This window comes from Lutjanus erythropterus, chromosome 22 (genome assembly GCF_056507025.1).
Source record: "Lutjanus erythropterus isolate fLutEry1 chromosome 22, fLutEry1.hap2, whole genome shotgun sequence".
NCBI lineage: Eukaryota > Metazoa > Chordata > Actinopteri > Lutjaniformes > Lutjanidae > Lutjanus > Lutjanus erythropterus.
In genome coordinates, this window is record NC_139338.1 from 21,622,233 (window position 1) to 21,910,590 (window position 288,358).

Here is a 288,358-nt window from a genome sequence, read left to right on the forward strand (position 1 = left end):
GTTCAAGTGGTTCCTCCCATGAGAGCGTCCGGCAACACGGCAGGAAGAGAGCTAAATGCATTTTAAAGCCCGGAACATTTCCCACTTAATCATGGCAGGTCAGACTGCATCGACCCATGGCGGCGTTCGACCAGGGTCGGGCTCATTTCAGTGGATTTACACTCTGTGCTCCTGGCCTTTACCTCCCACCCGGTCCCACGCTGACCAGACTACATTTATGATCAGATACTGATTTGCATTGATGAAAGAGTTGGATAGATGGCTCAATTTTGTGATTTATTGTTGTGATTTGTCGGCATCTGTCCACATCCTTAGAATAAACCATCCTGTTTAATAGCCTAAGCATTTAGTTTGGACATTAAATTGTCAACCTCTTGGTCCTGAACTGGCTGATAGAGCTCCATGACCGTGATCTGATCCTAACCACTGTCTACTATCCATGCTTTCTGGCCAGCAGCTCACCAATACAAAACACAAAGCTCTGGGATGGGATCAACTACCTCCTCATTAACAGCAGAATAACGTATGGAGAAGCAAAGGTCAGCTGCAGCGGCCAGGCTGAATGTCAATAAACCTGCATCGAAGCCCAGAGTGAAGCCTGTTGAACACAATCATGCAGAATCCCTGGTGGGTTCGCCTCAGAGGGCACGACCGTCGCTCACGAACAAACCTTTAAAGGCAACTCGGCTAAATCAGCCCCTCATAGACAGATCTGGACAGGTGATCCCATCGAATCAGGAAGAACAAAACTGTAGCGGCCTTCTGGGAGAGCCCTGCTCTGTGCTTGAAGTGTGTACAGTAGAGAAAGGAGAAGTTAGCAGATCTTGGCGTTATCTGTTCACCTTTAGACATTTGAGTCCTCATTTCAATTTTTCTTTCATGCTTTGCTGCCCCATGATTTATTCATGACTACTTTCTGGTCAGGCCATCCTCACAGGAAGGCCCGGAGGAGAATCAATAGAGGCTGGCAAGAAGAAAAGCTCTCATCTTTCTCTCCTACTGTCTTTTCTGTGGATGACTTATTCTATTATGTCAACTATCAGATTCAGAATACTGTATCCCCGATCTGTCAGAGCTGTACGTGATAACTCTTATGTTTCGGGTCTTACAGGGAAAAGAAATTCTAAAGCATCTGATGAAACTGTGGTGGAAGATGTGTGTAATGTTAAGTATTATAGTGTGTTTTCATGGCAAGGCACTGATCTAAAAGTTGGCCATTTTGGAGGTACTTCAACAGAACCAAATATAAGCCTGTATAACAATCTAGTTACTGTTGCTAAGCCAAACTTTCCATTCTCACCCTGCATTTATACAGCTTACAGTGATAACAGTGGTGGATTTAACATCGAAATTGGGAGCAATTGTTGAAACACGAGGTCTTTGGATCCTTAGAGATGTAAACAAAAGCAGCTTATTGTTTCTAGCTGACGACAGTGAATTTTGTTGGCTAAAATAATGACTCACAAGCAGATTTCATTAGCTTAGCTGGCTGATGTAAGCTAACGCTGACTCCTTGAATTGTCCGAGAAGTCCGTCTCCAGCTTAAATTTTAAAGTTTTACATGTTTTAAAACAAGAACAAGTGAAATTGTTTATGTAAAGATATCTGACAGCTTAGTGCATGATATAATTGCAGAAGATAGCCGGGATTGGAGCTGGGCTAACTTGGCTTAGTCCTTAGACAGCGAGCAAGAGTGAGATGCATCGCCGTCGACCCACTTTGATTCTTCATCAGCCCACATCATCCTCCTCAAACCCACATATAACAAATGCAGATGCAGTGATATCTAACAAGTTTGGCTGGAGGTAAAGTTACTGCAGCTACTAAGTTAGTGTTAGTTAGCCAGACATGCTAACGTTTGCAGGTAATGTTAGAGCAGATGAAAAGCAGCATTCATTGCGCTTCACCATATAAAAACAGCACTAAAAGTTCTAGGTAGTTTGGGTGCTTATGTTAGACTTGTTTGTGAAGCTCACCCGGCATCATACTGACACCAATGTTGCTTTAAAAGCTGGTTAAGACTTTAACTTTCATCTTGAGTTGAATTTAACCATCACATCTCCAAATTTGCTTCATGCAATAGAATGTGACAAGAAAAATGAAAGTAACTAAAAAGCAATGTGCTGGTTTGGTTTCTCTTTTCACCGAAAATGTTGCACCACAGGGGATTCAAGAGAGGGTTTCTGATTTTTTTTTTCCCTAAATGAATAGCTGCATTTTTGAGCTTCATCTTTATTTTGGGTGACTGATTTTTTTTCTCCCACCACTCTTTTATACGCAATTCCCAGCCTGGTTTGTGGAACCATAAAAGCATAAAATAATGAGAGCTATTCATCTGGTGAAAGCTGTGGTGTAGTTACTGACGTTTCTCATATAAAGAATCTTTCATGGCGTCCCAAATCGATTCAGATACTGACTTTTAAAGTATCCTTGGTACAGTACTGTGGGAGCTACCATCAACATGCTGCTGCTGTTTCACAGAAACCTAAGGAAAAATGCTGACATTGGGAAGGATTATCATGAAGAAATGGGAACGTCCTGGGTATTTCTTTCTTAATTTAACACATTGTAAATTGTCTAAAACACAAAAAAGAGACTATCCATATTTTAGTAGAAGTTGACAGCAGTCCACAGATGCAACATGATATGTACTCTATCTTAAAACAATAAGGCGGTCAAATCATTTCACTCTAACTACCTCCACCTCACATTAAGTATTGATTGTGGATACGTCTCACCATCTGTCTGCCAACTTACGTGTGCTTTATTTTCCCAGACCGACACTCCAACACAGTAAAGATGGACAGGTGGACTGACAGAGCGTCCATCAACTGCGGCAGAGCAGACAGAGACAGAGTTCAAACAGCTGTGTTATTGATCAGAAACTATGGGGTCGGTGACAGCTTGTCAACCTGTGAGACCAACTCTGAGACGGGCGGCGAGGACGCTGTAGGCTATTTCAGTGTATTATTAGCCAAGTGGGGTGTTTCCAGTTGTGTGTGTGGTATTATGATGCTCGCAGGAGGCTGTCACAATCAATGTGATGTCCAGTCCCTGCAGGTCATGCAGGCTGTTTTGGAATTGTTGTGAAAATTGCAAAAAAAAAAAAAAAAAGGCTTTTTTTTTTTATAATTCAGGTAAAATCAAACAACAGCTTTTCTAGAAAATTGAGATGCATGTTGCAATGCTTTTAGGCATTTTTGCAATGAAATTGGGCAAGTAAAAATTGCAACAAGAAAAGTTTTTTTTGTATAATTCATTCAAAATCAAAGGCTACTTGTTCCAGGGGCTCATTTCAGTCAAAACAGCACAGAATTATAAAATATAAAACTGCACAGAGCACTGATACATGTCAACAACAATGACAGTGACAAAATCAAAATGCAAAAATATAATAAAGAATATGGTTGGTGCAAGTTGTGGGAAGTTACAATGATTGCTCAAACGTGCAGAAAATTTGTGGCGACTGGACAAAATTACAAGGTCATGCAGAGTCTTTTATTTTCTCTTTCCACATATGACTACTTTTATGGTTTGTCACTTTATTGACTCTATAGACGTAGAGTTTGTGGACTAACTGGCATTATGGGGGTCGTCATTTTGCAACCAGAGGATGTGCAGTACCAATGAGTGTGGTGTGATGTACAGCAGCTTGTGAGGTGCTTGGTTTTGGCTCATCTGTTCAACAGGAAATCATGATGACCTGCCCAGTAAGTTTCCCATTAGGAAGAAAATGCCGGTCATTAGACAGAATGTAGGTTTAAGGCACTTCCACACTGACTTCACCTTTCAGACCAGGAAGTTCCTTCCATTATTTAATGGTGTATGGGTGCTTGTAATGGTGATGATTTAGGAGTCGAACACATTCACACACACAATTTTGCAGAAACTTAATTTGATTTCTTGTCCCGTCTCAAAGAAGAAAAAAAATGCATTTTTAATTCTTCATCTGTCCTCTAGTTTTGTAATTTTGCAGCCCCAAACTGAGCATCATTTGCACATTAGCTGCAATACTACATGTTGACTAATTGCAAGGAATGCTAGAAATACTTTTGAACCTTGTTTTCAACCAGTTTTTTTAAATTAATCTGGCAAACTTTCAGTTTAAAGTCCCATTTTCTGTGTAAAGTGGAAAGCGGTGGTTTAGTAACAAAGAGGCTCTGTGGAAGAGTGAGTCAGCACACAGGGTCAGGGTAAGAAAGTAGTGCTTTTAATCTGTGTAGGCTGTAGGGGCAGGCAGAGAGAATTGGAGAGACATGACAAAACTGGAATTAGGAACGAGACCTCGGCTGGATCACACCCAGTTCGTCGGAGAAACGGTTTAATCTCCGGTGCTGCAAAGGAGGAATGAATATACAGAAAGAGAAATTACATTATTTAATCCCTTCGATGAATTCACCTTGCATCAAAAAAATCTTTAACATAGAAAATAAGTGAAAATTTACATTACATTAAAAGGCAGATATGTGATGCCCCTTTCATCAGCTGCAGCTATCATGAAATGCATACGTTATTTAATCCAGCTGCTTGCTTAAAAGGAAAAAAAAAAAATACATTTAATTTTCATAAGATTCCCATATGCGTCTTTTTGTAAAATAAAGCTAATGATGTTCACACTGAAAAACATTTTGAACCCTTGAGGAATGTCTTTACTTTCAAACATGCAACATCTCTCCCACACACACCTCCCCCTGCCTACTAACTAAAATATTATGACTGAGAACATAAAATTCTCTCACATCCAGTCACATATCCACACTGTGAAAGTTCTGTTGCCTTCGCATATCCTTCAAAAAAATTACAACCAAAAATGTCGCACCTTTTATTAATGGGGACAAACACAATTCTGTATCCAGCCACAACATGACTCAACACTACACTGATCAGCCTCCTGCAGCTTTGGTCTATAAATAAATCTTCTTTATCTAGCTTACCGGTCTTTGTGTGGTTTACGACGGAGCAAATTGCAAAATGTGAGGGCGGTGTTTTTCTATCGTTTTGGATCATTGCCTCCACATTAGAAGGCTCTTCCTTGAGGAGCTCCGGGAACATCCCAGGAGCTTCTTCTTCAGCGATGACAGCATCTTTCCTCCGTGACTCCAGGAACAGAACTGGGCTGTGAGGCATTTTTGGTGTAGCGGTTGCCAAAGCTGCAGATCATGTGATGCCCTTTAAGCCAAAAAGACTTTACCCATAAACCATTACAAAAGCTTCACAAACACTCTCAAATGACTCTTTGTTTTAGCAGAATTTGATCTCAGGAGAGTCCTGAGGGAGCTGAGCCAGAAGGCAAAGCTTTCCATTTACCAGCTGATCTAAGTTCTAAGCTTTGGGTGGTGCAGATACCACCCCGGTAAGGTGTCTGCTCTTGGCCTTAGAACCAGAGTGAGGAGCTCAGACACCTCGGGGGGGTGGAGCTCGGAGAAGAACAGTTGCTCCTTCGCATCAAAAAGAGCCAGCTGAGGCGGTTCGGGCATGTGATTAGGATGCCTCCCAGTCAACTTCCTTTTTCCGAGCACGTCCAGCCGGGAGGTGACCCTGGGGTAACCCCCGAACTGGCTGGAGGGATTAAATATCCTGGCTGGGACGGCCTCGGGATCTCCCAGGAAAGCGGAAAGCGTTGCTGGGGAGAGGGTTGTTTGGAAGAACTTGCATGGGCCCCGGTTTTAGTACCACAAAAACCAGAGCCCGAGAGAAACCATTTCTTTGATCCTCTGTAAACTGACAATAAAGTTGACTTTCTAACCTGCATTTATTGATAATTTGGCCACTTGGGGGCAAAAGAACCGAGCTTTAAGAAAAACACTTTTAGGCAAACAGTTGCTTATTTACACATCAAACAGTTAAGAACCAATCGGCACGGATTTGGAGTTGTGTTTCCGACAACCTGATGAATACAAATCCAATATTCACTCTGCTTTTTGCTCTGTTTGGCTCTCCACCAACTGCTGACTGAAATATCTGGCTCGGAAACAGATAAATGCTCTGATAAAAAACAGATTTTCCATCCCAGAGCACAAATTTATCAGCTGCGTTGTTGATGTTAAAGAAGCGAGTATTTCATCAGCATGCTTCCCTGCTCTCTGATGATACATCTGTAAATATATTACAGATTTCTCCTTTAAAAGTATTTTCGAGCATTAGCGAAGGTGGGATGATGCCGTAGACTGAGCGTAATTGGTGTTTTGCTGCTGTGTGCTTCACCATAGAGACTGTGATTTAATCTCTGTTATGAAGTGTGCGTTTGATAATGGTGCTCTCTGGCTTTTATGAGCTGAGACCTCTACATCACAAACATATTTCATAAACAATCTCTGCTGCGTCTCGTCCAGATAACAGATAATTCAACCCCCGTCGCCCGTCACTGTAATCAAGATAAGGTGCTGCAGTGGGAATATAGTGAAATAAATATGACCTGTACCGCAGAACATGTTCAGGGATCAATTGTCTTGTTTCACTTTACACTCTTAACTAGAACCATAAAGGGTTCTTTGGCTTGTCTTCATAGGAGAACCCTTTTTGGCTCATGGTAGAATGTTTTGTAAAGGTTCCCCTTGGAGCCATTTCAGAGCTTTCTACCAAGAACCCCAACATAAGGAGATGTAGCGTCTGTGGTGAAAGGTTTCTCCCAGAACTTTCTAAGAGAAGTTCTACAGAGAGGCCTTCTATGGTGTAATGGTTTCACCAAGAACCCTCTCTGGGGATTCTCTGCAGAACTGTTCCCCCTTCTAAGGGTGCCAATAAGAAACCATCCAGGGGTTTCTACTGAGAACCTTTCTATATTCCATATCTACAAACCACCAAGGGGGTTCTGGAGAAAGACTCCAGGAGTCTGTTTTATATTTCAAGGGTTTTATCTAGAACACACTCAGTGGGTTCTACAGAGAACCTGTTTACATTACAGTGCAAAAAAACCTTGACGAAACAGTTCTTCACAGGTTTCAACAATTCTTTAATTTTTTTTCCAAAAAGGGTTCTTTGGATGAAAAGCAGTCTCTAATGCAACCCTTAGTTTTAAAAAGAACCCTTGACAACCCATTCTTAAAACAAGGGTTCTTCAGAAGCAAATGGTTCTTGGTAGAACCTCAGCCCTTCATGAAAATCCCTTTTGGAACCCTTATTTCTAATAGCGTGATATGTGGTTGGATTTTATTTGATCTCACAGACATATCAATGTTTTTAAGTATTTTAAAAAGCATCGTCTGGTTTTACATTTTATATCAGTTTAATTACTGAAAAACCAGAGAGGAACTGTGTCTGGTGGGAAACATCAGTTTCTTTGTCAGGTTAAGACTGAATCAAGAGGTCACGTATATGACGACAACAACAGCCCACACGCCCTTATGCATCTCCTCCTACTCCCCATATGCACTCTTCGGGCAAGTTGACTTCACACCACGCAAACTGCAGGAAAGCTTTTACTGCAGTTAATCCTGCAGGGACCGTTTGTTGGAGTCAGCCTCGACTTCACAGCGCAGCATGGCAACAGAAGAAACTGACGCCGTGTATGAACACACGCACAAACACGAGCGCAGAGATGCACGGGGGACGAGTTCAGCGAGCAAAGTCACAAGAGATGCATGTGTGAGCATATGAGGATGATGTTGAACTAAATATGTTTTTGAAACCAGATTATGGGGAGAATGTTACACTTTCTCAAAGCGGCTTTGACAGAAACATAATTTTGTTCAGCAGAAAAGTAGTCAGATATTTCTATTATTAAATCAGTTATCAGTCTGAGCCATGAACTGTATATTAAATAGACTGAAACTGAACATTTGGCATTAATTTGAACTTTTTTGGTCTCTCTGCTGTTCAACAACCACCAGCTCTGCTTTGGCTGAAAATAAATCCTTTATCCACTGCATTAGATGTGAAAATATTGTGGCTCCCTGCTGCGTCTCTGATGCCCAACTTCCCTCTAAGCTAACTGAGCTAACGGCAGCTAGTAGGCCACAGCTGAAAGTATAGTGAGCGGCAGTTAGTGATTACGCTGACTTTGACAGGTCGCCATATTTTACATGCTGCTCCTTCAGCCTCGAGGGTTGACATGGCAACAGCATCATGCAGAAACCTACGTCATGTCACCTGGGAAAAAGTTTTAGATGGGCTCAGGAAAACAGCATTTTATGCCAAAATATACGTGCTTAGACCCACATTTGAATGTTTGGATTTGAATACATAATTAACATTACTGGGAAGCAACAGAATGATATTAAATCCTCAAAAAACAAAAAAATAATGCACCCTAGGCTCTCTAGCAGATTTATTGCACAATTTCATAACAAAACAGCTGGAAAACTTCCAAATCCATCAGAGCAAATAAAGAAACATCGGTCACATTTTATTTTAATTTACACTAATAAAACATAACAAGCTGCACTTTGTATCAAATTGGACAAAAACTAGAAATTATGTGGTCTTTATTCAACACTAAACAAACAACTATACCTTCATTAGACAACATATACCATATAACAGTACACTAATGTAAGATGAGATTTATTTTCATGAGGACATATTCAGTAGATTGTCTTAGTTTTCTCTGCATAATTTTATTAAAGGTAACTACATTTGTACATACTGTATTCTGCTCTTTAATTTAGATCTGGAACTATATATTATTGCAGACCTTATGTGCACGTAATGAGAGTCATGATTAAGACAGAGTGACATGCAGGAAGTGAGATGCCACTTTTGTGTTGGTGTTCAGTTGTCCTACGTTTTGAGGCAGACATTAAAGTGGATCAGGTTACACAGATGAAGCTGTCCCCGTGCTTTACCCTGAAGTAGTTTAATTCAGTGACAAGTAAGTAAGAACCCTGTCTCACACCATCAAGTCTTTATTAGATCATATTAGACCCTTATTAGACTTAATTAGAGTAATTAGAGAGACATTACAACAGATCTGCACTGTAAACTAAAGTGAAATATAATTAAGATTAACAATAAAGGTCTAATAAATGGTTTAATACTGTAAAATAAAGTGTAACCTGAACATCTACCTGATGTTGAAGGTGACACGTCTTGCTTGCAGAAAATAAAGATGTTTCTGTTTAAAGGTAAATGTTTCAGAGTTTTACAGTTGCCTAGCACAAACAATATCAACTCCTGTGAGACAGAGATAATGTTTCACCTGTGGTTTCATACGTATATAAAACTCCAATTTATCAATAATATATTGATATTTACGCGATAAGTGGTAAACAGTATATAGGACTTGTAAATCAGCCAAGGCTATATTATTGTCACTCTGAATTCAGAATAAAACTGTCTTTCACTCTCTCTCCAACACACACACACACACATTTTTTTTTTTTACAATGGGCAACCCAGACATCCGCAGGGCAGGGAGGAGGTGTCTCCTAGCAACTGGTTCTCCGCTAAAGCATTTGGTCATCCGGCTCCTTCTGGAAAGGAGAGCACTGGCACAGCGCTGTGGTGGGTCTGATGAAGTGACGCAAGGAGGGAAATTAATTCAACAAATGTGATAGGGAGAAAAAAAAAAGAGAGAGAAAATAAATACTGGACAAATGATAGCGCATTGTATGACTTACATCTCACTTATTCTTGGCGACGGGTGAAAATGGTGTCGTTGACGACATCACAGCCCCGTCAAATTAATGCAGCACAGTAAAGCAAAGCACTTCATCATGTGGGACGTAAATTCCCCGGCTAGACAGATTTACATTGATTGAGCACAGTGAGATGAGCTGCACACGCCCCTTTAGGTAATGTAGTGCCACAGTCAATCACCCATCAGGCGCTCATCGCAGCTGTCCCGTCCTATCGGGCAGGTTTCTCTGCAAGCTGTCCGGCAATATGTGGAGCGGTGTGAACTCAGAGGAATGCAAAGACACAGGTCTTTTACTTACAGACCCCCGACAGAGGAAATGATGCGTCAGGATGTCAGCAAACTTTGGAGAAAAAAAAACACAATTAGATAGAGAAAGTAGGGGGGCGATACCACCAAGTTTAATTAAGATCCAATTACATGTAATGAAAGGGAACAATATTTTTTATTGGCAAAAGCAGTTTATTTACTATCAAGTAAGGGAGCAAAATAAGTCCGAATTTACTGCTATTCTACGCCTGAATGTTTTACCACAAAATAATTAGCTATAGGGTAATATATTCTGTTTTCTATGGCAAATTTAAGAATTGTTCATTATGTGAATTATTGCTTTGCATATGCACACAACAGCAGCAGAGATGCAAACATGTAGTGGATGCTTATTAGACTTTATTAGGGGGTAATTAGGGGCAGTAAAACTTTAAATTAAAGTGTATAATTTCCCCACTTTTAGATATGTGATTTCACTTTAGTTTACAGTACAGTTCTGTTGTAATGTGTCCCTAATTACCCTCTAATAAAGTCTTACAGAGGGTCTAATAAAGGGTCTAATGTCGTTGGATAGTAGACGAAGTGCAGCTTGTTATATCTTACGTACTGCAAAATAGAGAATCTGAGACGTGCTCAACCCAGAAGTGTGTCAGCTCACCCTCTTAAAAGTGGATTTAACTTCACTCCTGCTTTTCAACCCGTCTGCAGCAGTGACTCACTGAAGAGCTTGACTGTTTACTGTATGCTAATAGTCTGTCTGTCCATGTTGACTGAAATGCATTTAAAAGTGACATTGTCAACATACAGGGGAAAGAAGAGAGACGTGGGGGACAAAGCAGAAAGAACCAGCTTCTCTGGACGCTCCGCTTGCTGCAGTTGCCTCAGTAAACTGTTGCATGTGTGCATAAAGCAGCTTCCCAAAATGTTGGTATCTCACATCCTGGAGATGAGACTCAACAATCAACTGTTTTTCCAGGCTTTCTGCCTGCTGCACTTTGAAGCCACTTGATAAAATCTGACAGTGCTTGACAGCTGGATTGAGCAATTTTATGCATTTTGAAAAGTTGCTTTTTTTTTTTTTTGGCTTTAATCATGTGAAAACAAATGATTACCTTTCTATGTGTGCTTTTTCTCAGAGGCTATGATTTAAATGGTTTTAAAAGTAGTGTCAGCCTCTTGAGATTCTGAACAGTACAGAGTGTTTTTTGGGTCTAATCCAGAGTGAAAGAATAACCCTGTCCTTCGAGATCCATTCACCGGAGCCAAAACTCTCTTGGCTGTCTCTTCATGTCTCTCTCCGTCTCTCAGCAGTCCATCTCCAGCAGTTTGGGTTTATATGATTTACCTGGACAGATAAGGAAGTCACGAGCGTCGGCGCCGCAGACAGCTCCAGCGGAGGCCGTTCACTTCCCGCTGAGCTGGACCGCAGCCCAGTCGGCCGAGCCTCCTCGGCGGGAGAGAGACGTCCTGCAATTGTCATCCATCAGCGTGATTTGCTGGGTCAGCCGCTGTCCAGATAAATGCAATAAAAGCACTCTTCTGCATCTATCTGCTCAACAAAACTTCAAACTACTTCAAGAGGGCAGATCACAGATTAGTGGCTCAGTAGGCACCGTATTCAGTGGCGGACTCAGGCTGTCTGAGGGGCAGGGGTGAAGGGTGAGGGGCACCCCAGAGGGCATTTTACTGGAACAGCACCCTACGGGGCATTTTATCACATTTTCTCCACTGACAGTACACCCTGGATGGCACTTAACCATATTTTGTGCACTGGAAGGGCACCCTAGAGGGCACTTTACCATGTTTTATCCACTGGTAGGCACCTAAGAGGGCATTTTATCCTGTTTTATCTCACATAGGGGCATCCAAAAGGGCATTTTGCATCATGTTTCTCTAATTCTCTAGTCCACCAGTGAGTGCATTTTCTTGTTAGCAGGGACAGATATTTGGCCACTATTAGCTAACTGAAAAAAATAGAAGAGGGTGAAAAGTTTAATAACCCATGACAGTAATCAAAAGCATCTCTGTGGTGACCTCTCATTTCTTCCTATGGCAAACTGTTCAGAATGACATTAATTAAACTTCTCCGACAAAAACAGAAGTTCGGTCTTGAGTGTATATTTAGCTTTGACTGTTTAATGTCATCCTCAAGATCTATGGCAACTTCATGACATTTATTCAAAGGTCATTAATTACGTGGTCTTGAGGGATGCATGTGAGCTGTATGTATGCGCGCTCGTAAAAATTCAATCTAATCCATCTATGGCGCGCACGGGATTGAGAGACTTTCCTGTTCTTGGGTTTTGACGCAGGTCGTTCATCACCCTCGTGGTGCCCCGAGTGTTTACAAGGTTAGAAAGATCCAGTATGTTTTACAGCTCTCTGGAAGAATTTATACATGTTGTGAATCACATGCAATATATCGTGCTCGAACAGTAGCCATGTAACGGTGGCTGTTTCTGACATATATATGACGTCTGGCCTCTCCGGTGCTCCTGAAAGTAGTCATTTATCACAGAGTCACATATTGGACCTGTAGCTGCTGTGAAATTGTGATAAACAACCTATTGTAGCCAGAAATAGTATGATTTAAAGTGAGCTGGTTGCTTTTTTTAAAAAGATATTTGTAATGAATTATCTCAGTGTGTCTCAGTAAAGGGATCAGGAAAGTTTTGGCGAGGTTTGACGCAAGGGTTGGGGGGAACAAGTATAGAATCCCCAACAGCTCCTCCAAGCAAAATGACGAAATACGTTGTTTGTCATCTCTTTCCAAAATGACACAGCAATAGTTGTCTAGACAGTTGAACCAGGGATCTCTAGTAGCACATGCAGCTGCAGTATCCATTCAACTAAATGTTAGCAAATGGTTATACAGCTGATTTTGTGTGTTACACAATAAAACTACCTCACAACTTGCATTGCATTGCACATTTCGTGAAAGTCCTGTCTGTAGCCATCCATCCACCCAAATTCCTCCATATGCTAACTTTCTCGCCGAGGGACTTCTGTAGTTGTCCATAAACTCGGGTTTACTCATCCAGACAACGGAGACCCCATCAGTGAGAAAGAGTTCTGTTGTTGTCTTGGCATCAAGGATCCCACAGTTCTTGTCACGCTGCTTAATTGACAAGCGATCTCTTGGAAATGCAGTGCAAAGACACCACAGTAATGAAAGCTTGATGAAGGAGATGCCAGAATCACTAAAACAGAAGGTCATGGTCTACTGTCTGCTTCTCTGTGAGTTCCTGCAGCGAATCAGCCCACTTCTGAGGCAAATTACAAAATAAATGAAAGCATATGAAAGAAAAATGGAACTAGAGACTCCTTCTGGACTAAAAGCTTTAACTTTGTTCAGACAGAATGACTCTATCCATCCTCTTTGCTAACAAACAGCTTTTCGCAGCACTTTGAGATAGTTTTTTATTGCAGTGTTTTACAGTGCACGTATACACCTTGAAACCCAGCCAGAAAACTAACATTAATCACAGCTTTTCACCGTAGCTTTGCATTGGCAACGTGAGGAGAGGTGAGCAGAGACAAATCTGCCACCCCACAGTCCATCACAGGGTAAGTAATACGATGTAATTACTGTTTTACTCAGGCCAAATCAATATCTGTTGAATGAGAATGAGCTTTAACGAGCAATTTATTGTGTGGCAATGAAACGGACACTGAGGGTTACTCCTGCTTTAATGCTCTTGTAAATTCATAAAGGAGGCCCCTGAGGAATACAGTGCATGATGGGAACATTTCCTTCACATGCAGAAGTACTAAAAATAAAGTGCGATCCAATCTATTTTAAGTATTCATGTGGCAGTGTCACGTCTCACAAAGAAATACTAAAGCAATGCACATGTGTGAAATTATAATTAAAACTAGAAAATGATGTAATTCACTATCTACTATCCACATGAACCTCATACAATCCCATTTCAAATAATCTGGACTATCCCTTTAAGTTGGGGGTCTATGGGGATGGAGACTTCAAGTAACCAGCTTCAAGTAACATTTGAAGAACTGCAGTTTCGTCTCACTTCCGTGTTTTTTTTTTTTATCCCCAGAGGAGGCCGCAACTCAAGGTCCACTCACAATACTTGTAGTTTCCAGAGTTTTCAATCATACCATCGCATCGTTTCCATAAATCGATGAAGTTTCCTCCGTTGTCATGGAAATTAATCTGTTGACATGCAAATTCAGCAGATGATTGATCGCATCCGTAACAGCTTTGAGGACCGTTCATCCGTCTTGATGACAGCAGCTGATGAAGATCATGTGTCACGGTTGAAAGCTTTCTACATACGCGCAAACAACTGACACGATGTTTGAACTGACTATAAATGTGTTTAATGCTTCATAGGAGTTGGATGATTCAGTATTGGATGATTGATAGGAGGGGTTGTTGCTGACAGAATACACTATTAAATTCTAAAATTAATAATTGTGCGTACAACTCAACTTTTATTTAAATTTTAGAAGGGGGAAAGAGAGACGCAAGGGATATATAAACTACAGTTCTATCTCTGAACAGAAAATGTCTGTCTCTGAATCCTCAACATTTCTAATATAACCATAATGATCATATAAATGGCAGAATGACTTACAGCCACAATAAGGCTGTCAGGATACATAAACCACGCTAAGATGACATGAATCATCTGCGGGGCAACACACAGTTGATTTCCTCGATGATAACATTCAATTTCGTGAGACTAGTACTGAATATCAGATGTATTTAAGTAAGGAACACAGACCTGGAAGATGTAACTGTGTCAGTTTCAGTGCTGAGGTCTCTGTAATGACTGATGACATGAATATAGACTGGTATAATGCAAAAATAATGCAAACATTTAGACAGGGCAATTACATCCATAATTCATGGTGCCACTCATGACAGCAATGTACATTCACAACAAATGACTGCAGTCAATGCAGCCACCGCATAGTGATGGTGATGAATTATTAATTGTGTTCATTACTTTAGATTAACAACGACTTGTGCACTTGAATCACATTTTTCATGGTCGTTGTTGGTTGTTTAGTGATTTACTGATGCATATAGGCAACATAATTAAGAAAAAAGTTGGCATTTTAAGAGGTGATCATAATCCAATTAAGATGTGGAGAAATTAGTCACGATTGAAGGTGGGTTTTACCCATGTCTACGCAGTAATCAAACTATGACTCCCTGACAGAGATTTCACTGCATTATGAGACACACGGGGAAACCCAGCCGCCCGATGACTCACACTCCTCTGTCTGAGTCATCTCTCATTGGATGAAGGGTGTATCACAGTAGCAGAAACATGGCAGGAAGATTTACATGTAGATTGAGAATATCAGGCTTTGGGGTTGAAGAGTCAAACAGAACTGCAAGTTTTCACTGTATCTTAACTAATGTCACTGAAGGGAAGTCAGGAGATTTGTTGAAATAAGATGTAAAGCAAAATGAGTTTGTTATTTCCTCTTAACTTTAATTTATTTAAGACAGAATTATCTGCCTGTAAGTGACAGAATTCAAATGGTCAGTAACTCCATGGAGATACGTCAGATATTCTACACTATGGGACAGGAAAATGTTACTTATTGTCCCTTTTATAGATAGATAGATTATTTAAAATGTTGTCTAAACTGACAGGGAATTTTCCACTGAGGGAAAATTACATTAACATTCCTAGTAAGTGATGTATAAGTTGACCACTTTCTCTTTACTTTTACCTCGGAATTTAGATATCAGTAGCTCAAATCCCTAAGCTAACAAAGTTTGATGTAGTGGCCACAGTTAACAAAAGCATCAGGCTACAAGTCAGCTTCAATGGAAGCTGTACACATGAAACCAGAAAGTGATGTCCGACACATCGCTGTGTTTCAGGCGTGACGTGCTACAAATAAAAGTTGAGCTGGCCTCAACTTTCTCAGTGATTGGCAACAAGGTACAAGATGTTGCCGGTAATGTGAACATATGGTAACAGTTGAACACATTTTCATTAATGTGTTAGTTGCAAAACAAAAATAACAGCTCAAATTTCATTTGAGAGCTGTGCCTTGCTATTTGGCCCAGGGGACTGTTGCAACACAGCTTTTTTTCCCAGCCAACTGGTACTAATTGTGCTGTAGCCATCATTAGCAAGTTAGCTCAGGTAGCAGTCCTATGGGATACAGCCTCTGAGATCAACAGGGAACACCTGAGATATTTAATGTTACAGCAGCTACGAACTAAATTTGACTCTGGGGACGATAAAGACATGATAGAGAAGCAGTTGAGGAGCGAGTTTGGACTTAGTGACTTACTTTGTAAGTACACATTGGCCTGACTTTTGGTATTTCCACAAGGATTTGTATTTGTGATGCTGGAAGTTGTTTATTCCCAACAAGACTTGTGTGAGTTCACACTGTGTTGAAATTAATCAACTAAATGTGGCTCCACCATTTCTGTAAACATCAGCAAACACGTCACAACTCTGGAGTTTCGAGCTTGGGGAGCACATGAACGTGGTAAACAGGACGCCATTTGAAGGCAACATGAGACATCTTCCTGGGTGCAAAGATCTAAAATTGGGTTACCATTAGCTTCCCACATACCTTAAGCAAACTAACAGTTAATTACCTATAAGCCTGCACAGTATTTAGGCCAATCTCCCGTAATCATGAGGAACATTACCTTTTAAAAGCCAAAAGCATGTGGAACAGCAGGGTAAATTTATCGAAGAATAGAAATACACTGTGCTGTTACAGTCAGATCTCAAGATATTTTACCACACACCTTGCAGACAGCTTTGAGTGTCTGTCCAGGACTCCAAACAGCCAGGATGTGTCTGTACATGGAGAGAAAGCGAGAGCACGAAGCAGAGAGAAAAAGAGATTAGTGCAGGAGAGAAAAGGAAGAGATTTCCTTCTGGGAGCCACTGAGTCAGACGAGGATGATGTATTGTTCTTTTTTCTATTTTTTAAAACTAGGTTCTTTGCGTCTTGGCTTCTGGACAGTGGGGGTCCGTATCATCACGCTACAGAGCCGGTGGTGTTTATTTACACTTCAGATACTGGGAAAGACCTCCAAATCCCAAAGAAGGCTCTTAAATCTCAGCCTCTCTTGTTTGTCTACAGGCTAAAGAACCCATGGTGTCAAATTTGCAGTGAAGCATCCCACAAAATGCAGCACATCGTGACTTATTTTACATTTCTGTCACTTCTCTCTCTGTATGCCTGTCTCTTTTGAGCAGAACTGCTATTTCAGAATGCACTGTATGCTACCTAATTAAACTGCATGCTCCAGTACTCCTACCTGTCCACTGGTTTTATCTGTGGAGCTTCACCCAACCCCATCCATCATGCGTAATGTATGTCATCTAATGTAATGATCCCGTTCCCCACACCCTACACACTTCATACCTGAAACACTCTGGAAGATGAGGTGTGTATGTATGTGTGAGGTGTGCCAATAACAGATGGGCTGTGAGTCATGACCTGAGTGCTAAAAACAACATCCGTGACTGTGTGCTCAAATCTCACATTGACGTTTTTGTGTTGTTTGGATTTAATTTTATGAGAAACGGTTTTATGACACCAGTAACTGGTGGGCATTGACTGTTCCTAAGTCCCGCCCCTTTTTTCTGTGAGTTCCAATAACAGTTGAGCAATCTCTGTACGTCAATCAACTTTCTCCTTCCCTGCAAAAGCTCACATCTCAAATTAGGTATTGTTAACAAAATGCTAGCTAACTAGCTAGCTAATGATTGAAGCTTGATGCTTGGTTGAAGCTTGAAGCTGGTAAGCTAGCTACCACATAGCATATCTAAGTAGGAAACAGGAAAGGGAACGACAGTTGACCGCGATACCAAGTCTGCTCAACTAGTTACTGGAGCACAGAGTGAAAGGGGCGGGACTTAGGAAGGGCCAACTGACCCAAAAGATGCATTAATTGACCCTTCGCTAAGCCCCGCCCTCCTTTCTTACTACAACTGTCAAGCTTTCTAAACAGCTCCTCTTTCAAGCTGACGACAGTGGGTTTTGTTGGCTAGTCCACTTCCAAGAGCAAACCGAGATAAGAGCTAAGCTAACACAGCTTAGACCTACGTGAGCGAGCCAGAGACACCTGGTGGTATCTAACACACGTTTGACTGGAGGTAACATTACTGCAGGTAGTATGCTAGTTAGACAGACATGCTAATGTTTGCAACTTATGTTAGAGCAGACAAAGTTTTATCCATTGTACATGACCCCAGATCCCCAGACCCCCCCCCCCCCCATTTTATGTTGTATGTCTTTGTTCTGTGTGTGTCAGATTGCAACACCACACCACAAACTACCACGCAGAAAAGCTGGGGTAGTGTAATATAACAGCAAAGAAATACTGTTCAAAATTAAGAAGGGGGAGAAGCGGGGGTTAATAATAGCGCAGGAGATCATTTTAGCCCCAGGGCCCCGAAGCAGGTTAATGAGGCTATGTATATATTAATTTTACCATCCAGAACAATAATAAGCACAAATGTATGCAGGCCCAGTGCTTTTTTGAAACCTGCTGGTAGGATCAGGTGCAAACAATGAAAACAAATTAAACCCTGTTAGAGACATAGAGCATACCAAACAGATCTGAATAGAAAAGGTGTGCCAATTTTCACCTGACAAGGGACTGCAGATGGAAATTAACTAGTAAAATAAATCATGCACACACAGATACAAAGAATTGTTTCTCTTTTAAAGACAAATGTATTTTGGTCGCAATCCCAGATATAAATAAACTTAATAAACTAAAACTAATTAATAGACATAGCTATCAGGATCCCCCCAAAACAGAAATAAAGAGAAAAAGCAAAGTAGCACAAAAACAGAATGTTAAAATTAAATCTAAACAAGAGCTGCAAGCAGGTTTGAACAGGGTCCAAGGGTGCAAAAAAGACGTTTTTAGCAGGAGATGACTTGAAGGATTAAAATTCTGAAATAGTTTGGCTCTCTGCTGCTTTTGAGTTAACTGCTAAAACTTTAATTTACAACATTACATTATACATGCCCGGAGTAGTGGGGATTTCTACTTGGGGATGTGACCTTACAGTCACGCTGCATGTCTTTAGACCACAAGACCATCAAGACAACAAAGCTGCCCCCGACATCAGCTGACACTAAACATTAACTTGTTTATGTCATCCCCTCACTCTTTCTCCCTCTTGCCTGTCATATCTAAAGGCACGAAAGCCCCAAAACGTATAAAAAATAAATTAATTCATCAATTTAAACCTTCATCCTCAAACCCCGCTTTCATAACCAGTGATTTTTCAAAATGGAAAAACCTCCTGGAACCCTCCTGAGTGTGAATGGCTCCTGGGAAATGTCAGGGCACATTCCCTTTGTATTCTACTCCATGTGAGACGAGCCTATGGGGGGGACCGGTTGAGGCTGGTTTCGGCCTCCACTCGACTGGGCAGGGATCTTGGGAGGTCAGATGGAAAACAGCAGGGGAGTTGGGCTCACGTCTCCCGGGGGCCGGTGTGCGAGCTCCCGCTGAGGGAGAGTGGGCTAAATTCAGATCTGCCCTGGGATTTCACAGTGTGGTGCTCAGTGTGTCCCAGAGCCTTACCTGGGACAGACGGGCAATAACTGACTCAGTATCCCTCTGATAGATAATTGACATCAAGTGTGAGATGAGGCCGCCATCTTCTGGAAAGAAAGCGCAGTGCATCCTGCTTTGAGAAAATCCTTTCCTGTGCCCTACCTAGTATCCTTTACACCAGTGTTCCCCAACCCTGGTCCTCAGGGCCCACTGCCCTGCATGTTTTAGATGTTTCCCTGCTCCAACACACCTGATTCACATGATCAGCTCGTCATCAAGCCTCTGCAGAAGCCTGATAACAACCTGATCATTTGAATCAGGTGTGTTGGAGCAGGGAAACATCTAAAACATGCAGGACAGGGGTCCCTGAGGACCAGGGTTGGGGAACACTGCTTTACACAATTATGTGGGATTTTATTGCAGTTTTTAATGCAGTGCTACCTGAGGGGTCGAAGGTCACAGGCATTCACTGTTGGTTTTCAGCCTCGCCTCTTTGGTGCGGAGATTTCTCTGAATCTTTTAATGATATTATGGCAATGAAATCCCTGAATTCCTACAGTTTTGTGTTGAAGAAGGCTGTTCTTAACACTATTTGTCCACGCAGTTTCTCACAAAATCTTTTGAACATTGCACAACTTTCCCAGTCTTTTGTTGCCGCTGTCCCAACTTTTTTAGAACATCAAATTCAGAACGAATGTATATATACAACAAACAATACAGTTTTGTAAGTTTAAACATTAGAAATCTTCAGTCAGTCTTTGTACTGCATTCAATTGAATATAAGTCGTTTCTGTTAAAGAATGTTTCAAGTTTGTATATCAGCTTTGACTGCAGATGACCAAACATCTGACTGCAAATTGCAAATTGTTCACACTTCATAAGTCTTGACCAGGAAGGAACCTCTTGGTGTTTACTGTGAGTGGAGGAATTTTAACAAGCAAAGCTGTCGCTGATGAAATGAAAGTGACATCCATAGAGCGGCCAGTCAAGTGAAAATAAGGAAAAACAAGTTAATAGAGTGACTGGCAGGAATATTGCGCAAAAATGTGCCGCGTGTGCGTGAAAGCTGAGAGAAAGAACTACTGAAATGAAGGAATTCAACACCAAACACATTTAAAAAAGAGGTTTGGAGGGGACAAGATGAAACGTCTGTTCTTATTGAATGAGCCCTCCTGCAGTCTGTGCAGCTGCCTCCACAACGCCCTGACCCTTTGCCCCCCCCTGCAGCCCGAAAAGGCCTCTGTCAAGCTGTACACACATGACGTACGAGCACATGCACACACTACAATGCAGGAAAGTATCGAGCCTTTAAACTGTGGTAATTATGTGCTGAAGCTGTGGAAGAGTGCTGGCTTTGTTCCCTGCTCAGGCTGGGGCGGGTGGTGGGATAAGAGCCAATGAGGGGAGGAAAACATGCAGCAGAAGGGGGCCGTGTTGTGGCCAGTATCGTCTCTTCCTGTCACAGTGTCGCATACATTCACTTAGCTGCTGCAAATGTGTGTCCAGAAAGTTTAACAGGAAGCACAAAAGAGGAGTGTTGATTGCTGTTTTGGGGAAGAGAGTCGACGGGAGAAGTGGAAAGTAATCTGCTGCTGTTCAAAAGAGAGGTAAGAACTTAAAGTTTGCAGGACTTAAATACAAAACGGATGTAAACTTCAAGTTAGCAGAACTGGGCGAGCTAATTGTGGTCAGTTTGAGGTGTCCAGGAAATGGACGGGACACAACTTAAGAAAGAGGAGGGCGACAAGGAGAAGACAGAAGAGGAGGTGGTGCACCTCCGAAGAGAGATTGGCCTGCTGCCTGCGGTGTCCTTCATCATCGGCACGGTGGTGGGCAGTGGGATCTTCATCGCACCCAAGGGAGTCCTGATGAACAGCGGCAGCGTGGGGCTCTCTCTGCTGGTGTGGGCGCTCTGTGGGGTCCTCTCCTTGTGTGGTAAGATGATGGATGGGATCATTTATCTCTGCTGTGTTGATCAAACCTTATATCTAATCTAATCATGTGATTTAGTTCCTCCATCTTATAGATTTTGTCAGTTGTGTCCTTTCATTTACTTTGTTGTGGCGCCTCTGGTTTCAACCAGATTTCTGTTATTTGTTTGTTAGAAGTCTTGCTGCTCAAGTAATAATTCTGCAGGCCGCAAATGGACGGTGCACTGAAAATCTTTATTTTTGCTTATTTCAGACCAATATTGCTGCAAAACTGGGCAGAAAAAAAGTCATTTATTCATTTTTATGTCTTTTGAACTGAATTTTCCATTGCTATTTATTCAATTACTTCTTTAGTTCATTGTGTGATGAAAAATGTAGCATTTAATGCATTTGTTTTTTATTATTTAACTTTTTTTTTTTTAAGTTTTCCGTGTTGTCTGTGTTCCATTAGGGGCCCTGTGCTATGCTGAACTCGGCACCACTTTTTCAAAATCTGGGGGCCATTACACTTACCTGCGAGAGACACTGGGGCCGCTGCCTGCTTTCTTACGACTCTGGGTCGAATTCTTATTCATCAGGTTGGTTGTTTTCACTTTGTCCTGCTTGTCCTGGCTTAAAGTGAAGTCACACCACATGTCAGGCATATGTTTTTTTTCTTTTCCAGGCCAGCTGTTGCTTCGTATGTGTCCCTGGCTTTCGCCCGCTATGTCGTGGAGCCGTTCTTTGCACCCTGTCCTGCTCCCACGGTGCTAATCAAACTTGTCGGCATCCTCGGAGTGAGTGAGTGGTTTCATGCCTCCTCCCTCTAACCACAACACCACCATACTACGACCTCTACGACTGGGTTGAACCAAAATAAATTTAATCTGAATGAATAAATCCAGATTTAAACTTGAGTAGAGGTCTGTTGCACAATTAAAAACTAATCTCTGATGAATAAATCCAAGTTTAAGTTCATTGATTTTAGTTAAATCAATGATGTAAATTAATTAGAGTGTAATAGATATGGAGATACTTGCTTATTCAAATTAAATCATCATAAAATTCAGTTGGATTGAGTTTGTCCCTTAAATTTCTTTGAGGAGCTCATCCTTCTAAAAGTTTATGTTGCTGTATGTTGATTATGTAATTTGGTCTTAACCTGCCTCTTGTTCTGTGGCATGATTGCCCAGTGTTGGACTGTGTTGATGGAGGAGTTACCGCTCCGGCAATCACAAACTCTTTACACCTTACTCTCTGGTTGTAGTCAACGAACTCAGAAAACAGCCAAACTCATTCATTTTTAAGTGGAAAGTCCTTGACCCGATGGTGGCAGGCATGGCTCAGTTGTAGAGTGCCTACAACTATTTTTGTCATCATCTTTGACTCATCAGGACCTTTGAAACCAGAGTTTTCAGAGAGAGTGTTCTGCCAGTGAGCCTAGATTACTTTGGCCCATTTTCAAGGTTACTGTATCACAACAAAAGCCACTGAGATCCTGGCTAATTAACCATGTCCATGTCTGCACAAATGAAACAACAGTCTGAGCTATTGAAGGCTGGTTTTCTCCTCATACTAACCACACTGAAAAGATGTGTGAATGAAAATCCATGGGTCTTGTCCCATCCTGTCCTCTGGCCGCGGTTGTGGCCGTCTCACCTGGCTGCGGTCGCTGCACACCTGGCTCTCATCTCTCTGAGTATCCCCTACATCGACAATTTTAACTTCCTCTGGAACCACAGGGAGTTGTTTCGTAATGATGCCGTTCACCCGAACTGGTCAGGAGCAAACCTACTGCCTGGAAATATTTTCTATTGTGTCGTCTACCGTCATGTTACGCTGTCTGAACAGTCCGACGACTTTTGACGTCCCAGGTGTCCTTGCACCAGCCTAATTGATTCCTCGTGTTCCTCTTCCCCTGTTCACATGCGGCCTGGACCTTCTGGCAACCCCAAAATGTATTATTTACCTTTTCCTGCCATTTAACAAATTATTCCGCACTTTCAATTGCTTCAATCGCAATTTGAGGATTTAATCTTTCTTATCACAGGTCCTGCTGCTTTTTTATGTACTTTAGTTTATAGACCATATAGACTATTTCAATATCCCTGTATGTTGTCCATCTCAGCCCATGCCTTGTGATTTTATAGATCTAATTGAAACTTTTAATCTGCTGCAATCAGTCAAAAAGCCAACTCATTCCAAAGTTCATATCCTCAATCTGATATTTTCCTCCAGCTTTTTCCCTGAAAATGTAGAAGTAGTAGGGGTTTTTTGTATCGGACCACAAAGCTGTCATTTTTAAAGCTCCTTTATTCTCTTCTCTGCCTCTAAAACCTCAACCTACCACGCAATCTCACATTTTTACTGGGTCTCCAGCTGTTGGATTACAACCACTTTCTCTCAAAATCCAGATGAATTATTAACCTTTTTTGCTCCTCTGAAAACCAGAAAGCCAAAATCAAACACTCTTCCTCGGCTTTATGATCACACCCATTCCATAAAACGACAGTGCAGAAAATATGAGCGCAAGTGGAATCTTTGATGCAGATCTGTGTTGCATAAAGTTAATACTGGATCACATTTGAAATTGGAGTTTAAGGTTTTTGTTTGAGACAGAATTAAATTTACTCTAGGCTGAGAGTGAAAACTAAACTGGGGAGTAAAGAGAGGTTTAATCTTAAGCTGGTTTAAAGGTTTGGTGCAACATAATTTAAGTTAAAACATGATTTAATCGCGCTCGTTGGTACAACCCAGGCTACATACAACGAAGGACCACAAGAATTTCATTAACAAGCTGTCTGTTCTTTGTGTCTCTGCAGCGTTTGTCGTGGCAGTCAACTGCTGGAGTGTGTCCATGGCCTCTCGCACTCAGGTCACCTTGACTTTCATTAAAATGTTTGCTCTGGTGCTAATTATTATCCCTGGTATCATCGCACTGGCCAAAGGTGGGAGGATGTAATGAGGATACAACTGTTAGGTCCAGACTATTAACACTCATTTATTGATTATGGTTTCTCTCTGTCTCTCTGCATCGTCTTCTTTCCAGGAAAAACAGAGAATTTCCAGAACGGTTTTGAGGCTGAATCATTAACACTGGATAGGCTTCCTCTGGCCTTCTATAACGGCCTATATGCCTATGGTGGATGGTAAGCGTGCATTTATTGCAGTATGAACACTGGCTTGAATTCAAAACTTCTTATGGTCTTTTCCTTTTTTTTTCGCCTTTAGGTTTTATCTGAACTTTGTCACGGAGGAGGTCATAAACCCCAACAGGTATTTTACACATTGCCTTTAAAGCCACATTGCCCTGAGAATACTATTATAATCTCCCTGTGTGTGTCCTGTCTTGTTAGAACCATCCCGCTGGCAATAATCTGCTCCATGGTGACAGTGACAGTCTTTTATGTGCTCGCTAATGTGGCCTACTACACCATGATGAGCCCCGCTGAGCTGCTTCTGTCGGATGCTGTGGCTGTGGTCAGTTCTCCTCGCATTCAAAAGGAAAATAATTACGAATGGACATACTGTGTTGATGTAATCCTGTGTCTGTGTCTCTGCAGACATTTGCAAATCGTGCTCTCCAGGGATTGGCTTCTCTGATTCCCATTCTTGTGGCGCTGTCCTGCCTCGGAGCGCTCAACGGCGGCTTCTTTGCGTCACCCAGGTAATCTGGGCACAGACAGGGTATCACTGACCCTTCTCTTTTTGCTCTGTGTTCCAATGATAGTTGAGCAAGCTTGGTACCTTGGTCAACTTTCTCCTTTCTTGTTTCCAGGACTCATTTTTTCCCCCCAGGATGGAGAAGTCATAACTCACCCTAGTCTGACTCTGATTGGCTAGTTTGGATCGTTTGGGTTGGGTATGTTATGGGTAGGTTTAGGCATGAGGAGTGTGACTGGGTAGGGTTAGGGTAAGACTATCAGGGTAAGCCAATCAGAGACAGAGTAGTGTGAGACATCCCTTCACCATCTTGTGAAAAAAAACTTTGCTTCCTGTACTTCCTGTATCTGTACTGGGCCTATTTTAAATAATAAACTAACAAAAATTGGCTGACTAGCTAGCTAATCTTATCAGTCATTAACTAGTGCTTTGCTAACATTGGCTAGTTAGTTAGCATTTTGCTAACATCCACTAACTTAAGATGTGACCTGAGGTATCAAACTTTCTTTTTGCTGACATTTATATAGAAAAAATATTTCTTCCTGTTTTTTTTTTCCTGTACCTGTACTGGACCTGTAAAAGCAACATAAGTCTTCCTGTTTGTGTTGCAGGATGCTGTTTGTGGGAGCCAGAGAGGGTCACTGGCCTGCAATCTTTTCCATGATTCACATCCGCAGACAAACACCTTTGCCTGCTGTGCTGTTCCTGGTGAAGTACTTTCCACACACAAAACTAGCTGGCTAGTAGCTTCTAGTAGCGTTTTATGCCTCCACACTGATGACAGCAGCAGCCAAATTCATTATGTCGTTTGGGTATCCCGTTCTTGTGAACATCTCAAGAACGTGTCGAGGAACTTTTTTCAAATTTGGCACAAATGACCACTTGGACTCAGTGATGAAATAATTAGATTTTGGTGGCCAAAGGTCACTGAGACCTCACAAAACACATTCTTGGCCATAGCTCAATAATTCACACTCTAATTATGACAGAATCTCACACAAATATCTAATAGGATACTAGCAGTGCCAGAGAATAACTACTTACCTGTAAGTAGTTACATGCAGTTGTAATTAAATTACAAAATAAATGTAATTGCAATAGAACAGTATGAATATGTCATTATAGTTGTATTGTTTGTCTCCAGTACCCTTTGGTGGTTTTGATGTCAATCAACGGAGAGATCTACCAGCTCATCAACTTTGCCTCCTTTGCTCGCTGGTTCTTCATCGCCTTGGCAACCTTGGGGATGCTCATCCATCGATATCGCTTCCCTCACCTCCCAAGACCTTTCAAGGTTAGTGTGTATGTGGTTATCGTGCCAAACTGTAGATCATTCTCCACAAAACACTACATTAAACTGATCAAGTACTGTTTTATTTTGTTCTTTTTGATAACCTGAAGGTGCCCCTGGTCATCGCCGTCACCTTCACGGGGGTTTGCTTCTTCATCGTGGGTCTGTCTCTGTATTCTGACCCCTGGAACACAGGGCGGAGCTTTGTTCTCACACTGACCGGGGTCCCAGTTTACTATGTGACCATCCACCGCTTCCGCTTGCCCCCTAGATGGAGACGCATCTTCAGTAAGTCGTATCAAAATCTGAAATCTTGTCTCTTTTCTTAAAGGTTTTATGAGAAAATGCTCTTGACAGTTACAGTTTATGTTGACTAAATCCATTTTGTTAGAAAAAGATGTAGTTTCGCTATGGACAAGTGAGAGAAGGAAACAGTCTTTTCACAAAAGAATCTGTCCAAGACAAAGACCCTGTTGGTTCAGAGCTTATGATTGTTTTCAACTTCAGACTGGCTCAGTCAGCCCATGGTTTACTAAGCTCCACTCTGGACATTTTATCCCAACTTTGGCGGAAGTGAAAAGCTTTCTAAGCTCTTATATAACTGACTTTCTTCAACATTCACAGATTACTGCAGCAAGCATCTCCAGATCATTTTAGAAGTGGCTCAACAGGAAATCAAGACCTACTGAAGATCCCAAAGATCGCTTTCTACTGCCAGACTCCCTGGATACCACTTTATCAACTCTTAGAACATTTTTTCATTAAAGTTTAAGTCAGTATTTTAAGTGTCCAGTGTGATACTAAGGATGGGTTCACACCTAAGGGTCTAATTCCTGAATCAAATTCGTTTATTTCATATTGTTGGCAAATGACCATGGTATAGTGGGCTTATCAACTTGTAGATGGGCGTTAAACGGTTTGAAGTAACTTTGTCTGAGGGTAAACGGTCCAAGATTCGATTCAACCGGACTAAACAAGGCTGGTGTGGACCCACTCTGTGGGAGAGAATAGTGTAATAACTAGCCGATAATAACATTTCTGAACAATAATAAAGGAACTTTTTGTGCATAATGGAATAAGTTATTATCTTAGCATTATTAGTTGGTTTAAACAAACTCATTAAAAATGTAATAATTGGAGCTGATAATGTAATAATATAATCATATCACTAAGTTTCACACTTTCATAATGCATCCTCCTAAACATTTGACAGTTTTTAGGCAGGTATTTGAAGGAGCAACAGTAAGTTTAAGTGTCATGGAAGTGGACATTTAATCACAAGTTAAAAAAAAACTTAAATATAAGTAAAATATATTACTACATTACTGCCTCAAATTATTACTTTTTATGATTTTTTTCCACCAAGCTAATGATGCACTTACCACTCAATAACTTATTACATTATGCACAAAGAATTACATTATTTGCCAATCAATACATTAGACTTTTGTTACTTTTAGAGCAGGAAAATTATTACATTATTGGCTGCTACACACCTTAAGGTGCTGTTTCAAGAAAACTCTTGCAACAACTATGCTGGAAACAGGTGGTGTATCTGACCACAGTTGTAGAATTATTATTAGAAAATAGAATTTTTAAACTTTAATTGAGGTAAGTTGCTCATTCTGGACATTTCTGCAGTGTCACAGAATAAGAGGTACTTTCAGTCACTATCATTCTTCATGAATGTCTAAAGTTCTGCTTGAAGACAGTTGTATTTTTTTTTTTTTTTTTACAAAATGCTGTAAGAACCAATAAAGTCATTTCTGAATCAGAGATAAATAGTTTCAACTTTTATTCAAATATAAATAATAATTAAAAAAACTTGCTATGTAGTTTTTCAGATACAATACACTATGCAGGGGTTTCAACGCTGCTGTACTGAAGCTGGGAGATGTAGAATTGCAGCGCATGTTGCTTAAAAGTGAGCTGCAAGGCAAACCAAAACATACTCCTGGTCAAAAACATGAAGCCCTTCATACTGCATGAGGCACCAACACCAACAGATTTATTGTACAGTCAGAAAAACCAACTTCAGAAAACAGGACAAGGCACATGCTTTGAAAATTGTCTGCTAGGAACCACAACATTTCACTCTGCCATTCAGCACGAATTGTAAACTCACTGCAATGCAAAACCTCTTGTATACAAACACACGCGCTGACAGACCTGAAGGAATTATTAAAGCCATACATTATTTTGTGGCATTTTCAAAAAACGGATCTCCCATCGTATCCTCCAAACATCGTGCTGACAGAACTGCTCTGCTTGGAACAAGACATTTTTCCCCTTATGTTCCATTTGTGCTGAACAGAAAAATACAAAAGCAGTTTGCATCTTTATTACTACACAGACACAAAATATTCATTTTTTTGTTCCCAAAAAAAATATGATATGAGGAGTCACTGCATGCAAAATGTCCCTCTCTGCAGGTACAAAGTGCTCTTAAGTTGATACTGACGAACAATTACTGTGAGGATTTATAAAGTCAAAAGGTGAGGACAGTTCTACAGTTAATGTACATAAACAATCCTATTGCTGTTAGTGCTACTTGTATTACTTTTCCATTGTTTATTGCTAACAACAATCCTGAATCACAATCTAAAATGTCTAAAAGTTTCCAGGAGGCACTGAGGCATCTCACTGGCTTATCAGGCAATGTATTGCATTTTCATTTACATAGGAAAAAGCTAAATTATATATTAAAATGTGCAAATCATCATACATAAACACTTAAGACATATTTCTCCTCTCTAGAGATTCCTTCAGAGTACAGACGGATACGACAGGTAGGATAAATGATAAAAGGAAACAGGACAGTGTGTGACAGTGTTTCCAAATGGAAAGTTGAAAAAAAAAGTTAATGAGTGATGGAACCAGTGAGAAGGTAAGCCAGAGGTGAAGAGAAACAATGTGAGGGACAAGAGAGCAGCTTGCTAATTTGACCTCTGAACAAAAATTAAAGTGTCCCCCTTCATTCATTACATTTTCTTTCTGCTTTATTCCCAACGGCAGCCAGACACATCCATGTGAAAGCAAAGCAGATGCAAAAGGAAGCAAACGAGAATGGTCTTTAAAGGAAATATTTTGGCGCTCACTCGAGTATTAAAGCTATCAGCTGTTCAAATGAATGAGAACAGCAGCCAAGTGGAAGGGTACAAATCGAAACTGCGATCTGTCAACAAAAATGACACCATCAAATATTGATTTTCTTCTAAGTTGTTTGGTGTAAAGAGTGACAGTATCAACCAACCAGGTAATGTGATATAGTATTACTGAATTTATTCATTTGTAGTATCTACCACAGTAATGCGTCTCCATCAGACACATAAATGACAAAAAATTATGGATTTTACCTTTAATCCACATACAAATCAGCTCCATATCTTAGTGCTTCATATCCCTGTGATATGCCTATTATGTTATCTTTACTTGAATTTGGGTTCTTGCTTTTACCAAGTTGATTAACTTCAGTTATTATGTATCCACAATGTGATGTTCATTTTGAAGGGATAGTTGGGATTACCTGAAGTGGAGCTGTATGAGGTAATTACCAACAGTCAGTGTGTTAACTTCACTAGATGCTGGTTGTTTCTTCAGTGCTTTAGTTTGCTGTCAAACAGCCTTTTCCAACTGGAAATCGCCATTAAAAAAAGCAAAATATCGCTCTCTCTAAAATAACTGATTTCACAGGTGAAATTATTGAGTGACTTTTGTGCATCTGACTTATTCTAAAACACTGATGTCAAACAATAACGCAAAAAAAAACCAAAAAAAAAAAAAAAAAACCTGTGAGGTAAAATGACTGCTTTGCCTATGGAGCTTTGTTGGTTCAGAAAGAGCGATATTTGTGTTATACGATAACATATCCCCTCAGAACAGGCTGTATGATGGCAAAGTAAAGTAAAGTGGTGATGATATTCGATATATAAGTTTGTCACAATTCTGCAAATCCATGATTTGATTTGACTTTGACAATTCACCTTGAAACTCTTTTAGCACAGATGGCGATTCCATTGTCAGACTACGGAGTCTTAATCTGTAGAGATCAGCAGATCATTGGTTTTATGTCCTGACATCTGTCTGTCTGTCAGTGATGACACCCCTTAATATTGTACACTTGAAACGATATCGAAAGGTAGGTAGATCTTTTGCTGCTGACCTGTCCACAGCAGTACATCGCTTAGCGTCTGTGCTGACCAGTGTCTCCTGTAAGTAATACACTGGCTGTTAAAAAGTACCTCATACAATCCCATACTAAATAATCCCAACTATCCCTTTAATCCCATTAATCTCCAAATCTGAAAAATTTCTCAATTTTGGTGTTTGTTTTTTTCCCCCTACATTTGTATCTGCTTTGCCGTTTCTGTGTGGGGTTTCCCACCGATAGTGTTTTGGAAAACAGATGACACACGTCCATGTAAATAAAAGGTTTCGGCCCTCAGGCTACTTAAATTGAGGGATGAACTCGGACCAGCTGATATTGGCCGTGCCCAAGTCGTCGTCATCCAGACCAGAGAAGCTGATGTCCACCAGTATCTTGCTCAGGCTGTCGTTCATCGTATCCAGCACGAGGCCCTCTGTGATGGAGCGATTAGCCAGCGTGGCGACGGGAGAGTCTGTGGGTCCGCTCGCTCTGGAGGGGGCGGACGTGAGCAGCTCTCTGGGGGAGTTGAACAGAGGCCAGTCTTTGAAGGGGGTGCTGTTGAAGCTGAAGGTGGTGTAGTCGTGCCGTGGGGTGACTGCGGGACCACCTGGCGTGCGGATGGGGCTGAAGTCCAGAATGTTTCGGCTCCCTTTGCCCACAGGGGTCACTTTCCACGGCTCGGGTAAGGCAGTAGAGGGGGGCTTGCTGGGGGTGGAGGAAGTCAGGTGGTTGCTGCTCTTGATGGGGGTCTTGAAGGAAAACTCCCGATCGGGGCTGTGCACCTCGTGCTGGTGCTCGTCCAGTGCCACATCTCGCAAGTCCTGGAACATTGACGCGTCGGAGGCGACGCCAGAGTCAAAGAAGGTGTTATCAGGACAGAGGAGGACGGGCTCCTCATGCTGAGAGTGAACCAGGCGCTGTTTACGTCGCGAGCTGCTGGCCTGTCTCTTTGGAAGGGATTTAGGAGTCTCGCATTTAACGGGAATGCACTCCGGCTCGTCCTTCACCTTCACCTTGAGGTCTTTGCCCTTCTGAGGATATATGACCACAGCTGGGGCGTCACTTTGTGTCACCTGTCAGACATAAAACCGTTCACTTTAAAATTCTACCAGTAATTGCATCTTATATACTCATTAGAGCTGCAACAATCAATCATTAGTTGATCATTAAATTAATTTACCTTAGGAGCTATCCGCACTCTCTTTGCTCCCCGTGAAGTGTTCTGTTTCTGCTGCGAGGAGGAGGAGGGGGTATACTGGGCCGACGAGGATGGCAGGTAGACGGAGGAGGCGACGGGCAGCTGGATAGGAACCAAGTAGGAATCGGTGCGAGGGAGAAGAGGTTTCATCCTTCTCTCTGAATGTAGAAAAGACAAGAACAGCTCAGAGTGGAGCATCTCAGTGACCAACTTTCACATAAAAACAGTTACTGACATTTCTGTGCATTTTGCCAACTTCCAGCTGCTTTATTCCCTCTGCTCATTCAACTCTATCAAAGTACTTCCACCTCTGTTAACTCACCAGAGCCAGTTGGTGTTTTTCTTGCATCTGGAAGGATCCTCTTTTGTTGCTGCGAAAAAATAAAATAACATAACGTCACTTTGTGGAGTTAAACTGCCCCAGTGGCTTTACTGTGCTCTCTTCTTCCTGACTTCACTTTAGAACAAAGTCAAAGTTAGACTCTTATAACTGTCTCTACATGTTATGTACACGAAAGACTTCCAGCTGCAGCTGCACTGTTTGGGTCAAAGGATCTGGGGGCAAAAAACAGCAAGTGAAAATGGAAATCTACTGACTTTCTGTCCCTTTTCTTCTTTCTTGTACCTGACTGCAGAGATGAAGACTGTCCCTAGAGAATTAAAAGAAAGGTAAATCCATCTTACTTGGTGGGGAAATACAACCATTGGCACCGGAACAGGAGCAGTCATTGGGTCACAACCGGGCTGGAGAAAAAATGTAGAATGAGAGGGAGGAAAACAAAAATCCAAAACACATTTGAAAGCTCTGCATTATGATTGGGTATACAAAAAAATGGCAGATGAGCTGGAAATTATATAAAAGAAACAACATAAAATCAGAAATGTTTTTAGAAGTATCAAGGTTAGGGAATTCTAAAATATTATTCTCTTCATGATGATTGATAATACATGAAACTCAATGGTTTCAGAGCTTCATTATAGAGTAGGGGGAATGTGAAAACAGGGGCAGCAAAAAGTCAGTTGTGCTCACCTTGTATACCTGATCCAGAGTCAGGCAGCGATTGGCTTCAGGCCGGATGGTCCAGAAAGAAACTTTACCATCTGGTGACGTCTCACGAATGAACATGTCGTGTAGAGAGAGGTTGTGACGGATGGAATTCTGCAAATAAAAATAAAAAAATCAGAAAAACAAAAAACAATCTTGAATGTGCGGTTTTGCGATATTATGTGCACCCACAAGTTATACAGTTATTTCTCAGTTCTGCTGTACCTTCCATCCTGGTTTGGCGACCTCTCTGAAGTAAGGGAAATGGTCCTCGATCCACGTGTAAATCTCTTTCAGCGTCATCCTCCGTGTTTTCCGGCTGTTGATGGCAAACTGGATCATGGCCATGTAGGAGTACGGAGGTCTCTCTGACTGGGACTGCTGAATGCCTTCTGCAGTGATTTGTGGATTTTGTGCCTGTACAAGGAACGAAGAAAAAGAAATTGAGGCTTGAATACATGTTGTATCTCTTAAACTACAGACGGATTAGCCTGCCATGCTGTTGCATTGCGTCTAATACAATGACGAGGCTAAAAAAACAAGAGCTGAAGCTTCTTTACCAACCACTTGTTTCACTTCCTCTCATCAGTTTGCCACCAGCACTGCACGCTGTTATGAAGGAGATTTCTGTGTACTAGCTAATATAAAAGTATATTTGATTCTCCATATTGATAATTCTTCATTTAAATGTTATTCTTGTGCATTTTTACAAGCTTCTACCTGCTTTATCCTGTTATTGTAATGCACACTGATTCACCAGTCACACTGCTTTTTTTTTCACGTGTCCATTTTATACATGCATTTCTTTTACTTGCTGTACTTGCATTGTTTTGCATGTTCTGGTGATTTTACTGTCAGTATCTGTTTGCGTTTACAAGTATTTTTCTTGCTTTTTTAACTATGCAGCACTTCATAACTGCTGTTTTGTTAGTTATCATACATGAGCTACTACTTCTACTGCATTTTTTATTGTGGAACGTGTGGTAACATGCCCTGGAATTAAATCAGACAATCAAAACTTTTTTTTAACTGCACCATCATTTAGGAGAGCAGTTGTCTACAATCCCAATACTATGGAATTTCATTGTAAATCACACTGACCAGAAAGTTTAGTGAGACGATTTAAAGGATTGTGTTTAGGGGACACGCTGAGACATGCCTGAGATCAGTGTTCCCTCCACACATCAATCACACTGAGGTGACAAGTAGGAGCAGCTCACCTGAAAAGCCTGTGGATTTTGGTTCTCCTTATCGGCTGTCTGCTTAGTGGGATCTGGTTCCAAAGCACATGTGCTCATTCTGCCCAGCCACTGAATGTTGGTGAGGCTGTCATCTAAAGGACCACAATCCAGATCCCTATTCACTAAGAAAGAAAAGGAAACACGATTGCTTGAATAAAGGACGGATTAAAGAGAGACAAAATATATCCAAAAAAAGATCATTTTAGAAAAAAAAATATCTTATTTCCATACATGTTTTAATTCCAGTGAGAGGTTTAGCATCCGGAGAAAGCATTGTCTCTGCTATCACTGTTTGACAAGTTGCACCCCTTGTAGAGGCGTCATCCTCTTCAGCAGAAGGCTGACACAGAGATCCATTGTCACGGCTGCCGTCCCGGCTCAGAAGGATGAACTTGTTCGGTCCCTGAGCGCCACACTCTTTGCCTTTTGCAGTGAGGGCCCCAATAACGCTCTGAAGGTCTGCTGTTTTGGGAATGACAACCACCTGCGTGTCAGACATGGAGGGGTGATCCATAATGCGAATGCCATCAGGAAAGCTCTGGCTGGCAGCTGACTCTGAAGGCTCTTTGGAGCCTGATGTAGCAGGCGATTCAGCTGCTGGGGGGTCATTTTGCTGAAAGGGTAACTTTCTTCTTCTGAGGATCAGGGGTCTCCTAGGGCTCCGTCTCATGGTCATCAAATCATTGAAAATCCTCCTAAGTGTTTACTGGTACTCTGCACAAAAAGAACACAAAGGCTGTATTAAAGCCTGCTAAACACAGGAAAACGTCTTCATCACTGCCTAGTGTTCATCTATATCATGTTAACACAACATACTAGCTACAATTACCGGTAGATTAACGTTTATCTGGAGGAGAGAGATATCAAGTGAAGTGCTAGCAACTGTTAAAAACCGTTCAAACCATATCTCCTTACGCTGATCGATTTAGATCGTCACAAAGAAATCAATTCATACCAAACTACAGTCAGAACATACCCCACCCTGGCAGGACAGATATAAGTTGACAGAAGGACCACAAGATGAAATCCACTTTGTCCGCGTTTCAGTTTTAGTTTCAAGAGCTGAACTTAAGGTATCAGTTTCCCTGGAGACTCATGCCTTCTGGAACAATTGAGTTGCTGCAGCTGACGACGTGTTTACGTATCGTTAACCGCTGATTCCCTGGCTAACAGCCAATGTTCAACCGAGCTGTTATATGCATTCATACTCGACTTATTGAAATGCAATACAAACAGTTAAGTCTCTCGGAAAATCGGCTAATAAATAACTTACTAGACAGGTTTAACCTAAAAAGAATTGTAGATTGTGCAATCGATTCTCACTGCTCTCTGATGTTAATGCCCACTGGTTAGCTAGCTAATGCTAACCGTGCCAACAAAAAGCGGTGACATTAAAATTAAAATTAAAACAAGCACTGAATTGTTCATTAGGTATGCCGAATTAACTACTTTTTAAGCTGTTGGTAAAACGTCTCAAATAATTTTAAAAACCGATGCACATTTAAAGAAAACATCATTAAATTATTACAATGCCATATTACTTAAATTGAGTTCAGTGAGACAGCCATTTGACACACTGATGACACGCATCGTGTTACGAAAATAATATTAGGATTATTTGGATCAAATATTTTAACAAATCAGATTAAGCTTTACACCTGGCGTTAATCAGCGTCACAACTTTCTATCAGCTAACGTTAATATCAGCCCTCTGTGACTGGAAGCTAAGTTAGCCTGGTGGCTAATCATGGTCGTGTCTATAAGGGAACCCCAGACCCGCGTCAGATCTCGCGAGTATGAACATTTTAACTCAAACCATTAACATCCCCTAATTCTAGCCAAGTCCCTAAACCTAATTAAATCTTAACTACAGCGTGTTTGTATTTAAATAATTAGTAAATGATTTTATAATTAGCCTGTACATCGTGCACAGTGAAAGGACAACGCGTAGAAATCATGCGAGAATTTCACAAATCAAGGGTTCCATTCTCGACACGACGGTTTATCAACACGGAACAGCTAGCGATAGCTAGCTAGACTAGCTAACGTTACCGACTCTATTGTAACAAACAACAAAGGTGCGCCACACCTTCACATTACTGTAATATTTCAGGCAAATCCAATCGGTTGAACTCCTACTATCAGTTGAAGCATTGTGTTCATATTCGATGTTATATCAAAGGATCCGTGATATCTATGACATCCTCCCATTTGGTGTTATTTACATGCCGTCTGGTCGACTCAGAACGTTTTTGAATTTTGGCGCTGTGGGTGCTACCGCTGTCACGTTGATCACGTGGTATAAAAGTGCACCAATAGCAGCTATACATAATCACGATTGAACCAATCAGGGACGGCGTTGCTGGTAAACGGGAAATATTATATAACGCGAAGTAAGGAAACGAAAAAAAGTTTATAGTAGACAAAGCCAGGGGAATAACAAACTTTTCGTGCATGCGTTAATTGTTTGCTAATGGTGACTGTGTCTTACGCGAAGAAACAGATGAAGGTACGTGGAATATCTTGCTTGTATTTACGAGAAAACGTTCAAAGGTAAACAGCTGGCTGTGGATATAGAACACACACAGACACAATTGGCTTGGGAATAGTAAACGTCGGACAGTTGAATATATATTTTTATTGATTATCCTAAGTGCTGTTTTCTTTCCACCAGGTTTGCAGGAATGATTTCTATTAATGCCCCGTAAAGCCATAAGGACAGAGAAGCCTCCCCTGCGGTTCTTGGAGCGGCCTGTGGGTGGAGCCAGACTCCAAAATGTGCCTGAAGTCCGAGCAGCACTCAACCCCAAAGAGTTTTTTACAGAGGCACAAGAACACGACAGCACGGCTCTCCGTTCTTGGGTACGTTGTTTGTTTGTTTATGTATCTATTTATTTAATAAACCTAATCGAAAAAATCATATATTCAAACATGGCAGACATGTCAAACATGTTTTCAGCCACTGATATCCACAAATCCATCCAAAAACAGGACAATACATTCAAACAAATAAATAACCAAACAACTACTATTTGAAAAGAAAATTAATGTGAGATATACAAATGTTATCAACATATAACTAACACTAACTATGACTAACTAACTAAGAAAAAGAAAAAAGAAGAAGGGACGAGGCTGTCTGATGACAGGGTAAAGCAGTGAAAATATTCTCAATATAGTTTACTTAAGGGGGTCTACAGCTAAACCTGACCTTCTTGTACAGTTATTTCACAGAAAAAATGTTATATGCTGGGTTTTTTTTTGTTTTTTTGCTCTACTTTCAATGTTTTAGGTAAGCCCACAATTTGACAGTTCAATTGCGGCAGCACCTCCGGTGAGACGAGGGAGGAGAAAATGTCAGTCTACCACAAGCATCCTTGACAGTTGCAGTCAGCTGTCCAGGAAAACCAGCGTGTGCAAATTCCCCTCATTAACGTTTCAGACAAGGTCAAGAGACCAGTCTCATCAACCGAAGAGCACACGCACAAAGAAAGCCCCAGAGCGTGCTGTTGTGTCTGAGGCGGGAAATCAGCCACTGGGATTATGCCAAATCAAAAAGACAGCTTCAAGTGCACCGTACTCAGACACACCAAAGAGACAGGCGACATCAATCAGGAAAAGAAACGTGGAGAGGTTATCTGATGGTGTTGCCTCCTCCAGCAGATGTTCGGACCGATCTGAAACTCCATCTGTCGAAGTGACAGAGAGAATCCCAACGGATGGACCATCAACACCTGCCACCAATGAGTTCAGCAGTAGTGTTGGTCCACCACCAGATGTGGACACTCCAGAAGTAAAGCAAGAAGGGAGCGATAGTCCCTCCTCTTCCTCGCTACTACACTTGCTGCTGCCTCAGTGTACACCACCATGTAATGAGCCACCTGACATTTTGGTAGCTGACACGCCAGAGAGGGATTATGGGGTGAAGGTGACATGGAGGAGGAGGAGGGGTTTGATGTTGTTGTTGAAAGAGAGGGGTCACCTCTCGGATTCAGACGTGTTAATTCACAGCTGATGTAGTGAGCGACCACTTGACACTGGATCACAATTTTTTATATGAACTATTTTTACTGCACTAAACAGAGCTGCTGCATTATGAATTGCTTGTGATATTTCAGTTCAATTACCATGTACATCTTTTTAATTTGATGGTAACCTCCTTGTGATAAGAACTCTCTTACCCACACGCTCTACATAGCCCTGGTAGTTTTTACTGTAAGAACCCAATATTTGAATCATATAGTGAACAGAACCACGCTGCATTAATTACTGTAATATTTAAGTACCAAACTTTCTTCATAAGTAAGATTTTGTCTACACAGATCCCAAATACACTGTACTGTTAAAGATTGTCGCAACTCAGAGGCATTATATTCATATCCAATTGGGACCTCTAGCCTTTTGTTTGTTATTCTATTCTATCTTTAATTAATGCAGTGGTTCTTAAATTATGGTTGGGCCCCACTGATGTGGCATAGAACCACTTCAGGTGGGGTGTGAATGACCAGGAGAAAAATATGTCATGAAACTAAGTTGAATTAATATAATATATGTTGAGAAAATAAACAAGCAAGGTGATTTTGATTGATTCTTGATTCTTCGATGCTCACCTTTATTTCACTAAATTCAACTTGGATCCATCAGTTTCTTCCCCTGTCATTGTAAATGATTGATTTAAAAAAGTGGGAAATGCCACAAAAAGCACCATATGCACTGTAGCTGATATTACATGTCCAGTATCAATCAAACACTTTAATTTTGTCGATGACATGAAAACTCGAGTGGCTGGTGTAATGAAACCAAGGGTGCAGATGGGGGATCATTTGAATACTGCTGTTGGTGATTGTGAGCAATGCTGTGTCACTTAAAATCTCCCCTTTGTCTGTGAAACGTGTTGAAATACAAATAAAATATAAGGAATAAATGTAAAAGTCCAATGAGCAAACTTAATTAAATAAGACCTCTCAGCCTATGGTTAGTGATTAGATTGCAGGACAGTGAAACTTGGACAAAGAATTTATATATTATAATATATAAGTCAGTAAGGAAAAATGTTGAGAACGATGGATTTAACAGTTCATATGAAGGACAAATTATGACCCAAGGATAATTAATAAATCATTAAATAAGTGATAAATAAAAATGTTAAAATTCAGAATTTGCACTTTTTATAAATTATCTAATGTATTTCTATATTTAACTATTTATTTCTGCATTTGTTTATTTATTCATTAATTTATGCTGATGTCACTTTATCCTACTTTCAAGGTAAAAAGGAAAGAAATCAAGAGCTCTCAACAGTGGACAACTCCACCCTTTTCCAAAATGTCCGCCAATCACGTTTGCCCTAAGTAAACGGCTGGCCAATAGGAACGCGCCTTGTTGGTGTGTTCGGTAACTAAGGAGAGAGTTGCAGAGTTCTCAACCGCGTCCACAAAAAGTGTACAGCTGCACGAGGATCTTCCTTAGCAACCGTGGATAAACATGAGTTACTACAGCATAAGGTAAAGTAAAACACACATTTCTTGTATGTTACGTTAATCTTTGTTCTGTTTTGTCCAGCGGTGGAATGAGAAGCTTGTCGGTTTTGTTACCGTTTTCTTTTACCCGAAAAACTTAACTGTCGCCCACAACTTTTATAAAGGCACCATTGCTGCTGCTTACAGTAGAGGCTGCGCTGAGGGAGCTAACGTTAGCTTCTAATGGTAACAAGCTAGCTATAACATTCCACAGCTGGCAGAAAAAAAAACACGAGTGGCACCCGTTACCGTGTCTTTTTTTTCTTTTTGACGATATAAATGTTATAATATGTTACTCACTGAGTGCAAAGCTTAGTATGCGACATAACGGCCGTGGTGTCACGGCACAAAATCGCTTCTCAAATCGCTTTTGGCTGAACAGAAGAAGAAGAAAAATCCATCAAGTGATGCTACATTAACGCAACCATAAGCGGCTATACGTGCGTTTAGCGCTTAGGTCTCGACAGACACGTAAAATTAACTTCATTAATAGAGCGAGCTCATCCTATCTAATGATTTAAAACCCGAGTCGTGTACGTTTATTAAACACATATCCACGTAATGGCCGGGAATGCATTGTTTTCGTTTAAAACTAAACATGCCATTTGCATCGTAGGTTGAAAAAAAATAGTCGTCCAACCCCATGAATATGTTGGATTGCGTCTTGTTTTGGAATGTAGGATGACTAGAAGGAATCCAGCACTGTCTGTTTAATTACAATGTATGAAGTGATCTATAACACAGATGATGGTAGCCACAGCCAGGCTCTCTCTGTTTTAGCTTTGAATACTGTGAGGCGAGAGGCATAAGGGGAAAGAAGTGTTTGCATGTCATGTTGGAGCATGCCTTTCTGTAGCAGCTGTCTTTTCTGTGTCAAAGCATTCCTGTAAGATACCAAAATGCAACTAAAGCTTTACATAATACAGTAATAACCGTGTAAGTAAGTAAAAGATTAAGTCAGTAAATGAAAAAAAACAAAAACAGATTTTTTCCCCTGAGATTTAATCCACATTTGAAATTTACAAGACTGATTGAATATGAACATGATTGAATATGATAGCCTCAAAGCCTGATGAGTCAGACTCAATGGAGCCAGACAGATATATCAGTCAGCTGATATTACTGGCCCAATACTGTCCTAGCGCAGCTAAATCAGTCTGTATCGGTATCACCATATATATTGTCCAATTTTAAATATAATGCATTTTGTTTGCATTTATTATTATTATTATTACTTTGCAGACTTTGCAGTGCAGACTTGCACTGTCCAGCTTACCAGCTGTAATATTACACTTACATATATAGACATAAATATAGCATCTTTATTTGTATTATTTTTGTATGATTTTTAAAGAAGAATTTGAAAATGTAAATGACAGTTTTCAGGGCATAAAACCAATGCTCTGTTGTTCTTTACAAACCAAGACTCGATAGTTGAACAATGGCATAACTGTCAATGGAAAAATAGTTTGGAAAAAAATGCAAAATTAATGGTATGTGATTTTATAGAAAATATGTATATTTATAGATATATTGCATAGCCTAAAAAAAGAGATAATATTTATAAGACATATTGCCCAGCCCCGTGTTGATCTTATTTCTTAATTAAAGTTGTTATATTTGTGTTAATACTAGTGAAAGTTAACTGTTTCAGTGCCCTGATGTAATTTTGGATTATATATATATATATATAAATTGATATCATAATTTTTTATTCCCTAATATCAGCATCGGCCCCCACAATACAGTATCGGATGGGCTCTAGACTCAGCATAATGCACCATAGTTCTTCCCACAGTTTTCTTCTGATGTCCACTCTGCTGGTCATGCAAACAGGTGTTGGGCAAAGGGCTGGTGTGTGTGTATGTGTGTGTATACTTGATGGAAGCTACTATACACAATTTGAAGTTCTTGAGCAGGGGTCTGCTTTCATTTTGCACAGAGATAAAAATCAAAGCAGCTCCCACCCTTTCCTGTTACAGTCCCAGTCTGATTATTTGATTTCTTTGTCCCTTTGTACACAAGGGCTGTCAGTCAGGGCATAGACACAATGCAAAATAATGTTAATACATTATTAAATCACATACTGGACTACAAACAAGTGTGTGGGTTGCTTCATCCGGGATTATTTTTGTTATAAATCCATAACCTGATTGGTGCCGTTCAGTGTCAGTTGGTTCTTTAGAAAATATCTTGGAATGGCTCCCACGCTGTTTATGTTTTTCTCCAGATCTCTAACAAACACAGCAGTTTTACACAGGGAAAGCTCCTCTTGGCTTTCTAACTGTGTCAGTTTAGTAATGTGAGACACAGCAATGGATTAGCACACCAGCTGTGATGCACGCTGCTCTGTAGCGTCAACCAACCCAGACAGATTGTGTTAAAGTTCACAGATGGCTGACTCAGCATTTGTAATTCAAAGACTGTTGAATAAGGGGCCTTTTCTCTGCTTCTTGTTGCCTTTTTTAGCGATTTTTCACATTAATTACAGTGAATATCATTATTATTATTATTACTAGCAGCAGTGTTTGTTCCAAAGCACAAGGACCTCTTGAACATTTTTCTTTTGAACTGGTTGCACTTGACAGAGTAAAGGAGTTACAAGTCCTTGAGTCTGCTTGCAGATCTGACACATCTGCAGAGTGACACTTTTCATACCAGTTTAACAAATGAAGTGTTTCAAAGACTGCATACAGGATTACTATGCTGAGGGTTAAGCTTTTTGTTCCTTTGTTGCACTATATGATCATTGCCTGGGTCGGTGATGAGAATGAAGCACATAAACTAAATGAGAAATGCCACGTGTGTACCTTAATAGCACCTTAAGTCTTTGAGTGTAAGTCTATAATCACCAGCTGGAAGGTAATAACGAAAATTTCCCAGATTATTTTTGCTGACAACTGAAGCTAGATCGGTCCGGGCTCTTTGACACTAAACATAGTGGAGTTTGCTTTGATTTGATTGTAGGTACAGCTGCAGTATGATGTCACGGAGTGCCTCCGGTGTCCATCACAAAAGCGTCATTATTACAGCGCAGAATATCTTGGAGTGTTCAGTTTTACAGAGGGCAATATTGAACACAATCAGAAACGTGACTGATAAGCTTACTGGTTGCCACAAGAGTTAGTAAGCAACTAAATGCTTGATGTGTTTCTTTTTTGCAAAACATCAAAATGGCGAGCTGCAGCCCCCAAATGGAATTGAGGTGGGGTTTTTTTCTGCAAATAACAGATAAATGAAAACGTGGTAGAATCTTCTCTCCAGCTTATGTGTTTTTTTTTTTCAACTGTTAGAAGGTAGCCCTGGTGCAGATATTTTTGATACATATCTAATATATTTCTGATACATTTCTCATGTGTTGTTCTTTCACACAACTAAGTAGAAGCGGAAAAAATGTCAGATTTTCCCTTTTATTGTACAGACCTACTGAGCCACCAGACCAAAGGGAACCCCAACCAGGCCAAAAAAAGAAAAAAGATTATGACAATTTCGTTGGAAATCAGTGATTTATATTGGTGGGGGCTTCTGTGCAGTGCTGTTGCGAAACGTGAATCAACATCTCTCTGGTTTTCTGGGAAACTCTTGGAAGTGTTGATCTCACATCATTTTAAAACAAATGGAAATGTCTTTAGCTTACACTTCTGCTCTAACTGAGTTTCTCTGTGTGCCAAAATTTCCAGCTCATGATGACATGGTGAAACTCTTCTCCAAGGCAAGGAAGATTTTTTTTATGCAAAAAAAAAACAAAAAAACGTGCAGTCAGGCTTGAAAAAAGATCCATTGGAAAACACTGTATTCCAAGGGACATGCATGAAGGGGTTCCTGCTATATTTTCTATATTGTAAGGGGTACTTAGCTGAGAAAAAAAAATGAGAACATGTATTTATAGGAATTGTGAGCATGGTCTGAAAATGTAGCTGACTAAACTGCTAAATGTATAATGTATCTAGCCTCCAAGAGGAGTAGATGGATTCATTTCTCATCTTAGTTGACCATTGTAAGATCATCATTATAAATCAGTCAAATCAAATTAAAACAAAAATCTCCACAAAGATGATGATTGACCACTGAAACTACAGGCATGGTTTGTGGATAAGTTATGGTCTACTGTGGTTGTCCAGTGGGTTCCAAACACTTTTGGCCCAGTTGGCCAGAGTAAAACTCTCATGCTTATGCACTGAAAAAACATCCCAGGTATTTGTAATGGACTCACTTGCATTCCTTGTTGAATGCCACATTATTGCATGGTTTCTGCTGTCTCTGCATGATGTTAGAGTTAGGTTTTGAATTTGCTATGATCGGTGTCAAGTGGCCTATTTGCCCATATGAAATTGCCAAACACAACATGGGCAGCGTTGACGTTTCTTTAAAGCTGCCTTAACAAAAGTAAAGCACCATTGTGTCCCTCGGGGTCCCTGAGGGAAATGGTATTATTATCAACTCCTGTAGCTTATTTCCATCATTTGTTTTCAGCTCAATAATTACTCCCTCTGGTGAATGATTCCCCTGCTTATCATCAGTTGACTTATATGCCATTTTACAGCTGTCTCTCAGGACAAACATACACAAACACACACTTCGTTTTTTCTGTGCTTTCTTTCTCTCGCTTTTGCAAATAGGCACAGAAAAAAAAAAAACGATTGGGAGGCTCTGGTTTCCTAGCAACTAGATTAAAGTCCCCACACCGTGTCTGTTTTTAGAAAGGGTAATCTATAGGTTTCAGTTCATTGAGTTACCTTTTTAAAACAGCATGTGGTTTTCAATATTATCATGAGGAACACAGACTGGAATATCTTACTCATGTGGTGACAGTCGAACACAGAGTAATCCAGTAATGTTGACAGGACATTAATTCTTAGAAATGACTATTTTAAGCTTAGTAAATTCCAACTTATTGCATATAACTGACATGCCAGACAGAATGTGCATCTGTGGTTTGATATATGTGGAGCCCTCTCATGAGTCAAAGGAAATGAGCTGCGACTGATTGCAACAGTCTTTCATAAACTTACTGGAAAATAGCCGTGCAGTAAAATAAGGGAACTTAGGTGATGGCAAGCAGTCTATCTGACTTTTTTTTTTTTTTAAATACTTTCAGCCATTTGGAAAGAGTGACTTAATATCAAATACAATCAGATTCACACTGCCGTAATTCCTGCTTAAGTAACTTCACTGAAGTTCACAGATCATTCAGACTGGGATATACCAACAAATATTACTTAAATCTAAGCTCTAATCAGAGGTTAGCAAAACCAAAAGTAAATGTGCTCGTGGGACAAATATAACAAAATGTTACATTGTAAACTAGCAAGATAAAAAGGTTACATTGTTTGCTATCTTGCAAGCTGAAAAGATAACAACATGTTACATTATTAGGTAGCTAGGCAGAAAGTTAACAAAACGTTATATTGTTAGCTAGCTAGCCAAAAGGTTAGTTAACCTACTTTACGATGACTTGGCAGAGAAGAACAACAGCTGATTTCTCCCTCTGAGAAAACATGTTGGTTGAATTAATGGGGCAATATGGTCAAAATAATAGAAGACTGAGAAACTGACAACAGAACAGTGAGGAAAAAATAACTTTGACAGCAGCTGGCTGGTTTAAAGTTTAGTTAATACTGGAGCACATTTTAAATTGGGGTTTAAAATTTTGGTGCAACAGAATTAAATTTAATCTAGGTTCAGAGTTAAAACTAAATGGAGGGAGGTTTTAATTTAATCTTTCTTAATTTTAAACTAGTTTAAAAGTTTGTTTCAAGATAATTAAAAGTTAAGCCATGATTTATTCAGGGTTGAAAAAATAATCACTGCTGGTGTACCCCAGCCTCAGACTGAGACTGTTCTGTTAAGGCTGATCTAGTATTTCGGCCTGTCACTTTCAAGCCTATCCCTAGCTGAATCCTCGAGCGTTGCCTGAAGTGTGTGAAGTCATGGTAACAGCTCCAAGCCTCCCAACCTCAGTCTGCCTCGGCACTGGTAGCTGTCACTCCCCTGGGTGGAACGTAGCTACTCTTTCTCAGTCACATAATAGCAGAGATGTTGGAGCCTTCAGGGCTTTTGCTGTCAGATAGCACTGCACTGCAACTCTGAGCTCCAGTGTAGATGAAGATTTCTGTGATACCGTAGATAGGAGAGCCCTGGACTAGCATTCCTGCAGCCGCATCCATGGACACTGTAAAGAATGAGGGAGCTCAGCCTGTCTACAGCCGCTGGTCATACAGGTAGCCGCACACACACAGTCACTCGTATATTATATCTTAGTGCTATGGAGGTAGTTTGAAAATAGCCTTCCTTGTGTGCTCTCCAAGACTTACGGTTTATTTGTTCCAGTAGCACGACTGGCTCCAGACAAACACATTTTTTGCTGTATTGACTTTTCAGGATTGAGAATTGCAGCGTGGCCTGTGCCAGGACAGAGGTCAGCGCTACTATAATGTTTCTTCCAGCCACTGCTCTCTCCATCTCTCTGGCCAGCTGAGCGGCTGACCTGCAGTCAAAGATGTGCCTCTCGCTCATGTTTCTGCCACCATGTCGTTACTTATTCAGAGCATCAGGCTGTGACTGTGCTGTAACCAGAGTTGGTGATTTGCGTGTGTGTGTGTGTGTGTCCAACCTGTTTTTTTTTGTATGCTGTTGGCTGCTTGATTGGAACACTCATATAACAAATTATGTGCTCAGAATGTCCATCCAAGTGATTACTGAAACAGCTGAAATGACTGTTAAATGTGTCCTCTTAGCATGTTTGTTTATCAAGGCCCAGTTATATCTAAGCTCTAATATATGGGCAGTATTTTAGGCAGTATGTAACTCCAGTTTGTTAAGGTTTCAGCTTAAGTTTGTTCATTCCATTTGGAAGTTCTTGGGGCATTTCTTAAGGGTTGAAGAGAGCTGAAGTCAGAAGATGCTTAGCCTAAAGATTGTTTTCTGGAATTTCTGCTTTGTTTTGAGTGATTTGATTTGTGATAGCTGGAGAGAGACAGGACAGGCAGGGAAAAAGAGAGGGGATGACATTCATCTCAGGTACCAACAGAGGTGGGAATGCCCAGAGATCCCACAATACAATATTATCACTATACTTAAAGAAGCAACAGAAGAAGCCCCTAGTGTTCAAAAATTAGTACTGCAGTCCAAATAGCAAGTTGGAGTCGTAGATGTCATATTAAATAGTTAAATAGGTTGAGGCAAGTTGTTTCCCTCAACCCCTCCTGCTCGGACTCGAAACTCAGGCAGGCTGCAGGAGCATGTGGGTAATATTATATTTGGACAATAACAAGCAATGACAAGTCCTACACTATAAATTGATCAGCTGTCTGTGACTGTCAGTTGAAGACTGCACCAAAAACAGTTATTCCTACCCTGAATAGCAATTTCAGTGGATGCTGCGGCTGTAGTGTTGTTGTCGGAAAAGCCAGTAATTCAACGTATAATGTGTCCTTCACTCTGATGACATGTCATGGTCATTTTACATATTTCTCTTTTAAGTCATGATACAGTATTATTACAATTATATGTTGGCTATGAGCAAATTATTTTCCCAGAGGATAAATTTCCAGTAGATTTCGATGATTAAAATACAACTAAATCCTGTAATATTTTGTCTGCTGAAACTATAAGAATTCAGTCTGACTAAAATATATATATATATTTTAGTACAATGACTATGGCTAACATTAAATTTGCTGTTAAAAAAGATTAATCAATTACCTGGAGGTATATTAAAACCTGTGCTCGGTTGTAAACGCACATCTCAGTGTGGCCTTAGTTATAGTTGCAGTTGTGGCTGACTAGTTTTATGTAAGTGAATTATGTAAGGTGAAAAGCTGAAGCCCACAAGGTACTGCCTTGTTTCACACTTGGCGAGGGCAGATATTGTGCTTGTCCCTCTTTTTTTTCAATATGTATTTTGGTATAATTTTTCTCTCTCTGGTTGCCATGTGTAACCCGCAGGGAGTTAAGCATTTAATCTTATCAGTCCTCCTCCTTTCATTCTGCATCCTCTCTAAGTTGGGAGCTGAATTGCCTGTGGCGGACGTTAAGTTATGCGCCTTTTTCAAGTTTCAGATTTCCTTTTGAAGTGGCAAAGTGGAAGGCTTTTAATTAAAATGAACAACAGCTAAAATGGACTGCACTCCGATAATAAGGTCCCTCTGGTTAATGCCATGCAATTCCTTAATAGCTTTGATATTGTCATCTGATTTAATTGTCATAAAGTCACCTGTCAACTTGTCCTCTTTTGCACCGTGAATCAACAATGGTGTGATAGACAGTAATTGCCATTTTATTATTTATAGCATTAAAATGATTCCATGCAATAGCCGTGTGCCAAAAAATGAGTACTGCAGTCCAAATAGTGAGTTGGAGCAACAGACGGAATATTAAATAGGTTGAAATCCTATTTGATATACAGTCTGTGGTTGAAGCGAGTCGTTTCCCCCCCTGCCCCCTCCTCCCCAGACTCAAGAGGAAGCTTAGGCAGGCTGCAGTACCGCTGCAGGAGTGTAGGGCAAGTGTAGCATTATAATTTGACAATAATAAGTGACAGCAAGTCCTGCACTGCACTGTTCATCAGCAAACTAAAGCCCACTGCTCCAAAAATACACACTCTCCTCTCATTCAGTGACTTCTCGAGTTCAGTGACTGCCTGCCAGAGTCGATTAACACATTGCTGTATTTAAGTGTTTTGATTTTGAACAAACGACATGCCTCATCAGAACCCTCCCCCTGCCGGTCTGCAAATCCTTACAGCACAGCGCTAAAGCCTCCAATTATAGTGAAGCCCCGGGAACCGGCTGCAGGTTTTTAATCAATGCTGGTGGAGGTGCTGCGCTGTTGACGGAGCTGAAATCTCCATGGTTACCTTGAGCTGACACACAAGAGACGGACAACAGTGGCGTGTCCTTCTCCTGTCACCCAAGCTGTGATGGACTAATGAAACATTGATCACTCACAGCTGTGATGAGGCACTCTTGAGGTGTGTTTGTGTGTGTGTGAGTCTGTATGCGCATTTTTTCCAAGAACATTCATTGCAGGGGACATAGTCTCAGCCCCCAGCAGATTGAAGTATTATGATAATACTCTGAAGGATGATGATCTTTTATTTTTTTTGTTGCACCTGTTCTGCAGCTGTCTTCTCTCTCCTTTATCAGTTTGACTCTATTACATAATTACTGTCCTCCTGAAGGATAACCGCTGCAGAGGTCTGCAACAGCGTTCTTGTTTCATTAAGATACTAATGAATCATCAAACCAAACAGGAATATGGCATATTATTCATGTCCCATAGTGCTCTTGTTAGTTTGTAATCTTGTTGCTGAACCCATTCTGTTATTTTCCACATGTCCTGTGCTACTTGCTGCCTTGGTGCCAAATTGCCCCTTTTCCCTGAAGACCCTCCAGCTCTGCCAGCTTCTCCTCTAACTCAACAGCAAGGTAGGCAGCGGTACACCAACCCAAACACACACTCACTTGCAGAACCCTTTCCTTTCCTATCTGTGACTTGAATCACCAGGTTAATAGAAGATAAAGTGAACTACAGCATTCATGTATATGTGAAATTAGGCATTATGCTTTCATGGTTTCAGCAGTGATTGATGGCAGCTCATCAGTTTGTCATAACAACATAAAAGGGGGCTGCAACTAATGATTATTTTCATTATTGATTAATTATCGAGTGCTGTCTTGATTAATTAACTACTTAATTAAACAAGAAGGTCTATAACATGCAAGAACAATGTGTGTTAAAAATGTGTATCATCCCAACCCTATTTAATATTGCAATAAATATTATATGATGGGCTTTTTATTATGTTATAATTGTACTTTGAGTTTTTGGTATCGTTACATCCCCGTGATTTCTCCCAGATCTCACTGTTGAGTTCACCCGCACAGCATTCAGCCATCTCTCTCGATGTGACAGTCCCCCATGTGTAGTTAAAAACTACTATCATCCTCCACCACCCTCCTCCCTGTCACCTGCACCTGTTCTCAGGTGGCCTCCCAGGGGACCCATGTGTTTACTGATGTCAGTGGTGAGGGATACTCGGAGAGGGACTCACGAGTGATGACACTGGTGCGAGATGACTCAATTTGACGTAGAATCGGCAGATCACGACTCGAGCCCTCACTGGCTGTCGGGCTCCAGATGGTGATGTTAATGGTAACACTCCAGGCTTAATAAGAGTGGAACAGGCTTATTAAAGGACTTGAGCACTTCTTGGTTTAAGTGGGTTTCCAGGACTCGTCACCTTTTGACATTCAGTGACTGTCCTTACGAGATGCGCAGTGATGTCAGCAGACATCAGGCTCGAGGTCCTCAAGTAGTGTGTGTCATCACCTACTCAAGAGCTGTGTAAAGGATGCGGGAGTGAGAATGAGCACGTCAGGTATCTGACGAGCTTGCCTGATAGAGAGATGTGTGATTTAAAGACTTCTCATTATATAGCCTTAATCCTTTTCTTTAAAAAAAAAAAAAATAAAAAATTCAGCCCAGCAGAATGTGTGATATTTAAAGAAGTACCCCACAGGAAAAGATGAAAGAAATGAGAAATGGAGTTTGTGATCCACACATTACATCAGCGCAGAGATACTGTGGGTCTCTGATTGTGAATCAGCCATTACAGACTCCCGCTGTTGCCCTTCTCTCTCCTCACGGTAGCCAAGCAACATGGGCCCAGTCCCCTCAGATAGGTGTCCAGGGTAAATGCCCAGAGGGCCCGGACTGCAAAGCGTTCTCTCAGCTGGAGCTTTGTCCTTTTTCTTTTTTCCTTTTTCTCTTTCTTTCACAAACTTGCTTACTGTCATTTTCAGAGAATGAGTGATTTTGAGCCTGTAGATTTATCACCATTAGATTCTAGATATGGGGACACTATTTGCTGTTTTAGTTATACTGTTGGCTAGAAGTTTTTAATTCTCTCTAAACAACTGATTTACATTTTTTAAACTGACATGAAGAGTCTCTGATATTCACAATTTTTCAGAAACCTTATGCCTTGACACAAATGTCCACTTAAACTCTGATTAGATTTTGTTGGTCAAAGAAGGTGTGGAAAGTATAGTTGACCAAAAAGCAACATGATAATAAGTTACAACAAAACACAGATAAAAGAACATCATAGCTTTGTCAAATTTGAAGATATGGCAAACTAAGCTAAACAGACAGCTTTGGTTTAAGCCTGTTTGTAACAATTCACTACAGTGCACACAGTTTCTGTCTTTCATAGAAGACCATACATGACATAAAGCCTTTATTTCCTTGTTTTAATTCTGCCTCTAAAGATTGTGATGTGATTGTGTTGATCTCTGAGGTTTCTTCTTTTTCTCTGTAGTGGCATCGAAGATGATAGCGCCAGTCTTATGCAGCAGAAGCTGGAAAAACAGGTAGGAAGCCAAACTGAATTCACACTTAACAACACATAATTTCTTCTTTTTACTTCTGTTTCCTCTTGTCATTCTCCTGAGACTGTGGTGTCTCTGCTCCTTTGTCAAACAATATAACACAAGAAGGTGTGCTCGGGCCGACAGTGATCCGGCCAGGACTGAGGTGCTTGTGCCTCGGTGTGTATGCATCTTTGAAGTGACGCAATGATGGCAAAGCTCACACTGGAGTGGAATTTTGTTAAGTCAGCCAACTTGAGTGAACGTTAATGCTTTCTAGAGGTTGTAGGCCTTCCCAAATACCACACATATGAACACAAAGGTGCTTTGCTAACTCAGTCTTGTCTTATCTAAGATATCTGCCAAAAAAATAATGTTTCCATGTACAGATTTACCTATCATGTCTGCAAACTTCACATGTATTTTTAAGCTAGTGGCACTAATGGCACAGCTGTTTCCATCCATATTTGTTGGTGTTTAGCCTTAACTTTGATCATATTCTAAGCATTTAGTTGACCAATGAGATCGCTTGATTGGAACTACTTGTTTTGCAATGTACTTTCAAAGAACCTCGAGTGCAGCTTACAGCTATTATTCTGTATTTTTAGTCTGATTAAGTCTTCCAATGCACACATGCATGGTGTTTTCGGTTGTGAGCTAATTTGTAAGCACCTGACAAGATTTTGCATGAGTCCAGTAAACTTACAGGAGTGAGACGACCCTCTGTTCTGCCGCTCGGGTGTCACTGAGGGGTGCCGGCTGTTGGCAGGAGCAGCTCCAACCATCACTACACTGGCGTGCAATTTAGGGATTAATGTTGTTGGATGGGAAATCTCCTGTTTTTCACCTGCCCAGTCACTAGGAATTTTAATGCTTACTTACTCCTGAAGTAGAATTGTTTCCTTTTATCCACCCATTACCTGACATAGCAAGCCTTCTGTCACACATTTGTTCCCTTTTTATCCTGTGTCTCAGTAAGACGCTTCATCCCGAACCTCTGCGGCGCAGAGCTTTGATTTAAGCTGCGAGCCGTGCTCTACTATCTCACACATTAGGCAGAAAGGAACAGGAGGGCCAGATACAGGGTGAGTTCAAAGAGAGGGAAGGATTTAGTGCGGGTGCCTGGCTTTGTGTGTGTGTCCCAGGGTCCCACTGTGGCTCAGTTGTGCAGTGCACTTTCAGCTGAGTCCAACCAGCCTCACTTGAGAGTCTTCTGCTCTTACATAACTCAGGAGGACAAACAAACATGCCTACTTATGCCCAGAGGGAGATCACAGGCAGGGTATGGAAAACTTATAAATGAATAGATATCAAACAAGAAGGCTGGGTGCACCAACAGCGATTAACTTTTAAGTCTGACTAGTATGGTCTAAATTATGTTACATCATACTTTTTAACTGGCTTTTAATTAGGAAAGATTAAATTTAAACCTTAAAGTGTCAGGTCAGTTTTTACTCTAAACCTAGATTAAATGTAATTCCCTTGCACCAAAATTTTATACTAAAATGTAAAATGTGATCCAGTATTAACTTTAAACTTCATCAAGAATCAAAATCAAGAATACGTATTTTTGCTCTTACCTGCAGTGCTATTTATCTATCTGCATTTTTTGGTCTTCTTTGCCAAGTGTTGGAAATATCGCCCATTCTCAAATACAATAGGGCTAAATGGCATTCACCTAGATTGGTGAGTTAAATCATAAAGTTGAGCCTTTGTACAGTCTCAGCCCTCAGAAACACTCCGGTCTGCTCTACTGAATAGATGTATTCTTCTTCTATGCTCCATTGTGCCATAAGTGAGAAAGCATTTCACTGGACACAAATTTAATGTATGCCCCTGAGTGCAGGATGACTCATCAACAGTTTTGAACCGAAACACCATTAAAAACAACTAAGAATATCTCATCGTTATCATCGTCAGCGTACAGATGACGTAAAGCATTGATTTTGACTTAATGGGAACTTTAAGGAAGACAGAGCAGCCGAACCCGCACCGCAACCCCATTTTTATACTTTCTAGGTCCCAAAAACTCTCAAATTCATTTTTTATTTATTTATTTATATTTGGGTAAGCAAGCATCTTCATATTGATTCAGCTCTATTTAATTTTGATTCACATGAGCTAATTTTGATTTACTAAACTGAGATTAGTTTTTAAATCTGTACTCATTCTAAGCCTAGTTTTGCTAAACCTTGATTCGAACTAATCTTAGATTAAATGAAACTTTGTTGGTAGAGCCCAGTCTGAAAGTTAAATGAATCGTTTTATTGTGTTTTTTTTCTCAGTCTATTCAGTGTTCTCCACCCTATTTGAAATGATAGAGTGAAAACCATTTAGACAACAATGCCCGGAGCACTGTGGCTGTGACCATATCTCACCCAGAGCACACCCTCCTTTCTTTCTCTCTCTCTCCCCTCTCTCTCTCTCTCCTCTCTCTCTCGCTGAAGCGCTAATGACTGCTGATTCAGTTAGCAACGGTGGCCGTGCGCGCGCACACACACACACACACACAGGGGCGCTCAGCCTTCGCCTGAAAGACAGACCTTTTTTCTGTGAGAGGACCACATACTGTAGTGCAGAGGAGGCTGTTGGCTCATCGATTGTCAAACTCCAGTTCCAGGAGAGGAATGAGGAACAGAGAGACAGAGACTTGCCCAGCAGGAGTGCTGCTCTATTGGGGGAGAACCTAGTTTCATCTGACCATCAAGACAAATGGGACTTGTAATGTTTTTTCTTTAGACAAACTTGTTAACTTTGGCTCACCCTTGTTCAGGATGTCAATGGAGCGGGTTGGTAACTTTTAAAATTAATGTTTCTGATATATTTTCTCATCATTTGTCTGAGGATAACAGTGTTTATGTGTGTTACAGGTACTTACCTAATACTTTGTGAACGCATTGAAATACAGAATGACTAGGCTGCACCAACAAAGATTAATTTAATTAATTTAATATGTAATTAATTCCAATCATGTTCTTGCAGCTCTACATTTATAATGAATAAATCCAACAGAGCTCTGTTGCACATTAAAAAGAAATTTCAGTCTAGGAAATCCAAGTTTAGTGATTTAAACCTAAACCTAAATTTAATCAATATGGAGATGCTTGCTTACTCAGCGACCTACTAAGTATAAAATAGTGGGAAGACTATGAACTATCAGTTGCTCTGCATTCCATAAACTGTTTAAACAAAGTTTACAAAACATTACATTGTTTCATAGCTAATTAAAAACTTAAAATGTTATTTTATTTGCTAGTTAGCTAAAAAGTTAACAAAATGTTGCTTTGTTTTCTAGCTAGCTAAAAAATAGGAAAAAGAACTTTACTGTGTTTACTGATGAGCTTAAAGGTAAAATCTGTAATCTATCTCAAATTTAAGGTAGTTTAAAAGTTTGGTGCAGCCTAAGTTAAACCATGATTAAATCAGGTTTAAAAACATATCCTTGTTTGTGCAACTCAACATGTCTCCTAAGGTCAGATTTATACTTTAATCTACTTCTACTCATGTTTTGGCTGATACAGGAAAGACGGAATGAAGTCACATCCTGGTCTCGAAATGCCAAATGGCTGGGCTTTACAAATGAATAGAATATAACAATAGATCAGCTTAAAATAGTTACTGGAAGGGAAGGCAGCGCAGCCTGGTCAGTCTTTGATTGTATGAAGAATGAGCCCAGTGGGCAGCCTGACAGTGCAGATAAAAAAAAAACAATCTTAAGAAGTCATTAAACCTCACTTTAGTCTCATTTTCAGCTGCTTCTGATGCAGTTTCACTCATCCAGTAGCCAGCTGTGTCTTGAAAAAAGGCAGAATGAGTCAGATCACACAGACTGAATGCAGAAAATAACTAATCAGGAAAATCTCAAAATTCAAAACAGCTTCAGGCCAGATCTGTTTTACAATTTTACACGTCCAACATCAGTAGTCTTCTGTGTTTTTCCCCCTTCACTATTGTTGAAATTTATAGTATTTCCACATGTATTTCTTACACTAACAGTAATGATGTTCATTATGATAATCCGGCTTTGTGTTTTATTCATTTGCTGCCCTTATTTATAGCCATAAAGCGTGTATGCAAATCCTACTCCTCTTTAAGCAGAGTCTTTTGATATGATAACAAAGCTGGGGCCAGATTATTAAGCTCCCAGTTCCTGTCATACAATTTTGCATTAAAGAACTATTGTGTTTCTATTGCTTAAACATACTTTCTACTTATTTCTTGCTGTGAATAGCAGAGACATGGGATGGGACTATATTTTCCCACTTGGTGTCAAGGCACGAAGCTTCTTGTATTCATGGAGATACTTTTTATGCCACTGGTGATGTAAAACTTTCCACAGTTGCTGTGTTTGGGAAGTAAACAGTGATGCAGATTTCTTAGAGACATTTTCTCAGTGTTAACAAGATGACTGATGGATTATGAAAGCTTTTTGGTCTGGCAAATATGAGACAAGGCCTCCTGGTCCCTTCCAGCTCACTAAACAGCATCACCAAACAGGACTTGTTGTTGTGCATTTGACGCGCTAATTAATGCGCTTGCGTAATCCATCGGCTGCTTTGACCACAGTGATTGGGGCTTGGGGGGGAGTAGACCCAGCATGAACAGGATGAATTTTCTGCCCCTTAATGAACCTTCGTCACAAATAACTATACCACAGCACTTGAAGCATTGTCAACAGGCAGAAGTACCAGTTGAAGAAAATGTCATTGATTGCATTTTGTGGGATCCAGGTTTGAATGTTAGCCGTTCTTTAATGTAGAATAAAGCATGATAACTATCGCAGGACCCATTATTTCAGTTATTCAGTGAACCCATTCACTGCAGTCACCGAGAAATTCTAGGCTTGGCATGATTGTTTCATTTTATTATGGATCTTTTGCCTCCCGTTCTTCAGTTTTGTTTTGTTTTGTTTTGTTTTTTTTGTGTGTGAATCATCTTCCATTCACATTGACTACACCGTGTGTTTATGTCTTACATTGTCAAAAATGTTCTGACATCGAGTCATTTATTAAGGGCTGCAACTAACAATTATTTTTTATTATGGATGAATCTGCAATTAAAAATGTTGTTGATAAATGTCAAAAAATTGTGAAAAATGTTAACCACATTTTCTCAGAGCCCAAAGTGACGTCTTCAAATTGCTTCTTTTGTCCAACCAGCAGTACAGAAACCTAAGACTCTTCATTTTCAATCATAAATGACAAAGAGAAGCAGCAAATCCTTATATTTAATAATCTGGAACCAGCATGTTTTGCTTGAAAAATGTCTGATTAGATGGTGTCTAATTTTTTTTGACCAACTAATCAATTAGACTGGGTTGTGCCAACAAAGATGAATTCAATCTAAGATCAGTGCCAATCAGTCTTTAAAGTACAAGTTAAACCATGATTTAATCAGGTTTAAAAATGAGTCCTTGTCGGTGCAACCCAACCTAAATCGCCTGAACTGTTGCTGCTCTACACTTATTCTATTATGTGGCTCTATTTAACCTGCTGCCTAACGGGCCTAGACAGGATGTAGCCCCATTTCCTCCCACTGTAGGAGGAGATTTACAACAACTCTATACTGTAATGTTATGTGACTTGACCAGGATGTGGCTCTTGAAATGGTCAGTGGGTCATTCGGACGGCGTAACACTTTGTTCCAAGTAAAACAACAAGAACCTTGAAAGAGTTTGACACAGTTTGGTACAGACATTCATGGCCGGAGAAGATGAACAACTTTGGACTTTTTATCATCTGCCACTGGAAAATCTAAACTATCCCTCATCCAATACTTAAGTTTATTGCAATGCACCTCTAAAAATAATGACCAAATTCCCATCAGCCTCAGCTGTAGTTTGAGAATATTGTGCAGTACGGATGTCACCTGTCTTTTATGGGGTCGTCATCTTTAATGTTTGCCTCCTGGTCATCTGCAGTACCTACAGGCACAGGCTGTAACTCATCATGCATACTAATGTAATTACCTTACCTGCGAAGCTCACACATATTCATACATAGATTGAAGTTCCATGCCATTTCTATTTGGTCCACAGAGGGCACTGCTGGAGCAGAAGCAGAGGAGGAAGCGTCAGGAACCTCTGATGGTCCAGCCCAACACAGAGGGTCGGCCCCGGCGCTCAAGGATACGGCGCGGTGAGGAGCAGGCGCCTCTGGTGGAGTCTCAGCTCAGTATCACCAACGATGTCATCATGGATGGTGAGGAAAACACCCATCACATCTGTTGTTTTTATGTTGCAGGACGAGTCAAACCGCACAGTCATTTCACACGTTTCCTGTTTGCCTAAAAGAGTAGGCACTGATGTGCTACTTTCTGTGTATATGAAGAAGGAGAATGTGTTTGTTAATGTGCCATCTATACACAACATGATGCATAAAATATATTAATGCAGTAATAGGTGTTGCTTTATTGTTCACTTGGGAAAACAAGAGCTTGTGTTTGAGGTATTCAACTCCTTACATTGCAGTGTATTTTCAGAGGATCTCGGACTAAATGAATATTTCAATAACTAACTTAACATTACAAAATGTTGCACTATTTACTAATATTGTAAAAACAAGTTTAAAGATTCAAGTTGTGAATTCCATTTACTTACATGCTTTTTTAGTGTTTTATTATAACAAAATTCTATAATTTTTAAAAACATAATATTTATAATGGATTATTGCCTATATTGTGTAATGACATGAGGCAGAGTTGAATCCACAAACACAACAGAAACAATCAGATGCAAAAAAAAGAGAAAAAGATCAGTTTCATCAGTTATGAAACAGTCTCAGTTTAACGTTAATGCCTCTATATGATGTACATAAACAATCAGGACCATCAGCAAGAAGAGGGGCTGTTTCTGTGTAGTTTTTCTTAATGCCTAAGTTTTATTTTTCACATTATATTTTGTGGTTATGGCAGTGGAATCACTACAGTATTTGTCCACAGTGGCCCCCAAAATCAACAAAATATGAAAATATAAATAAGAAAACAAAAAGAAAAACAAAGTCAAACTGGACACAAGATGAAAATGTTGTTCACTCAGTTTCCCTAAGGCAAACTTAGTCTAAGTGGTTTTATTCAACTTGATAAACTAAGCAAACACTTGACGGTGGAGGATGAATGAATCTGAGCTGTTAGAAATACTGAGGGACTAACGATGGGATGAGCTGCAGGTGAGGAGGTGGGCGAGGAAGCCTCAGGTGAAGGTGATGAGTTAATTAGCAGGGACCTGAAATGACAGGAAAACAGAAAAATAGCTGGCAGGGTTTGTGACAGATTCACAGTCTTTCCATGTTTGCAACTTATGTGCCAATAAGAAAATAAAAAAATCCAGTTAAAAGCACAAAAACAAAATGTTACATATCACATCATACAACAGGAGTGAATCTGGTACAGTAATTATATGTCAGGGACCTCTAATTGAATCTCATTAAGGCTTAAACTCAACAACAGTTAAGGCAAGTCTTAAGTTAATTCAAATGGGGCAGGTTTTCAGCAAGTGTGATGACTCAGGTCCAGCAGAGCTCGGAAACAGACAAACAGTTCTATGTAATTTTGACAGCTACAGCAACCACTGTCTGTCCTCCTCTGCTGTAGGTATCGATGGCCCAGCAGCTTTCTTGGGCTCAGAAGCTCCCGATCTGGGAATGAACATCCAAATCCTGTCAGTGAGCCAGTCACAGTCCCAGCCCCAATCCCAGTCCCAGCCCCAATCCCAGTCCCAGCCCCAATCCCAGTCCCAGTCCCAGTCCCAGTCCCAGTCCCAGTCTCAGTTCCAGTCACAGCCTCAGTCTCAGCCCCAGTCGCCCCCGGCGGAGGAGCCCGAGAGGGACGGAGACACTGAGACGCTGCTGGAGCCCAAGACAGATATCCACGAATTACTGCAGAAACAAGGTGAGTCCTGGCCGAGCTTCACTTTTAAGGGGCTTTAAGGCTGAGAATGTTTTTTTTGTAATATAAATAACAGTACATAGAACATCTCTTAGGAACTTTTGAGTCAGAGGTTTCAACTGTGCCTGCCTGTAATGAGAGGATCCTGTGGATTTTATTGTATTTTACAATAAGCAGCTGTAATGAAAATTATGTGACAGGCACACCTGTAGTGTGCAGTCAAGCTCATAGTATCAGAAAAAGCCAACATTTCAAGTTTTGCTCTCAGTGAAAGCATGTTGAGCAATTAATTGACAATTTCTGGTTAAAATATCCTCATAATTTACTTCATAAAGGATTAGTGAGGCATTAATTTTCCATTTAAACATTTTACTCATCAGTCTAAACATCGGTTAAATAAGTAAGATACAACAAATAGACATATGGCAACAATTTAATTGACGATTTAAATGGATGTCAGAGTAGAGTAACTAGTTTTGAAGTCTCCAGCAGTTCAGGGTATTCAAGCTTTGACATATTTTATTAGTAACTGCTGCCTTAAGCTCTTTTTTAGAAACAGTAGTAGTGTCTCATTCCATACCTGTGGGCTGTTGTTGAGCATATACACAACAAAATATGACATTAACTAAGCTTTAAAAGACTATAGTTGTGGAAAAGAGGGTCAGTGGGGGCATTTACCGTGGACCATAATGATAGCGTGTAGTTCTTGCCAGTAAGGACCAGTCTAATACTATATCCACTCTGTGTTACTGTATTGTGTGTGTGCGCAGCTATTGTTGCACAAAGTCAGACATTTTGACATCCCCCAGAGTTTTCAGCACGCTGCTGCTGCGTCAGTATGGAATATGGATGCAGACAGTGGAGTGATTGATGGTGACGCAGTGAGAAATGGGTCATTTAATAATAGGCCGGGGCATTGTTCATACTGCAGTGCTCATCTATGGCATCATTATAGCGTCTCCCTCCGCCACCCACACTCACCAGCCAGCTGGTAGAGATCTATAAAGTTTATGGAAGATATATTAAAATCTAACCCAGAGTGGATCGTGGTGACATTTAGGATGCGGCTGCTACTGTGGAGCAAAAACAAGTTTCTCCACCCAAAAAGCAAGGCAACTTTGAATTAAAACAATAAGGCTAAAGGTTTAAAAAAAAATCTCCGTAAATGAGCCACAATTGAATCTTGGGTGAAATTTTCAAAAGCAGCTCTAGTTATGTCTTTTGCTTTAGTGTGACGTGATACCACAGTGCCAAATGTCATTGTCCTTCTCAATAATGCAAGGACTCATTGTTAATGTCAGCCCAGTTTAGCATAAGAATATATCCTCAGGACCTCCAGCAGGTATTTTTGGCTCTCTGTCCTTTGCACGGTACCCCAACCTCAGAGGAAACAGAAGAAATAGAATTTGGAGGCACACAGTTGATCAGCTCATTCAGTTGATCTGCACTTTTGGCCGACTGTAAATGTTGCTGGGTGGTAATTATTATGTGTATGTGTGTCTGTTTTTTAGTAGCTTGTTGGTTGGCCCATTATGAGTCCTCTCTGACATTTCCAGATGGTTGATTTAATAGGAAACTGGCTCGCACAACTTTGCTCGCTGTTTTAATTGGAGCCCTGGAGTCACAGTTAGAGGGAAGCTAACATTTGCGATCTGTCTTTCAAGGTTGGTTCTTCGTCTCTCCGAGGCACAGCTGCATATCCTGAGTTCATCTCTCGCAAATACCCCAGGATAAATATTGTGTTTGGCTGTGTCACATTATTATTCTTGTTCGATACTGCATAGGCCAGTGCTCTCCAACCCCTCCTTCTCCTCCCTAACCTGTTCATTTATTCACTTCAAAGCTGAAGATTGGATTACAGTAATTAGGGAGACTTGTGCAACATGCTCTGTAAATTTATGTCAGCCAAATTATTATCATTAATGTAATTTCTGGTCATGCAGTTAATTTAAGCTAAATTTTAATCACAGTTTAAAATGTCCTAATTTTAAGTGTCTTTAATCTGTTCAACTCCGCGGGGATGTCCACGTCCCCCCCGGCCGACATGACTTTCTTTCAAAGGCTGTATGAAGCTATTAAAGTGCACTCTCTGCAAGGCAATAGATGGTGAAGCACCTGCTGCAATGTCACCACAAATGCCAGCTGCAACCAGCGGAGATTTCAAACTAAAGCAGTTGTTGAGCAATTGCAGCCCCCAGTGGCCGGTTAAGAAGAGTAAGAAGTCAGCTGTCAACGGTCATATAAGACAGAGCAGTCTAGAATCAGAGTTGACAACAGTGAGAATGGCAGCTCCTGAAGAGGTTAGCATAGATACTGCGATAGCATCAGTTATATCAGAACTGGAGAGCATTTCTTCATTGAAGGAAGAGCAGAGAACAGCACTGTAGGGTTTTTTCAATATAAAAGATGTTTCCACTTTTCTCTTGGCTGGCCCCGGCAAGAGTTTGATCTGATTAGTGATGTGATGGACAGATGGTTTGTTAAATCACCTGCCAAGGGATGCATGCACTATAAATGTAATATTTTCGGCTATTCTAAATTTGCCACCCAGTGATCTCCATCTCAATTTAGTTTTCAGGTTCCCAGATTTCAGATGGTGACCAAGTCTATGTGGCATATACAGATGACCTGCTATGACCTGCTAAGTGACAATAATGCACCTATGTTAGGGAAGGAAGGAGTGGAAGGAGTTAACACACAATTTCCTCAGCTTACTGAGATCTTTCCGTACCAGTGGACCACTGTCATCCTCTGACAGCACATTAAAACGGGCTATAGCTGCAGCCAAGAGCTGCGTCCTGGCTGATAAATCCAATTATCAATGAAGAGACAGATGTCTCAAGCAGTCTTGACTGGCTGAAGTCAGATCGGCCCATTTTACATCTGCATGACTGCATGGAGCGGCCTATCCACAAGTACACAGATGCAAGTCTGGGAGGGACGTTCAGCCTCGTCTCTTGGCATTAATCTCAGCCTTGCAGGAACTGATTTAGAAAAAAGATGCATTGTTTGTGACAGGTAGGGCTTCAATCGAGGCCATGAGCCAAATGTGACCTTTCTGGATGTTGAGCACTGAGCAGGGCTTTAAAGGGTAACTCCAGTTCTGATATTTTTAAACCTTGGCCCTATTTCTATGCCTCCGCACCGGCAGCAGCCATGGCCGGAGGTGAGGTGAGTTCTCGGTGCATACATAGATACATACATACATACTTCCTGTACTTGTGACTGTGATATCTCAAGAATGCCTTCAAGGAATTTCTACCAATTTGGTGCAAACATCCGCTTGATTTCAAGGATGAACTAATTAGGTTTTGGTAGTCAAAGGGCGAAGTTCAAGGTCACTTGGCCACCTGTGGCCTCATGACTGTCCCATTTTTTTGAATGTGATATCTCCAGAACGCCGAACGAATTTTGGTGGTTAAAATCAAAGGTCAAAAAGTTCAGATGCTAATTATGACAAAATTTCACACAAATGTCTAACAGGATCAAATGATGACATGATGGTATTTTATTTCCAAAAGGTCAACTTGATTGTTGACCTTTGACCAGACTCGAGAACACATGAACTGTACGCAAGGCCACCTTTTCAAGTGGACCTGAGTATGTATCAACGAACCATGGCTGAGTACGTTACGCATGTGTTCACACTATTCAAACAAAACTGACCTTTGGGGTCAAGTGTACTCAGATCCAGGCCTGGGTCCCTGATGTGTAAGTCCCCTAAGTAACCCGACCAAAATGGCTCAGGATTACTAAAGTTCCAACAAAATATGCTTTACTTGTAGATGAAGAACCTGACGAATGAAGAAGTGCACTTGGGGGTATTCCACAAATAAGCACAATCTTTTAGGAGCTGAAACTCAATCAAAATAGAAAAACAGACACAGAATTATAACATATAAAAGTATGCAGAGTGTTGATAAATGTCAGCAACAATGACAAATACTGTCTTCTGTTCAGTACCTGTGACAAAACAAAACAAAAAAAAAGTAAATATTAAAACATTCAGTCTGTTCAATGAGAACATTTCTGCCAGGGACTGGTATGATTGGTAGAACTTCCAGGAAACGAAGATGATTGATCATATTTGCGGAAAAGTTTGTTCAAAATTTACAGGGACTCATTGACTTTGCGTTCATTGTAGCAATCGCAGCTTCCTGGAGGGACTGTAAAATTCGGGCTCCAGTTTGAAACTTTTAACTGAGTGATCCTGTAGTTTGTTAGAAAGTAGTATGGGAGTGATTTTAACTGTATAATGTACTATTTATGCTTCAGCCATTGCTTAAGTGTTGCATCAGTTCTTGAGAAATTAGTTGTCATATATCAAAGATTAACCAAAAGAACTGAGAAATCCACCCTGGGGACACTTTTGTACCAAAATCAAAGACACAAAATGAAGTCTCTGAGGTTCTTTTCTGGTTGGGAATATAAACAGAGCCTCTGGGATTTATTTTCCTCTTGCCTTGTGTGAAGGAGCTTCCCAGCACAGAAATTGTAAAGGCGTTTACTTATGATTAAAGCTCTCTCACACCTCTATCTCCTCTCCCTTGCCAGGTCTGTCTGGCAGCATGAACTTCGATGAATCCAGCGAGCACGAGGACGATGTGGATGAGGAACGGACACGTTCGCTGTCCCCTAACACGGACACCACCAGACCTGCTTCTGCTGCTAGTGGCAAAGACATTCCAGTGAGTAGACCAATACATGACCTCCCCGACAAGCTCCTAATATAGACTAAATAATCTCAATTCCAGTGCTAAATATAACAAAAGCTTGTGTACTTTCATCGTACCCAGGAGGCGGTAACGCCCGGATCACCCACAGCAGACAGCGCACTAATCGACGTGGCCAATCTGGAGGAGTTTGTCTTTCGTCCGGCTCCACGTGGCGTCACTGTGAAATGTCGGATCACACGGGACAAGAAAGGCATGGACCGTGGCCTTTACCCCACCTACTTCATGCACATGGAGAAAGAAGATGGCAAGAGAGTGAGTGTCGGTCTGATGTTATTGTAAGGAATAATAAGAACTTTATTTATATAGCACCTTGAAAAACAGAGCCCGATACCCAGGAGGCAAAATAACAACAGAAAGCCAACAGAATGACGCCAACGAGAAGCAAAACAAAATTAAGCTAAATTTGAAGTAAAACTAAGACACAGGACACACTAAAATATAGTATAAGAAGAAGAAAACAAGAAAAGTATACCAACAAGAACAAGTAAAAATAGAGGGAGGAGAATTCCTGAAGTCAAACTATAATGACTGGAACAGTACAGTCAAAAAGATTTTTTTCATGTCTTACTGTCTCTCTTTCCAGGTATTTTTGCTGGCAGGAAGGAAGAGAAAGAAGAGCAAGACGTCCAACTACCTTATTTCAGTGGATGCCACTGATCTGTCGCGTGAGGGAGAGAGCTTCATAGGTAAACTGAGGTAAAAACACACCACTTAAATCTACCTGGGTTCATGGTCACTGTCATTTGATAGCACAAATAAACAGTTGAGCAAGCTTGGTACTGTAATACTGAGTAAGTTGTACTCTGTATAACCACATTAACAAGCTAATCTTCATCAATTGATAGCTAGCTAGTTTCATCTATTACCTTATGTTAGCAAAATGCTAGCTAACTCAAGGTAAAAAAAGTAAAGACGAAGGTCACCTTGATTGGCACATATACAGCTGTGACTACACTAACAAGCTAATCTACATCACTCTTTAGTTAGCTTGTTACCTAGTATTTTGCTAACAGCTAACTTAAGATGTGATTATATTAAGGTTGTCAAAAGTAAATCAAAGTATCTATTTTTCCTGTACCAAAAAGCAATACAATCCAACATTTAATTGTACCAAAGCTGTTTAAAAAATGATTTAATTGCTCAGTTCAGTCTTTATTGTCCTGTCTGAAATCTGGTTCGCAGCAAAATCACTTAGTGTTTAATGATTTTTTTTTTCTGTACCAGCACTGTACTTATTAAAAACTGAGGTTGACCGATGTTCCACCGTAAACAAAATTTGCTCAAGTGTTATTGCAGCACAGAGCAAATAGAAGCAGGACATAAGAGGGGTCAATTGCTTCAAACACAGTGCTTTTGTTTCTGCCACTCCACATGACTCAGATGTTAAAAATTCTGCCAGCGGCCGACAAATGTGAAATGGCGTAAACATTTCATCACCAATGTGTATTCTATCAGGTCCAACCTCATGGGCACCAAATTCACAGTATACGACAACGGCACCAATCCGTGCAAAAACCCTGGGGCGCTGCTGGAAGAGAGCAACACACGACAGGAGCTGGCCGCCATCTGCTATGTGAGTCAATGACAAAAAGACACACACACACACACACTGCTTGTTCCCAGTTCATTCATAATATTAAGTGAAATTGTCACACTGTGCGTTGACTGTTTGGCAGGAAACCAACGTGCTGGGATTCAAAGGACCACGGAAGATGACTGTAATCATCCCGGGCATGAACATGAATTTTGAAAGAGTCCCTGTTAGGCCTCAAAATGTGAGTCTGATGGTCCTGGTGTCATGTGGTGCTTGAGATTTGTTTGTATGTGTATTTATTCTCAACTTGACAAAATAAACTGTTTGGAGTGTATAAGCTGAAGTCAAACTGATATTCAAATGCTGTGGAAACAAACCAACCAAACTCCATTGTGGATGGAGTTACTTTGTTTGTGTTATTGTGTGACTTTGATGTTCTAAAAGGGTAGTTTGGATTCACCAAAGTTAGACAATAACACAAACAACCTAACAGACTGAGGCAGCAGTAGACCAGAAATGTCTGTATTCTGTGAGTTAAAATGACTGATTTTGTCTATGGAGTTTGGTACTCCTGCTGCTTCTCCAAACTAGGGTCATGTCGACTGCCATCTACGGTCCGCAATAAAATACAATGACCATCACTAAGTACCTCATACAACCCCACTTCAGAAAATCCGAACTACCCCTTTAAGTTTGTCCAGCATTAAGTATTTAATGTCTTCTATCCCTGTATTGCAGGAGCAGGAGAGCCTCCTGAGCAGGTGGCAGAATCACTCTCTAGACAACCTGATTGAGTTGCACAACAAGGCGCCTGTGTGGAATGATGACACCCAGTCCTATGTGCTGAATTTCCACGGCCGCGTCACCCAAGCTTCAGTCAAGAACTTCCAGATAGTTCACGACAACGACCGTAAGCATCCCCCTCTCACTCTTCACTATAAAACTTTTTTCAGAGCAGCCATTTTGACATGAAACTGTAGGGAAAACGCAGGTGTAACCAATGATACTAATTAAGGTCTCATTAAATTCAGGTCAGACAGAGTCAGGGTGCTGCTACATTGGTTACCTGGGTTGCAACAACAAGGATTCGTTTTTAACCCCGTTGCACCAAACTTCAAACAATATTAAAATTATGTATGATTAAATTTAAACCTCAGTTTAGTTTTTTTTCTGATTTGTCTCTCCTTAATCTTAAATTTAGATTTACTAATTTGAAACAGTTTTGTGAACTCTGAACTTATATTAAATTCATCTTTAATGGTGCATTCCAGTCTAAATGGAAACAAACCTTAGTTGTTTTTAACCCACGATTACCAACATGGCTGTGGTTAGGTCTGTTTGTTTTCTACACTATGCAGGCTGACAGTAATGATTAACACATGATTGTTTTCCTGTTTACGCGACCTCTAGCTGACTACATCGTCATGCAGTTTGGCAGAGTAGCCGAGGACATCTTCACTCTGGACTACAACTATCCCATGTGCGCTCTTCAAGCCTTCGCCATTGGCCTGTCGAGCTTCGACAGCAAGCTGGCCTGTGAATGAACTGCCAGTTTTTACTTCCGCACCACCGCCTCTCCCGTCCTCCCTCAGATCTCCTCTTGCTGTTTGGAAACTGACATCTACGCCGCTCGCATCACCGGGAATCAGTTCACACAGAAGTCAGGAAACAAATTTGAGGCTTCGGAGATGTTGGTGCTCTGTTGGCTGATCCAGCAAGATTGATTCCTGCGCTGTAGTTTTTTTTTTTTTTTTCATGCCATTTTAGTGGATTATCTCAATCAGTTTAACCGTTTTGTACAGTGTGTGTGTACAAACTAAAAGGGAAAAGACAAAGCAAAACACTCATCTGTGCTGGAGACTCTATTCTGACATCTGTTGCAGAAAGAACTGATGTTGAATTCATGACTCTGGCGGTGATATGTGTATTAATGATGTATCATCTGTTGCTTCTGTTGCCTTTAAATTTGATTTCACTCAGTGTTTTCTGCCACACTAGTGCCGTGGCTCTGAGAACATCGGCTGAGGTATCACTCTTCGGAGCATGAAGCATTTGGAATTACATAACAGCATGGCCTTTCCTCTGGCGCCACCCTCAGGCCAAATCTTGTAATAAGTCTGTTTCTCCATCCATCCTACAGTCTCGTCTGGTGAGTAACCAGCATCACAGTCTCGGCGCTGGCGTGGCTACAGAATTTCAATCTTGTTTACATCTTTAAATCTGCCATCTACTCATAACTAATTTTGACGTCACTCTTTTATTACCATGTTGTCATCGTTTGTTTTATTGTTGTTGTGTGGAAGGTGCATTATTCAGAACAGGCCTGTCTCACGGTTTTTGTGTTTTTTTGTGTAATTTGTATCTTGTGACTGTGATTTTTCTTTGTCATAACAAGTTGGATTGTCATGAAAAAGACAACATAATGCAGAATTGCACATTTAAAGAGAAAGGATATACACACTATAAAATACAAAGTAATGCCTTTAATACTAAATATCATTTCAAGACAAGGAATTTCAAAATAATGGACTGTGCACAAACAAGTTGCCCCAAACTTGATTTTTGTACAAAAATTATGAAAAAAAACCAAGAAGAAATCTGCTGTATCTATCCTAAGGATTCAGGATATAAGTGACATTTTGTTGATATGGAGTTGGAGCCAAGTTTGCAGCCCACATTTTGTCTGTCTGAAAGCTTCAAAAATCAGGGTTGGGTAAAATTACTTTGAAATGTAGTCAGTTAATGAGAACAAATTATATGGCAGTTTATGTAATTAGTAATCTAATCCATTGGAAAATAAAACACTGAAAAATGGAACCTTATACGAAGGAAAAACTGACGCAGCCACAAACTTTTGAGTTCCACAAATGTTTTTCTCTTTAAACATCTCAAAACATTTGAAAGGCATAAAAAAAAATGCAGTGTTGTGTAGGGTTAATTTTTCTGCCATAAAGTGGAGCGCTTGTCTATGAAACTCTGTATGTCAGGTGCACTTTTCATAAGCCAGCAGCTCGTGATTATCATCAAAAGTCTTAAATTTTAAATGGCTATATTTTAAAGACATAACCAAAAATTAAATCCACCAATCCTTGACAATGTAACTATTTGACTCTTCCCAAGTCCCGCCCCTTTTTGGTCTGTTCTCCAATAGCAGTTGAGCTAATATGGTACCCAGTGGAACCTCGGTCAACTTTCTCCTTTCATGTTTTTTGGGTTTAGATAAACTATGTAGTAGGTTCATTTATGTTGGAATGAAAAGCACATTTTGAGGAGGGTTTTAAAGATGAACATTTAGCTGATGTTAGCAAAATACTTAAAAAAAATAGCTGACTAGTTTGCTAACATTAGCTTTCAGATGCAGCTAGTTAAGGATTGATGTAGATTAGCTATCTAGTCTGGTATAATTTTACTATTTGCTGTCAGGTTTCTAGCTAACGATTGATGCAGACTGCCCAGACATTTATCTTGTATTTTGTTAATACAAAGTAACTTAAAGATATGATTATGTCTTGCTTTTACAGATGCCAGATCAACATCTGGGTCTGAGTCTAGCACACAGCATTTCTAAGTGCAGGAAACAAGACAGGAGAAATTTGACCAAGTTTCTAAAAGGGGCAGGACTTTAAATTTTTCATTTTTCAGATTAAATCTAGGCTAACTGTAGTCACTTTTTGTAGTTTGATTACATAATCCCAATTACATGTTATCCATCGTTACCCAACCCTGAATATAACTGTCTGTGCCTCTTTATCTCCATCTCCTCCCTTTTGAGATAAAGGGAAACCTAAGGGAAATCAATAAGGGACAGTATCCTTATATTTTAATTCAGAGTACTGTAAATCTTCTAAGGATAGTGAAAATGGAGCTGAAAACATTGGTGTAGTGCAGATATGTTGAAGGTCAATTTTATGACAGAGCTGTACTGTAAAAAGTAAGAATCATGGTTACTTTAAATCAAGTTTTATCTGGATCCTAAAGAAAAAAAAGTGTTCAGTGGGACATCCTGCTGAAGCTGCTTTTAAGGGGTAGATATAACTGCTATTATATATGTTTCCTGCACAGAAATCCTCCTTAACATGCAAACACACACATTCAAACATCTGGTTAGTTTTAAGGAAATTACTGTTACGAACATGATGAAAATAACAGTGTGCCAGGAATGTATGAAAATACGGTTTTGTCATTTTGTGTGCAATGGAGTTTTGAAGAAAAAGAAAGAGATTTATTGAAAGGACTTTGAACTATACGTGCTTTTATTACATGAGACTTTGGTGAAACACATTCCAGTCTGGCATTTTGAAAAATCAGGTATTTTAACAGGTGAAAATATAACAAAGGATGATCAAACTTTGGAGAGATGAATGTATTCAGTGAACAGTTTATTTTCATACACACAACAGCTGTTGATTTGATTCAGAACACCTTTGAAAGAAAAAAAACAAAAAGTACTTATTTCCATTGATGTAAAATGTTTAAATAACCAAAATAAAGACATTTTGAAAAAATAAAGTGCCTCATCTACATTTGAACGGCCTGTTTACACTGTTGTCAGTAAGAACTTCATTGTACATGATGTATATTGAACATTTAATCTAAGTGAACTCAGCATTTGCTGCAACTGCAAGGGATAACATGAGGAAACGTTTCAGGTCATGGTACAACTTTAACACCGATAGTGTCTGAACAATTAGCCAATACACTGATTATTGATAAGTACCTCATACAACGGCACATCAAATAATCTGAACTATCCCTTTAACAACAACTAACTCCACTCCTATCAACGCCTCTGTTCTTCATCAAATATCAACCTCTTTGGGCAGCTCTTTGTACTTGATCAGGTAGTATGGGTAGCACTGACAGCTATCAAAAACTACAAACATGGTGGTTTTGTGTATGTCGTCCACGCAGGTATCGTAGAGACGGTACTGCTTGGTCTTGGAGATGAGCGGCGGTGGCCGGCGGTAGTTGGTCTTCCCGACGCTTGCCTTCCCCACCAGCACTTTGGCCAGGAACATGTGGCGCACCTCGTCCAGCCCGACCTTGGCCGAGTAGGTGTTGGAGAAGGAGGCGGTGGTGGCGAAGTAGGAGCCGAAACCGTAGGACGTCCCGTTGACGCCGGCCATGCGCGGGTCGAAGTTGTTGTGGCAGATGTCCTCCGAGGCCGCTCTGGTCGTCCCGTGGAAGAGATGTCGCTCCAGAGGCTCCTTAGACTTGCTGTGCTGCTTCTGCATGTGCGCCTTGTGCCTGAAGTGACAACGCAGACATGAGGGTTTTGATGTTTCCTGCATCTTTGCAAAAACTTACATGTACTGATACTACGCTGAGTTTATGTCTTGCGTTTTGACGCATCATTCCTTTGCCTGTATTTTCAGTGTTTCTGCAGGTTTTAACAAGATGCCTTTTCAAGATCATCTCACTGCTTCCAGTGAGCTCTGGAAAATTATCCATAATTACCTATTTTTTGACATTCTGTATGAGACATCACAAATAATCAACAGATTAATTCGTATTGGACATAATAATAAGTTGCAGCTCTGGATTTGCACACACAATTTGCTTGATTGGCACAACTGTGAAAAGGCAAGAGCAGCTTTTAACAAACATTATTAAATCAGGAGTAAAAGGAGCATCTGTTGGGACTATTTTCAGCCACAGATTTGAACTCCAACACTCACAGATTTAAACCATGAAATCACTTAAAGGTTTTTAGTTAACAGACACGAACAGCTGCTGCACCTTTGGTACTTGTCCCAGTGGAGGAGGTTCTGGACCTGCTTGATGCTGATGATGTCCACCTGGCTCTCGGGCAGGCTCTTGTGGAACAGGTTTTGGACCGTCCTGTAGGCCCGCGTGCCGGCCGGGACGTCCACCAGGCTGTAGTCCTGCTCCGAGGACGGACCCCACACTGGAGGGTACCAGGAGCTGAACTCCTCCAGAGGGTCCACGCTGAAGTTGGCCGCCGGAGGATCAGCGGGAGGCTCGGTGGGCGCAGTCTGGACTCCTGTCCTGGGTGCGGGGAAGAGAGGACGGGAGGATATTAATATGATGAAGAGGAGATGTGCTGCTGTGAAAAGGGTCGACTGAAATGCCTTCATTTGTGAATAAGCACAGACAGGAAAAGACGGAGAAAAGATCCAGGATGCTGACCTCAGGTGAGGGTGCATGGACTCAGGGGACCGGTACACGGGTCTGCAGCGAACTTCTCTCGCGAACCCCGTGGTGACGTTCGTCTGGATCATAGTGGTGAAGTCCACCTTGTACTCCTGCGTGGCAATATGGAAGGAACACTCGCACTCCTTTTCGCTCATCTTCTCCAGCAACAAGGTGGACAAACTCTACAAAAATATGAACCGATCAGTGGACAAGGACTCGCTGGGGCAACTTACGCTAAGTAAAAGAGAGGTTGGTGATAAAAATAGAACAAAAGGGCAGTAATCCAACTTAACAATAGAGAAAAACAGTCACCTCGCTATACTCCTCCCAGCCCGTGTGGTTCCACCAGTAGATTTTCCAGTTGCTGGGAAAGTAAGGGTTCTTGATCTCACTCTCAGAGTTAGTCAGTCGTCTAACCCTGTTATACTTAGACTGGTCGTCAAACTCCAGCAAGTCAAGGTTCAGAGTGTAGCTGATGCTCCTGAGGGGAGAATTGAAAGAAGAAAACAAGAATACAAGTTTTTGTCAATTTTCAGAGATATCTGTGATGCAATTAGCAGAAAACATTTTAGAATAAACAACATGGAATGAAGTTTAAACCAGAGATTTGATTTCAGTTCTGTTCTTAATCACAGGGCAGGAATTATACCACGGACAAACTCACCCATCTTTGACAGTTATGACCTCCTGGTTGACGTTGCTGTAGAGTCTCTCCAGTCTGACCTGAGAGTGAGGCTGGAAGTCGATCCACTGGTGGGTGATGATGCACCACAGCTGCCAGTGAAACGGGTACGGAGTGTGGTGCATCTTGCACTTTTTCCCCGCGGGACACACACTCAGGAGGAAGTCGTCACAGATCTGGACGTTGGAGGAGCTCTTGGTGTGGAACGGAGACAGGGCGGGCACTTTGGACGGGGGTTGCTGCTTGGTCGGGGTGGTCGTTGGGGTCTGGATTGCCCCTTTACTGGGAGTGGCGCCAGGCTGAGCGGCAGGTGCTGGGTGGGTGATGATGAGAGGCAGGGGGACGATGAAGGAGGTGGCTGGAGTAGGGTTTGGGGTTATGTTCTGTAGTGATTGGCTGCTGTATTGACAGAAGGTGAGCAGGACGGTGGAGGCGCTCTGGGGGTCACCATGCTGCTGAGTGATGGACTGGATGACCATCTGAGGCTGCAGGGTGCTGGAGGAAGAAAGCACTGAGGTCTGTGATTCACTGGTCGGGCTTTCATCTTTGGTGGGAGTTGTAGTTTTACCTTGTTTAGAGGTTGCGGGGGTTAGATGGATGCTGATGCTGTAGGGGTTGACGGTCCAGGCAACGCTGAGCTGCTGTGACCTCATGGCCTCCCACACTGGGAGGCTGGTGTTGATGTCAGCAGGGATCTCCAGCATGAGGAGAGACGGGCTCAGCAAGGCGACTTTGTTAGATTTGGGCAGGGGCTGGAAAACTACCACATTGTTTGCCAACTTCCTCTTCACTCCTCTGAAAGGCATCTTGGACATCCTGTTAAAAAAAAAACATCGAACAATTTATTTTTAGTAAATTAGCACAAGAGACATGGAGGTGGCTCAGATTAAGTGAATTTAGTTCAGTATGAAGAAAGGCTGGGGTGACTCATCGGCATGATTGATTACGGAAATACGCTGATTTGCATAATATGTGTTGGCGTGCTGCGGTGAAGTGCTGTTCCCGGTCAAAGCTCGGATTCCCCTGGATAACAAGCTGCTGCTAAAAAAAAAACACTCACCCACAACCATTTAAAGTGTGGGAGTATTTCACACAGACGCAATTTAATTTGTTATTTCTCCAAAAGGAAACAATAATAAAAATAACTAAATGTCTTATCATAACATGTCTTTATTTTTTGGTGAGTAGTATCAGTTTTATTTATTTCAATTTTTGCGCATTTTCCTTAAATAGTTGAAAACACAATGGATTGATTGATTAACCAATTAATAAGTAGTAAGATACAAAACATTTTAGGTTCCTTATTTATCAAATGGCTCTACCAGACAAAACCATGTGAAATTAGGCACAATTATTGCCTTAATTAATCTATACTATTGATTGATTATTGATTAAAAGTGACTGATCATTAACATCCCTAACACCAGCACTTTATATATTAATAATTAAAATTAGTCCTACTTTTACCAGACCAAGTACTTTTTCTTGTTGTTGCTGAATACTGTTGTACTAAAAAATAAAAAATAAATGCAGGACTTTTAGCGTCAAAGTATTTCTACACTGTGGTATTTTTTTACTTGAGTAACGTTACTTCATCCTCCATTGCTTGATGTTAGCTTGAGGAGAAAAGTGTTTGTTTGTATTAATGTCCAAATTATTAATGTCAAAATTTATGTAAATTTAATTTTAAACAATCTCTGACTAAGAATATAATCTTGACCTTTTAACCTACCTGTGAATTTATAACACATTATCTGTTAGCTACACGCGCTGTTAACATCGCAGTTATAACGTTAGCTAATAACGCGTTATAAAGACTAGCTAATTTTAGCCAGTTTTCAGGTTGATACTGAATCTTACCGTCAGTCTTGACACCTGCTGAGGCCTGCAGTTATAAATAACCCGCTTCACACAGATTATCTGCGCTCTGAAAATTATTATCTGACTGATTCAAACGATTTTTAACTCAGAGAAGTTAATTAAACTTTGGCACAAAGGTGGAGGAGGAGGAAGAGGAGGAGGAGGAAGATAACGTTGTGTCAGCGTGCAGAGTTTAGGAGGAGGAGGGGCGAGATGATGACAGCAACACGCTGCTAAAACACAGAAAAATAAATAATATATTTAATATACTCGAGTTTTTTCCAACTCATGCTACTTTGAAAACTTTTTCATTTTATAATTCAGTTTATATGTATATTTTTGTTTTGTTTGTTTGTGTGTGTGTGTGTGTTTTTAAATAATTATATAACATGAATAACCCTAACATGTGAGAGTTTACTATTTTAGTGCCATTTTGGATAACAAAATTTTTTTTACTCCCTAATATTGTTATCGACATTGACCCCAATAATCCAGTATCAATCAGGCTCAAGTTAGCTACTAGTTTTTCAGATTCTTTTAAGATTACAGTTTTTCATACCTGTCCAGTGAAATGCATCTCCAAATTTGGTAATTTTGAATTTTTCTGATAAACTATGGATGCAGTAGTTAAAAATAGCACAACCTTAAATATCTACAGCAGTAAAATGTACTATACACCTAAATCCAGCAATAATATTAATTAAAAAACATCAGATATTATATTAAAACACCGACAGAGAACATTTTACTTCACTTTAATCCAGGAGTGAAAAATAAATGAATGAAAGAAAGCAGATGAAGTTCATGCTAGAGGGATGAATTATTCAGTTTTATTCATAATTTTCATTCTTTGGTTGGCAAGTCTATGCTTAGATGAAAGGAAAAAATGATTATTAGATCAAACTACAGACAGGAAAGACAGAAGAGTCATGATATCTGCAAATGATTTATTTGTAAATGAGCTCTCATCATTAGTATTTACACCAAAGGCATATTCACTGTTTCCCAGATATCCATAACATAACAAAACTGGGCTTCAAAGAAAAAAACATTTATTGTTTGAGATGCAAATTCAGACCCTTTGATTAACTTTGACCGATCACTATATAAGTACAGCCACATCGATTATTTTTTCAGGTTACACTGCACCATTTTAAAACACACATTACGCTGTCAGACTCTGCATAAACAACAAACAACACATTTTAAAGAAACAGCAGGACGTTTCATAGTGGTTGAAAGTGCAAAGATCAAATTGAAATAAGTGCACAAAGTATTAATAATCATGTTCACAGGAAAGCTGGAAAAGGTTGTAAGACACTGTAGTGAACCAGGGAATTTGATTTCACACTCTGAACACTCTCCTCACTGTGTGAAATTAAAAAAAAAAACAAAAAACAAAACAAAACAAAATCTTCCGGTTCTTTTTGTGCTGAAGAAAAGCTGTGAAGTTTCAACACTTTCAACAATACTCGACAGCTTTCACAGAAACCTCCAGCGGGTCGACCGTCAGAGGACACTGCTGACAGCCCACCCAGAAGTACGGGAACACCCTCTCAGCGATGGCGTGCTTGAAGGTGTAGATGTGCGTGTTGTCGTGCGGGTCGTAGAAAGACACCCTGCCCTTGTCGCAGTCCAGCTGCACCCTGATCTTCTGCGGGTTCCTCTTCAGGTTCAGCCTGGTTAAAGGGGACGTACCCGCAAAGTACATTTTGTGGTAAAAGTACACGCACAGGTAGCCGTTCTTCAGCACCGAAGACACTTTCTCTTTCCTCTTGACGGACGCTTTGGCCACGCCGACAACCCACGCCGTGTTGTCTCCCACGCCGACGTCCCAGGCGCGCCTGCCAGAGGTGAAGCCCTCTCTGCCCAGCACGCCGGTGTCGGGGTCGTACCTCTCCGGGTTGTCGGGCAGCTTCTGCTTCTCGTCGCTGTCGCAGACGCTGGTGAGGTCGTCTGACAGGACGAGCCACGGGGCGGCGGTGTTGGGGTCCAGAGTCACCGGGGCTGAAAGAAACATGGCAGACTGTCAGCCGTCTGTCACAACCTTTTATCCACCTCAGGAACACGTGAGGCGAGTAAAACTGCCTCTGAATGTTGAAATAAACCACTCTTTTCCCTACATTCCTTGCAAATGTTACCAGTTGACCTGGAACTTTCTCAGTGTTTTGTTGCTCCCGTCCCAACTTTTTTGTCACGTGTTGCAGGCATCAAATCAGTTTGAACATTTAATATCTTTGTCTTTGTCGGATACAGGTCAAAAACTATTTGCAGATCACTGCATTCTGTTTTTATGTAACTTTTACACAGCGTCCCTTTTTTGGAATTGGGTTTGTGGCTTTCAACTGAGAAATTTGGACGCAGTTTCTTAGCGAGGGTCCAAAGTTAAATGAGAGGATGTTATTTGCACATTTTAGAGGATGTAAATAGACTGTGATGCGGAAAGTGTGAATGTATGTACTCACTGTACTTGACAATTTTATGCATCTTCTCCCATACGTGGAAGCTCAGAGATCCCACATATTTGGCCACATCTATGAGTGTTTCCGGAGCCATAACTGGGTCTTCAATGGAGCAGTTAGTGCTGCAGGGAGCAGAATTACATGGTTTAAGTATTTTGTTACGAAAGCAAAGAAAAGAAAAGTTTAAAAGATGAAAACTTTTTTCACCTTGCCAGTGTCCTCTTGCATTTCTGAGAACAAAAAGAAGCAAAAAAGTTTAAAAAAAGAACTTCTTATGCAAGTACGAAAGCATTTCATCAAACTTTTGCAAACTCACATGAAGGACAGTGATGCCCTCCAGAGCGATCTCCTCCTCCAAAGCTCTGATGGATTCAGACACAGACGCTATATCTCTGTCAATCTCTTCGATCTTCTGCATCATCGCCCGGCTCTTCTGCTCTTCCTCCCTCTTCAGCGCCTCCACCCGGGCCGCCTCCTCGTCTCGCAGGAAAGAGCGGAGCTTTTCGAACTCCTCGCGGGTTCGTCTCTCCACAAATCGAGCCTGGACCTGAAATAAAAACTGCGTGAGCGCGGCTTGGAAATCTGTATATGGTACAGATGTCACAACACCAGGATTTTTAACTGATAAAATACTAGTATAAAAAGAAACCTCTTTCAATGCCTCTGAAAAAAGAAAAAAACATGTTTGGCACTCAAAATAGTAATATTCTTTTTACTTCTTTTTTCTTTTATTAACAACCTGCCCACAGTGAGCACATGTGAGAAGTTAGCCTTCCAATCTTTCTGCCAGAAAGGGCTGGAAAGGTGAAAAAAAATCTGTAAAACTCAAATAATTTAATAACTAAAAGCAGGAATTATGGCCTTCTTAACTGATTTGGTCAGAATATTTACACAAATTCATAAGTTTATATTAATTTATCACTATAAGTCTTAATTTTCAGGGCAAAAAGAACAGGATTTGGGACAAGTGCTTGTAATTTGGGACGTCTGATTGCTCTAACTTTGTCTAAAAAGGTCAACAGTTAGCTTAACAGTTTCACACTTCGATCATTTTCACCGCTCGAGTACTTTCTATATTATAATTTACAGATAATGTATAAACTTGTGGTATATACCTGAATGTAAGCCACCGTGTCCTCGTAGTTTTTCTTCATTTTGTCAAAAGCGTCCCTCTTCTCTTGCAGAGAGCTGAGGGCTGACTTCATTTTCTCCTGAGTAGATAATGACAGAGAAAATTCATTTGAAAGACTGCTGAAAAGAAACAGATTAACCTTTAAAACTCTGGGCTGCAAACATCCTTTGGGACGACGAGTTTTTTCTGACAACTTCTCACATTTACTCCCTACATTTTAAGCAAAATATCTGCACTTTGTACTCCATTTTTTAAAAACAGGCTTGTTACTTTGGTTTTACTGCATTTGAAGGAGATTATTGACTATTTTTGTAATAATAACACACAGAAAAAACAATTCCTTTGTCTCTCTATCAGTGCATATCACACATGAGCATGGCAGACACAACAAGACAAAAATTATGCACAAAAAACTGCTGCCTGTGAGGCTGTTTAGCACCGCAAGACTGATTTTTAAGACCCAAAATGGCCTTGATTCAAGAGAGAAGCAGCTTCTGCTGAGACTGAGCATAAAATTTTAGTAGTCCTGTAGAGAATAGAGATGAGAGAATTTCTAACCAAAGAAAAAGAGCTTAATTAGAGCTGAAGTTTGTTCTTTGTTGATCATAGTGCTGCTGACAATGAAAACTCATTTGCACATTGGGGCAAAGTTAATATTCATTATTTTCAGCATTTTTTTTTTTTACTTTAATTGAAGCTAGAATAGTTTAATAGTCTTCGAATTATATTAACATGAACTGAGGTTCGGGCAGCTTTGCGTTACGCCTGAACAATTAATTGAATTTTTATTGAAATCGCAATATGGCCGACTGCAATTTTCAAACTGCTGGAGTTGCAGTATTTCTTGAAGGGAAAATGTGTGACAAAATCTAATTAAATATTGTTGCTGCAGAGATGTCCTGGACTTCACACATATTCTACAGATGTAAAGGGACAGTTCAATCCCGAAAAATACATATTTTTCCCCTGACCTGTACTGCTGCCTATCCATTTAGATTTTTTTGGTGCAAGTTGCAGAGTTTTGGAGATATCAGCAGTGGAGTTGTCTGCCTTCTCTCCAGTATAATGGAACCAGATGGCGCCGGACTTGTGGCGCTCAAAGGTCACTGAAGATGATCCACACACCTTGTTGGTTTTGAATTTCTTCATATTATAATTTCTGGGGGGCCTTTGAGCACCGCAAGCCGAGTGCCGTCTGGAAGAATAATAACTTAACTTTACGTTAGAATGGTTGAAGTTATAATAGTCTCATTGGATGAATATGATGTGCTGCTGGCAGAAATGTCCTTCAGAGGGACACGTTTTGCTTTTATACTCGGAGTACATCTCAGAGCCTGCAAGAAAGACAGCTGATTCCTGAGTCTCACTCCCTGGACGTCAAAAAATAATGTTTTGGGTTAGTAAAAGCACAGAAAAGTAATTGGAAAATAAGTAAATACAGGCAGAGGGCAGAGGTCTCTGCAGGTAAACACCACCACACACTTCTAGTGGGTCTAAAGTGACAACTGCAAAAGGATCGTCGACTCTTTTTTTAGGAGAATGCTGCATATTATGCCTTTAAGTAAAAAGTTGAATCAGTTCTTGTACTTTTAACTTAGTCTTTATTTAGTGTCTGTACTTTCTAGAACTTTGAGTAACAGCCTCAAGGTAAAGCACACAGTATCATTATTCCACCTTAGTTCTACATTTTATCTTGAATAATTTACCTTCACATCTCCGACAGCCTCGCTCACAGGGCAACAGTCATGCTGTTTGTGCTTCCTCGAGGTGTGGCACACCACACAGATGGGCTCCTTATCCAGCAGGCAGAAAAGCTTCAGTCTCTCCCCGTGGAGGGGACACATCTCCCCCGGGTCGCAGTACAGCTCCGCTCCCGTCTCCTCCTGCTGCAGCTCGCTCTCCCCGACGTAGGCCTCGCACAGGTTCTTCAGGGTGAGGCTGGGCACGGGGTCGTCCTGAGACAGGGTCCTGCACAGAGGACAGTCCCTGCTCCGTCCGTGCCTCCAGTACTGCTGCAGACAGGGGGCGCAGAAGCTGTGGCTGCACTTCAGGACCACCGGGTCTTTGAAGATTTCGCAGCAGATGGGACAGGAGAGGTCCACCTCCGGGAGAGACAGCCTGCCTGCCATCCTGACACCAGCGCTCCTGGTTTACTGGGAAAACGAAAGTAGGGCAAAGGTGCAGCACTGATCAAACACAGGAGAAAGGCCTGTTCACACCCATGAGCACTTGCTGTGTCGTCTGTTTTCTACAGACTAATGGACACAAGCCAGTCTTTTAAATGTAAACTGAGTAACTCCATGTTCCAGAAAAGAAGTTAGAGCCAAACATACCTGACAGCTGACAGCCACAGTCTTGTGACAGGTATCCGTGCTTAGACGTGGGCACTTCCTGCTTCCTGTTATGTTGAGTCATCCAAAGGAGGCAGAGTCTCAGAGGCAGAGCTGGAATTTTTAACCCTTACCTAACCCTGACATCTTGTTCACAGTCTGAATCGAAGAGGGAAACGTCTGAGGACTCAACTGTCGAGGCTCATTTCCACCAGTAAAAGAAGAAAACACAGTATGCCTGTGGTAATTTATGAGATTAGAAAAATCATAAAATGACACAAAATGTTCTATTTTATATGTCCTACTTTCAACTTATTAATCCTATTTCAACTTGATCCCACAATTATGACTTTTTATCTCACAATTATTATATTGTATATCATAATTATGACCTTTTATCACATAACCATGATTTTTTTTAATCTCATAATGACCTTTTATCTCATGAATATGAGGTAAAAGATCATAATTGTGATCTTTTATTTCATAATTAGGACCTTTTATGCTACAATTACAACATTTGATCTTATAATTATGACTTTCTATCCCAAATATTACCTTTTATCTTATGACCACAACCTTTCATGTCATTATTATGACTTTTAATCTCATAATTATGATTTACCACGTTTTTGTTGTTGTTGTTTTTTTGTTTTTGTTTTTTTATTATAGGGCAAAAAGGGAAAAAGAAAAAAGACAATTACACAAAACTATGTTTACTTTTTAGATTTTAATTTTAATCTTTCGCTTTTTCCTCCTTATGAAATACTGCATTTTAATCTCTGCGGGGGTCTAAAAAAAACTTCATGAAACAATCTAAGAGTAAATACTAAAATAAATAAACAAACAAAAAAACATTTTCAGGGGCCACAAGATAACACTGCTTTAATCTTAAGGTCCTCAAATAATAATAATAAAAAATAGATGGTGGTTATGGTTTAAGATCTATAATCTACACTCAGTGTTAAATGAACTATCAACAAATTAAGCTATAAATATGAAATCTAAGAACTCTAAACAATGAAATACAGCTAAAACTTATATGAAAATTATTAAGTAAATTATGAAATATTGAGTAATGATGTTGGGTTTAAAACTGCAGCCCATTTTCATTTGTCTTCTTTATGGTTTTATTGAACTTAACTGACAGCTTTTATCATATGACGCCATCTAGTGGCAAAGTGCAGCAAAAACTTTACCTTCGATGTACAGCTAATGCCAACTAAATGAATCATGCAGTTGAATGGACAGTGTAATCACTTTGCAAAGTCAGATTTTGCTCGTTTTTAGGGTTCACTGAACAGTCATTTGTCAACACGCTCATTTTGGTATTTTAATATTCCATTTAACAGCAAAATACAGCAGTGTGTGCCACGCTGCTGTCCAATTTCTGCTCACATCATTAGATTTTTTATTAAAATGCTAATAAGAAAACTTCCCTGCGAATTCATCATTTAATATGTCAGTAGGCATTTCTCACATTTCTTTCTTTCCGTGCTCTTTTATCACACAGTATTTGCTGTAACTGTCCAGAAGTATTTGCTGCTATTTTTATGCTCCAAAGAACAACAACAAACCGACGGAGAAAAATAGTCTGCTCGCTGGTGTTGTTTACCCTTGATAAATGTACTGTACAACTTCAGAGCATCAGTGTGCAGCCTCGATTAATCTTTAGTTTCATTCTGTCCACTCGGGGTCCAGTTTGCCTCCACACGGCCTCGGTGGTTGTAACTTGTTTAACTGCATGTGGCAGAAACTTATTTTGATCAGAGCCCTGGACTCTAATCAAAGGCGCTATAATCACTTGAAATATATGGACCATTTTAGAAAGAAACGCTCACACTCATCAGGGATCCTCGTGCCAACTTTGCATTTAAACTAACAGGAGCTGTTTTTGGAAATGTGGGAAAACACAGATCAGTCTCCTGCGGTTACATTTGTTTTCCAGAAAACAATTAAGTTAATTAATTTCTTGCAAAGCGCACTTAGAGGAAATGCAACTTCTTTGTAGAGAGCTTTACTTGTGGCATGAGTCGGTGTCTAAATTTGTTGCTTAGGTGTGGCATTAGGAGAACTTAAAGGGATAGTTCGGATTATTTGATGTAGGGCTGTACGAGGTACTTACTGATAGTCAGTGTATGTATATCTACAGTACATGACAGGCTGCATGCAAAAATCAGCGAGGGGCACCTCAAAAAATCAAAACCAGTTTAAGTGTACGCTATGTTTAGAACATTTTGACCAGTTTATTTAGCCATCAAACAGTCTTTTTTGACAGGAAACCACAGTTATATAAGTCAAATATCGCTGTCTCCTAACCAACCAAACTCCATAGACAAATTCAGCAATTTTACCTCTCAGAAGACAAGAGCTGTGGGTCTACAACCGCCTCCAACTGCGAGTTAGTTTGTGTTATTGTGTGACTTTAGTGAATCCAAACTACTTTTTTAAAACACAGAAGTCACAAAATAATACAAACTAATGAAGGGATCAAGGCCAACAACTCTAGTCTTCTGCAAGGTAAAGTTGCTGATTTTGCCTATGGAGTTTGGTTGTTTGAAGAGAGCGTTATTTGGCTTGTATAATGGCGGTTTCCAGTCATAAAAGGCTGTAAAATGGACATTATGGAGCTAAATGCTAAACAGTGGAATATGTAATGTGTATTCTACTACAATATATAGCAAAAGTAAACAAAAATATGCAACAAATTACATGTAATTATTTTGCCTTATTCTATTATATGTAAGAGCAACATATACATGAAAACTATACTTATTATTCTTTATATTTTTGAATGAAAAAAGTACAATATTTCCCTGTAAAATGTAGTGAAGTAGAAGTAGTCAGTACAGTACAGTACATTACACTGTTTGCATGTCACATTCACATTTGAACTGTCTATTTCAACTCACCCAGGGCAGCTGGGGAACAGATAGGGATCAAAAACTTGCTGAAAGGAACTGACAGGACACTGATATTGAAAAAAAAGAATCCAATCTCTCCCTGTCACTGTCTTTTTGGTATTCCACACCACAGAGACTCAAGAGTTTCAGCTTTTCGTTCTGACCCAGAGCTTGCAGAGGGTTATTTTACTGATTGATCGGGATGCAAACTCGCAGTCGTCCCTCTGACTGACGGAGCGGTCTGTCACCTTCAAGAAAAACGTGAGCATAACGTCAGCTTCCCAAAAGTTACTTTTAATTGAGCTCCGTCGGTTGACTCGTGCCCTCTTTGCTTCCCTGACATGAGACCAGCAACACAGCTGGTCCGTTTGTTAATCCATAAAGGAGGTTTTGAGTTTCCAGCAGATGTTCTGGTTGTTAATTTCTCCACTTCCCTCCTGACATGACTCAGAGTTTTTAAAGGCATGCTGAGCTCCGCTTCAGTTGGCCAATAAACTGTTTACTTTGTTGATGTTTACTGTAGGACATCATAAACATGCTGCAACGTCTTTACAAGCTTTTCACTGTTGATACACGGTAATTTACATCAGACATCGGTGAATTTATCACACGCATCATCATTCAGTGTAATTATAGAATGATTATGACCAAAGGTTTCAGCCTGCTTCATAGCTCTTTATGAGGCACATGTCAAGTAAATATTTGTCTTTTTCACTAACAGGATATGTCCCGTCATCTGCTGTCTTAGGCTGGGTTGCATTTTAACCCGATAATAAAATTATGAATCATGAAACTTTAAAACTAGCTTAAATTAAAGAACATTTAAACTGCTTCCTACTATAGATTAAACTTAATTCTGTGCACCAAATCTAACTATCTAATAGACTAACTTTTGGTTAGTTAGCAAACAGTATAATGTTTTGTTAACTTTTTAGCTAGCTAGCAAACAGTGCAAGATTTTGCTAACTTTTATGCAAGCAAACAACATATTGTTTTAACTTTTTAGCGAGCTGGCAAACATTTTGTGTAGCTCTGGCTAAAATTCATTTAGACATCAGAATGTTAATAGTTTTAAAAATTAAGCCAGGTGAAATATGTTTTAAAAAGCAAGTTAAAATGCATAAATATGTATTTTAAAAAAAAAACAGATTAAAATGTATAAATACATGTTGGTATAAATGGTTAAGATAAGTTAAAATTATCATGGTTTAAAAAAGTTCAATGTTTATATTTCATGCAAATGAGCATAGTTTGTTTGTTTTGCACATGATCCCACACGTGTAATCACCCTTACAGTCTAACCTGGTTAGCAGCATAGATGTCAATCATTGCTTTGTTTTCATTGCTGTGTCCTAAAACAAACAGCCAACCAAAGTCCAGTGTCAGGTAAAGGGGAGGGGCTTATCCGTAACCTGCAGGTCCGAGGGTTCAAAGAGAAGCATTTTGTCATGGTGGAGTAAACATTGACGTGTACGAGAGGCGTAACGTTTAAGACTTCGGGGTTTTGGACTTGTGTGCTGTACAGGAGGTAAATATGAGATTGTGTATTGTTTTCTGTACTGTGACTAAATGTTATGGCGTAAGAATGCGTTGTATCGCTTAGCGCTATTTGCCGCTAGCATTTAGCATAATAGCTTCTAGCTTCGCTGTCGTACTGTTAGCTTTGCATTTGAAGCGGTAGGATAAAACAAGCTATTGCTGTATCGACATGAAATAGTGGATGGACTTGCTGTTTAGCCTGTTTATTTGATTCAGGAGATGGACATTTGGACTGTGAGAGACAGGAAGACTCTTTCGGACCACTGTTAGCTGCTTTTCCCTGCCGCTGCTGGTGTGACACCGTGGACTGTTGTTGCTGTGTTTTCGTCTGTGCTCCGTCAGTCGCCCATTCCCCTCATCTACATCACTGCATATTCCAAGGGATTTGTGAGTACTGGTGATATTTTATTTTTATAAGTGAATCAAATTCATTATATTACATTTTATTTTTTCATCTTTTGTCAATAAATACCCAAAGATTGGGATTTTGTATTTTAACTATACTTCTGGTGTAATATATATATATATGTATATTGCATTTGGGTTGTTTGATAAAAGCCATTTACAAAAGGTTGATGTAAATTGAATTAATATACCAGGAAAAGAACTTAATAGTACTATTATGTAATGTTATGTTACAATGTAATGTTTTGTGAACTTTTTAGTTGACCAACAAACAATGTGGTGTTTTGTTAAAGAATACAATCCAACTGAAAGTTAACGGTCTGAAAGCACTAAAATTGATTTAAATTAAATTAAATTTTGACAAGCAAGCATCTTCATACTAATTAAACTCTCATTTAATGTCACTTTACGTCGATAAACTTGGATTAATTCGTTTTTTTTTTTTAATTATTGTGCAGCAGAGCTCTGCTGATTTTAAAACCTGAATTTAATTATTTTAAACCTAGTTTTGCAAACCTCTTATTAGAACTAATCTTTGATTAAATTAATCGTTGCTGGTGCAACCCAGTCTCAGAAGCATACAGCACCTATAACATAAATCGCTGTTCCCAATGTGAAGTGTTCCATTTCTGATGGATGCAGTTGCAAATTTGTTACTCACTTTTGGGGAAGAGATTAATTTTTCTAATCACATGACACTTTGCACAACAAACTCTGACAGCGCCTGAATACTGAAATGAAACCAGTTAGTTTCCCTGATGTTGTAATTATCTCCAACCACTAGATGTCAGTATGTACCCACTTATGGCAAAAACAGCCAAAGCACCAACAGACACTGAATTCATCCTGCAGCATTCATGCAGAAACGTCCTTATTACTTTGCAACAAAATGACCCGAGGTAAACAGACAAATATCAGAAGACAGACAAGAGATAATTTGTCTTATCCTCCCATGATAGAGGCTTTGAAAAATACCCGTGTCACCTCAGGATAAAGCGGTTAAACGCTCACATTTACCTGGATGTCACCGTCTGCAGCCTCTCCTGGCCTGTAAATTGGTTGTCAGCCGGTGTGACCCGGGCTAATAGTGATTCATTATTGCTCACAACCTGCTAGTGTTCACAGAGCTTCATCTAGGCTGAAGGGGAAGGGGAAAGGGTGGGGAGGCTGTGTCAATCTCTCAACATCTAATGAGGACAGGCAGGCTAACACACAGCAGAGACGAGCCCGGTCAGACCCGTCGCGCCGCCTGAGAGCATTAGGAGCGCTGTGACGGAGCCGGACTACAAATGGACAGAGCTCCTTCCTTTTTTTTTTTTTTAAAGTCCTAATGACTGCGGCTGAGAATGTGCATTAAAAACATTATTTTCATTTTATTTATTTTAGCCAGTTCCTACAAGCCTATTTGCAAATATGTGACAAAAAGTCAATAGTCTATTACTCTGCTGTGCTCCGCAGTAAAGCTGGACAGTAAAAAGTGAACTAAAGCCAGTGAATTATGGAGGACTGTAAAAAGAAGAAATGAAGGAGGAGGAATGAAAGAAGAAGAGATTTTATTGTATAGATAGATGGTTCTGGCAGACAGATCTCCCCAGTGACTCCTTCACTTCATTATTAGCTGTATGCTTACACATCACCTGTTCAGTCCCATGTCAAAACATGCTAAAACACATCCATTTATTGAAGTGCCACATTCTGATTGTGCATAATTTATATAAGGGTCTAAGTGTTGTGACGAATGGCCTCTTAAATAGTGATTAAATGCTTAATGAATTAAGTAATACACAAGGGTTAAACTGCACCTTAAGTACACGCTTGCTGTCTTCTCTGGTGAGGAAAGTTACAGTGGACCTGCACACAGCGAATAAAGAAGGTTTAGACTTGTGTCTTGACTTCAGATACTCTTATTAAATTCATTGTGGGGCTGCACAGACAGTGAAAAATGTGCAAGAGTGCATGGACTGCAAAAGTGCAAACGTTTCAGTCCATGTTGGAGCTTATAAACAGTAAATAATTGATCACACACACAAAAAGAAAGGAAAGAAACACCGTCACAAACATCCAGATGTGCAGAATTAATCTTAATTAAGATTGTGCAACCAATCTGTTATCAAGAATATCTTCTGTGGTTGACAGTACTACTACTACTAATAATAATAATGATAATGATAATAAAGGTTACTCTGCTTCAGCTTCATCAGCAATCAAGAATTAATTTCTTCAGCCATAACTATGGTGGTCTGCAGACTAAAGGCAGCCCATAGCTCTCACAGGATGTAAATATTTCCGTCACTTCCTGTACATTCCCTGAAGGCTGCTGAAAACTGTCCGACTTGACTGTAGATTTTTGTCACCGCCTGTCTGCTTTCCAGCTGAGGCGCAGGCTATCTCATAAGAGCCTTAATGCTTCACAGTGCTTGTTTTGTCCGAATGATAGCTTAACCCTCAAAATGATAAATTAACGTTTTCTCCAGCCAAACTTGCGTTAAATACCAGCGCGCTTGCCAAAGTTGTGTCTTATTTCCAGCGGTTAAATTGTGATTTGTTATGTGTGGGGTTTGAGGAGGAGAATGTGGGCTGGTGTATAATGGTAGTGGATCAAATTTTACTGAATGCAGATGCATCTTTTACCATAAAACACTTCACCCCAGCAGTTTTAAATGAAGGATTAGATATGATTATATTGTTTTCAGTACCAGAACCAGTGGGTCCCCCTCCCAGCGAACACGCAGACATCCCTGAGTCTATCAGTACGAGTGTGAGAGTGTGTCAGTGCCACTGAATGACATTGTTCTGGTGTGTTTGTAATGACTTGACCTGCTGGCAGTTGACTTCGTGTGTGTTTAATCAAGCTGAAGATCAGTGACTAGGTGCTCCTGTAGAGTAACCTTTAAGTGGGATGACTCATCATCACGCTTCATTTTTCACGTTTGCACCGTTGCGCCGTTGAGTGCCACTTAAAATGACAAAACTTAGTTAAACCTGCATCAGCTTAAATTTATGGTCCCTCGGGGGCAGCAGAAACGAGCTGCGGCCTAAACCGAACGCCAGCATTTAATCAGCGTTTGAATTCATATGGTGAACTTGCAGCAGACGTTAACTTATTTACAACAACATTAGCATTCAGTGATGTTTCTGTCCCTCTGATAAGAGTCCAGTATTCACTCTGCTTTCAGTTCCTGAGGGAAATATTTGGCTCTTTAGCTGCTTGATTCTTTGATATTTAGCTACTTGCTAACATTGCCTGTCCACTGTGTGGCGCTGGACAGAGTTTCAGAGTTTTTTTTTCTTTTTGAGAACCACTTCCTGTTGTGGCAATCTAGTCCCCACACCCTCTTCCTACCTGCTATATTGTGCAGCAAAAAAATTATGGATTTCATTTGAAGAATAAGCATAGGAGAGTTTTTATTTATTCAATTTGTACATTTTCCTTTCAAGAACTTACTTTGCTATGAATGTAATGAGTGTGCCATGCCACTGCCCATACACCTACGTTATTGTCAATGATGTGTCTAAGTTTATCTTTAGATGAATATTTATTTAATTAGACCAATTTCCAATATGATGAATGTTCCTGTTTCTGTCTGAGGCTCCACAGTCGGTCACAGAGTGGGAGTGTGTAGGGGATGGATTGGAATTAAGCCTGAGAGTGATGAGGCTGAGAGAAAGCAATAAAGTCACAGGCCGTAAAAACCAAAACAATAAGTCTAACGATCCTGAAACGCTCTATATTTGACTGCTGGACTGCATGCGTTGTGTGTTTTTATTTGCCACACTGCAGAACTGTACAAACAGTAGGTGTAGCTAGCTGGCCGGCACTGTGCACACTGTCTGACTGATTAGCTTCTGAACAGAACCGTTGCTCGGGCTGTGCTAAGCGTGCGCCCACACAACGCCTCGCGCCTGACACAAACGGGATGAAAATCAAACTCAATGTACCTCAGCCCTGGAGCATGCATACTGGACTACTTGACTACAGCCAAGTGCTTCAGTTTCACCAGCAGGGATGTCCTAATCTGCTCTGTGCGTCAGAGAACAGGCTGAGTGAGGTGTTGCTTGTTTTAAAAAAAAAAAAAAACACACACGCCCTGGTTCTAGCTTCACCAGCCTCTCCAGCGTATTTTATCCGGTCAAAATCGATCCTTGAAGTTTCTGTTTCATGTCATCAAAGCAGTCAACAGGCAGGACGAGAGACTAATTAACACGGTTGATTTTATATGATATACAGCAGCATTTATATGGGAATATCCTCAACAAAGATTCATGTGCATCTGCATGTGAGCAAGGCTCTACAACCCCCCTGCAAGACCCCTGCTTCTGCCAACTTATCATGAAGTTCTTTCAGTTATTGCCCTCTCCTTGTCTTCTTGTCTCCATACATGAATTGAGCTCGTGAAGCCTGATTCAGAGAACATTCTTGCATAGATATTTGCATCCATTTGCATCACAACTTTGACTTAATATGCAATTGCGCTACCAAGAAAATTCACTTCAAATTCAGTTTGACCACGTGTTTCTTTTCTCGTTATGTCTTCCTTATCTTTTTTGTCTTTTACGTCGTTTTTGTTACGTCTTTCATGTTGTTTTCACCGCTTGTATTTTACATAATTTTCATCTTGTCACATCTTTTATGCTTTGTTAGTTTCATTTTCATAAGTCTTCTTTCGTCCTGTTACGTCTTTTATGTTTTATTCTTGTTACATCTTGTCTTTTTACATTTTCTTTGTCTTGCTGCAGCTTGTAGGTTGTTTTCGTCTGATGTTTTCCATGTAGTTTTTGTCTCGTTACGTATTTTACGTTGTTTTTCATCTTGTTAGGTAATATCTGCAGTGATACGTGCTGATGGACACACAAATCGTCTTTTCTCTGTATTATTGTCTCATCCATTCAGGTTGAAATCTGTCTTAATGAAATGCATTAAAAATAAAATAACAAGATTGTTTTGAAAATATTAGGAGTAGAATATACAGATATTGGTGTTAAAATATAGGGAGTAAAAGTGAAAAATTAAGTCTAACTGTAACTCAAGTAAAGTATAGATACCTGAAAAATCTACTTAAATACGGTAATGATGAATTTACTACCTCTGTAACTTTGAAAGATCCTAATTTACTACACAAGTGGCCTCCTGTGTTTTTTGACCATAACCATACTTACCCTTGCACTCTATTTGATAGATAATAACATTCCACTGAATATTGAAATTGCTGCAGTAAAAAAAGATTACAGTTGGCAGCGGCTGAGTCAGGGCGCAGTCTGCAGAAGACTTTATAAGATTAATCTCCAAGTTTAGTCATAATTGTAATTGTACCCGAGAGACAAGAGGAAGCGAGAAGGACAAGGGCAGCAGAACCAAATTATACTTCTTTGCATATCAATATTTGATCTTTTCATATTCAAATACTCGTGACGCACTGACAAATCATTTTCATGCTCTTCACATCGTGACTCACGAGCAGCGAGCTCCGTTGTCGTCAAAGGGAAACACTATAGGACATCCATTTCATAAGAGGATGCTTTCATTTCAGCTCTTCTTTCACACATGAATTGAGTGCTCCACATAAATTGGATTAAATGCACAATTTCACTAAGGCTTGGAAAGGCACTCTCACCACAGACCAGGTACCCTTTTTTGGTCACATATCGATTTTTCCCCTCGGTAATGGCTGAGAAACTTTGACAACAATCTCACATGGACGCTGCGAGGCATGTGTGATGTGGTGAAAGAAAAAAAAAACACACACACAGTAACAGAGTTTAGGTCTTTTCCCTGCTAGCTATTTTTTGTATTTGAAGGTGTGTTGCTGCATGTTGCTCACGCACACCCACACATGAACGTGCGTGCGGCAGGGCCCACACATCCGCGAGCGCCCCGACATTTCCACAAACACAAATGCGCGCTGAATTGGAGGCAAATTCGATCGTACTGGAGAGGCTGCTGGAAAGCCTCGGGCTCAGAAAACTCCTTGAGTCTCTGGAAGGTCGCCAGGCCCTCCAGATTCACAGCAAAAACCACAGTATTTTCCCTCCCTCTCTCCTTGACGCACACGCGCGCACGCTCTCGCACACACCTGCACGCTGCTAACCCAGCCTACTGGATGTTAAAGGAGTGACATCAATTCAATAAGCCCGGCCTGACAGGGACAGCGCAGCACACCACAACACAGCTGCTCTCTCTATCTCTTTGCTAACCCATTTCCCCTCCTGGCTTCCTCCTTTTCCCTTTAAGCTCGAGCTCAGCAAAGCAGAGTGATGACAATTTTGTTTTAGCCGGATGAATCTGCTGTCTGTGATGACCCAAATCTTTATTAGTTTTTTTTCTCTCACTGCTCTGCTATCAAAAATGGTATAGAGAGTGTCAGGAAGTGGTATCCATGTCTGGGAATTGCTTGCAATAATTTCCTGCTGGAGTTGAGTTATGTTTTTTGCTTTTTTTTTCTTATCTTCTCAACATTTCTTTAATAACTGAAGTGGGTTGTTAATTGAAAGGCTCAATTATGCTACATGTTAGATATGATTACAGACGGAGCCTTTCGTCCATCTGTATATCTTACTGATATGGATGAAAGTCATGGGCAGGGTTGCCAGGTCTGTGCTGGCAGGCGGAGAGCAGTCATGTTGTATTTGTGTGTGTTTATGTGGGCACAATGTGACGTGTGCCAGGTCCGTGAGGGTTTGTGCTTATCAGGAGTCGGTTCAGTGGGATTTAGTTATAAATAAATTGTTCAATTTAGGATATGATGCATATTTATAGATATTATTAATGTAATTTGCGCGCTAAATCGTTCCGCCCAACCAGCGGACACAAAAATCATCCTGTGGCGACACTACAAGAGTAGCCCTAAAACACAGACCTGGCAACCCTGGATGCTGGGGCAGTGCAGCAGTGCAGCCAACAGGCCCTTTCTGAGCCAACATCCTAATTACGTCACAGTGTTCGCTGGATGCAAAGCAAAGGAAAAACTGGAAGCGAACAGATATCGCCTCAGAGTAGGAGGACACATAAACAAGCAAAAATGTCATCTTGCTGTGCTGTTGGGTGCCAGAATCGAAGTAGTAATGGCTCAAAATTTAAGTTTGGTTTGTTATTTAACTGTGGTAGATCTCGAACGCTCGGAAATGTGTGCGAGCCCCAACAGAATAAACTCACAAAAATGTCAAGGAAGGAAATATTCTCACACCTGTTCTCCTTATATTAAACAGTAAAATACAACAGATCACCTGAACTCAAGTTTCTCTCTTTTAATAATTTGGTATTAATTTAAGCTGCGTGAAAAGTGAATAAGCAGGATGTTTCCCAGATAATCCTCACCTGCCTTAACAACACAGCTGACACACTTTACAATAAAGGTAGTAATAAGCAGTAATAAGCATTAACTAACAGTTAACTAACATGTCTAGTCATTATTTACTAACAATGTCCATGTTACCTAAGGTAGTAATTTATGTTATTTAATAGTTTATAAAGATGCTATTAATATAGTTATTAAGCATTAAGTAAGTGTTTATTGCCTCTTCTTAGCATGTATTAAAGGTATTAAGAAAAAAAAAAGTTTATTAATTGTCCATTTAGTTGTCCATCCTCCAACATATGACTTAATAAAACAGTGGAAACACTCCATGGGCGTCATGCAGAGGTTTGCTTGTTTGTTTATCTTCATGCAGAAGTTCCTAAACATATAAATTACCATGCATGTTGTATAATCATTCGTTAACCATAATGAACCATGTAATAACCCTCTTTGTAAATGCATCCGTTAATTAGGCCACCAGATTCATTAAGTGACTGTTAAATGTTACTTAATTACTGCATTACCTAATGTTACATATTGTAAACTGTTACCAGATTGTTATACCTGCTGATGTATTAAAACAGAATTCAGCTGTAAATGTGACACAGAACTGAGCAGAAAACCTCAGTAATATATTAAAAGTCTGTCTGGTTATAAACATTATCACTGTCTGATAAGCAATAGTGACGCATCAGTAATGACTTTTTGTGTCAGTAACACATCCTCAGCCTAGATGACTAAACACTCAGCTCAAAGTCTGCTCGCTTCTTATTGGAATTATTACACCGAGGAGGAAAATTCATAAACCATCTGAGAAAATTATCAGTAAAATATCTTAATTAATTAGACTAAAATTAGCTCCAGTGACTAAAACAAAAATAAAAGACTAAAATGTGACTTTTTTAAAACTAAAGCTAAAAATAAAGTTTAAATTCTTGTCAAAATTAAGGCTGCTGATCGCTCCGTGAGGCTGTTGCAGGAGGACCGGGCAGTGACCGTCCCTATGTGGGTCATTTGGCTCAGTGGAGGCCGGAGCTGCCCGTCACCATCGATGTGTCAAATCAGCTGTGGCACGACAAGATAGACCGCGGGGCTGAAGCCAGGGATCTCGCCGGCGAAGAGGCAGAGCAGAGCGACGCTGTCGAGCTCAGAACGCCTCGGCTAAAATGCGATCATCACCTGCATCATGGCGGACCTTATCAAAATCCACTTTAAGGACTTGAGCAAAAGCCCGTGCAGTATTTGGTTTTGTTCTCCAGGAACAAATTGGCCCCGGGCTTCCCTTCATTTCATCTACTGAAGGGAGGCATGGGTCTCTTTAGGGCTCAGATGGATGTGCTTCCTCTGCCAGTATGACACCCAACGGGCCTCGAGTCACGTGACGGTGCACATTAAGAGCCGAAGTGGGAGACAAAACACCCCGCCCTCGATGGCTCTACGTTGGGGCAAATATAAAATATGGATTGCTGGATGGAGCCACACAATCCCCCATTGACCGCTACGAGTCCTCTATGTGTGTGTATGTGTTTGTGTGTTTGTCAGTGCATGTCCCAACTGGGAGTGATAACAGCACAGGACAACACATCGAAGAGTGTGTGATGCACATAATTCGCTTGATAAATGACCTGATAGCCAAGACCTGGACGAGACCACAGCAGAATACAGAGCCCACTTTAATGATACATGAGTCGTGCATGGCTTATCTTTTCAACCCTTTAATGTCCTCACCCTGAAAAAAAGCTATGGATTTTTTCCCTTGTATTTTTGACAATAATAACAACAACAACAACAATTTTTTTTTTAAATATAGGCCTCCACTAAAAGGTCAAGATTTGGATTCACTGGCAAAAGTAGCAAAATGTGTTTAGTTACCAAAAAAATTAGAAAAAAGTTAAGTCAAGGCTAAGCTAAAGTTAATTTTTTTGAGATGGATTGAGCAAAATTTACTAGCTTTACTAGCTAGCTAGTAAACAATAAAACTACAACTGTCAAACTCATGTTTTATTTATTTTAATTTGGGAAAGCAAGCGTCTCCATATTGCTTAAACTCTCATTTAATTTCAATTTACATAAATAAACTTGAATGTATTAAACAGAGATTAGTTTTTTAATTGTGCAACAGAGCTCTGCTTAATTTTAAATCTGGTTTTACTAATTTTAAACCTAGTTTTGTTCAACTCTGATAATAACAAATATCATATTAATTATTTAAAAGTATTATTAATAATAATACTTAGGCTATTATCAGTCTTTGGTGGTGCAATCCAGTCTAAATGTATTATTCTGGCAAACTGAATGATCGGTTAGCTTCACTACATTTAGCTATAAAATGCTGAACTGTTCTGTAGGGCAAATTTTTCGAAATAATTTTTACCCTTATTAGACTTTGTGTTGAATCAAGTTGCATAATTTTGTTCAGTAAGGCCTCTAAAACTATAATATGCTGAAAAACGTCAGTGTTAATTAACTTTCCCGAGGCCGCACGCATCAGAATGATTTCAGCCTGTGACAATTCAGCCAGATTATATTAATATATGTTTTTTATCTTAGCTGCAGGGAGGACTTGAATGATATAAATCCCCATCGCCAGAAAAAGGATTGTAGCTTTTGACTGACTTAAAGGTGTCGAACAGTCCAGGACGGCAGTAATCCTGTAATCTGGGCAGTCAGCAGCACTGCAAAGGTCCTTACTACAGTATGTACAACACACAGAGACGCACACTGATACAGAAACACAGCGCTGCCATTAAGAGTACAGCTGCCACCAGCAACACCACCGCCCACATCTCGTCTGTCATCATATCCCACCTCGCATTGCTCCACTTTATCCTAGCAACCCTTTGTCCTCGGCTGAAATCATCGGACTACTGTGAGAGCTTAAGAGCAAAATGTTGGTGTGTTCTGTGGGACTACAACTCTGCCCACAGTTCCTTTGATTATTTATGTTTTTGTTTTGTCCATTCTTTCGCGTGATCTGCTGAGTTTTTTGCACTCATATAAACATAAATAAAGTTTTGGACTCTTTCCAGGACTTGTCTGTATTTTGTAGCTGTTATCATCCTACAGGGCGGGTTTGAAATTTGCAGTATATGATGGGACGGCCCAATCAGTCGCACTATAAATTCACAGGTTTAAAAGCCAATAAACATCCAGGATGAACAGGCACATGGACTCTCATTTACAGGACAATTACATTATTATCCCAATAATAACACATACAATTACAAACAGCAAAGCTGGATTACACACATGCTTTGTTCTCTCGTAAATCTCTCATGCGGATGTATGCAATGTGAATCCAGAGTGAGTATGGCGGACTCCGCCAAAAACCACTGCATAGAGAGGTAATTCTGAATGTAAATGCACTGAATGGCTATTGCTTTAACAATGACAGCTATAAATAGTATCAGAAATGAGGTTTGATTCCATGAAAATCGCAAGGATTGTGACTTTTAAGGTCCAGTGTTGAAGATTTACAAGGGTTTATTGGCAGAATATGGCAGAAATCGGATATAATGTTCATAAGTATTTTTTTCATTAGTGTTTAATAACCTTAAAATAAGCCCACCATAGGTTCTCCTACACTCCATCCTTGGAAGGGGAGAGTGAGACAAGGTGTTAGGGATTTGCAAAGTCACCACTACATGCCACCGAATACTAAACACTGGTCCTAATACTATACAAACACTTTAATGTGGCTATTAACATATTTATTGTTACAGTAATACACATGTACTAGTACAAGTATGTATGTAAAGGTTTTTTTTTTTTTTAATAATTTAAAGTAAATTATTGATCTGACTGTGTAGCTGTTAGCTTATGTACTGTAGCAGCACTTGTCCAGATTTATTTCCATCAATTGAGTCAAGACTCTGAAAACTCATATTGTGATGAGTAATTCTCATTACAGGATGGACAGTGCTTCCAAGTACAGTTTGAGGTGATAATGTTTGTTTTGCCAACTAACAGTACTTCAAACTTTAATAGTGTCTTATTCTTCCTGATGAAAAGTCAGATTTTTAGAGCAGTTGTTGAAGTTTAGCTCAGTTAAAAGGACAGTTCATTCCCCAAATCAAAACCATATTTTTCCTCTTAAATGTAGTGCCATTTATCCATCTAGATATTTTTGGTGTGAGTCGCCGAGGTTTGGAGATATCGGCCGTAGATAATATATATAATATAATGGAGCTAGATGGCACTCGTCTTGTGGTGCTGAAAAGTGCCAAAAAATATCTTTGAAAAACTTTGAAAAGCAGCAACGTGTCCTTCCAGAAGTCACGACCTCGTGAGCAGTTTCATGTTTCATGTTTTTTCTCTCCAGTGCCTTGGGCAAAATCTTAGGCGCTAAGCAAACTCCACTCACTGATCAAGACCATGTGATATGGTTAAAAGCTCCAGTTAGTGGAGCTAATGTGGACCAGACTCTTGGTAGACTACACTTTGAGGTTAAAAGAGAGCAAAATGAACAAACAAATAAATATGTTGCAGACCCCAAACAATTGGTAGTTGAGACGTGGAACAGAGACAGTAAAAGTGAATCTCTTATTTTTTCAGCTTTGTTGGTAAAAAGCTATGACAGAAATACACTGTTCTTGGAAAAGGAAGTGCAGGGTTTGGATTGAAGAGCAGTAGACCTTGTGACAATCAACAGCTTCTTTCGAGCACCCAACCACATCAGCTGGATGCAGCGCTGATGACCACCTCAGGATGAGCGGAGGACAGTGGGGATAAAAGGCATGCTAACCTGGATTGAACTTAAGGCTGAGCCTCGCTAATATCTGGTCAGGAAAATGAAACTGACAATATGGGACTCATGCTGGCCAAACAACGGGAAATCAGAGACTGTTTGCTTACGTCAGAGAGGCCCACTCTTCACAAAATTCACAGAATGCACCACAGAATTATTTAATGGGTGTTACACGTGTACATGTAAGTCATACTTGCCAACCCTCCTGATTTTCCAAGGAGACTCCTACTTTTGATTTCCCTCTCAGTGTTTTCTTTTTTCCAGGGTCACAATTCTCAGATATTTCTCCTGAAATTTTTGCACATTTCTTTTCCCTTTTCTGACCTGAGAAGTCTGCAGTTTCCACCCAGATAACAATAAAGCTACGCCCAAAAGTCGTTTCCTGTTTTGTGAAAGACGGCTGCTCGCACCTCATCCTCAGTGAGCGACAGATGAAGAGAGAAATGGAGAGCACTAAGAGAAAGGAGAATTCACATTTTTTACTCAAAGTTTCAAAGGAAAGGGGCATGCACCTTGCAGCGTCTGCCAGAGGGGTGAATTATTTTGTGAATTATGCTGTTGCAGTGTGCTTATTATTCTTTAAAAGTCACCAGAATGCAGGAGACAAATTTATGAAACTCAATTTATTCTTTGGTTTGGTTGAAGTATTTTTGCAGCATGAAGGGACTGAAATTCTCTTTGTTGCACAAACCTGTGCTGTGTAATGATAATAAACTACCTTGATAAAATATCATTAGAAATACTATAGCATTTCACTCAGCTCTGGATTGCATCAGTGTTATCCTACTGTTGTCCTAACTGACATATTCTCTGGGCACGACCTGCTAAAATGACTGAGTCGCACTGGTCCTTTTCAACATCAACATCTTGTTTGCAGGGGCTGCCGGGCAGAAATGAACACACATTCCTCCCAGTGAGCAGCCTGTCCCCTCCCACTCCCTTATGTATAGGTTAGAAGAAAAGATTTAGAGGCTCGGGGAAGAGAAACACCGACATGTTGCTGGGATACCAGAGGGCAGAATACATTGATTGCATCTTACGCTTAAAGATGTACACTGAATCGGATTACGCTCGCTGTTTGTACCTTATTAGTCTGACATTTCTACAAGGGGAGGACGAGTCCCCAGATGACTCAGAGAACTGGCTGCATTTAAATGTCAGACTACAAGGGCTAATGATTGTTATGTCTTGACATGTTTTAATGTGCTTATGACAGCGGAAAAAGAAAAAAAAAATAGCTGAGAAATTACAGATTGCGTGGAGAAACTGATAAGAGACCTTCTTTTTATCACTGCGGCTCCTTTCAAGAAGAGGAGACACAGCAAACTCTTCAAGTGAGGCCCCGACTGAGTGCATTTGATGATAGCAATTGCATAATGAGACTATCCTGAAGCTTGGCTGAGTTCTCGGCTTGAAAAATCACAGGTTTAGCGTGGGCGAGCCAGAACAATGCCATGTTTGAAGTCTTTGTTGTGGTCCTTCTTGTGTTTTTTTTTTTTTCAAATATTAATAACTTTGCGATGGCCTAAATCTAATGAATGTCACATCTAGTTGAAGGAGGCTCCGGCGTTCGCTTCCTCGCTCGCAACAGAAAAACATGACTTTCTCTGAACGGCAGCGTTTCTTTTACATCTTTTACAGAGACAATAACTCAGAATTAAGCCCCCGCTGCATTAATATACAGGCTATAATGTGGCCTATAATGTGACAACCAGCTGTACTGACTCATGCTGCTGTAGGATGGGACTTGGCTTGCGATGAAGGGTGCTTAAACCACAGCAGGAGCTATAATCAGCCATCGATCCGTGGACAGAGGAGTTCTTGGTAGCTGTGTACACTCGGGCCTTTTCGATTTTGATAAAACAATGATCTATGGTGGGCGAGCAGTCGGGGAAACGAGCTGAGATAATTGTTTTGTTGGTGTGCCCCCCCCCTCCTGACCACACCGTGCCCTCGCTGAAGGTCATGCCTTATTGAGTGTTCGGCAGCACTTGTGACCATAACCATGCAGTTACGTGGAATAGCGTTATCGATCAAACCTGTTTGTGGCTTTCAAATGGCGTACAGTATTTTACAACACTCAGAAAAGACCCATAAATATACAAGAGAGAAAAAGAATCGCATGCGTCGGATGGGGGAATGAGTTTTGTTTTCAGGTGCACTTTTCAGGGGAGCGTGTTGTAAATGTGGCTTGTGAAGTCTCATTATCATGATGCAGGCAGACGGGTGGAGTGGAGATTGAATTTAAGGCCACAGGAGTAGTAGCTGTGAGAGACTGAGACACAATTTAAGCTACATAGAAACAGAAATAGAACTGCTTATATAAAGGTAAAGATTACCTTGAAAGGGAGAAATAACCCAATCTTACTCCTCATTCATTCACAGGCAATAAAACGCACCCTTTCTTACTTGAATACACGCAGGGATTTTGCTGCCACAGCCTTTCGTGGTCTTATATGACCAGTAGCTCATGGTGGCTAATGTTAGCTTATGTTTGCAAACTTATGATAGATAGATATTGCAGATATTGTTGCAGAACTGAAAGAACAACTGACTCACTACCTACCTTTAAGTGGGAATGTTTAATATAGGAAGGGAGAAAAATAGCCCACCCTTACTCTTACTATTACTACGATAAAAACTGAGTTCATAAGCAGTAAAACGCACCATTTCTCACCTCAATACTCTCAGGGGTTTTGTTGTAGCTGCCATTACTGTATGTTGTCTGGTAAGACCAGTAGCTGATGGTGGCTAATTTTAGCTAATGTTAGCAAACTTAAGATAGATATTGCTGCAGAACTGATATTACTACTAACTCACTTTACTGAATTTAAGGCTTCAGGAGTAGTAGCTGTGAGAGAGATTGTGACACCATTTAAGCCACATAGAAACAGAAATAGAATTGTTTATTTTGAAGCTAAAGATTACTTTAATGTGGGAATGTGTGACTTTTGAAAGAAGAAATAACCAACTTTTACTACTGAGAAGTTGAATTTCTACATATCTGCCATGCCACTGGCCTGTTTGGCCGAGAATTATTATTCTTTTGGTTAGTTCTTCAAAATGTGTTCTTCTTATAACTATACTACTACTACTATAAAATATTTTAATTAATTTGGATATCTTATTTTTGATTCCATGTCTTGGAGAATGGCTGTGCTTGAAATGCTTTTTTTTCAGTGCCATTATCAAAATCATGAGTTAATAATAATAATATCTCAAGATAAAAGAGAGCTTGTTTACTTCTGATAACGGGTTAATTTATCTCGAGAACACAAAAGGCCAATTTTTTGAGATAACAAGGTAATTTATCACGAGAAGACGTTTGTTTTCTCATGGGCCTGAATGCAGACTGTATGACTGACTGATTGACAGCAACTAAAATTAGTTCACGTTTGGAGAAGTTTTAGTTTGGTAACAGCAGTTTTGTCTTCTCAAAAGCTCGGACTCCACTTAAATGCCCCCGCTGTCAGGCTGTTGTTCACTCTCAGGGCAGCTCCTTTTGTTTTGTGATTCATATTTATTTTCTACTGAGAAACGCCGACGGTACCGTTCTGTTTAAACTCATAAGAATGGAGCATAACATCCACATGCTGCTCTGAGGGGCGGGTTTGGAAGTTTCAATGAAAACTATATGAACCGTTAAACTTTATAAGAAGGGTTTATTTGCAAAATCAGACATCTGTTTTCATTCTTCTTTTTTTGCTGCACTCCAAGGAATATCAATCAGACTGGTTTTGGTTTGGTTTGATATCTCAATTTAAAAAAAGAAAAAGAAAGAAATCAGAAATCATGTTTTTTTATTGTGCTGATTGCTGTTCTTGCAAAAGAACTCTTCAACTTTTGTTTTTGTTTCATAAGAAGTTATTTTATTATCTCAAGATAGCAAAGCTTATCTTCTCAAGATACTGAAATAATTAACTTGTGATCTCGACATAATGGCATCAACAAAAATAACCTTGGCGCTATGATTTTTTTCCACGTCTTTTTGTCTGTCTTTCTTTTTTGACACTTAACTTTAAGGGCAGACTCAGTAGAATTTGTTTGAGCTGTTTGTAAATGCTCCAGTCAATTGTTTAGTCAGATTTCCCAGGGTGAATACTGATACTTTGGGGTGGTGAAGCATCCAGAGTGCAGGAAAATGATGAGAAAATGAGGAAATGCAGGCAAAGGGCAGGGTGTCTGCAGATGCAGCCACCATCACACACCTCTAGTAGGTCATGAGTAAAAATGTTTATAGACTCTATACATTTTTTTGAAGAAAACTGTTGCAGATTGTGCCTTTAAGTATCATCATACATTTTCCGTATCAACAGTGTATCAAAGTTCCTCATTCAATGTATTTTATGATTGAAATAAGTATATATTTATGATCGATATATAGACAAATGGCTGTGCAGCTCGATAGATATTAAATGGGAATTGACTTCCCCCTGATGTCCTCTCCGCCGTGCTGACAGTTTCCAGCCTCTTCCCTCTGAGTGATATGCACGATCCAGCCAGCGCTCCGGTCAGTTGTTTGCAATCTGTCAGGCTCCTGTGACTGATGGTTATGGGGTGTTAAAGGTCAACGCAGTCTGGCCTTACCTGCTCGGACTGGGGCTATTCTCAACCTCATTAAGTGGAAATCACAGAGCTCCTCTTGGACCAGACGCACTCTCATCTGTATGCCGGGAGACACTAATACAGACGTCGATGCGGCTGGCGCTCCGCTCCGTCTGCTTGGCTTAAATTGACCCAAATAAAACACAAATGAAACACATATCACTGCAGCTGCTTTGCTTGGCTGATTTTCCATATGGTGCCAGTCATAAAAACTAACTTGTGAATGCAAATAGCTCAAAATGGTTTCATTTTTAATGCCGTATGATCAATATTCATAGAGCATGATGCAAGCCAGAATTAAGTTAAAGGCCTGTCTTTTACAAAAAAAAACATTCAGATAAGTTTTAGGCGAGATTAAAAGTGCATAAAAGATGCTGCTTTTGCAGTTAAATTCACAAACCCACTCATCCAATTACAATAATGGTCACCGTTTGGGAGGCCGCATTGTAATGCACCACATTTAATGCTTGCTAATGAGAACACAGTATTGGTATATACCTTAGTGATAGATGAAAACTCATCAGCAAGCATTAAGCATGCGGCGCTGCAATGGCAAGGCTAATCCGTCCGCTTTATCTCTGCAAGAATGTCCGTTTCCATCCACGAGAAATTGTTCGCCTGCTGAAGACACATACCCACTGAGGCTGCTGCATGTGGCTTCATTAAAAATGGATGTTAATCAAAATGAGCTGAGAGTATTGTGATCAAAGTTAAGTCCCAATTCAAACAGAGTCTTGTCTGTAATTTGAGCTGGACGTCCGTGTTTCTCTCTGGCTGCTGTGGCTTCCTCTCCGCATCGTGATCAAGTCTTATACATTGATGAATGTGTCTCCTATTTACAAACAAGAGAGTTGTGTTAATCAAGGCTGATTAATTTTTTTTTTTCCAGACCGAAGGGAATTAATTGACTTTTGCAAACTCTGCAGATCAAATACAGCAGTTATCCTCAAGTTTAATTAAAAGAATGACAGCTTCGTATATAATTCCCTGCTGGTTTTGTTTTCAATAAGTTCCTCATGTAATGAGTATGATTGCTATAGTGTGAGCAGAGTGGGCACAAATACATTAAAGAGCATCTTTTTACAAATTATAAATAATAATTGCTCAACAAATGCATTTAACTGTAACATAAACAAATCACTTGTATTATAAATTAAATTATGAGTAATTTTTAATTTGAAAAAAAAAAAAAAAAAAACTCCCTGACATGATCAGCTCTGATTTCCCATATTATAGATTTGAAGTGGCCAATGAGGAGGGGTGCATGCTGGGTGATTTTAGCCCATCCTCACCAAGCCCCAAAGAAGAGATCTGGAATTACATCGAAACACGCTGCTCTACGGCCCAAAAAGACTTTTTCCGCTTAGACCTGCACTGCGAAAGAAGTGTTCGGATACGTTTTTTGGAGAGTCGCATCCTGTGGAATGACTAATTTCACTATCAGGGTTTAATGTATACGATCCGACATCATTTGGGAAGTCTGGTGAAGCCACACGATTAAATAATTTTAACCTCGTTCAAGTTAGCAGAGGACTAATCAGAAGTCAGCCGCTCAGTTGAAGGAAGACCAGTCACAGAACAACAGTCTTTAAAACCCTAAAAAGACACAATATTTAATTCATTATTTAGTTTTTATTTACCCATTTGCTGCATATAGTTTTTTGTATATGGTTTTAGTTTTCTAAAGTAGCGTAAAGGGAACTACAAATAACATCTCATTATACAACCCAGTGTTGTAAAATTATCCATAAAGTAAAATGAACCTTGTAAAAAATTTAATGTTCAAATTAAACGTTCAGGTCCCTCCTCTCACTCGACAGATAGCCAGTCACACTTGAGGATAATGGAGGCGATTTCCGGCTGGTAACCATATTTGCCAGTTCAGTTGCAATAACTGGTCATACTTTGATTATGATTACAATGAGCATGTTGCTGGACCCACAGGACAGGTCAGTGAATAGGCTAATTATTTAGTTTGAACGTTTTAGTTAAAACTTTAAGATGAAATGGTGTCTTGTCTGAGAATATAATGACATATTCAACGTGTATGATAAGTATTTAAAATACCCAGATACAAGCTCTCTTATGACATCTTCTGCCAAGCAAAACAAAAACTATAAAATACTCAAAAGCAATTAAATTCATATTAGAAAGTGAAATACTGCCCATCTCTGAGTGTGAGCAACCGAGGAAGAACAGGAAGAACCCTGCAGTCCACAGAGCGCTGATTGCAGATGGTCCGAGCCGTGTTGTCAGATGGACTTTTATTTACTTTACCACCTCCTGGATTGACAGTGAGCACCTGCAAAGGGCAGGACCGGCGCCCGCTAAGCTGATGTGTGTTTACACGCTTGGTCGACTCGGAGAGAAGCCCGCGACTGGAGAAATGAGGCCGTGGGGCCCCCGGTGCCAATCACACACACTTTAACTGTCCCGCTAAAGAGAGAGTGGAAAAAAAAAAATCGAGACAAATCCATCATTTTTGCATATGGTCCCTATCGCCCAGATGCTGTCTCATTACTGAAAGTATTTCTCAATCTTTTTTTTTTTTTTTTTGGAGAGGGGAGGAACAGGGTTGAATTGCAGCTGTGGCTCAACCTCTCTCCTCAGCCCTCTGGCGAGGTTGCCGGTGGTAATTTGTTTTCTCATCGATTGCGACTGCAGGCAGCTTCCCAACACTGACAACTGGTGATCAGCTGGAGTGAGACAGAGGTGTTTTATTATGAGGATATTGACTTCTATCTAAATTCACTTAAGTACCGCAGGTGGGTCATCTTTGTAAAGCACGAGAGCGAGTTGCATCGCAGAATCAGACGCACAAACAGCCCCCGTCATCACATAAAGCATTGGGGACGTCGGGTACGTGGCGACGGAGCCCGATGTCCTCGGGTCAGCGCTGGCTTCCTTCCCTCAGAGGCGGAAGGTTCAGTGTTTGGTCACGGAGCTATTTCCCTGCCTTCTTTCTCTCAATCGGCAGATAAAAGGGCTGCGCGGTGCCAAGCAAACAGCCCCCAGCCCACTGGCTACAGACTAGATGACAGAGAACAAATCAAACAGAAAGACGAGTGCTCCCTCAGGGGTTCAGGCTCCATCAGTGATAGCAGTGATCCCCGGCAGTTTTTATCCTCCCCTCCCCTGTCTCTTTTTTTTTTTTTTGCTACTCAGCTTGGCACTAATCCTATTGTAAAAGGTGACTGCCAGGAACACCGAGACGCTCCGAGCACAAGTACACAGCTCTGTGTTTTTTCTTTTTTTTGGGATGATGACACAAAGTTACTTTTACAGAACTGAACGGGGGGAGATGATATGTCATTTAAGTTTTTCTCACCTCTCTCGCTCCGGCCCTCATTCTGTCTCTGTAGTTTTTCTCGCTAATTGGCCTCAAAGCTACCGGGCGTGAGAGATGAATTCATGTGCCCGCTTTCTTCCTCTCCGTTTGAAAATTTGGTCTGTTTTGACAACTAAAAGTTTGAATTGTTGACTTGTCTTTGAGACCCTGGAAATTTAAGGGGAATGCATTTTAGGCTCAGAGTGGAATGAAATATGGAAGACCTCGGTGTTTATTTCACCGCAGAGAAAATACCCAAAGGGGAGAGCGCAAATCCATAATCCCAACAACTTTTGAGAACAAAATACCAGAACTACGTGTCTTGTTTTAAAAAGTTTTTAAGGTAGACCAACTTCTGGACCGTCCTTTTTGGCATTTGATCACCTCTTTTTGAAGTTTTGAATTTTCTCAGGGGAAAGTTTGACACTTTTCATGTGGATGTCCTGGAAGTTACATTAGTGTGCAGTCAATTTGTAGCAGCAAATTCATTCTGAAGGATATAAAGAAATGAAAATGAAGAAATGCTGATTGTTTTCTTCCCAAATAGGCGATCTTGCAAGACACTACCCATCATTGTGAGCCCAGCACTATGCCTTCAAACAGAGTGTCTAATTGTACCCAGGTGAAAATAGGCACATAACATCTATTCGACTAATCACACCTGACCCCTTATAAAACATGTCAAATTAGGAAAAGGTCTTAGTTTGTCTCTGTGGCTATTTACATCCATGCAAATAGCGTTGTTGGCCACAAACTCCTGGGTGCTTGCCTCTGTCAAGCTAAGCTATATACACCTGGGTGCAAATAGCCACATGGGCTACTCCACCCTGGGTGCAAATGGCGTCTGCCATATTCAAAAGCCAGCAGCGACTTCAGACATGAGATTCATTCATTATTATTCAGCTGTAACCAAAGACTGGTTATAGTCCTGCTGTTTGTATGTCTGCCATCCAACCCAACCAGCTCCATGCTAATCCAGCGTGTTATATAAATTTATAGGCTTAACAGCACGGCATGCAGAATTAGCGCCATCCTTTTGTTAGGATTTATGTTTATGAAAACTGAAGTAATTTGGTGTCACTGAGTGTAAAATCTTCTGTGGATCTCACCTCACTGTCCAGTGGGAAACTCTATGAGCAGGTTAGCCTGAGGGTGCTAGTCACAGTTACGCAATGCTGCAAATGAATTCATGCAGTTTGACCATTTCTTTTTCACACATAGCTGTATTGTTGCCTTCAGGGCACGTCTATGAAGTAGGGCTGAATTTACAGCAGCAGCAACGCAAACACACACACACAGAGCTCACGACGAGGATCACAAACCGTCCAGAACCGTCTTGTTGTTGTGGTTGCATGCTATCCCCTGTGGCTGGCTTGTCAATAGTGTGGTATTTCAAATTGCGACAGTCCTAACATTAGGTGACAAAAACACTCAATCTAGCACGCCAACTGTCTTTCTAGAGGTGGAAACTAGAAATCCAAGATAGGTGTCAACTATGTGGCATCACTTGTTGCAGAAAGAACAGCTTCCTCAACCAATACACTGATGAATTTATTTATTTGGCACATGAAAAGTGCCTAAATTTCCCTTTAAAGAGATCCAACTTTGCTCAGATATGACAAAAGTTTCTCTTTCTCCTCCCAGCTGTGAATGTTTCTCATAATTACAGACAAACGACTGAGCTCCGGCAAAGAATCCCTTGCCCTCTACAAACTTGACTCGCCCCGTCTTTCAGTGTCTTTCACAAGTTCATAATTTTTGTTTGAACTCTGACTTGCTTGAAGCTTTTCTACGTTTTCATTTTCTGTCATCATCCCTCCTACCAGATATCACGCTCGATTATGTGCAGCGCTCACCATCAAATAACTACAAGAAGGGGTCACGTACATTTTCTATTTCCAATCTAATCCTTTTTCTTTTTTTGAAGAAAAAACGCTTTATAATCGTGCTTCTGCTCTATAGAATAAACCTGAAAAAAAAGCCATTAATGAGAACATACACAGGCCATACTGGAAACAGAATTAAGCCATTAGAGATTAATGAGTTTTTCGGGGGAAGCGTATGGAGGCAGATAAACGCTGGGTGACGGGGCCAGACTGTCGGCTGGGAGACGAATCGGGCGAGAGCTGTTTTTTCGCCAACGCTGTCACGCTCCGTCGGCCACGCTGGAGTGTTTTGGCTCCTTCAGATTAATTGTCAGTCATAAATTAAGTTCTGCAGTGTTCAAACAGGACGGCCAGGACAGGGGCTTTCACTGACATGGTAATACATGAGTATAGCGGACGACATGTTTGATTTATCTGGTTGGAGACGCATTAAAATTCAGCTGAAAAACTTCTGAGGCATTGTGCGCAGCAAAATGAACCCTGTACTGCATCAGATTTCCATTTGTATGACTGGTAGGAGCTCCCGCCGTCTGACGCCCAAGAGTAGCTGCAAACTTGACATCCTCTGAGATCCCTGGGGGATCACCGGCTTCCAACACGAGGAAGGGAACCACATTATCATACAAAAGTATCAGGCTAATAAATCCGCATTCATCCACTTTCAGTCTGATTATCTTTGCTAATCAATACATTTTCACCATTACGCCGCTGACACTACAAGGGTATGATGACTAATTAGCATCAGATGGACTTTAAATGGAGATTAAATACAGCATTAAGGCCTGAATAACAAATGAAGCTGCAGTCTTAGAAGCATTTTGAGGTAAACCTTTGCTTCTTCTTCTTGTGAAAATGTGAAAAAGTCCCGCCTGAAGTCGCGAGCCGCTCAACAACAACAACAACAGAAAAAGCAAACGTGCCGATCGCGTTCCACGGGGAATACCGAGGGATGGTCTTTGGAAAGTAAAAAATCTCTTTACTTTTATTAGCTGGGGCGCAGGCATATAAATATTAATATTCAACCAAGAGCTTATGCTTTATTAATGAAAGTGAGCTTCTTGTGAAATTAAATGGGCATAATGGGATACCGTTCATTACGGCATCCCATTATGCTCAACAGTGCTGAATAGATGAGAGCCATAAACTTCATCAGGATGTAAAGGTGGTGCTTTCATAAAGATTCGTGATGGGAATCGACTTCGCCGAGGTGTTTGTGTTGTTCTCGTGTTCTAGTTACAGTTATCAGGTCCACTGAAAAATCTGAATCAAATTAAAGCTGCACTTATCAATGGGCTGCACGCGAGAAGTCCTGCGCATTCTTATCTGAACTTTCCCTTTTTATCATGTGAGTGTGTAACGACGATGCGTGTGCATTTGAGTGCACGCTCATGAGTTAATCAGCATAATTAATTCACCAATAACACCATTTAAGGCGACACTTCCTGCCCTATATGTCAAGAAGTGTTCATTAATGAAAGTGACATCAAACAGTTAAAAAAAAAAACTTTATGAGTTCAGAGATTGAAGTTCTGCTTTCAGAGATCCATAAAACAACAAAGTCCATAATTTTAACAGCGTCAGCAGTGGAATTAAAGGACCTGCTAAAGCCAAAGAACAGGAATAAATAACGAGTGCTGTTAATGTCGGGGAGTGTAGGGGCTTAAGTATAAATAATTATGGGTAATTCTGTGTTTCTGTATTACTTGTCCTTTGAAAAATTATTCATTGTAGTACAAAATGTCTTTTTTTCTATATTGTAATCACTCCTACAACTGCTATTTCTGTCTTTTCAGAACATGTAGTGTACCAACCAGGACCAGGTTTGAGGAGTAATATATTACATGTAATGGGATTACATAATCTGGATGCAAAGACAGGTAACTGCAGTTTTAGGTAATTACTGTTATAGATTAAAAATATGTAATCAGATTACAGATACGTTTAGTAAAAATGGGGATTATCAGTAGGATTACAATTTTAAAATACACTACCATGCACAGTGCACACACAGTTGCTAACTCATTATCATGGCCTCTAGTGAAAAAAATACTTTCCCCAGGTGGAAATTTTGCCATTTCTTTGTCTTTGAATCAATTATCAGTCGATCAGCAACAAAGGAAGAACCAGCGGGACAAACTAATAAACCAAACAATGACCATAAAACACTTGAAGCTGAAATAATTAATTTAATAATCAACTATTAAATTAACCTGCATCTTTTTTTAACTTAAAAAAAAAGTCAGAATTCTCAGATTTCAGCTTGTTAAATATGAATAGTTTCTGGTTTCTTTACTCTTCTCTTACAATAAACAAAACAACACATTTGAGGATTGATTTTTTTTTTTACAGATAATTTTTTGACATTTCATGGACCAAACAGCTAATCGATTAATTGAGAAAATAATTGACCAATTAATCTGTGATGAAAATAGTCGTCAGCTAAAAACTATTTTATAAACTAGATTTTATATTGAGGTAATCCAAAAGTAACAGAAAGTAATCATTACTTTAATGTTGTTCGGTTATGTTACTGACTGTTGAACAGATAACTGTGCTAGAATACATTTATATCTTATATCCTGAGGTCTGATAAGGTTTTTTTTATGGCGTACTTTAGTCTGAATCAAGGGTGTTTCAAAGCCCTCTAGACAAACTTGTGATTAAGGTCGATATAAATAAACTTGACTTGTTTCATTAGGTGTTCTGTCGACAGCTGGATACAGTATTTAGCCGGATACAGATTTAAATGGCGGTCATGGCCTCGCAGATGTTCAGCATGTGTGTGTGTGTGTGTGCGTGTGCATGTGTGTTTTGTCCCGTGTCTGACATGACTCGCGGCCTAGCAGGGTACATTCTGTGAATCACACAGTCAAGACATTTTGTCCTCATGCTCCGTCTTTGTCTGCTGAATGAAATGTGCGGAAAATAACAGCAGAGAAAGTCCACGCCTGCCCTCGATCCAGGAACATGTTATTATGGCGGGAGGTTCCCACACGCTGTGTACGATTATCTTATATCTCAACAGTTTTTGAGTGAATTCGGAGGATGTTCACAGACACAGCTATTTTTCCTCCTTCTCATACAGCCATAAATTCAATCTCCATTTCCTCCCGGACATGTTGCACAAATTGAATGCTTGCTTTAAAAAAAACAAAAAAAAAAACGGTGTGGAAAAATGACTTTTCTGCCATTTCCTGGCGCTCTCATCTGTGTGGGATACTTTGTGGTGGTTTTTTTTTTGTCAAGGAAAAATGGTGTGGAGAGGCAGAGGGGAAAAAAAAAGGCCTGAAAGAAAATGCCGTGGCAGACTTCGACAGCCTGATTTCATTTGGTTTCATCAGACTCTCACCGCAGACAGGCCCAGTCGCTGCCGTCTTCTTATTGGGCTGCCGGTGGACATAAAATCACCGAACAGGGTTAGTGGGGCTTAACAGCGACTTCATCCCCGGCTCTGTTCAGGCTCACGATGACAGCAGCCAGTTTGAAAGGAGTAAAAATAACGAGGGAGCCGTTTGATTCAATTTAAAGATCATATTTCACTCAAACCCCTTTATATCTGTGTAAACTGGTTTCCGGGTCTCCTTTTGTGCTTCCAGAAGCACAGCAGAAAATCAACCCTTGGAACACGCCATCGAGGATCCTTTTGCATCATTTTTTCATCGTTAGTCATATTTCATTTAATCAAATGAGGGATATGATATCATTGGAGAAACTCACTGTGGACGGCACTATAGCATATCGCGCACTTAGAAGAGGGCTGACGGGGGGGTTAAAATGGATGAAATGTATTATTAATGAGCTGAATATGAGACGGCAGCAGTGGAATGGTATATCGTTATCAGCAGGGGGGTATGAGTCATACTAATCGCCGGCCATCATGGGCCTGGCGTTGAAATCCCCAACAGTGCAACATGATGCCGAACATTTTTAACTGCAGTGTTCGCTCTGTCACAGAGGTAACATCCAAGGGTTGGGAAGCACAGATGAACAATGGACTTAAATTGCAGGGTAATTATTAAAAAAAAACAGTCTGCAGTCAGACAAATAGAGGCTGGGAACACTTTCATTCTCTGTTTTTATGTACAGGGTTGGAGCACATATTGTTGCGACTTTATTTTGATGCTCACTTTTTAAGGTTTGATGATGTTTAATGTCGACATCAACCACTCATGTAGCCACTTGTTAGCAAAATCCTTTTTTAAGACACGTAAAAGCCTCAAAGTCCATGTGTGGGGTACTTACGCCCTTATGTTATTTAAGATTTTATGTTTACCGTATTTCAGGCATCTAACCAAAAATACATTCCAGACGAGGGAGCCAGAAGTGCTAATATGCTAACTCATTTTTGGGCTTTAGGACTCATTCTTGCAGTATTCACATACAGAAACTATGCAGTGGTCAACAAAGGAGAAGCTACAAGTGCCAACTTTGTTCAAGATATGAAGTTGCACAAAAAAAATAGTGAGTTGAGGCTAATATTAACATATTTAGTGTGCTAATGCTAAGATAACATTAGCTTAACAACTAATCTGTTGCATTATGACTTATTTAAGACTTGACACTCAAAGTTTAGGACTTGGGACTTGACCTAGGACTTGAGTGCAAAGACTCGAGACTCACTTGTGATAAGGCAGTGGTTCCCAAAAATTTCCAGTTCAGTATATTATGAAAATATCCAGTGTTATTATTTACTAAATGAAAAGGACAATTCCTGTTTTGACCATGGTAAATGCAACAGTTGTACTCTGTAAATCGTTATGGTTAGTGGTAAATTATGAACCAAATATTAAAACTGGCTGAGTTTCCCGCAACAGTTTTCTGCACGACCAAGTGGGAGCAGCTTCATCTGTCAGCCAAAACAAGAACAATCCAGTTTAGACGTCATCCTGTAGGCTCTGCTGCCTGGTCCTTCTCGCCACGTAAAATATTATTTCAGGTTTTGGTGGCCAGTCCCCAGAAAACGGGGGCGTATGGTCACCCTAACTCGTGACTTGTAAAACTCGGTCTCACCTCTGTTATGAAGCAGTAACTACAGAATATAATTAGGGGCCAAATGACCATATCTTGTAGTTACAGGACCTCATTACCCATGATGCTCTTGGAGCAGAAAGCGGGAAGTTATACAAGTTAATGTGTATCAGACTCGCAGGCTGAATCCAGACATTTATTGACCTCAATCCGTCCCTCTGACCATTTATGAATGTGAAAAAGAGTATATAATTGTGATTTTATTTAGATATCCTTTTAACTTTCTAATTTTACAGGTTTAGAAGACCATCATTTTATTAGTAGGCTAATTAGACCGTTCATTGGTTACGTCTGATGTTAAGCAGAGACACTTTATTAAAGTTTTACCTCAGGCTGTTTAAGCAGAGGGAATTTATGAGAGTCACACTGAAGGAAAAATGATGTTACATACCAACACGGTGCTAATTAAAACAACAAACTACTTCTAATCTAGGATAACAAAGGTGCTTTGTTTTTTTTCTTGTACTTTTGTACATAATATTTATATGCAAAATGCATTGCTTTACACATTTAAATTTCTATCCTCACAGGTCAGACAAATGAAATGCAAACGTAATTGAATAGACCTGCTGTAAGTTTATTTTCATTCACTTATAGGAGAATATCAAGTCCACAGTCTCATCTCTGCATGTCCTGCATGTTTTAGATGTTTCCCTGCTCCAACACACCTGATTCAAATGATCGTTGTCAGGCTTCTGCAGAGTCTTGATGACGAGCTGATCATTTGAATCAGGTCTGAATCAGGGAAACATCTAAAACATGCAGGGCAGGACACTTGAGGACCAGGGTTGAGAAACACTGGACTAAACTACCGCAGTTATCACTTTTGATGCCGTTTGGCCATGTGTGCTCTGAAGTGATGTTTATAATTTCTCAGCTTTGTTCTCTTGTCCAAAAATCAATGCTTTCATTTCTAGTTTCTACCTTAATTTAGACTTCAGATGAGGACATATCTTTCTGGGGCAGATGCACCAAACAGCCTAAAGGCTCCTCACTAACTAATGCATTATTTTGCTGCTGGTGTATTGCTTGATAAATGCAACTTTTTTTTTAAACTCAGCACTTCTTTGATGGCTTTGAAAACACGCTACGTGTTGCTCTGCTTTTGGAAATTAAAGTTTGAATACCTGCGGTTGAACAACTGGTTGCCTCTTGAAATCTGCAAGTCTCACGACTCACCTCCTCACCCTTCTGTCACCCTGTTTCATGTCAACCTGCAAGACGTTGCACAGTGAAAAGCAGACTAATAACTTGAACTTGACTCTTGCGTCAGAAAAAAATAGGTATCGGCTTGAAATCATGCTCTTATTTTGACATGACAAAACCACAAAGGCAGACCTTACATATCCGGAAATCGAGAATATTTAATTAATACTTACGTGCATTGAAAGAAAGAAAGCGTATCTTAAAAACTTTGAATGCATGGGGGAAAAGTCCATCATCTGAGGAAGATCAGGTTATGTGATTGACAGCCTCTCGTGGTGATATTTTTTGCTCAACTGCTGTTTCCAAAGGCAAGAATGACGTTTGAATCCAAGCTTCTTGGTCAAGGACTCTGTAAAGCACTCTGAAAAACAAAAAAAAATTAATTTCAACACAGTATATTGCAGTTTTTCACATGTGGAAAAGAAATGTTTCCAAAGTAGACTGCGATACAGCTCTTCTTATTTTAATTCAGCAACCGGACGTTATGCTCATGACTTCAGTTAAAACCTGCCATTGCAGAGAGCTTCTTTCACTTTTCAAAATACAGACGCTCCAAACATCATGTTATGAGTGGCCTTGCAGAAAGAAACGTTCCTCAACTTTTTGAACCACTCTTTTAAAGGAAAATGTTCAAATCCAGCGTCATTTTAATGCTATTTGCTTATAAAGACTTTGCTTGCTCCCTCAAGAATTTTTGTCAAAAGAAGCTGAGGTTCGACTCGTCTAAATTGAAACTTAAAAACAGCTCAGATGAGAAGATTCTGGTATTAGATTTAAAAACAAAGTTGACCACTGGGGGCCATTAATGCTAATGTTCGACCCTCTGGTTGAATTAATAATGTTGAACCTCCATCACGCTGTCTAATGGTTTTTGAATGTGCTCCCACCTTGAAACGACCATTAAAGTATTGAAATGGTGCATTATAATCACATTGTGAATGGCTCTGAATAGCACCTTAACAATAGACTCAGGCACTAAAATGTGTTATCTAATAATTATGAGGTAAAGAGCTGCTTTTTTGGCACTCTGAGGTTTTTTTTTTTCTGGTACAGAGTGAATTTGTGCCAGGCACTCAATCAATAACCCGAGCCGGGAAAGACAGCCTTATAAGGTGAAATATAAGGCCATTTCTCTGTGTGTGGACTGCAGAGAGTTTACAGAGGCGGTCTGACATCAGTATTGTACACAAGGCTTTGTGGACAGAACTAATGGTACACTTTATTGATTGGGTGTGTGTGCTATAATCTGTCAATCCAGGCTTGTCCAGCGGCAGCAGAGCCGCTCTATAGGGTCATCTCCAGCCATCTGCCGCTCCAAACGCCCTGAGAGTATCCACGACTTATTACCGCACTGCCTCTAAAAGGATATCTGGCCACAGAGAAGAGCTGACTGTACAAATGAGTTTAATTAGAAATAATCAAATTCGGCAATTAAAATTAGCCTGATTTTAATAGTTATCTGTTGCCTTGTAAATGTTTACACCTTGTTTACTTTAGCCTGGTGATAAATTAGCCTCTCTGATCTATAATTAAGTTGAACTGCGGTGTTTTTGTTCCAGGCTGAAACAATTAGCCACGTAATCAATTGGTTGAACAGAAAATCATTATTGGGCAAGTTTGAAAAATATAGTCAATCAATGTGATCAATTTCTAATCAGGTATTTATTGGAAAAAGTAAATTGCTTTACTAATTAGTCATCAGGAAAATTACTGATTTCATCACTAGTTATCCAGCAAAGGTCATCTGTCATGTTTTTAGGTGGATTGTAAATAGACGGTGATACTGGTTGGTCAGACGGTGCGACACGTTGGTACAGATCGTAGACTGTAAGATGGATGACGTATCTCCACTTCCCTCTGGACAAAAATTAATTCAAAACACCCCACGTACAAGTGCTGCCGAGTGCTGGTGACGTCATTTGGAGTCTGCGCAGCAGTGATCAGGGTTGGACCTTGACTATTTTTTTTAGTTTGGCCAGTGTCCCATCTGCTAACATGGAGGGGGTTGACTTTTTCTCTAAAGCCACCCTGTGGTTGACTTAAGTTTTTCGAAAAGTATGAGATGAATTGCCTTGAAATTTTGTACCGACCTTTAACTTTTCTTCTGGCAAAAATCTGGTAATCATCTCCAAACAGGAAGAAAAAACAGCTTTAGTCTCTGGGTCCTTGATGATTTGGGATTTAAAGGTGATTTAATGCACCTCATAATGCTTTTGGTGCGTGCGCTGCCATTTAAAACAATAGGTGAACTTCAAAAGCTGTGTGTCAGATGCTTTCAGTGTGTTTTGTTTTATGACCCACATTACATTCCCATCAGCCTCAAATGCGCTCTGTGCAAAGTGCCAATTTGCAACTGTTAGCATGCCAAAGATGGTGAACATCACTTACTAAACATCAGCATGTTGGCTTTGCCATTGCGAGCATGTTGCCATGTTAGCATTTAGCTCAAAGCAGCCTTATGCCTAAGGCAGCCTCATGGCTCTGGACTCTTCCTCTGTGGTTTAAAAAGCAACCAGCCTATGAGGATTTATGAACTGACCATCTAGCGACTGTAACACAAGTTGCATCCACTGAGTTCACACGGCCTCCAAGCCTGAACAAAACCCAGATAGTTCCTAAATACAGGCTCACCAGTGGCTAATGTTAGCAAGCCAGCTAACACACAGCATGGCTGAAGCAATATGAAGCTGGAAGGATTTTCATTATTTATAAACTAATGTTTAATCCATTAATTGAAAATGTAATATATTCATCTCGTTATAATTTGTCATGAAAAGCAGGTTTTGGTGACTGTAACGGTGCAATCTCAAAAGGATCAAGATCTTCTTTAAAAAAAAAAAAAAAAACACAAAGTCACATAATCATCTTATCGAGCGCCAAAAACACTATGAGACAGCTCCATCAGACGTCACTCACATGTCACAGTAAACATGTTTTTGCAGTTCAGGCCCATATGAAACGCTGAAAAACAAATCCAGTGCCCAGCTGGTGTTTGTCAATACTTTATTGATCGCTGTGGCCTGACTCTCTTTTCCATGGATCAACAAGATATTTTATATAACTCTGCGTGGTTTGACTGGGCTGCTGCTCCTCGCTCTGTGGGCTCATCCAAGGCTCCTACAGACGCATTTTGTTGTTGTGTTTTCTCTCACCTTCCTAATGTCTGCCTCTCTGCTGGCATTTGGATCACTGTCTCTCACTGTCTCCCTCCTTCTCCTGCTGTTTATATGTATTTGTGCCTCTCTCAAGCTCTTTCTCCCCGTCCCCACAGAGCTCCCAGGCACTTTGGCTCTTAACTGCTCTCTGTCTTTTCTCTTTCTCATCGTCCATCTCACATCTTCTCTCTGGTGTCTCGGTGAGTGCCAGGCAGGGGCGTCCCTGGAGTGACCTTGCGGGTAATGAGCTCCTGATCACGAGTCAGGAAACCCGGCATTCAACACCCACCCACCCACTGTCCTCCTCCGCCTCCCCTCACCCCATGCAACACACACACACAAAAAAAGAAAAAAAAAAAAAACTACACAGCTATCGCATGCTCAGCCCACAAAGAGAAATAGTATTGGAGAGGCAGGGCAGCGGGGCAGAGGTGCAGATGAAAAGAGTCTAGAGAAACTTCTTCAAGCTCTGATATACAACTACCAGACCTCCAATATAAAGTAAGTGGGCTTTTTTCTTCTTCTTCTTCTGCGTGCACACTTGCTGATGCATGGCTTTCGTGTGGGGTAGTGACAGCTGTGCAGAAAGACAGTTCAGATGACATGAAGGCCATTTTTTGATGCGCGTTTCTCTCCCGCGGGATGGGATTTATGCGATTTCCAGAGGTGCCAGTATCGACCCCTGTTGTGCTCCCATTGATTTCAAATCTCACTTTAAGAAAACTTTGGGTGGAGTTGCCGAAGAAGCTCAGTTTAACTTTCTCTGGTGATCAAAATAATGTTTTGCATTTGTGCATTTACGCTTTACTGTTTCATATTTTTACCCTTCTGTAGACATGGTGCTAATCGCTTCTTTGTTGCTCTTCCCATTTTAAGCAGATTTCTCCCTCAGGCTGTTGATAGGAGATAATAAACATATGAAAACATAAAAGACTATTAAGCTTAAAATGCAGAGAATTATAACCACAGATGGAACAGTGGCTTGTAGACATATTGGGTAAACAATTGGAGTGTCCCAATAATCCGGCAGCCATGGGCTATGGACTGTGGTGTTAAATCATTAACAGGGCCGTTTCCTCAGTGATTAGACTTCAAACATCCATATGTTTTGTTTATTATCGCTATCAGCCAAATGTACGCACGCCCAATTAAGTATGTCTGTGCATGTGTGCTGGTTGAAGTGGGCCACATTTTGCCCAGGATGTCGTAATTTGGGTCAGGCCTGACTGGAATGACAAACCACGAGCAGCCGTATTGTATCAGCGCTACGTGGTCCGGCAGACCTTCTTCTTGCTTGCGTTGCCATGGCTTTCTCCAGCACTGGTATAGCAACCCTAGTCAGGCCAAACAGTGTTCCTCTCTGTCTTATGGGCATTCCTGCTGCGGACAAAAGCCTTCTCCGGCTCATTCTTGCTCGAAATGAGGTGTCCGCTTCATTTATTTAGAATCAACACATGGTGTGGTCCTAATGAAAGAGCTGGGGGAGATTAAACATGAGGTGGAGATGAGCTTGAGAAACCAGCTTTGGTCCGTAGGAAGTCAGAACACAATGTGGATTAAGCTGGAGGACGGCCAGCAGGGCCAAACTCATAAAACCGCTTCGTTTCTAAACACATCCTGACATTTTTTCCTTCCAAGATGGCCACTTGGAGGCCTTTAAGAGACATTTTACACATTCTGCCCCTTTCTCTTGTTAAACGCTTGCCCCACAGACTCCACCACGTGATCTCGCTTATATGTCAAGCACAAAGCCAGTTCATTTCCGTCTGTGTCTTCACAAATGCTTTGACGAGACCGTTCTCCATGGAGGGGCTGGAGCAATAAGGCATAGAATTGCGCTGTTAGGGCCCTGAGAAGTCCGCTCCAGGGGGGAGGGAAGCGCAGTGAATGGAGCCAATTCTCGTCTATAGGGCACAAGTAAGTGAGAGGGAGAGTGGGAGAAAAAGAGGGTTGGGGTGGGTGGGGGAGTGAGGACATACACAAAGATTCTCACATTGAGTGGCTGGTTTATTCTTGTGGGGTACGCACTGACCCCTCACATGTGGGATGAACAGAATGAGGCTTGATGGGGTCCGGAGGGCCTCCACAGAAAGGGAGGACAGGATAAAGAGAGGAAAAGAAGAAAAGAGGAGGGGAGGGATGCCAGGAGAGAGGCCTGTCAAGGAACCATCCTTCATTGCATCCAGCTGTAGACATAGCGCAGAGGTTGAGCTACATTCTGGTATATTATTTAGTTTAGTCTTTACTGAGATCTGGGAACATGGCGAAAGGGATAAAACAAGTCCAACAGAAACAATCATACAGGTTTCAACTCACAAGTAACATCTTTTAAAAAAGAATGACCAGATTCCAACCAGCTGAGGCTCAGATATCTTGACATGTAGTTCCTAGTATGGGTCAAGCTCCAAATACGCTATATCCTACACTTCCCATGATGCAACTCAGTGGTAAAACCCTCCTGTTTTTACCCTTCTCTCCCACAGTGCTCCTGTTTTGAAACATTTTAATGTTTCTGAAAAGTAAAAAAGTCATCAGCAGCAATAAGAAAGTAGTTTGATAGTTAAATTGCATTAAATGCAAACCACCATGAAAGCCCATAATAAGTCCAGCTCACAAACAGTCTATGATATCCTTGATGATGGAGCGTTCAACGAGTGACAGGTAAACTCCTGGTCCACCCTAACCGTGCTGTCACACTGCCAGTCATATCCTTAGGTGCTATGAGTGACACGCAAACAGCCAAACATCTGTCAACAGGTGTGCTGCTCAGTTGCCCCATTGACACATGAGACAACAAATAGCGTGGAGTGACTTGCAACACAGACAACATGCAAAATGAATGCAGATTAAAAAAATTGGACATTTGAAGGGAGCAAGTGTTGCTGAGGAGATCAATGCACGCTGCCATCGGATGGATGGATCAAGAACATCAGAACAGCGTCGTGTGCAAAATGCAGGAATACCTTCCCAACCAGTAATACAAACAAACCTATTTTATCACCTACAGCTACTTGTTTGTGGGAAGTTATCCTGCTCCTCAAACGGTGTTACTATTGCACATCATTCCAATAGCTTATAATTTACCTCTTCATTAATATGCTCCTTTTATATCTTTTATTGTCAACGTGCTGTTAATCATTTCTGCATGGTGCTTTTCTCTGAGGAAACAGAAAGCGATCTGATGTTGTGCAGAGGTGTGGACACTTGGCAACTCTTGGAGGAGAGTTGAAAAGTTGTCTTTTTCCTCAGGCATCTATCGCACTTTGACCTGCCTTTCTTGCTGCAGTTGTGTGCATATGCAGTTATTCTGCGCAATGAGGCTTTATAACTTCAGTTTTAGTTTTTTCAGTTTTTAGTAGTTTAGGTAACTTGGTGAACTTATTAGCTTGTTTACAATCTTTCCAATCGTCTGACCACTCATTCTTTCTCTGTTGGATTTTGTTTTAGCAAAGTTGTTGTGTTCCCAAGTGAATACGGTATACAGTATTTAATAACCGATAAAAAATAATGGCCCAACCTAAAAAAATAGTTGTGTTAAAGTATAATTATCATTTAACTACATTCCTGCAGGAGACGCAGAGCTGCTCGCCATTAAATTACCTGAGTTTGCCTCTCAGCTGTGGCGATGAGACGGCACTGCAAGAGGGAGCGGCACCTGAGGCTGTTGGGTTAATAGTCATGTGTGGAAACGCAGACGTTCTCATGGAGACGTCAAGCGAGCAGCTATCTCATTACAGGCAGGGGCGAGACAATCAAAGCTGTCTGCAAAACCCCCTAAGCCGGTGATGAGAGAATGTTCCTCTTGTGTGGTGTTGGTCCCCATTGTCTGAGGGAGCCCATTGATGGGGCTACTAATGCCTTGTGTGGATTTGTGTTCGTGCTTAAGTGCTCAGGATGCTGTGAATCTCTCAGTCCCTTTTTGATCGGAAACAAACTTCCACCGTTGAGTTTAAGCCCCTCAAAAAAAGATGCTCATTTACTCCCTTCCTTAAATTCAGATGGATTTTCTACTTTTCCTGTGGAAAAACAAATATCTAATTGTGGCCTGTATGTCTCCACCCTGCTGTTGACTTGATCTGGTGTTTGATCCTCGGAGAGCTAATGATAACCCGAGGCTTTCCACTGTAATCAGTCCGCTCATTAGTGTCCCACTCAGTCACACTACCACCCACACAAATCTACAGACATATGCACAAACATACATGAATCCCAGTTCTGCCAGTAGGTGACTGAAAGAAGAGGGGGCAAAGTTCACAGGGCGAAAACATAAATGTTGAAATGAAAGTAAACATACAACAATTTAAGACTGGATATTTAATTGGTGTTTGGCTGTATTTCAGTGTGGTCTGTGGCACACTGAGATTTAAAAGACCATACTAGTAATTTTACAAGTTTTCGCCCATTTACTACAAGTCACTGTAGCTACATCATGACCAAATATTTTGTAAATCATGTAAACATTAAAGGCATCCACTGTAAAATATGAAAATATTGTAAAGGTAACTCTAATGTGACATAGTCAAATATTACACAAGATAAGTTTTAAGAGTGCACCAACTGATTTTCTTACCATACAGAAATTAATGTAAATCAATGGCTGCTTGTTACAGTTGCAAATACTGATGTCACATGGTCAACTATTGATGTAGACTTGGTATTTTTACTGGTGGATTACACAGCATGAGCAAGTTTTAAGAACTGTTGTTTTTTTACCATACAGAAATGAATGCAAATCAATGGCTGCTTCTTACAGTTTTAAAAAATACAACCTAAAATCCCACCTATTCATGTAGACTGGTGTATTGCTGGTTTAAAGAGTCTGCCAACTGATTTTCTTACCATACAGAAATGAATGTACATCAGTGGTTTCCTGTTACAGTCTTAAAAACTGCAACCTAAAAATCCTAATGTAATATAGTCAAATATTAAGATACACATTCACTAGTTTCAAAAGTTTGCTGTAAAAGCTGTAAAAACCCTGACAAGTGTCAAGCTTGCTCTAATTTATTTTTAGCCACGTGGGGGCAGACCAGCAAGCTGTGAACACAACACTTATTAAGCTAGCAAACGTGTTAGCAAACAGGGGTTTATTCACACATCGAGTAGACAAGGCGCAACATTAGCATTTATATGGAATTGTGTTTGTTTCCACCTGATGAATGTAAATCCAATATTCATATTCATTTATTCTCTGTCAACAACATCTCTACAACTCCTGAGGGAAATATGACTATTTAGTTGCAAGATGCTGCACCATGTTCACCAGATAGTCGCTAACTTTGTCATGCTGTTTGGCACTGGGCAATTGAAAAAAGAAAAAATGTTGAAAATGAGGTTGACAGGAGCTGTAAACCTGTTAGACCAAAACAATGAGCTTAAGACTGTCATCCTGTATTCATGTGGTGTCGGAATATTGGAAAAAATTAGTTCCTGACTGGGAAAATTCATGTGAACGCACCCTGGAGTTGGAACAAGGCGAAAAGTTGGAGAAAATGTTGTTACACAAGTTCCAAAATTGTTGTCTATTGACATCATAAATGATAATATGGTATGAGGTTGTTGATTAGTTAGAAAAGCTATTATGTAGCATTATCCCTGATAACAATAGTTGTGGAAAAGAGACTTTGAACATGACATGGACTTGAACACGAATGAATAGGGACTTCACTTGGACTTCCCCCAACTTCAAAGATGAAAAAAGTATGTTGTTTAAAAAGTGTGCCACTAACCAATTAATTTCCTGAATCAGCTCACAGTAATTCTATTAATTCCCAGCAAGTCAGCACTTAATTCCCCAGATCCACTTTTCTTGAACCAATCTGACAGAATCCAACGAAGTTGCAGGAATTTCATGTACAAAAACTGTCCTACCAATGCACAATCGTTGCAGGGGTATAGTTGCAATGTAACTTTTGCAACACGCAAAACTAGTGAAATTCTAGAGTGGTGTCGCCAGGACAGGTTATTTTAAACGTTGCTGGTATGTTGTCCCAACATTTTGACCACTTTTTGGAGATGTGACATTTAAACAACGCTGCAGCAACATCATTGTATAAAGTAGAGGAAAAGTCCTGCAGAGGACATTGAAAATACGCTGCAAAAATACCATAAAACACCTGTTACGTTGCAACATTTCAGCACTAATGGTAACATTGAAACTGTAATGTTGCCATCTTAACATTGTGGAGATACTGTGTTTGTAGGACATAAGGTGGTCAACGAAAAACAAATTTCAATATGCAAATTACAGTCAGAGACACAACAAAATCCAGCTTTGACATTTGAAGTTGAACGATAAGTTGAGGCTCTGTTGTTAAAATGGCATTACCTTTGGTGAAGAGTGAATTATTACTTGTACTGGACTCGAAACCCCTAGTTTAGGACTCAGGACTCAACTTGCAAAGACGTGAGACTCACTTGTGGCTTGCAACATATCGACCCCAGCTATAAATCTCTGCATGGTTGGTGAGTTCATTGGTCAAGCTCCCCTTTTCATGTCAGCCTTAGTCATTTGACCCACACTTGATTTAAAAATATTGATCAGAGCAGCTTTAAGTGTGCATGGTATGTTAATAAGGAACTAATGAGCAAAATTGCACAAGCAGTTCCTGCAGTATACAGCCGAGGCTTTGGATACTCAGTAGTTGTGTATCTTTAGCAAATGTCATACAGGGAATATAGGTCCTGAGGGGGCTTCTTCACCCCTCGTGTTTGTGTGTGTGTGTGTGTGTGTGTGTGTGTGTGTGTGCAGGCTGCAGAGTGTGAAGCACAGGGGAGTGGGTAGTGTTTGTATTCCTCTAATGAAGTGAGGGATGAGCTTGTCTCTCTCACGTACCATGTCATCAGAGGAAAAGAGAGAAATCTAGAAACTGAGAGCTGGACAAACACTGCCACTTCAGCTGTATTTACAACTGAAACATTTGGATATTAGTATTATATGACTTCAGTCATAGTTACTTATATAAATCTTCTTTTAATTGACCATCTGGTCATCCTGCCTGTAGTTCTCCTCTTAATGATAACAGGTGCAACAGAAATAAAAGTCAGCCACGTTATCGACTTGTAAAACTTTCTTCCCATCGTAGAACCTTACTAAATGGCTCAGAGGTAAACCCAGAAGGGACTATTAAATAACATACAGCCAATATGCTGCCAAAGCATCGCCTAAATGCTGTAATCTATTGTCTCAATCAATGCAATCTCATTTTATTTAGAGCTGCTCTTTGGCTGCTTCGTCGCTGGCAGTGGATTCGACCAGGCCAGTAGAGTTATTTGCAATTTTATAATCATCTCTTCCCGGATAGAATTTCTTGTTAGGTGTAAAGAGTGTGTGGGGTATAAAAGGGGGGGGGACAAAAGAAAAAAACATTGAGAGCCACATGGCAGCAGGACACACTGACTCACTGGGATTTGTTATGATGTGGCCACTGATGTTGAATGGAAAGTTAAATTGATCGTGAGCCTCGCTGTGGAACACCGTCTGCCACTTAGTGTCTCCATTCCAATCTCACTGCTAATTGGATTGCTAATGGTAATGTAGCGCTGGGGTGACAAACTTCTCTGATTAGAAGGGTCTGCATAGTTTATCATGAGATCCGGCTGTGTTTTAAAGTTCCCATGGGGTCAAAATTGATCTTTAAGAGTTTTTATCGCATGTGTACTGTGCTACACGTCACTTACACGCCAGTATGTGGCCCAACAATGACAAAAAAAAGTTGCAGATATTCTCTGGTGTTGGTATTTAGAGTTTCTCTTTTTCTGGAAAATGGTTAAAAACGGTTGATGACTTATCCTGCACTCAGGGGTGCCACTAAATTTGCCTCCAGGGAAACATTTCTCACACGGCATGGAAGGAGAAAACAGTGTTTCTGGGGGTCGGGCCTCATTGTACAAATAAAGCACAATGTTATAAATGCAGTCGCTGATTTGGTTGAAACTGGATCATTTTTATAGAGGAAGTATTTTCTGGTTTGCCTCTGATGTCCTCCAGCTGCACAGCTTCAACTCTTGGTTATTTAATCACAGAGATTCTTGATAGACAGATCGTTTGAGCTTACTTGCTCCTAAATTAGCTAACTATAACTGTTAGCTGTGGTTAGTGGGCAACAGAACCAGACTTCGCCGTCTTCCTAGTTTCCTGATGGAAAAATAAATTTGCTTGTGGTGAAAGTGAGTTTGTTAACCACTAACCATCATTAGCTTGGTTAGCTGTGTCGTCAGACTGACTTCTGTTGGTCTGGCTGCTTTGGTCCCAGTCTGGCTGCGGTCACTGGGAACCCTCAGTCTAGGAAGAGTCAGCTAATATGATGTTTGTCAGTTTAAAAGATAATTTTACAAATCAAGAAAGTTTCAGTTTGTTGTAAAACTGTTGAAGTAGAAGACTGTGAAGATACATAATTAGAAAGACTGTACACCCAACCATCCTGCAAATGAAGGCATAAAGCACAGTGCTCTTGGGTATTTTAGACAGCAATTAATATTCCTCTGTAACTGGCTGTTTTACAGGAAAAAAGCGCTCCACTTGCCGGTTCATGGTAACTTTAAGTCCAGTGATCACATGAAAGAGAAATCCAATACTCACTTCATCTGATTCAGTATTATTAGGGTAGAAAATCTCTTCCTTTGAGTTCTCGCAGCCCTTTTTTATTAGGCCAGACAGTGGTTACCAGCCTGCTTAAAGGGCCAAATCTTCAATACTTAATACCAAAATAATTTTAAACAGTTTGTACAGCATCCTAATGCCAAAGGGGATGTCTAATCCTTGGTTGAATCTCAGCAGGTTTTAATCTGGCCCAGTGGAGAGTGTGTGCAACTCTGGGATGTCTTCCTGCTCCTCCCTCGAGGCACCACATTCTGGAGAAAGCACGATATGGAAAGTTAAACACCTCAGATGGATGCATGCGCAGAGGATTAGACGGGCCCACTCTATGGTCGCAAGCACAGAGGATAGTTTCATGTCCACCCACCAATAAGTGATTAGTAACCAGGATCAGTAAGGGTGGGGGTGTGTTCGACAAAGCCCAGAGGGAGAAAACGTTCTGTCAGGCACTAGTAATTTGCCCTACATACCTTGAAATGCAAGTGCATGTCACAGCCAGGCTTGGGGAGTGATGGAACACATGTAACAGGATTATGTAATTAGGATACCAAGTAACTATATTCCATTGCGGTTACAGAAAAAAATATGTAATGAGACTACGGATACATGTATTTAAAATTGGGTAATGAATGTGCACACATATTACAACACGGCGCAAGTCTCACACCACCACTCTGGCCTCAGTGAAACCATAGCTAATCTTTCAGTCAATTCCTTATCATGTCCCCTAGTGAAAAAAATGCTTCACTGGGTGTAAATTTCGCCATTAATTTGTCATTAAATCAGAAAAGAGGAACTACATCTGTACAGTGAAAGTTCAGCTGTGAAAATTCTGTAATCATCCATAAAACACACAGCTAATGTCAGCTATATAGAACAAATGCTAAAATTAGCTGCACAGACCAACTGTGAAAGCTTCAGAGATTCTCTTCTCTCTAATCTCAAACATACACACACTACAAGATTTTCAAGACATTTTCACCAGATTTAGCATTGAGGTAATCCAGAAGTAAGGGACAGTAATCAAGTTACATTACGTTAATATTCTGATAAATGAATTAGGTAACTGACTACATTTTCAACTGGTAAGTAGTACTGCATCAGAATGCATTTTTATTGTAACCCTGCCAGCCTTGGTCAAAGCGGTCCCTTTAGTTATGACTGAATGATGCATTTTGGATCCCCAACTTGAGAGTTAAAAGTTTCATTCACATGGAGGGGAACGGAGAAGGAGGAGTGAGAGAAGAGAGTCGAGTAGGAAGGCATTGAGAGAAAGCGAGAGAGAATCATTAGTCATATCCATTAGTATTCCATCCACAGCTTGTGCTGTGAGACAGCCGGTCTGTCCAAACAAACAACCAGCAGAGGGGGGATGCCTCATTATTACTTCCCCTCTTTTTTCTCACCCGGAGTTCACATTCCATCTGACCACAAACACCAGGCCGGGGCTGTGGCCTTGCCCTCTGTCTCCGCTGGAGTTTAGAGATGTTAGCGGGGCAAGTAAAGCAACAATTCACATGCTGTTCAGTACATGACGAGGACAGTACACCACAAGGCGGTGTCCTGGGGGAGGGAAGACAAAAACACAATGTGAATTCATGATGTTTAGTCCTCTGGAGCATTTTAAGTTGAAGCTCTCTTACAGCCTGATGCATTGTCTAGTGGAAGGGGCGTGTTTGTACCCTTGAGACGTCCGCTCTTCACACGCCTGCCACCTTCCCTTCCCAACAGTTTATCACCGAAAGATCCCAGGGCTCCCATAGGAGGCGGGTTGCACTCAGCTGGCACAAAACCCTGAACTATTGAAGCTCTGACGGAAGCCACGTCCCCATTTAATAAATATTGCACATATTTTCAGAAATATAAATCAGTGCTTTATGTGAAAATATTCATGAGGACTTGACAAGATTATATAATTAATGGAGCATGAGTAACGCAGCATTTCACTGTTACTTCCCACCTAAGATGGTGTTTTTTTAATGAATGAATTTCTCTCTTCTGACCCTCATGTATCCTCTGGTGTTTTATCAGCCTTTATGATTTATTGAAGGGGAGGTGACATGCGGCCAGGGCCCCCTCTGGACTTGAACCAGGGCTGTTGCAGTCATGTACACCCCTACGACACCGTGCTCTTTTTTGTTCCTTCCTCTTTTAGGGCTTTGTGGTGAACTAGAGGCAGATAAAAGTGGGTGGCAGCATGACAGTAATACAGTACAAGAAGGAGCAGGGACCACAGTGTCAAGGTGTATTTGAAGAATTTCTTTCCGTCAGTCTTTATTGTGTGCTAGTGCAGTAACCAATCAGAGTGTGTGCCTGGGGCTCGAGAAGTGCTCATCCGATTGACTTCACGCTTAAAGAAATGGCACCAAATTTGTCATGATCACTCTGATATCTGATCTCAAATCTGAAAAGTATTTTTTTCCCTCATGTTCTGTACTTATTTTGGGGGCAGTTGTTCTCCTGTGAGAAGAGAACTCACAGCTTACACATTTGGACACAATTCATGGAAAAAAAAAGATTTGTTTCTGAGACTCGGGGTTCATAAATTACAGGCTAAAGATTTTAAGTTTGGCAAATAGCACCTAATTCGACTCTGCACTCCCTCAGCAATACACCCACCAAGTGTGAAGTCTATCGGATGTACAGTTGTGAAGGAAATTGAAGGACATACATACGGACAGACAGAAATTCTTTCAGTGCGACTTATTGGCCAAATTGCACCAAATTTGTCATGGTCATCCAATCCAATTTGCAAAAGTAAGAAAAAAAAAACAAAAATGGTGGAAAATGTATGTAATGTATGTAAATGGGTGTGGTTTATATGGTAAGGTTAATCTGGACCCACAGAATCCATGAAAAATGTTTCTGAGACTCATGGTTCAAAAGTTTACAAGCCAAAAAGTGTTATGCTGTCAATATTTGACCAGACTGCACCAGATTCCACACCGGACTCCCTTGGGTCCTCAGCAATACACCCACCAAGTGTGAAGTCGATTGGATGAATGCTTCTCGAGAAAATCGAAGGACAAACATACAGACAGATTCTCTCTCTCAATATTGCAACTTTTCCACATAAACACTTTTTTGTTGCAAAATCTGGTTATTTTTCTTCGAATTTCTGGCATTTCCATTCAACTTTTTATGCACAAATTGAAAAAGCGCGGCTGGAAATGTACCATGAGATGTCCTCAGACACCAGCTGATCACCTCTTTGCTCTCAACAGTATTACACTGTTTTAGAGCACAAAAGCTTGTCCCTCGGGCAGCACCCTGAACAAGTACATTAAAATACTCTTTCTTGTAAGTTGGAGTTTGAACCCCAAGTGACCTTTAAACATAATCACGAGGGAACACAGAGAAAAGCAGAGTGCTGCCTTAATTTGAATGGCCAGTTCCCCTTACACTGCCGTGCCTGATGTCTCTATCTCCTACTTACGGCTCAGGGAGGCTGCAGAGTGAACAGGCAGAAGAACAAGTCAGTGCTGCAATTAGGACTTGATCCCTCACCAGCTTCCCAGCCACCAATACTGCCAAATGACCCTTCCTATGTCCTGCCCCTTTTAGTAGGACTTTGGACAACTTTCTCCTTTCCTGTTTCCTGTAGTTAGATGTGATATGTCCTGTCAACAGTTTTACAGATGGCTCTTTTATAATAGTGGCTTATGAGGGGAAATGCTTTTTGGGCTGCAGGGGAATTTTTCACTGCAATACTGCAAGTGGCCACTGGGAAAAACTTTGGAAACAAGGTTCGTATCTAGGTTCAGTTATACATCTATGAACTAGTTAAATGGGATAGCTAATGTTAGTAACATGCTTGCTAACTAGCTAGCTAATCTACATCAATTATTACCTAGCTAGTTAGCTAGCATTTTAGCAAACTTAGAATGTGAAGTCCCCCAGCACCATCTTTTAACCATCTTCAAATTTTGGTTTTCTTTTCAACCTAGATGAGCCTAGCATATAGCAAGGTTCTGCTGGGTACCAAGCTTTCCTAGCTGTTATTGGAGCACAGAGCAAAAAGGGGCGGGACTTAGCCATGCACCACTGCCAGGGATTGAACCCTGGTCTCTGAAGTTCTGAACCACCCTTGTTCCCCAGTCAGTGTACTCCCTTAACTACCTTTAATACCATAACATTTAAGAACCTAGTCACTTTAAATTAAGGCAGAACTAGGACCAAATTCTTCTCTAAAGTACTATAAACCTCTACAGTTGATCAGTAGTCACATGGCTGCTGTCTTCAGGGCCAATTAATTCAAAATCTAATATCTAAGAGCTGAATTTTTCCTGATCACTGCCATGTAAAAGGATAGAGGATGATGAGTGAAATAAGTTGACTTTTTGTCAACTTTTTTGCTTTATACTCAATAATTTGTGGTGTGCATTCATTTGTTATGATCATTTGTTGTGTTTCTCCACTAATTTATTCAGATTTTATCCTTAATTCATCAATCATCTTTATAATATATTTGTTTAAAAAACCTGACTAGCTAATTACATGCCAAAAATGCTTTATTTCTACTTTTTATTATAGGAAATTCTACTTCTCCTGTGGCTTGTTTGACTGTGTTTACTCTGCAGACACAACCAGCTATGCACTCAAGTTATTCAAATCAACTGCACGTCAGTTTGGGGAACTTGCACGCTCATTTCATGCAGGGCAAAACTACCTTGACTGCAGAGGCTTGTTTGACACACATTAGAGTAAAAGATGGTGTCAGCCGCGGCAAAAGCCCCGCCGCACTCTAGAGTGTTCGTACATGAGAACTCGACGTCTCCTTTGACTGTTCTAATGCTCAGTGGCAAGTTGAAAGGTCATGTTTAATGCCCCGGGCTGTGACTGCGGGCAAGAGCCACCTTACACCCTCCTCCCTCCGTCTACCCCTTAACCCTACAGCCACCCCACAGCTGAGCACAGCTTGTGTCACAGAGGGGCTGCTGGCACTCGCACAGCAGCTCTGAGTTGTGTTTTCACTTTGGAATGATTGGATGTGCCCACGCAGCAAAATGGACTCCCTTATTTATTTGTAAATTGTTCCACATATAGTATCGCCACATTTATGGTTTGGTAAATAAAGCTGGAGCGAATGGTGTTTTGTGCAGATGAATGTAGACAATGACAGCAGCGGGCGCACAGAAAATCTGGTGGGTTGCCTTCCTGATGGATGGAAATAGCTTCCTGCAGAGACAGGGTGATGGTGAATAGGATCTGAGGTGGACATTAGCAAACACTGTGTTGTGTGAGGAACAAGACCAAATGAGTTTGGTCGTAAAATGGGCCATATTTTGAAAGGAGTAAAAATAAATGGGTCCCTTATTATCATACAATGGCTACTTTACAGTGAACACATACTCGACAAAAATATAAGCACAACATTCTTGTCTTCACTCAAATTTTTTGTGAGTTGAGGTAAAAGATTTAAGACTTTTTCTGTGTGTATTTCTCTCAAATTTTGTACACAAATTTGTTGAAATCTGCTTCAGTGAGCACTTTCTCTGCCAAGATAATCCATCCACCTGACAGGTTTGGCTTATAGAGATGATGATTAAACATCATCATTATTGCACAAATGTACATTGCGCTGGTCACAACTCAAAAATGTGTAGCTTTATCTAAAAAAAAGACATTTATTAGGCACTGAACTATTCAACTGCTACAGATATTTCTTTCCCCGGGAGGGCAAAGTCATGACCTGCCCTACTCTGCCTTGGCTAGAACTTATTGCCTTCTTGGTTAGGTTGGTTGGGTTTGGCATGAGGAGTGATTGGTTAGTGTAAAATTATCAAGGTAAGCCAATCTGAGACAGAGTAGGGAAGGTCATGACTTTGCCCTCTTGGGAAAAATGGTATTTTCAGCCCTATGTGACTGGCTAGCACATGTTGCCTTTGTTGTTAGGGTGTGACTTACACATTAGGAATGACTGGATGGGGTTATATTAAGAATATCTGGGTAAACCAATCAGAGGTACAACAGGGCGGGTCATGACTTTGCCCTCCTGGGAAAAAAAATGTCAAAATCGGTTCTTTTTTTTCAAGATAAAACCCACCCAACCCAACAAAGAACGGCACAGAGTACTAACCGACCGTTGTCAAGGTAGCACAGGTAATGACTTATAGTTCAGTACCTAATAAATGTCTTTTTCCAAGATAAAACTGCTCATTTTAGAGTGGACTGTCCAAGTCACACCTTTGCACTAATACTAGCAAAGGAGAAGTTATCACTAACATGGATTTTACCAAACTTGTGAACAGATTTTCAGAGAAATAAAACTTTTGCGTGTACAGAAAAAAGTATTACATATTTTACTTCAACTCATGAAAAACTGTTGAGCACAGAGGTTCCAGCACTCCTTGGTGAATGCGGTTCATTGGAATATTGGATTGTTCAATGTCCTATTTTATAACACCACTGCAGCAGGCAACACAGTAAATGAACACATTCATAGCAGCTTTTCAAAGGTTTTTCTGTTTTTCTGTACTTGTTTCAGCGGCTTAACAAATAAGTGGAAAAAAAAAAAATCCAACTGACACAACTTTAGCTAAAGAATCTGTGGTGAACTTAAGTGACATTCATCGGCCCAAGCGGTCAATGGAAGTGCAGACAAACAAGCTGCAGCCCATTTTATTGTGGAATAAATTAGGAGGTGTGGATGCTGTGTATTGAATTCCCATCAGCCTCTCCAGCTGACGTCAGAGGACCTCAGGCGATGGATCTCTGCGGCGCTGCACGTGCCCTCCTCGGTGACTGCTCTCCAGTTAAAACTCCGACTCGCTCTCTCTCTCTTGCACACACACAGACACACACGTACACCGCTTGGTTACCTCATGGGACCTGGATGTCAATTACATGCCAATTACTACATTTCCCCCCCTTACTTTTTCTTTTCAAGTCAAGGACATAACACAAAGTTATTTACATGTTTATTAAGTTTGGTGTTAAGGCAAGCTTTGTGAGGACTCCTTGGGAAAACAGGTGTTCAATTAATTTTCAGCCAGCTGGTTTTAAATCTGATTGCTTAAGTTATTAAGTCTTTTTTTAAAGGGATAGTGTGGATTTATTTGATATTGATTGTCAGTTTATTACTTACAGTGGATGGCAGTCGACGGGCCACCACTTAGTATATGCCAAATATTGCTCTCTCCAAACCAACCAAACTCCATATCCAAAATCAGTCATTTTACCTTGCAGAACAGAGCAGTTGCTGGTCTACTGGTCCCCAGTCTGTTAGTTTGTTTAGTGATTGTGTGACTTAAGTGAGTCCAAACTATCCTTTTAAGATGCCAAAGTCACACAATAACACAAACGAAGTAACCGACTGAGGCAGTGACAGCCCAGCAACACCTGTATTCTACGAGGTAAAATTACTGCTTTTGCCTCTGGAGTTTGGTTGAGTGATACTTGGCTTATATTTCTGCAGTTTCCCATCAGAGAATGCTGCCTGATGGCCAAGTAAACCTGTGGAAATGTTCTAAATGTAGTGTACACTTAAAATGATATTGATTTTTGAGGGGAAGATCCTTTTTTAAGTGACTAAAATACCTTTTGTTGCTGACCTGTCTGCAGCAGTACATTGCTTAGCTTCTTTGCAGGTGCCCCTCTCCGTTTCTCCACACTGGAGCATGCCGACTGGCATCTACTGTAGGTAATACACTGACTATTGATAGGTACCTCATACAACCCAATATCAAGTAATCTGTACTGTCCCTTTGTGATAGAAACTGGCACAGTCCATTGTCTTATACTGGTTGGTCTAATGAAGTCTCAGATCAGCAGTTCGCTCTGGAGTGCAAGGCCACACTATGAATAATTGTTGGAATGTTTCCAGACTCTACAGGTTATAGACTGGACTTTGTCTCTGTCCAGGAAACTTAGCAGTGGAAGACAGTGCTAGATAAAGGCAACGTGCCACGTTAGCCTCCCAATTCCATCTCCTCGTGCCAAATGGCCCCAAAGACAATGCAATAAAAGTGAAGGATTTGCTTCGGCCAAAAGTCGTGTCCTTGACAGATCTGGGATGTCCAATCTTCCTCTGTCCACCGTTCTCAGTAAATAACTTTACCCCTGCTTCCTCGATGGCTGGAAATAAGACTGTCACTGGGTCCTGGAATATAGTGCGTCGCAAGCTATGTTTGATTCATTGAGGGTCGCACAGAGCCTGGCAGAGTAGGAGCTGAGTGACACTATCATTGCAAACTGGAGTAAACAAGTTAAAAATAGCGGTCTCTCTGTCGTAGTTGGGTTTCAACAAGAAATTTTCCTCACATTTTTCATAGAACAACAAGATAAGAAGGTTATTATGTCTTAACCACAAAGAATAAATAAAATATGAAGACATTGCCCTGATAATTTTGAACAATTGTAGCCCTTTGTTGTGAATTCTATCAAAATCTTTTGTGATTCCTCTGCTTTTTTACAACTCCTCTATCATTTACTGGAGAAAATAATGATAATAATAATAATGATTGGTTTTAATGATCTGTGTATTTCATATAAAACTGAAAAAAACCCACAAACATAAAACATACAAAGTAAATGCCCTTAGGCATGTTAGCCTATACAAATGATTACAAATCAGGAGAATTCACCAGCAGAAAGTGGCAGCAAAACAAGCTGCAACGTGGTCCTATTATCACCATAAATTTGTTGTGGCTAATGAGTGCTAACATGCCTAATCACGCATCCAGCTGATACAGAGCAACATTAGCATTCATTTATCATTCATCATTTGTCACGAGTCGTGTTTCTGGTCACGTGAAGTCCTGTATTCACTCTCACACCTAGTTTGGGCTCCATCACCTCCTGAAGGAAACATCGAGCTCCTTAGCTGCTAAATGCCACACCATGCTCACCCCTATGTCTGCATGCATTTGACACTGTGTTTGTGTGCACCTGACAAATGGAAGTCCTATATCCACACTCCTTTTGCTCTGTTTTGCTGTAGAGCAACTCCTGAGGGACATAATCTGGCTCTTTAGCTGCTGAATGCTCCATTATGTTCACCAGCTAGTTGCTAACTTTGCATATCTGCTGTGCGGTGCTGAGCAGGTAGTGTACAGTATGTTTATCAGAATATTTTGGCTGAAAATAGCTGTTGTGTGCAAGCAACGTTGATTAGGGTGACTTATTATAGGTGTATCAGGTCATATAAGTTAGCATGTTCTATTCGTGAATATTGTTTGTTAGCTTGTTAGCATAAAACTGGCAGTGACTGACAGAGTTAATGCTAACTTTCACTCTGACATGTCCGCTCAGTCAGCAGGTTTCAGGTTTTTTTGGCGTGCATTACAATGATTGGCTTTTCAATTTGTTCCATCATAAATCTAGCTTTCCTGAAGTACATTTTGGTCTCAGATTTTATGGAGGTGCACAGACATCCCCCCTCGAGGAATGTGAAAACACCTCTCCGGTGACAAATTTTGCACTAATCCAAGTCAGTACTGTCAAGGTCAGACATTTTAGGGGACATGAGAAAAACACATTTTGGAGTAGAGGAGATTTTTAAAGCTGATAACTCTGTTGAACTAAAGGGAGACTGCAGTGATAATTCTGTGAGGATTTGTCACTACAAGCTTTCACCTTACACTCGTAGAAATAAAAGTGTTAACAAGAACCATAAAGGGTCCTTCCACTTGTCCCCATAGGAGGACCCTTCTTGATTCTTGGTAGAACCTTTTATAAAGGTTCCAAATGATGTACTCAACAAAAAGGATTACAGACTATATTTCAATGGTGTAATGGTTCCACCCAGAACCCTTTCTGGGTTTTTTATAAGGAAGTGAACCACCTTCTAAGGCTGCTATCAAGGCCCCACCCAGAGGGTTCTATTGGGAACCTTTTTGTGTATTTTTTTAGGGTTTTAACTATTGGATTCTACAGAGAACCTTTTCATATTACCAGGGGGTTCTATGGAGAACCTTTTAAGATTCCAAGGGTTTTATTTAGAAGCCACCAAGGAGTTTCTACTGACAACCTTTTTAGATTCCAAAGGTATAATCTAGAACCCACCCACATGGTTCTACCAAGAATACTTAGATTCCAAGGGTTTTATCTATGAGCCACTCAGTGGGTTCTACTTGGGACCTGTTTAGATTGCATGGGGTTTATCTAGAGCCCAACCAAGAGGTTCTATCATGAACTCTTTTACAACCCAACGGTTTTATCTCAAACCCATCCAAAGGGTTCTACTGAAAACCCCTCTATGTTATAATTAAAAGAACCCTGAGTTCCACAAGGATTTCAACACTCTTTCTTCCAGCAAAGGATCAAAAGTGTTCTCAATGCAACCTGTTGTCTTGCAAAGAACTGTTGACAAACCCTTTCTTCAAAAAAGGGTTCTTCAGAAGCAAATGGTTCTGGGTGGAACCTCAGCCCTTCAGGAAGATACCCTTTTTGAACGTTTATTTTTAAGAGTGTACCTGTAGTTATTTGACAGATTGGTTAGTTCAGCTTTAACTTGTTCTGTTTTGTAAATAGGAGTAGTGAGAACTGAATCTCTTTTTTGCACCAAAAATACATAAATCAGTTAAAACGGCTATCATAACAAAATATTTGTGAAGTGTTCATTAATAAAGCATGACTTGCACCGAGTACATTGGTTTATGTTTGAGGAAGACAAAGAGCAAGTGATGTAAAGACTTTGTGTCTTATATGAAAGTATCTCGCTGTTTTGACACCGTATTTCTACAAGACACAAGTGGAGTTTTGACATGTTGGAGAGGCTCTTGCAGTCGGCGGGTATTTCATGCCTGTTTCACCGAATGAATTTTGATGGGCTGCCGTGGTCCAGGCGTCTTTAACGGTCCCGACAAGCCTTTGTTCTTTCCCTGTTTTCATGTCTGATCCCCAACAGCCCACAGGGGAAGCTCTGTCGGCCGTGCGCTCCGAAAGCCTTTCTGTTTGATCAACTTCTAACATATTTGAACAATTTAGGCAGGGATGAGTGCAGGTAATTCAAAGCCTGCCAAAAGAGTGTTTTGGGGAGATGAGAAGACGCGCGGGTTCACAAGGAGTAGCGGGAGAGAACTCGGCTTTCTCATTTCGGCGCCGCTGCATACTCCAAAACTACCCATCAACATGAACATGAACCCCTAATGCTGCTGACATCTTTCATCTACAAAAACCATTTGAAATTATGCTATCTATCCCAAAAATCACCTCTAGCTTTTTCTCTGCTTCGCCTTCTCCAGGCAATAACTTATTTCACCCGGTAGAGGCCATGGTGAAGCTGATGAGGTCATTCTCCCAATATGACAGCAAAAAAAAAAAAGAGAGAAAAGACTGAAGATCAGAGTGAAAGAGGAGTCGGAGGGGGGGCATGGAAGAATCACTGCAAGGGAATCAATGGGACATCGAGCAGGAGGACACAAAGAGACACATGTTTGACAGCGAGGCAAGGTAAACGTTAAAGCTGCCTCGGCCATTGTTTGAGGTAGAAAAACACAGCGAGAGGGAGAGAAAAGCTCGGCTCAATAGTGGCCTGAAAGGACGCTGATGGTGGGTGTCATTAAATACAGTTGCGGCAACAGAGTGCAGATGAGAGGTCAGGGCCGGTGTGGATAGATCATGAGGGCCCTCTGCTGACAGTTAAATCAAAAGAAACCAATATCACCATCAAAACAAAGTCTCCTGCTTCCAATTTCCGCCCCACATTAAGACGAAAAATAGACTTTACTGAATAGGTGTGATTATTTTCCGTGGTTGAGTCATCAGAAATAAGCTGCTTTTTTTTTTTTGCCCCCCCTTTCGATGTGGAGAATTGAAGTGGGACTGGGAAATTCTAATCATCATTTAGCACTAAAATCTTATTTCAGACACCCACCTACTGCTGTAAAAGAAATGAAGAAAATGATTTAGCGATCAAAGGGGAGGTGTGGAGGAGATAAAGATAACAGCGAGAACATGGTGAACCTGTTAACAGAGTGACCGGTGATTTATGTTCGGCTTTGACCCTTTACTGTTGGAGCTGTGCATCTTTACAGCCTCTTTTTACAGGTGTGAACCCGCAGAAAGAAACGAATGATGCTCTTTACTCTGCAAAATGAGTCATAGAGTCTCACACATGGATTCCAACAGTGGTGGACTGAGGCTGTTTGAAGGGCAAGGGCAAAAAAAATGAAAAGGGCACCAGCTGTCGTGATGCATTTATGGTGAAACAGTTCCAAAAAAACTGTTAATTATTAGAACAGAAATGTGTCTATTGTCTATTTAACCATTTAGACGCATGTAGAGGCTAGTTTTCTAGCATGCAGCGCAGCCTATGTGGCACTGCATTGTGTTTTGTCCACAGGAAGTTTCCTTGGTTGTGATCATGGACAGTCTATATAGCAGTGGACACATGAAAGCTCCCAAAAGTGACGCCAAAGCATCTTGATCGCCCCCTGCTGGCTGGCTGCAGTACAGGTCATAAATCCTGCCTCCCCAAAACTAAAACATCAAAGTACACGTCAAGTAAATTTTTCCCAAAGATGGTTCTGTCATTTGAGGTAGTCCTCTTTGTTCAAGTGCTCATTCTCCTGATCATTTTGGTTTTAACTTCATGAGTTTTCATGCCAGCTGTGTGGGAGGGAACTCAAAAGTGCAGCTCCAACGCTGATCACTACTGCACAGAGTCTGGCTCCAAACGGTGTCACCAGCGCAAGATGGCAGCGCTCGTATCTGGGATTTTTTGGCTTCAGTTTAGTGCAGTGGGAGGAAGTGTCATCCATCTTTTATTTGTGTCAGTGGCTGGGATGCCTTCTGCTCCGTATTTGCAGCTTCACTCTGCTCTTCCATGTGTTCTCGTCGCTCTCTGCATTACCGCGACCAACTGTTGCTCTCACACCGTGTGAGAACGTGGTAGTCAGTCTCGCTGCCCACATCAGCAGTTTGTGACATTGCACAGGCTCACGCCATAATTGCATAAGATCATGAGGAAAAAGCTCCCCTGGTGGAAACAGTATCGCCAAATTTAGACTGGTGGACACATCATATCGCTCAGCTCTACTCTGCAGCAGAAATATGATTGATTGATTGTTAAGGTTGCACCCAGAGACTATTTTCATAATCAATTAATCAGTCAGTCACTTTCTCAATCAATTGATTAGCTGTTTAAAAAGCTTGATCAGTCTCCCAAAGCCTAAGGCAGCATTGTCAAATGTCTTGTTTTGTCCACAACCCAAAGTTTATTGTCACAGAGGACTAAAGAAACCAGAAAAAAGTATTAATTGAGTTGGTAGTTAATTTAATAATTGACAACTAATGGATTAATTGACTAATCTTTGCAGCTCTAATTCACAGTGATCATAGTGTGATCATTAAAAATCTTAAAACCTAAAAGTAAATAAAACCTCAGAGATTCATTAAGACAGTCAGTCGAATTGGGGGTCTAATGTGCAGCTATTGTTGGGGGCGCTGACAAGAAACCCTGACCTAGAGGGCACTTGACTACGTTTTTGCCACCAGAAGGCACCCTAAAGCGGGCACTTCATCATATTTTCTCCACCCTAGAGGGCACTTTGCCACAGTTGCCCCATCTGCGTCCACCAGTGGCTTTCCAATTCATCCTAATCACAAAATCTGTCACAATTTGAGGTCACACTACTAATGAAGTCAAATGAACTCAAACTACTGACTTCCAGTGCACAGTCACCTGTTTCTGGACTTTTCTGAAGCACGTCAAACCAAACCAGAGTAGAAAACTTTAAACGAGTAGCTTTAAAAGTGAAGCTTTCTCGTCATGTTGATAAATTTAAGCCGCAATTTTAAAGACAAATGAGATTTAAACATTTAAATTAACAATTTGACTTACTTATTCATTGTTTTTTTCACACCCCAGCCATTTTATTTATAGATAAGAGAAGGGAGCTGTAAATTTATTCATTATTTCACCTCATGAGAAAATAAAATCCATCTGACATGTTCCATATTTAGCCAAAGATTTTGCAAATAATGTTGTGAAGGACAGAAAACAGCCTCACTCTTTACTCTCACCTCAACTCTGTCCGACTGTCTTTCAGTTTCAGACAGGCTGTCGGGGTTATTTGAGGAGAAAAACTGCAGGGAGAAACAAATCCCCCAACCAAAGCAGCGGAGAAACACGGTTATCGAGCGGCGCACCTAAAACTCCCGTCTCTCTGCGGGTCGTCCACCTGGGAGCAGCGTGTGAGGGAATATTAATCAACCAAACATTTCAAACTGCAGATAGAAATTGAACTGAGCGTTTTGATGTGCGTACGCTAATTGAGAGGGGATCCACGTGTGTTGAGGACATGTGGTGCAAGCTGAAAGGTCAGTGACTGGCGTCCTTGGGACAGAAATAGTTGAAAATGACCACTGATGATTGCCTCTCACCAAATCGCACAGGTTAGTGATTAAAAGGCCCAAACTCGCCCGGTTGCAGTCATCCCTGAAATTGGACGGATACCGAGGTAATGCTGGGACTCAAAAGGGCTGTAGGGACCGACTATTATTATTTTAAAATCAATAGGCTTTTTTTTTTTTGAGACATCACTTGCGCGGGGGCTCGACTGGTCGAGGGGTGTGTGACGCGCGTGTCGCAGATGTTGAACTGTAACTATTTCTCTCCGCGGCTGCTGTGTGATCTGACGCGAGTCTCAGCCTGGAGGGAAATGTACAACTGTTTGCCTTTTTGAGGCTTTTGTAATCTGCAGCCGAGCTTTGTTCCACTGCCACACAGGCAACAGGGCTGTGGCGCTTCAGCAAAGCAAAGAAGCCATACTGTATCTTTGTTATTATACATTAGAGACCCTATAGAGCTTCACCTTTAATGCCTATTCCAAGAAGACATAAAGGAACACACATAAAAGTGCCTCTGATTCACAGCATGTGGGCTCAGGAGAGCACCGGTTTAAATGCGCTAGGTAAATATATATAGCATGTACTGTATCTATTCACTAGCATCTTTTCCCGCAGTGTGACACTAATACTGTAAACACAACGTTACATCTCCACAAAATGGTGGGAAGAGCTGTCAAAACTGTCCACCACAATTTGTTTTGCTAAAGTGAGTAAACACGATCCGCCCACACTTTTCTCAGTTATTGTCTTGCATCGGTGTCAGACAGTCAGAACTTCTCATCTGGAGCGCGTCTCGGTGACAGCGCGGCTTAGCATGCCTCGCAAGCTAATGTCGCTGCCGCTGTCGCCGCGGCTTCCCCTCAAGATGCAAGATGGGATCTGCGGGCAGAGAGCGAGAGGAGAAGGGGAGGAGGAGGCGGAGGGAGAGAGGAACATTAATGAATCCTCTGGCAGTCTCACTCACATCTTCTCCCTCAAACTTGCACGCAATACACTCTGGATAAAACATAAAAACTAATGAAATTAAATGCATGAAAGTAGATAATTCCACCTTAGAATTTGGCACAAACAACTATTTATTATAGGGAACAGAAAACAACCTCTTGCTTCGCATTCTTCAACATTATTTTGCACAAACCTGATGCATAAACCTGTTTAATCGCTCTGTCTGGCAGATTCTAGCCGGTTCTGTGCTGTAATGGGTTTTGGATAAAAATATCCACCAAATGACGTAGGTTATGTTATGTTCTGACTGCAGAGTAGCACATATCCTGCATCCACAGCTCCTCAACACTTCCAGCCACTGACCTTGAGGCTCTATTCTACTCTAATAAGTGTAGAGTGGTGGCTGGTTTCATTTGACATAGATCTTTAGAACACGTGGGCGTCACACTGCAGAGAGGCCTTTCCTTTGCCAGCAGATGTCACACTGACAGAAACATCTGGCCTGATCGCCAGTCATATTATGCACCTATTTAAAGGTACTATGAGGAACTTTCATGTTTTGGTGATTTTGGAGGCCCCTGTGGACAAAAGTGAAAGAAAACTGTCTATTTAAAAATCTCCTCCTGCTTCTTTTTAACTGACTAATGTACTGATGTAAACATTGGCAAAATGATGCAGTAGATTTTAAGATAATCCATGCACCTTTCATTTAAACTTTCCTGAAGAAACAGGAATTCTTCTCAGAAAGTTGCATTGCATGCATTGTTGTCTTGTACACGTTTTACAGTGTCAGTCAGACAGGTCGTGATAATTAAAGGGATAAAAAGTGTGAAAATTTGTCTGAAATGCACCCACCTCAGTACTGTACACCTTGTTGTCAAACCTCTGTTGGACTCAGAGGTGGTGTTAGTCTCGCTGGAGACTCTGGAGAGTCAGCTCGGCTAACGGAGCGCTGTAGCTGTATGGCTCGGTGTGTGCAACATTAATGCTCATCTACTTTAAATGAATAAATATCCATGACATGACATAGATGTCTGTTTTTACAGGAAACAAGCAAAACTGGACTCTGTAACTATATCTTCATACAAGTCGTGACACAGACACAAAACAGCAAAACGTGGACATTTACGTTGATGCTGAGTTGCCAGTGCTTGTTGACATCAATGAGTGCTTGAATGTAGATTCAGTCACAGTGCATTTTTTTGTTAATGTACCGTAAGAAAAAGGGTAAAAGAGTTAAAGAAAACTGGCTAACGGCAGATCAGTTGTTTGCACGGCACAGGAATCTGGGGCGGATGTGAAGCAGAGGTGGCGAAACAAAACACATGACTGATTGATGCCACATCGTTGGAGCATTAAAAGAAGTGGAGACCAGCTCAACTTCGATTTGTAGCACCTCATGCCTGGCTTCATGTCACCGGCTTCCTCTCACAATGACTTGCTGTCTGATGCTTTGTTCCTGAAAGTGTGAAGATACTGTCAGGCTCTGCATATTTCAGATTTCTTACCTGTCCAAAAAAAAAAAAAATCATATGTGCTGGTCCACTGACAAAAAAAGGCAAGGTCTTCCCCTCATATAGAGTTTTATATTTGCCTCATTGACTTTGATGCACAGTAGTGACTGGTGTCATTTTTCACCGCACTACAATATGTTTTTACAACTCAGTCTCACTTCCAAATGTGAGTATATGCAAATTTGCCCCCTTACATAACTCAGTAGGTGAAATAAACAAAAGTCCTTGCAGTGTCTGTGGCTATAAAGTAATAATTGGTGACATTTTCATATAAATATATTTTCTTCATCCTACATTCAGCTCATAAAAGCAGAGACGAGCTGCTCCAATTGGCAGATGTCTGTTATACCAGCTGTTCTTTGTTTTTTTGGGGGAAAAAAAAATCTTGCCTGTGTTTTAGGTTTGACCTGCAGGAGCTCAAACTTCAGTAGAAAATGCCAGAAAAAGAGAAAGAGAAAAAAAGGATCTCTGGGAAGTGTAGTGCAGAAATACCAGAGAGAAGAATAGATGGTAGTCTTACTGTATGTGTAAATCCCAAGCCTGTACTCAGCTGTTGGACGTGTTGCTGAGACCATAATGCTGTGTGTGTGTGTGTGTGTGTGTGTGTGTGTGTGTGTGTGTGTGTGTGTGTGTGTGTGTGTGTGTGTGTGTGTGTGTGTGTGTGTGTGCGAGGAGCTGGTGTGGGATTACAGGTAACTGAGGGCTTTATCTCTCCACCAGCAGCTGCAGTCGTGCTCCCTCTCAGCCTCGCAGTGTGACGCCTGGTTTGGGGGAAGTGGGTGGCAAACCTCTGTGGGGAAATGTTGGCGTGTGTGTAGGTGGTGGATGTAGGTTATCTGAATCATGTTTAAATCCAGAGGATGAGAAGTATCTTCTCTCTGGTGTGTGCTATACAACGTGGAGTCCTGGGCTCAATCTGAGGTCGGATTGTATGAAGTACAGTAGTATACCGAGCTGTCATTATTATTTAAATTACCACCGGAGTCCGGCTGCACAAGGGAAACACGTTGGTTCATTATGTCCCTCTGCCACCAGGGGGCTCCTAAATCCGATTATTCCTCTGTCATAATTTTAGCACGCCTCCAGGTATCTTGAATTAAGAGATAATAAATTACTGTTTTGCGGGACGCTATGAAGAGTTTGAGACTTGGGATGCACAAAGTAGAAACGAAATGCAATGTTTTTGCATGAATTGACCCTTTTATTTTATTAAAAAAAAAGGAGAGTAGACGCACTTTCAGTAAATTGGAAAAGCAAATTTTATATGAACAGAAATGCTGTACACATCAGATTGATTTCCTAATAAAGGACGTTTTTTTCAGTGCAACATTTTCTTCATTTTTAAATTTCACAATAAATATTATATCAGACTTTTTATCATGGTATTATTGTACCTTGCGTTTTTCTGCATGTTAAGAAAACACAGACATTTAACACAATTTGGGTTGTAATAACAAATTCTGGGGTTACCATATGATAAATTCTGGAACACTGGGCAGCACAAGCGGAAAGGTTAGAATTATAACAAATAACATTCATGACCATTATATAAAACTGAGGGTTTTCAATTGCAAAAATTTTTAAAAAATTGTAATTTAATTGTACTTCAAAATATTTGGGGACTAAAGGACAAAAATCTGTATAAAATGTGTTTTTCCTTTTAACTTAAAGTGCTTCTGAGGAACCATATGTGCTAAATATTTAGTTACATTTTGTTACTGCAAAGTTAAACTGAGGGTGACTTGAAAGCTGACTGTGTGAAGTTTAATTAGTCCTTTGTGGAGGATGGCGGTCATCTCGCAATGGGCTGGAAAAAGACGAGGCGACCACTTAACAGGCACCTTTTCACACACTGAAGGGAGTTGTGCATTAGGACTGATATAGAAGCAGTGCATTAACAGAAGTAAGAGTGTTTGAAAGACACTGATTATATGGAGGGACAGTCGACTGTGCTGCAAGACTGCTTTGAAAAGTTTCTTATTCCCGTTCAGAAACTGCTGCAATTTATTGTAACAGGAGATCAAAATGAACTCCTATTTACTCCTATGTACTTTTGTAAAAATAAACAGTAGTATGATTCTTTTTCGGGCGCACCTCCCCTTCTTGAGATGCGTATCCATGGAAACCCATGCCAACAAAGAACTTAGTTAAATAATATATTACGAATAGCAGAGTGAAGCCTTACTTACATTTAAATTGAAACGTTATTAACATGACACAGAGGTGCCTTGATTACTGCCTGTCTTTGTTTTGTTGTTGCTGTTGTTGTCCCAGCTGCATTGCATTGTGGGATAAATTTGCCGGTATAGTATCCAGTGCTTAAATTCTTTAATATTTCCCCAGAAATAGTATGCACAGCACTAAAAAAAAAAAAAAAAACATGCTGTTTTGGCCTATATAGCATGTTAGGATGGAATTTTGGATGCAGCCTATGACTCGTTTCAGGACTTGTAGGACTTGTCAGTTTTGATTCAGGACTTGCTTGTGACTTGTGCAAAACAATGATGATGTCCCACCCTTGACTGCTGATTTATTAACCTTATAAAATGCTTATATTAGGCCGAGTTCTGTTCTAAGAAAGTCTCACAGCCATGTTTTAGCCTACTTCTGATGACTATCACTTTAACATCAAAGGAGCAACTGGTGCATTAATTAAGCCTTTCAGAGTGACTCTACTTAATTATATAAGTTTGAGACTTACTGACTGGCATTAATGTATGCAGCATCAATGTGCAGTATGACACCGCAGAAACGCACAGCTGAAAAACCCTTCAAACAAGCCTGTAGATTATGTTGACCTTTGCGAATCAAAACGCTTTTCATATTTTGCATTTTTACTGTATTATTCATGGGTGAGTCATGACTGGCAAACATATCTGCCGCAGAATTATTTACCTTAATCCACCGCACATTAAGCACATTCTCACTTTCAAGAAGACTGTGATTTCCGGGGCTCTTTAATAAGCTGTCGCCGCCATTCCACTCCAAATATGAAAATCCACAGTCTGTTTACAAGCAAAATTAAATACACAGAGATATGGACGGCGCCGCTCAAGTGGACAGAAATACAAATTCTCCTGGCTAAATACTTGGAATAAGAAGTGGAGGGAGTAGCAGATAGAGGCAGCGAGAGAGGCAGACATGATGGAGAAGAGAAAAGCGGAGAGGATGGCTTAATCAAAAGGCAGACAAAACTGCCCACGCTGCTGTGTGCAAAGGCTTTCTCATCCAGCATACTTTAATGAACAAGTGACTCAAGGTGCTTTCAGCGGGTTCCTGAGAGGAACACGCACACTCACGTAAAGATAAATGTTGCCTATTCAATTAGACAGACACCTCTAAATTGGCGCCTTCGGAGAGCGGGCAGGAAAGTGCGTCTGAGAGAAGAGAGAGGGGAGCCGGCGACTGTTGATGCTAACAGCGCGGGGCTTGAGGGACGGAGCTCAGTTTCTGGGCTGTCAGCGGCTGCCGGGGTGGAGGGGGGGGTGGGGTGGATTCAGGACACACAGGTCCAGCATCCAGACAGCCAGGATCTAAAGGGAACAGCTATTTCCAGCAATCAAAAACTGAGAGAAAAGTACAAGGACGAGGGGCAGAGAGGGTGAGAAGACGTCCTCTGGCTGTACACAGGTGATTCAGCTGTGGCTTTCCTCACTGAGAGGAATGGAAACATGTGACTGTATCAGCATCATCAAACCTGCTGACTCCAAAGCTTCACGCTGTGCAGCCTTTTTTTCAGCAGGTTCTCCAAACGTGCTGCACCTATCAGCGTTTAGCCCCTGAACCCTTTTAGTCCTGACATTTAGTACAAATCACATACTTGAGAATATTGTCGCAGCTTGAGTCAAACCTAATGTCAGCCTGTGTGAGTACAAGAGAGTTCCTAATTATTTATTTTTTTCTGCAGGTTACTCCACATTATTGCTTGTTAACACAAACACTGGACCTCAGGCAGCAGCATTCTCTTATATAGTCTCTTGTATTTTAATGAATTTTTAGGTAAGAGGAAGAGAATTCAACCCCAGATGTGCTGACTGATGAATCCCAGTTGATCATAAACTAAAGGGGCGTGGCTAGTTGTTTGTGATTAGCATAGGTAAGGCCTCTTTAACACTATATAAGGGCAAGTGTTGTGTCGTTATTTAAAATATTTAACAAACAATTGTGTTTCTTAAATTACATTTAAATTTAAATATAGCCATATTTTTGACTTCTCTGATTACTTTTATTTCATTTTATCAGTTTATGGGCTCCACAGACGTCTTCAGATTACTTGTTTTGTGTGACCAACAGTTTAAAACCCATAATATTGAATTTAAGATGATTACAAAATGTGTGAAGCAGGAAATAGATGTGGGAAGACTTGTAAAATTCACACCTTTTACTGTTTACTGTTAAAGGCCTCCCCCTAAGAGAAAAACTGAATATTTTTTATCAATATAACTATATTTAAATTATAATTCTAACAAAGAAAAATGTGAGTTGAGTTCCCTCTGAGAAATTTGTTTATAACAACTATAATCAGTGTTTTTATAATTGCAATTGCATTAAATGACTGTGATGATGTGAAAAGGGTTGCTTTTAGTGTTGAATCTACAGAGAATTCAATCTGCAGCTGCACTCAGATGAAAATAACATGACAATGACAAAAAAATTAGCCCTTTTTTTGGCAAAGAGATGCCTGTCTGACCCATAACTGACATTTATCAGCTGGAAAACCACACGCAACATACAATGTTAATGCTAAAACAAATGTTAAATGTTAAAATAAATGTTTGTCTAAGTTTATCTAAGGATAACAGATGATGCTCTTGCTGCTGTTATAGCATTGCTTTCACCTGGAGCCAGATATCTTCCTTATAGAAGCTGGTAGAGACCAAAAACGGAGCTAAAAGCGAACGACTACTGGACTTACATTCATCAGGTGGGCAGAAACATGACTTAAAACAAATGCCACAGTTGCTTCTTAACTTTTGGATGAGTAAATAAGTAACCACTTGCCAACAATGGACAATAAAGATTTGACGAAGCCCCAGTCGGTTTCTGAGAAGCCGTTGTGAAGCTGTCAGTGTGGCGGCTCCAGGGGCAGATATTGGTAGGGACTCACCCCTTAAGCTTTAAGGTGAGTTATATACAAATTCACCCCTTCTGTAGTTGCCATGAACTATAGAGACCAAAACTTTTTCTTTCACCAGACTGTAAACATGTTTACTTCTGCAGTAAATTTGTGTATTTAAATATGGGCTCTACGGGGACTGACGCAGTTTTTTTGGGGCACCCGCAAGGAGAACTGAAGTTTTTGGCCCTGAAATATTAAATATATTTAAACTAGATTTGACTCACAGCCCTGTATGTGCCATTGCCTCAGGATAGAATAAAAATGCATGAGTTTACCATTTCAGTTTTTAATTGTAGGTGCAACAAATTTATTATTGCCACATAGATCACACAGGGACTTCTGAGTTTCATCTGTCACGCTTTTTGTGATGGACACATATTTTGTCTACATGACTCAGTCACAGTATAAAAATAACGATTGCCAATGTTTTCATAGCGATATGATGTATGACGGTTCTTTGTTTTATTCTTACCTTTATCCTTTGTCATGCAGCTTTTGTTGCTTTTATGATACACCCTTGTTTCTTTCTGAATTATTCATGTCTTACATCTGTGTTTTTATGCTGCCTCGCTGCAAAAAGAATTTCTTCTCGCAGGATGATAAAGATCTGAACCGAGCACACTGCGGAGAGCGGGAGCTGAAGACAGGTCCACTTGTTAAAACCGAGAGAAAACTTTCAAAATAACTGCAACTTTCAAACTTTTTCCTGCCATCGTTCACGGCGTCCTGAAGTCGAACGCTCTCTAATATTTGTTTGAAATGTTTACCCCTTGAGCCGCTGCTAAAAACATGATGTTTTCTGGTATTTTACCGACCTGTCTCCACTGAAATGAAAAGAAGCCCTTATTGAAAGTTTAATCCACTTGTGTGGCCCCTTTGGCTCTCTTTCTGCAGCCTCTTTTTTTTTGCATGTGAAAACATGGCTAAAATATTATGAAGCTGAATGGAGTCTGATATAAAGAGAAGGAGACAGTTGAATACTTCATTTGTGGTATTGCAGTTTTATAATCCTAAAAAAGGAGCGTAATTGATAACTAACTGGAGTTTGTCGCGCTAGTGGCAGTGTGGGGCTCATAATGTCCTCATATGAGTGCTAATAATAAAGAAAAAGGGGGCACAGAGATGAGCGGGAGGATAAGCGACAGAGTGGGTGTTTGGAGGCGTAGATATAATATGATCAGCGTAATGGAGGCATTCATGCATAAATTGAAGTCTTCAATTTCAGCTGTTTCTGCTCCGATGCTCTCACAGAGCCATTGTTTGTCATCCTTATTATTGTGTTTTTATCATTAAACAAGGCCGTCACTCTGCACCGCTGTTCAAACTGAGCTCTGTTTTCAAGAGCTGGCCCCAAACACACACACACACACACACACACAGACACACACACGCACGCACGCACGCAGAGCGCCACACATGCTGTTTTTGTTCCGGAGCGCGGCTCCCTGGGGGGCTCCTCCGGGGCTGTTCTGAGAGATAGCGGGGACCCTCTCCACACACTCTCTCCCCCACTGTCTGACCTTTACAAAACACAAGTCAGAAAATGTGTGGCATTTTCCTCTAATCATCTGCACCTAAACGCATGAGAAATGGCGGCATGCTACAATTAAGGCATCCGGTGACGGCCCCCGTGAGAAATGATTCAGTTTTCTTCAATGGCGTTCGTTATGAAACCCGGAGGTATTACTGCGCCAAGCGGCTTTCTCTTATATGACTTACCATATATTTATCTATACTCCCGCTGTAAGCCTTCACACAACTGTTTATGTTTTTTCCCCCTGTGATTCGTTGTTTTTTTTGTTTGTGGCTGCATACGCTTGACTTTACGTGCTCGTCTGCTTGTCTGTCTCTCTCAAAAGGCCCTCTTTTGTCCTGTAGTCGATACACTTCTCATTTCATCTCAGCCAGAATCTCTCAAAACCTCAGCTCAAGGAACACGCGGACCGAGAAAGTCCTAAATAAATCCTTTCAATATGCCCTGTGTCTAGGTGAGGCATACGCTCCTTTTCTGAATCACAACTACCGAGATGGGAAAGCCACTCAGAAGTGGATTTTTCTGCCTGACTTTTCCCAAGGACATACCGCTGTAGTCTCTGTCTGTAACTAAAGATAAACAAACAGTGAACCGTACAGGAAAATCTGTCAATAAAATGTGTTTTTCTTTTGTTTCTGTCCTTCTAGATATCTGAAATGTATTGGTAGGAGCAGAAACGATCCTCCGAGTGAAGACATTTCTCTGTGAGATGGTTTTAAATTTAATTTCTGTCATCAATTTTGAAAGACAGAGGACAAACATTCAAGTGAGATCTCTTTGGTGAACTTTTCGAGAAAGTCACATCAACAGTAACATAGCAAGTAGCAGCAACAACAAACACTGTTCATGACAAAAATAGTTGAAATACTATAAAAGAAGAAGAAGAATACATTGAACAAAAATGTAGAGGTGTGGACTTGGACTTGGATTCAGTTTTTTGCAGATTCAGTTTTTTCTTGGACTTGGAAAGTATATTATTTAAAAAGTGTCACTTTCCTTCATTACCTGAATCCACATCAACGCTTATTTCCAGAAAGCTGTCACTTTTTTTCCCCAGATCGACTTTGTTCGAAGAAATCTGGCAGCGTCCAGTCATGCTGCAGGACAGAACCAAGAGACAACTAATACTGTAATACTGGGACAAAAATTGGAGACACGGTTAAAAAAAGTAATTTATGTACAACAAAATAATGAAAACAAGGGCAAAAAAGTAGTGAAGTCAGTAGTGTAGAGAGTGGATGAGTGAAAATGTGCTGCCTGGCTGCAAAAACAAAGAAAACGGCAACAAAAGGCACAAAATAGAGGTGTGCGGGGTGAGGAGATCTGCCCCAAGGTTTGCATGCTTGGGACACCGGGCCCAGGTGTGTTCCATGCTGCTGATTAAGCGCCTAATTGGTGTGCACCCCTGGAGACACAGCACATCAACTGCACAGTGAAACAAGCTGAGGGGCACGAGGAGAGCAGTGAAACTAAACCAAAACAGCAAAGATGTGGGTCGCAGACACAAAACTAAAAGCTGCAAGAGGCTGAAAGATGCCAAAAAGGCTCCGTGGAGCTGAGGGAGCTGCAGACTCACGTGATATGTTGTATATATATGTCACATGTGACATGATATCTGGCTTATACAGTAGACACTTACCATAAATTTGTTCATGTTTGAAAAAAAAACTCAAAAGTGCCCTCTTAGTGCCCCTGAGGCAGATTAAAAAATGATAATTGCCCTCTAGAGTGGCTCAATGTCCAAGACAATAAGATAAGGTCTCTCTAGAGTGCCCTTCCAGTGCATATAATGTGACAAAGCACCCTGTAGTGTCCCCTTCCAGTGGTCAAAATGTGATTAAGTGTCCTCTAGAGTGGCCCAGTGTCCCAGACAGCACAGTAAAGTGCCCTCCCAGTGGACAGAATGTGATAAAGTGTCCTCAAGAGCGCTCTTCCTATGGCTAAAACATGATAAAGCGCCCTCTAGCGTCCCCTTACTGTGGACAAAACGTGATGTGCCATCTAGAGTCAAATTTAAGTAGGAAAAAACGTGATAAAGTGCCCTTTAGAGTTGCTCAGTGTCCAAGACAACAAGCTAAAGTGCAGTGAGAGTCCCCTTCCAGTGGACAAAACATGATAAAGTGTCCTCTAGAGTCCCCTTTCAATAGACAAAATGTGATTAAGTGTCCTCTAGAGTGCCCTTCCAGTTGGCAAAATGTGATAAAGTGCCTTCTAATGTGGTCTAATGTCCAAGACAACAAGATGGAGTGCCCTCTAGAATGCCCTTGACATGGTTTTGGTTTTTGTTGGTGATTTCCTGTTTTATTTTGGTAGTCTTGGTTCTCCCTCATGTGTCTAGTCTTTACTTCCTGTCTTTGTTCTTTTCCCGCTCTTTTTGATTGTCATGCATTTCACCTGTTTGCCCACCTGTGTCTCATTAGTTCTGTCTATTTAGTCCCTGTGTTTCTCTGTGTCTTTGTGAATTCAATTCAACAAGAGGAAGGACACAAAAATGCAGACAGGAAGGGAGCTCAAAATGGTTTTAATAGCAAACAAAAAGTTAACAAAAGCACAGACTTACTTGAACGACATGGGTTTTCCAAAACACAAAATAAAAGTTGCAGAATTCCAAGGCGGGGTTGAAAAAGTCCAAAAGAACACAAAGAAACAGACAAGGAAACGCTGACGGGGCTCAGGACCTCAAAACAAGAGACAGTGCCCTAGAGGGTGTCCTTACAGTGGACAAAATGTGATAAGGTGCCCTTTCAATGGAGAAAGTGTGATAAAAGTGCACAACAATGTTTGGTATACTAATACTCCAGTGCATACAGCTGGTGCCCTTCTTTTTTGCCCCTGCCCCTCACACAGACTGGCTGCATACATACATTTGCCGGCATGTGGAACCTACAGGAACAGACAGAGGAACAGCTTCTCTGTTTAATAGACTGTCTGTTGTTTGGTGAACTCCTGCCTCAGCAGAGGTTCATTTACATTACTATTATGTCATTACCTCAGCTGTGTGTGTGTGTGTGTGTGTGTGTGTGTGTGTGTGTGTGTGTGTGTGTGTGTGTGTGTGTGTGTGTGTGTGTGTGTGTGTGTGTGTGTGTGTGTGTGTTCTCCTGTGAGTCAGTAACTCACCTCCTGCAAAGGGAAGCAATAGGTGAACATCGGTTCTTTCTTCTCCACATCCATTTTTGCACTTAGTCCTATAATAGACCTGTTACCTGAGTAACTTCTTCCACATGAGACTGCTGTGTCCCACTTGTGGGTGGAAGCTTTCCTTCCGATTGCACGTTCATGTGAAACGCACCTCCAAAGCGGCTACAAAAAGACGGAAAGGCCAGGGGGGAGAATTCGGGGGGAATAAGCTCATTGCACAAGACAAAATATCTGCTTATTGCAGCATCTTTTGTCTTTGCCATCCACAGCTTTCTCCCTTTCACAGAGCACACGTGGGGTTGTGTTTTTCTTTTTTTTAATATCTCGCCTGCCTGTTGTTCAGTGTTGTACATTCGATCAGCCTTACGTCATGGAACATATTTGGCTGCCATCCCTGTTTTTACTTTGCAGATGAGATAGGAGGAGCTTGTTCTGGTCTGACCTGCCGTCAGGGGTTTGTCCCCTGTTACAGGCTGTGAGGAACAGAAACAGCGGTTATGTATTGTCAGTCTGGCTCAATGCACAACCCCTTACATGTTTACCTGCCATTCCATTAATCACTGAAGATGCAATCTATTCCCGCGCTCTTCATGATTGGCTGAACATGTCTATGGGCCTGTATGCAAATGTTGGTAATCAAAGGTGAATGACTGCCTAGAGAGCCCCTTTAAGCTGAGACCACCTTTCCACTGCATGGGAGGCCTACAGCTCGACTCCGTCCATTATCCATTACGGATGGCACCTGTTACTTGGTGCTCTTTTTGGTATCTTCTCAGTTAAGGTCCTGAGCAACCTGAGCTGATACTAAAAGTTGATGTGAAAACACTGGGGACATCCTGCACAAACCTGGCATTAAGCTAAGCTACCATCACTAGTCACCACACTTTTTTTTTGTTTTTGGATTCACTGAAAAATGGTAGCTCCCAACACCACGCCATGGTCAACTGACAAACTGCAGACACATCAAGAACACCATCCCTTCATATACACAGTTATAAGAGCAGTGCATGTAGTGAGCAGGGCTGTGTATTGGCAATAATCGAAATGATACAATACGATACGAATCATGATACAGGGGTTACAATTCAATATATTGCAGTGATACTTAAGTGTATTGAGTTGAGACTTGATTTGGACTTGCAAAAGATGACTTGTGAGAATTATGCAAATGCTAATGTTAATAGAGCTTAAGTGTGGCTACTGTACATGTACACTTTATTTAGAATATGGGTCTTTTACTCTCTCATCATTTGAAGTTGTGTTTCTCGCCACCTGGCACACGTGAGTCCAATACTCACTCTCTTTTGGCTCTGTTTTTGGTCTCCACCATCTCCTGAGGGGAATATCTGGCTCTTTAGCTGCTAAACGCTCCACTCTGTTCCCCAGCTTGTCAATATTGTGTAGGTTTTTGTGCTTAGCGTCTAGTGTACAGTGGGTTTTTTTTGGAGCTTTTAGAACAGCTGCCTGCTTTGGCCCCAAAATACACCACAATGAGAGCAGTGAGAGTGAACCAAAACAGTAAATTTGCGGGCTGGATGGCTAAATAATGAACCTGCTATAAAGGTGGTCGGTAGATTTGGGTGATAATTCTCTGTAGGTTCATTACTACAAGCTCTTTCACATGATCATATTTAATTGTTTTAATAAAAAAATACACTTTAAAGCTGCTTTAAAGTGTCTACTAAAACCAGATATGCCTATTTGTGTATTTTAAATAAAGTTGGCAGCTTTTTTACATCCCTTAATGTATGTTAATGTGTGTTTTAATGCGTCATCTGGATTAAAATAAATCCTTATATAAAATACTCACAGTGACACAACTCTAATGCACGATGAGCTGGGAAAGACTCGCCTTCGGAAACTACCTTCTTTGATTTGTTACCTCCAGGGGCAAAGAGTTATTAAAAACATGTATAATTTATGTGCAGCTAAGTGGTATTAAAAGCATACATGTGTGTTATGATAATATTTGTGCTCATCATTAACACACCACGGAGGAGCAGCTGCATAATTATACGCTCGCCATATGCATTTAGACAAGTTCTCTGATTAAGAACCGGATTCTGAGAGGTTAATGGTTTAAACGAAAGAAAACGAAATCCACTCTTCACAGGGCGATAATGGTGGGAATCTTTTTCGCTCAGCCAGAACAGCTAATAACCCAAGTAATTCACCTTTTCTTGGGCCTTATAATTGATTCATTAAAGCGCTCTCTCTTGCATCCGTGCACTGTCGACTCCACTGCCTCCTGCCTTTGTATCAGACACAAGCGAAGGATCTAATGTACAAAACAGATTCTCCCTCATATACTCGGTGGGGATTGCATCAGTCCTAATGAGAGAGAGGAGAGTGAGTGATGGAGCGTCTGGTGTTTATTCGCTGCAGCACACAAGGAGTCACTGAAGGTCCATCGATCTGCGGCCGGTATTGGCTTTCCTCCTCCATTCCTTTTCGCCAGGAAGCCACAGCTGAGAGTGGATCAATGGGGCAAATTGAGGGTTTGATAGGACTAATTCTCAGTGGCTCATGAGCCACTTCGGCCACTGGATGCTTCTCATGTTCCAGCTCAAGTGACCCCCACCGTGTGCGGTTTGCAAACACGCAGTTCTCCTGTTCCTGTCGCAGCTGGGCAGGGAACTCTTTTTCTACACTTTACAATGTTCCTGACCTGAATTGTAAGCAGTTGCTGCGTGTGATTTGATTTGAATCCCATTTTAAAACAGTCAAATATGCCAGAAAGACTTTTTCTTATTCTCTCCTCTCATTTCTTATTCGTTAACCTCATGTTTTTAGCCTAAATCTTCACTGTAGATCCTTTAGTTTGGAGCCATGTTGACAGGGGCGTGCACGCCACCTGACCCGGGTGTGTGGTGTGACGGTGTGCGTGCACAAGTGAACGTCATGTTGGGGCTTTAGGAGACTTGGATCACACCAGATGAGGAGTATGCAGCCATTTCATGTTCGTTTCATCCGTTTTTCCTATTTCTGATGCTGTTTTCCTGTGAAACTCCAGCAGTGTTTTGTGGACTGAAAACTAAACCTGACCTTCAATCTGGATGAAGCCGAGCAGATAATGACTGATTTTTAAAAAAAATTTTGTTGTGACCTACACATATATGATTTACACATATTTTATGGACTACATCTGTTTTGGATCACTATTTTGTACATTTCATATGCACATATAATCTAACATGAAATATAAAATCAAACTTATATGGCAGTAAATGCAATGCAAGTGCACATTATACTGCAGACTGAACTTAAGCACATTCCCTGGTAAATAGTTTGCACATTCCTGCACAAAAAATGTGCAGCTCTTTCAATTAAATATAATTTTATACATATTTTTCTAATATTTTATAACATGTTGTATATTTTAATATATAAATAGTATACAAGTAATGTACGAATAATACATATTAATATTTTTATAAATGTTCTATTTATGCTTTTTGACTTGTGGTACTTGCTTTTTGTCTTTCTTTAGATTTTTCTACTTATATTGTTATAAGTATTTATATTTATTGTTAGCACCAAAACACCAAGGTAAATTCCTTGCATGTGTAAACCCACTTGGCAATAAATCTTATTCTGATCATAAAAACCATAAATTAAATAAATGTAGTGTTTAGTTGATTGATTAAAAAAATAATAAGCAACTATTTTGATAATTAATTAAACAGTCCATTCTTTTATTAGGCAAACACCCAATATTCTCTGCTTCCAGCCTCTCAAATGTCATAATTTGCTCCTTTTTGTCGAATCATTTTAAAATGATTTTTTTTTTTTTTTTTTTTTTTTTTTTTGATGATCGATTGAACAAAACAAGCAGTTTGAAAATTAACTGAGAAACATGGATGGGTATTTTTCAAATGTTTTTGTAGACTAAACAATTACAGAAAATATTCGGGTGAATAGTAAATAGGGTTCTTTATCCATCCATCTCTGTGACTTGTAAATATAGGCTGCAGTAATGAAACTGTCACTCTTCCAGGGGTCCAAGAGTAGTTTTTGTGTGAATATGGGGTACAGTAAAGAATAATTTTCAATTATATTCTTCAAATATCCCAAAAAAACACAGAACCTAACCTTCATTTTCACAATTAGCCCTCTCTTCTAGAGCAAAAAATCCACAAACTCTGAAACTTAAAGACTCACTACAACCTCTGAGGCATTAAAAGACTCTTTTATTTGAATTTCACTTCACTAAACCTTCAGGTGTGGCAATATCCTGTATGAAATATCTCGCTGAGAATCTGGGGACGAGCTGAACATTGATCGATGGGTCTTCTCCTCTTGTGTCCGGCCACCTGGGCATCAACTTTTAGCGGAACATTGAAATATGCCTGATACTTTTCGTCAGTGAATCCCTGTGAGGAAATGGGATGAAATTTCCTGTAAAACAAAGCGCCGCATCTTTGAAGGATGACGTGAACAGGGGCTGGTGGAGGTGGATCGAGCAGATACATAAAAATCCACCGCTGCAGTCAAATGATGGCGATCAGAGTCATGAGAATACCTGACTTGGTTAGGTTTGGGCAATAAAACTAAACCTGAGGTGCAAATCCCTGCGGGGTAAAGCTGGCTGGTTAGTATGCTAAAGTCAGAACACAGACATCTTTGATATTAGTCTTTATACGCTGTTTATAATTTTAATTCTTGATCCTTTAAGCTCCTCTTTTCACTGTCGCAAGGCGTCGAGCTGTAGGTGCGTCTCTGTGTGCGCACCGAAGCAAAAGAGGGGACGAGCGTTTGTGGAAAAGGACAAGTAGAAGTCCTTTAAGTTGGCGGTCCCCAGCCCTTCTTATCAAAGCGTTACACAGGCAGCACACATGTCTGCCGAATGATAGCCAAATGCTCCGATCCACCCAGTCATCCATTATAGGTGCTGTCATGCTCTGGAAATAGGAGCCGCATGGTCGGGAGAGACTTCCATTTAATTTATTGACCTCGAGAGGAGGAGGAGGAACCTGCCGTCTCCGAGGATTCTCCGGCTACACGGGAAACGGATAATTCAGTTTAATTCCGAGACTTATTTCTGTCTTTAACCTACTGTATGGACTTCTCATTCAAAGTCATCAACCCCGTCTTCCTTTCATGCCCGCGCTGCACCCAGAACCCATCACTCTGCGTGTGACTAACTGAGGAAAAGGCTTTCTTATCTACTGAAAGGCCACAATGCCTTTCTCTTGGAAAATGATCTTTATCGGCGCGCTTTCATTGGGTTTTCTCTCTGAAACTCTTAGAACTCATTGTGTGCACTTCTTACAGTTGGGATTCAATGACTTTTTTTTTGCTTCCTTTCTTGGGTTATGGAGATGAATAGTTTGGTACATCTTAAAAAAGAGTCAACATTAAAAAATATGGGAGATGAAGTCTGAAGTATTTAATCAAAACAGGGTCTGTCTGCACGCTGCCACAGTCTGAAAAGTATAAAATCAATCGTGTGAAGGATTCAGGCGACTTTTGCTGGCAGGCAGACGACAGACGCTGCTGCAAGGCTCATTATGAGACGTTAAATCCAAGGTAAAATGCACTGTAGTAACATCAAATAATTAAATATATGAATTTAAATCTCATGGGCTTTCGCCGTCATCTAAACAGACTTAACTTAGGTCTTAAGTGAGTGAAATGAAAAGTTGGGAATGTATCCACAGTGGGGCAGTAGGAGGTGGGGGGGCTCGGAGCCAGCTCGTGATTAATTAAAAATGACAAATGGATATTATTTCCCTGCCAGGCTCAACCTTTCTACAGGAATTTGAGCACAGAGGAGCTTTTTTTTTTTTTTTTTTTTTTTTTTTTTTTTTAGCGTCAGCCAGGTAATTGCTTCAGTCTCATGCTGTCACTCCTCTCAGAGCGCGCCGTCTGCGAGAGGATTTCTCTCCAAAGAGGAAGAGAAGGCAGGAAAGTGGAGGAGAGTGGGTTTTCTGCAATAATTTCATCACAGCGCATTAGGCTGGTGATAGTGACAGGAACAGCTTTCTGCAGTTCAAGAGAATTCTGATTCTGATAATATTCAGTACTTTTTAAAAAAAAAAAAAACCTTAAACCAACCAATAACATCATTTTCTTCATGCAAATGATGGACAACAAAGGCGACTGGTGACGTTTTTTATCACGCCAGCTCATCATGCAGGGCGAACATAATAGAGCCCTCCCGGCCGTCCTGCTCTTTTCTCTCTTTCTTGCAGCAGGTGTAATCTTTTCTTCTTGAGCAGCTATTGTTGAAATCCAGTAAGCTTTGTTTGGACTCGACTCACACGTCTCAAACTACGAGCGTCTGTGTCTTCAGGCAGCAAAAGAAGCGAATACTGATGCTGGAATTGACGTCATTTACTTCCCTATTTGTGACTTCAGCATCAGTTGTATATATAGTATGTTGTTTTTTGGGGGGAAGAAAATCACACAAAACACCTAAATCACACTTCAAGCATGTGTTATTCCCAAATTAGCAATTCCCAAAACAATATCAATATATCTATTGTAGATATGCTTTTTATGTGGAGCACATTCTCATAATAGTTTCTTATCCAACAGAAAAGGTAAAACTTCTCACTCTTAACTTATATTGAAGCTTCATACTGGTTGTTCAGGATCACCAGTGGTAGGTGTAGTGAAGCAGGTAATCCAAAGAGAGGCCTCAGGACTACAGCTAACAATATGGAGGTTCTACAAACTTTCCACCCCACTAGAGAAACTCTGAAATATAAACTTTAATACAACACACTGTCAACAATATTATTATGTTATGAGTATTGCTTGAGTAATACAGTGTTTTGGTTCTGTCTGCCTCTTTTGCCACAGCTGTCTGTTTTTGAACCTGTGCACAACACACACACACACACACACACACACACACACACACACACACACACACACACACACACACACACACACACACATAAATATACACGTGTCCCCTGGTTCCTCAGGGCGATTATGTGTGTAAATGAATCTAACTGTTTGTGAACGTCCCGTTTTTTTTTTTAAACCTGCATTGTTTACATCCATGTTTATTTTCTAGTAGAGATGTTACTGATTAATCATTAATCAATGAATCACTGTTTAGAATTTAAAGGATTAAAAAAATATGCACCAGTACTGTATATTTTGTTGCCAGGCTTGCAGGTTTTCTCACAGCTTCTCACATTATTCTATTTGTTTACCTTATTTGTGCTTCATAAATTAATATTTCACATGAAGAATGTGCCATTAGAACTGTTTGAATAACACTTTAAGAGAGAAAAAGTATCTTATTAATTATTAATGATTAATTGAGTATTGGCTGTTAACTGGAAATGGAAAACGCACAATATATGCAACCCTGCTTGCTGGCTTCTTTATCAGTCAATTAGTGGAATAATAAGGTGAAAGCAGACAAATAAAATAGGCACCTATGCATAAAAATATTGCTCCAAAGCTGTGATAGTAGGGAAAACCTCAGATAATAAGGATATTATCAGAGCATTCCTTGCAATTAACTTTCTAAACTCTCTAAAAACTCAACATTTTGACTCCTTTGAGCAGCTTTGACAGACAGTAGAGCCTCAATCTCATGTTGTGATTTAGGGTTGACTTTACTTCACTCAAGGTCCAGAAAATAATCATTAACATAGCATTGCTGAGAATAAACATTATCAACTGAATCTGTTAAACTTCTCCTCTTGCTTTCAGACCACAGGGGGCAGAGAAACGAGAGTTTTGACGAATCAAACTCGTACTTTGACTTTATCTGTTCGTGACAGGGTTTCACACAGATTGACAGCGAATGCAGCTTTGACTGACAGTGTAGTGGCAGCGCAGACAATCAAAATGTTGATATTGGAATCCAGCTCAGTGGAAATGACACAAGATGAGAGATGGAAATTCCCCAGGCTATTCCTCTGTCTCATGAGACCTAGGACAACTATTGCTTTTTCTCTCTCTCTCTCTCTCTCTCTCTGTCCTCTTGTTCAACCAAACAGCTGAATGTGTCAAGTTCAGGCACATTTTTTCAGGCAGTTCTCAAAAGTTGTGAGTTCTCAAACAACAAGGGACACATTCCAAAATAAGTCCTCGTGATTTGCACTGAAAGAAAGAATGGGTTCTCCTCTAATGTCCTGTCTCTTTCAGAATGAATGGACAGAAGCAGTGGACACGGATGGCCGTGATGGCGCTCCTGGTGCTAACGGTGATGGCAGCTGAAGGAGGCAAAGGAGAGAAACAAGGTGAGTCCTGCAAGCTTCACACTTCATTTGATGCACGAGACTGTCATAAACATGAAGATGTCTTTGTGAATGTTTATGACTGTTGTCATTAAGTGTCATTTAAGTTTAATTTAATGCAAAGTTTGTTGTGACATTAACTAAGGCAGCAATATCTTTGTTATGGCAACTTGACATTAACTAAGACAACATAATTTGTCATTGTCTTTGTTATGACAATTTGACATTAATCAAGACAAAAATGACTTTTGTTATGGCAACTTGACATTAAGCAAGAAAAGAAATGTCTTTGTCACAACAACTTGATATTAACAAACTTAAAGAAACCGTTTACTTTGTTTTAACTTTACATTATACTGTTATGTGTTTGGTTTTCACACTTGTCGTCATAAGACTGTTATAACTGTGTCATGAATGTTCTCCTTGACCGCAAGCCAAGTAGCATATTTTAGACTGGTCAGAAAGATGTCAAAGTTTTATTACAGTGTCAGATGTTTTTATAAGAGTAGCATGAATCATTTCCTGGAGTTTAAGTAAAGTGGTATCATTTGGACTCGTCATAAAGATGCCATTAAATGTTACAAAGCCTGTTTCACAGGACAGAGTACAGAAGCAGAGTCTGTCTGTATATCAGAGTAAGTTGATGGACAGACAGCAGTTAGCTAATTTACTGGCTGCTAAAGTTGGCTAGCTGCTGTCTGCTGGACTGTAGCTGGCATCAGCTAACTGGCTTGGTTAGCCACGGAGCTAGCTGCCTAATTAGCAAGAAAACCACCACTGTACTGTACCCCCTGTCCTCAAAAACCGGCCACTGTCATTGGTGGCCTGTCAGAGCGTTGCTCCTCCTCCTGTCCAATTTGCTGTGCATCCTCTACAACATGGCGATAGGCACATCCTGAAATTTGCTCATGACACAGTTCTCACCATCCCGCTCCGTCAAGATGGATCTCAGCATGGACCGGTGCATGATGAGTTTGTCGGATGGTGTGATGAAGCCTCCCTCCAATTAAATACCTCAGAGATCAAGGACGTGGTCATTGATTTTAGAAGAAAGGCATCCCACCCACCATCTGAGACCGTCCTCAAAAGAACTGGTATTGACTTTGTTGAGCAGCATAAATATCTTGATATCGTAACAGGCATTGATAAAGATCTGAAACTTGATGTTAAGAAAGTTAAATGTTTTTAACGTAGACAGGAAAATGGAGCTGTAGAGTGCCCTGTTTCAAGTACAATAGGACCAAAATGTCCTCTGTCCCTTGTGTAGTAACCCTGAAAAACGTATGTTCTTTTGCATTTTGAGTGTTTTAATGTTTTTATGGTGTTCTGTATGTGTGCAGGAGACATTTCTCATCTTCTTGACTGTCTGTATTTTGTTTTGTTGGGTACATGTGTTGTTTTTATTTATCCGTGCTGTTTTGTTTTGTTTTTTTTCACATTGTCTGCACGTCAAGTTTTCTACTTGGGATAATAGAATGTCTGAATCTGTATCACAGATATCTCAAACAATGTCAACGCTGCCTTAAAAATCCCATAACTGACCAACTGACAACGGACATAAGCATTTATAAATGCCACTTCGTGTTCGTGACAGGTGTCAAAACATGGTTATGACAGAGTCATGACAGTCTTATGCACACCCCTTGACATTGTTTGATAATGTCAAGTTGCCATAACAAAGACACTATGTTGTCTTGATTGATGTCAAGTTATCATGGCAAAGACATTTCTCTCTCAGTTGATGTGAAGTTGTCATAACGGACATCTCAAACAATATCAAAGTAACTGAACAAATGACAGCAGTCATAAACATTCATAAAGACTCCAGTTCAGCACCTTGCTGCTGAGTATGAAATCAATATTAAATGAAGTTCAACATGACACAATGAGAGAAAACAAGTTTTAATCATTGCTGTTGTTTTACTTGATAAATAAATTTCCTGTGTGTCTTAAAAAAGACATAAAATGTATCTGATGCTTTTTATTTCACAGCTTGATGATGATGATGAACATGCGATGTCTGTCAGTTAATTTTAACTTAAAAGAAAGACTTTTCCAGAATGGAGTGAGATACAGCTCTCTCACTCCCCCAAAAGGCGGCACTGGGAGAATTGTCCCTCTTAACAACTTATTTAGTTGGATGCAACTCTTAAAAAATATATGAAAATGAAAAAAATAGCCTTTGGGGTTGGAGCAATTTGTCTCCTTTGTGAATTTAACCAGAGACAAATAGCAATAACTTGCAAGAAAGGCAAAATAAGTTGGATAACTCCCACTTGGGTAAAGAAAACAAGATTTAGCCTAATTTACATTCAAGAAAAAAAAAAAGTTCATTTGCATTGGAAATTAGCACAAGTACCTAAACCCATTATATCTGCCTTGAAAAAGCCCAAGAGGGGCTAAATACTTGTATAAACACTGAAAGAAGCAGTTTCCATTTATTGCTTTAATAAAAGATTTAAGATTCTAACACGCTTTGTGTAATAAGGGATGTAGATGAGTTTGAACAGGTCTGAAGTTTTGACCTGCTAAAATCCCTGCATGGCCTCAACTTTTGCATATTCATATTTAATATTTTAGGCCAATATATTATTGAACCTTTAATAATTAGGCAAATACAGTGAAATGATTTGTTCAGCTATTTAAAAACAAACAAGTGAAAGACCAGTGTGTTGTATTTAGTGGAATCTAGTGATGAGCTAAATCTTAAATCCCAGACATGGCGTTATTTTAAACCTAACTAACCTTGTCTTATAAAGGCTTTCTGGCAGCGTCTCATACTGCAGCTTAACGGTACTTTGTGCATCAGAGGGGCGGTGAAAAACACAAAATGACATGTCCATGTGCTCCTACAAGCTTTTCATTTTATTTCGATAATTTTAATATACAAACAGGCATCTATATTTAATATCTGTGCTAAACATTTACCTGAGTGAGACTGTGCTCAGCCAGACTCATTCACGTCTCCTGTGTGGGAACAAACTGCAGCCTACATTTTTTTTCATACCTTTGATATGAAATTCAACTGGATAATAGTGGTACTAGCTGCTCTGCTAACACCAACTGTGCAGTTGTGTCCTTGCCTTTGCTAAAGGCAGAACAAACTTTTAAACCAGGCCTTGCAGAACCAATATGAGTGAAGCTTCAGTGACTTCAGTGCTTATCTCTCACTCCAAATTTATTCACAAACAAATTTTGGTGGACTAAAGTAAAACGAGTAAAAGTTAACGAAGTCATGTGTTTGCACAGGCAGGTATCTGATTCATTTTACTGTCTGTTTCAGCTGTATAGGAGTCATGTCAAGTTACTGTTTTACAAATGCTTGACTCAAGACGAGTGCGCGTCAGTAAAATACACAACTTCAAGTAGGTGCAGACTCCGCCGTGCTGGGTGGAAGCGCGGACTCAAGCACGTGTTTGGGAAAGGGCAAAAGATCCACGATTACCATCACAAGCCTTCATTACCGCTGCTGGAAAGGGCTGAAAATTAGTGTGTCGACCCACGTGTCATGTCTCCATCAACCGCCGATCAGAGCTGGAGCCAATAAATATGTGTGGGTGGGTTTTTTGTCTAGGGTGAAGGGGCTTAAGGTAACAAAAACACAATTATTTTTATTTTAAAGTGATTATACACTAATGAAAGCATACTAATGAGTATTATATTCGATTTTCTGGCTTGTTCCGCCAATAAATCCCCATAAATCATGCACACTGGACCCTGTTAACACAGGTTTTCAAGAAAAAATGTTCAAGCCAGTTAGCATTCACAGAATTAAAGGACACACATGTTGATTTACAGTTTCTGAAGACTGCATTTTGCCTCTAGAACATGTCTTGAGGCTCGCTCTGACAACAGTTGACTTGAAACAGCCTCAAACAAATCTGTCTCTAAGCTCCACTGTAGCAGTAATGTTAGAATTCCATGTCTGGTCCCGCAGGAAAGAAGGAGCGCAAGTCCGACTGCGGGGAGTGGCAGTGGAGTGTGTGTGTAGCCAACGAGGGCGACTGTGGACTCGGCACCAGGGAGGGAACGCGCACCGGCACCGACTGCAAGCAGACCATCAAGACCCAGCGCTGCAAGATCCCCTGCAACTGGAAGAAGAAGTTTGGAGGTGAGGCAGGGCTGTTCAGATTTCACCACACTTTTTTTTTTTTTTGCTGTATTACATATTTAAACAGTCCAGAGAACATCCCTTCTTCTGCACAACCGCACGGCTCCCGTCCCTCTCGCCCCACACCCTTCCCGTGATGTATGCCCGCCCGTCACTCACACCAACAATGGTCCCGTTCTCACAATAGGAATGAGTAAGCTAGCTAATTAGAGGTACAACAGAAATGTCTGCTGAGGACGTGATACATCGTCATGGAAAACACAGGAATAATCGTCCTGCTTTGTCATTTGGTTTTTGGGCTTGAGGCTGTGCAGCCTTCACAGCTGAAATGTCTTACAGTGACAAGCCTCAGGGACTTTTGTTCCCCCAGTAAGGCCTGTCAGGCAGGAGCCTGCTGCTCTGCAATGGGCCTGTCACGAGTGATGAACACACTGCAGGAAATAATGGTCCTGCTAACTGGCTGTATAGATTATAGCAGCAAAAGTTTGGGAGAAGTGGCAATAAGTTATATGCTGCTGGCCTTTAAACTATGGAACTTTTACTTGAGCAAAAGAAAAGAAAAGGCCTTGTTGTGCTGAAGAGGCTGAGATTCCTGCGCAATACTGAGTGTTTTTAATTAAAAAGATAAATAAATACTGCAACATTTGGTGCCTACACAAAATGCGTCAGAGTTAGTGTGAAAAGACCCTGTAATTTAACCCTGGCAGCCAAACCAGAACTCAGTGTTCTGCTCATTAAAAATGTCTCATTGATGTAAAGACCATTTTGAGTAGAAGGCAAAGTACTGGTACGCAGCATATTGCATCAAGGAACAACATTATGTGTCTTTATGCACTGTGTGACCTTGGAGTTACGGGAATCGCTCTAGACTTGATGGCGGAACGTCCCATTTGGCAAAACTGTTACATCTAATTACAATATTAAACTCCAAAAGAGCCTTAAAACAAACAAGTGAAAACTAGGTTAACAGTGCTTATAAGTTTGCAGCACATAGCCCAAATGTTTTTTTTTTTGTTTTTTTGCAAGTCACAGGAGTGCGACTGAACAATGCAGGAAAAGCATAAATGTTGCTTAAAATAGGAGGATGTGCTCAGTACTGTAGAGCTGGGGCCTGGAGCAAAACCCAAAAAAAAAGAGGACAACTGTGTGGGGCAGGTGATAACCAACACTACAGCTAATGGGCTAATACAGTAGAAAACAGAAGTCTTTTATGGTATGCAAATCTACAATGGAAACCATTCGGACAAAACAGTTGGGAACAAATGGGAATCACCAGAGGACCCACAATGCGATATTATTGCAAATTTAAACATTTTACATATTGCAATAACATAAATGAACATAAATAACGCTATTGATCTGCAAAATTTATATTTTCTCAAAGTTCAGAACAAATATTTGAGACTGGATTTAATATTTTTCCAGGAAAGCGTGAGATTCTAAATGCTCAGATCTTTTCCAGTCATCCTGAGCCCAGTTCACACTTACAGTATAGGAGTGTGTTTGGATGTAGGGCTGCTGATGAGTGGGCGGGTACAACCCTTTCTTTGCCTACTTGTATGTGACACCTTAAGGAGAACTTGGGCTGGCTGCCAAATTCCCAGGAGCCGGCGAGGAAGCCGTCTCACTCTCTCTGAGAGACAAATTATGGAGGCGCAGGGTTTTAAAGTTGGACGCTCAGGAAAGTCCCCGCAGGATTCTTGCGACAATAGCCCTGTCGCTCCCCTCCTTCCGCTCTCCTCACCCCTTTCTCTCCCCTCTCCCCTTCCTCTGATGAGCACCCTGGGATCTCAGAGGCAGTGACAAGGGGTCCAACGCTTTCATGTGAGAGGAAGCTGAGGAATGAGTGTCACAGCCTCGGGGGAGCCCGGCTAGAGTGGCAACAAAATAATGGAGGGAGATATGAGAGACATGGACGTACAGTACACAAACACACACACACACACACGCTTCTTCAAACACATTTCTATAATATACACCAGCCACTGCTGATATTTTCCACAGCAATCTTACATCCTCCGGGGTTGAGTTTAAGGTGGGTTAAATTCGATATCAAATGAAAGCACATATGTGAATTTATTTGAGGTGCTGCTGACAGCACTTTCACTCCTCTGCTGCTCAGATTGTATCTGTCCATTATGAACTGGGGCCAGATTGCTTTTGATTACGTTCATCTGTTAGCCACTTTCATCATAAAGGAAATATAAGATGTGAAGCACCATCTGTTCCTGTTAGCAAAAAAAAAAAAAAAGCTATAAGCACCTTTTATTTTGTCGTTAATAAGAGCGTGCGGTGATGAGGTTTTAGGATCTTGGACAGTGGCTATTGATAGGAAGGAGATAATAGGCAAGTAAATTAAAAACGCTCATCAAGCAGCTATTCAAAGTGTACAGTACGACGCACAGCTCTTCAGACTCAAGTGGCTTGTTTCAATGACTGATTGCAATTGATTGCTTTTTAAAAACAAACAAGCTGCACTGTAGAAAAACATACTGGAATTTAGTGGAATCAACCGATCTTTTCTCATTAATGTAACACAAATAGACAAGTTTTATTTATTTAAGGTAACTGACCCTTCCTAAGTCTGCTGTATATACTCACATCATCATCGTTTGCTAGCTAGTTAGTTAGCTAGCTTTTTGCTAAAATTGGCTTTTGCAGGAAAAGGAATTTGATCTGAAGACATCTGACGAAGGTACCGAGTTTGCTCAACTGCCACTGCGCCACGCAACAAGGGGTGGGACTTAGGAAGGGTCAGTTAAGCTTAAAATGCCAAGTATTTATGCTCAGAGTACTTCACAAACTTAAAAAAAGAGTTCTTCTGACTGAATGTGCTTAATGATCTGACTGCATTCATGAATACAACCTAAATTTAAGGCAGGTCAACTCAAACGGGGGCAGAGCTGCCTTATAAGAATATAGAGCATGAAAAGCCTGTTCATGTGTTGGTTTAGTTTTTTAGTTTATAATTTTGTCTTGCATTAGACTTCAGCTTCTTTCTGAATCACCAAAAGAAAATGGCGGCTCAGCTGCACAGGAGGGAAATCTGGAAAAGACTTTTACTGAAACAAGAGTAGCAGGTTAAGGGAACAGGGTGTAATTTCAAGTTGCACAAAAAATGACTCAAGCAACTGAATTAATATCAAGTGTATTTGACTGGAAAAGATTACTTGTTTTGAATCATTAAGGTGCAAAATTACCTCAACTTGCCTTTTTAAATTAATTCAACTTGAAATTTTATGGCTGCCTGAACACTAGCTTCTTTTTTCACTTAAAACAAGTAGTTTATTTTTACAGTGTGTGTTGTGTCCTTGTACCAGTTTCCCTGCTTGATCGCTCATATACTACGCCTCCTCAGAGCTACTTCACCAAACAATAGCATCTAATTGAGTATCTGGTTGCTTTGTGCCGCTATAGGGGAATGCAAGTACGACTTCCAGGCTTGGGGGGAGTGCGATCTGGCGACGGGCAAGAAGAACAGGACGGGCATACTGAAGCGAGCACTTATGGATGCGACCTGTGCCGCCACTGTCACAGCCACTAAGCCCTGTGGGAAAATCCCCAAGACCAAGCTGCAAGGTAAGCCGAGAGGAATAAATCATCACTAGATAAAATGTAACTCTCGCCGGACATGTTGAGCCGGCCGGTAACACTGCAGTACACACGCACACACACACACACACACACACACAAGTCCTGCTGATGAATGACCATGTCCACAAGGTGAAGATATGATATTTTAGTGTTCAGCTTTAGAAGCATACGCAAAAGTTTAATGAATTTTAAACAGATGCTGGCACTTCCAGCACACTTCATCTGACTGCTAAACAGGGCAGCTCTATACATTATTTACAAATATAATAATATTCAGTTTTGATCGATGCTGTAGGTTTGAATATATGTTTGAGCTTATTGGGTGTACTGTACAGAGAGGCTGTAGTCTGCAGTGGTTTTGAACTTGACAGCATTATAAACATCGTTGAATTAACATCTCTCTGACAGTGTCAGCAAAAACTGAAGATGATATTCTTCCAAAATCTAGAATTGGTGGCAAATCTGTTGTAGGTGTGCCTATCAAACTGGCCAGATATACAGATAAGACACAACATTAAATCCACTCACGAGTAAGGTGAAAAACATCAATCATATCGTTACAATGGCACCTGTCAAAGGATGGGATATATTAGGCAGCAAGTGAACAGTCGGCTCGTCAAGTTGATGTGTTGGAAGCAGGAAAAATGTGCAAGCATAAGGATCTGAGAGACTTTGATGAGGACCAAGCTGTGATGGCTACATGACTAAAGCATCTCCAAAATGTAACATGGGCTGTTCCTGGTGTGCAGTGGTTTGTACCTACAAGAAGAGGTCCAATGTAGGACAACCAGTGAACTATTGACAGGGTCAGTTGTCTGGGCCGATCCCTCAGAAGAGCTACTGTAGCACAAACTGCTGACAAAGTTCATGTGGGCTATAACAGAAGGATTTATGAACACACTGCTGTGTATGGGGTTGTATAGCTGTAAACTGGAGGGATGGAAAAAGGTGGCCTGGTGTTGACAAGGTATTGACTCGGCCTCCAAATTCCCCAGATCTCGATCCAGTCGAGCATCTGTGGGATATGCTGGAAGTCCAATCCATGGAGGCGCACCTGGCAACTTACAAGACTTAAAGGATCTGCTTCTCATGTCTTGGAGCCAGATACTGCAGGACACCTTCAGAGTCCATATGCCTTGATCAGCGGTGCATTAGTCATTTTGGGGCCTAAGGCAAACACATGCATGTCTACTCCACTTTTTCAATGCTTTGAATCAAATGAATAATAAGTCAGAGCTGTTATGAAGTTTTGTGCAGCAGTGGATACTTCTGTATCTCTTGCCAGACAGCAGCAGCAGACTGTGGCTGGGATGGTTATTGCCTTTTATCATTCTCCTGCTTCCTCCTTTTTTCAGTGCAGCTCGGGTAGCTCTGCTTCATTTCTGATCAGTCTGGACACCACGCCAAGCCATTTGTTAACACGAGCTGGCCGCTGTCTTTCTGAGTAATCTCTGCAGATGCACATTAAGGTAATTTAGTGGTCCAAGTTAGTGGGGAGACCGTCAGACGCTAATGAATTAGCATGCATATGCCGTTTTAGTGTATGAATATTTAAAAAGACATTTGAGTCAAAGGCAATTGTTGACCTTTACCTAATGGTAAGCGCTCTCTAGCCTCGATGGGTCAGCTGTTTCGTTGGCTTGAGGGGAACCTACACAACATCAGGCAGGTGCTTTTAATGTTCTGGCTGATCGGTGCATAAGATCCTTTGTTATGTTCCCACTATGTGCCATATAAATCTCAGGAACATCGGAATGACCCTGTTGACTGACTCTGTAGTGTAAGGTGGACAGATTTGTTAGAAAACGCACCATCCTAAAACCCTACATGCAACACACTTCACTTTTTGGCTACTTTGAAAAGCTGGAAATGTAATTTACTCTCCAGAGAAATCACTTCATCAGGTCATCAGATCAAAAGCATGGCCTGTGCAGCAACAAACCGATGATTTATGAGAAGAATCACTCCGGTACTTCCTTGCGCTGTCAAATCATTGTAAACAGTTACAGGGAATATTAGATTAGTAAATTTGCTTAATTAATTATAGCTGAAGGGATGTTTACCACTTGGATGTCTCTGTTTCTTCAGCTGAACTGCTGATATCCCTCCTGACAAGCTTGGATATTTTGTGCCGACAGTCTGAAATAAAAGAGTTTCATTTTAATAATGACAAATTAGGATCCATATATGTATCAAGGTGCATTTGAGAGTGAACTTCCTCTCTCCTCTTTATGATAATCACGCACTGTGCGAGTTCGATAGGCGTTTTTCTTGTCTCCTGGTACATCTCGCTCTGATTGCATCTTTGCTAAATCCAACAAACCCTCGCAAATGATTTTAATCTCAGGCAGCGCCGGCTGTAAATTCACATTCAAGCCACCATCAGCATGATGGAAATCCACCTACTTAAGTACTAAGTTGAAGCGCTGAGTGACAGTGTTAAAGCAGGGGTGAATAGGTTAACTCTCTATTCAGCTGTAATTACATGCTTTTAGCTTTCTTCAGTCATGTCAAAGGAGTCGGGGAGCTCTTCTGCGCCTTCTTCCCACATTCTATACGAGAAATGGCCAGTTGAGGGAAAACTGGAGTTGACGCAAGAGTCGAACTAATGGGGGAATATTAGATAACCATGTGGACGCACGCGGAATACATTACAGTCTGCTTGGAGAGATGGGTGTAAAACTGGCGATAAGAAGGCAGTCGCTTCATTCCAAGTGAGTCAGTGCCCTTTGTTAATTATGTAAACAAGGATGTAACTGACCCGCTGTGAATGTCCCATTGTCCAAACAGGATTATAATGAGTGCAGAATGGCTGCCAATGGTCATAAACTGCGGCCTTATCACGCTCGGCAGATGACATGTGTGCACACAGGGTTTGCACACGGAGTTTGCTTAACCTTACTGTCACTTCGTCGGGCAGACACAGTCAGGTGAAGCTCCGAATTACCACGATAAGGCAGCGTGAGCACTTCTGAGACAGGTCTTTTACTACAGGATGTCTGCAGCTGCACGTCTTCCAACTGGAACACGTCTGTCTGCTCCTTTGTTTGTCTTAAGATTTTATGCCAAAGTCTGTTTGACTTTCAAAGGAAGAATCTGTTAAATTTTTCACTCAGTAGCACATCATTAATGCATTGTGACAGGAAGTTTCTTGAGGAGCTCAAATGTACTTGCCATCTGTGTTCTTTCCATGCTTTCCATCAAATCTATAATACAGGAAACCGCTGTTAAAACATATAGAAACAACAACATCAGTCGATTCAGTAAATATAGTTTTCTACAGGCCATAAGAATTATCACTCCTGCCTGTTTGGAGCAAATGGCAATTACAAGCAACGTACTTTACTGTTAAATTTGGACTTGTCGTAAGTGTAACGTCCATCCATTTTCTACTTTGATTTATGCTGTCCAGAAGTGTAGGGGTGGAACCTATATATCACTTAATGAAATGGCTGAGAGTGAGGAACGGTACATCGCAGACAGGTCTGCAATCTATCAGTGTCCATCAAACTCACATTCACCCTACAGCCAATTTACTCAGCCTCGCATGTCTCCGGATTGTGCGACAGTGTGGACATGCAGTCTTCACAAGTTTTGTCTTTTTTTTCAGAGTGTCTATCTGCACCCAGGTGAAAATAGTCACATGTCAGCCGTTTGGATATTTACACCCTTAGTTCAGTTATAAAGAGTGCTTGAGTCTTGGTAAGGGGGAGGTTGTGATGGAACATGAGACGAGACAAGGGCTTTATTTTCATTTTTTAAAATGGTTTATTTTCACTTCTCAGTCGCAGTGTGGTTGGGTTTAGACAACCAAAGTCCTAGGTTAGGTTTAGGAAAAGATTGTCTCTGTCAGGTGGGTGCAAATAGCACTGCTGACTTTTTTGTGTCTTTTTGCACCAGGTGAGAATAGGCACATTGCAGATTTTAATCATTATTATTTTCAGTTTTCACTTGCAGTTTGGTTAGATTTAGGCAACAAAAATGTTTTGTTACTTTCAGGCAACATAACTACTTAGTAAGGTTTAAAAAACAGGACTACTTTACTACTTTATTTTTCTCTGCCATGCAGGTTAAATTAGCCACTGTGGTTATTTACACCCTGGGTGCAAATAGCATTCTTGAAACAGACACCTGGGTGCTCGTCTCTGCCATGTAAGGTTATATACACCCAAGTGGCTATTCTACCCTGGGTGCAAATAGGATTGCATATATTTTCACTTATCCTGGTACCCAAAGAAGAATAGTCAGTGCAGCTGTTGATACTCGAGTGTTGTTGCCTAGCATGGCAGGGTATTGACACCCACATGGGAGAGACAAATTTAACCAAACTGTGACTGAAAATAATAATTTACCACTGACATGTAATTTCACACTACTGTCAAATTAAAGTCTCCCAGAGACCCTGCTCTCCCACAGAAAAGCCTTGCGCTGGTATCCATTCATTCGCTGAAGCCCTCTTCCCACAGCCCTCTAAAATAAGGGCAACAGCTCCCGTGTGCATATAGGTACCCAGGTGCAAATAGACACCTCCTAATATAATCATTCGGCCCTTTCAGTTGTGAGTGTGAGGCATAAAAATACAAGAAAATCCTAAAGGAAAGTATATCCAAAGTTACATCCCTTTAGGTGATGCATAAATGCATCAACTTTATACTTTGATTATTCTGCTTTTTAAATTTAATTCCTTGTGCTCCATTATGCAAAACTATCGATGTAGATCTTGAAGTTTTCATGGCAAAAATGCAAATTAAAATGTACATATATATTCACCTACTGTGGATGTGTGTGTGTGCACGCAAGTGAAAAAGGTGTTTGGTTTGCAGCCATGTGTGCAGCGCTGCGTACCTGCGCGCATCAATTCTAATGAAGGCCAGATGTGCGGATGCAGAGTGACAGAGGTGTGAGAGCTGAGGGCAACAGAGAAGCAGAGCGAGCATGACAGTGGCCGAGATGAAGGGAGGCAGTTGGGAAGAGAGACCTCGCTATCCGAGCGATGTGATTGCACGATGTGCTGCGCGATTTCCCATGTCTGCCAGTTGGAAGATAAGCCCTGGGAAGCAGAGAGGTTACTGGGAAAAAGAGAGAGGAGGGGGTGGAGGGTTTGCTGTGCACAATGAGGTGTGTACAGGAAGGGGGAACAGTGTATGCTTTTCTGTGTGTGTCAGGGGATGGCAGAGATACAGTCCACAGCAGCGGGATCAGAGGGCTTATGAAAAAAAAACATAAATGTTTGGCTTCGGAGTGACTGAGATGGAGAGAGGAGAGGCTATCTAACCCCCCGGCTGGGAGCAGAGATCTGCCCGGCCGAATCTGCAATTCTGAACAGCCACCTTGGGTTTGGGAGATAGGTTTCCCCTGACTGCATGGTTGCCGTGATGGCGGCAGCATCTGTCATTTGCAGATTCGGGAGGAGACAATGCTAAGAGGCGCCTTGGGAGCGATCTGAGATTCAGAGTTGCGTGTCTTTGCTGTCTAGCCCAGGTGAAACACAGACCCTGCGGAGCGAACGAGAGAACAAAGAGTGACAGAAATGAAACATTATGAATGCCTGTAGAAACCTCAAGGTCCCCGCCTTCGCTTTCAGCGGAACAGGAGCGAGGAGCGCGCGAGGGATTGTTTGGACGCCAGAGTTGATTTCAGGTTAAACAAAAGGCTTTGTAGAGAAATTTCTGGCATGTCTGAATTTGTTTGGAGCCATTTTGTTTGTCATTCACTCTGGACAGACAGCTGGTGTTCTGATTTTAAATCAAAGACTTTCATTTAGTGCCTTACAGAAGATTATCATTACACTGAGTCAATAGGATCCAGGCTCACCAAACGAACGAATAAAGTTACACTGTAAAAAAAAAAATAAAAAAAAGTTGAGACAACTTTTCAGCCCAACTCAAACTCTTAAGTCTGGAAATAAACTAAAAAATAGTTTTGCCGATCTATAATGTTTAGTTGAGATAGTTTTTCTTTTCTTCTTTAGATAAACGAGATTTAGAAACTGAACCTTATTTGTCATTACTGGGTGCCTGAAAATGAAATATAAAAATATTAACCAAACTTTAATGAGTTTAATCAATCATTTTTGAAATACATTTTCACGGCTTTCTAAAACTCAAAGATTCAAGTTTAAAAATAAATTATCTCAGCAAAAGATTAGCAGTTGGTAAAAATCTTTTAGGCTCAAACCCCAAAAATCTCTCTCACTTTGCGTTTTCTCACCTTTTTCATTTCTGAGATGTATATAGTTGTGTTTTTGTACAAGTTAAGCTCAAGTTAGAGTTGTGTGAGGAAACAATCCCAGAAAGGCTCTGCTCCAGCAGTGTCATAAGAAAGACAAGAAATGCCTAAAAATAACTGACAGACCATCAGTCACCACATGATGACAGCCTCCTTGAAACTGTCAGACTCTTATATAGTCTCATCGTAGATTTCCTATTCTATATTTCAACAATACAAGGTAGAGTGTAACTGCAGCAACTGTGAAGTTAAAGTTTTATATCTCCTGGAACCGCTAACTGCATGGATTCATGGGTAAACAGCAATTAACGTAGTGGGTAGCTCCTTTAGCATCAAGTAAAATGTTCTCTTCAACAGGAAACTCAGTAAATGACCTCTGTATTACATTTCCTGTCAGTCTGTTCAGTCCAAGTCTGCTCATTTTCACTGGACGGCTGCAGCACACTTCTGTTGTCCACTAACGACAGCTAAGAGTGATCTGTCCATCAGGGAACTCTGTAAATCACCAGGAGTTGAAGCTGAGCAGGTTGTGGATTTCCGAGGGAAAACCATAAAATATTTTCTTCATTAAATTTGATCCTTTCACCAAATGAGAGAATAAAGTCATAAAGTTTTGTACAGAGAGGTCCAGGCCCCTGAAACATTCCTCTGCGGCAGTGTCATAAGAAAAACAACATAAAAAAGTGTTTAAACTTCTCCCAAGTGCAGGATGAGTCATGAATAGTTTTGTAGGAAACGATAAACTCAGATACCACTAAGAATACTGGACAAAATGACTTTTTTTTGTCATTGTTGGACCAGATCCTGGCTTATAGGTGACAGCGCATGACATGGCATGTGATAAAATCACTTAAACAGCGATTTTGACTTTGAGAAAGGAAGGGTTGAAGTTTGTATGCCAACCAAACTATGTGGCAGAAGTTGAAATAGCTTAATTTGATGCCTTTTTAGGCAGATTTTTCTCCCTAAAGTGTAACTGACAGAGCATCAATCACCATGTGATGATGACCTCCTTGATATTGTCCAACCTGTCCGACTTTGGATCTTATGGCAAACTGTACTTTCTCGTCCATTTGAACTCATTCATTAGTGGAATAAATTAGTCTATAATTATGATTTACACCTCTCTTGCAGTAGCAATTCAAGTGGCTGCCTCCCTCTACCAGCTGCACTGAACTTACCCTTAGTCTGCTGCCAATTTTACAAGCTTCTTTTAAAATTACACACATGTTGTTTGGTTTTTTTAAAGGTATTTTTCAGACATGAATGCCTTAACTGAGGATGACAGCAGAGAAACTACAGGAAATGAAGGGGAAAAGGTCCCAGCCACATGCAAATCAGGGATGTTGCAGTTCATGCATGGTTGGTGGCTTAACCCTTAGGCCACCAGGGTGCCTGGGAAATGACACATTTATGTGGCATAATGTTATTTTTATATGGCAAAATAAATGCAGTGGTGGAAGTTGTATTTAGATCTCCTACATTTTGATGTTGCAGCTCGTCAAGATGGCGCTGGTAACAGCATTATTTTATAACCTGATTGAAAGTTTTGTGTGTAAAATCTTAATCTGTAAAGTGGTGTCAAATACATTCAGTACACATTCAACAATTGCCGAAAAAGTCAGATTCTGCTCTTAATTAACTACGCTTTGCCTAAGTATGTCACCGTGTTTTGGCTCAGAGCAGATCTGAGCTGGAGAAGACAGAAACAGGCTGATTATGAGCCTGTGTCAGGAGCAGAGGCGAGAGCGAGCGGAGTCATGTAATGTGCAAAGGCAGCAGAAAGCACTCCAGTCTGGTATGAGAGTCCCCATCTCATATATGGAGCAGATACAACAGAGTGAGAATGAATCCTTTTTCTCCATCTCTCTCCCCGGGGAGCAGAATATGCTGACAAAAAACAGCAGGAGGCAGAGAGGAAAAAAAAAAAAGAAGAAGAAAAAAAAATTCAAACAAATGAAAACAAGCAAACAAAAAGGGATGGAAGAGCAATTTCCGTATTTGCATGGGAGAGAGCGCTCTGCACGTCAAAATCTTAATGCCCGTGGAAGTTTGCAGCCGGGGCGACAAGAACAGATTTCTAAGAAGATTTCCTCGTGGTGCACATTTAGAATGTTAAAAGGTGGAAACTCAATTGAAATCTCATTGACTAAACATACCTTGTCGCTGTTCTGAACTGCTCGCCAGCATGTCATTAGAGGATTTGTGACTTGTGGAGGTGTCCTTTCAAGATAATCCATTCATTCAAAAATTAATTCAGGATTTAAGTATTGACAGTCTTTTCATATATTATCACACTTTATCTCTTTTGAGATGCTTTTTTTTCACACGAGACTTTCCTTTTATTGATTTTGCAGGCATGTTAAATCAGATTTTTTTATGTGACTTCTACTAGTTTTAACTGCACCATTATGAAAATGCCTGCCCATTTCGATTTCACATTTGACTCATCTTCCATTTACGGGCCTACAAAGCCGGTCGAGTTGTGAATCTAAACAAAAGCGATGTAGGAGGATGTAAATTTTTCTGTTAAGTGCTGCACTAGGAACTTGCTTTGGATTAGGTGCGTGGTCCAAATAAAAGGGTGTGTGGATTAGGCAGGCTGATGTCTCTGTTCGACATGTCATAAGCTGCAAAGCTTGCTAGAAAACAGCGCTCACAGCTGGAAGATTAGCAGTGCTGAGCATCTAAGGAACACAAACAGATGCATATATTGTGAAAAAGATGTTCAGTTTTTATAGGGCCTTTTCACAGCAGCCATTTTGACTTGTCATTGTAGGAAAAACAGGTGTAACTCATAATATTAATGAACCCCATTCTAATCAAGTGTCCTCGTAAGTCATGATAGTGCGACAGATTGACTTAATGTGGTCTGCTAATATTTTTATTTGTTCCAAACTGTCTGTAAAAGAAAAGTTCCTCGTTCTGGAGCAATCATTATTTGATTTCTTGCCAAGAGCTACATCAGAAGATGAAGCTACCTGGCAGCTATGCTAATTTAGTTTGGCACAAAGACTGGAGACACTGGGAAACAGCTCGGTCCAAAAGCAACAAAATCCACCTACCAGACCCTCTAAAGATCACTAATTATTAAAATGATGTGTCTCAATTGTTTGGCTGTTTTCCCCGTTTCCGTTTGTGCCAGTTAGCACACTTGCAGACTCTCATCTAACTCTCTGTAAGAAAGCAAATAAGCTTACTTTTGGTCGCTATTGCCAGTTGTAGTTAACATGTAGTAAACACTACTGTCAACTGTCACAAAACCAACTTTATATCGACCCACTGCAGAAAGGACTGAAAAGACGATCTTTAGCCTAAAATTACCTACAGCGTTAGCTAGCTTAAAACTAGCTTACTTTGTTTTGCAGCAGTAGATTCATGTTTCTATGGTTAAAACTTTCTGAGCGATGATGCTTAACTGATTAGTATTGCCTGAGGTGGAGGTAGTTAATTACAACCTCCTCAAATTACTATAATTAAGCAATTTTGGGGGGGTACTTGTACTATTATGAGTTGTTTTAATACTGCATTACACTATGTAATCTACTTAGTTACTTTTAAAACCATTGGCTAATGCTTATAATTAATATCCAAACATTTTATCCACGTTTTTATAACCAAACATTTTATCCACGTTTTTATAACCAAAAAGCCTAAATCAGCCAATGGAAACCATCGACAGGTGACTGTAACCGCTGACCAGAAAAGCATTAGATGAGAGTAATTTAGACTAAAGAGTTGACTGAATGCCAGATCTTGCTATGCTTTGTGTGTTTTTTTCACACCAGTAGTTTGTGGTTTATTATTATGTTTGTACTACAGATTTTAATTACTCTTTGCCTGATTGATTAATTTATTAACATTCATCATGAAATAATCACAAAACCAGCTGGTCTGGAAGCTGATTTACTGCAGTAACATGAACAAAAATGAAAATTTTGACCCAATTGTGTAATGTAGAACATATATATATATATATATATATATATATATTTAATGTAATTTTAATTCAGCTTGTTACACAATAATGAGGATGTATCATTGGAAACAGAACTTATCTTGTTTTAATCTGACAGCATGTGGTATGGAAATTAACATCTCCGAACATGAGCGGAAAATTTTTCATTTGAGCATCACTTTCTGATATGCATCCGTATCAGATCCACGTGACAGTGCTGAGCAATGCACACACACACACACACACACACACACACACACACACACACACACACACACACACACACACACACACACACACACATTAGAAAAACATTATGCAACATGACACATCCCAAAACATCAGTGGGAGCGCTTCCTTGTACAGAAAGCCATCAGGTCATTACCAGGACCCCGAAATGGGATTCAACCATCGTTAAAGGCAGAGTATGCAGTTTGTATACACGCCATAAAGACGGTTGATTGTTGAGTCTCATTGCCAGATCATCAAATACAGACACTGATGCCCTGTAACACCAGAACACAGCAAAATAATCAGAAGATAAGAAAATACAGGCAGAGTGCAGGGCCTCTGCAGACACAGACACCACCAGACACTTCTAGTGGGTCAAAAGTGATGACTGAAATGGTTCATTTTTATATGAGTCTATATGGGAAAAATCCTGCACAATATACCTTTAATTTTCTATTTATCAACATGCTACTGACGTGTTCAAATGCCTTCTATGAAAAATGCCAGTTTGGCAGGGAATCATCTCATTTCATCAGAAGGTTTTTCAGCGTTGATTTTAGTATGTAACTCATATCTATCTACAGCAGGCATGTGTTCATAGAGTAAAAAAAAAAAGACACAAAGAGACGGACACAAATGCATGCGGACCAGCAGTTGCACACAAACAGCCCAGCTGATTGACAGTCCGACAAACAGCTAGCCAGGAGCTAGCTAGCCTAACGGTTGCAGGTTGTGCTCTCTTCCGGTTCACCAGAGCGGAGAGGCCACAAAGCAGAGAGGGGAAGCCATGCACTGTGGCTTCTGTCATGGCTGCCAGGTACCAATCCAGTGTTGCGGGAAGTTGATAAAGCGGGTTTTTCATGGGGCAAACAGAGAGCCACCGAATCAATCCCCCGGAGAGGGCGAGAGGAGGGACTGCATGCAGTGTCACAGCACTAAACCTGGAAAAAAAAACTAATTAAAAACTCATACGGTTGATTATTACAATCAGAAGCGGAGCATCTGTGCTCTTCATGGACACAATGGGATTTGTTTATTTTCAAAAACATCACCTCTGGCAGAGGAACTGTCTGAGTAAACACTGTTTCTGCTCCTCTTGCAGACGCAAAGAAGCAGAAGAAGGAAGGGAAGAAGCGAGAGCGCACCCAAATGGACTGATGAGGTCGTTTGTCCCCGGCGAGGGAGGAAGAAGAGGGTGGAAAGACGTCCACTGCCCTATTTCAACACGGTTCCTCTTTATATGTCCTGTAGGTTGACCGTAGGGAGCCTATAGAGCTTTGACAAAACCAGTGGAAATATGACTTTTAGTGACAATATGTTTTACTTTTTCTTTTTTCTAGCACCTGATAAGATCAACTTGTATGTTGCGATAGAAGATATAATACGAATAATGAATATGGAAGAGATTTGTTTACTAGTGTTCTTACCTAATGAAGTTATTCCTAGGATTATTTTCTCAAGAACAAATTGGATAGGATTTGTTTTACACTTGCATAGGCCTAACTCTAATTTGGAAAACTCTTCGGTCCATGCCCCGATTTAATGAAGCAGTTTGCTAAAAGTGAAGCTCTAAACATCTTCACTTAATTAATTTGAGAGAAAAAAAAATTGTGCATTTGCAATTTTTCAAGTGGCTCAAGTTAACGGTAAGACTTTCCCCTCTTTGCTCTGTGCCATTTGATGGTTTTTCTTTTATTTCCGATGAGGATGAACTCAAGCTTGTTCTTTTCTGGTGGCTGCATGAAATAGCTACTGTACATGTGTGCAAACTGTTCCTGTTTTTAGTTTGTTTTCCTCCTGCTGCTCTGTTGTACCTCAGTTTATACCCACTGATTTTTACTCTCTGGCTCTTGGCTGTAAAAAATTGAAAGTCCTCACTATTGTAGTCCCCAGTTGGAGTTAACATTCCCTTTGTTTCCTGTTACACTTCCAAAAATAAAAATGAATAAAAAAAAATAAAAGGCAGAAATGATGTTTTCTCTTTCACCTTGTCTAGTGTTGCAGTCAAGACCAAGACCACAGTGTATGAGACTGAGACAAGACAAAATTAGTACTCATGTCTTTATGAAGCAGCCTATTTAATATGTAGGACCTTCATGAAAACAGGGGCAGATAAATCAATCTCTGCTGTTATATCACCTCCATATATATGTTGTATATTAGCTAGGGTTGCACACTTTGGTGGCAAATAACTGGCAAGCAATTGTGAAAAGTGAAACACAGTATATAGCTAATACTTATAGCTAATATTTGCTAAATCTCTGTGGGTGAGGGGTAAACAAATATTTGGCAGATGGCAGACATTAGTTTGCTTTGCTAGCATCATTTACACTTAGAAAAGAAGTATATAGAAAGGTGTGCTAAGTGCTGGTAGAAGTCCCAGTCATCTCAGTACGTGTTGCATTGCAGAATTTACAGACTGCACTGTGTTTTTTTTCTTGGAAGCAATTCTGAAGATGAGCTCTTTGTGATTTAGGTGGCCAAATTTTATTATTACAGAATTATTTGTCTAACAGCTCCTCCTAGACAGATAAAACTTCATCAGAAGAATTAACTTTCTTGAAGTGCGTGTGACGGGGGCATGAATGGGTGACAGCCAAAAAAATAATAAATTCGAAATGAGTTTTTACATCCAATCACGGTAATGTTATTAAAAAATTAAATGAGACAATGCACAGGTTTCCCCGCAATTGTGGTCTTGACCAGTCTCAAAATAAAATCCTCTCTGTCTGGGACTGAATAAGACCGATCTTGCGTACGCTCCAACATTAATCCTTACAGTCAAAAACTCTTTAAAACTTTCAAACACATTTTGATATATTTTTATTTGAATTTCATTCTGAGAGAATATGGCACAATGTAACCACTTGATGCAGTTCATCTTACAGTGTCGTAGGTGGCCAGTGATATTAACACTCATTGTCCAGAACAAATAATCAATCAAGAATGCATCAAAAAGGAAAAAATCAATACCATTTTTACTGTACAGGAAGTATCATAGTGGGGGGGAGGGGGAGGAGAATAAATGAGGGACTCTCGGGAGGCGGGGAAGGGGGGGACATTCAGAGATAGTAGCTATTAAAGACGTGTATGTACATTTCAAATGTACCACATCCCAATTACATATAATGTATTATCATATAGATATATACAATGCAAACAATAGACTGTTAATTTTTCCTATTGCAAGAGAAGCCACAAGCCACAGTGAGTGAACACACAATGAACATCTACATACATAAGCAAATGAAAAATGAACACTTGTATGTACATTTAACACTTGCAGCAGGCTACTGATTTTTTTTTTTTTTTTTTTTTTCTTGTTGTTTGCTGATTTTCGTCTTAAATCCACATGTTAATCGCAACCCTTGAAGTTCAGATTGGGTCACAAAACTCAACACTTTGGTTGCTCCACAAAAAAAAGAAAGAAAAGAAAAAAAGAAGGAAAAAGAAAAAAAAATCCAACTTTTCCTCAGGATGTTCAAATTGCAAAAGTTATAAAGTGTGTCCGGTTATACAGCAGATGACCAGCTTCTTCCCAAGGTGAGCGTGAAGCCGTATAAATTTACAGGTTGCCTATGGGCCTTTGGGTCACATTGAAACTAGTTTTAGCTTTTGTCCTCCTCTGGGTTTTCGAGGTTTGCTCTTTTTTTTTTTTTTTTTTTTTTTTTTTTTTTCTGGCCGCAAAAGTCACTCTTGAAATCCCCTGGAGTTCAAAAGTTTGGATCCAGTCGCTCATTTTGCAAGGCAGGAATCCATTTCTCAGGAAATCATGCCCCCAGAAATGCACATATATTTGTACCTTCTGCTTTTATAATCATATTCTCTTTGAAACATTTCCCATAATATTCATATCTTTATAGATTTTAAATAACATTTTTCATTTCAAACCAAAAAAAAGATACTCTTGTCTGTACACTGATCATATTCTAATTTTCAATACTACATTTGTACTTTGTACAATGATAAAAGAAACAGATTTATAAAATGTGATAGAAAATGTACAATATAATGTATTTATATGTATTCCAGTACCACGCAAAGCTGTGTCTAAGTGAGTCTTTGGAAGCCTGTTTCTATTGAAAGACTGTTTAAAGAGGAAGGAGTGATGACAGAGAAATAGACAATCACACTGTGTGCATCTTCCCTGATGTGTGCCATGATATTTTGTCCAATCTGATGTCTTCATGCTGAGGATGCCATTTAGAAAAAAAAAGAAGAAAAAACACCACACAGCACGCTGCATGCACACGCACACACACTAATGACAGCACTGATCTTAGTATAATGACAGACACACAGGGTTTGCACAGGAATGCACAATTTCCCATATGACAAATGTGAATGCACACACACACACGTGCACACACACACCCTATGCACACATGCATTGGATGGAAAATGAACCAAAATAGCCCGCTGTGCCTCCAGGATAGTACTGAAATATGTCACTGCTGTGACTGTGTACGGTACAATTTTGATGGATTATTTCAGAAGGCATTGAGATGATGATTGTTCAGTCCAAACTTTCATTGCCTCTGCAATCAGGCAGCGGCTGTTAAGATGGAAATTATATCAAATGGGAGCTCAGAGCTGAGAAACGCAATATCTTTAATAAAAAGAGGAATAGAAAAGAGTTGAAGTGGCAAACTCAAAGATTTCAGTCCTGGTTTGATTTGGTGACACCTGTAGTTACCGGTGGAGCAGCACATGACTACAGGTCACAGAATTCTGGGGGCAGCAGAACATTTTTTTGTCATTTTAATGAATAAATCAAGCAATAATTTCCTTTTTCCATCATTCTGGGAGCAACCGTGGTCTGATTTTCTGCTGCACACAGCACGAGTCTGCAAAGTGCAAATGAAAGAAGTTGGTTAGAGCTGTGCAGCCTGTTGCCTGCAGCTCCTCATCTAATGGCTAACTGTGGCTGCTCCTTCTTGTTCCATTACTCCCCGCAAAATAAAGGCTGAAAATGACCATTGTCTCATTTCGTAGATGCAGCTCATTGACAAACAAATTGCATTTCCTGTGACTACTTCATAATAAAAGTTAAATTCTGTTTCACTAGTTAAAAACTTCAAATGTGAAGCTGTGGCAGTAGGAAACCTTCGATTTGCTTTAACAGCAAACTTATTTGGTATCATCTGATGACAACTGACTCTTCCTAAGTCCTGCCCCATTTGGAACCTCGGTCAACTTTCTCCTTTCCTGTGTCCTGTACCTAGATGTGCTATATGCTTGGGTCATGCTGAAAAAGAGGCCAAAATCTGAAGATGGTTAAAGATATTGCTGGGATACCTGTAAAAGTCACATATAAATATGGTCTCAATTACCAAGCTTGGTAGCTAGTGTTTTGCTAACATTAGCTTACTTATGATCTTTTTAAACATCTTCAAATTTTAGTTTGAGTCAATGTAGATGAGCCGAGCACATAGCATACAGGGAACACCAAGCTAGCTCAACTGTTATTGTAGCACAGAGCAAAAAGCTGCAGGACTTAGGCTCAGTTTAGCACTATGCATTCATATGTAGATATCTGTTTATAGAGATAATACAGCACTTTTTCTTGGACTGTCATTACACCTGTTCATAATACTGTAAAAATATCAACACTGCAATACTTTCATTTGTGAGCCACAGGCTCAATCACCTGTGTCTTACCACATTTTGCAATAGATAGTGATTTAACAGACATTTACTTCAATGAGAATCTTGGAGATTGCCACTTTAATTTAGGAAGGCTGAAGAACATGCTCTTTATTGTGCACCACACTGCAGCACCATCCACAACTTTCAGCACAGATGCACCGAAGATACAACAATGATAAAAAGAGCAATTTGTTTATGTCAGTCTGGCTAAGGCACTTCAAATTGCTCTGTACAATCTGGCGATATATATATATATATTTTCCCGATAAAATTCTCACAGCATGTACAAGCTGCTGAGTTTTCACTTCTGCATGGCTGCACAAGACTGAGATTACTCTCAGCATCGGCCCCAAGAGTGAAGCCAGAGAAACCTTAAATTTGAAGTCGTCTCTGATAAACGTCACATGTCATATGTACTCCGTAAAAGGAGTTTAGCCCTTTGACATAAGCCGTATGAAGAGGAGCCCAGCTAGCTCTGACGGCACATTATGATCTGTTGATTACAATAGAGACAATGTTTACTCTATTCATGGACATCAGACAGATGGACATCAGGATGTATGTCCTGTACATGAGAGTATATACATTAGAAAGGATTTATGGACGCATGAAGGTCATAATGACCACAAAGCGAGAAATGGTGATTTCTGTTTGCACAACATGAGAATGAGATGCAGTAAAATGGCAGCAGGGATGGTAAACAGCGCCGTATCACACTGTGTTTACACCAGGCGGCAGGTTTCGTCTGGGACACTCAAATTCCTGCAGCAAAACCCTTGGCTGACCTGCCCAGAACGGCTGTGACTTCTCCAAACATGGTCCACATGCAGCCCGATTCAAGCTGTGGATTTTGTCACTGACAACAACCCCTGCTCCATCCTCTCCCCCCCTGGTAACCATGACTACAAAGGCAAGCTTATCTGTTTCGTACGTACAAAGTGTACACCTTGGGGGCTCTCAGTTGCCTTTTTCCCCCCCTCACATGCACGACAGCCGTTCTCTTTCACTGTCACCCTACGACACTTTCACGTTCTATCACAAGCCCACGTTCTCTCATATCATCCCCGTCCCCCCGTTTCACAAAAGACAACACCTGATACAAGAATGTTGTTTTGTTCTCGTTTGCTTAACAACTTGGCAACAAGGAGCAGGAGGGGGAGTAAACGCTTTATGAGAACTTTCCTCCTGGTGTTTGAAGTGCATGGGGTGGTGATAGCCACGGTAAGCACTTCTGGGTTTTTTCAAGATGCATCTCGGCCTTCTCCCCGCTCCGGGAGGTGATAAACTGCCATCACCTTCCATCAAACACCCATGCAGCTGCTCAAACCGGGACCCCTGGACCTCGGCTTGAGCTGCGAGCCACTTACTCTCCTGCTGGTATCACTCAAACGACAGCTTAGCAAAGATTAATCAGATATTCTGGAAGGCTCTTTACCCACTGCCGAGATGTGTGACAGATGTCAGACAGACACGGCTCGATTTATCACCGTGAAGGATGGTTGGATGTTGAACTTGGATGGATGCCTCACTTCCTTCTTAAACCGCTCAGATAGATCAACACGGAAAGTACATTTACTCAAATACTTTTTTATTTTCTGCTTCTTTTATTGCCCCCTAAAATGCGACAGTGTAGAAGTGAAATGTATTTTGGCAGCTGTTGTTAGTTTCTAGAATGTTCTTATAAAACATAAAATGATGCACTGTTATCCACGCAACATTAAATGCTGCTTAAAGAGTACATTAACTTTTGATACTTATGTAAATTTTGCTAATACTTTTGTATCTCATGTGCGTCACTGTCTTCCAGTGTTGTTATGTCCAACCAACAGTCCAAAAGTGCAGAGAAACAGAGAAAAGGAATTCAAATTCTCATTTGATGAGCTGGAACCAATGAATTTCTGGCATGTTTGCCTTAAAAAGCCCTCAGCCCTGCACTCTCTCTTCTACTGGGGGACGGAAAATGATTCAGGTCAATGCTTAGATAAAATGTGGGACTCCCAAGACACAGATTAGAAAAAGAATGGGCAATATTGATGCAGCAGAGGGTGAGATATCCTGACTTTTAGTCCCCAGAATTGGTCACACTGGATCCTACACTTCCACTGAGCCACCTGAAAGTCCACACACTCAGTTTATAATGCAGTCAAAGTTCTGTTAAAGGCCCTGAAAACATATTTTCTCAATCAAAACCAAAAAGCACACAAAAAACTAGGTTTCCAAGGTCCTATTTTCCCAAGGTCCTGTGTTCTCAAGGTCCTATGCTCCCAGGGTTCCGTGTTCCCAGTTCTGTAGCACCTAATGGGTCAGGATTTAGCAAAGAACAGTGGTTCCAAAACTTTTTAGGCCAAGCACCCCCTTCTACACCCTAATCAGGTTGATGCATTTCCACTCCCCCACTATTTATAACCGTCGCCATGGTGAACCAACCGTGACATCACCCATTGGTTTATGGAATACGGTTTATAAGCCTCAAGCTTGGACCATAATTTACAAAATGAGCATCAGGTTGTATAGAAGAAACAGAAAACTTGAAACTATCGATTGAGCTCATAAACTCATTGGGAAACTGAGGTCATGAATCAAGTAAGAAGTAGGGTCATTTTCTCAGAAGTGTGACTTCTTTTTGCCCCCTGCTGGCCAGTAGAAAGAATGCAGGTTCAAGGCACTGCCACACTCGCTTGGTCTATAATTCAGATGCGAATAAAGATATCGCAAAATTAATTAAATTGCAATAAAGTTACAAGTAGGCTCAGAAACAGATACAGTTGGGTCTCCCACTGACTGAAGAGGGATGCACGAGTAAGCCCAGTAAGAACGCCATTATGTTGCCATTATAGTTTTTCTCTCACACACCCCCCTGTGAGTCAGCTCACTTTGGGAAACCCTGGCATAGAACACAGGACCCTGGGAACTTAGGACCATGGGAACAGAGAGACACTCCCCTGCAGACGCATCCAGAGCCTTCGGTTGGTATTTCAACATAGCATTTTGCTGCAGGTTGCCAGCAAAGAAATGTAAATGTTAGTGTGCTATCTTAATGCGAAATTGTGATTTATTCCTGTGACTACAACTTTGAAATTTAAATGTGCAAGTGCAAGGAGCTTTTGCAGTGAAATATGGCAGGGAGGAAGGCTTAAATGAGTGGAGGAGAAAGCGAAGAAGAGAATTAGTGATACAGCAAGCTAATGAATGTACATGTGATATTTACATTACATTCATGACCTCATATATAAGGTAGAGACTATAACAGGATCAGGGCTGAGTGGAGCACTAAGTGGGGCATGGGCACGTAGCATGCAAGCACAAGCTGAGCGTGTAATGGGCAATCTTTAATCTCAAAATGTAGGTGTTCCACATTGTCCCATAATCTGATCAGCCTCATGGTGAGTTTTCATTATAGGATCTGTCCCAGATCTCTCTTTAAGGAGACAGCCTTGAGGAGCTCTCTGGTGCAGGCGTAATTCTGTGCAAAGCCCCCCTACCAGCCTCGGTGGCAGCTTCCTGATGGCAAATGCTCATGCATATTCATCACTCCTACTGGTGAGCATACATTAATGTAACACAGAATTGTCTAATAGGTTGAAATGATGGATGACACGCATGACTACACAGAACATATCTAACAGTAAATTGATATTTTTTCATTTCTTTTATAATTAAAATAAGCACGACTATTTATTACTTTAGATTCAAGAATAAAATGATTTACATAGAATTAACTCGCTTGTTAATTTTTAAAATAAAAAAAGGAGATGTGTTATAAAATATGTAGAGTAAAGACGTGGAATTAGCCCTTATTTAAATTACAAGGTCGTGACCCGTGATCAGAAGTAAACTCCACTCCTGGAGCAAACACACATATCAGCATGTATACCCACACACACACCCACACACACACACACACACACCCGGGTCTTCACAGTCATCATAAGTACAGTGTGGTACAGTACACGCTGTGACATCAATCCACTAATCAGCAGGATCAAATGATGTCTCCCACTCATCCACACACACACACACACACACACACACACACACACACACACACACACACAACAACATCTACAACAACAAAAACAAAACAAAAAACACACAACGCCTTCCCACAGACGGTAATAAGCCACAGCTCTGAGCTCCAGCCACCTGTTTCACTCAGTAGGAAGGTTCCAAGCGCTGGTAAAGTCGACAGCAAACATAACCGCCATAAAATATACATCCGACATCCTGTCAGCAGTTGTAAAAGCTGATATGGCGTAATATGATTATGATCAGCAAATCAAAGTTGGCGACTGAACAATCTCATGCCTCTTTTTTCTCTGTTGTTGTTTATTGTTCTTAGAGCTATTTGGTTATTCTGACAGACTATTAATGGCAGGTTATATTTCTTTGATGAAAACACAAGATGTGAAAATAATCAGTTATGGTTTATGGTTATGTGAGGGACTATTTCCTGTCTAAGACTTCGAAAAATAGTCCCACACATAAACCTTTTTAAACCGCAACCTGTCATTTTTTAATTGTTTTTATTCGCATTAAACAAACAAAATGCTCCCAGTCTTTATGCTAAGCTAAGCTTGTTTCCCGGCTTCTCCTAGACAGCAAATTAAATGTTCCCAAAATGTCAAACTGTTCCTTCAAATCAAAGTAGGGGTTTTATTCTATAATAGCATCATAGATTCAAGAAATTTCCAAATTAATACTTGAGTATTTCTCCACTCGTTGGATACTTATTTTTCTCTTTAATGGCACAAAATGGATCAACAGCCTCTAAAGAGTTTGTTTACAGAAATGCAGTTATGAGATTAATTCTGCGTTAGAAAGTAGTTCTGATGACTGAACAATCTTAGGCCATTTTTTCTATCTAATCATATCCTGTTGTTTATTGTTCTTAAAGCTATTTAGTTATTCTCTATAATGATTCATAATGGTTATATTTAGTGAGTTATGTTTTTTCAAACCTTATGTGAGGGACTATTTCTTGTCCAGGTGCAGTGACTTCCTCCCAGTGATCACAAAACTTCAGGAATTTTTTTGCTTTAAACTGAAAAAATAGTTCCACACATAAGTCTTGTAAAATCTTAACTTGTCATTGTTGCCTTTTGTTTTGTTTTTTTACACATAAAAACATAATATTGCTTGTTAATTACTCCCAGTATTTATGCTAAGCTAGGCTAACTGCATCCTGGCTTCACCAAAACAGGGACAAGGCATATTTTTCAAAATTGTTTTTTCATCAAATTGTCTGATTGGTCCAAATTAGTGGTCGTTTCCATCCTCTGAATAAATATTTGTCTATTTTATGGCACAAAATGGGTAAACATCCTGTAAAGCAAGGGTTCTCAAAGTGCAGCGCACAGGTCAGAGACAGTCCAACATGTTTTCATGTCCCAACATGAAATGCATGCATTATATTTTAATAATTTGCAGTCCATTTCAATACTTCTCAGCCTCAAACTACAACCTCCCATCCAACATGGTCTGTCGACCTAATTTCAAGTAAGCATTGATTCTAAAATTTCAATTCCAAAGGAATAATTAGGAAATTTTAATTTAGATTCTGCTTATCGATTGCTGTGTTGCAAAGTTGCCTGACTAGCAGGTGAACAGAACAATTTGTGTCAGTCTTTACCTCAATTTAGCACATGCTAAGTAGACTAAGTAAACCAGAAAAGAAACCACCACTGTGACAGTTATCTGGCTAACTTTAGTTTAGTTCAGTGTTACCATTTATCTGTGGGTATTAGCATTTCACACAGTTCTGCTGTGAGGAATGCAGGGGGACGCTCAAAGAGCCGGAAGTTAGACTCGATAAGCAGAATTGGATTCGTTAAGATCCAAATGATACACAATTTTAGTCAGGGTAGGAATCACAACTCGAAAAAGCTACTTGACAGTCCATGCTAGTGCTGTTTGCTAAAGTTAGCGCTTTCAGTGAACACCTTGGCAGTTTGATGTGAAAGTGAAATGGAAAAACCACCACTGTATGGTTGATGAAAGGAGACGATTTCAGGAAAGACAGAAAAACAAACGCCGTAATGAGACAAATCACAAATCCTACGACAACTTCATGATTTTTCCTGTGCGGCCCTTAATCATATGCCGGCTCCCTAAATTGGCACTCAGTCATCAAAAGTTTGAGAACCCCTGCTGCAACAAGTTGGTCTGTCATCAAAACTTTGAGAACCCCTGCTGTAAAGAGTTGGTTTTTGGAAAGTGCAAAAACACATTTTCTCACTTTCTGTCAACCGTAAGCGAGAGAAACTAATTCTTCATTTTAAAGTGGCTCTATTAAAAACTCTTGTTAGTAATCTTTTTAATAATGTGAGCATATGCAAAATTGTATTCATCTGTATTATTTGGGGAGAATTTAGAGACATATATTTTAATGGTTAAACACCACGAGTAGTCATAAATGAGAATGTTTTTTGTAATTTGGCCGAACCAACTCTTTAAAGACATTTCCAGCCACCAGTTGGCAAGTTGACAAGTGCAGCGTTTATATATTTATAAATCTATTATGTATTAATGGAAACTCATTCCCACAGGGCCGCGTTTGTTGATGGGATAGCGTCCAGCCCTGATAAGACCATGTCAGAGGCAATCTACAAAAGCTGCCCCACTTTACTCTACATGTTGCTGTTTGGAAGTGCCATGATGAGGATCACTGACAGACAGATAGAAAGAAGGCAGGCAGAGGGGCACACACATGGGTGCACACACGTACGCCAAAGCCGGCACACACCCACATGTGCGCTCACATAAATATTGAGTATACACTGATATGTACAGTTATCTACAGGTATCTTCACTGAACGTCAAACTTATGAGGTTTGTAAATTCAGTCAGCCCTATTTTCCCATTTTGAAGTTTTCTTGTGTTTTCGTACAGCGCAGATCTTCCTCCGCTCTTTTATCTTTTTTCGTTTTTTATCAGCTCAGTGTCAATCCCAAGTTCTCCCTGTGCTTTACACACCCTCATGTTTTTTTTTTTGTTGTGTTTTTTTTTTTTTATTTGAGATTACAACACTGAATGAATCTGAATTTTTCACCATCCTCCTCATCTATGCTGCTTCTGCACGACACATCTCAACGCAACTGGCATCAGTTGGATTTGTGTAAAGTGCTACAACCGGTTATTGAGAGAGAAATTGAAAAGAACAAATGATAAAATGAATTTAAGTAATTTAAAATGTACTCTTGCAGTCTTTATCATGCTCACGAACCTCTTTCACAGACACACACACACACACATAAATGGATGGCACACACTCAGGCAAGTCATACTTCAACTCTTTCTCCGAAGGGGCCCATATTTATCTGGCTGACCTAATATTTTTATACTGGCAGAGGAGAAGATGTTTGAATGTCTTTTTGAACGTGACATTGCACAGGGCGTAGCAGGCCGGGTTGATGGTGCTGTTGATGTAGCACAGCCAGTAGCCAATAGTCCACACTGTGTTGGGGATGCAGCTGGAGCAGAAGGTGTTAATAAGCACCATCACATTGTAAGGAGTCCAGGTGGCTACGAAAGCGACCAGGATGGCCATGATGGTACGGGTCACTTTTTTCTCCCGTGACGGCGCCGCTTTCTTCTTCTTGTTCGGGGGTTGCTTTGTCATCTTCACAATCTTCCTCGCCACGTGATTCTGCCTCTCCGTGGCGGGGACTATCTCAACGGTGGCGTTGGACGGCGTGTAGCAGTCGCCCTTGGGGGATTTAGTCTTGATCTTGATGCAGGTGAGCTTGGAGCCCCCAGCCTTGGCTCGCTGACGTGGGAGCGGCTGGCTCGTCTCCGCGCTGGAGTTAGCAGCAGAGGGCGCCGGCTCATCATCCTTCATGTTGGATGCAGCCACGCTGCCGGACGTTGAATCATTGGAACTCTCCTTCTCCTCTCCAGGAGCACAGTTCTCCCTCATCACGTCATCAGCCTCGTTGTCTCCCTCAGCGGTGGTCGAGGAAGGTCCTTTACCATTTTGCAGTTTTCCATCATGTTGGTTAGCGCCATCCTCCGCGCTCTGGCTTGGGGAGCGTCCTGTGTCTTCCCCTGGCACGTTGTTATTGTTGGGTTTTGGCGTGTTGTTCCTCCTCTGGCCAGGCGATGACACAGGCTCTGGATTCGCTCCCGACGGCTTACGATTATCCTTCTTCACGCGGCTCTTGCTCGCTCTGGAGATCTGCCAGTAGAGCTGAATCATGATGATGACGGGCAGGTAAAAGGCGGCGATGGCGGTGCCAAAAGTGACTGCGGCATTAGAGAAGAATTGGATGTAGCACTCCTTCTCGGGCACTGTCCGCCCACCAACGATGAACTGCCAGAAGAGAATGGCTGGAGCCCAGAGGATGAAAGACAGGACCCAGGCTGCAGCAATCATCATTCCTGCCATCTTGGTGGTCCTTTTGACAGGGTAGCTGAGGGGCTTGGTGACACAGAAATATCTGTCAAAGCTTATGATGAGAAGATTCATGACAGATGCGTTGCTGACAACATAGTCCAAGGCTAACCACAGGTCACACACCACCGGCCCCAGGGGCCAGTACCCGATTACTATGTAGACTGTGTACAAGTTCATAGAGCACAGTCCAATAATTAGGTCAGCACATGCAAGGCTGAACAAAAAATAGTTGTTGACAGTCTGTAGGTTCCTATTAACTTTGATGGAAAGCATGACCAGGATGTTTCCAATAACTGTAACCAAACTGAGGGAACCGGCCACCAACACGATGAACACCACCTCCACAGTCTTGTAGGCGCTTTCGCTCTCTTCCACAACTTCTGTGTCATTGCCTTCAGAGGCATTCCAGTAGGTGAAATTGAATACATCCATGGCATTTGGTCTTTTGTTGCCACCTCCTACTCAGATGGAACCTACAAAAGAGAACAAACGAGAAGGGAAGATTTGTAATGAGGCGCAAAAGATGATGAGTCAGCTTCAGCTTTATTTAGTAATTTCAAGGTGTTTGAGTGGCATATTTAACAGGGTCATGGGTGACACACAGGTTGCAGTCTGATATTAAGTTTTAATACTTAAGGAATGTTTCACTTCTTTCAACTCAGAAAGAACTTTGACCCTTTCTCTTCAGCTTAGCATAGAAGTATTGAGGCAAACACATTTAAAAGGACCAGTGTGTAGGATTTAGTGGCATTTCGCAGTGAGCTGCGTGATTGAAAACACATGTAGGAGAGCCCACGGTGTCCGCGAAGCTCAAATGCAACACAAAAGTTCAAATCAAGACTCAGTGTTTGGTTTGCCTGTTCTTGGCACTGATATATATATTTAGAGAGGGACAATCTCTGCCCCTGGTGGCAGGTTACGGTATAGGTCATAAATCCTGCCCTCTCCATGTTAGCAGATGGGACATGGGCCAGACTAAAACATCAAAGCACACATCAAATAAGTTTTTCTTCAAGATGGTTTCAGTCATTTTAGGTAGTTCTTATTGTGCTGACATATGTTCAAGTGTGTCTCATCAGTTCGGTTTTAATTAGTTATTTATCAGTTATTTTATCATGATTGACAGCTGAGCCCAGCTCACTACTGCACAGATTGTGGCCCTACATAACACCAGTGCAGTGCTTGAATCCAGGATATTTTGGCTTCATTTTAGTACAGTGGGAGGAAGTAGAGATGCACCATCCATCTTTATTTATGTCAATATTTTTGGGCTACTTTAGAAACATGGTGGTTCAACCTGGTAGAATTCATGGAAGAGGTGCTGCGCCCTCTACAGCTAATTCTAAAGTAACGAAAATTCACAATACTTATATTCAGGTGATTATACACTAATGCAGGCAATGAAACCCTTAGGTGATAGAGAGACAGAGCAGGAACCTCCTACTACATAATGTGTATTGAATATTTCTGGATGCTCTCTTGTTTGTTAGCTGTTAGCTACATACATGCTGCCATAATTTGCCAATAAAGTTCCATGAATATAACACATTGGCCCTTTAAAGGGAAAATTAATACCAATATCTAAAATACATACTTTTCCTCTCACCTGTAGAGCTATTTATTCATGTAGAATAATCATTTTGATGTGAGTTACTGAGTTTTGGAGATACCAGGCATAGAGATGTCTGCATTCTCTAGAATATAATGGAACTGAATGGCACTCGGCTTGTGGTGCTCAAAACACCAAAAAAAATACAATTGAAAACCTCAACAGCAACGTCCCCACAGACCTTGTTGTGAATACTTTCATACAGGAGCTATTTTCTTTCAACCATAGAGAGAAACTCACACAAAAACAATCTAAATAGATAAAAAGCACTGCGGGCCAGCGGAGAGAATATCTATATTTTGGAGTGAGCTGTCCCTTTAAGAGATGAATCAAACATAAACACAGGAGAAAAAAAAAACAGTCATTTATATTAAAACACCAAATTACAGTGGGACATGAGCAGCACTTTATCACTGAACATGCAGTTATTAGTTTCAGTCACATTCAGTATAAATATATTCAATATGCTAGAAAAGGTCCGATGGCATCTTTTGATGTGTAATGGTGTGATTGGAGAGTAATGATGATCCAGAGGTAGATTATAAAATATAAATATATATGTCTCTCTCAACCATGCGTACGAGCAGTGCGACCTTTTCTGTTACAGCTTTTAGCTCGTCTAAAAGCAATTCATCAAATAACACTGACAATTCGGGCTGTACGCCAATTAAATTGGTAATTAGAAGCACGGATATCTGGCACAGATATTTTTCATAATCAGTGTGTAAATAACATCTCCCCATTAGACACCTGCTTCATTATTGAGAAAGGGGGGGAAAAAAAACACTAAAAGGGACGGCGCAATCTGAATGCACATGAATGGCTGATGAGAAATGAGATGTGTGGCAACAAGTCAAATGAGGATATGATCGTGGTGGGGCAAAGTTTAGCATCACGCCCAATTCATTTGAAAATAATCCAAGGAAAAAAAAAGATGTTGTTTACTCACTGGACAACTGAGTTTATTTCATGTCTAATTTTGTATACAATGTAAAAAAAAAAAAAAATCATACAGGAATTTAGTGGGGTCCACTAATCTTTTCTCAATATACAAGTTTTATTGCTCAAGTTTATTAAACTTAAAATTTCTTGTATTTGCTTTCAGATATTATAAATTTGAGTTCTTCTTACGAAACCCACTGTAAATAATTTTAGGCTGCTCCAATTTAAAAATCTGTGTTCCCCCTGAGTTAACTGAATGTGCTGAATAACTGGTTCAAAGTTATTTCATGAGTTATCAATTTGTTAAACCAATTAACCATGTTTATCATTTTCATTATTACGAAAAGAAACGTGATTCGTCTCAGCGTGTATTAAAGACACGGCAAGTGTGTAACAGAAGGGGCTGATGAGAATTTTAACGCTCAATCAATTGTATGCTGGGAAATCTATTAAATCAGAATAGAACGAGCTGAGGAAAGTCCCAGGAGTGCATTAATTTGATTCAGGAAAAAAAAATCCTATTTATAAGTTCTGAAGTGGTCTGACTATTAAAATTAGAATTTTTAAAATTGATTAACTTGAGAGTATTAAAACATATATTATTGCTTTAAGTTAACAAGAAAAGAGAAAAAGTTTATTCCACTCAATTCAAAACGCCTCCAACCACAGACCACCATAAATCACAAAGAAGAAGAAACTTCTAGAAATCCATGTGATGTTAAGAAAAATGCTTTGGCTGTCTGTACTGTTATCAACTTCATATTTATTTTTTCATGCAGAGTGCTAACAGCTGTTTTTTTTCCCAGGCTTTTGTCTGCCTGCCCACTTTGATGGTTACATTTTTCGACCGCACAATGCCTAATGACGAGGAATCGCTAATGGCTTGAATTATGGTCTTTTCATTTCTTCTGTCTTCTGAATGCTCTCCCAAACCCCTACATTTGAGGTGGATGTAATAGGTTTTTAAACTATGCGATGTGGGCACGTACACGCTTTTCAAAATGGAGAGGGAAAAGTGTAATTATACCCCACGCGCACAGTCCATATTACCAAGAGTTCAATAAAAACTTTAAAAGGAATTATTGACAAAATTGGCGCTGACATTTTATCTTCAAAGGTCCATTTCCAACTCGCTCTTAAAAATTCTCTTCATACAGCACTATAAAATTCTTTTGATCCTCAAGTGACCCACTAGTTCTCGCTTTTAACCTTAAACATTTGCCTGTGTTGTAGGCCTTGCTTTGATTTATACACTGCTCACTTCTGCGTGCCACAGGTCTTTGATATTAGGAGTAATGTGGTTTGTCTGCTCTGCGTCTCGAGCCGGGCATTTCTGGTGCTGTGGGTCAGATTTTACGGCACGCTCTGTGGCTTATCACTTCTCAGTTTGACATAAATATCATCAGGGTGGAGAAGTGCTTCAGCTCTTTCTTTTTTTTTTGTAAAAGAACTAATCAAACTTTATTCAGCCTGTGGTGTTCAGCCTGTAAACCAAAGGCTTTCTGAAAGTGCCGTTCTGTTGTTACTTAAAAGAACAATCAATACGCTGTCCAATAAGTTTCTTGGCATTGCAGTGAATACAAATCCATGGCAATTCGACTAAAACCCACCAGAAAGACCACATGCATTTATCATTGCTCAGACAGCATCTGGAGTTTAATCACTCAAGATAGAATCAAATTGTCTGTTCAGTAAACAGAGATAAATGCTATATTTGAAGAGTGTGGACATACTGCAAATAAATTAAACATTTGGCTAAGAACAGACACCTGTGAAGATATTTTCCTTTGTGGAACAGTTCTATTGCAATACTCTCTTAGAAATAAAGGTGATAACTTGAACCATAATTGGTTCTTGGGCTTGCCCCCATGGGAGAACCCTATTTGGTTCCTGGTAGAGTCCTTTATAAAGGTTCCACTTTCTGTTCCGCCTTTTTAGAGAGTCCTGCCTAGAACCCAAAACAAAGTCTTCAACCTAGACCCATTTGTGAAAGGTTCCACATTGAACCCCCTGTGAGAGTTTCTACAGAGAACCCTCCCTTTTATGGTGAAATAGCGCTCTACCCAGAGCCCTCTCAGGAGGTTCTATTTAGGACCTTTGCACCTTGTAAGGGTGCCAACAAGCACTCAGCCATTGGGTTTTACCCAAGAACCTTTTAATATTCCAAGGGTTTTATTTAGAACCCACCCAGGGGGTTCTACCGTGAATCTTTTTTATCTTCCAATCTTTTTTATCTAGAGCACTCAGGAGATTCTACTGACACCCTTTTTTTTATTCTAAGGGTTTTACCAGAAACACATTGGGGGGGTTCTACCGAGAACCCTTTTATATTATGGTACAAAAATCCCTGGTTTAACCCTTGATTAAATAGTTCCTCAAAGATTTTAACAATCCTTGAAGAACTGTTTCTTCTAAAAAGGGTTCTTTGGATGAAATGAACCCTTAGTCTTACAGAGAAACCTTGACAACCCTAACCCTAACCCAAAAAGTTCTTGGTAACACTATTAGAACCTTTATTTGTAAGTGTAGTATCTCCTTTTCCTTTTTTTTTTTTTAGCAAATCTAGATTATTTTTAGACATTTCCATCAACATGCTGTCTGTAAGTCACTCACTTGATTTGAACTTGATGGTGACGAGAGATTCGTCATTGACCATCTGATGAAATAAAACAAACTCATGTATCACCCTGCAGCCAAAAGTTAATGAAGTGTCACGGGTGACGCACTACTGCAGCTGGAGAGCTGTCTTGTCCAAGACTTTGCCATTTCGGCTTAAGGTCTTTAACAGTTGAACGCAGTTGCTGAGTAACTAGTGAACATTCACTTATCTGCTGTGCCAGAAATCCCTAATCATTGCATTAGGCATGGAGCTAAGCTGGCCTAATCCCCATAAAATGTTTAAGTCCACCGATTTATATTCAAAAACACCAACAATACAAATGGGACACACTTGTGGCTCGCTTGAGACAAGTGGATTAGCGAAGTAAAGTGGATCAGTATAGATGGTCATAGCGCAGTGGAGGCAGTTAACTCCCCTAGCTGCTCTTTGTCCACCTCCAGCTGCCATAAGCCTTGTCCCACACCTGAAATCTCTGCCACAACACAGCAAAAGCCATGCCCCGGCTAGAGTCAACTAAGGATGCACAAATCCTTTTCAGCTCAATGTGGATAGCCATGGTTTTTCTGAAAGGGTCTCCGGGGAGCCTGGACTGTGTTTTTTAAAGCTTACGTCCACATATTGTGAGTCATGTCAGCATCAGCCCATTGTGAAAAGACGCTGCTGCTCAGTGGAGGACTCAGGTTGTCTGAGGGGCAAGGGAAAAAAAAAAAAAAAAAAAAAAAGCTGTATACACTGGGGCTATGGCGTGCCAAATGTCGTCATTTCATTACATTTTGTTTCCTGGAAGGGTACAATAGAGGCCAATGTTGACATGTTGTCTTGGACATTATGCAACTTTAGAGGGCACTTTAGCACTGGAAGAGCACCCTCAAGGGAACTTTAGTATGTTGTCTTAGACATAAGGCCACTTGATCTAATTTTTTCCACCAGACAGGTACTCTGGAGGACACCTTACCATGTTGTCTTGGGCACTGGGCCACTCTGGGCACATGTTGTCCGCTGGAAGAACACTCCAGTGGGCACTTCATGACTTTTTCTCCACTGGAATAGCAGTTTAGAGGGCACCTCACCACATTTCGTCAACTCTAAGGGCACACTAGAGGGCACTTCACTACATGTTCTCCACTGGAAGGAAACTCAAGAGGGCACTTGGCAATGTTTTGTCCACTGGAAGGGCACCCTAGATGGCACTTAAGCATGTTGTCTTGGACAGTAGGCCACACTAGAGGGCACTTTACCACATTTCTTCCACTGGAAGGGCACTCCAGAGAGAACTTAATCACCCTTTGTTCACTGGGAGGGCAATGTAGAGAGTGCTTTATCAAATTATCCTGAACACTGTGGCATGCTAGAGGACATCTGTCCTGTTTTATCTTTCTTATCTATCAAATCTACCATAGGGGCATCCAAGAAGGCACTTTTGTGGTGTTTTTTCAACCCCCAGTGGCTCTGCTTCCAGGTAGAGCCAGTGGTGTGCCTTTTTTTCCCCCTGTCAGGCTGTAGTTTTACAATTTTTCTTGTTAAAATCCCTGCTTACAAAGTGAGCAGTAATAGGAAGTCGTAACTGAACAGAAGGAAGACATCTTTGCTTCAGTGTTGACTGGTGGAAATGCTGGCATCCCAACCCGCTGAGCATGAGTGCAGTTGCCATCGCCTGGGGAGAGCAGCAGTGGCACTCTCAGCGTAGCTATCAATCATAGAGCTTACCTGCAAGTCTCAGTACTACTGCAGTCAGCACGAGAGCATCTGACAGAGTCCAATCAGAACATGAGTGACATATCATTATCCTAAGAGAGATGAATATTCAGATTTTTCTCTCTTATCTCATCACACTTCTCAGTATACTTGAAGTAAATGATGAGATAGACTTGGTGTCATGGTTTATCTTCCGTCCTTCCATCCTTAAACTTCTGAATTAAATGAGTGTCAGTGGATTCTGCAATCCTAAATTTGTCTTTATGGTTTAGTGTATTCGAAAGAAAAGTGAGACAAGTCAGTTGCTGCCATGGGAGGGCGTGAATAAATGAGCTTGAGTATTGTTCTGTGTTCAGACTTAGGTATTCATGGAGCTGGCTCACTAGAGCTGAAAATTGCTTATGCCCTCTGGGAAGCAGAAAGGGCCAACGTCGCCCACAACTTCTGTCCTCACTGTCTTCTGTAGTGGACTTCAGGATGGTCAGATGACTGCTGAGTAAACGCAAATAACTGTCCTGAAGTAAAAAACAATTTTTGTGTAAACAATACCTTCTCTGCCTTATATTTGAAGCTATAATAACCACTTACACAGGTCAGTGGTTTTGTCAGGGACAGCCAACAGGTGCCAGCTTTCTGTTGGTGTAGCTTCAACCATAAATACAGGAAACATTGTTTCTGAATGTGGCGGCTGCGTAGCTGCTCTTACACTGATGCATTTGGCTGCCTCCCTAGTGTCCAGATTCCCATTCCCCATCTTTGAGCACTGATCCAAGGTAAAGCCCAGGGCACTTGCCCCCTGCTTTCAATGATTACATGCATTTTCATTGCTGGTCCTCTCCATGGGAGCATGCAGGGTTAGGCCTTCGTTTACTTGCTGTTTGCAGGGAAGCATGACTGGAATGCAAAAGCTATCATTGCTGCAGTACAGCTGCTCCACAGGGGGTGCAGATCCATTCAGCACTCCTCCCAGTGGTATTGCAGTTAATGGAAATAAGCAACTTTTTAACTTGCTCATCCAAAGCTCAAGGCTCCCCTGTTGTAGACAATGTAAAGAAAGATGTTATATGACAATGTAGGAAGGTTTAGATTGGCTCATATTAATGATGGCTGGTAAACACAAGTTGGAAGTCATTTTTCCACAGAGACAATCTCCTACATCTTTTTGGACTCTGTGAGGTTAAGTTCCAGCTTAGGTAAATATTGGCTCATTTTATCCCAAGTGTGTGTACGCTAATCTTGAGCCACAGGCTGTCATTCAGACAGGGGAGACTGACAAAGCACTGAGATACACATAGACACACAAATGCATACAAATGTTTGAAGAAATGTTTTGCAGGAAATGAAAAAGGTCCCGATAACCATCTAACCGACACACCATCTCAGTGTTCTGATGAAACATGGCTACAAAACAATTCAAATCTTGAGCTGGTGAAGTATAATTACAAATTTGCATTCATTTCCTCAAGCTCTCTCCACTGTCTCTGGGGTATCAGACTGTTCGTGATAGATCTTGACAGATGCCTGCAGAGATGTGGTGTAAATATTTATACAGGTTGATGATCAAAGCCATTTATCCACCCATTTTCACCCATTTATTTGGGTAATGGATCACGGTGGCACTGGGCTAAATAAAGTAGGTGAGACGCTGTCTTTGGCCAGCCACTACCTCCAGCTCTACTTTAGTAATCTTGGGGTGTTCCCTGCCAAAAAAAAAGGACAAGTGTGTCCTCCAGCAAATTCTGTGAAAGTTTTCTCCCGGATCTCGACCTGGGAGAGACCCCGGGGGATACCACCACAGGGAATACCCCACTGGAAGGCATTCAGGTCAGAACAGAACTGGCTCCTTTTAATTTAAAGGAGCATGGGTTCTTCTTAAAGCTCCCTTTGGATGTCTGAACTTTTTACCCTGTCCCGTGGGTCCTTACAAGTGAGCCCAGACTCCCTCTGGAGGAAGCCAAATGTGGCTGTTCCATCCACAACTTCACTTTTTTGTCATTGGCCACATGCCAGGTAAATTGAGACCTCAAGTCTTAATCTCAACAGTTCATTGCAATGCCTGCATCTGCCTATCAATGCCATGCCCTAATATTATCCTTCATGCTAGGTTATGTTAGAAAAGAACTTAGAAGGGTTTATTTGAACAGTTATCTATTCTTATTTTCTTTCCTAAATTTTGTCATCATGATAGGATATCTCTCTTTTTTTCAATTTTCATAAATCATATTTTTTTTACACTTGAAGGCAGGGTGAAAAACCAGTTGACATAGCAAGGGCGGAAATGCAATAACCATTTGAATATGGGGATAACAACACATATTTTCAGTCTCTCCTCCTATTCACAGGATTGCACTCATGCAAAAAAAGAGAAAAACTGTGTAACAAATGAAAAAAGAAGCTTGAGTAAGAAATCCAACCCCTGCTTATTTTCTCACATATACACACATGGCAAGTCATTGTTAGAAGTGGGTCAGATTTCTTACCAACGCAGTTCTGATGTTGAAAAGGTGTTGTACAGAAGTATACTGGCTCCTTTAAGGTGCCCACCCTTGCTACCCTTGGCATGCTACACTGCTCAAAAACACCACAGAACAGTGTGTTCAAATTTAAAATTATTTAATCTTTAACTCTGGTTGCTGTTGACCTTTCAAAGCACAACCCCCTGACCCTGCAACATGTTTGCAGATAGGACATGGCCAAAACTAAAACATCAGAGTAAACGTCAAATAAAATGTTCCCAAAGATAGTTTCTGTTATTTAAGGTAGTCCTTATTATGCTGTTGTTCATTCAAGTATGAACAATACTTGAATGAACAACAATAAACTGTACAATATAATACAATACATTTTTTGTCGCCTCATTCCATGTTTTTGGACCAATCTTCCGAATTTTTTCCTGTGTCAAGATAATCTCATCCTTGAGAGCACCAGACAGTCCTTCTGAGTCGGTTGCAATTTAAACTCTTTCTTTGTGCCCAACGTTGCAGTGAGCCAAAAGCTAATTTCTTATCATCTCAAAGGCAGCTTTACTCATGAAGGAGATTCCAACATGCTTAAACTCCTTCACTTGAAACAGCAGGTCACCCCCAAACCCCAAAAGGGCAATCCATTATCATCCAGCAGACTACCGAAGCATCAGAGCTGAAGATACCAACCCTCACCCCAATTGCTTTACACTTGGCTGCACACTTGTCGCTAAAGGTCACAGTCAGACATCATCAGCAAAAACAGACATGAAACCATAAGGTCTCCAAATTGGACACTCTTTAAAGAGACTGGCAACAAGAGACAGCCCACAAAGTACACACGGATTTCACCTAACTGTTGTCAAGACCTCGAACGTCAGTCCCAGAGGGCTCATAGCAATGGGTGCCGCAGTGGATCTCAGTTGGGTTCTTGTAGTGCTTCTCCCTATCCAAGCCTATCCAAGTATTGTTCCCAGAGCATGTGCTGTGCATAGAGATGAGCCATCTAGCTGGTTGCTATGTTGCTCAGCCTCCCACACAAGCTCCCAGACCAGTCTTACCTCCAATGGGGTTTCCTGGTTTCCTTATACCGTGTAAAGCTACTCTTTCCAATTAACTGATTCAATGAAATCTCTTGAAATCACTCCTAATCTTGCGTGTCACTTGGGGCTAATTTGTCTTGGGAGATCCTAACAGGAGCTTTTGCCCGCTGACAACTCCCAGGGGCACGGGGCCACACAACCTCTCCAACGTGGGCTATCAAGCCCTTGTGGAATAACTTGACAATGGCCTCTCATTAGAAGTTAGACAATGCCATTATGCATGAGAGGAAGTAATTACAGGGAAAACCTCTTCTTTGCAGGTGTGACAAAGCCTCTCAAACCCAGACCTCTCTGGCAGTGCTTGTGTTAAGTGGACACGCAGCAAAGAGACTTTAATGGAGAGTTAACGAGCAGCAAATGGCATTTGAGCAAGTGGAAAAACAAGCTGTGATAATCTGCAAACAGTCAACTACCCATAGATTCCCCAGAGATCCTGTAGGTGGCCATGTGTCACTGTGCGCCAAGTGAGGAGAAGAAGATCAAAATGCACACTGGAGAATTTGCATTTGTTGTTGTGTGTGCACATATTTTGCTTAAGAATACAGTGAGGGGGTGTATAAAGACAGATCTTGGCCAGACTCTTCACCATCTTTCAGTCCTAATGCGGTCAAACAAATCAAGACCAAGCAACTGCTTCACTCCCTTTTCATTTCTGTTGATGAATTGTCTCAAGACTTGACAGCAAGAGGCTCATAAGTCTTTCAGTGTGACCTTTAGATGCCACTTCATAGAAATTATATTCATACTGATTTACCGCAAATTATCTTCAGCATTGCAGGAATGTCATTTTAAGGTGCCCTCTATCCAGCTACACCCCCTTCCTTACCTCGTCAGAGAATGCTGAGAGATCAGCCTATTGATATTCCAGCTACTTTGCTATGGCAGCCTCCACACCATCTGTGAAAAATGACAGTGTCACATACGACCTCTGTAATTCTGCCAGGCAGCCCAGCCAATGACTCCGATTCACTGCCACATTCAACCCCAAAATCTGTTAGATTCACATTTTGAAGACAAAATTACTGAAAGCATGTTTGAGCCCTCTGCCGAGCGTAGATTAAAATAACCTACAACAGCCAAGTCGACGCAATTTGAACAGATGCAGGTCAATGGAAAGATCTTTTGTAGTTCTAACCATGGTTGACAGTTCAGAAGCTGCACTGTCTGGAAAATATCACAAGCCTTCTGGGATGCAAAAACACTGGAGCTCAGCCAGTGATGAATGAAAAAAAAAAGTCCTCAAGCAAGCTCAGAAGGTAAGGGAGACGAGTCAATTTTCTCCTGTCATACGGAGAGACCCTGCAGCGGCATCCACGACTTGACAAACACCCGTCACGCTACCTACTCCAACGCTCGCCTCTCACTTCGCATTAAACGTTTTATTTCATACAAATACTTTACCCACGACTGAAAAAGCCTGCACCATGTATCCTCTGTTGATTTGGCTTTAATTAGCAGATTTCCATATTTCTAATCATAATTGCTTCTCAAGAGTAAAAGCAGTGGTATGAGCTGCTACCCCCATCTAGTACAATTTCATTAGTCAGAATCTCAACGGAGAGTTTTAGTGTCTTATTATAGTTTAAGTAACATCAGCTGTGCTTCCAATATCAGGACAAATATCCATTATTATCAACAACCTTGATCTAAAAATACCATTATCTCCATCTGTCCTTAAATAAGTAGTACATTTTTTTTGAGCTGTACACTAAATTTTAACACCGTAATGTGGTGAAACACAGTTTTTAAGTATGCAAAAATCTACATTTCATGTGCTGAAAATGGCTCAAAATGCCGCACACTGTTTCAAATCATCCTGAGTCTTGCAGCCCAGTTCCAGCCCCTGAGTGGGAGTGTTCATTTTCAGATATACTCTGATTTAGACTCATCGTTCACTGGTGCTTACACTACAATGCTAATCTACTTGGTATTTATCAAGTTTGGTGCTTTTGCTGCCATAGAAGCAGCACCAGACTGCATTCTTTCCATTGATGATGATCGCATAATAAACAGGAAGACTTCGGTGTACCGACAGTCCCCTGCAGACAAACACACATACCAGAGAACTCACACTCTCTGAGCTGCTAGTGTTAACTTGGCTAGCTACAACTCAAGTACAACACAGACACTTTTCCAAAAAGAGCCACAAAAGTGCTTCTAATGACTGTCAAAGCTCCAGCAGTGTTTCTCTGCAGACACAGAAAGTCTGACAGCAGCTGCTCATGGTTGATTAGCTCTGACTAGCTGTTCATGCTATGCTGATCGGTGATGATCCGTCTGTCTCTGTGGTCTGCGTTTTAGCCACAAGGCCATGACCCCAACGGTTGTTGTCTTGTCCACCTCCTAACCGCCCTCCACCACCTAAACCACTTGCTCACTTTTTAGCATTTTTCAAAATCATACAGTGGGTGGAGTTGGGATCAGACTTGGGGATGAAGTTACACTTTAAATTTCCCATTCCCAAATTCACATTTTAATCACATGCGTATTGCACCACATGTCACCTGTATGCCAGTATCCTGCTGAATAATGAGAAAAACTAATAATTTTGAGTTACAGATGTGTATTCTTTTGGAAAACAATTGAAACTCTTCACTGATTTGGGTGAAACTGGATCATTTCATGGGGAGAATGTTTTCTGGTTTCCCCTCTGATGTCCTCCAGCTGCTCAACTCTGCTTCAACTCTCGCTTATTTAATTACAGAGCTTTCCTGATGGGCAGATTTTGCTTACTCGCCAAAGTATCTACCCATAACTGTTTGCTGCCATTAGCAGGCAACAGAAGTGGCCTTATCAGCCTCCCAGCGAACATAGCCGGTCACAGGGACGAACACAAGTACAGAGTTCATGGAGTTTATGAATGGAAAGATAGCTTTACTTGTTGCTAGAGTAACTTAGCTAAGTACTATCTGCTGTTAGCTTGGTTAGCCATGACTCAACTGAGGGATGCTTAGAGCCTTTTTCCTGTCATTGAACTGGCCTCCGTTGGTCTAAGAGACTGCGTTTGGTCCTGGTCTGGCTGTGTTTTACTGTGAGCTCACTGTCAGGAAGGAGTCGGCTAATAGGACTGCTCTTCCTCTTAGCATTACATCAATGGGATGCTTCATGGCAGTCCATTGGCTGCTGTAAACGTCAGTCTTTATCTGTGACAAGTCCCTCCCTTGCTGCCAGAAACATGTTATCAAGCACAACAGAGGAGGAAACATATTACAGCCTATACAACATTGCCTCTTTTACTTCTCCCTCATGCAAATCGTCCCAGGTGTCTCTGTTAGCGGATACATGACAAACAATTTTCTCTGGGCACCAAGGACATTTGCAGCAGCCCTGAAACAAGCTATAATCAACAGACAGACATATTAAGCAACATCTGGCAGGCAAGTCATTCCTCTGGCGAACTGCTGCAGGACATTGCCAGCAACAGACAGCCTGCATACATTATTTGTGCACAGCTAATGTTGTGGACGGAATAATGTAAATATGTGTAGCGATCCAGCACCGTGCATGGAGAAATCCTTTGAGCTTGAATAAGCGTATTGACATTTCCATTTCTTCTCCCGTAAAAATATGCCCATTTTTGATTATCTAATCTGTGTCTCATGTGGGCAAAAATAGAACATCGATGATTGTTCTTGATACAGTGCGTGGCTTCCTCCCCGGCTCGTCTTCGACATTTTCATCCTCTGATTCAGATAAATCCAAGGAAATGTAGCCACTGCTGAGCTTTGCTTGGCCAGGAACACCATCATGTACCACATTATATGTATCAATACGGTGTCTTACCCTATTGTTGCTATCAGCTAAGAGCATCTCCCAAGTAATGTACACTGCTATTAGAATGACAATATAGCCTGTCTCCTCTTCCATATTGCCTCTGGGACTCCCCTGCTGCTGTCCCTGCTTCTTCATACTATGCATGGCAATGAGCTGGCCTACTAGTCTCTCCTGCCAGTTGCTGGCTCATTACTGATTTCACATGGAGCATAGACATGGATGCACTCTCCTCCGAGCCACTGCATTTATGTAGCGGCTCAGTAATCGCCTCACGCAGGTGAAGCAGAGCCCTGCTGGTGCTGCTCTGGGGCTTCCTCTCGCAGGCTTTGTTCAATTAAACCCTGCTCTTAGCCGCCACCACAGAACAAGTGTCGAGTGTCACATTACCCAGTATGGAAATTTAGAGGAAAGGAATGGATAAGTGTGACGGGAATATACACTTCAGTTTTGATTTGTTGAAGAGTTTGAGACAGAGGGACTGAGAGGAGTAAAACTAAAATACGAGGCAGCGTCTGCTGCAAACAAACGGAAAGGTCACCTTCTATAAATGTGGCGCAACGTTACCTTTGAATAATGAGATTGTGTTATGCAAGTGAGCTCTCAGACTTTGTACAGTGAGTGGTTCTGATCGCGCCACCGGCTCTGAGTGGAGACCGACTTTATGACCAGACATTTTAACTCAGGCCGTCGAGCAATTATAACTCACCCTTTGACTAGAGAGTGTGCTTAGTGGGGAGGACATAAGCCTGTTAATGTCACTCTTAAAGGTCTCACTGCTTCTCGAAAAGGTGTCGAGCACATAGTTAGCATTCGGTAGCTGAAGGAACGTCATGTGATATTACACACGCCCAGGCTGTAGTACTTTAGTCTCATTACAGTCTCAAGTCGAGCCCCATGAGCACTTTTTAAATTGCCCGCTATTGAAAGTTGACTTCACTTTTCCTTGCTTTCAAAAACACGAAATGACAAGCATTACAGTAATTTTACCTGTAGATCCTATACGTGCATTTTTTTATGTAATTGTAGCATCTTTCACATTTTAGTAGTGCTACAATCTGTCTTCTGCTTTCAGCCCATTTATCTCTTCTCCCTGGTTTGGATTTATGGGAAGGAGGAGGTAGCAGTATGCACTGAAGTGAATTTGATAACAACCACTGGAGGATGCCAAGAAAGTTTTCTAGGTAGATCTTAACTTTCTAATCATTATTTTTGCTTTTTTGTCTCATTGTTAAATGCAGCTGAATGTGTCTTGGCTATTAGTCATAAAGAAATAGTTCTGATTATATGAAGAAGAGTTGTGTGAGGTACTAATCAATATTGTATTACCTACAATGGATGCTAATTTACCATTTTTGTGAAGCAGAGAAGATTATCAGCTTGGAAGCAACAATATACTGCTGTGGACAGGGTCAGCTGCAAAATGTACTGCAGACACTTAATGAAAAGGCAGTTAAATTACATTTAGGATAATTTCAGCATTTCACATTGCTGCCAGACAGGCTTTTCTGCTTTTATGAGACAATAATCATTTTCTGTCACTCACTGGTAAAATCAGTCATTTTACCTCACAGAACAGGCAGAGTTGCCCTTTTTGCTGCTGCCTCAATTGATTAGTTTGTTTGTGTCATTGTGTGACTCTGGTGAATCAGAAATAACTTTTAAAACACTGATGTGAGGTAGAATTACTAATTTTCTCAAAAAAAAAAAGGTGTGGTAGGTTTTAAAGAGTGGTATTTGGCTTATAAAACAGCAGCTTCTCAAACTTTGAACAAGCTTTCTGATGGCAAGATTCTAAATATAGCTTAAAATTATTGATTATTAATAATTATTAATTGTTTAAGTGGACGTTTTTTAGGCGACTAAAACACATTTTTCTGGAGTCCACAGCAGTACACTGCGTAGCTTCCTACCATGGGAGTTTTGCTACCACAGACTATGGTAAGTAATCCACTAACTATCAGTAACTACCTCAGACAGTCCCACTTCAAATAATTTGAACTATCCCTTTAAACTTTCCATCTAACTTTCTTTAAATTATTTGGGTCTTAATGTCCTATTTGTCTGAACTTGGATTGACCCCTTTTCGATCTTGACTCAAACTCAGCTGGACTTACACAAGTTACACAACGCAAAGTCCCGATTGCATTTCCATCTTGACGAGATGATGGGTGCCTCTGCCATTTTCCCCCGAGAATGATGGTGCTCTTTTGCTCACACTCTGAATCAGCATGCCTGTCTAAGCACTCTTAATCGCTCCGCCAGCGTCGCTGTCACCCTGCTACTGTCCTGTCCTCGTTCCCCCTGCGTGTGTCCTGCCTGTGATGTATCACACTGGCACCATCCCTCGATAGAAAGCTGTGGTGCTCATTAAGATAGGGAAAGATAGCAAAAATGGAAAAAAGGCAGGCAAGGCGAAGGGAGCGAGATAAAGCGTGCCTGTTGGATTTGTTCCACTTCATTGTTTCTGTATTTCTCTGCCCATCCCCCCCGTACACTGTCTTTCTCCTGTGATTCAGAGTTTGGTGATAAAAAGCAGAGCTGTGTTGCCCTTGGACAGGTTGCTCTATTTACAGTACCTGTACTTCTTTTCTTATATGTTACAGTAAGCATGAAAATGATTACCATGACAATATACATTATTCTAAAGCAGCATTCACTGAGGATAATATGAGGCCTTGAAGGGAGTGAAATAATGTTTACTCTAAAGTTTTTTGCTGGTTTACATCAATTTCTCGTCTAAATCTCCAGTTTCCTGCGTTCTTTAAATGCAACAGCTGAACCAAAAGCCAGGAGGACTACAACGAACTGTCTGTTTCAGTGGAGCGTTATGGGACTTGCGGTCCAAGAACCACTCATGTATGAAGGCTCTCTACGGTTGCTCCCTTGCAGAGGGATCCGTCTCACACTTGTAGAGAGGCAACTTCAGCTAAGTCTGATAAGACGGGAACACAATGTGCCACAGCCAGTCACAAGTAGCCATCAGTATCCTTGACAGTAATCTGCGCTCTGAAGCCTAGTGGTGTCGCTGTAAATAAAGCTGACAGATGATAATCCACGGAAGTCAACCTTGATCCAAATAACAGATGCGCCATGACCAAAACTCAGAGCGTTCAAACCTGATGGCCTGTCAAGCGGCGTTGTCACACAGACGGGCCATTTTGACAGGACCCACTTATGTGGCTTCCCCGAACTGATTACCTTGTCACTGCTTCTCATTTATCCGCCGATGAAAAGAGATTAGTAGTGGAGTATTGTGATACCTGACTGGCAATTTTTGGTAACGCCCTTTCTAGAGGGGATTTACAGTACAGCCTTTTGACAGGTTTCACATGACTCCTAATCAAGCCTGCCTCTGCGAGGGTCCAGAGGCACGCGTTGCGCCCTCGGTTTAATATTTTGCTCTCTCAGTTGAAATCTGAGCGAATGCCAAATGCGAGGTGGTGGGTTAGACGTCTGAGGTGCTCGCAGCTGTCCATGTATGCCTTCGTTAGAGGCACACAGAGACATCATTTTGTCTGTACAATCTGACCAGAGCTGGGCGTGGCTTGTATCGGATGTCACGTTAAATTGGGCAACAATGGTGCGTTCATATTTCTTAATTTTGTAACTTTACTGCAGTTCACATCACTACAATATTATACATGTATGTATATTAATATTATAACACTTAAATTAAGTAATTGTGTGACAATGTAGTTAAAAAAAAGGCAAGAAGTAGTACTCGTGACATTACTGCGCTACATTTTGGAAATACCTTTTTCCTAATAATAACAAAAAACTTGAAGGAGAAGAATTATTTATTTCCATCATATTATGTGTGTTTTTCCTAATAATGTTTATCTCTGTCAGTTGGGAGTTCATTCAGGGCACCATGTGTGACTTATATTTTGGTTTATGTGTGTGCAGCATTGCAACCTGCAAAAGGGCCGGATGAAGGTGACTATAGATCAGCAGGTGTGGTGATTATTAAATACTTTCACATCTCTGATCTCATAACTCTCAAACAGCCGAGTCAGTCACATTTAAACATGAGAACGACAGCTCAGCAAACCGAAAGCTTTACCTCAGGAAACGCATGGATGGTTCAGAGCATCACAACATGAACAAATATCACCACGAATCTGCGCTCAAAGACAGATCGAGTGGGATTTTCCACAAGTAGTTACTATAATAGCAGTAATTTCAATATGTCTCACTTGTACATAGTCACATAGTTCAGTAATTAAAGTTACACAACAGCATTTGCACTGCAATGTGCATAAAACATGCACTTTTGCTCCAAAGAAAGAAGAGGCTATGATGAGCTTTGGTAACTGGACGTCTCCTTCATGAAAAAGCAGAAGTGTGTGTAGTGTGTGTAGAGGTCTGTATGGTTATACTGTCGCAGCCTGGTGATGTTTTCAGGCGATTCAGTGACAGCAAACATTCATCTTGTGTGTGATTTAGTGAAAATGTATCTTGTGTGTGCTGTTCTGCCTCATAAAGCTAACTGTTCCTAAAAAGGAGCAACACTCAAGATTGTGTGCAGTGTTTTTCCAACTGTATTCCAGCATAATCATCGGGGACCACACTTAGACTCCTCACACCAACACTGTTTTTAATTGCTGTTGCTGGCTGACACTGTAACTACCAGTGCACTCCCACTTAAATTCAGATGCACCCCCGAGTCATTTGGATTCGGGGCCAGGCCTGCTTCTAAAACCATTATTTTAAAGCCTGCATTTGTGCACAGACTCTAAATGAAAGACTATCAGAGGCCACTTCTTGGCTAAAATTATAATATGCTTCCACCCTTCGAATCTACACTATATTTCAAAGCCGATGTCATCAATTATACATGTTGTATATTAAATACTCCAGCTTCACTATCTGCCCTCCTCTTATTTGCATCGCCTCGAGAGGCCGTCCCGCCTGGAATAACCATCCATAATGGTGACTGCTTAGTTAAATGGTGTTTGTGAAGTTTGAAAAAAAGATAAATAATGATCACAGGGTTTAATTTTCTGAAAAGCGGACCACACAGGAAGAGCAGCGGGGCCGCGCCGTGAGAGGCATTTTGATTCCGCTGCCGGAGAACGCGTGAAGCATTTTGAAAGACAAGAGGCATGCTCCTGCATCATGTTTGATTTATTTGAGCCATCTGTCTTTCTAGTAGGTCCTGACACGCAGGATTGATAGAACTGACAAGCACTGTTCTCAGCATTGCGATAGGAATAACACAAACTGCCAACGTTGTGGTCGGCGCAAATATGTCACATCATCTCGGTCCATCTAATAAAGCGGCGTCCTAAAAATAATAGACAAAAACAGACGCTGACAGAGATGCGCACCCAAACAAAGCCGTCAATGGGAAATTACTGTGGAAATGGAATTCGAAAGGACGTTTGAAGGCAAGAGGTGTCAGATATGTAATTAGCCCTTCTTAGTCTGTCCTCCCCTCTCTTTCAGTATCTCATTCCCTTGTGCTCTGACTGACAGCTTTATATTTCAGGGGAGCATGCCACTGGACTTTTATACTACAAAAAAATACCACTCTCCACTGTTCAGACATGGCTAATTGGTGTTTCACAATTTGCGGGAACAACAACAGAGCACCTAACCTAACATCTCATCAAAACATTGTGCCTGGAGCCAATCAAATCCCTCCAACTAAACAGTCATTAGCAGACCTGACACTGATGACGGCTACTCTGTTGACATTAGAGCACGCGACGAGGGAAATCAGCCCAAGGAAACTCGCTGTCATTTATGATTCTGTTAATTGGTAGATTTTTGACGTTGTGTTGCCTGAAGTCAGAGTCCCTTGAAAAGGGCAATCTTTGACCCATTCTCACTGATAAGGACATATTTTCATTGGCTGCAGTTAAAGTGGATGCACAATCAGATATTTACTCCGCCTAATCATTTATAAAACCCTTGTCTTTGTTTTCAGTTTATCGGGTTTTCTTGTATTGAGGCAACCACCCACTGACCGCTCTGTAAATAAATATCTATATCAGTGTGATGATCGCCTCTTTTTGTGTGCCTGGTGAAAATTACACTATATATATGTAATTATGACACCTCTGAGTGTCGTCATCTACAGAGCTGCCTGATCTGAAACCTACTGTAAACATTATATTCAGTGAAACAAGACTAGTTCATGGTGAAGGTCTAGTTTTGTACGTCGGCCTGTCAAAAGGAATTAGGAATCCATGTTTATGTGAGTGACTGGCAGCTGGCTTAATGAAGCTGACAGCACGATGAAAACAGAAGCTGTGTAATGGATTCTAAGGTTTTTATCAGGATATATATTAATATTAAGGAAACATGATGTACTTTTTGGTATCGGTATCATTGCAACCTTTTTTTTCTTTCATCAGGCATCATCTGTTCTTATTAATATTTGGTTCTTTGCACAGGACCGTGACCATCAGTTCCATTATTATTATTCCACTTGAAAACCTCCTTTTGGCTGTCTTTTGTATATATGTGACCTTGTCTTGGTCCTTGATTATTCTCACTCATGTAAGGTACAATAAGGTCTCATATGCGCTGTACTTAACACCTTTATAAATGTCTGGCTCTTCACTCGCTTTATTATTTAATAATAAAAGTTAATGAACTGGTTAAACTGGGATAGATTGCAACTTAACATATCAAAAAGGTGAAATGTTACGTTTGAAGTTGAAGTTGAAACTCTTTTTTGTTCGTGGCGTAAAGATTCACTTTTGTGCGTTTCAGCCTGGACCATAATTCCCCATGTTCTTGTGTCTGCGTGACTAATCACGACAACAGTTTGTTAAGTACTGAGTGAGACCGGCTACAGGCGTCAGCCACGAAAAACACTGCGATGCGTGACAACATTACTGAAAGGGTTCAGACAGAAATAGGGGTTATCCTTTGGCGTAACTTCAAGAAAACTCCTCCGTTGAATCGTATTATGAAACCGGAAAACCTGCTGGTTAAGATATTTTGTCTGACTGACTAATGCTCAGTGAGATCAAACAAATTAAGAACATAATGTACCTCAATTTGCAGCACTTTGCCTCACTTTCCATACAAAGTACCTTGACTGACTTTGAGCATGCCTACTGATCAGTGTCTGTTTTGTTGGACCCCAGGAATTAACTGCACAGTTACTGTGGATCTGAATGAACCAAGTGAAGACATCCATGCTAATGCACTGGTGACACACACTTACACACCAGTGGTGCCACAGTAATTTAGAGAATTATGCCCATATTCACCCAAATTATGTTAATGGGCGTCAGTTACTGAGTATTTCAGTGCCTTTCAGCTCGCACTGAATTAATTTTTTGGCACTTGTGCTCCAAACAAGATTATGGCACATTACTAGACACGATATGCTGTTAATACACACAGACAACCCAACAACTTGCAGCACGTGTAGCGACACCGGGTCCCCTGCACGGTGGGCGCTGCTTTTTCCTGCCAGCACAGGCAACCCTACGTCTAAATCTCAGAGCCTCGTCTCAATTGGTGGCCGAGTTTCAACTTGCTGAGTTATTAAGTGACATCAGAGCTTCAGTACTTTTCACCCCAAGTCAGCGAAGAGAGCACCATCTACTTCTCCCCCTGCGTTAATCAAGTTCCGTGCCCCAGTACTTGTCACTCATCTTGATGAGCTGTCTGCCTTGAAACGCCGTATTCACACATTATTCAGGCTCTGGCTGACGTGACGTCATCTGCACCACAGGCAGCGAAGGAGCACACTGAGATCCAGCCAAACAGGAATTAAAAAATGCAATGTTGATGTTCATAGAGTCCCTGCTGCCAGAATTAGATTTACGGCTCTTTTCTTACTAGATTCCCACCGCTGCTGTTACTCCCACACCCCTCCAACACAGTCACAACAAATGGCAGTCACCCCTTAATTTCTTTTTTCATGCACAGTGGGGAAGTTATGTAGGGGAGACTGGGGGCAATTGTAACATTTCTTACATTTTCCTTTAAAATTCTGAGAAACATATATGTGCGCGAATTTAGGACACACTTGATATATTTTCACTAATACAGACAAGCCTATAATATTAAATTACAAGTGCCCCATCAGAATTTCAAACAAAAGCACACCTCAAAGTAATCACATTACTGCTGTAGTATCTAATGATACTCAGATAAGATTAAGATTTTTTTTGTATATGGTTCAAATTCTTTTAGATGTTAGACAGTATAGCTTTCAAAGTGAGTGTCTAGTTTAGCAGTAGTGCGATTTTAATTATTTTAATTGAGTTAAAAGTAATTTTGCATTTAAATTTAGTGGCGTATGTTTATTTTCTAACAGAAAAAGTATTCCAGGACAAAGTCAAACAAGTTGCTTACAATGGGCCATTTGGCTAATGATAAAGATGAAAATTTGTATGCTAGCTAGCAATATCTATATTAGCATAGTTTGTTCATGTTAATTTTAAACCAGTAACCTAGAGACAAAATATGTTAGTTTAAATTTTGCACCGGAGACAGCAGAAGAAAAATGCTGTCCATCCAAAAGGTAATGTTCATACCTTGAATTGTCTTTGTTGTTGTTGTTGTTGAGAGTTTCTGCCGAGGTGAGCTGATCCTGAGAGACAATCCTGCTGAACTTGTGCAGAGTAGGTGTGAGTCTGTTGAGTGTGTTACAATTGCCCCTGTTACCATTGCCCCCAGTCTCCCCTACACAGTATAAGACTTATGTTAGATCCTTTAATTTAGCAAGAAAAAACATCATATTTCTGCTTTATGATTTCTAGACTTAGATTTCACTGATCCCAAAGCAGCTCATAGTCATAAAAACTTAATTGGTATCTGATAAGTTTACATACTGATAACCAAACTGCGTGAACATGGGCTTTGTTTGCAGTGCTCCTACATTTGTTTGTATTGTTCTGTTTCCTCAGCGTAATTCCCCCTTATCTTGATTGGAAATGTTGAAGTTAATGAAGCCAGTGAGGATATACTGAAGGGATTATTTGCCAACAAACAGGGGAATAAACATTTCTGTAATCACCAACAGGTAACAATCATTAAGTTATACAGAGCAAGACAGCGCAAGTAAATAGCTAGACAATGACCACACACATGCATAGTAAATGAGGGTTTGCAATAGATCGACAGCAGCTGCGTGCACTGCAGGTTGTTTTAATTTTGATTGTACAGATCAGGGGGTTCTTGATGCCAAACACCATTTGCCCTAATGAATTATTTAAAAGCGAGGACAAGTCATTCCACACTGGACCAGCCAAGAAGTCTTTGTAGCTGCAATGAAAAACTTTTTAATTAAGAAATAAAGGCGAAGTATTGTCGAGCAGGAGAAATGGCTGCACGGCAAATTGGGATCAGAAACCTCTGCATTAATAATAAATGCTAAAAGGTGTTTCTGGTTCTAAGTGATTCTTTTTACAAATGGGATAAAGCTCTTTCCTATATCGAGCCTAATGGGGTAAATCTGGCCTAAAAAAAGAATCCAAAGGGAGCCTCTTCAAACTTAGCTTCTAACAGAGACGCAGCTTTTGAGTGTTAAAGTGCCTACGCAAATGTGACAGTGACAAATTCAGATTAATTCCAATGAATTCATCCCACATATCTGCTCAAAAAAAAACTTTGTCATGGTCTATAATTTACAGGAAAAAAGGGTTCATTCTGATCCCCTTTGTTGCAGTTCGATTCAGATGACTACCGATTACACAAAAAAGGATAATTGACTGGAGTGAAAAGGGCGAGAACATCCTTGTCTCTGAATAGATTTAAATCTGTCCCAGCTCATCATTATGCTGCAATCATGATGTCAGTCACACAGAGGTGAAAGTAGGAGAGCAGAGGGGCCACATTAACAGTCCAGAAGTCAGCAATGTGCTTCGATGTGTGCGATGTTCTTTGCAGCGTTTCTTTCACGCTGATCAGAATGAAAATATTGCCCGTTTGAGTATGACTCATTTTAATTTTCGCCCATATGTCGTGACAATAAATTTCATTATCTACATACAGACTACCAACAAGCAATAAGAGAGTGAGGGCTTCACACTGCAATGTAATTGTGTCAGTGCTGCAGGCTGTTTCACTCAAAGACTATTAGCAATCATTTCTTATTGTTATTGTTGTTTGCAACAAAAATGATGGGATTCTGGGGGGAAAAACAACATTTGAGCACAACAATACTAGATTAATTTTTACTTTTTAGGCCTTACTTTTGCATAGAGTCCCTTCTTATTATTAGTATTATTATTTGGACTTCAGCAGGACTTTTGCAGACAAAAACTCAGAATGGAGTACCACAAGGAACCTGTCTTGGTCCTTGACTGTTTTCACAATGTGCTTTTAGGCCTGGCTGTAATTTATCTTTATAAATGTCTGTATTTTCATTTGCTAAACCCACATAGATACTGATTAGTAAATTGCAAAGTTCATGAACTGATTAGATTTGAAAAGATTGGAATTTAATGTAATGAAAAAGCTGAAACAATCTTTGCAGCTGAATACTTTTTTAGTGGCATGAACCTAACTAACAAAATTAACTTTTATTTTTTTCAGCCCGAACCCTACTTCCCCATGTTTTTGTGACTGACTGGGACAGTGCAGCTGTCAACAAAATGGACTGCAATGTCTGATAACATTATGAAAAGGAAGAGACAGAAGCTACTCTTTGGCATAAGTTCAAAAACACTCATGGCTTTTACCTTAAACTGTAAAATTATTGCTATTAATGAGACTTGAAAGCCTGCTGGTTGAGATGTTTGTCTCAGACTTACAAACGCTCAATGAGATCAAACAGATTATGGACATGATGAACATTAATTTAACTAAAATACAAACACAAACAGAGAAGGTGAGAGCGGAAGAGCAGAGGGCCACGGTGAAACAGTCCGTGAGCTGTGCAGCTACACTGAGTAATCTTCCTTCCTGCACTTGTTTATACAATCGCAGCATTTCCCTCACACTGATCAGAATGAAAGTATCGCCAGTTTGAGTATGACTCATTTTAATCTTGTTGAATTTTCATTTACTGCATGTTCACCCCTTACATCGTGCCAATAAATGGCGTAATCTGCATACAGATACCAATAAACATTAAGAGAGTGAGGGTTTCAGACTGCAATCTAATTGTGTCACTGTTGCAGGCTGTTTCACTCAAAGACTATTAGCAATCTTTCTTTGTTTGGTCTAAAAGAAGAAAAAAGTTGTTTGCAAGAAAAGAAATGATGAAATTCTGGGAAAGTGAGGATTGCACTGTGTTGAGTTTGGTGAATATAGTTTGCCATTACTCCGCCCCATTGTAGTTTTTACAGCAATGGATTTTAAGTCCCTTATTAATGTTACTCTTTGGACTTAAAGCTACTGCAATGAGTTCTTCACTGGTTATGAAACAGTCTCAGTTTAATACTGATGCCTTTATATGACCTACATAAACAAACAAGACCATCCGCAAGAAAATCAGCCTTTTCTCTAGCTTTCTATAATTGTTCTTAATGGCTGACCCTGGTGGGATTCTCTGCAAAATCAGATGAAACAATTTTTTCTTTTGTACATTAACCAGCTCAAAAGAAGGAGACAATTTTTATTTAGGTGATTTTATTTTGCTTGGCATTATATTTTGTGGTTAAATATGAAAGTTCTTTATCGTAGCTTTAAATTTATTAAAATTCTGGGTGAAGAGTTATACAAAGAGTTTTATTTATTGGATGCTTACTTCAAGGTGCAGTGGTGCCTGTTGATTATCTTTTTTCTACATCCACTTCTCGATTTCTATACACCATCCAGAAGCAATGACAGCTCTTCTCGCCTATTTTTAGACTGTAACCTTCACAGTTTCTATAGCCATTTTCTATCCATTCAATTCAAATGTCAGCCCGGAACACTGTATACTTGCAGTCAAAGAGATTTCCTGATTGAGCTCCAAAATGCAACATTAACTCCCAAGTTTCAGAGAAGCTTGTGATAGATGGGTACAGTTCTCTTAAAATCACAGGACAAAAAAAAGGGAACCACCGGGCTTGAAGAACTCCTCGTGCCAGGTGCTTTCAGCTTTCAGTGCATCGCAACAAAACCAGCTGTCACAAAGCACAAGAAAAGGGCCTGTGCTTCAAAAACTGATCGACGCCATTTTGGCACTGCTGGGATCAAAGCACTGAGGTTTCTTAAGTGTGCAAACTACAGAAACTCAGACCTCACCCACCAGCCAGCTGAAGGCACTCCGTCATTAGGTGATCTGATTAGATTATACAGGCTGCTGGGATCAGAAATGCAGTAGATCTACTCAAACATGGGGTTATTTAGCAAGGACAAACACTATATACACTTTATCTCTTTGGCCAAGATAGTGGCGAGTCATTTTAATGATATGGAACAATCCATGGGTACTTTTATTGTCTCCACAACCCAAGAATATCATAAACCTACTGAGAGGACTTCATACTATTCAATCAGTCAGTGAGATAAACTGATTTTAGTGGTGCTGTCTAACAGCTGAATCACATTTGCAGTGATTTAAAGGTGGACATTTTCCTCCACGGCTCATTTAAGAACTGAATAAGTTCAGATATATTAGCAGGAAAAGTTCTTAGTTGTGAATAATTGAGTTGAGTAAAGAAACACTCTACATGAGGCCTTTGATGAAAGTAAGAAAACTTTTCAGTCCTTCACTCTGGAGATCGGGCATGACCCATAATCAGATGAATCTCTCACATATCAGATATATATTGACTATTTACAAGTTGTACAATATTGAATCATGCATAACTTGATCAACAAAAAAAGTTATGTCATCATGTTAATGTTGGTAAAACACAACACCCATTGAAACTTAAATCAGTTATTTGAAAGCTTGAGACAACATCCACAGTGGTTATCCACAGTGTGCTTATGTTTTTTTTTTGCAAAGCAGAGCCTTAACACTCAACTACTTTTAGGAATATTTTGTCATTTTGGGAAACACACTAATTTACTTTCTTTCAGAGAGTTAGAAGCCAAAATATCCTGGATCCGAGCGCTGCCATCTTGCGCTGGTGACGTCATTTGGAGCCAGAGTCTGAGCAATATGGAGGGGCCTGAGTTTATGAATTATACTGCAGCCAGCCACCAGGGGGCGATCGAGGTGTTTTGGCATGTTTGTTTTATTAGTCATGAAAAAAACAAACTTTTCTTATTTTCAGGTGATTATACACAAGTGAAAATGTGCTTATGAATCCTGCTATATTCTCCCAGTACATCCCCATTAAATGCACACGCTATCATTAAATCAAAACTCTAATCATGACTGCATTTCTTGCCACATATGTCTATGAATATTTATTTCCATAGGTCTATTTGTATGCTTTTGGGCTCGTCTAACACCTGTGTTCGCTGTCTTGCTAATCTGTAGTTCTGTATGTCCCTTTAGTGAAAGAAAAAGGTTGTTTGTAGTACTAGTAGATCTAGTAGATTTGTACCTTCTCTGAGCTCTGTAGATAGCCTGTATCATCTAATTGGATCATCTAACGACTGAGTGCCTGCAGCTGTAAGGTGGTGGGTGGGGTCATATAAATATAGACTGGAGGAGCTGAGACATTAGCACACACACACACACTGAGAAGTATGGGCACGCTGAGGACGGCTCAAAGTGGAAACATTTGTGCTCTTTTAATTCCATTTTGCGTATAAAAAATGGAGTTTGGAAAGTAAATATAGAAGAACTTCTATTTTACGGGAACTGACAACAGAAGAAGTGCAATAAGATAAGATTACGGTCAATATCCACTTTATCTGTTTTAAGCCACCGCTCTTGGCAGCCAGTTTGTTTATTCTCTTCTGCAACCTGTGCTTACCATGTTCCCAGCAGAATGAGAGGAGTCTACCAAAGAAGACATTTAATTTGAGGTGGATAATGGAGGTTTAACGGTCCTTAAAAAAGCCTCCTACGTTGTGTTTGCTTGGTTTAATGCTTTTGATTTGTTTGTTTATTCTCTCTCCGTGTCTCTGTGTGATTTCCCCTGGCTCCCCTGTGGAGCAGTGCTAAATGAAGTGTAGTCTACACGCATACACACACCCAAAAGTGGCACTGTTGTCTCACAGCGAGCCGGGGGGCGGTATCCATCACCGCGGGTTCCATCCCAGAGGAAATGATTGATTTCGGGTTGGCCGGTTCGCGTGATAAATTTCACAGCTGAGGTGCATTATTTTGTCTTTTTTTTGTTTTTTTTTAAAGAGTCAGAATACATGACATCTTTTTGAAAAATGAAGCAGTGCATTATCTAAATGGTACAGTTCAGGGCTTTCACATGAATAATACACTTTGTGGACATATTTGACGCCCTTAAACGTGCCATTTATGGATGCTGAACCCTTGCTGCGTTTTTTATTAATGCTCATCTCATCGCTCATCAACTGAACTCAGAATTAAACTTGATTGTACCCTCGCTGTTGCTTGATTTAGCGTTTAAAAAGCTAAATATAGTATCTGTCTGGTCAGCTTTTTCCACTGATTTGCTAATGAGCCAGTGAAGGCCAATAACTATCAACTAGCCTGTGCTAATTAATCTGATGGACAGATGCTCTAAAGCCAAAAATAAAAGTGTTAAAAGGATTGATTTTTTTAGTATTTCATGAAAAAAACTTTTATTCCCTTGTACGACCAAAGCTCCAACAATGCTGGATCCTACAATTCCCATAACACAACTTGACAGTTTTAAAACTATACACTGTAAACTGTCTCTGAACTAACACAATCTTTCTGCTAAAAAATAATTTGTCACCTCCAGTCTCGATCGGAGATGACCCTGATAACATCACTTGGGTTATTTTCTTCGACACAACACCTGGCCGGTAAAGCAAACTCTGTTTCACTCATGCCCCTGTGGTGAAAAAGGTCATTATTTGATAATCTGTGGTGGCTGGGAAACTTGCGAAAAACAGTGTTTGGTTTGTCTACTGTAGAAACGTGGCAGTGCAACATGGTGGATTCTGTGGAAGGGGAACTGTGCCCTCTGAAGAGCGATTCTTATTCTCAGGTGAATGTACTCAAATTAAAACAAACTGATGAATATTATATTTTCTATCAATAAATCCACTAAATCTTACTCAGTGGACCTTTAAGGTCTAAACTAAATTGGGCTAAAGAGAGGGGAATGTACTCTCACAGTGACCTAAATTTAAAAACAAATGAATCCATGAATCTCTACAGCAGGCTCAATAGGATGTCCAGGCTTTTGGGGATGTGGTTATAGCTAGTCCTCCTATCAGTTACAGACAGTTCCCTATCAGTGACAGCAGTGCACTTGGAAATGGCTTAATTTTCAAGAACACTTCATGTTACCATAAACCTCTTACAGCTGACATTTTAACATACACCAGCACGAGCACGCTGCCAGTTCTTTGCAATTTGGCCTTTTAGACGCACGAACAACAAAACCGTCTCTATTAGTCTGCTCCCTCCCTCCCGTCTGCTCCGTCCCCCTCGTGCTCAGCTGTGTCCATCTCTTAATCAGATTAGGACATTATATTTGAGGTTGTTGGCCTAATCAGTGTAATAAAGGGTCTCTGAGAGCATTGCTGCCCATTAGCGTCATTAGGCCGCAGCTGAACGGAGGGCTTTGTAGAATCTGCTTGATCACAGTTGCTCGGAGGAGGTGAGCATCCATCTCTCAGGTGGGCCTATTGATCTGTTTACTCCCATATGAGCCGGCAGGGCTCGTAGGAGTTAGCCACCACACAGGAGCTAAAAGAGCTGCTGCTCTTGCATAACGGCTTCTTTTCTTCTGCTGCCTTCTGGATGAGGAAAGTAACTCTAAATGCTCACTTTGCACATTACAAAGCTTCTCGAAATTGGGCTTTAAAGGGCAAAGATGCATACAATATCAAAATTGAGTGTCATCAGGCATCCACGAAAATCTGAGCGGGAATAAACGTTCATAACTATTTAAAAATCTAGCTCATTTTGCTGTTTAGACCATTTTTAAAGACCGTGTAGGCACGGTGGATCACGTTTTGAATGACATCTCCCTCAGGAGCACCAGCACGAAAAGCTAAGCAACGAACTGCTGTGGACGGAGGCAGCTGCAAAATGTATTTTAGCCGCCTTAAAAAAATAAAACAATCAATATCAGTTTAAGTGTGCACGCTACATTTGGAATATTTTCACTGCTTTACTTTGCTGTCCAACAGCTTTTTGCAATGGGGAGCTGAAGCATATGTTCTCTTCAAAGGCTCCAATTTTATCTTGCAGAAGACTTGAATGGTTAGTTTGTTCACTGAATTTCAAGGCATCTGCCTGCACTAGATTTCTGAGTTTTGAATCCAACTGAATCTCTTCAGTTTTTAAATAAGCTTAAGAAAGTTTTGCTGACCTATAATCTTAAGTTAATTGTTCACAGTGAGCTGATTAGTGTGCTTAAATTAAATGATTGCAATTGGAAATATTAAATTATTAACCATCATTCACTTTCATTTCAATGAGTTTACTTTTTCTGTATATTTAGATTATTTAATTTATTATTATTTCTATTATTATACAGAGACTTAAATGAATGCCTGGAAATGTCTGTTTCTGCAGTGTTTTGTCATGAGCGGATGAGTGTCATTGTTCAAACAGGGACAGAAAGATCAAACAATTGGGATCAAACTCAGCAAATTTGGATGAGCCGTCAGTGTTTGGGGAGCGAATATTTGGTTTCATTTTTTTTTTTTTTCAGCAGGGGCAAACGGAAAGGAAGTGATAATGCCATCTGGCCGTGACCCAGAGCTATGACTTTTTTGTCAAATCTATTGTTATACGGTGCTGTGTGTTTTCTTCTTGCTATGACGGAGCGCTGAGAGGTTTTAATCTGCGGGCCTCACGCTGTCATACTTTCATGGCACAGTGGGTTCGATAAACCACTGCTAAGCGCTGTGTGCCTGCGATGGCAGGAAGTGAGCAGAAGCACTGCCAGGCATCAGTCCAGCTGGACGGCCGCAGCTAGACTCCAGGGGCTGGCATCAGCATGCTACACTCAGCTACGCTGCCTTTATGTGGCTGGGGCTGAGAGGGGAGTGGCTTTGCCAATTTGATTTATAGCCCCAGATTAGCAGCTGCATCGGAGGCTGGAGGTTGTCATCCTCTTGTGCATATGAAGAGATGCTCTTATAGGGAATGACGAAGGTCTTGAGCAAACTTGTGCTTTAAATTTCAAGTAAGCGTCACTGTATGTGCAGAAGCTCCATTATGCACATCGAATCGCTGCTCTGTGTGTCAATATGCGTATGGAAATGAACAACCGCACGATCCGGGCAGCTCCCCGCTCTCAGAAACAGTCATGAAAGGGCCATTATCAATGACCCCTGCGGTAATAAAAGCAGCAACTTTGTGCATGTTAGACTGGGGAGGCTGCAGCAAGCAGCCAAAGAGGCCAGACTGAGTAATGGGTCACAGCACACTCTTAGCAGAGAGCTCGTCAAAAGCCTTTTCCTCTGCCAGCTTCCGTCATCCGAGGATGGTTTTTCTCGCTACAGATGTAATTGCCAGGAGTTCAGAAGTGCATATTTTGGAAGTTGTTAAGTATTGAGGCAGATTGGTGTGGCAGTGTGGTATCTGATGATTCTGCTGATGGTTTGAAATAATTCTGGGGGAAATTAATTTGTTGAAGCTGTTAAAATTTTTAGCGACGTTAGTAAAATGTTAGAATCCTTTCTTAAAGAGCTGAATGGACATTATCAAACCTGATAATGATGTGTGAGTGTGGGCTGCAGCACTGAAGGAGGAGCTGTGAACCTGTGTGCCGCAGTGTAGGTTGTAGCCTGCAAGCAGTATGTTAAGATATTGGGAAAAACTTTTTGTTGTGTATTTACCTTCCTTTTCACATATACAGCACATGTAGCCAATCTTTAATACTGTACATGCGGGTGGACAATATGGGTATAATGAGCAGAGAGAATTTAACCAATAAAAATGTTTCAGTTGATAACGTGTCACCATTTCATCACCAAATGCACAAACATTGCAACCATAATAATAAATATTTGCCAAATTTCATTTTTACCACCAATCGCAGGATCAGATCAGTGACGCACAAACATTGAAACGTGTTTAACTGACCTCTGCGATGTCGCTAATGTAGGGGAGAGTGGGGTAAGATGAGCCGGTGGGTAAGCTGACCCGCTCCTAGTTTCTAGGCAACCAAGGATGAATGTCATTTATTATCATTATTTATTTTAATCATAGCACATAGGGTTGTACAATGAAATTAAAACTGTATTTCCTTTGTACTACACACAAAATAGCCTAAAACATACAGGCTATAAATTCAGAATTTTGTCATGTGCCCATAAATTCAGGAAGCACCTTTCATTTCTATCTGGCTGTGATGGAAAAAAAGCACATGGGAGAAGCATTAAGTATTTATTTACACGCGAAAAGTTCTCTGTATTAGCTTTGTGTTAGCTTTACAAAAATAAATAAGTCTATCTGTATCATTAAACTATTTTTCTTAAGTTAATTATTTTTTGAATCATGCTCAGGTTTATTCTTAAAGTCAGATACTCATTTTACCCCCAGATGGCTCAACTTGCCCACTTACCCCTAACGTGGGCACAGAAGCACTTTTTTTCCAAAGTCACACTTTTGTCACAGATGCGTTTTGATCACATAAACTGATGGGAGACATCCTGAAATAAGTAAAAATGTTTTCATTGTTAATTTCTCCCTGCCTTACACCGCGCTCCCCTGCAGTTATTCCACACAAACTCTCAAAGTATTTCAGATTCTTTGTACAGTGTCTGTCATGTTTTTTGTAGATGTAAATTAAAATATGTCAGTATTAAACACCGCTACAGGGACTATAACATCACTACTGCTGTGTCAAAATACAAAAAAAAGTAAAATTAAATGACTTATTACTACTAATAATACTTTACTCCCTTTGGCACCATTTTGTCATAGGCAGAAGGCAATTTTACAGTCCCATTCACAACTATAATTTGTAATTATGTGGTGGTTATGATGTTATGATTCTGTCTGTGGCCTCTGATTCTCATTTGACAGCCAAAAGAATGATTAAAGTCACCCGTCAGCCTGTCGTCATTTGAATTATTCAGCACGGAGACAGCTACATTACTCGCAGAAAAGGGGGGAGACTTAAAGGTTTCGCCTCTACAGTCAAACGTCTCAGACGGCTGACAGTGAAATATACAGTATGTGAGCTATTGGTGACAAACATGAAAAATATGCTGTGCTCTTGGCCTGTTGACGAGTGTACAGCCAATCTATTAGCCTGTATTTAGTGTGTGTGTGTGTGTGTGTGTGTGTGTGTGTGTGTGTTATAAACTTCTAAAGCTTCAGGAGTAATGAGAGCAGGCGTCACCTCTGGCACACATCTGAAATCCCATTAAATATCACTTCCAAAAGAAGTGTTTAATGATTTAAATATCTGAACAATTAATCCTGAAGTAAACATGAATGGCTATTGATAGTGCCAATCAAAAGCTAAATGAATGCGTCTGCATTGTATATTTGACCGTTCTTTATGTCCTGCTTGGAATATTGATCAGTTAGAAGATTTTCCTCTCTGCTGGCCCTTCAGATTGGCTGCGATGAATGGGGCTGAGGGGTAATGGCTAGTGAAACACAGTGATTTTCCATTATGTCTGAGTCGAAGTGGAGGGAGGAGGGAGTCTGAGAAATGACCGAAGTGGGCAACGTTGATCACATCGAATTAATTCAGCGTGCTGTGCTCCCGCAGCCTTGCCCTGCCTGCAATGGATGAGCCCCCCCCCCCCCCCACCAAAAAAAAAAAAAACTTCCCTCAGCAACAAAATCATCCAGCGCAGGAGCTCCGAACACAACAGCACTCATCCTCAGGACTTCTGCCGGATTTAAATGTCAAAACCGACTTTTTGTTGTGCCCCAACTCAACTCAACCTTTTCTCTAGGTCACGGTCCCCTGCAACAAGAGAAGTGCAATTTAGGGCTTAAAAACACAGCAGCCGCTGTGCTGACAGAGCTGGCATTGATAGGTTACTTGTACTGTAAAGTTGCGCCGCACTCTACAGCGAGGAACGCTGCTTCAAAATAAAAGTGCTGTTGCGGAAAATCGATTCACATTGTAGCAGTTTGACTGGGATCTGGAGTGCCAGTCACAGTTCAAGTCTGAGGAAGAATGTTTTTTTTTTAGTTACTTACCAGTCAACCCTGCAAAGGAGCCATGTCTTTCAGCGCATGACCCTCAGAATAACAGCCGCTAACAGCGAGATATCTCCAAGGCACCAGCAGACAAGAATTTGAAGCTCACCACAGCGTATTATATCACTGTAGTCTATCAATGCTTGACTTCCTGCGTTTCTTAAAACGGCCAAACTCTTTAAATTGAGACTAAAATGGTCATTTGGTTGGAGGACTAAATGAAGCATTAATGAGAGCCATATGCCAGAAATATTATTTGTTTTGTGGTCGATTTTTTTTTTTTTGAATCGTTGCTTTTGTTTTGCAATGCACAACATCAATTTCCAGTCTGATTGCATCCGGCTCAATTATCCAAAATGTAAAAATCTTTTGGAGTTGCTCGCGGACATGTGTATGTTGGTCACAATAAAATAAGATTACTCTAAATAAATGCATCTCTGTGCAAAGAGGCAAATAAAAAGTTATACTTCACCTCTGCTATTTATACTTTGACTTTACAGAAAATGGGCTATATTGTGATATGTATTGTTGTCTGTAAATGAAATGACATATATCAGGATACAACAGTTTGGTCCCGTTGCACAACCCTGTTTCCTGACTTTGTCTTCTCTGTGTGCAGGTATAGAGAGCAGTAAATAATGTGAGTTCCACATCAACAGAAGCTTTGACAAACTTTCAGTAAGCGAAATCATTTCCCATGTGTTGCCTTTATCACTATTTGTGAATTCCTGCTATTTTGTCAATCCTCCCTCTTCACCTCCCTTGCAGAGTTCCCCACATTCACACATTCCTATGTTATATCCGGCCAATCATCCTTCCTCCCGCATTCCTTCAACCAATCAGTTGCTGCTGCCGTTAGTCTGCTCTCCCGACCTGATATTGCAGAACCCCCACCTCCCATTGCCACCATGATCTACAGATTGTTCCAGGAGATCACAACTGTGAGATTCTGTTTTCCACCTATATTGGCTTTCCTCCACTACCAGCAGCAACTCGAGTCCTGGGGGACACTGTCCCATCTCCTATCTTCACGGACCAGCATATAATGAAGACACTTCACATTGATTCGGGTCCCAGGTCTTTCTGTGCGGCTATCTCCATTGTTATGCATTTACAATTGATCTTTCAATATCCAAACGCAATATGAGGCATTGTTGCGCTCTGCTTAAATGCCTCTCTCTTTGTCAATTTAGCCGTTGCTGCTATCAGCTCCCCAGCAGCTGCACTGGAAATAACTTTCCCCATGATGTCTATGACATTTGGCAGTGAACAGTATGAATAAAAGACAAGTAAAACAATAAAAATTGGCCCAGAAACACAAGGAGCGTTCACCTTAAAGGACACAAAAGCTGTCAGTAGTATTTTTGTGTGCGTTTGTCCTTTATACTGCCCTGTGTTTAGCTCCTGAAACGGCTACAAATTTTGACTTGAGCTGACAACAACCTCAGACCAGATCAAGGTGAACTGACATTCAGTAGCAAAAAAGAAAGGGAACATTAGAGCGAATAGACTCATGTCTGGCACGTTGCCCGCCTAAGCATCTTAAGAAAAAGTTCTTGAACAATGTCCTGTTGCTACCATTCAGTAGTGGGATTACTTAATACGATTACCAGGGCCGCCAAACCAACCGTGGTGAATGTGGCCCATAATTACAGCGAGAAGATGAGGAAGGTGTATGACGGAGATTAGAAAAGGTGAACTCCAGTGAGCCATGCAAAATATGCCCCCGCCCAGCTCAAAACAACCCTCGCTGGGTTTACAACCGCGTTGCCTAATTTGATAGATGAGTTTTCACAATGCAGACTGTGTGTTTCTGAAAGTTGAAACAGGCCTTGCATATTGTTCGCTCTATCCGTCTGGATTCCTGTAAAACTGGGTTGAACCTCGGCATGCATGCGCAATGTTTTCTGGATAAAGGATCAGTTCACCCAAATCAAAAAACTGGGCTTCATGCACGAATCACACACACAGAGGAAAAAAAGAAGCACAGCAGTCCAGATAGCAAGTTGGAGCCATAAACTGTTTATTAAATAGGTTGAAATCCTATTTAATACATGATCTAAGATTAAAGCGAGTTTTTTCCCCTGTCCTCTCCTCCAATTAAAGACTATAAGGTTACCGTGACAGACAAAACCTTAAACTTAAACCTAGATCAGAGACAAAACCATCTAATCCATCTCATCTGCAAGTACTCACCATTTTTGTTTTCCTGGCCACTGGAACTAGGTCTGGCATAGCTCAGCCCACGATTTAACGGGTATTAAGGCCCGATTACTCTCAAATGGACAGTTGTGGACACCGCAGACGGGTCATGCACTCCCCAGATTGCTCTAATTAACACCGCATTTCATTCTGTTTACACGCCACCACTCAGAAAATACGGACTGTACTCGTGCATCAAGGCACCATATCAAAAAGGGAAAAAAGTCCATTAAGTAAATGTCAAATGATGTAATGCACAGAATCCTAAACGGTGGTTCGCTGGCCGGGGGCAAGGAGCACATGACCTGACTGGACCTGCTGCACCCCCACAGAGACACCTCTCAAAACCTCTCCAATGATGTCTCAGTGCGCTCATCCATGTCTGTTGAAAAGGTTTTTTTTCTTTTTGCTGCTCTTGGTGGCATCTTCTTTCCTTTTCATCTCTTTTCTTCTTTTTTTATATTGCCTGTCAAATGTCAGTGTTTTTTTTTGTTTTTGCAAATTTCCAGGCACGTGTATCCAATTTAAGATAAAACGCAATTTATAAAAAAAATACTCTGGTGGCCAAGAACTGGCTTGACTGTTTTGATTTTTTTTAGTTTCCTCTTATTGCTTTATGCATGAACAAATATGACAGAAAAATAAAACAGCATTCATACATGAGGCCAAATGTCTCAGAAGGAGTTGTTTAAAATTGCAGTATAAGGTTTACTGTCTTACTTTAGCATGTTAGCATGTTCATGTGCTAATTAGCACCACACACTTCGATCTGAAGATGGTGCTAAATGTTAAGGGGTCACCAAATGGATTTAAGTTCTTTCTGACCAGGAGGTCATGAATGTGTTTACCAAATTTCAAGGCAACCCAACAAATAGTGATTTAAACATTTCACTCAAAACCATTAATGCTAAACTGATGGTGGCGCTAGAGTCACCAAAGTCTGTAGAACTCATCATCTAGGGACATGGATCATTGACAGTATATAAGATGAATAACATGACAACTCCCCAAACAAGAAGCCAAAATATCGTGATCGCCCCCTGGTGGCTGGCTGCAGTATAGGTCAAACCTTGTTATTAATTTGTTCCAGTTTAAATTTTTTACCTAGAACCATCTGTGAAAGGGTCCACCCAGTAACTGAATAACAGCTTCTCAAGGAGAACCCTTTCATAGTGTAATGCTTCCACCCAGAACCTCACTGGAGGTTCTATGCCGGACCTGTTCAGACTTTAAGGGTGCTTGCAAGAAACCACCAGGGGGTTCTACCAAGAAGGCTTTTCTATTGTGGTAAAAAGAACCCTTGACAAGGGTTTCAACAGTCCTTCTTCCTAAAAGGGTTCTTAAGGGTACCTTAGTCTTACAAAGAATCATTGACACTCTTTAAAAAAAAAGAAAAAAGGTTCTTCAGAAGGAAATGGTTCAGCTTAGAACCCCAGCCCTTCAGGAAGAACCCTTTTAGAACCCTTATTTCTAACAGTGTAACACACTGACTGCCAGAGCCATCCCAAAAAGCAAAAATATGTTTGATTTGAGCAAACTGACCATTTACTTGTTATGGATCTACCCGGGGGGCGAGTAGAGAGAGCCTCCAGATGTGACTTGAATAAGTGAAGTCCTATCTGACCAAACATGACAGTCAACTAGGCCGCACTTACTTTTACCCCCTCGCTGTCTCGTCTCCCATGTGGGATACCATTAATTTTCATCACATGTCACATAGATGTTGACATTTCATTTACTCGACTCCAGCGGGAATCGCCTCAAATCAATCGCAGGCACCTGGCAGATATGGTAAATCTTCCTAACAGGAATGCCCTCAGGGTAAATGAAAGTGAATGTTGGATCCTCTTGAGGTAAATTTGCAGCGACTAGAATGTGCGGAGCAGGCGCATGGAAATGAGAGCCCGGAGATGTTTATTTTTGTTTATTCTGACACTCAGAGAAGAGGATTCCCTTAATGAAACATGAAAGTGTCCGTGTGATTGCGGAGCCAGTGAATTGGGACACGGGACGTAATTTAGGACAGATCTGGTTTCTGCACGCTTTATCTGTTTGAACCCGGGTGAATGTGTAATTGATCTCCAGTCCACTTGCTCAGGCTGTCCTAATCATCATCCATCTAAAATATTGATTCGGTTATACGAATACGATACAATCGACAACTGTAATTTCACTGTACATCTACGCTGACAGTCTTGAGGAAGTAGTTCTTCAGGGTAAATGTGTTTATCAGAAACTTTTACATGTTTTTAGGGTATTTTAAAACTAATGTGTCCAGGCTTTTCTAGTCAAATAACCTTTATTGATTGAGCTGTACCTGAGAAAATATGTCCAAGAATATTAAGATATTAACATGTTTTCAGTCACACTGATGAACATTGTGAACATATTTGATTTTCCTTTACATTTTTTTTTTCAGTTGAAGAGTCGGGAAAGAACAATTTACAGCTTCAGTGTTACTTTATCACATTTGTCTGGTGTGTAAAAAGTGTATTTCATCAATATTTGAAGTGATGAAATATTTTGAAAGTCTCATTCAGCTTTCTGGTTTAATGATGGCAACAACTTGAAATTAAGTAAATGAAGTAAAGGCATGTCAGTTAGCCTTCTCGTACTATTGTGCATCTGACATCATGACATTCACCCCCCCTCCCCCACTGTACACTGCAGGTGAGCTGCCATTTTCCTTTTGGTGACTCAGAAGGTCTAGGAAGTCTAACACAAGACAAAATTAGAATTTTTGATCAAATAATGTATTTTGTTAAATAAAATGATCCATCTGGATTGGTTAAATTGTTTTTGTAAACCTATTGAACCAAACTATTGTTAAGTCAGACATTAAATCATGCTAATGTTAGTAATTACATTAATTATATTTAGCAAACTGAAATAACACACTAAGGTAACTATAAAATGACCACTGTTAAGGAGCAGTATTTTACTTTTGGGTAAAGCAAATAATTGAGTTGGGAAAATAGAAACTTTTAAATTGACCTGCCTTAAATTTAGGTTGCGTTAATGCAAAGGGTTGATTTGACAGCAGTCAGATTTTTAAGTAGTAGTAAGCGGGAGAGTTCAAAGTCAAACAGTGCATGCTGGTAAGCCTGCTGATAATGCTTCTTTAAAAACTTAATGAGTTGATTGAACTCTGTACAGTGCTTTTACTCGACTCGTCAGTTCAAGTCAAAACAATTCAAGTTAGAAGAACTCTATGATTTCTGAGGTGTTCTGAAAATTAATACTAGAAATTTTAAGTTCAGTGAACTTGAATAAATAAAATTTGTATATTTACATTAAGTTAATGAGAAAATGTTTTATTTTATTTTATCTTTTATTGTAATTAACTTATTAATTTATCCTTTATTCTCTGGATAGTTGTCCCATAATTCGTTTGTTTTACTTATTTCTATACATATTCTTTCTTTTAATTTTTTATTATTTTATCTTGTACTTTACTTATTTGTCTTTTCCTTTTGTTTTTTGGCTTTTTATCCTACCTCTGGTGTTTCCTTACTCTTGATACTGTTTCCCCACTTCCTGTTTTTAATGAGTGCTGTTTTATTTTAGTTCTTTATCATTGCTGTGTGTGGGCGATACTGTTGTATTATTTTATTCTCTGATGCACATTGTGTTGCATTTCATTTGTTTGTATATTTCACTAAATTCCTGTATGATTTTTACAGTGCTCTGTTCATATTTTTGTGAAATTTCATGTTTTTATTCATGTCTCATGCTTATTTTTGCTCATTAAGAAACCACAGTTTACCCTGAAGACAGGCAATCCTGAAGGAACATTAATTTTGACACCTAAATGTTAAATGAACCAATGTTTTATGTGACACAAACAAACTGATTAATCATTAATGTGCTCATGTGGCACCCCTGAGATCTTGCTGCACACTAGGTTGCCACTTAGACGAGCTGTCACGTGCCCTTTAGTGTTTGGCGTCTTATCATTTGGCTCACTTGCAGGAAAATTCGTTCTGTGTCTCGAACGCTGCACGTGTCCATTCCTCAATCGGCGGCCAAGCCATTTCATGAAAGAGCGCACAAAGTCAAGGCCATCACGTTGCAGTGGACCAACATGTAATAAGATCCCCAACATGATACACACACAAGGTCTTTAATGTCAAAATAGAAATCTCTAGTTTCTGTATTGCCTATATCCCAAGGAGAGAAATGAGCCTTATCTCGGAGGAAGGTGGCCATCCATCAGCAAATTCTCTCAGTTTATCAGCCTGCCCAATTCCAAACGCGCAATGATGTCAGGCATTAATCAAACGCTGACACCTCACATTCAGGACTGAGACATGTACCCTTTTCTCGCTGCCCAAATCTGTTCATTGTCCTGCTGAGGTTCTCTTGGCTGCGGATTTAAAAACTCTTTCGGTGCTGCGCGCCAATATCAGGCAGCTGGGCGATTGTGCTGGAGCCATGTTGGAAGAACAACATGTGGAAAGTGCAGAGACCATGCACTGAAAATCCAAAAAGCACCATGTTAACACTCTTGTACCTCAGCCACTTCATTACAGTTTTATTCTCGCGAATGTGTTGCAGAAGTGCTCTTAGAGGCTTCCCTCCTCGCAGAGACAAAAAGACTGTTACATTTACTGTGGTGTCACCGTGCTGGGACTAATCCTGTCGCTGTAAATGCAACAGGACAAGGAGAAAGAGAGCTTCTCTTCTTGCGGTGGAGTTCGTTGTCTCTTCTTCTAGACTCCCCACTGACCACTCATTCATTCTGTTTGGAAATTACTGAGTGCTATTGATGTGCTGAATCGAAACCCTCACAGTAGTGAGGGGTTGTCATAAATCGAACATCTTGGACCCTGTGCGGCTGGCTGATACTCTCCACGGGGCCATATTCATGTCAAAAATGTTAATCTAATGTGGGATGTCAAAGGTTTGTCTATATAGAGCAAAAACTGAGGTAAAGTCTGTCTGTTGATGTCTGATGTAAGTGTTTGATTCAGCCTCAGAGAGTCCTTTAACTCTTGCGGTTGATCATAAAACCCTTTGGAGGACTTGAATTTTTCAGATGGATGAATATCTGGATACAAAATAGCAGGGAGCCAGATGTGACCCTGGAACAAATCCCCTCATTCCCTCTGTACTGTCAGAGAAGAGGGATATTTTGCAAATGCTATTAGTTGAACTGTATTATGGGAGAATTCACTGCAAAACGTTTAAATTGGAAAACCTCTAAAACATCTGATTTACAGAGTCTAAAACTTCTTTTTTGCCCAGATTTTTTACTTTAAAGTCAAGTTTATTTGTCAAACAGAGATTCTAAACCTGTATGGCAATAGTACACTTGGCTGATGTAAAGCTCTGCTTATACTTAACGTAAGACAATGGCAGCACTCCTGCCATAGATAACTCTGATGCATTGCAGCATCTGTTCACGGCACCAACACAACGCTGGAAGGATGTATCGCATGATCAGGCCTTATGGCGCTTTAATTATGTTCCTCATAGTAATTGTGAGTACATTCTTCCATTTCCTTGTGATTATAGAGCAATGGTGGGCATGCACTTATAGAACTGGAGTTACATTCAATTAACTTGCCTTATCACAATATCACAGTCATGTCAGGTCATGTTTACTTTACAGGTACATGTCTTGCCTTGATTAATTTTGTCTGTATTACAGTTGCATTATCTCCACCTGCATCTGAGACTTGAAGGAGGCTAACATGTGGTCCTTCACAAAGCCCCGCCCTACTTAATTTACAGGATTTTGTGGCATCTGAATAGCCCTCGTCTAAGGGCCAGTGTTAGGTTTGTCCGTTCTGAGCTACTGTAGAAACTTAGTGGGGCAACATGGTGGTCTGCATGGAAGAGAACCCCACTTACTCAAAATCTTTTTATTGCACACTGGCTCCTGCCACTCAACCAAATCGCTAGACAAGAACACTGATATTGGATGGTTCTGCGAAACCATGGATTACATTTAATGGCAGCATCATATGTCCACTGCCAACCTTTTGAAGTTGGTATTTCTACAGAATCTTTTTATAGCAACCACTGCATGGTTAACTACTAAAACTTTTGGTTAAGGTTAGGGAAAGAATGGTTGTCACTGTGAATAAAAACTCAAAAGTTAACTGCAGGTCTGGGCGCCCCAGTGGCTCACCTGGTAGAGCCCATGTACCGTGGCTGAGCCCTTACTGCAGCAGCCAGTGTTTGATTCCAGCCTTTTGCTGCATGTCAGCTCCCTCTTTTCCTGTCTACCTTCAGCTGTTTCTATCCAATAACGTTCAATAACCCTGAAAAATTAATCCTGTAACAGCAGGTCTGTCACAGGAAGCAAACTCTGATCTTCTGCATAAAAATCCGATGTGCTACACACACTCGCTGGATATAAGGCACACCGCTTCCTGAGTTGCCATTGATCGTTTGCATTGGGTTGAAATCATTAGTTGCCCAGTATAAAGACAATTCATTGGGATGCTGTGCTGTGTCACTGCAGGAGCACTCAATAACCCCTGGCAAATGACCAAGATTATGTCGTCTTTATGGACATTTTGACATTATTTTGCTGTTATATAAAAAAGGACTCCAGTTATCTTCTTTCGCCCTGGCACTGCCACTTTTGGAGGCCACATTCTTTTTCTTTTACGATTGATATGAGCACTTTATTGTCCAGCACTCCAGGCTATGAGGGATGACTGATACAAAAACTTTATGGCGAAGTATTTCTTTTACTGAGGTATGACCCTTTTCAATAACAAACTCTAAACCTTTTGCACCAGCAGTCAAAATCATGAGAAATGTCAGCGGCAGAGCAATTACAGGTGGCATGCTCTCTCTGCCGCACAGCTGCCACCTTGGAGAGTGAGAAGTCACGCAGAAAATTGCATTTTTCATGTTACCCACATACTGGCTGGCTGGAACATGTATGCAAATTTCGGGCGCCGAAGAATCTCCCCCATCACTGACATGATGGGAATGCAATATGGCTTGTAATGGAAGATCATGTAGTTTTATAATGTGTGTGCACTGAGAGGTAATGTGTGGCTTTTATGAGAGTATCTGTTCTAATGATAATAACGGTGATGAATGGTAACGATCTGAAAGAGCAGCGTTATTGTGTTCCCACTGCTAATGTTCAGACGACCAGGCACCCTTTACAATGGCCCTTAACCCCCCTGCAGACAAACAGTGTACACAGATAATTCAATACCTTTTGTCATTACAGCACAATCTGTGCGCTGTTTAGATTGACATACTGCTAATGTCCTACCATGCTCTTTTTAACGTCGCCCTACCCCCGCAAAGACAATCAAGAGATGCTGGACTGCAGTGTCTTGCTGGCGCAGTTAAATTTGAAGCTCTTTGGTGATGTTAGAGTCCCTTTCTGTGAATACAGGACAGTTCATATGGTTGTGTCTTAGGTGTTCTTCAAGTCATCTCAAGAGTCTCTTGGGAAATGGATACAACCAACAAGTACATATAGGTAAAGCATAAAATTATTGGTTCTTTGCCAGAGATTTCTGCAACAGCCCTCAGAAAATGACTTGCCTGAGCCGCTTTGGACTCGGCACAGCCATGATTAAGGGAAGGTTAAGTCTCGGCATCTAAAATTCCCAACATGGACACAAAGTGGATTTTAAAAGGTGCTCTGATTACATGCAGAGTTAATGTAAAGATATGAGCAGACTGAGGCAAAAATGATTCAGCATGAGCCAAAATCTTTTGCACTGTCTCTGAGGCTGTATGACTCAAATACATGAACACACACAGAGACCAAGAAAAAAGCAATGTCTGCAGGGAAACCACCCAGGCCACCCAGTACCCAAGGAAATGTGCTTAAACAATTCCACACCTCAGTGCCAGCATTAAGTAGGAAGTATGTTGCAAGCTTCAAAATAATGCCTTGGTCACCACTACATGACTTTCGGTCAATTTTTTCCTTTTTTAAAAAATTGGGCTTTTCTAGCTGCTGCTTCCCGGCTCTTGTCTCTGTCCTTCTTGACTTCTCTCCTCTCCCAACCCAAGCTCACATTGGCTGGAGCTTGTTGCATGGACGAGACCCATCCCCAACACAACCACATATTAAAACTGCTTGATATCATTTGGGCATCTGTGAGGCATAGGCGTAAGCTATCGAACTGTGTCTTTGAACAGTTTACACAAACTGTAGTGATCTACAGTGATCTGTAGTGAACTTTTTTTTTCTCAAAGTGTTGTTCTGCATGATGATATTTAATGTCCACTACAACCTTTTGTCATTTCATTTAGCTACTTGTGAGCGACCACATTTTTTAAGGCATGCAAAAACTTCAAAATTCACAAGTAGGTTATTTATTGACATATTTTATGCCCCAGAACAAAACATAAAAATCTCACAGCATCTAACCAAGAACCCACTCTAAATACCCATTAACTTTCCAATGAGGGAGATGCAAAAGCTAACTAATTTCCAGGTTTTGGGACTCATTTCTGCAGGACTCTATTAAACCAGGGTCTTGTACAGCCCAACCCTGGCTGGTGGCTTGGGCTTATTGCCACAATCAGTCTGGCAGTCAGATTTGTAAGGTGAAATTTTGTTTATTTGTCAGTCTTGATGCACCAAGACCTCCAGACTTTTTGTAGCTGTAAAATGCCATGCTACCTCTATCTATGCTACAACCATTTGCACAACCCAGGAGGTTGCAAATGAATAACAAACACACGATAAACATACAAATGTTGCTATTTTTCTGTTGAGGGGAGCCTCACACAAATCAAGAGCATTCAACTGAACACAATTCCTATCTATGATATTGACCCATGTTGTTAACCCACTATTATTAACCTTTAACTCTTGGTTTACGGTTAAATTGTGTCCCAGATTGGAATAACACCAGCTATTCTTAAATCCATGCTGATCTCTTCCTAATGTGGTGGCAGGTTGGGCGCGCATGTCTTTCCCCATCTTTTCATATGGAGAGCAAATCTATGACATGCATAATTCACGCTGCCTGTTCGGGCACAATGGATAGATTTATCATCACAAACTAAATAAATGGTCAGGTGTGGATATATGTTTAGAGAGGAGGAGCTGTCATCAATCTCCAATGCAGCTGGATCTGGCAACATCTGTGTGTGGGAATAATGTGTGATGCAACCCAGCAAGATGGAATAGATTTTAGCTGAACTCTCACATAAAGGTGATAACTAGAACCGTAAAGGGTTCTTCGACTTGTATCCATGCGAGAATATTTTTTGTATCATGTTTTAACCTCTTCTTTAAGTCTGAAAGGTATCATCCAGACGCCCCTGTGAGAGATTCTGCAGAGAACCCTTCTAGGGTTTAATGGTTCCATGCCCAACTTTCTTTGGAGGTGCTATCTAGAACCGTTTCACCTTCTAAGGGTGCCAATAAGAACCCACCCCCTCAGAACTCACTCAGGGGGTTCTACCAAGAACATTTTTTTATATTCTAGGGTTTTATCTAGAACACACCCAAGGGGTTCTACTGAGAATCTATTTTATTTTCCAAAGGTTTTAGCTAAAACACACTGAGAGGGTTCTACTGAGAATCTTTTTATATTTCAAGGGCTTTGTTGAGAACACACCCATTGGGTTCTACCGAGAAGCTTTTTTTATTCCAAGAGTTTTATATAGAACACACACAGGGGGTTCTATCAAAAACATTTTTTATATTTCAAGGGTTTTATCAAGAACACGCACAGGGCGTTCTACCAAGAACATTTTATATTCCAAGGGTTTTATCTAGAGCACACTCGGGAGAGTCAAAGGGGAACTCTTTTATATTCCATGGGTTTTATCAGGAACACACCCGTGGGGTTCTACTGAGGACCTACTGCAACCTACTGAGGTTCTACTGAGGGTTTTGCCTCAAACACATTGAGAGGGTTCAACAGGGAACCTTTTCAGATCCCAAGGGTTTTATCTAGAGCACACTAAAGTGGTTCCACTGAAAACCCTTTTATATTCAGTGGATTTTATCAAGAACCCACCCACAGGATTCTTCTGAGAACTCCTGTTATATTATAGTAAAAAAAATTCCTTGACAAGATGAAAGAATTCTTCAAGGATTTCAAGAAGCCATGAGGAACCCCGCCTCCTAAAAAGAATGAATAGGGTTCTTAGTCTTATAAAGAACCCTTGACAAACGCTTTCTTCAAACAAGGGGCAAATGAGACCTCAGCCCTTCAGGAAGAACCCTTTTGGAACCTTTATTTCTAAGAGTATGATATTTGGTGATTCTCACCTCCCTAGAAATCCCACAGGGCCAGTAAGGGACACAACTGTAATCAATGACCTGGTTCCAGTAATTACTGTTTACTTCAGCTCATTATTCTCAGGGCTTTGATTAAGCAATAGCCCTCATGTGAAAGATATGTGGCCTTAATTGGTGGTTGCCAGGACGCGTATCTCCCGCTCCTCTTGTGATGCATATTGGGAAGAGTGGAGGTCAGGAAGTGCGGGGCGCCTCAGGCAGCTATTCTTGTCCCTCGCCTTTGAGTCATTCACATTCTCTAATTGTTGGCCAAGTCAACATGTGACAAAAGACGAACAGCAGTCCTTCGCCCGGGCAAAGCAAACACTGCACACATGCTTCACAAGGCGGAAGAGAGTGGTTCATATGTTGACATTTACAACCTAATTAAAACCAAGAAGGGAAATGATCCACGTAGGGTCAGATGCTCAGGTGGCTACACACAAAGCACACACCAGTATACAAGCATCTGCACAGACGGTGACACGATCCTATGCACAGTTTAGCTACTCTACACACCCGAGCGTCGCTAATCCCACCCAGCTGGAAAACCTGCTCATTTGAATCGCTGAAATCCTTAGATGATTAAAATATATTACCATGTCAGAGAAATTCATACTCATGATATTAAAGATGTATGTATGCACATAAATTCCCCCGTTCTCTCCTGCGTTTTGATTAGGAAGCTGAGAGAAAAATGTAGGTGACAAATAAAATGTATCAAAGATGGAATTTTAAACGGAACAAAGTTGTTATTAGAATACATTTGCACATCATTGCGTTATTTGTTCACGAGCACATACACACTGAGCTACCCAAGGCTGAGCAGAGTCGGCTGTCACATCCAACTAATCAAGTAGGAACATGCCTCTCAGCCACTTGTTTCAGTCTCGCTGGCAACAGTGGACATAAGCTGAGCTCTGGTCTTCAGGGTGACAGACTTCTTTTATGCAAGAGCATGAAACACTTTGTTATTTTAGTTAGACATCAAACTGACTGGAAACCAAAACTATAAAAAAAAAATCTCTAACACTCTATGGTAAGGGTACATGAATTATCATGAATTCATACACGACTTAATGCATGAAAAAACATGAATTCATTCATGTAGTACTGAAGGCATGAACAAAAATCAACAGGAGTGCATGCATGACTTAATGCAAGAACAAGGCATTAATTAAGAACGGAGGTATTTTAATGTGTCTATGTCCTCGTCATACGCAAGTCTGCAGCTAAAGGGACTGGGCAAAAATTCTAAGTGTCCCTTCAAATAAAGCAGTGGTGGCCTGAAGGTTGGGGAAGCGAGCGTGTGACTGGAAGGTCGCTGGTTCAATCCCCTGACCGGCAGGATAAATCTGGATGGAAGGGAAAGTGAAAGGCGGCACTTGCCCCTCCCTCGTTGCCACCACTGAGGTGCCCTTGAGCAAGACCCTTTACCCGGTCGTACAGGGCGTTCGTGCAAAAGAGAGCATCGCTCTCAGTGTACCTACCCTGAATAAATAAAGGTAAAAATAAAAAAAAGTAACCTGTCTGTGTTTAATATTGATGAATAACACGATTAATATTGTGAAATCACAAATTAAAAATGTGTTGTTTATGCATACATAATACAAGCAAACCTTTTCCTGCCTAAATAATTGATACTTAATCTTTTCTAAATCCATTCCCTTTGGGCTCTATGTTCCAGTAACAAGTGAGAACCAATCTTGCCGCCTAGCAGAACCTCAGTAAACCTCTCATATTTAGAGGATAGTTAAAAGATCAAAAATGCTGCATGATGTAAAAAATCCACATCACTTTATAGCTAGCTAGTTATATCTGATAGTTAATGTTATCAATATGGTGGCTAACTACCAACTAATCTACATAAATTGTTAGTTATAGATAGTTGGGTCATGTTTGCAACTAACCTAAGCTGTGACGATAGTGTAGTCGTATAGGTGGCTAATGCTAGAAAAATGCTTGCTAACTAGCTAGTTTATATTTTTTGTATATAGTTGGTGTTCTGCTAACATTATCTATCAGATATAACTAGCTAGCTAATATTGAGGTAGGTTAGCTCGTTAGGTAGCGAGCATTTTGCTAACATTAGCTAACTGAGGATATGTGTCACTTGTACAGGTCCCCCAGTAGAATCTTTTAACCATCTTCAAAGTTTGGAAAAGGAGAGGATGATCGTCTGTTGTTGGAACACAGAGCAAAAAGGGAGAGAGCAATTGAAGTTGAATTAGGATCCAATGTTTTTCACAAATACATATAGCCTACAGAATGTCTATAAAAGCCACAAATATGAAGTAATGCTAAACTAAAGTTTGGCTAATCATGATTACAATGCTTTCAATGCAATAGAATACATGAGCAATGCAGATTTACCAGAAGACATGAACATCATTAATAACTCAGGAATCATGATGACTGAAATACCTTAGTTGTTGCATTAATTAATATATTGTTATTGCATTAAGTCGTGCATGAAATACTATTAATTCTTGTATATCCCTCATAGTTAATTTAGTACATGAATGAATTTGTGCGTTTGCATGCATGGATTCATGATAATTTGTGCACCCTTACTATAAAATGTTATCTAAAAATGTGTATTAGGTTGAAAATGACTGTAATTAACCACATTGAAATAGTGTTAGCCACATTATCAGTACACAGATTCCCTTTTCAATAATTCAGTGTGTACATCAGATTCACTGTATATCCCTCCTTCTGCTGTGGCAGCCAGTGCAGCTACAGTCCCCAGACTCCAGTCATTAAAACGTCCTCTGAGTCCTTCCCTGCGAAGAACAATACCATGTAGACCGCACAATTCAGTTATAAACCCCCCCCCCTTCCTCCACCACCACAACCACATGCGCAAACAATTGCTGTGGTGTTATTCCATGCTGTGTTTGCTTGTGCAGAACCTCCTGTTATGACATTCACTGTATGTTCAGTAAAAAAAAAAGGGGGAAAAATCCAATAAACTACTTCTCCAGTTTGTTGCTCTCATATCCTCTCACTTAAGAAGTCATTAGGTGAGAGCAAGAATGTGGTGTTTTGATTAAATGCTCTAAGACAGCCCTAATAACAGATTTAGCACTAACAGTAATCACAAATTGTTTTACTATATATTGAACGACATTCGTCTTTCCATGTGCATCCACATTCCTGCTTCAGAATCCAGTAGGTGCTTGTTGTTTGGTGTGTGTTAATCACTTGCAACCGGCTTTCTCTGCCTCATTTTCATGGGTAATTGGCTATGCAGCACATGGAACCAGAGACCTGCAGGCGACACAGAGGAAGGAGAACACTGGGATGGAAGAAACTGAGATCACTGAAGCATGTCAAACATTTTTTTTCCTCTCCCCTCCGTTCAGCTACTCTACGTTTACTTATTAATTTTTGTGCTTTCCCCTCTCCTCAAACACACCGTGCACCAGCCGACCGTCTCTACTTATATTTTTATATTTCTCCGATTTTAAAATCTCGGAGCTGTGCAGGTCTTTCCTCCATCTGTCTCTGCTTCTCCTCCTTAATTTTCCTTCCTCATTCTCACTCCTACTCAGTCTGTGAGTGCACCCATATCTCGATTAGACCCCTGGAAACGCCTGTGCAATTTCCTGTAAGATTACAGTGATTGATTTACACAATATCAATCAGAGTAAACATGGGGCTCTGAATGGAAGATGTTTTTGAGCACTGGTCAAAAAGCCCACCAGAATATTTTCAATAAAGCTCCCTATGCTCTTAGAAATAAAGGTGCTAACTAGAACCATATAGGGTTCTTTGGTTTGTCCCCACAGGAGAATCCTATTTTGGTTCATGGTAGAACCTTTTATAAAAGTTCCACTTGAAAGGTTTCACCCAGAGTCCCCTATGAGTGGCCTTTTCAACCAAAAGCTCTGGTTCTTAACCGGTTCTGTTCAAGATCCTTGTAAACTTGGTACTATATAGTGAATCAGCTGTCATTTCCACCGGTGCACAACCACCTGTAGAACATGACCCTCCCACTGTGGTTCCCAAGGATAACCTGCTATTTTTTGGTCCTGGGAACCAACTTTTAAGGTTTGGAACTAGTTAATTTTTGCTGGAAATGCTCAGACGGGTTCAAAATTAGATTCTAGAACCAGGATGAGGCTAGTTAGGGCCCTGAGCGGTTCAACAGAGAACTCTTCAATGGTTAAGGTTCCTGCCAGAACCCTCCCTGAGTGTTCTACCAGGATTTCTCCACCTTCTATGGGTGCTAACCAAGAACCCACATAGGGGCTTCTACCAAGAACCCCATGCTATTATGCATGGAAGCTTTGACGATCCCTTGATGAAAGAGCTGAAAAATCCTTGAAAAACTCTTTCTTCCAAAAAGGGTTCTTTGGAAGAAAAGGTTTCTTAATAGAATTGTTACTTACAAAGAATTGGAACCCTTTCAGAGATTTCTAAGGATTTCAGCAATTCAGAACCTCTTCTTTCAAAAAGGATTCTTAATGGAACTGTCAGACCTACAAGGAACCCTGGAGGGTTCTTCAGAAGCAAATGTTTCTAGGTAGATCCTTCGCCCTTTAGCACGGACTCTTTTGGAACCCTTCTTTCTCAGAGTGACGTGCTTCTGAATCCTTCTCTCAGCCTCCTAGCTAATCTTTTTTTGAGTGCTTTATTTGTCCTGGTGAAAATGACGTAGTTTCAATTATATGAAACATGCAGTCACAATGATTAAAAAAACAGTCATCACGGAAAAGCGTGGCACCTGACAACAGCAGCCACCTCTGATGAAGATGAGCCGCTCCCCAGTGACTCGTCATGTAACGCGACTAGTACTTGCTCTGAATGAGGTCACATTCCTCTGACCTCGGGGCATTATTACCCTGTAATCATGTGTTGCTCTGCATGGCTACATTTGTTATTTCTCGTTGACAGCCTAATGTTAGAAGAAAGCAATTTTACCTGATGGATGGTCATAAGAGGGGGAGAGGCTATATCAGCTTCATGCCTCGCCAGTGAATTATGCACAACAAAATCCCATAGATGCCAGAACTGGCTGCCCAGCAATACCTTCCTCCTCAAATATACTACCAGTCCGCATGCTTTACACGCTGGGTTATTATTGCCAGAGCTGTGAGGACTTTTCAGCTTGTCAGAATGTGCATGAGGCTCATTCATTACCATAGTATTTACTTGTCCTCTTAAATCAAGCAGGCTGTCAGTCCTTACATTACCACAGCGCTATGAAAAATTGTTGACTTATTTTCGAGCAGCACAGCTCGGACGACTGATTCATAGGTCTCAGGCCATTCATGATCACAGAAATCAATCCGTGCTGCTCCTCTGGCCCGCACTTTGTCTGTTGGCGGCAATAGGGATAACGTGTCAAAGTGGGCCTCCTCAATCTTGTCACTTTAAGTGCAATCAATACTGCTTCCCCACCAACCCCGAATGCCTCTGAATACCAGCCCCCCCTCTCCTCACACTAGGCTGAACATTTCAATCAATATCTGACTGGAGGCTAAAAACATCTGCAGAAGCAACGATGGAAAAAAAAAGCAGGGCTGAATTAAATGCTTTACAATACACCGAAGGTGCAGTAATACAATGAAAACGGTTGGAAATATACAGACAAAAATGCGCTCAAGTCTACAAATACCATGCTCATGTGGTGTAAATGGCTCAAGTCTCAAATGCAAAGTAATTTCTGTGAAAACAACAGCGTGTATTAGCTCAGCTTTGCAAAATCAAACACAGCATCACTGCTCAATTAGTGCTACAATACAATTAACAGAAGAGAAAGCTTTTTATCTTTAAACACAGCTTTTCTAGCCATGTTTTTCACTGTGAATATGTTGTCCTCGCAGCCCCATACATCACCGCGGACAATTCTCAATGTATGGCCTGCTGCCGGCTTCCAGACGGCTCCAATCCATAAAAGCAAGCCTCTGGCCAATGTACCTGTAAATTAGTCAGCCTAAAAAATTCAACAAGCCCAGGGAGAGGTTTGATATGTGCATCTAGGTGCTTGGCCCTGGAAACGATTGTATTAATTGCCTAGAGGATTATGAGACACAGACCTCCTCTCCCTCATGCATATTTGACACTTCTAGCAGCACACCCGGGCCCCTGTTGCAGCTAATGGATGATGTTTGCTCGGGTGTTGCATATGTATTAGCTACCAAGTTATGAGTGGGTATGCGGAGAGCGCATCCCTGTGCGTGCCTATCTGTCTGAGCATGTGTGTCGGCTCTGTTATCTCGAGCCAGCCAGGACGAGCGTAGGGCTGGGTGGTCGGGATGCCGGCTCCTAATTGGTGCGACTGCTCCCGCTACTCTCGCCCTCAAAGGCTGGCGCTGCCCTCTCCTGTTAATCTCTGCCAGGGATTTGGCCGGCTTGACACGGAACTGACCTGGCAGTCCTTTGGGGGTGTTGTGCGTACAAACACACACTTGAAAAAAACAGTAGCAAGATAGTCTCTTAGACAGAAGAGCACATACACAAGGAGACATGAACTCTAATGCAAATGAGACAAATGCACACACACACATCTACACACAATCTCAATATCAGTGAAATGAAAGAGCCGCAGCTCCATTTGAGATATGGTTCTGGACAGCATCGCTATGATGAAGAGGGAGAGCTCTTGACAGTGTTGTTGGTGGAACAGCATCAAACAGTGGTGCGTGTGTGTGTACGTGCAGATGCCGCATCTGCTGATAATGTCCGCACACACTCGCACAGCGAGAAGTGCGGTTGTTGATATCAAGTGCTCGCACATTCGCTGTACATGGCGTCCTTTTTGAGTGCAGAGATTGTCTGGCATGACAGAGTGACACCTGATCTGATGGCTTTTGAAACTTCTGAAGATGAACAACAAATTTGTGAAAATGTTTCAGCTGGGAGGGTGATGGATCGAATTTTGACACCAGCTGATCTTCAAGGAGAGTGCACTGAATCAGAAGTGTCACTCACTGAATCATCAGCTTTTTGCTTTGGATTCTCAGCCTCTGGTGACCAAAAGCACCATTGTCAGCTCAACCTTGATACAGTTTACAGAGTTCAAAGAAGAAATCCAAAGCATCAAACACGGTGCAATAACACTGTTGCAAGTGGGTGTTTTATGAGCTATTAAAGCCACTACGAGGAGTTTTAACTGGTTATGAGACGGCCTCAGTTTATTACTGATCTGTCTACATATGACCTACATGAGTTAAAGAGACCATCCGTGAGAAGACTGACTCTGATTAAGTCCAACTATACATACACAGCCAGAGTCTCATTAAAATCAGATGAAACAAGGCTGTGATTACATTTTTGCAGGCAGTTAAAGTGAGTAGTACTACTAAATATTAAAGTTCCTTGTCGTAGCTTTAAACTTATAAACTGAAGGTCACAGAAATTAGACAGGACGTGATGTTTACTAAAGTTACCGGCACAGTTACTGGGTGTTTTAACTGCAGTGCAATAGTTTGGCTTAAAAACATCCCTCTAGGAAAAGCAAAAAGTGATTTCTAATTTTCACCTTGACAATAGACTATATTGTAATTGAAGTGCTATTCCAATGGTTATATAAAATATTTTTAAACAAGACCATAAGTCCACAGCAACATTGTGAGGCTATACTCAGGCACTCAGGCGCTTTCAAGTGGCTACCTCTGCACTGAAACATGAACACCAACAAGTCTGCTGTTTTCATAGAATGTTAAATTAATGGCACAAAGGAAATGGATGTTTGTGAGACTCGAAATGTGTTGGCGAAGGCTTGCAGTATGGGGATTAAAACTTGGTGGCCAGAGGGAGACACCAACATGGAATATTTGGTAGCCACAGAGTGACTTTTTGTGGTCACGGGCCACGAGTAATGTTGAACCACGCAGTGGTGGACCAACCGACCTGCATTGTCTTATGTCAATTTAGTATGCTTTACCATGAATGACTACTTACCTGAGATATCTGAATTTTCCTTGTGCATTTAACCCTCTTAAGTCACCAGACTCTGAGCACTACACTGAATCTATGTTCAAGGTCTGCGGGACAATGCTGTATATACTTGAGGATTTACAACTCTACTCTGTACTTCATGGTCAAGAGCTCTTTTGTACCTTTTGATGCAGGACGAGCTCTTATAGCTCCGCTAAAATGTCACACATGGTCCATGAATACAACCATAGAATAAACCCAACACAAGACTCTCATGCACAGAATTGTCTGTATCTCTTTACCTGCGTGCATAATGAGCACATTATTTCATATGTATGATGAATACATTTAGAATCGTTAATGCAACCTGCCAGGTCCTGTGAAGTGATTCGTCTTCAGGGGAGGTATGCAATATGTAAATATGTCATTTATGTGTGCATAAATTTCACTCCGTCGTAGGTAAATTGAAATTCATTGTGAGCACTGACCCACTGCAAAGTCAAATTATATATCAAGACAGTCATAACTCTTTTCAAATAAAATTAAAGAAACGTAAATGTTTAATTCATGTGTACAGACAGTGGGTATAATACCTCACTATAATATTTGAACAGAGGGGGCATAATTTAGAAGAATGGCCCATTCAGAGATCAGAGATGAAGGATGAGTTCCTCTTTTGGGGTTTGACTCTGGAGCGATAGCTTTTGAGTGTTTACTCACACCGAGTCAGAGCGTGTTAGTACTTACGGCGGGTGTTAAGCAGTCCGTTGGGGTTTCTCGCACTTGAATGGCATATTCAGAGCATTTGTGTTCAATGTAGCACCAGAGAGGCTTCTTTAGGCAGGAGGAAGCAATGGGCGCGTCTTGCTCCAGCTTCATGGTTAACAGCCATGGCCACTGTAGAAAAAAGAAAAGGGTAAATGAGCAAGTAATATAATGCCACCTTCAAGTCACCCCAACATGACATTCACTGTATGCTTTTCAAAATCTCTGATTACATTCACATGTTACACTTTTACATGTTCAATGCCAACGGCTTCAAATTATTTCAGCACTGCGGTCCCAGAGAAAGTTATTATACCAATTATACCAATCTCATGTCTGGCTGTTAGATATGAAGCTACAGCCAGGATCTTAGTATAAAGACTGGAAACAAGGGAAAATAGCAAGCCTGCTTCTGTACCAAAATAAAACAGCCTGCCTACCAACACCTCTAAATTTTACCAACTCAACATCTCCTGGTTGCACATTAATATTGAAACGAAAGATGTGTGAGTGGTCTTGATCTTCTTGCACCCACATGATTGTGGTTAAGGTTAGCAAACGAAAATACTTGATTAATCTTGAGAAATATTCTTGATCTTGATGTCTGTCACTGCAATGAAAGTCCTGCATGCATTTCACCTTGAAACTAATCACAATGAAGCCTGGATTGTGCTCTGAAATGGATGTGTACATGGACTGCTTGGAAGTCATGTTCCACACGTGTGCAGCAGATCAGCATCGACAAGATCGGAGTAATGGCCACAAGTATGCACAGTCACAAAAAATTGTGAGTATGCATAAACAGAAGCCATAGCATCTTTATCTTCTACCTCTTGCTAAGATATGGCTCTGCTAGCTTCTTACTAGCTAATGGCCAAATGCAGTTTTAAATGAAGGGCAAGGTTAGCTACCCTGGTTAGTCAACCTACATCACATTTGATTGAATAAATGTATATATATATAATATTGTCAGTGGCCAGGTAGCTCAGTTGGTAGAACATATGCCCAGTAAAGCAGAATCCCCATGTACTGAGGCTGTGGGTCCTTTGCAGCGACTATGGGTTGGACTCCCGCCTGTGGTCCTTTGCTTTCTCATTCCCTACTCTCGTTCCCTCCTTCCTGTCCTCAGTTCAGTTGTCTTGCAAATTAAAGACATAAAAGCTCCAAACCCATTGTCCTGCTGCAAAGATATCCTGGCCTATACATCATATTATACAGATGTAAAGCATTTTTGTTTGGTACAGACTCCTGCAATCATTTTAGTATGCATTTCAATCAAAATGAGAATAATGTCAAAATTTTAATTCCCTCTGCTACTGAAAATCAGTCAAAATAATCAAAATTTGATGAATTTTCAATATCGAAACAAAAGAAAAATGTATTTTTCATTTTACGGTCTTTTTAAGAGCATTATTTCCTGCACTGACACTCAATGTTGACACTGGATGTAGTGTAAGTTGAGCACGGGGGAATCATCCAGTGCAGTGTGTTTCCTCTGGGATTCTGCACTGGTCACCCATGATCAGAAGCCAGTGATGCTGTTTAAAGGGCAGAGCAGCTCCACAGATCTGGCCAGGGGTTTAAGGTTCAGTACTCACTACGTAAATTATACAGTGCTCTGTCCCTGTGGACCTGTAACCCCCGATATACATAATATACACATCCTGCACGACAATCAAAGAAAATGATGGTGCCTGTGACCGCCTCCAATGTAAATGACTGTGGCCTAAGTTCACGATATGTGCGTACCCCGTATGGAAGCCACAGCCCTGTGAGACCATTATCCCAGAGTGCTGCAGCACTTGCACTCATATTTCCAGATGAGCCACTAACAGGAACACCTCATGTTTAAATGCAAATTTCAGCCAGAGCACCTTGCAGGAACCAGAAATCTCTTTACCTAAGCTTCGCACGCTCATTAAAAACAACTCTTAACAAGCCGCTGTTTATGTCTTTAGCATATGAAGAGCAAGAACGAAACAATGTCACACCTGCTTTTGAACTGCAGACAAGGAAATAACCTGAGCTGAAGAAGTCAAGGGAAAGACAGTGTACCAAACAGTGTCACCTCAGGGTTTATCCCTTTTTATCAGCTGCTCCTATAAGTCAGTCTGTGCTCTGGAAGAGATGTAGTGTCATGATAACAACTTGTGTTTATGGTGTGGCGCGGCGTTGACACATTAGCCATTACTGTCTGCAGCGTGCCATTCACTGTTATGACTAATCACAGAGCACGAGCCAGCGGAGGAATCGCAGAGCTTTTGAGATGAACCAGCTGCCTTGAAGACACGAGGGCTGTTTGGGCTGAATGCAAACACCAGTGGGGCTTTAAGTGAGTGAAGGAGTTGGGGGGGAAAAGCTGGAGGGTGAAACATGTCGAGGCCGTGTGACGCATCGCTGTTGTCTCACATTGTTACACAATACATTGTCCAAATGATTTCCCCGTGGTGAAAATCTGCCTAATGATCTTTGTCTCTGGTGCTCTAATTCATTTATTATGCTAATAGGAAGAGCTGTTAGTCTGATCACACACTGCGTAAACATAGGTGTACTTCAATGTTCGCTAATCATGTTGGAGGAGGATTTGAAGGCTCCTAGCAATTCTGCAGCATTATAAGATGATGAAAATTATTCATAAAATTGTCAGATGATGATAAGAGTTTAAAATATCTAATAGGCAGCCTTGGACGTGGATTGCAATCTCACTCGCCGACAGGCAGTTAATTCCCCCATGAGCGAATCTGAATTCTGAATAAATGTGCAGCAGAGATGAGATACTGTATACTGCACACTGATTGGCTGGAAGGTGGCGTGACCTATGATGAGTTTCTGCTGCTCCAAGCGGTGGACTTAGTGAACGTGGGTGACAGTGAAAATGTCCATCAAGGTTATAAAGTACAGTGTATGTCCTCCCTGGGCGCAGCCTGACCCAGGCGGCTGGTTTTATCCACACTCTATCACCTTAATCTCCCAAGAATTACCTCAGCCTCTGGGGTGGGGGTTGGCGTGGGGGTTGCGGGGGGGCTCTTATTAAATAAAGTGAGCGACCTGTACAGCAGACTGTCATCACTGGGGAGCAGTAAACGTTTGGTAGAGTACACGCCTGCTGAACTGCTCGGACACCACGTGAACCATAAAACCCCGAGATGTGTCTAAGCCCCAGAAAGATATAGGAATGAACTTTGTCACCTGCCGGTTAGTGTGCTGGCTCTTATCTTGAAGCCTTAAAGGGATAGTTCGGGTTATTTGATGTGGGGTTGTATGAAGTACCTACAGTAGATGCTGGTTGGGAAAGCAGGACTCCAACTGCTGTAGCCTGGGTCAGCATCAACATGTATTTTAGTCTTTTAAAAGAATCTAGCTTTAAAAAAAAACTGTATCACTTTAAGTTTATGCTATTTTAAGAATATTTTCACAGCCTTTTCCAGTGGGAAACTGCAGTTATGTAAGCCAGTATTGCTCTCTCCAAAGCAACCAAACTCAATAGGCAAAATCAGTAACTGAACCTTGCAGAACAAAGTTTCTGGTCTACCACTGCCTGGATCTGTTAGTTAGTTTGGTGAATCCACACTATCCTTTTAAAACACAGAAGTCACACAAATCACAGATCAGAAATTAGCCAGTTTACAAATCAGCATCTGAGTCATCCTAGGTGAAACTTCTGTGCTGGTACTCCCCTCTGCTTCTCCAAGTTTAGGGGATCTATTATAGGTAATACACCGACTATCAATAAGTACCTCATACAACCCCACTCCAAATAATCAGAACTATCGCTTTAAGTACTGTTCCTCTGCAATTTTTGTTTTGTTTTTTATTTTACATTCTGCGGCTGGGATCTCCAAACTGAACTAATTTACCCCCGTTATTGCGTGGACAATCAGATTTTGTTCTTTATCCCTCTGTTTTCACACCCATAATCAGGTACCTTCAAGATACATATTAAATTTGATGCCTTAGAGCTGGCTGGGCTGCCAACTAAATCACATTTACATCTGATTACACTACTGAAAACAGATTTTGCGGGTATGTGTTGGTACACACCAGGATGGTCGACCTGATCCCAGATTTATGCAGCGTTCATTTGAGACAGTGGCTGATATTCTTATATCTTTCATTGATAACTTGCTTCTATTTTTTTTAAAGCAGCTGGTCTCTGTTTTTGATTGCTGACAGTCAATTTCAGTAATGTTCAGAAGATTGGCAACCTGTGTGGACTGAGGGTCGTAAAATACGCCAGGTAAGAGATCTTTAAATTGGTTGTTCGTCGGCATCAGTGAGAAATAATGACTAAATGTGGACATAGCATCTGTGAAACCATTATGCTTGTAACAGAATATTTTAAAGCTGCTTGCATGATCACATTGTCTATTAGTGGAGACAATGAATATACATTTTGGCGACAGGATGGAGCTTAAGTGGAGTTGTTTGAAAGAACAATTGTCATGGCTTACAGGGTGACAAACCTGTCACGCACACGTACTTATTAAAAAGAAAGTAGCTCTTTGACATCTTTCTTATCTAACACTTTTCAAAATAACCATCTTTGATTTCCTGGTGATCAACACGAACCTGTCACGGTCCAAGGAAACCAAGTTATCTTTCACGGAGGGGCAATTAAGGGCATGTAAAACTGGCACACGACCCGGGACAGCGGGTGAGTACAACTGCCCACAACATTATTGGGATGCATCTACCCAGCATCAGTGATATTAGGGAGGTGAGGTGCACAGACCCCAAAGGATACTAAAAGACAATACCCAGGCTGGTCACCCTGCTGCCATCTGGCAAGAGATACAGAAGTATTCGCCGCCATACCATGAGACTGAAGAGCAGCTTCCTCCCTCAGGCTGCATAACCTCCTTATCATCAGCAGTCCACCAAGCAAAACAGTTTTATTCATGAGATATTTGTTTGTTTGTTTTTTGTGAGTGGCACAGGTGGAACTGCATCTTGCATCTCGTTATGGTACCGTGTTGCAAAATGATAAATAAATTAACCCTGTAACCTTGTAGAGGCATAAAAAAATCTTGAGGAAAAAAAAAATTATTGACTTTTTCAACGTGCAACTCTAGAATGTGAAGTTTTTTGCTGTCAAAGCAATTTGAGTGTGTAAACATTTAAATGTGGTTGCAGAGATATTATCCGAGTAACACTAGTTTGTAAGTTTGCATTACTTTTTCTGCAGTATTTTTCTTTCATGTATTAGTTTTGAGGTGATTTATTGCAGACCACTACACTTGTAGGTCTTGTCAGGTTTATTTATGCCACCGCACTGGCAACAGCCGTGGTCTGAGGCATTATGTTTTTAGGACATCTGTCCCATTCTTGTGAACACAACATCTTAAGATCTAAAGAATCTTTTCAAACTTGGTACACTTTGGTCGAGAGCTTTTTAGATTTTGCAGGTCAGAGGCCAAATTTCAAGGTCACTGTGATCTCATATCTGTCCCGTTCTCATGAACACAATACCTCAGGAACACCTGGAGGGAATTAAATTACATCTGGCACAAATGTCCACTTGGACTTAAGGATGGAACTTACTAGATTTTGGAGGTCAAGGGTCACTGTGACCTCACAAAACATGCATTTGCCCATAACTCAAGAATTCATGAGCCAATTGTGACCAAATTTGACACAAATAGGATAAAATGATGATGTAATGTCATTTAAAATCCAAACAGTGAACTTCACTGTGACACCTTAATGTTCAGTTTTCTATATTCTTCTGTACTCATCTGAAAGGGAAGACAGCATGTGGAAGTTATTCACTGAAATCAGACATGTCAGTGTACTGATAAAGATACACCTAATACCTTTCTTTAAATTCCTTTCAAGTCTTCACTACATATATTACAGATATGGATGTAAAGTCGAGTTTATCTAGTTGGTGGAGGCTTAGAACCACAGGGCGATAATTCCAGTTTTTTTCTAATTTGATAGATTCCTACCTTTTCTTTATGCTTTATCTTAATTTAATGTATTGCCTTTGCTTGGAAAATAGCTGTTTAAATTGAATCTAAATAGATAAGTCCATGAATTAATAATCAGCTGACCATTTCAGTCATTTTTGAAGCATAAATGATGAAGGTCCAGCTTTTCAATGGTGGGGATTTTCTGTTTTTCTCTGTTCTCTCTGTAGTATGTGTCAGTAAACGGAACATCTTTGGATTTTGAGCCATCGGTCAGACAAACCAAGACATTTAAAGACATCATATTGGGCTTTATGACTTTGTGATGAACAGTTTTTGAATATTTTCTATTCGTAGATAATGAAAATAATCAGTCTTTCTTTGTGATGTCACAGAGGACCATCAACAGTAGACACATGTTGAACATAACTTTGGCACACTGAAACTGCAGACTTACAGAGAGAGACGCTTCAGCCATTTTATTATGAATATGGGTCACTGAGGGTTACCTCTGCAAAGCAATATAGTCAAAATCCATTAGGTAGAGAAGTGTACACAGAAGAAAGATGTGGCATACAGGTTATGGAAAATGAGAAAAGGTGCTAACCAAGCTGGATTTGATATCTGCGGAGATGAAACCATTCATATCACATTTTCTCTTATCACAACTTCACCTCAGAATACCCCCTCTGTGAAATTGCTGTTTTATGTCCGACGACTTCCGCATCTGCACGAGATCCCCCTTAGAGTGCCATTTTAACTGTCTTATTACAAAAACATGTTCACACTGCTATGAACTGTCGGAAGCGCTTTGGCGAGACCTCATCGAAAGCATAAGCAATAAAACAAGCCTTCCAGTGTTTCCATTTTTAAATACTCCGTCGGGAACGTCTGTAATGCAATTTCCTAGTACCCGGTGTCCCCTGACTGCAGCTGCCGGGGCCCTCCGTCAAGTGTGGGCCGCTGCTTTATTGCAACATCAGCATTATGATGTGGGAGGAGGGAAGGAGGGGCTGCTTCTCCATGTCTGAACCTGGTCATAGATCTCGGTGGACATCTACGCCGGCTCTTCATTATCTGCTCTCAGCCAACATCCCAGCAGGGGGGCATGTGTCTGGATAAAAAGCCGTGATTATGTAACTGTCTGAAAGGCTGGCTGTCAGCCTACTTACAGGCCAATGCATCAATCTTCCACCGACTCTGCATCTCTTTAGAATATCTGGGAATTATGTTTCCAATATACATGATGGATCTATTGTATATGCATGGTCGTCCGGTAAATGTTTCCTGTTCAACCGTCTGGTCTGATTGATCAGGAATCCAAATAACAAGTCATTAAACATGCATGGACAAGTGCCAGCATTTATTAAATCTCTGTGTTGACTAATGTCGACATCACTCTTTATTTTCAGTGGGTGGATGCTTCTGCACCTGCTCGTCCGGCCAAACGTTAAAGCTCGAGGTACACAGAAACAGCCGCGTCGCAGAAACGCACAGGCGTCCGCCGCTCCGGGTGCCGCCTAGATGAATGCAAAGCCCAAACTAAACAAAGACAGTGATTAGTGGATCTGTTTAACCTCAGGGCAGAAGGATCCCGTTATTAGACCAGAGAGTTTACTTAGCTGTTTGCACTGCCGTCTGCCTTCCTCCTGTCCTCTCCCCCTCTCTCTCTCTGCAGTACGTCCCAGCATAGTGCCACTCAAAGCTAACGGCACTAATTATAAAGCCACCAAAGGATTTTTGGGCACTGAGTGCACAAAGGATTTTTCCATCACAGTGTCTGTCTTGACTCAATAACAAGTCAGCTGTGCCAATCATCCTGCTAAATCCGTAGTACATTTACTCAAGTACTGCACTTAAAGGGAAACTTTACATGTGGATGTGCAGTAAATGTAGTGCTGATGGTAAATGTAGCCAGTCAAAGCAACACATTCCTCAGTGCTGCTATACCGACTTCTTCTGCTGCAAAATCTGCTGTTCTTCCTGCATCCAGTGATGTCACTGGATGTAAGGACGATTCTCGGCCTATTTCTTTGGCCAACAAAGTAAAAGTTATAGCTTGGGTGGTGATAAGACGGCAACATGGGCATGGGAGTTGGAAGCTCGGGCAAAATGAATCCTGGCACTGCTGCACGGCTCCGTGAGCAGGAAAACTCTGTTTTCTTGGTAGAAATAGCACGCACTGAGGAATTAATTGCTTCAAGTTTCCCTGTAAGTTCAAGTTTGAGGCATTTATACTTTTTACTTTTTTAAAAATTTTTTGCAACTTTATGCTTCCACTCCACTGGACCTGTACCGATTAATTGGCGAGGCAAACATATCAGCCAAATACTCTCTAAAGCAGCATATTTTGTTGAAGATATTCATAATTAGGCCTTATTCTGAGTGTAGCGTTTTCCATGTAAAGGGATAGTTCAGGTTATTTAATGTGGGGTTATATGGGGTATTGTTAGTCAGTGTATTGCTTACAGTAGATGCCGACTGGCACGACAAAATTAGTTACTTTTTCTCTCTGAATACGGGAGGTAAAACTCTTAAGTTTTACCCCCAGCAGTCAGAATCACCAGTAAGTGCTACTGAAGTTTGGGGAATATGAGTTTTGACACACTGAATTAAAGGATTTTTATTTTGTCTGATTGTTGTTTTTGTAGAAGTACAGATGACTAAAACACTGACTTATGAGCTTGCATTTTCTAAAAAAAAAAAAATAATAACTGTAGTATGATACAGTATAGCGCTCTATTTCTTGTTAAAAATAAACTTTGTGCATATAAATGGATCAAAACTAGTGTTGTGGTGAAAATAAAAGTTAATATATGAATCAGATCACAGTAATGCTACCTAAATGTACCTAATTTCAATATTCTGGCTCTATTTTATGTATAAAACCAGAGAGAGAAGAGAGGCAGCCTACAGTGACTCAAAGTCAAGACAGATGTGACAAACTGTATTTTAATATTGTGGTATTGCTACTTTAAGTAAAGGATCTTCCACCACATGTGATCATGTGTCCTAATGCAGTGTTTTCACCAATTGTTTATCATTGCTGTGTTTATTACTGTAATTTCTCTGAACGACGCAGCGTGATCTCTGTCCAGATATCATCAGAATATAATGATATTTTAATGACTTCGAGGCTTCACCGCACTTCGAGCCGCTGATCTTTTCCACCAGTGCTGCAAACCAGATGTTTACCCCGACAAGAGAATCGCCAAGAAGCCTCTTTGATGTTGCCGCAAACAACTGTCGCTGCATTTTTTTTAGTTGAACAAATGCTTGAAAATGAAGAGCAAATATAGCATGAATTTGTTTGTTGCACGTTCTGGGCTGTGAGGAAAGGAAAAGGAAAAATATCTGCTGGAGAGTCGTGTTTGTGTACATGTTTTCTGACAAATAAGTTTAAATGCATGAGTCAGAGATTTAAAATGGACCGGAAAAATGTTCAAACTTCAGACGCCTATCTGTTTATAGAACTTTTCACCGAGCCTAAATGATAAGCGGTCCAATTTAGTCTTTGCCCCTTTGAGAAAACACACCACCTGCATATTTATACAAATTCATTCTATCAGCTTCTCGAATCCATGCATTTGAAAAATGTACTTTTACACCGTTCATCTTCTCTTCAGTGGAAATCACTTTCCCGCCTGTGCTCAGAACTTAACCCAAGGATGAAAAAAAAAAAAAAAAGGTTAGGGCTAAAAGTTCAGGGCGAGTCTTCACAGAGAGAAAATGAGATTCAAATAAACACCTGGATCATGTAAAGGTTAGCTCTGCATCGCGTTGTGACCAATCAGAAGCCGCAAACGAATCCCTCACACGCAGATTAGATGAAATTCCACTGGGCTTTGATTTAACTGTAATCTTGATGGCAACTGACTGAACCTTTCATGCAATACCTCCGAGGTTTTTAATCACACATGTCGACGCTCCAGTCAAGAGGTAGAATTGACAGAATCACATGGCGGCTTTGTTAGAGACTTCACTGCTTCTTTTTCACCGTAATGTAAAAGATAGAGGTGAAGTGGCACGATATTCTCTGCTAGGACTGTAATTAAATTCACAATGGATGATGTTTTTTTTTTTAGATGAGACGTACTTGAACTATACATTCCTCTTACAAGAAGTCAAACAGCAGAGAATATTTCTGCAAAGAATAACAGAAATACAAGCTAAGCAGACATTAGTGGAAGTTATTTGCTCTCTTAAAACTCTGTTAGTGTCATTTCTTTTGTAAATTTGACATTCTTCTCACATTAATTTTGTGGGACACTGCATGGGTTTTAGGACGGATGAAAGTACATTTACACAAGTACATCATAATCCTATTTGAGGATTAGGAGCAACAGTTTTTGACAGAGTATGAACTTGACGTGATTTCAGCAGCTTTTGAAATCAAGCTTATGAATCCCTTATGAGATGTTAGTGTAAGGTATTGCAGATATTTTCCTTGTCTTTTTTAAAAATTTGCATGTCCCAGCAGCTGGTATGAATGATAATATCCATTATTTCAAAGGAAAGGCGGACAGTAACTCGTGAAATATAGCACAGGGAGCCGCCGCAGACCCCATGCTGTTTAGTTTCTTCTCTGCAATTCATTGCTTCCTCCCATGGGGTAAAACACTTCATGGTGTTTACAAGTGTACAGTGAAAACAGTTTCATGTACACTAAAAGGGTTGGGAATAAGGGAAAATCCATGTTATTTCAAATTCAAATGACCAGGCCCAACAGAAGTGACTGAAAATAAGTACTGGGTGAGATTATTCTGCCCAACAAAAGAAGACAGGCGTAGTTTGCAGGAATAAAATGTGTCTGTCTTTTAATATTTACACTGAAATATATATTTTTTTTCATTATTTACAATTTAGTACATATAAAATAGCTTTTTGGTAGCTTAACAACACCAAATGATGCAAATTCCACTACAGTTTCAGCTCAGTTGTTTATCAAATATGTACTGTGTTTTTGCTTTGCAGACTTTCTTAATTTAACCCATGTGGTTTGTCATAAAAGACACCCATGGGTGCGAATTTACCCTTTGCACATGTATTAATGCTGACCATTCATACTCAGCCTTTGCTAAGTGGTAAAGAAGAAGAGCTCACCTTCACCGCCAAGTCACAATAATAGCCGAAACATGTGACAAAACACGATTACACAAGTCGAACCTGTTTAAAAATGATTAAAATAAATACTTCATTGTACCAGAGATAATACGACACAGCAGAATAGCTTTGTGGGTGTTCTCATATTGCATAATAAAATAAATCAATCAAATCAAAGTGTATCCATGATCCTGTAGTTAAACTCTCTCCCCCTTTCCTGTCATATCTCCAGCTGTCCTATCAAAATAAAAGCATAAAAAGCCCCATAAATATATCTGTCTTCACTGTCAAACAGCCACCATTGCTGATGAAAATCTATCGGACATGACTCAGGCCCATGTTTTCCCGTTATTGCAACTAGCAACTAGATAGCAACAGCTAGCAGTAAACGCGCCATTATCTTGAATGAATTATGGATTTCTCTGCATTAGAACATTGTTGGAAACAGTTGGGATAATGCATGCACATTTTTAAATGGAAATGTTACATATTATAGCTTTAAGTTAATATGGACTATACCTCCAAGCCCTGCATAAAAACTTTAAAGCTCCTCAGAAAACACAGCTGGCACACAACCAAATGCTACACAGATGGAGTTCACTGTAGCAGGTATTTGGCCATGAGGATTTCAGGTTTATTTCCTTTCATTAGACCCTGATTAAACATCTAAATGCGACATCCTTAAGGCTCTAATGTAGTAGTCTGTCATGTCTTTGTGATCAGCTCAAAGGATAAAAAGTCTGATGTTGTCCTTCCAGTTCCTCAAAGCGTCTTAATTGTCTTTGCTCATGATGCTGAAGCAAAATCCTGTCCACATTGCAGAAACACAGTGATGGTGACTGAAATAGAGGAGAATAATTTCACCCATTTGCAGACAATTTTACTTTATAATTGCGAACAAAGCCTCAAGGCTGCACATATTCACTGTACAAATTCAGCAATGAATTTTAAACACATGATAAAATATTTGTTTTTTTAAACAAAATATTGGTATCTAACTTTTTCACAGGCTGCGAATCATCTCCTAAATCCAACTGCAAATCATCTTGCAATCCTCTGGGAGGTACCAACCTGCAGTCTGCTCTAGATTAATGCCCAGGCATTTCTTTGGAATTGATTATTTAACTTTTTTTTTTTTTTTAACGTTATGTTTTATCTCGGCCCAGCAGAATGGCTCTGCGCTGTCATAGAGGGCTTTGCCAGTGAATTGAAATCCTTCAGTGCAGGTGTGGAAAGCCGAGCGGTGAAGAGGCTCCTTCACTTCTGCACTCTGCTGATAACTTTAACATTTGACCACGTATTGTGTGCAGGCAGCCGGTCTTATGAAAGCACGCAGCGATGCTTTCCTCCAAACAGATTCGCATGGTTTTTGTTCTCGCAGGACTTTGAGTTTGAACGAGGAGAGCCAGCTCTTGAAAAGCCAATAGACGGCGCGCGGGTTCAGTTGCTGCACGGACTAGATTAATGAGCATTTCTTATCAGCAATCTGCTTATTTTGTTAAGTTGGTGGAAGCTGCAGACAAATTGAACCGCTCACGCTAAGTGGGTACTGAACTGAATTCCTAACAAGATGCATTTTTGCATTCACTTCCACTGTGGTCAAGTTTGAAATTATTATTTCAAACAGTCAGCAGTTTATATTTCTTAGATTCGGGTTATAACAAACGGAGGGTTCTGGCACTCAAATGGCTTTATAATGAATTAGTCAAGCTTGGAAATGAAAACTTCTGCTGTCAGCTGGATGGCAGTCAGACCTGTTCTCACTGCTGCTACGAGAAGAAAAAGATGAAGTGCTTGCATGCTGATTTTGTAACTAGGTTATTGGTCACTCTTTCCCTGGCTCTTGCTCTCACTCTTTCTATTTCTTCTCTGCCGTAAGTCAGTTAGAGTTTGCTGTCTAAAAGACACTTTAAAATTAGGATAATAAACACGTTTTCTTTTTGGAAACATGGCATCTTGTGTTTTTTTCTCTATACTTTGACCTTGCTCTTACTCTTACATACACAACCAATGAAGCGTTTCCATGCAACCAAACCCCCACCCCCCCGTCACCAATTCCTGTCTTCACACTGCAGCTATTTTCCGGAGCGATTTCAAGGGATAATAGCACTCACAAATCATCCGCTGGGCAGTGGAGCCCATGAAATTGATGTGCCTTCATTTCAAAACAATGGAGGTGCCTTATGAGGGTCCTCATGATGTCATAACTTTAGTAGCTGACAGGCCAGGCAGGTGTATTTTGGCCCCGGGATGGGCACCGGGCCAATGAAAATCCAGTCGGGACAGCTTAATCAATCGCTGTATCGAGTGAGGTGGCAAGACTGTGGTGTAAGCAGCCAGCAGAAATGCTCAATCACATTCTCTGCACTGAGCAAACTGACAGCTTTTACTTGGAAAACCAGGCCTCCTTATCTCCATAGAGTTGAGCAATGCTTCACTGTCTATCTGCGGCCATCTCTCTGCAATTTCCAGTCCAACAAAAACCGTCCAAACAATAAAAGTGATAAACAACCCAGAGACCGTAAAGACTGAAAAAAAAAAAAAAAAATGCCTGGAAAACCTGGGGAAGATAAATACACTCCATGAAAATATAAACACACCACTTTTGTTTTGGTTCCAATTTTTAATGAGTTGAGGTAAAAAAAAAATCTAAGACCGCTTCCGTGCATTTTATTCCTCCCAAATTTTATTCACAAAGTTAATTAAATGAACAAACAATGCGATTATTGCATAGGTGTTCTTTGGAGTTGTCACAATAAAAGGCCACAAATGAAAAAAATGTGCAGTTTTATTTTGAAAAAAAAAAAAGATATTTATCAGGCACTGACTCACGCTTACATAGGGCTGCAGATACCTTTTTTTTTCCCCGCTATGCTCTTGCTCTGATTGGCTTACGCTGATATTCTTACACTAAACTTAACCCAAATGCCTAAACACCTAACCAACCCAACCAATGAAGATAAAGAGGACAAGCCAATCGGAAGCAGAGTAAGGCGGGTCATGACTTTGATCTCCTGGAAAAAGCATTTGGTATTTGTATCCCTGTGTGAAATAGTCATAGTTCAGTGCCTTTTTCAAGATGAAACTGTGCATTTTAGAGTAAGCTTTATAATTATGATCTGCCCAAGGCACATATCTGTTAGGTGGATGGATTTTCTCACCAAAACATACTTTATAAAATGTATGAACAAAACTTGAGACAAATAAACTTTTCGTGCGCGTAAAATATTTTTTTCTCATGAAATATGGGAGCAACAACAAAAGTGTTTATATTTTTATTGAGTGCTGGCTTTACAGCTGCACACAATAGAACCTGACACCAGTAAGAGTTGAGTTTTGTTTGAGAGATTGAGTAATAAATTATTCATGTGGCCGAGTGAAAGGACGCCATAAATCTCTGGAGTTTTTTTGAACAGTAAATGAGTGGGCTGGGCATCAGTGGAACTGCCATCCTGATTCGAACGCATTAATTAAATTGAAACGAATGAACTGTATTTTTCATCGGGAAAACTTCAACACTATCCATCCGACACGTTGCCTCTTTTAATTAATTCCTCCCGCACTCGTTGACATTTTTCAGAGAGGGAGCATGGGTCAAGCACACCTCCTGTATGAAAAGATTAAAAAGCCACTTACATGCTAAAAAGAATTATGGATGACTGAGGAGCATGGCTTAATTGGAAATTGATTGACTTGGCCGCGGTACACCTGGTCTCATAACATTTCACATCCCTCATGCATAGGGAGCCCGATGCATCCTTCAGTAAGCGGCTCCGCGGCAGCAGAACCTTTTCAGACCGGCGCCTCTCCGTGCAGGAAGTTGTGTGGATGAAGCCATGTTGCCTCAACAGATCCGAGCCGTCACTTCAAAGAGGCCGGGTGGGGATGATCTTCGCATGACGGATGCAGCTTTCCCGGCCGGGGAACCGGCTGCACCTCATATCTTGAGTTTCATGAGCCATTGCCCCGCAACTGCTACAAACAAAAACCACACTGGTGTCGAGAAAGCGGAGAATAATCAGCTCCTCTTTTTCCAAGATGGATGCCTGGTGTCATTTTGTGGAGCTGCTGATTGTGTCTGCTGAATGCAACACAGAGCATGCTTGGCAATTTCTTGTATTTGATGGGTAAGAATTTGGTAATACTGTATCAATGTTGTGCAAAGGCATCCCAATCCAATTATAGCATGAATGCACTTATCATTAAAGCACACATGTTCTAAACTGCGGGTCTTTTGTGAGACGTGATGTCGCCACCATTTGCAATCTGCATGTAAGCAGTGCTCGCAAACCGCTTGTGTGAAACAGCCCAGATGTTTAACCTAATTTTCATCAGCTGTTTTGCAGTTTTGTCACTGAATCAAAGATGCGGAGAATTACACTCCTACAGCAGACTCCTCCAGTGAGATAATCACATAAAGCTGCGGTGGAACACGCTTTAAGGCTGTTGTTTCTCTGGCAGAAATATTTTGATGGTTTTTAAACTCAATACCCAGAAGTTAGCAAACTGCACACAGCCCGTCCTTTTATCAGCTCCGGCAGATAGCAAGGGGTTGACAGAGGCAAAAGCTCCGGGCAGAAGCCCCTATAGATGAATACTGAAGCAACTGCAGAAGAGCCTTCAGATGAAGTTTTTTATTAATGGCAGCTACAAGCAAAATGCTCCAACTATATGTTCAATTGGAAAACCCACATAGTTTCAAGTAATTTGCTCATTCTGACATTTTAGCTCATTTAAACTGATGAAAACAAACATCATATTTTGGACCCATGCATGAGAATGCGAGAGCCAAGTCAGACTCTCACAAATTGCTTTAGTGAAATGGCACCTGGATAGTTTTATAGGCCGGTGCCATCTCTCTCCCTCCTTCTAATGCAGCGGTTCCCAAACCTCAGGCAACAGACTGATTCAGGGCTTGAGAACAAGTCCTGCGTGGCCCAAAGGAAGCCATTTAATTTGGCAAAAATCGATGTTTTTCAAGTGATTCAGAGTGTCACGCCGTACTGCAGCCGATGGCCTGGTTTATCTGAGAAACTTAAAGCTTATACAATCAAATCCAAACTTGTGCTAAGATTTATGACCAACTTGCAGCACACACCTTAGTGACTAGGTGGGAACATAGTGGATCATTGAGCAGCTAAAGAGCCAGATATTTTCCCTCAAGAGCTGGTGGAGACCAAAAACAGAGCGAAATAGTGAATATTGAAATCAAGCGACTCAAAAAAAGAGGATTTTCAGACTTTCGATGTTTCTGCATTTTCTAAACAATGAATATCAACTTCTGCCCTTCAGGCAGGCGGCAACAGGCTGATAAATACTTTTATACGCCATTCTTTCATCCTTAACTATCAAAAGAGCCAGTTTTGGCCACAAAAAAATCTGCCTGGAGCAGCAAATATTCAATTCTCTATTTTCCTGAAAGGCTTTTCTTAATTTGGCATCCATAACAAGCCTGGAGAGACTCAAAACTAGCCAATGGCAAAAATTTGTGAGGAAAATTATAGATTTTGTTCATTTGTTTGATTTTGTTCTTTTGATTTGTTTAATCTGCTGTGACAATTGTATCATATTGTATTACATTGGCTATTATATCATGTAATATTGTGTCGTGAGAGAGAGAATAGAGTTACATGACTGAGTATATTTTGGCACGTTTATCTTCATTGAGCAGCCACTTTCTCGATCCACCTTTTCTTTACCCGAACTCCGCCCTGTTGCCCACACCTGGACTTCCAGCCACCACTAATTGCAGCATAATCCAAAGTTTCCCGTCAAAAATTTAAAATAGAGACGTCAATGTTTTGCACAGCAAATGAAAGGACACTGCTGATCCATATTTCCATTAAATGTGGCCAATTTGGAATTAAATTTTGGACAAAAGAGCGTTCATATCTCAAGTTAGAAATTTACTGAGCAATGTAGGACATGCAAGTATTTTGAATTGTTTGTGTGAACTGTCTTTTTTTTTTTCCCCCCCGTCAGTGGATCTGACAGACAATCCAGGTTTGGTGGAGCTTTACCTCAGGAGAAACATTTCAAACAGACATAATATAGTTTGCAGTACTTAAATAGATTACACATCAAGCTATGGGAGCATGAGTGGGCACAGCAGACAGGGACCGTCTTCGTGATGGAGGGAAGGCATGCATGGCTGCTCCACAGGCTCCAGACAGGCAGAGACTGACAGGCAATACGTGCGGACGGGCGGACGGGGGGAAACTCCCCTCGTCTGCTTATGTACGTCAGCCGGGGTCGCCGGGCGCAGCGGTCCTCGGATGTAAATGCAGCTAAGCACGGTGGCAGACAGACAGACTCACACACCTCTCCACCAACGGAGCACATCTCTGGCTGTCAGATCGGACCGAGGGGGTTAAGGGAGGTCAGAGTGGTGGAGCAGGAGCAGCCAGACAGCTTGTCAATGCTGTTGACAACCAGATGGATGGACCAATACGTTAGGGAGCCGCAGCTCTACTTTCCTGTTTATTAACACACTGTACTACTGCACTTGGACATGCCCCAAAATAATGGCTAGCTATTCACTGCAAGCACATGTTAACAGCTCATTCGAACATTCCCTGATGGGTGAATTTGAAATTCCCTTTTCTCACATCCGTAATCTGTCTGCAAAGAATCTCACCTCCCTCTTCCTTGTCAGAGCCATGGATCTATATGTGCTGTTTATTGTGCTCAAGCTGGCACATTCATTTGTCACCGCTGTGCGTCTCGGAGCAGAATCTGATCCCAGAGTCAACATTAACATGGCTTTTCTAGGGCAGCGGCTTCATTATTGAGCCCCGGCATGGTGAACCAGACCATTACCGCTCTGGAGGGGGAGATACCGAACACGGGGAGCGGGGAGGGGAGATGGAAAGATGAGAGGAGCGGAGGATATAGGAAAAGCAAAATGATGAAGTGGAGAGAGGGAGAATGAGTGTGAGTGTGAATGAAGGATGCTAGGATGGGGACGGAAGGAAGGAAAAGAAGTGACCAAATAAATCACAGGCCAACAGATAATTGGACGAGCTGCACTCGAGGGACTGTTGCAGCACCATGAAAAGTGACACCGTGATTTGCAATTAACTCCAAGAGGAGGAATGGGGATTTAGTTCCCTTTGGATTAATTCCAGGAATGTGATACCTGACAAGATGTTTGCCATAATGAATCTGTTGGGCTGCAGGAATCGTTAGCGTCATTTAACTTGTATGATGACGCCTCTCTGTGGGGAGCAAATGTCTTGATCAGAGAAGCAGAAACAATGTCAGATCGGACCTGGAGACTTATAAAGACCCACACCAGATAACGTGTTCGGCCATGACAGGGCTGGACTGCACTGGCTGTTTGTCAGTTCAGCTTAAAGCACTTGAAATGAAGTATAAACCTTTTTTTCGTGGCTTAAACAAAAGATCAAACAAAGGTTTTACCAACGGAATTTTAAGATTCTGTCTGACATTTTTGTCAAAATTTAGTTATTTTGTGAAAACCTATTGATATTATGCAAGGCGGCAAAGTCAAACTCTAACTCGGTTCTACAGAACAGAACAGTGAACGCACACTTCTTCAACAGCTCCACATCTGGAAGTGAATTTGCCATTCATTCATTCATTCATTCATTCAACTTTCTTACATCTCAGAAAATTCTTAAATAAAGACTTTTAAGCCTTGAACCAAGCCAACCAACTACGGGATGAATTGTCACAATAAAACATTTGATTCAAAGCAAAAAAAGGAAAGACACAAGACTGTGTACATAATTATTTTAAGAGTGAAGGAACTACACATCCCATAAACCACTGCTAATGATACTGCTTCTTCTTAAATGTAACTTTTGTCATTATAATAGTGTTTATACTGTTAATAACAGTGTTCTAATATGTTGTTTACTCCTCTATTTCATATCAATATGGCTGCTGTGAAGAAAGGCTTTTGTTCTTCTTATCAGATTAGCTAAATGCTCTTGTTTTGCAAGTCCCGCAGTCTTGCAGAGAAAGTTAAGTGACCTCAAGGACGAGATGATTCAGTCAGGCGCGGCGTCTTCCGAGCAGAGGTCGTTCGACGTGGCCGCAATTACGCCGAACACACAATCACCCTCTCACAGAAGTGTAATTTAAAGATAGGATCGCACCGACACAAGGTTTGTGTTCGTTTATCTACAAAAAATAAATGTGTTTCCTAATAAGGAGGTTTGTCTGAAGGCATAAAAGTTTCTTGTTTAACTCAATTTAGATACAAAGAAGAGCTCATGAGTGGCTTTAAGTGTTCAAGGACTGCAGTGGAACAAAATGTCAAGGTCACGTTATAGTGTTTCTTTTTTCTGCCTTTAACTCATTGAACTTATGCCGTTTCTAATGCTAAAGCAGACAATGGGAAAATACACAATATATTCAGGGGAGAGAGAAAAAAGGATGACATACACTTTGTTTTCAGTCCACAAAACAGCCTGTATTTTTTTCTTTTTGATGAAAGTTTACAATGCCTTTCAAACGTTTCTAACATTTTTGGGCAACACTAAAAAAATCATGATTATAGTTGGGTCCTGAGAGCCGAATCCAAATAAGAATTGCTTCCACAATGCATGCAAGTTGAATGCATACATGTTTTCCCATCTCCTAATGCATTTGCCTTGTTAAATCATTGTCCATTTGCTTGACTAGCGGGTGAATGGCACAAATTGTGCGACTCATGCAACAATCGCCTCTATTTAGCAAATGCGAAGCTACAAAATGCCAAAGTAAACCCCCAAATGTTCCGGAAACCAGGTTAACCAGCTTAGCACAGGTTTTATCTGTTGTAATATCACACAGCTCTGCTATGAAGAACGCAGGAGGGCACTCAAAGAATTGGAATCGAGAATCCATAAGAAGCAAAATAGATAAGCAAGAAACGGAAACAGATTTGTTCAGATCCAAGCAATTTCCAACTTTACACCCAATAATTTCAGCATGTTATCAATAGTGGCCAATAAAGGCCTTAAAATAAAATATTGTGTTGCCAAAAATGAATATTTCTGTTGATATGGATGATACAGTTTAGCTTTATTTATGTGCATGCAAGACAAGTACATCTGCAGAGTCAATGTGTGCATATATTGTATCAACAAAAAAAAATCAGCATATTTGATAAAAATCCTGCATTCCTACTAAAAATGCTGACATTTTTTGACCTTTAATTTGTACCTTATTGGAAATTACCTGGATCTAACTGAAAACGGACCTCACCTTAATCACTCTGATTAGGCAGCTGTAGCAAATTTGCTTTGTGTTTTGTTTTTCTGACAATGGATGTTGTCACCGCCTGTGCTTGAAGCAAACTGGATGACCTTTCCAGCACACCTTCCTCTAATAGCGCACTAATAACAGTAAGAGTCTCATTAGCATCCGAGAGGTTGGACTTTAAATACAAAATAAGACACTCAGCGGTGATGACTGGAGGCTGTGTCAGCTCGCGACCTAAAAAAGTTAAGTTATTATTACTTTGAGGAGTGAAAGGTTGTCTTCCAGATAAATTACCAAAGAGACAAAAAAAAGAAAGAATCTTCAAAGTGCCTCTGATCACCGCCGCTCACAGTCTGAAGAGTCATCTAGAAACAGAGAATATTTCTGATCGAATAAGATCTGTAAAGTGTGATGAAAAACCTAAGAAAGTGCCAGCTGCTACAGGTGCCAAGTCCAAGTGATCAAGACCCAATCCATTTCTTTAACAATTTAAAATAAAATGAAAACTCGCAGTGAATTCACTGACACAAGCCACTTTTCCTTACACTTGATAAGACAAATAGAGAGCTTGAAATTTTGTCTAAGTGCTAGATGCACTATAAAAAGTGACTTACTGCAATAGATTTTTGAGTTTTGAGCCCAACTCAAACTCTTCAAAAAAGTTTTACCAACCTGTAAACTTTTGTTGATATAATTTACTTTTCTTCTTTAGATAAATTTGCATCTTTGAGTTTTAGAACCCCTCCAAAAATGTACTTGAAAAGTCCTTGAGAAAACTTATGAAGTTAAAGTGAATAATGGTTCATATTTAAAACTTTCAATCAAAACCATTAAGTTTTCAGGCACCCAAGTAATAACAAAGAAGGTTTGTTGAAATACATTTTTTTAGTTTCTAAGACAAAGATTCAAGTTTATCTAAGGAAGAAAAGTAAATTAACTCAACTAGAGATCATAGGCTGGCAAACCTTTTTTAAGTTTATTTCAAAACTTTTGGCTCAAAACTCAAAAATCTATTGTAGTAAGTTGCGCTGAATTTTCTTTTTAGTGTGCCAAAAACATTGGCTCAATAATATATTTGGCTTAATGTGAAATTAATTGTTCACTGCTCCTATTTTAAGAGTAAAGAGTTTTTAATTCATGCATCTTGGCAGAGTAGTTTGCCAACTCACTACATTTTGCCAGCTGCAGAAGCACCGAGGCTTAAGCTTCAGCGGTTTCCCTAATAAAAATTCAAGGATTTTTAAAATATGCGACTAACCAAAGTGCAGAATGAGGAAGTGCCGTTCTCGCTTAAAAACTCAAATGGCTTTTAGTGCAAAATGAATCAGCCTTTAGTCTCTTTCCACAAAAATAGCAAGAAGCTGAGCCAATTGATACTCCTGTCCTGTCGTCCATGCTAACAGCCTCCAATTATCAGGCGACTGGGGAATGAGACCTCTCTGATTAGCTATGCTGGGCAGTATTGATCGGACTGGAAAACTGTGTAAAATTGGAGAGAAGTGGGATGACCTTGTCTCTTGCACTCTGCTCCAGATTGACAAAACAAAGTAAGGACAGCTGTGGAGACGTACCTGCATGGCAATGCTCTCTGTGTCTCTCAGAGCGTCTTCAGTTTTTGTAAAGAGACATGTGCCTGAGCGTCTTTCCATGTGGGCTGTGACTGTGAAGACGTTTGATTTAATACAAGAGCTAACTAGAACCATAAAAGGTTCTTTGGCTCGTCGCCATGGATGAACCTTTTTTTGGTTTCTGGCAGAACCTTTTATAAAAGTTTCACTTGGAACCCTTTCACAAAGTTCTGCCTAGAACCCGACATAAAGGGTTATACCTAGAACCATCTGTTTCACCTAGAAAACCCTTTTATGGTTGAATGGTTCTACCCAGAACCCTGAACCTTTTTATCTTCCAAGTTTGAACACACTAAAGGGGCTTCTACAAAGAACATTTTTACATTCCTGGATCAGAACTAGGGGGTTATACCACGACCACCTTTATGTTCCTAGAGTTTTATCTGGAACCCACACCGGTGGGTTCTACCCAGAGCCCTTTTATGGTACAAAGAACCACTGACGCACAAGTTATTCAATGAAGGGGTGCTTTGGATGAAACCTGTAGCCTCACAAGCACACTTGACAAAACCTTCAAAAGCAAATGGTTCTTGGTAGAACCTCAGGAGGAATCCTTTGGAAGCCCTGTTACTAATAATATCTGGAGAATTACATGGACTTTGCCACCACCACAAATCATTAAGTCAGGAGGCTGAGGTCAGACCAGTAAGTAGAAAAGGTTTTGTCAAATGACAAACCACATTTGACCCATTATATATAAACTAACCTACATGACACACTTCTTGAGTCAAGCAGCTACAAAATGGTGGAAATTTAATTTCCCATAAATTCTTCACAATAAAACTTATCTGTTTGTTATTTTAAAGCTTTTATTTTGAAGCGCCAGTTCAGGACATGTTATTTTCATCAGATGTAAAACCAGAGATTCAGTCAGAAGCTACAAAAGTATGGACACCGTTCTCTCTGCTCTCCTGCACAGACATGAGTTGAATCTTGCTTGTTCGCTTGCTTGAGGCGGAGAAGCTGGCCGGCTTTGTTATTGTGTGACTTCAGTGTTTTAAAAGGTCACTTCAGAGTCACCATTTTGGATCAGCGGAGTCAGGCACTGCCAAGACGGCAACGGCCGGCGCCACCACACTTCACAACGGCTCATCAAAAGCCTACGAGGGTGTACCTTTAATCACACAAGACAACCTAGAGTAAACTGCAGCAAAGTGAGAATTTAAACCATCAGAGGTCACCAAGATTTTCAAGGGGGCTCTTTAATATAGTGAAAAAAATGTTTGAGTGACAGAACAATTAGTTAAGCAAAACAGAATAAAAACTTGGAAAAGTTCTTGATTCACTGTTCCTTTAAGTTTTTTTCATAAGATCAGACATGTCTTCTCTCTGCTGCGACTGCTTTGTTTGTGCGAGGGCTGTCGAAAAGGGCCATCAGAGAGTGTGAACATAGGGGCGGCCAGCGCCTCACACAGTGAATCTATCCCACAGTCTGTTTGTGTTCCACTGACACAGTGTAGTCTCTGGACTCTGTCGGCAGCCCTGTTCCTGTCAAGTCAAATAACAGCAATTCAGACGGGCTCTGCGCTCTGACACGGCTCATGCCGGCTCAACGGGAGGCCAGAGAGGCTCAGAACGCTGTTCGGGAAATGTACAGAACCCGTACATGCGTCCGCTGCAGAATGCAAAGGAGGAGCTCCACAACACACATGCACGCGCAAACTCAAATAACCTAGAAGTGCCCACTTTCCTTCCTGCTGGCATTTCTTTCAAATGTCAAATCGTTCACCTGGAACAAGTTACGAAGACCTTCGGGGATCTTCTCGGAGAATGTCAAACTGAACCGTGAATCTGTGCAAAGCTTTGGATAAAGTGCAACGGCCACCGGCCTCTCACGGCGAGGCCTGAGGGGAGGAAGTGAGACATCCAGGTCTCAGACGAGTCGGTCACGCTGCACTTATCAAGTGTACATGTAAGCTCAGGCTATGTTTTGTCTCTTAAATAACCCGGTCATGTTTATTCTGTGGAAGTATCTCATGACCCTGTTTCCTGTGCAACTTGGAATAGTACAGTGTGTCTGCATACCCCAGTGATTTCTTCTACCGCCGCTCAGGGCGCCATGGAAAAACAGGACAGTTGTCTTTTTTAAAGGGGAAAAAAAGACGTTCACCAAATGCCATCAAATAAGACAGAACGCTCTTAGAAATAAAAACACCAACTAGAACCATAAAGGGTTCTTTGGCTTGTTCCTGGTTGAACCTTTTATAAAGTTTCCACTTGGAATCCTCTCAGAGAGTTCAACCTAAAACCATCTGTTTCACCCAGAACCCCCTATGAGATGTTCTAAAGGAGAACACGCCTATGGTACAATGGTTCCACCCAGAACCCTCACTGGAGCTTCGATCCAGAATCTTTCCACCTTCTAAGGGTTGCAACAAGAGTCCCTCCAGGTGGTTCTTTCAAAAACCCTTTTATATTCCAAGGATTTTATCTAAAATCAAACATAAAAGGTTATATCTAGAAACATCTTATGGGAGGTTCTATCCAGAACCACCCTCTAAGCGTGCTAGAACTATACTAAGAACCTTTTTTCAACAATCCTTGAAGAACTCTTTCTTCTCAAAAGGGTTCATGTCATGACTTGACAAATCATTTCTTCATAAAATAGTTCTTCATGGAGAACCCCCTTGAAACCCTTATTTCCAAGCGTGGTATTTACTACCATTAACTGGCTTTCGTCTCACGTTTACTTTTAAAAAGACAGCGCAGACAGGGTCAATAAATTGAACCGGCCGACCACATAAAAGAAAACTACAGTTTACGATGCCTCAGGGCATTAAAAGAAACAGAGTTTGAACCCGGTCACACCTGAGGCAATAAACAGGTCCTCACTTGCAAAAGCAGGAATGAACCGAGCGCCGACACACAATCCAATAACAATAACAGACAATGATTGTCACTGGACTTAATAATACCGGCGAAGGATTGGATACATAGCAGCGGCCACCACTGCTGCCTCTCTGCCTCGGCTGAGTGCTGTAGTGTCTCTTCTGGCGCGGAGAGAAGAATGTTTACCTTTTGATTTGATCCGCAATATCCAGGGTCAGGACCCGCGTTTATCTGTTGAGTGTGTACACAGTATAGAGCTTTGTGTCAAGCCGTCTGTCACTGAAGCAGCTCTAATTCTTTTTCTTGCGGGGAATGTGAAGATGATAATTGTTCGACACAGCTTTGGACAGTTTGCAGACTAATCTGGACAGCTTTTTTTTCCTGTTGTCGCAAGCGTGTGGAAGAAATATCTGATTTCATTGCGTGTTTTCTTCCAGCGGTGATTATCTAAGCTCTGGCAAAGTCAGAGTTCTGGTGGTTTAAATAGCCTGACTTTTACTGGAGTGGAAAGGAACTGAATATCCTGCCGCTGCCTCCGTGGAGAGTTATCTCTCATTGTGAAATGAAGTGAGGGTGAATCTGGTGTTCCATGTTAACTGGCAGTTTCAGGTGAATGGACTTGTGTTGGGCACAGGGGAGCAAATTTCGCAAATTCATGGAAAAGCCCAGGGACACGTTTTGCTGGCAGAGAATAATGATTAATATCAGAGGTGCACAAAGTCTTAAAGCACAGATTTATCTTCTTTGCAATTATCTTCATACTGTGAGACAATGACAATGTGCTTCTAAAAGGAAAATTACCTAATATTTTTGTGGCAATTATATATTCAGGCTTTTAAAATTGTAAGGCAGATATTAATACTGAATAATATGATCCCCAACATGTTTATAATCTGCTATAGATTCAGTTTCAAGTTTCCATACTTTCGGGCAAAGAAACAACAAAAAAGGAGCTGCTTATGGAGGCTATCAGTCTTTTTCTGAGCGTTAAGTTATGCTAGTTGCTATGAGGAGCCATACCTAGGCTGTACTAAGGTCCTGTGAGTTAAATGCTATTGCTAGCATAGCAACATGCTCACAATTTCAGAGCCAACATACTGGTGTTTCATAGGTATAATGTTTACTGTGCTCACTTTCTTGTGTTAGCATGCTAAAACTCACTATTTAGCACTAAACAAAAAGTGCAACTGAGGTTGATGAGAAAGTCATTAGCTTTCCAGGTGTTGGTTGTTTGCACCCAGAGTGGAAAAACCAATGTGGCTATTTACATCTGGGTGTAATGGCACGAAAAAAGCAGGCTGGCGTCCATATCCAACAATGCTATTTGCACCTGGGGTGTAAATAGCCACACCCACATAGCAGAGCCACAACAGAACAGTTTTGTTGCCGAAAGCTAAACAAATACTTTGGTTGATTAAACCCAACAAAGTAATTTAACTGCTGAAACTAGGTCGCTCTTTATAGCTTAGTTCGTCTGCCATGACACTGCGCTGGATGGACAGACCAACAAACTGTCTCCAGGAAGAACAACAGACTGACAATGACGACGGTGCAATGATTCATTATTGATGTCAAGTACATGGTGCCTCCATTTGGCCATTATTCCTGTTTATCAGCCTCAGGCAGTCTATAATTAGGACAGCAATACCTGCAGGAGTACAGTTTGACTTTTATTGCCTATTCAAATAAAAGTCGGCTGCCAGCAGCTCATTGACTTGCGCTGAAAAGTGAATGGATTAACGCCTCTGATTCTAATGCATCACACATACTGTAGAGGAATTTGTGGTAAATCTACAAACTCTCAGTGGTATATTCAAGGTCGTGTCCATGTCTGGTGTTTGGACATTTTCTGCTTCCTTTTTAAAAACAAAAATGGTCAAATGTTCCCCTCGGCCTTGTTTGTCTGTCTAAATTATTTTAAGCCATTTTTTATCTCCGCAGTGGCTTTTTCTTCCTGGAACAAGCAGAGCCTCCTGTCAAAACCCCCCGAAAAAGAGCAGTCTCAGACTTTGTAAGCTTGGATTTTGAGCCCTGAAATACCAAGTGCTCTTCCTGTTGGCTAATTGCTTGTTAGTGCTCCTGGCCCAAGAGTAGAAAAAGTCACACAGGGCTACTTCAAACCCACCCACACAAGCAGCATCTGCAGCAGCACAGTGAGATATTACGGCTCCCTGTCATGCTGGCGCCGTTTACAAGAACTTGTGACACCAGCTTGGGCTCTTTCCCCCTGCCGCTAGAGCTGCAGCACGGAAATCGGAGCGGAAAAGTAATCACCAAAATCTCATTACTACTTTCTTTTTGTTCACATCACTATCAACTATTTGAAATGTTACCTTTCTAGGTCAGAAAAGAAGCTGGATCTACTTTATATTTTGCTCTCCTGTCTTACAATCTCCCATCATGGAGGAATTAGGCCTGCTGGCAGTTCCAATAACCCCTCGCTGCCAAGGTCCAATGAGAGCAGACGGGCACACTGAATGTTTTATGGAGCCAACGATAACGGCAGAGCCAGAGCTTGAAGTAGCCGGCTGGAATTATCTTGTACTGAGGCTTGGAGTAATTAAGAGCGGGGGAACGGCCGCCCGACATTACTGCTGGATGAGCGGCAAGACTGAGGAACACCTGAGGCTTCTGGAAGCAGAGCACATTCAAAGGCGTCTCCTGAGACTTTGAGGGGAGCACAACTACAACCGCTGCTGCCGTCGCAACTGGGCTGCTGTTCAGATTTTCACAATGACTGAAATGTATGGCTCTATAATGCTGGCATGATATGGGGACAAACAAAACTGGGTGTAAAAGAGAGCACTGCACCGGACAATCTTTATTCAGACAGAAAACGTTCCTCTGTTTTGTGCACAACAAAAGTGTTGAAGGATAGAAAGTGACTTTTTTACTGTGTTTTGAAAACCTGGGTTAAATGTCAGTGTTCTTCACTATTCACTGCCTTCAACATATAAACAAATCTTAATTCTCCTTTTATGCAATTCAGTATCACCATGGTGACCTGCTTTGGTTAAGAGCGGGAGCACTTTGCCCACCTGAAGAGTCATTTCTTTCTTTTATTCAGATGCATTATGCATTCATTATTGGTCCTAGCTGTATGTCACTCCTCTTGAAACACACATATGTTGTACAAGAAGTGTAATGACATATTGGCACACTATGTCACACTACAAGAATATAACAATAATGCATGATGGAGCCAAAAAGCAGTGCACAGGGTGCAGTCATTTTAAGACTGTTTATTATATATATTGACCCTAGTCTGTTTAATTGGTTGCACTTACTAGTTGCTACTCTAAAAAATAATTTCCACACTTTAACAATCACTGCAGGTAAAAATAATTAGTTGCAAGGGAACTCATGTTACTCTTAAATACCTGCTTTAATTAGCTTATTAATGTAGACATAGCTTTATTATTTTGGTGATAACCATCAAGTTTTTATCTATCATTGCACCCATTATCGTTGATAGGTGTTATTAATACTACTGACCACCGTTACCTTGTAACAAGTTACTCCCCCCCCTTGAATTGCATTGTACCTAAACGTTATTATGTAACTTTGGCTCAGTTATGCCAAAAGTAAACTGCTTATGAACATAGTGGAGCTTTTAGCAGCCAAAGAGCAAGATATTTTTCCAAAGTTTTTGATAATCAATTGACCATTTCAGTCTTTTTCATGCAGAAATGTGCTGGTTCCACCCTCTTACATTTTTTTTTACTTTTCTTTGTCCTTTATGATGATAAATGAAGAGTCTTTGGGTTTTGGACTGTCAGCTGGACAAAAGCAAAAATTTGAAGACGTCACTTTAGGAAATGCTGATGAGCATTTTTGTTTGCAATCTTTTGGGATTTTATAGACTAAAATAAATAAATAATGCAGGTTTAATGATAAAATAAATTGTGAGCCCTGAATAATGAGTGACCACCGCTGCTGCCTTTACTCAGGCTGAAAAGTAAACACATTTTCCAGACTCTGCACTACTTGAGTTTTGGATCAAGAGACTGACAGTAAATCATACTGTAGCTCAACACTGTAAACACCGGGGTGAAAAACATCGCTTTCATGTCGTCCACACGTCAAATTCTCTCAACGCGTGCTACAGTACGGACATCAGTATTCAGGTTGTCAGAGGCGTTCTGACTCACATGAAATGGGTCCACGCAGACCACAGACGTCAGGGAACTACTGAACTGATTTCATAGAAGAGACTTTATGAGCAATTACAGGGTCACTGAATCCATTTGTATGTTGATGAAATATGCTGACACAATGCTGTAAGTAGTGCTTAGTCCATTGATTCCATGTCTTTTGTTACAAATGCAATTACACTGGTTTATTTCGCCTAACTCTCTCTGTCTGCTAGATAATGACCTTAAGGAGGAATCTCCCTCCTCCCATCCTTTCCAATCAATGCCACTTCGTGCTGTGGTTTAGTGGCACTTCATATTGTAAAGCTCTGCAATCACTCAGCATCTGATAAGAAGCACAGTGAAAGGGTACACTAGCCGTTTGTCCCACCAGCTGAAGATATCAGCATGCGAAAATCTGGATAGATTTTACTACATTGACATTTAAGCTTATGAAACCATATTTAGATATAAGTCAAATACATCCTGTCACGTATACCGTGTCACTCGTATGCTGCACGTTCACCGTTACGTAAAAACCCCTTCATAGAATTTCTTTTCACAAGATTTCCACACATTATCTCCTGTTTCAGCTCAATTACAGCTTCCTTCAACACCCGTCCGACGCTGCGTGGACTTCCCCATCCACTTAGAAGCAAAAATAACATTTTAATTGCGTAAAAATAAAATAAATAAGTGTGTAATGGCAGAAAAAGAAAGCGATTAGAGCAGGAGCTCAGTGCAAATAGAGGAGCCTTCTGCGGTTGAAAGCGTGATAATTAGACATTCCTTTCTGTGTGCGCCAGCTACACAGATTCACTAATGTGCACTGTGCAGCCGTTCTACAACCGAGAAGCTTATGTCCATGGAATGAGGCACCCCACTGGCTAAATTTAACTTTTTACAAAAGCAGCCTCGCCTCTAACACTGTTTCCACCGCTGCCAGGAACACAGATTTAGGAAGATGTGAGCAATGTGCATTCATGGTAGGTAGGAGCATTGGCATGAGCCTCCTCCTTCAGTCTCTCCTCCCCTCTCTGTCCTCCGTGTGAGTAGGACCAAGACAGAGTCATATTTTGTCTTGCGTGTGTGTGTGTGTGTGCAAACACATTCGGCTCTTATAAAGCACAGTGTTGGTTCACATCCATGAAAGAAAAAAAAAAAAGAAATACTGTCCATGTCTTATTTTCACCACCGGGGGCAATATAAGCAGCACTTTTAGATGCAACTGCAAAAATCAGTTTGGTTCTTAAAGGGGCAGTTCATCAAATGCATATTTTTTCCTCTGGTCTGAAGTGCTTTTTTCCATTTAGATCAAGGGTCTTCAACAGCAGGTCTGGAACACAGAGGAGGTCCTCAGAGGTTATGAAATAAAAAAAATAATCAACTTATTTGCTAAAAAAAAAAAAGCAAGAGACTAACAAACCCTCCACCTCAGAAATCAGTGGTGAAAGTGCAATACAGTTCAATGCAGTATATGTCTTAGGGGTCCCTGCTCTGTCCCTATATCTGCTAAGGGGTCCATGACCTGAAAGACCCCTTGAAGACGCCCTGATCCTGATTGTTTTGTTAGTGTGACTTCAGTGTTTTAAAAGTATAGTCACACAAACAACATAAAGTAAAATTACTGACTTCATCTGTGGACTTTGGTTGGTTTAAAGAGAGCAGAGTCAGAAAAGGCCGTCTGAGGGCAAAAGCATTTAAATGTTTACACATCTATCAGAAATTGAGCAACATTATGACTCACTTGACGTTGTGTTTCTTTCTCTTCTTTTAGCTCTGTTTTTACTCTCCACCAACCCCTGGGAAAATGCACCAGTATGTTCCCCAGATGGACACTCACGTTGTCCTCTGTTTGGTGCTGCGCATGTAGCGTATAAGTTGCACATTTGAGAAGTTAGCCTTCAACACTTTCTGCCAGAAAGCCCCTTCTGCTCTATAAGATAGCCCAACAGCACAAAAAACATATTTGAAAAAATCAAAACTGCCAGAAAGATTTCTGTCTTTCTACCAGAAATTAGTTTCTGGCAGGAAACCCTTTCTGCCAGACTCATTTTTGTCATCAGTGTTGAGGCTTTTTTTGGCGCGCTGACCACCACAACCTGATTGTCATTTAGTCCCATTATACTGGAGAGAAGGCAGACATCTCCAAAACTCTGCCACTCACACCAAAACTGTTTACATGTATTGATAGGAAAAAAAACTGTATTTTAGATTTGGGTATGAACTGTCCCTTTAAAGCTGAATTGTTCCTTTAAAACATGGAAATGGGATGCAGTATGACAGACATTAATAAATATGCTCCCACACGTGTCATTTTATTCTCATCTGCATTAACCAACATGCCAATAGGCAATATTCATGCAGAACCGCCGGCCAAGCGAATAAATGCACATCATCATTTGCTATCACACTCATGCACACTGACACCTCCAGTAAAAATTATGCACAGTCTATAACATCAGCATCTCTAATGTAATATCAATAGATTTAGGGAAGGACGCTTAAAAAAAAAAAAAAAAAAAGACGAAGCCGCACGCTTGACCTCGGTAAACCTCAGAGGGACGGCAGAAATTGGAAAACCCATCAAATAACCGTTCAGTCATGGTGCATCCAAACCTCATCCATCAACATCGGGATGTCAAAGAGGATGATGAGTGGAAATGGAAGAGCAACAAGTCCGAGAAACTTCTGCAAACTTCTGCAGAGAGACTAGAGCGGTGATGCAACACATGGGTAAGATTGGTGGAGCAGATCTTAATATTCTCAGTGGATGTAGAAGGTTGTTAAAGTGCTCTTTCAGTCATTAAGATAAGATAAAGGAAAGTAAGGACATTTAAATTTATATTGTGTAATAATACTGAGGAAGTGCAAGTTGGTATAGAGGACATAGGAAGTCAGGCTGCAACTAATGATCATTTACATTATTGACTAAGCTGTTGATCATTTTATTGATTAATCGCTCAGTTGTTTGGTCCATAAAATGTCAGAAAACTGTGAAAAATGTTGATCAGTGTTTCCCAAAGCCCAAGGGGACGTCCTCAAATGTCTTGTTTTGTCCACAACCCAAAGAGATTCACTTTTGCTGTCATAGAAGAGTAAATAAACCAGAAAATATTCATATCTGAGAGGCTGAAATCAGAGAATTTGTATATTTTTTCTTAAAAAATGGTCTGTTATCAAAATAGCTGCCGATTTATTTTTACAGTTGACAACCAATTGATTAATCCATTAAGTGTCACAGCACTTTGTAGCAGCCTACATGAAAATAAAAGACATGGGTAGTACAGTGAAATAGCCATTGTTTAAAGGGATAGTTCAAATTATTTTATTTTTTTTTAAAAAGTTAAACTAAAAAAAGAATCACTTTAAGTGTAGGCTATATTTAGAATATTTTCACCACTTTGCCTTCGGACAGCCTTTTTCTGAAAGGAAACAACTGCTACATCGGCAAAATATCACTCCCTCTAAACCAACCGACCTCCATCAGCAAAATCAGTCATTTTACCTTGCAGAATACAGGAGTTGTTGCTTCCTTGATTTGTTGTTTTTGTGTTCTTTGTGTTACTTATGTTTTTTAAAAGGGTAGTTTGGATTCACCAAAACCTCACAATAACATGAACAATCTAAACAGATCGAGGCAGCGGTAGACAACAGCTCCCGTGTTTTGTGAGGTAAAATTAGTGATTTTACCTATGGAGTTTGGTTGGTTTGGAGAGGATAAGTTTTGTCTTATATTACAGACGATTCCTGTCTGACAGCAAAGTAAAGCAGTGAAAAAAATCTAAATATAGTGTACATTTAAACCAATATTGATTATTTTAGGTGGCTAAAATGTTGCTGACCCTCTCCATAGAACAGGACATCGCTTAGCTTCCTACACTGACACTCCTGCTGCTCCTCCAAACTGGAGACATGCAGTCTACAATATACTGTAGCTAATACACTGACTTTGAATAAGTACCTCATACAGCCCCACTTCAAAATAGTCCAAAATATCCCCTTAAGTAGTTACAAGATAGCACTATTGAAAGAAATTGCTTTACCAGTTGTATAATCAATATACAATACAAATATGAGCATTCAGACAGATAAATGGAATCATTAAATGCTTATTATTTTTGCTCTGAGCTATTCGATGCATTTAATCCCATCTGAAGAAATTGTTCTTCACTGCTGCTAAGAGGCTGTGATTGTATCGAGTGATTTATGAAACCTCAAGGGTTTTTTTTTTCTGTGGCCATATAAATTGTGTTTTCTATGGAAACATAATAGGCTGTCAAAACTCTTTATCTACAGGTAAACAGATGGATCCTGTGTCAGAAATATCTTTGGTTCAAGAGTTGTAACTGAGGGCACACAGACATGATCAAGCATCCACCAGAAAATGACCATTTTTAGAAAAGGAAGCTAATTATTATTATTATTTTTACAAATAGGAGCTGTGATCTGTTTGATATTGACTGGACACACACTCTGCACATACAAATATGGACTCAAGTCTGCACCTCCCCTGCAGTGCTGTTTCAAACTGATGGCAACTTTCTAATGGATTCCAGACAGAAGCAAAATGCAAATTCTCTGCTGTTTTTGCCAAGACACCAAATCAAATCCCTAACTGCAGATCTGCATGAATGTGCAAGAACAAAAAAAAAAAAAACAGCATCGACCTGCAGGATCAGACAGTAACAGATACTGAAGGAGACAGTGGTCCTTTTTTTTTTATCAGCTGACACCTCTTCAAACAAAAAACAATTTACCACCAGCGACTTAATCAAGGTCAAGCCTCAGCACTCACTCATAACTCACAACTGCAGAAAAAAAAGCCTAAATCAAATCTCTGCACAGGTTGGTGCCACAGGTGAACTGTATGGTAACTGTATCTGCAGGACTGTAAACATCCATTAAATAACCCAGGATAAAATATGAAATCCAGCGAATAATAATCAAAAATAAAATGTATTCTACCTCATCTTTAAGTCCTCGAATTCTTGCCAATAATGAGGCTAATAGAGACCATCGTTTGTCTCTGTTCCAGCGCAGAAAAGACCAAAGAATCAGGGTTTTTCTATATTTAAAAACAGCGTCAAAGCCTCGGAGTTAACTGATTTTCCTTCTCAAAGATTTACTCCCTTTCCTCCTTTATTAAAGCCAGAGTGGAGTCAAATGATCCCAAACTAGCCCCCGTCCCACTGCACTAGTTAACCCATCTGGCTCCCCTCTTCATTCACACCGACACGACTAAATCGCTCCAACTCTAATTATAATCCTGATTCTTAAAAAAAAAAAAAAAAAAGGATGTGCAGCTTAAAATGATTATATGCAAAAGAAAAGCAGGTTGTTAAATTGCAGCGTTACCTTTTGGAAATCGTCCTCTGGTGGATTAAAGGGCAACAAGCTCACTGCGCGTCATTCGGAGCATGATTTGGGAGATCCGGTGCGCGTAAAACAGCTCAACTACAGCATGAGACCCACGGTCACACGGTCCGACACCAACCTGCCGTCTCAAGTCGGTTCAGTTTCCTGCGTTGCGCTTTTACGCACGTCTGCTGCGGCTGCGACGCGAAATCACCTCTCATTCAGATCTCAGCGCATACAGAACAGCTCCACTTGGTGCTGGACTGGTTATTTTATTGATCTAAAAACACAGGAATCAAATGGCGGCATAAAATACGTATTTTTTTTTTCATCCTGCTGCTGCTGCTGCGATCAAACACGCTGAAATTAAGAATCGAATCGTGGAGGCTGCTGGGCAAATATAGACTCACGCAGATCTGCATCTCTGCTCTGTGTGTGGATGATTAGACGTGGGGTTTTTTAGCACAGATAAAATATTAAAGGAGGAGAACTGTGGAGAACCCAGCGGTGATATGAAAGCAGGAGGAATGAATGAATCCAAAGCGCATAAGAGTGCCATGAACGCACATTACTGGTCAACAGTTTGTCATTTATTTAGGTAAATAATCAAAACGTAAGTGGAAAAACTCGTTTAAAGAAAAACTGTTGAGAAAATCATGAGAAATGCAGGTTAACGGTGCGGATATTTGACGAGACAGTGCGCAATCTGCTGTAGGGTGTATTTGCTTGGGAAAATAAAACTGGTGCTGGACTTAAAACGACACTACAGTGTGATTTGACACTGAGACAGTTTCAGTTGGGGTTTCGTGAAATAAACCATAAATTAAGTTCTGCTCTCCAAGATGCGCCATATGGCACAAGCAGCTGTGGATGAAGCGTAAAACATTTCGTTGTCCCCAGCAGTAGATTTTGGCAGACGTGTTTTCTGCGCGATATTTGAGCTGATTACATGGCACCAAATCTTTCAAAACAGTCACACAGACCTGAGTTTAATCTTCCTGAAAATAAAGTTGCAGGATTTTCTTGCCTTTTCTTAAAAATAACTTTGAAATGTCTGAAATCGTCTACAGAAACCACTCAGACAATGACTGTAATGATCGAGCTCCATATTTCGGAATTTTACGCGCTGGAGGATCGTGATTACAGGTGTCGACGTGTGTTACAGAGGGTCAGTCCCGTATCTGAAAAGTCTCAGGTTCGATTCCTGGCAACAACTAGTCCCCCTCTGTCCTGTCGGAGTGTCCTTGAGCAACACAGCTTCATGAAACCTGCAGCAGGAACGAGCGCTCTATCTCAGGTGAACCTGTTCGAGGGGAAAAATACCGACTCCTTTTGGTTTTCATCGGAGAAAAGAGGCTTCAGTTCATACGGGGGAGAAAAGATCATTCAGGTGTCGTCTTACCTGCTTTCATGCTGTCACGCTGGTGGCGTCTCTTGGTCCGCTTCATCGCACCGTGGCTGCATGTCTGAGGACATGCTTCTGGAGACAGGCTTTGGAGACGGAAAGCGCCTCGGCTGCACACGGGAGAAAGTGGGGGGAGGTAGAGGGGAGAAAGTGTGTGTGTGTGAGAGAGAGAGAGAGGGAGAGAGAGAGATTTTGTGTGTGTGTGTGTGTGTGTGTGTGTGTGTGTGTGTGTGTGTGTGTGTGTGTGTGTGGAAAGAGAGAGAGAGGGAGAGCGCTACAAGAAGTAGGCTGGCATTTCTTTGACGATAATGAGTCGTTATTTGCCTTTTAGAATCTGGGAAATAAGGCTGAGCTCCAACCACAAGCGCAGCAACACGTCATTTAAAATACAAAAATCGCCCAAAGCCTTTAAATTTAATTATTTTATTATTCGTCAATACACCAATTAAACCCCAGGCCAGCAGAATCACACGTATGCGTCAAATACTGGAAGGAAATCAGCTCATTTAGCCGATTAGGACTTGGCGCCTTCACTTTTTTAAGATTTATGAAATGCAGTTGAATGATTTAAACGCGATTTCATTCATTTTATTTTACTTGTTTGGAGAAGAAAAAGATTTTGCCTGCGGATATGGCTTCCATTCAGAAAGAAAAAAAAAATGCAGAATTATACAGCTTTTACGCAGAGTTTCTGGTTTTCAGCACCGAGGAGAGCGCACATTTGGAGAGAAGGCGGGGAAAGGCAGATTTCAGCTCCCGAAAGATCTGATATTTCGACCACTTTCTATTTTTCATTGCCTGCCATCCAAAAAGCACGATGCAAACACGCCAAACTCAAGTCTTTAAATGTGATATTTCCAGTCAAACAGAGGGGAAGGAGACAAATCGGTTTCTGAATATCTTGGAGCAAACCACTAAACAGTTCCACTTAATTTCTTGCTATTGATTCCAAATGGGAACAATTAAAAGTAGACAAAAGAGGGATTTAAATTCGTGTATTACATCTCATGGTTTGTTCCCCTGTTTTTTCCCCCCGCACATGAACTCGGTCCCCGCAGGGAGCCTGTTGATCGTCTCAACAAGAAGTCCTGCTCTTCGTCACAGCTGTATACATTGCGTGGCCTGAGCTGCTCTCCCTCCTCTCCCTCTGAAGTCTGAGGACAGCTGCTGAAGCCGAATGACTCCTTTTATCATAACTGACTGGCACTTATTGAGATTTAGCCGCTTAAATCTTGTTTGAAAGGAGAATTCCTGTCTGATTTATTGCAACTTTGCCATTTGGAAACAGGGTCTGCTGGTATTAAAGGCTTAATGTGATTTGACATTATTTAGTATTTACTTTTTTTAACCTGCCACAGAGCCAATGAGATTGTTATGGAAAATAAACAGAGGATGGGAATGTTTTACTGACATCTACTGGGGGAATAATCTCAAAAGACCTGCTGTGTGTGTGTGTGTGTGTGTGTGTGTGTGTGTGTGTGTGTGTGTGTGTGTGTGTGTGTCTTAACAGATCTGCTGTCTGCCCACAGAAACAGGCTGTATTTCAATTGTACGTGTTTAATTACTTTTAATTATTTCACAATTTGTATTTTGCTGAGAACAAACTAACATGTAATTTGTAACAACATATGTTAAGAGCTTGTGTTTGGGTAGGGGGGAGCAGGGACAAAAGTTTAAGGGGGGACAGTTGCAACACAAACCTTTTCTGCTTTATCACAGAAGTCAGTATTATTCTGTGGAGTCACACGATTCAACCCAATCCGATTTATTTGGCCAGAGTTATAGTAGAAAAACAGATTTATAACTTCAAAAAAACATAAGTGTTTTCTGTTGTATAAATAAAGTTTAATTGTGTGTGTGTGTGTTTCATTCATCCCGGCAGACCGGACGCTACAGTCTCACTGTTGCATTTTGTCGCTAACTTCAGTAAATATCTCTGCAACACAATATATAATGTCAAATATTCACATTTTATTCATCATTTTAGTTCATTTTTGAATGTTTTAAACTAAAATTCTCACTCTCTTAAGATCTGGCCCATGTTTACTATAACTTAAAATTTCCTAACATCAGTTTTTACAGAATATATTTTCATATTTTCATATTTTTATCAATTATTTAATTTTATTTTGAACACATTTGATGAGTATGATGAAGTATTTGCAATAACACAATACTTTTTGGATGTATTTGTGTCTACGTCTTTAAAGTTAAAGCTAGTTTTATACACTCTTCCTCCAGGTCCTCCCACCACGCTGATGGACAGGTAACACCAACTTTATTTTAATGAATATGCTCCCCCACGAAAGAACACAACTCCCCCACCTCTCTTCTTGCGCTGCTATCACTCCAGATTTCATCCCATCACGGTTAAGACTTTTATTTGTTTTCAGATTCGTGAAAAAGGAACCATTAGGCGCAGTTTGAGTGGTGCCATCCTGAACCTTGGCTGTCAATTAAAATGTATCAAGTGGCAGTGGTTTGGGAAACACATACATAATGTACTTGAATTATTTAACAATGTGGCTCGTGTAGCAAGTGAGAAATATAAATTGGAGGCTGAAATGCGGAGAGATTGCATACAAAGGTGCTGTGAGGACAATAAAAACAAAACAAAAAGAAAAAGACAGAAGAGAGGCTGTTCTCATCTGATGACAGATGTCACACAGTTTTATATATTTTAAACTCCGTTGTAAAAATCATACAGGAACTTGGAGGAATTATATCTTTTTCTAGTAACTTAATTAAACATACTTGTTTTATTTATTCAAGTAAATTAAACTTAAACTTTCTAGTAGGGGAGACCAGGGGCCAATTGTAACACATTTAATTCCTCCAGTCAGACACGTGGTGACGACACTAAGCAGGTTCATTCTGAGGCATAAAAGTTATTTCTTGGACGTATAGTATTTTTTTTTCTCCCGTCTAATTTTAGATGACTGTGCATTTAAATTCACATTGACGTCAATCAATTAAAAATGAACCTCATGACCCAATGTAAGCACCTTTTTTGACTGAGTTGACGTGCTTTTCTGTTGGAAAATGATAATTTTTCGCTAAATTTAAATGTGAAATTACGGTGTACAATCGACCTGTTAGATCAAGTTTCTAAGGACACACGATGAGCATATACTTCCCAGTATGCATTGCTTGAGACCTTTTTTTTTTTTGTAGATTTAAGAAAACACAATGAAAACTTGCTGCGCATTTTTAATTCAGTTTAAGATTAAATTATGTTTTTTCACAATAATAAAAACACTGAAACATGATGAAGGTTAGCATACTTCTGTCTCTACCCACTTAAATTTAGTTAATTAATTACAACCTGAAAATGGCTGCCATGTGAGTTTGGTGAATGATCCCATAATGCTTCACAACCTCATAAAACTGTCTTTTATCATTATGTTGATGTGAATGTACACATTGCGCATTTAAAGCATCCCACACACTAACTTTTTTATAGTTAAAACAGGTTATTTTTGCAGTGAATGCATTAAAGACTGGCACAAATGCTCCAGGTAGGGCGATATGTTATTAGTGCCACAAAGAGGCTCGTCTGTTCTCATAACTAAATCCCATCTGATCATCAGAGCCAACAAACGTGTTGGGTGACAGTCAAAACACCCACCACACGCTATAGCTGTTCCTTTTCACAACATGACTCACAGTATGTGCACACATGCTGCTCATTGCTCATATGTGTGTCATTACACTGTAAACAAGCACCTTAATGGCCATGGGCGGATCACGTGTTGCATGCGCACCTGTGTAATGCTGATGAACAGGAGAGCCTCAAAGGACAATCTGAGTGTGTCATAATTAGTCAAGAAAAATCAGTTTTTTAATGGACTCACTGCTGCCAAAGCAAGAGAGAGACGCTGAACAACAAGGCATCTAATGCGCCATCCTGTAAATGGCAAATACATCAGAGTACATTATATAAAACAGAGCGTTAATGTATTTTTCTTTTACGGCTGCAGGGAACTGCCAAGGCTGTGGCGTGCTCCAGTTGCAACCTGTCACAGCTGTAATCTGTATATTTAGCTCCAGTCCTATCTGTTGCTGCGTACGAGTTAGCCTTTAATTATCTCATCATGTGTGATCCAGTCTGTATACCTACTTGTCACTTTGTTTTCTACACCTGCCAAACGTCCCATACCTGCACACTTAGTAAACTGCACAACCATGACAAAGAAAAGCAAGAGGCAAATCAAAATGCATAGCATAACACCTTGAAACGCACCGGAAAAACATGCTTAACGTAAACAGGGATCATTTTTCTAACCCTAACCCTTGGTTGTAATTTTTTTAACATCTGTTTTCTTTTATCGGACAATTGAATAAGTAAGAAATTTGATTGCGGCTCACAGTATGTTATACATTAGTCAAGAGCTACACTGATGTTTGAAAAAAGGTGAGTTGCAAATGCATATTTTTGCTTGTAACACAAGTAGAAAGTGCACGTGGCCGTTTGCTGCACGTCATTCCCCCACTTTCCTGTCCTTTATATTAGAGGCATAAAAGCCCCCCAGAATATTAATAAACAAACAAACAAATGAATGTTCAAAAACAAACAAGCAAACAAAAAAACTTTGTTATCTAAGAAGTGGTTGAAGGTCAAATTGTCACATATACAATCATGCAACATTATAGTAAGTGAGTTATCTGGGTTGTATCTAAAATAATAATGTATAGTAATAATAATATTGGTTAAAATAAATGACATAATGGCATATTCAAGTGTGGTTAAAATGCAGCAATAAATCACCTCAATTTATGCCAGAGAGTAAAAGTGCAACAGGTTACAGGCCTTAAGTGCATTCATTGATTCAGCTCATGTTTGAGACTAAGTGGTGTTTCTCCTTTTACCTTTTGTTTGTGGACTACAAAGTGTTCTTCATTGTCAGCACCCGCCTCAGTTTACAGAGCGCTCATCGATCAATGGTTTGTCAATCAATGTGAACAGCTGCTGAGGGACTTTAACTCGCCGTTGAGGAAACCCAAAGTCCCACTTTATTAAACAGAAGGATGAAATAATCCTCCTGTTGTCTTGAAGCAAACTCTCCACCGTGGATTTCTTTGCAAAGTCTCCCGGAGCCCCGCGAGCTGGGGAGGATAGAGCAGACGTATCGAGGTTCATCCTTTGATCGCTTGGTGAAAAATAAGAAACGAGGAGGTGAAGATGATCCTGGAAAAATGTGAGAAATCTGCATTTAAAACAGGTCAACCATTTAACCCTACACTCTTAGAAAGAACCACAACTATTTGCTTCTGAAGAAAACTTATTTAAAGAAAGAGTTCTTAAAAGATTGTTCCTTGAAGAACTCTTTCAAGGGTTCTTTGTACCATATTATGAAAGGGTTCTTGGTAGAACCTCCTGGATGGGTTCTAGATAAAACCCTTAGAATCTAAAAAGGTTCTCTGTAAAACCTCCTGACTTTGTTAAATTCTTTTGAATATAAAAAGATTCTCAGTAGAACCCTGAGTGTGTTCAAGATAAAAAAAACCCCTTGGAATGATAAAAGGTTCTCAGCAGAACCCAAGATGTGGGCTCTAGATAAAATCTGTAGAATATAAAAAGGTTCTCTGTAGAATAGGGATGCACCGATACCACTTTTTTCAGACCAAGTACAAGTACGAGTACAATACAAGTACTTAATAATGCCATTAATGTTCTTACAATAACTTTTAAAACATGTCTTATTTTCACTTTAAATGTAACAAATCGTTGTTGTTTCATGCCACAAATGTAACCATGGTAACTGTACACGTTACATTTTTAGGTTATTTGCAGTAAGTTACTTTACTGATTTTGTGTTTCTTATTAAGCTGTGCAGTTTACTGTGTATGTGATATATTTCAGTATAATAATTTCACATTATTATGGACTTGCAGAATTAAGTTTACTATTATAAATAGTGGTATATATGATAATTATTTCATTATCATTTGCAGCATTTTAACCAGTATTTTAATGACACATTTACACGTGTAGTATTTAAGTTTCTTCTTCATGTCCCTCTTGTCGAAGAGATAATTAGTTCCTACCTGTCATTGTTTGGGGGGGGACAGGTATGAGTGTGGGGCCATGTGTGCAACAGTTTTGTTGACCCCGCTGTGAATCCTAAAGAGTGAAGTTGCGTGTCCTGAGCTGTCAGGACGTTTTAGTGAAGAATAAGTTCACAAAGAGAAGTTGTAGCAGTTTATCACGAAGAAAGGGGCGGCGGTGTT

At 40.7% G+C, this 288,358-nt stretch overlaps 8 protein-coding genes across 11 annotated transcripts; 4 read left to right on the top strand and 4 right to left on the bottom strand.

The window, feature by feature from the left end:
- Window positions 1-20,958: 20,958 nt before the first annotated feature.
- On the top strand, window positions 20,959-27,980 carry LOC146306901 (cystine/glutamate transporter). Of its 2 annotated transcripts, XM_084711026.1 has the most exons (13): window positions 20,959-20,992; window positions 21,078-21,320; window positions 21,768-21,894; window positions 21,981-22,096; window positions 24,118-24,243; window positions 24,345-24,444; window positions 24,527-24,571; window positions 24,652-24,775; window positions 24,859-24,962; window positions 25,570-25,666; window positions 26,103-26,252; window positions 26,360-26,537; window positions 26,874-27,980. In XM_084711026.1, the coding sequence occupies exons 2-13, from the start codon at window positions 21,095-21,097 to the stop codon at window positions 26,936-26,938; spliced, it is 1,458 nt and encodes a 485-aa protein (XP_084567152.1). In that variant the 5' UTR covers window positions 20,959-20,992; window positions 21,078-21,094; the 3' UTR covers window positions 26,939-27,980. The 2 variants fall into 2 exon arrangements, with proteins under 2 accessions (XP_084567152.1, XP_084567150.1); XM_084711024.1 differs by having other exon boundaries at window positions 20,965-21,320.
- Window positions 27,981-30,403: 2,423 nt separating this feature from the next.
- On the bottom strand, window positions 30,404-36,318 carry foxm1 (forkhead box M1). The gene is made up of 9 exons (XM_084711262.1): window positions 35,970-36,318; window positions 34,112-34,594; window positions 33,860-34,002; window positions 32,865-33,056; window positions 32,625-32,753; window positions 32,279-32,338; window positions 31,917-31,965; window positions 31,577-31,752; window positions 30,404-31,469 (listed from the first exon to the last, which is right to left on the bottom strand). The coding sequence occupies exons 2-9, from the start codon at window positions 34,554-34,556 to the stop codon at window positions 30,696-30,698; spliced, it is 1,968 nt and encodes a 655-aa protein (XP_084567388.1). The 5' UTR covers window positions 34,557-34,594; window positions 35,970-36,318; the 3' UTR covers window positions 30,404-30,695.
- Window positions 36,319-36,534: 216 nt separating this feature from the next.
- On the top strand, window positions 36,535-38,066 carry rhno1 (RAD9-HUS1-RAD1 interacting nuclear orphan 1). Its single transcript, XM_084711264.1, has 2 exons — window positions 36,535-36,742; window positions 37,173-38,066. The coding sequence occupies exons 1-2, from the start codon at window positions 36,578-36,580 to the stop codon at window positions 37,893-37,895; spliced, it is 888 nt and encodes a 295-aa protein (XP_084567390.1). The 5' UTR covers window positions 36,535-36,577; the 3' UTR covers window positions 37,896-38,066.
- A 1,202-nt stretch (window positions 38,067-39,268) lies between these two features.
- tulp3 (TUB like protein 3) lies at window positions 39,269-67,261 on the top strand. 2 transcript variants are annotated; one of them, XM_084711142.1, is made up of 12 exons: window positions 39,269-39,384; window positions 48,786-48,827; window positions 50,723-50,774; window positions 56,809-56,971; window positions 58,362-58,658; window positions 63,210-63,343; window positions 63,452-63,643; window positions 63,975-64,087; window positions 64,847-64,964; window positions 65,068-65,166; window positions 65,664-65,835; window positions 66,336-67,261. In XM_084711142.1, the coding sequence occupies exons 1-12, from the start codon at window positions 39,365-39,367 to the stop codon at window positions 66,467-66,469; spliced, it is 1,536 nt and encodes a 511-aa protein (XP_084567268.1). In that variant the 5' UTR covers window positions 39,269-39,364; the 3' UTR covers window positions 66,470-67,261. The 2 variants fall into 2 exon arrangements, with proteins under 2 accessions (XP_084567268.1, XP_084567267.1); XM_084711141.1 differs by lacking the exon at window positions 39,269-39,384 and adding an exon at window positions 45,529-45,620.
- A 983-nt stretch (window positions 67,262-68,244) lies between these two features.
- LOC146306905 (protein mono-ADP-ribosyltransferase TIPARP-like) lies at window positions 68,245-73,227 on the bottom strand. Its single transcript, XM_084711143.1, has 5 exons — window positions 71,746-73,227; window positions 71,394-71,562; window positions 71,076-71,263; window positions 70,665-70,934; window positions 68,245-70,172 (listed from the first exon to the last, which is right to left on the bottom strand). Exons 1-5 carry the CDS (start codon window positions 72,576-72,578, stop codon window positions 69,725-69,727), a joined length of 1,908 nt encoding a protein of 635 aa, XP_084567269.1. The 5' UTR covers window positions 72,579-73,227; the 3' UTR covers window positions 68,245-69,724.
- Window positions 73,228-75,015: 1,788 nt separating this feature from the next.
- On the bottom strand, window positions 75,016-79,676 carry LOC146306906 (E3 ubiquitin-protein ligase TRIM35-like). The gene is made up of 7 exons (XM_084711377.1): window positions 79,551-79,676; window positions 78,924-79,370; window positions 77,201-77,296; window positions 76,402-76,632; window positions 76,293-76,315; window positions 76,089-76,207; window positions 75,016-75,630 (listed from the first exon to the last, which is right to left on the bottom strand). The coding sequence occupies exons 2-7, from the start codon at window positions 79,344-79,346 to the stop codon at window positions 75,086-75,088; spliced, it is 1,437 nt and encodes a 478-aa protein (XP_084567503.1). The 5' UTR covers window positions 79,347-79,370; window positions 79,551-79,676; the 3' UTR covers window positions 75,016-75,085.
- A 4,284-nt stretch (window positions 79,677-83,960) lies between these two features.
- On the top strand, window positions 83,961-179,075 carry ptn (pleiotrophin). 2 transcript variants are annotated; one of them, XM_084711095.1, is made up of 6 exons: window positions 83,961-83,978; window positions 84,206-84,376; window positions 158,901-158,995; window positions 162,930-163,103; window positions 166,521-166,682; window positions 178,217-179,075. In XM_084711095.1, exons 3-6 carry the CDS (start codon window positions 158,902-158,904, stop codon window positions 178,270-178,272), a joined length of 486 nt encoding a protein of 161 aa, XP_084567221.1. In that variant the 5' UTR covers window positions 83,961-83,978; window positions 84,206-84,376; window position 158,901; the 3' UTR covers window positions 178,273-179,075. The 2 variants fall into 2 exon arrangements, with proteins under 2 accessions (XP_084567221.1, XP_084567220.1); XM_084711094.1 differs by lacking the exons at window positions 83,961-83,978; window positions 84,206-84,376 and adding an exon at window positions 115,984-116,142.
- A 10,168-nt stretch (window positions 179,076-189,243) lies between these two features.
- Window positions 189,244-282,241, bottom strand: chrm2a (cholinergic receptor, muscarinic 2a). Its single transcript, XM_084710860.1, has 3 exons — window positions 282,125-282,241; window positions 246,532-246,681; window positions 189,244-191,628 (listed from the first exon to the last, which is right to left on the bottom strand). The coding sequence occupies exon 3, from the start codon at window positions 191,585-191,587 to the stop codon at window positions 190,076-190,078; it is 1,512 nt and encodes a 503-aa protein (XP_084566986.1). The 5' UTR covers window positions 191,588-191,628; window positions 246,532-246,681; window positions 282,125-282,241; the 3' UTR covers window positions 189,244-190,075.
- Window positions 282,242-288,358: the final 6,117 nt, after the last annotated feature.

Coding starts and splice junctions, on each gene's coding strand:
- foxm1 (XM_084711262.1), bottom strand. CDS start 34,556: ATGACCATGAGACGGAGCCCTAGGAGACCCCTGATCCTCAGAAGAAGA. Junction 31,753..31,916: donor AAAAACACCAACTGGCTCTG/GTGAGTTAACAG, acceptor TTCTACATTCAG/AGAGAAGGATGAAACCTCTT. Junction 31,470..31,576: donor GAGTGCGGATAGCTCCTAAG/GTAAATTAATTT, acceptor TATGTCTGACAG/GTGACACAAAGTGACGCCCC.
- LOC146306906 (XM_084711377.1), bottom strand. CDS start 79,346: ATGGCAGGCAGGCTGTCTCTCCCGGAGGTGGACCTCTCCTGTCCCATC. Junction 77,297..78,923: donor AGGCTGTCGGAGATGTGAAG/GTAAATTATTCA, acceptor TTATCTACTCAG/GAGAAAATGAAGTCAGCCCT. Junction 76,633..77,200: donor ACACGGTGGCTTACATTCAG/GTATATACCACA, acceptor TTTTTATTTCAG/GTCCAGGCTCGATTTGTGGA.
- tulp3 (XM_084711141.1), top strand. CDS start 45,565: ATGGACACTGTAAAGAATGAGGGAGCTCAGCCTGTCTACAGCCGCTGG. Junction 45,621..48,785: donor TACAGCCGCTGGTCATACAG/GTAGCCGCACAC, acceptor TTTTCCCTGAAG/ACCCTCCAGCTCTGCCAGCT. Junction 65,836..66,335: donor GATAGTTCACGACAACGACC/GTAAGCATCCCC, acceptor CGCGACCTCTAG/CTGACTACATCGTCATGCAG.
- rhno1 (XM_084711264.1), top strand. CDS start 36,578: ATGCCCCGTAAAGCCATAAGGACAGAGAAGCCTCCCCTGCGGTTCTTG. Junction 36,743..37,172: donor GCACGGCTCTCCGTTCTTGG/GTACGTTGTTTG, acceptor TCAATGTTTTAG/GTAAGCCCACAATTTGACAG.
- LOC146306905 (XM_084711143.1), bottom strand. CDS start 72,578: ATGTCCAAGATGCCTTTCAGAGGAGTGAAGAGGAAGTTGGCAAACAAT. Junction 71,264..71,393: donor GCTGGGAGGAGTATAGCGAG/GTGACTGTTTTT, acceptor ATATTTTTGTAG/AGTTTGTCCACCTTGTTGCT. Junction 70,173..70,664: donor CACTGGGACAAGTACCAAAG/GTGCAGCAGCTG, acceptor TTGTCACTTCAG/GCACAAGGCGCACATGCAGA.
- LOC146306901 (XM_084711026.1), top strand. CDS start 21,095: ATGGACGGGACACAACTTAAGAAAGAGGAGGGCGACAAGGAGAAGACA. Junction 22,097..24,117: donor TGTCGGCATCCTCGGAGTGA/GTGAGTGGTTTC, acceptor GTGTCTCTGCAG/CGTTTGTCGTGGCAGTCAAC. Junction 26,538..26,873: donor TAGATGGAGACGCATCTTCA/GTAAGTCGTATC, acceptor CAACATTCACAG/ATTACTGCAGCAAGCATCTC.
- chrm2a (XM_084710860.1), bottom strand. CDS start 191,587: ATGGATGTATTCAATTTCACCTACTGGAATGCCTCTGAAGGCAATGAC.
- ptn (XM_084711095.1), top strand. CDS start 158,902: ATGAATGGACAGAAGCAGTGGACACGGATGGCCGTGATGGCGCTCCTG. Junction 158,996..162,929: donor AGGCAAAGGAGAGAAACAAG/GTGAGTCCTGCA, acceptor CTGGTCCCGCAG/GAAAGAAGGAGCGCAAGTCC. Junction 166,683..178,216: donor CCCCAAGACCAAGCTGCAAG/GTAAGCCGAGAG, acceptor CTCCTCTTGCAG/ACGCAAAGAAGCAGAAGAAG.